At 38.3% G+C, this 248,674-nt stretch overlaps 36 protein-coding genes, 4 long non-coding RNA genes and 1 other non-coding gene across 49 annotated transcripts; 21 read left to right on the top strand and 20 right to left on the bottom strand.

Moving 5' to 3' along the window:
* Positions 1-1,384: 1,384 nt before the first annotated feature.
* On the top strand, positions 1,385-5,299 carry LOC137713712 (aminoaldehyde dehydrogenase 2, peroxisomal-like). Of its 2 annotated transcripts, none has more exons than XM_068453052.1 (15): positions 1,385-1,493; positions 1,815-1,957; positions 2,151-2,231; positions 2,328-2,476; positions 2,572-2,664; positions 2,766-2,889; positions 3,008-3,073; positions 3,170-3,236; positions 3,397-3,473; positions 3,580-3,693; positions 3,863-3,940; positions 4,023-4,174; positions 4,281-4,341; positions 4,780-4,886; positions 5,093-5,299. In XM_068453052.1, exons 1-15 carry the CDS (start codon positions 1,385-1,387, stop codon positions 5,187-5,189), a joined length of 1,518 nt encoding a protein of 505 aa, XP_068309153.1. In that variant the 3' UTR covers positions 5,190-5,299. The 2 variants fall into 2 exon arrangements, with proteins under 2 accessions (XP_068309153.1, XP_068309154.1); XM_068453053.1 differs by having other exon boundaries at positions 1,830-1,957.
* A 581-nt stretch (positions 5,300-5,880) lies between these two features.
* On the top strand, positions 5,881-10,853 carry LOC137712633 (aminoaldehyde dehydrogenase 2, peroxisomal). The gene is made up of 15 exons (XM_068451745.1): positions 5,881-6,084; positions 6,489-6,631; positions 6,943-7,023; positions 7,102-7,250; positions 7,510-7,602; positions 7,696-7,819; positions 7,958-8,023; positions 8,125-8,191; positions 8,363-8,439; positions 8,717-8,830; positions 9,586-9,663; positions 9,751-9,902; positions 10,003-10,063; positions 10,165-10,271; positions 10,457-10,853. Exons 1-15 carry the CDS (start codon positions 5,976-5,978, stop codon positions 10,545-10,547), a joined length of 1,512 nt encoding a protein of 503 aa, XP_068307846.1. The 5' UTR covers positions 5,881-5,975; the 3' UTR covers positions 10,548-10,853.
* A 1,025-nt stretch (positions 10,854-11,878) lies between these two features.
* On the top strand, positions 11,879-15,460 carry LOC137713405 (uncharacterized). The gene is made up of 15 exons (XM_068452698.1): positions 11,879-12,295; positions 12,524-12,621; positions 12,702-12,802; positions 12,918-12,996; positions 13,159-13,219; positions 13,337-13,383; positions 13,480-13,572; positions 13,668-13,758; positions 13,980-14,028; positions 14,167-14,283; positions 14,374-14,521; positions 14,746-14,838; positions 14,918-14,986; positions 15,099-15,141; positions 15,246-15,460. The coding sequence occupies exons 1-15, from the start codon at positions 12,238-12,240 to the stop codon at positions 15,344-15,346; spliced, it is 1,248 nt and encodes a 415-aa protein (XP_068308799.1). The 5' UTR covers positions 11,879-12,237; the 3' UTR covers positions 15,347-15,460.
* Positions 15,461-16,434: 974 nt separating this feature from the next.
* Positions 16,435-19,610, bottom strand: LOC137713952 (E2F transcription factor-like E2FE). Its single transcript, XM_068453314.1, has 11 exons — positions 19,208-19,610; positions 19,036-19,103; positions 18,901-18,953; positions 18,728-18,805; positions 18,551-18,604; positions 18,349-18,454; positions 18,149-18,216; positions 17,975-18,047; positions 17,817-17,878; positions 17,332-17,686; positions 16,435-16,820 (listed from the first exon to the last, which is right to left on the bottom strand). Exons 1-11 carry the CDS (start codon positions 19,330-19,332, stop codon positions 16,732-16,734), a joined length of 1,131 nt encoding a protein of 376 aa, XP_068309415.1. The 5' UTR covers positions 19,333-19,610; the 3' UTR covers positions 16,435-16,731.
* A 658-nt stretch (positions 19,611-20,268) lies between these two features.
* LOC137713803 (pentatricopeptide repeat-containing protein At1g74900, mitochondrial-like) lies at positions 20,269-22,397 on the bottom strand. Its single transcript, XM_068453160.1, has one exon. The coding sequence runs from the start codon at positions 22,376-22,378 to the stop codon at positions 20,915-20,917; it is 1,464 nt and encodes a 487-aa protein (XP_068309261.1). The 5' UTR covers positions 22,379-22,397; the 3' UTR covers positions 20,269-20,914.
* A 2,058-nt stretch (positions 22,398-24,455) lies between these two features.
* On the top strand, positions 24,456-26,069 carry LOC137712496 (protein SUPPRESSOR OF GENE SILENCING 3-like). The gene has a single exon (XM_068451569.1). It carries the CDS (start codon positions 24,456-24,458, stop codon positions 26,067-26,069), a length of 1,614 nt encoding a protein of 537 aa, XP_068307670.1.
* Positions 26,070-42,389: 16,320 nt separating this feature from the next.
* LOC137713855 (anaphase-promoting complex subunit 8-like) lies at positions 42,390-45,459 on the top strand. Its single transcript, XM_068453208.1, has 4 exons — positions 42,390-42,596; positions 42,689-42,998; positions 43,878-45,128; positions 45,212-45,459. Exons 1-4 carry the CDS (start codon positions 42,511-42,513, stop codon positions 45,299-45,301), a joined length of 1,737 nt encoding a protein of 578 aa, XP_068309309.1. The 5' UTR covers positions 42,390-42,510; the 3' UTR covers positions 45,302-45,459.
* Positions 45,460-46,636: 1,177 nt separating this feature from the next.
* LOC137713224 (uncharacterized) lies at positions 46,637-48,210 on the bottom strand. Its single transcript, XM_068452502.1, has 3 exons — positions 48,059-48,210; positions 47,860-47,948; positions 46,637-46,951 (listed from the first exon to the last, which is right to left on the bottom strand). The coding sequence occupies exons 1-3, from the start codon at positions 48,086-48,088 to the stop codon at positions 46,798-46,800; spliced, it is 273 nt and encodes a 90-aa protein (XP_068308603.1). The 5' UTR covers positions 48,089-48,210; the 3' UTR covers positions 46,637-46,797.
* Positions 48,211-48,333: 123 nt separating this feature from the next.
* Positions 48,334-48,405, bottom strand: TRNAD-GUC (transfer RNA aspartic acid (anticodon GUC)). The gene has a single exon. It is a non-coding gene; the product is annotated as a tRNA-Asp (tRNA).
* Positions 48,406-66,340: 17,935 nt separating this feature from the next.
* Positions 66,341-68,702, top strand: LOC137712871 (two-component response regulator ARR5-like). The gene is made up of 5 exons (XM_068452049.1): positions 66,341-66,634; positions 66,729-66,805; positions 66,961-67,038; positions 67,159-67,229; positions 68,111-68,702. Exons 1-5 carry the CDS (start codon positions 66,472-66,474, stop codon positions 68,400-68,402), a joined length of 681 nt encoding a protein of 226 aa, XP_068308150.1. The 5' UTR covers positions 66,341-66,471; the 3' UTR covers positions 68,403-68,702.
* A 2,776-nt stretch (positions 68,703-71,478) lies between these two features.
* Positions 71,479-73,780, top strand: LOC137712372 (formin-like protein 4). Its single transcript, XM_068451461.1, has 2 exons — positions 71,479-72,320; positions 72,454-73,780. Exons 1-2 carry the CDS (start codon positions 71,479-71,481, stop codon positions 73,778-73,780), a joined length of 2,169 nt encoding a protein of 722 aa, XP_068307562.1.
* A 2,803-nt stretch (positions 73,781-76,583) lies between these two features.
* On the top strand, positions 76,584-79,721 carry LOC137712533 (protein EDS1L-like). Its single transcript, XM_068451613.1, has 3 exons — positions 76,584-76,985; positions 77,737-78,489; positions 78,614-79,721. The coding sequence occupies exons 1-3, from the start codon at positions 76,629-76,631 to the stop codon at positions 79,337-79,339; spliced, it is 1,836 nt and encodes a 611-aa protein (XP_068307714.1). The 5' UTR covers positions 76,584-76,628; the 3' UTR covers positions 79,340-79,721.
* A 1,266-nt stretch (positions 79,722-80,987) lies between these two features.
* LOC137713126 (protein EDS1L-like) lies at positions 80,988-83,958 on the top strand. Its single transcript, XM_068452386.1, has 3 exons — positions 80,988-81,419; positions 82,307-83,059; positions 83,140-83,958. Exons 1-3 carry the CDS (start codon positions 81,051-81,053, stop codon positions 83,866-83,868), a joined length of 1,851 nt encoding a protein of 616 aa, XP_068308487.1. The 5' UTR covers positions 80,988-81,050; the 3' UTR covers positions 83,869-83,958.
* A 1,372-nt stretch (positions 83,959-85,330) lies between these two features.
* On the bottom strand, positions 85,331-87,015 carry LOC137713127 (uncharacterized). The gene is made up of 3 exons (XM_068452387.1): positions 86,801-87,015; positions 86,610-86,673; positions 85,331-86,475 (listed from the first exon to the last, which is right to left on the bottom strand). Exons 1-3 carry the CDS (start codon positions 86,879-86,881, stop codon positions 85,595-85,597), a joined length of 1,026 nt encoding a protein of 341 aa, XP_068308488.1. The 5' UTR covers positions 86,882-87,015; the 3' UTR covers positions 85,331-85,594.
* An 11,865-nt stretch (positions 87,016-98,880) lies between these two features.
* LOC137712728 (TORTIFOLIA1-like protein 3) lies at positions 98,881-102,562 on the top strand. Its single transcript, XM_068451872.1, has 5 exons — positions 98,881-99,829; positions 99,941-100,049; positions 100,208-100,773; positions 100,960-101,377; positions 101,460-102,562. Exons 1-4 carry the CDS (start codon positions 99,047-99,049, stop codon positions 101,359-101,361), a joined length of 1,860 nt encoding a protein of 619 aa, XP_068307973.1. The 5' UTR covers positions 98,881-99,046; the 3' UTR covers positions 101,362-101,377; positions 101,460-102,562.
* LOC137712729 (uncharacterized) lies at positions 102,257-103,883 on the bottom strand. The gene is made up of 2 exons (XR_011065239.1): positions 103,598-103,883; positions 102,257-102,561 (listed from the first exon to the last, which is right to left on the bottom strand). It is a non-coding gene; the product is annotated as an uncharacterized lncRNA (long non-coding RNA).
* A 521-nt stretch (positions 103,884-104,404) lies between these two features.
* On the bottom strand, positions 104,405-107,670 carry LOC137713838 (uncharacterized). The gene is made up of 4 exons (XM_068453193.1): positions 107,535-107,670; positions 107,212-107,388; positions 105,586-106,887; positions 104,405-104,734 (listed from the first exon to the last, which is right to left on the bottom strand). Exons 1-4 carry the CDS (start codon positions 107,547-107,549, stop codon positions 104,702-104,704), a joined length of 1,527 nt encoding a protein of 508 aa, XP_068309294.1. The 5' UTR covers positions 107,550-107,670; the 3' UTR covers positions 104,405-104,701.
* A 676-nt stretch (positions 107,671-108,346) lies between these two features.
* On the top strand, positions 108,347-112,718 carry LOC137712912 (pentatricopeptide repeat-containing protein At1g74850, chloroplastic). The gene is made up of 4 exons (XM_068452113.1): positions 108,347-110,326; positions 110,886-111,200; positions 111,278-111,385; positions 111,994-112,718. The coding sequence occupies exons 1-4, from the start codon at positions 108,468-108,470 to the stop codon at positions 112,331-112,333; spliced, it is 2,622 nt and encodes an 873-aa protein (XP_068308214.1). The 5' UTR covers positions 108,347-108,467; the 3' UTR covers positions 112,334-112,718.
* Positions 112,719-120,114: 7,396 nt separating this feature from the next.
* Positions 120,115-122,066, top strand: LOC137713017 (transcription factor MYB1R1-like). The gene is made up of 3 exons (XM_068452245.1): positions 120,115-120,503; positions 120,820-121,028; positions 121,505-122,066. The coding sequence occupies exons 1-3, from the start codon at positions 120,242-120,244 to the stop codon at positions 121,940-121,942; spliced, it is 909 nt and encodes a 302-aa protein (XP_068308346.1). The 5' UTR covers positions 120,115-120,241; the 3' UTR covers positions 121,943-122,066.
* A 2,277-nt stretch (positions 122,067-124,343) lies between these two features.
* Positions 124,344-134,585, bottom strand: LOC137712984 (transportin MOS14-like). 4 transcript variants are annotated; one of them, XM_068452206.1, is made up of 26 exons: positions 134,390-134,585; positions 133,326-133,403; positions 133,096-133,158; positions 132,860-132,907; positions 132,628-132,774; positions 132,149-132,280; positions 131,998-132,038; positions 131,001-131,092; positions 130,060-130,187; positions 129,832-129,907; positions 129,581-129,701; positions 129,400-129,499; positions 128,841-128,922; positions 128,330-128,403; positions 127,942-128,058; positions 127,757-127,808; positions 127,473-127,628; positions 127,238-127,361; positions 127,064-127,145; positions 126,820-126,983; positions 126,668-126,722; positions 126,232-126,351; positions 126,033-126,125; positions 125,802-125,947; positions 125,165-125,342; positions 124,344-125,046 (listed from the first exon to the last, which is right to left on the bottom strand). In XM_068452206.1, exons 1-26 carry the CDS (start codon positions 134,510-134,512, stop codon positions 124,768-124,770), a joined length of 2,871 nt encoding a protein of 956 aa, XP_068308307.1. In that variant the 5' UTR covers positions 134,513-134,585; the 3' UTR covers positions 124,344-124,767. The 4 variants fall into 4 exon arrangements, with proteins under 4 accessions (XP_068308307.1, XP_068308306.1, XP_068308309.1 ...); XM_068452205.1 differs by having other exon boundaries at positions 128,330-128,412; XM_068452208.1 differs by lacking the exon at positions 134,390-134,585 and having other exon boundaries at positions 128,330-128,412; positions 132,149-132,255; positions 133,092-133,158; positions 133,326-133,384.
* Positions 134,586-135,918: 1,333 nt separating this feature from the next.
* LOC137712586 (polynucleotide 5'-hydroxyl-kinase NOL9-like) lies at positions 135,919-140,486 on the top strand. Its single transcript, XM_068451682.1, has 9 exons — positions 135,919-136,215; positions 136,479-136,576; positions 136,720-136,753; positions 137,460-137,632; positions 137,924-138,107; positions 138,554-138,734; positions 139,001-139,100; positions 139,358-139,485; positions 140,156-140,486. The coding sequence occupies exons 1-9, from the start codon at positions 136,034-136,036 to the stop codon at positions 140,207-140,209; spliced, it is 1,134 nt and encodes a 377-aa protein (XP_068307783.1). The 5' UTR covers positions 135,919-136,033; the 3' UTR covers positions 140,210-140,486.
* Positions 140,487-141,252: 766 nt separating this feature from the next.
* On the top strand, positions 141,253-144,136 carry LOC137712585 (probable myosin-binding protein 5). Of its 2 annotated transcripts, none has more exons than XM_068451680.1 (4): positions 141,253-142,261; positions 142,518-143,351; positions 143,507-143,766; positions 143,891-144,136. In XM_068451680.1, exons 1-3 carry the CDS (start codon positions 141,463-141,465, stop codon positions 143,728-143,730), a joined length of 1,857 nt encoding a protein of 618 aa, XP_068307781.1. In that variant the 5' UTR covers positions 141,253-141,462; the 3' UTR covers positions 143,731-143,766; positions 143,891-144,136. The 2 variants fall into 2 exon arrangements, with proteins under 2 accessions (XP_068307781.1, XP_068307782.1); XM_068451681.1 differs by having other exon boundaries at positions 141,254-142,261; positions 142,521-143,351.
* A 129-nt stretch (positions 144,137-144,265) lies between these two features.
* LOC137712587 (serine/threonine-protein phosphatase PP2A catalytic subunit-like) lies at positions 144,266-147,353 on the bottom strand. The gene is made up of 6 exons (XM_068451684.1): positions 146,897-147,353; positions 145,944-146,058; positions 145,600-145,708; positions 145,431-145,508; positions 144,771-144,962; positions 144,266-144,691 (listed from the first exon to the last, which is right to left on the bottom strand). Exons 1-6 carry the CDS (start codon positions 147,147-147,149, stop codon positions 144,518-144,520), a joined length of 921 nt encoding a protein of 306 aa, XP_068307785.1. The 5' UTR covers positions 147,150-147,353; the 3' UTR covers positions 144,266-144,517.
* A 13,382-nt stretch (positions 147,354-160,735) lies between these two features.
* On the top strand, positions 160,736-167,785 carry LOC137713067 (protein TPLATE). The gene is made up of 7 exons (XM_068452310.1): positions 160,736-161,963; positions 162,077-162,673; positions 163,714-164,075; positions 164,687-164,990; positions 165,106-165,228; positions 165,860-166,312; positions 166,641-167,785. The coding sequence occupies exons 1-7, from the start codon at positions 160,839-160,841 to the stop codon at positions 167,193-167,195; spliced, it is 3,519 nt and encodes a 1,172-aa protein (XP_068308411.1). The 5' UTR covers positions 160,736-160,838; the 3' UTR covers positions 167,196-167,785.
* Positions 167,786-169,870: 2,085 nt separating this feature from the next.
* Positions 169,871-170,867, top strand: LOC137712589 (germin-like protein subfamily T member 2). The gene has a single exon (XM_068451687.1). It carries the CDS (start codon positions 170,019-170,021, stop codon positions 170,673-170,675), a length of 657 nt encoding a protein of 218 aa, XP_068307788.1. The 5' UTR covers positions 169,871-170,018; the 3' UTR covers positions 170,676-170,867.
* Positions 170,868-171,034: 167 nt separating this feature from the next.
* Positions 171,035-173,960, bottom strand: LOC137712588 (transcription factor bHLH79-like). Of its 2 annotated transcripts, XM_068451685.1 has the most exons (7): positions 173,502-173,960; positions 172,861-173,064; positions 172,608-172,673; positions 172,312-172,380; positions 172,135-172,212; positions 171,545-171,595; positions 171,035-171,384 (listed from the first exon to the last, which is right to left on the bottom strand). In XM_068451685.1, the coding sequence occupies exons 1-7, from the start codon at positions 173,805-173,807 to the stop codon at positions 171,256-171,258; spliced, it is 903 nt and encodes a 300-aa protein (XP_068307786.1). In that variant the 5' UTR covers positions 173,808-173,960; the 3' UTR covers positions 171,035-171,255. The 2 variants fall into 2 exon arrangements, with proteins under 2 accessions (XP_068307786.1, XP_068307787.1); XM_068451686.1 differs by lacking the exon at positions 171,545-171,595.
* Positions 173,961-177,428: 3,468 nt separating this feature from the next.
* LOC137713839 (uncharacterized) lies at positions 177,429-178,758 on the bottom strand. The gene is made up of 2 exons (XM_068453194.1): positions 178,006-178,758; positions 177,429-177,728 (listed from the first exon to the last, which is right to left on the bottom strand). The coding sequence occupies exons 1-2, from the start codon at positions 178,633-178,635 to the stop codon at positions 177,573-177,575; spliced, it is 786 nt and encodes a 261-aa protein (XP_068309295.1). The 5' UTR covers positions 178,636-178,758; the 3' UTR covers positions 177,429-177,572.
* A 700-nt stretch (positions 178,759-179,458) lies between these two features.
* On the bottom strand, positions 179,459-181,481 carry LOC137713742 (uncharacterized). Its single transcript, XM_068453089.1, has 4 exons — positions 180,986-181,481; positions 180,609-180,725; positions 180,236-180,517; positions 179,459-179,983 (listed from the first exon to the last, which is right to left on the bottom strand). Exons 1-4 carry the CDS (start codon positions 181,469-181,471, stop codon positions 179,780-179,782), a joined length of 1,089 nt encoding a protein of 362 aa, XP_068309190.1. The 5' UTR covers positions 181,472-181,481; the 3' UTR covers positions 179,459-179,779.
* Positions 181,482-182,470: 989 nt separating this feature from the next.
* Positions 182,471-183,864, bottom strand: LOC137712095 (transcription factor MYB35-like). The gene is made up of 3 exons (XM_068451239.1): positions 183,729-183,864; positions 183,482-183,611; positions 182,471-183,272 (listed from the first exon to the last, which is right to left on the bottom strand). Exons 1-3 carry the CDS (start codon positions 183,862-183,864, stop codon positions 182,471-182,473), a joined length of 1,068 nt encoding a protein of 355 aa, XP_068307340.1.
* An 8,724-nt stretch (positions 183,865-192,588) lies between these two features.
* LOC137712981 (hydroxyproline O-galactosyltransferase GALT6-like) lies at positions 192,589-196,544 on the top strand. The gene is made up of 7 exons (XM_068452201.1): positions 192,589-193,759; positions 194,221-194,453; positions 194,530-194,820; positions 194,918-195,046; positions 195,141-195,314; positions 195,623-195,730; positions 195,807-196,544. Exons 1-7 carry the CDS (start codon positions 192,940-192,942, stop codon positions 196,014-196,016), a joined length of 1,965 nt encoding a protein of 654 aa, XP_068308302.1. The 5' UTR covers positions 192,589-192,939; the 3' UTR covers positions 196,017-196,544.
* A 1,395-nt stretch (positions 196,545-197,939) lies between these two features.
* On the top strand, positions 197,940-202,377 carry LOC137711852 (transcription initiation factor IIB-like). Its single transcript, XM_068451011.1, has 7 exons — positions 197,940-198,374; positions 200,207-200,231; positions 201,018-201,147; positions 201,237-201,361; positions 201,478-201,566; positions 201,880-201,956; positions 202,025-202,377. Exons 1-7 carry the CDS (start codon positions 198,016-198,018, stop codon positions 202,153-202,155), a joined length of 936 nt encoding a protein of 311 aa, XP_068307112.1. The 5' UTR covers positions 197,940-198,015; the 3' UTR covers positions 202,156-202,377.
* A 4,194-nt stretch (positions 202,378-206,571) lies between these two features.
* LOC137713136 (AAA-ATPase At3g28580-like) lies at positions 206,572-208,363 on the top strand. The gene has a single exon (XM_068452395.1). The coding sequence runs from the start codon at positions 206,690-206,692 to the stop codon at positions 208,274-208,276; it is 1,587 nt and encodes a 528-aa protein (XP_068308496.1). The 5' UTR covers positions 206,572-206,689; the 3' UTR covers positions 208,277-208,363.
* A 4,932-nt stretch (positions 208,364-213,295) lies between these two features.
* On the bottom strand, positions 213,296-219,720 carry LOC137712636 (DDT domain-containing protein DDR4-like). The gene is made up of 12 exons (XM_068451749.1): positions 219,116-219,720; positions 218,900-219,010; positions 217,480-217,566; positions 217,352-217,389; positions 217,188-217,269; positions 216,582-216,688; positions 216,232-216,388; positions 215,822-215,914; positions 215,557-215,680; positions 214,989-215,031; positions 214,663-214,863; positions 213,296-214,563 (listed from the first exon to the last, which is right to left on the bottom strand). The coding sequence occupies exons 1-12, from the start codon at positions 219,518-219,520 to the stop codon at positions 213,822-213,824; spliced, it is 2,190 nt and encodes a 729-aa protein (XP_068307850.1). The 5' UTR covers positions 219,521-219,720; the 3' UTR covers positions 213,296-213,821.
* Positions 219,721-220,426: 706 nt separating this feature from the next.
* Positions 220,427-223,346, bottom strand: LOC137711996 (HIPL1 protein-like). The gene is made up of 7 exons (XM_068451151.1): positions 223,256-223,346; positions 222,959-223,116; positions 221,976-222,767; positions 221,605-221,821; positions 221,349-221,527; positions 220,940-221,181; positions 220,427-220,811 (listed from the first exon to the last, which is right to left on the bottom strand). Exons 1-7 carry the CDS (start codon positions 223,344-223,346, stop codon positions 220,427-220,429), a joined length of 2,064 nt encoding a protein of 687 aa, XP_068307252.1.
* Positions 223,347-225,574: 2,228 nt separating this feature from the next.
* Positions 225,575-226,607, bottom strand: LOC137713809 (uncharacterized). The gene is made up of 2 exons (XR_011065336.1): positions 226,470-226,607; positions 225,575-226,082 (listed from the first exon to the last, which is right to left on the bottom strand). It is a non-coding gene; the product is annotated as an uncharacterized lncRNA (long non-coding RNA).
* Positions 226,608-227,003: 396 nt separating this feature from the next.
* Positions 227,004-228,834, bottom strand: LOC137711927 (serine/threonine protein phosphatase 2A 55 kDa regulatory subunit B alpha isoform-like). 3 transcript variants are annotated; one of them, XR_011065167.1, is made up of 5 exons: positions 228,478-228,834; positions 228,197-228,374; positions 227,928-228,047; positions 227,410-227,611; positions 227,004-227,293 (listed from the first exon to the last, which is right to left on the bottom strand). XR_011065167.1 is itself a non-coding variant. In XM_068451082.1 (5 exons), exons 3-5 carry the CDS (start codon positions 227,964-227,966, stop codon positions 227,198-227,200), a joined length of 327 nt encoding a protein of 108 aa, XP_068307183.1. In that variant the 5' UTR covers positions 227,967-228,047; positions 228,197-228,304; positions 228,478-228,831; the 3' UTR covers positions 227,004-227,197. The 3 variants fall into 3 exon arrangements, 2 of the variants coding, with proteins under 2 accessions (XP_068307183.1, XP_068307182.1); XM_068451082.1 differs by having other exon boundaries at positions 227,420-227,611; positions 228,197-228,304; positions 228,478-228,831; XM_068451081.1 differs by having other exon boundaries at positions 227,420-227,611; positions 228,478-228,831.
* Positions 228,835-231,731: 2,897 nt separating this feature from the next.
* Positions 231,732-232,725, top strand: LOC137713603 (uncharacterized). The gene is made up of 3 exons (XR_011065318.1): positions 231,732-231,912; positions 232,331-232,473; positions 232,635-232,725. It is a non-coding gene; the product is annotated as an uncharacterized lncRNA (long non-coding RNA).
* A 162-nt stretch (positions 232,726-232,887) lies between these two features.
* LOC137713604 (uncharacterized) lies at positions 232,888-233,429 on the top strand. Its single transcript, XR_011065319.1, has 3 exons — positions 232,888-232,957; positions 233,049-233,095; positions 233,298-233,429. It is a non-coding gene; the product is annotated as an uncharacterized lncRNA (long non-coding RNA).
* A 116-nt stretch (positions 233,430-233,545) lies between these two features.
* LOC137713601 (mogroside IE synthase-like) lies at positions 233,546-235,583 on the bottom strand. The gene is made up of 2 exons (XM_068452924.1): positions 234,911-235,583; positions 233,546-234,318 (listed from the first exon to the last, which is right to left on the bottom strand). Exons 1-2 carry the CDS (start codon positions 235,568-235,570, stop codon positions 233,593-233,595), a joined length of 1,386 nt encoding a protein of 461 aa, XP_068309025.1. The 5' UTR covers positions 235,571-235,583; the 3' UTR covers positions 233,546-233,592.
* Positions 235,584-236,118: 535 nt separating this feature from the next.
* On the bottom strand, positions 236,119-237,523 carry LOC137713726 (calmodulin-binding protein 60 A-like). The gene is made up of 2 exons (XM_068453069.1): positions 237,071-237,523; positions 236,119-236,972 (listed from the first exon to the last, which is right to left on the bottom strand). Exons 1-2 carry the CDS (start codon positions 237,200-237,202, stop codon positions 236,361-236,363), a joined length of 744 nt encoding a protein of 247 aa, XP_068309170.1. The 5' UTR covers positions 237,203-237,523; the 3' UTR covers positions 236,119-236,360.
* A 1,549-nt stretch (positions 237,524-239,072) lies between these two features.
* LOC137713808 (anaphase-promoting complex subunit 8-like) lies at positions 239,073-240,809 on the bottom strand. The gene is made up of 3 exons (XM_068453166.1): positions 240,596-240,809; positions 240,236-240,503; positions 239,073-239,659 (listed from the first exon to the last, which is right to left on the bottom strand). The coding sequence occupies exons 1-3, from the start codon at positions 240,679-240,681 to the stop codon at positions 239,375-239,377; spliced, it is 639 nt and encodes a 212-aa protein (XP_068309267.1). The 5' UTR covers positions 240,682-240,809; the 3' UTR covers positions 239,073-239,374.
* Positions 240,810-248,674: the final 7,865 nt, after the last annotated feature.

The following is a 248,674-nucleotide window of genomic DNA, read 5'->3' on the forward strand; positions in this document are numbered from 1 at the left end:
CTCCGGCTACCAGAGGATTGTGTGATTATTATGACTCATACCTGAGCACTTGCATATCATTATGAGATTCCGTTGTGGCATATTCTCGAGCATGAATGGCATATCATGGAGCATGATTGACATATCTATACATACGTATATATGTTTATTTTCTGGGAATTATACAGGTTTTACGGCGAGGGGTTAGATTGTATTTTGCTAAATGGTTTTAAAAGAGCTTTGTTTTTGCCCACTCACGCTTTTGTTTTGCGCCCCTCCAGGTTCTAGTTGCTTAGCCGTTGCGGTGGTTTCCCTTGAGAGCTTTTCGGCGTTCTGACAGACACTCCCCATTGTAGGGTCGCCTTCGGGCGTACTACTGTTGTTGTTTTATTTGGACTGCTATAGACCTGCTCTGAATTTGTATCGCACTAACTAGCACTTGTTCTAGTACTTGTATGCTAGTTTTTAATTATTCGTACTTTTATATTACTACTTATTAGCTTCCGCACGTGCACATGGCTACGTCACCTTTGTGTGACGGCCAGCACGCTCCGATCTCGGTCGGGGTGTGTCAGCTAGTTTAGTATCTTGTTTCTCAAAATATTTTTTAAGAATATTTTTTTTTCTTAAGACTCAAAAACTTGTTTGGTATGAAATTCAAAATTGTTTTTATATTTAACAATTAAAGAAAACCTCTCATAAAAGGGAGTTGGTAATATCAAGCGGACATGGAAATCCAAAGAGAGAAGGGAGAAAGTAGGGAGAGTACCCAAGGAGTGAGAAAGAGAGAATCGGTTGAGAGGGGGAGAAAGACGAGAGAGAGGGTCGGATGAGAGAGAGAAAGGAGAGAGAAATATATGAAAGAGAAAAGATAGGATGCACATAACATATTTGGAGAAGAAAGTATTTAGTATAACTTTAAAAATTCTAAAAACTTATTTTTGAACTTTTTTTCAACAAGACAAATTTTTAACTTGATTTTAGTATAATTTTTAAAATAATCCTACCGAAAAAATACTCGAAGCATACAATTTGAAAATTGTTTTTGAATTTAAAAAATTGGATTATAGTAGAACCAAACAAGTCCTAATCAATCGCGGCTAATTCTAAACTAATAAACAAATTAATTAATCAAATGAAAAAAGCCAACGACCCTCGTTCCTCCCGCGAAAATTCAAGAGAGCTCTCTTTTAGTGAAGCATCGTAAGCACCGGAAATACCGTCTCTTCTTTGTTCGAGTTTTCAGCTGTTGAAATCCTCTTCACGCGATCCGCACTTTCAGATTTCATACTACTAATATTAGAATTTCAATCCGAAATCCGATCCAATTCGAATCACCTCATTCACTCGCTAGTCTAACAATTAATTTGCTACACTTTGGAAGAGCATTAGAGCTGGCTGAAAAATGGCGGTAGAAATTCCGAGCCGGCAGTTATTCATCGACGGCGAGTGGAAAGAACCGGTCCTCAAGAAACGCATTCCGATCATCAACCCTGCCACTGAGGAAACCATTGGTCTCTCCCTCTTCCTTGACTCTCAAAGATTTTCTATTTCGATTGTGGAATACTGATTCGTGGTTTGTAACTTGTTTTTCAAGTTAGGGCTCGTTTGGAAATGTTTCTCTAGAAGGCAAGCGTGCTCACAAGCGCTTTTGCTAGAAGTGTTTCAATCCAGAAACACGTTTAACTTTTTGAAACTTTTTTCAGACAACTACTGTTAGAAGTGCTTTTGATTATATGAAAACGCTATTAGCCATCCCAAAAGCACTTCTGGACAGGCGTTTCAATGAAATGATATGTGAATTAGTGGTTGATTTGTGGGAATGTGTGATGCAGGGGATATTCCTAGAGCTACTGCTGCTGATGTGAAGATTGCAGTGGAGGCTGCTCGAAGAGCCCTTGCCAGGAACAACGGGAAAGATTGGTCCTCTGCTCCAGGGGCTTCTCGTGCCAAGTATTTGCGCGCTATTGCTTCTAAGGTACATTGTCTCTGAGTTTCACTATTTAATTTTTTGTTAGTGAAATCATCAATCTGGTTATCATCAGTTGCATGTTAAAACAGTATTATTGCTGATCGTGTTTCGATCTTCTAATCTTTCAAATAGTTTTGATTAACTCTCACTGTAATGAAATTGTTTGAGATGTCTTGAGCTTTTAGTACTTTTGATGCAGATAAACGAGAGAAAAACCGAGCTAGCCAAACTCGAAGCAATGGATAGCGGAAAACCACTGGATGAAACTGTTTCTGACATAGTATGCTAGTGACAAATATTGAAATTATTGCTTACGACATGATGCATAAGGTCTTATGTGATGTCATGGCACCTAATTAACTCAAATTCAATACAGGGGGAAGTCGTAAGCTGTTTCGAGTACTACGCAGGCCTTGCCGAAGGATTGGATGCGAAGCAAAAAACTCCGGTTTCTCTTTCCACGGAGAAGTTCAAAACTCATGTTCTTAAGGAACCGGTCGGGGTTGTTGGGTTGATCACAGCATGGTATGTTGCAGCTTCTTTATTTCAAAAGAAGCCTGAAGCATCTTAATAATGATTTATATGTTAAGGAACCAAAAGTGCTTCTCTCTTATGTTAAGGAACTACCCTTTGTTAATGGCTGCGTGGAAAGTAGCTCCTGCCTTGGCTGCTGGCTGTACTGCTATACTGAAACCGTCTGAATTGGCATCTGTGTATGTCCTGGTTGGTTTATACTTTATACATACGTATTATTTAATTGGTATGTTGATTTTTAACATATATGCGTACCGTTTGTGTTATCCATCGATTCTAGAACTTGTTTGGAGCTAGCTGAGGTGTGTATAAATGTTGGTCTTCCTCCCGGTGTCCTCAACATTCTGACTGGACTAGGCAATGAAGCCGGCGCTCCTTTATCAAGTCATCCAGATGTTGATAAGGTTCAGCTTTTTCTCTTTACTAATTATGTTATTTGAATTTCTGCATACTCGATGATTGTAAGATGTTTTGAGTTGTTAGCCACCAGGATGTAATTGCTATGTGATTAATATTCACCAGATCTCATTTACCGGAAGTACTCTCACCGGGACCAAGATTATGGCAGCTGCAGCTCAATCGGTCAAGGTAGGTTGAAAAACTAAATATCTTTCCATTTTGTTTTCGGGGTTCATTCTCTTCGTTTAATCTTTGCATACTTTCTCCTATGTGGTTTCTTTGTAGCCTGTTGCATTGGAGCTTGGAGGGAAAAGCCCCATTGTTGTTTTTGATGATGCTGATATGGAAAAGGGTTAGTACCTCTAGGGCAAATAAATTGCTTCCGTTAGAAACTAGTTGTGCATGGATAGAACATGCACGCGAATCTGATTGAAACATATAGATATGGTACTGCTGCCGGATGACAGTACTGTTATGTTAACTCTCTATTACTCTATGATTCAATTGAACAGCTGTGGAATGGACCTGCTTCGGTATATGTTTGTCAGGTGGTCAGACTTGCAGCTCAACCTCCCGTCTCATAGTGCAGGTAAGTATGATAGCGTGATCGATGCTACATTACTTTCTGTTAGTCCCTTCTAAGTTACGTAGATATTTACTTGAGTACTAATTAATCCCTTGCATTTCGACTTTAGGAAAGCATTGCTATGGAGTTTGTGAACCGGCTTGAGGACTGGACCAAACTCATCAAGATTTCGGATCCTATGGAAGAAGGTTGCAGGCTTGGCCCTGTTGTTAGTAAGGGGCAGGTAAATAACTGCAACAATTTCTGCATTTTATGTTAAAGAGTCTCCGCGCGCAAGCGAGTGAGTGCATTTGTGTTTGTCTTTTGAGACAACGAAAAGCTTTAAATTTCGTTCTGAAGTTTACGATCCAAGTGAGTGTTATCTAATCTTCACTGCATTTGTTTCGGTTCAGTATGAGAAAATATTGAAGTACCTCGAAGGGGCTAAAAGTGCAAAAGCAAAAGTTCTGTACGGCGGGAATCGTCCTGAGGTATAAACTAACCTATACATGGTACATGACTTTATTCTGTATCAACAACTTGAGACTGTTAAAAAAAGGATGGCAATGGCAGCATCTGAAGAAAGGATTCTTCATCGAACCGACCGTCGTAACTGAAGTAACATGCGCCATGAAAATATGGAGAGAGGAGGTTCTCGGGCCTGTTCTTTGTGTCAAAACATTCAATACAGAAGAGGAAGCCCTTGACTTAGCAAATGACAGCCCGTGAGTTGAATCTCCACTTCTTTTTAGCCCCGTTTCCTTCTTTCGGTCAATTTCTTCCTCTTATATTCTCCTTACTACCCACATTTGTTTGATCTTCCCTTGACAGTTATGGCTTAGGTGCTGCTGTCATGTCAAAAGATTTAGAAAAGTGTGAGCGCTTTGCTAAGGTAAGACTGATAAGATATTATAAGTTAGTGTTCTAATAATCGCTCTAGGCGGCGTATAGGCACTGGCGTAATGCCACTGCTATGATTGAGGCCGAATCTTTAGAAAAATTGGGCGGCGTCTAGGCAGGCAACGCGTGGGTTGGGTGGGCTGCAGATCGGCCGAAATCTCTAAATGGAAGTTGTTACTCTTAATGGCCGAAAATACAAAATCTGCATAGTCCCTCGCCTAAGCCCTGCCTAGGCCCTTGGGCGCTATGGCCTTCTCCACCGTTTGACTACAGCCTAGTGGTTTTTGGAACATTGCATATAACTGGTTGTATATTCCTTTTTAGTATCTCTTTCATCATGTTATATACGTGACACGAGAAATATTAATGGCATCATTTTGATAATTTGGTTACGAATTGTGTTTCATTTTGTTGGTGTGATGCTTTGCAGGGTGTTCAAGCAGGAGTTGTATGGATCAATTGTTCACAACCATCCTTCATTCAGGCTCCATGGGGAGGCTACAAACGAAGCGGTTTCAGCCGTGAATTAGGAGAATGGTACATTTTCTTAATCTTCTGTTAATTTAATTTTAATTTTCTCTCTCTCAATCTCAATATCAGCATTGTGTTCATTTTCTCCTCAACCTCAGCATAGTGTTCATTATTTATTCTTAATCTTATGTTAACTTAATTTTAATATTGTGTTATGATTTTGATTATGGGAAGGGTAATGATGGTATTTCTGTTTTTCTGTTGTGCAACAGGGGACTTGAGCTTTACTTGAACATCAAGCAAGTTACCGAATATGTATCAGATCAACCTTATGGTTGGTTTGAGGGACCTCCTCCTTCAAGTCCCTGAACAGAAGAATTTGAAAAAACGAAAAATTAGAAAATAATTCAACTATGTTGAATAAAATAAAAAGGTTAATATATATTTCAGTGTGTCCGAAACATAAGGTGGTACACTATATGTCGTTATACAAATGATGAGATAATTGTGTTAAAAAAATTAACAACTGAAAAAAATAAAACATCATTCCACTTGTATGATAACACGTAATGTGTACCACTTATGTTCCGGGTACAATAAATATGTAATGAATCGGACTTTAGAGAAATAACTATTTGAGTATATATTCATGTTGTTATGTTGTATTCATTCTTAAGAAACAAGTTACGTGATTATTTCGTGAAAAATAATATTTTGGACGGTTTGTAATTTAAGTAATTGAAACTTTTTTCCCTATCCCAAAACTAAGCGTTTAATTTTCTTATTTTAAAATATAACAGTATCTTAATTTTAAAATGTAACAGTATCTCAAACTAATATACATGGTCAAATAAAAATTTCAAATGCATATGATATTTTGTTATTCGTTCTGATCCTAGTTATCCAAAAGCTCTGACATTTCCCCAAATTTAAAAAATTTAAAATAAATAAAATAAAATAAAAAAAACTTCACAGGCCACCTGGTGAGCCGGTATCGGTGGCTTGCACGTCTAGATTATGCATTATTGGGCTTGTTCTTTTTCAACAAGTCGGCGATTCCAGAACATCCCACCAAACAACTCCACATCACGTTGCTGCTTAGCCCAGTCTCTACGTATCACTCTATCACTGCGCAGAGAGAGAGAGAGCTGAAAAATGGCGATCCAAATACCGAGTCGGCAGCTGTTCATCGACGGCGAGTGGAGAGAACCGGCCCTCAAGAAACGCATCCCAATCATCAATCCTGCTACTGAACAAATCATTGGTCTTTTTCTCACCCTGAGCTTTTTTGTCAATAAATTAATATCTGGGTTGTTTTTCTAAATTTAATATACTGTTTAGTCATCGCATGTGATCGTTTGATGTATTTAGTGGCTGAAGAGATTGAGCAAAAATTTGATGTAAATTTGGCTTTATCTACTGACCCAGAACTTTGTTTTAAATGAAACATTTAATTAAATTCGTAAAAATAGAGTGCTGGCCCTGTTGGGTATTCGATTCTTGCTTGATCTTCTAATGGGAGATCCAAAGATCGTCTCTTTTTTTTTTTCCCCCTTCAAATTTCTGTGGTATCTGTGTTGATACAGAAAATAATGGAAATGGAGAGATGGGTTTTGTAATCTGACTTAAATCTGGTATGTGAACTGGTTGTGGAATGTGTGGATGCAGGGGATATACCTGCAGCTACTGCTGAAGATGTGGAGCTTGCGGTGGAGGCTGCTCGGAAAGCTCTTGCCAGGAACAAGGGGAGAGACTGGGCATTGGCGCCTGGGGCTGTTCGTGCCAAGTATTTGCGCGCTATTGCTGCTAAGGTATTGGCTCCGTTGTCAATTAAATTAATCGGGTCTTGAATTTGATGTTGAAAGCGTATGGGGAAACCGATAGTTGTAGTTGTTGTGCTATATACTTGTCTCAATTCTTATGTTTGGAGGTTGATATTTTAACATTCAAGAAGAAATGAAGAAGAAATGGGTCTGAACTGAACAATTTTGAATAACTGCCTCGTGTTTCTTTCAAGTCTCTTTCTTGGACTATTGTTGATTTTCTAACTTCCATAATGACCTTTCAAAGATTTGGTCGTGTTCATATGTCTTACAATTTTCTTGTTTTTGTTTGCGTGCAGATAGCAGAGAGAAAGCCTGAAATAGCCAAGCTCGAAGCAATTGATAGTGGAAAACCATTGGATGAAGCTGCATGGGACATAGTATGCTTGTGATTCTCTGACAATTTGAATTGTTATTTATCATGCATAAGGTCTTATGTTCTGGCACATGCATTGCAGGATGATGTTTCTGGTTGTTTTGAGTACTATGCAGACCTTGCTGAAGGTTTGGATGCACAGCAAAAGACTCCTATTTCTCTTCCTATGGAGCAATTTAAAAGCCATGTCCTTAAGGAGCCCATTGGCGTTGTTGGGTTAATTACACCATGGTATTTGCTGCTTCTTTATATTAAATGAGTATGTTCAATTTTAGTAAGATTTTCTTCCTTGGTGGTTGCACTAACCTGTTTGTAAAGTAAATTTTCATCTGTAAACCTTAAATTTTGGATTGTGAATTGTCCTAACAGTCCCGTTAGCAATGACAATCTTTAGATATTGTAGGTTTATCTTGTAAATAGCCTTTCAGTGTTATTAAGAAGCATCTTTATTATTTATATGGTGATGAAGTGCTTATGTTTTTATGTTAAGGAACTACCCTTTGTTAATGGCTACATGGAAAGTCGCTCCTGCCTTAGCTGCTGGGTGTGCTGCAATATTGAAACCATCTGAGTTGGCATCTGTGTATGTCCCTTTTTGGTTTATATGTACTTTCTTCAGCTCTTATGTTGCTTTTGTACATTGAATGCCTACCATCATGTTATCAATCAATTTCAGGACTTGTTTGGAGCTAGCTGATGTGTGTAGAGAGGTCGGTCTTCCTCCTGGTGTCCTCAATATCCTGACTGGGCTGGGCCATGAAGCTGGTGCTCCTTTGGCATCTCATCCCCACGTTGATAAGGTTCGGGTTTTTCCTTGCTAGTCTGTAGTTGGAAATTCTATGAATATATCTTCTTGTAATCATGCAAATTTGTTAGTTGTGACAGCTTGGGTTGTTTTAGCTGTGTGGTGGTAATAGTAATAAACTTATATTCAACAGATTGCATTTACCGGAAGTACTATGACTGGGAGCAAGATTATGACAGCTGCAGCCCAATTGGTGAAGGTACAGCCAAGGCTTTGTAATCTGATAATTGTTCATTTATATTTGTGACATTTGTACTCTTCATTTGAACTTCATTTACCATCTCCGATGTTGTTTGGCAGCCTGTTTCACTGGAGCTTGGTGGGAAAAGCCCAATTGTTGTTTTTGATGATGTTGATATTGACAAGGGTTAGTTCCTCATGAAGGCTACATTTTAGACTTACATGTTTTTTTTTATAACTAATTACTTCCATCAGGATCTAGTTGTATAGGGAGAAAATCTATGAATCTAAAGTGAAATGAAAAAATATACTAGTCCTGGTACTATAATGGTAATTGTTTACTCTATGACTCAAACAGCTGCTGAATGGACTGCCTTCGGTATCTTTTGGACAAATGGTCAGATTTGCAGTGCAACATCTCGGCTTATAATACATGTAAGTATGATAGCAAGATGATACATCACTTTTTGTCAGTTCCTTCTTTGTTGCACGGATGGTGGTGCATCTTTTTAAACTAAGTGGATATTACATGTAAATTCAAACAATTCTAGACCACGGGGTTCATGCATGATAATTAACTTTTGTACTACAACATCATCAATTATGCCACTTTCCCGCGGGTAGTTGAATGTGGTTTCCCTAGAAGCTTCTTCATAGTGCCATCTTAAGCAAGCTTATACTACTGTATTAATTTCCTTGCACCTTGTTTCAGGAAAACATTGCAGCAGAGTTTTTGGATAGGCTTGTGCAATGGTGCAAAAACATCAAGATTGCAGATCCTCTTGAAGAAGGGTGCAGGCTTGGCCCTGTTGTTAGTGGAGGGCAGGTGAGTATACCATTAACAATATTTGCATTTTGTTTCTGTTTTTAGTTCTCTATTTCTTGAATTGGGGGATAGTGTGTTAAAGCAACAGGTCCACTGACACATATTAGACAATTGTGAAGCACTAAGGTTCCAACTAGTTATCTTTTTCTCGTTCTAAGTCTGTAAATGTAAGATTTGGACTTATGATACTCAAGTTGTCACTCTTGTAAAACATGTAAAACAAGGGCTGTCTAAATCAGCAAGTGTGAGCTGTTTATTCTTCCAATATTTTGAACATGTCTATTTAGTTGCTTGGACGTTAATAAATATGTTATATTCGGGCTTGTCTTGTGTGTGGGCCTGGGTTCTAATTTCAAATCTTACCCGGTAATGAACCATTTTTATAGTCTCTGGAAAGTGTTTTTTTTTTTTTTTTTTTTTAAATCTAAAATTGCCATGTTTATGCTAAACAACTCCCCAGCCATTTATGTTGCAGCCTTGCTGGACAGTCTGTTGAAAAGTTTCTTCTTTGGATGAATTTAGGCTGATAAATTGTATTTTATGTTTGTTATAAAGAGTAGAGTCCCTACGGTTTGACATGCATCCGCATATAGCTCACTTTCTGCGGGTGATAATTATACGTGTGTTCTTCAGATACAGAAATATGCAAAAGTCAAACAGTTAGAAACATCAAGTAGTTCAAATCTTTAATTTCACTGCCCAGTTTATAATTGAAGTATTAGAATATTACCTGATTTTCACTGGATCTGTTTCAGTACGAGAAAATATTGAAGTTCATCACAACAGCTAAGAGTGAAGGCGCAAGAGTTTTGAGTGGTGGGGCTCGTCCTGAGGTATAAACCTATGTTTCCATCAAGCCCATTCTGCTGCTTTATTTGTCACAAACTCAATTTGTGAGTTATATTATTGGTGGATGGCAGCATCTAAAGAAAGGATTCTTCATTGAACCAACAATCATAACTGATGTAACAACCTCCATGCAAATCTGGAGAGAAGAAGTTTTCGGACCTGTTCTTTGTGTCAAAACATTTAGTTCAGAAGACGAAGCTCTTGAACTAGCAAACGACAGCCAGTGAGTTGACTCTTATTTCTGTCACCGTCCATAGTGAGAGATTTGTTCGACTGCTTTTTTTGTCCCATTTTGACTGATGAAGTTTATTGAACTTTGACAGTTATGGCTTAGGCGCTGCAGTCATATCGAAAGATTTAGAAAGGTGTGAGCGTGTCTCTAAGGTGAGACTCCCTTGTACTTCTTTTGTGAACGGATCATCCCCTGTCCCAGCATTCGTAAAAACAGCATCTGATTATGAGTTGTGCTTCTTGTTCTTCTGCAGGCCCTTCAAGCAGGAATTGTATGGATCAACTGCTCGCAACCATGCTTCTGTCAGGCTCCATGGGGAGGCAACAAACGAAGTGGTTTCGGGCGTGAATTAGGGACATGGTATGGCTTTCTTGGCATTGTGTTATAATGTTCCATTGATATTGCATATATTTTAGGCCTAATATAATCACACTGCATATCCGAACTAAGCATAAAAGAACAACGAACATTGCATTACAGTTACTTCTGCAAATTAAGATCGGTGAACTGCAGATGGTAATAATAGTTTCTTCTCTTTTGAACAGGGGACTTGATAATTACTTGACCGTGAAGCAGGTTACCGAATACGTATCTGATGATCCATGGGGTTGGTACAAGTCGCCTTCAAAGCTGTGAAAGTTTACCCGCGAAAGAGTATGGTGAAAACTTCAGATGTACTGATAACGCACAGGAATGAAGAGGGTGAAAATATGTACTGAGCTAGAAAACTGGATGTCAATTTTAACCATTTGACTAGGAATAAGACACGGTTGAATTCAGAGGTACTTTGTTGAGGAGGAGGAAGTCATGGTTAAAATCTTGGGTGCAACCGGTGTTCTATCCTCTTGTGCATGTGATGAGCAGGCGTAAGAGGATATACACTCAGTTATACTTAAGCATTTTTTTTTTATAGTCATGATATATTACAGTCGAGCACACAGTCATAATTAAACTTTCCATTTCTCAATAGTCTTGTAGATCTCATAAAATTGCTACCCATGATGCAGTGTGTACTAATGGCAAGGGTTCCAATTATTTTATTAGTAGGGGTCCTAGGGGACCATAAATTCCAGTACAAAAAAAAATCGAACTTGAATGCAAGAAAGTGGTCACACTATTCCTGTCATCGAGCCTAATTTTTTGTGCAAAAACTCGATGTATGTTGGGGCCATGGCCACCCTACATTCAGGGACGGCTGTGGCAGCCAACATTCCGGTCATCATAGTGGTGATCTAAAATTTGATGGCTTTTCGGTGGTGGCTTGTTCCACAAGAGATTGACCACTAAGTTTGGGAGTCAATGTCACATGGTATGAAGGCAAGCTTCAATCTTTCTCAAAGTTTAGACATGTAGGTGAAGTTTCACCTTTTCCCCTTCTTAGTACTGATTTTGTACTGATGTGCTTTTATAAAAAGTGAGTATAAAAAAAAGCTGAGCTCAAAAAAGTGTTTGGTAAACGTTTAAAAACAACTTATTTTTACAGTTTTGGATGAAAAAAAGCTGAAAACATGAAGCAGCAAAAATACAATTATTCTCACAACACATCAGAAGCAGTTTTTTTCAAAGCATATTAATACCAAACCAACCATTAGTCTTGAAGCCAACTTCTTTCAAATTAAATGGCAATCTTTACTTTGTTTGGTGACAAATCTCAATAAAATTAAAGGAAAACTAGTTAAAAGAACTTGAAAACTTCGAGTTTTAATCAAAATGACAAAAAATATCGTAAATAAATAGTATCACGAGTGATTTTTTAAAACAAAAATATTATTTTTGTTAAAAAGTAAACAATACTACGAATGTTTCTTTAAAACACTCTAAAATTAAATGGAGCGAGTTAGTGAGGTGTCCGTGTCCACGACAACGAGGCTGAGAGCCTCCCAACCAGTCAGCCTCACGGGGATGCCCAGTTACCCGGGTCGCACCCACCTCCCTCACCCCCTCCATATCCAAAAAGTAATGGGAAAAAAAAACAGAGGGAACCTTCCTCTGCGTTCTCTCTCTCTGCATTTATGTTCCAAACTTCGGATTGTATATGCTCACATCCTCATACACTGCATTATTATTATAATACACGTTCTGGATTCCAGACCCTTTTTAATCTCTCTCTCTCTCTGAGCTGTGAGAAACTTCAGATTTTGTCCGTTGCTGTAGCTTCCTTGTTCCCTGGTGAACCTCCAACTACAGATTTTAGCTCTCCATATAAATTATACATTTGGGCTCCTTTGTTACTGCCACTCCATTCCTTCTATTCAAGTTTCTGGCTTTCTAGCGGAACCACCGCTGCCTCCTTCGGCTTTTGGGATCTGGGTTTTCTGCATAAGACATGGGGAGCTCGGACGAGAAGGTGGTTGCTGTGATCATGGTGGGTGGGCCCACTAAAGGTAAATAAAAAGTTACTGTCATGATCTTTGGATCGAATAATGAGACCCCATTTCTCAATTTCTCAGTTTTGGTGATGCTTGTTTGAATTTTCCATGGGAAAGTTCAAGGCTTCGTGCATTTTTGAGAGAGTAAATTTCAATTGTTGAATCATGAATTGGGAATCATGGCATTTCTCTTACAATCTTTGAGAAAGCATTTCTTAATATATTGGAGTTTCAACTCTACAGGAACTAGATTCCGGCCATTGTCACTGAATATACCGAAGCCGCTTTTTCCATTAGCAGGACAACCAATGGTTCATCACCCGATTTCCGCTTGTAAAAGGGTATATTCTTGTAGATAAATCTGTCATTTCTGGCTTCGTAGTGTGCATACTAGTTGAATTCACTGTCTTTTGGATTACAGATTCCGAACCTCACACAAATTTTCCTCATTGGTTTCTACGAGGAGCGTGAATTTGCGTTATATGTGTCTTCAATCTCTAATGAGCTTAAAGTCCCTGTTAGGTGTGAGCTCCTGCTTTTGTTTTCCAGTTAGTAGTTACTGATTAGATCTTGAAAATGTTGAACTGGATTTGATGTTTAATCTGTTGGTTGTACATTGCGTTGGTGTGGCGATTAGATATTTGAGGGAAGACAAGCCACATGGATCAGCTGGTGGACTTTATAATTTCAGAAATCTGATCATGGAAGACAACCCGGTTAGTCTTTTACCAACTCCTTTTTAATCAATTGATAAGTTTTTATCTGGTTTTTTGTTTGTTTGTTTGTTTAGGTCTTTCGTCTTAAATAAGTTGTGTCGATGCATACATGTTCTAATTCTCAGGCAAAAGGCTGATTGTGGTTCTTATATTTGTTTGCAGTCGCACATTGTCTTGTTGAATTGTGATGTTTGCTGCAGTTTTCCGCTTCCAGAAATGCTTGGTAATTGTTTCATGAGTTGCTGGGAGTTTCGTATGATTGTTTCCAGGTTATTCATTGTGGATTTATAGGGGGATTACAGAAAGCTTAATCTCCACTTTTTACCTTGTTTATTTGCAGAGGCTCACAAAAAATATGGTGGTATGGGAACAATCCTTGTGATCAAGGTTGGTCAAAAAATGTGCAAAGTTAGTTAATAATAATATTGATTATTATATTATCTATTGTTCTCCATATCTAAGTTTTCTTCTTTCTTTGTATAGGTTTCTGCTGAATCAGCCAGTCAGTTTGGGGAACTGGTAGCTGATCCGGTCACCAATGAACTGTTGCATTACACCGAGAAGCCTGAGACTTTTGTACGTTTGAGATTGGAATTTCAAGCTTATGGTGCATCAATGGAGAATTTTGTGCTCTCCTTTACCTTTCTTTCTATAATTCTTATTTTATTCAGGTCAGCGACAGGATAAATTGCGGTGTCTACATATTTAAACCAGACATTTTTAACACCATCGAAGGTGTTTCCACTCAGTGGAAGGACAGAGGTAGTGATACATTCTCCATGAATAGGTTGCCTGTGCTATTAGTGTGCTATAATTATGGTAACATGAAACTTTAGTTCCACAAGAACAGGGTATCTTTTTCATTTCTTTGTCAGTAGGAAATTCTTTGATACATAGATTGCTTCCACTAAGATGTATGTTCACTTATTGATGGCATTGGTATTCACCATGCTGAAATCTGGACCGTTTTCTGGTATTTGCAGCTGATTTAAGACGTCTATCCAGCTTCGAATCCCTTCATTCAGCAACAAGGTTTCTCTTCATATAGTATAAAAAGTTAAAAATCTACATTGTTTAGTGAATTAAAAACACCGCTTTACTATAGTGCCATCCAACATATTGAATTGACTAGAATAGAAAGGTAATGCTGATAGAGAGTTCCTTTATCAGGAATGCTCCCACGCATTTTGTAAGGCTAGATCAAGATATCCTATCACCTCTTGCGGGGAAAAAGCAGTTATACACATATGAAACCTTGGACTTCTGGGAACAGATCAAAACTCCTGGGTAAGATTTGCGTCCGAGGTGTTGTCTTGCTATAACCTTGTCCTCGTCAGTCTGGGCCATCTTGTAAATATTTTGTGTTGATACTTGCAGAATGTCGTTAAGGTGTTCTGGTTTGTATCTTGCACAATTTCGATTCACCGATCCACATCTCTTGATGAGTGGAGATGGTACAAAGAGTGCCAGTATTACCGGTGATGTTTACGTTCATCCATCAGCAAAAGTACATCCAAGTGCTAAGGTACGTTTTCTCTCATACTGGCTTTACTAAATGTGCAGATTCAACGAATGGCCTTGCAAAAATCTCATTTGAGTGATTTCTTTTCAACCAGTTTAGGAATCCTATGACTAGGTTGTCGTAACTCTGATTTATATAGTGAAACAGATTAGTATTGTCGCTTTCCAGATCATTTAGCATTCCCTTAGTAATGCATCGATTAAATCTCCTGTTATCTGCTCGTACAGATTGGTCCCAATGTCTCAATATCTGCAAATGCTCGCATAGGAGCTGGTGTGAGGCTCATAAGTTGCATCATCCTTGACAATGTCGAAATAAAGGTACATAACAAAAGCATAGGTTATGGAGTGCATCCTAGATATCGCCTCATGTTGACATATGTACGATGCTTTGTTTCAGGAAAACGCAGTTGTTATTCATGCAATTGTTGGATGGAAATCTTCAATCGGGAGATGGTCTCGTGTCCAGGCACGTTCAAAAACTTTCTACCAACCCATGCTTAATAACAGAACTTCAACTTTCTTTTGTTATTTAAAGCTTTGTTGCAATTGACTTTCTAAGTTTGGCACTATGATTTCAGGCTACTGGGGATTACAATTCAAAGCTCGGAATCACGATCCTTGGTACGTAAATCCTTTTGTTTTCACTCAATCCTCATGTTCTGATAAAATTATTTATTGATTTTGCCTTATGCGCCATCTGAATGCCGGTTTTATTGATAATTCAGGTGAAGCAGTGACAGTTGAAGATGAAGTGGTGGTTATAAACAGCATTGTCCTGCCCCATAAGACTCTCAACGTCAGCGTTCAGGAAGAAATCATCCTTTAATTGCTGCTTTTCTGCGTCATTGCTGTTATTCAAATTTCTCTTTTGTAAATTAACATCTTGCTATTTGCTAATAAATATATATATATATATATACGTATGTATGTATAATAAAAAGATGAATTAATTTTTTTTTTTTGGTTGTTGGATAAGATGTTTTGCTTCATCATAGATGATATAGAGGACAACTCAAAACGGTCCACTCGAAATCCAAAGGTTTTCAATCATCGGGAGATAAAATGTATTAATAATTTCAAATTCCAGAAGGAAAACAGTGTTACTGCCAAACACGGAAGGAAAGATACTGATAGACTGGATGTTTGTGTTCGGAGTTGAAAGACCTAGAGATCTAGGCCATTGAATAGGCAGAAAGAAAGATTCGAATCCTTGATTTGTGTGAGGTGAGTTAGTTGAATGTGCTAACGAAGATCGCATAATTTAAAATGAGTGGTCCGGATCTCCAGGTACGTCGGCTTCGAGATCTCTCCAATATGCATAAAAATTACAGTATGCATAAAAATTGCGAGTTTTTAAGAGCCCTTCAGTTTCAGAGAATATATAAACTACAACTAGAGTGATCCCATCAAAGACAATGTATGCAGTATGGTGTGCCTTGTATTTTGTTAATTTCAGAGTTCTCGACTATTTCGCCAGCTGAATCTACGGACAAGCCAGCAGTTGCTGCCGAGGGAAAATCCCCACCCGGGATGGGGAACATCGCACACATAACGCGTATATCCAACAAAATCATTCAACTGGGAAAGAACAATAGAAAGATTCAGGAATGTCTGCAGCAAAACAGGGAGTTCTCGGACTGGTGTACGAATGTTCTATCAAGGCTTAACAATGTGGAGAATGTCTATCTGTGGACGTGTGGGCACGCGAAATTCCTCATTACAAAATAACATGAAATACGATGTTAATTGGGAGATCCGGGACCAGAGATCAGAAGAGAAGATATGTGGAGGTTTTTTCTGAGTTCATGCATTTGTTCGTCAAACATTTTGTATGACTTGCATGTATAGTTGCAAGTTTTACTGTAATTTACTTTAGAAATGAGCACACAATAATCTGTCATATATAATTGGCCCAACTTTCCAATTCCAAACATGAATTTACATCATTCACCCTCCATTTTTTCTAGCGAATACACAAAACATACGCACATATCTAACTAGCCACCGATTCAAAAGGAAACCAATACAAGAATCCTGTGAGAATGTCGAAATAAGACGGTTAAATGTAGTAGTCCTGAGGGTAGCCGTTCTAAACATGGTGCATAGAGTTTGCATCCAACTAGGAGGGGCCATCCCTTCTCTGCCGGGTTAACAAGAGTTGAATTGAAGTGATTTCCTTGAGTCAATGAGCGCAGGTCAAACAGAGAAGCATCAAGAAATTTGGATTGGATTCTTCCCAGCAACTTCGGAGTACCATGTCTTCCATGCTTCCATATAATGAGAAAACAGGTCCTTCAAAGCTTCAACGTGAAGCAAGACACATGATTTAGTAAATTTTCATCCAATAGTAATGGAGACAATAATAATCATGTAAGGCCTGCTTAATTTTGATTTCGATTTCTGCTATAAGACGTTTTCCTATTGCTAGTACGATTGTCCTCTTGGCTTTGTTTCAACATGGGGTTTGGATATCCAGTTCTGTTCTTCCCACATCTAGTCAGTCTCCGGTCATGTTTCTTTCTCTATCCACCTCTCCTCTTTCTCCCACTATTGTCACCTGGTCCTACAGACAAGTTCACCAAGGCTGATGATAGTCATAGATCATTAAAAAAAAAAAAAAAAGTGTGTCCATCAATCGTCTGTGGGTATCAAAACTAATGAAGTTTCTTATCCCTTAGTTGGCTTCCTGATGTGAATTCAAACCTATAGAAATGGATCGCTATTGCAAATGGTAAATGATAAGAACAGCTATATTTACTATTCAAAATCAAATTCTTTCAATCTAATGCATGATGAATCATAAGATGATACCTTGGTTTTGATACTGAGGACAATAAGTAGAGGTTAATTTCTCCCAGTCATGAACCTTCCTCGTGTTCTCAGTCCCAGCTCTGGCAATAGTGACAGGAGCAAAAGGACCGAACTGATAGGTCTTTGAACCATCTTTGGAGTCTTCCAAATTGCTCCTATCAGCCTGACCTACTAGGCCCTTCTGTTTTTGCCCATCCAACTTCCCACCAATAGAAGAGTCTACCTTTCCCCTCTTAGAACTGACGTTCGTTATATCTGTGCCAAAAGCTCTCTTCTTAGTCTCCTGAGGAACCTCCTCTTTTCCTCTCAATCCCAACCACTTAAATGCAGGCTTCCTCGTGTCTGACGTGTGGGTCTGCACATTTTTGCATAAGAAGAAAAACATTTATCTTGACCAAATAATGTTACATGTTAACAAAAGTTGAATTCTGAATTCGGAAGTTTAATTTCTTTCTTCTATTGAGGATTCAAATTAGTGTTTTTACCTTCTCAATGAGGTTCATGGACGACAAAACATTCGCAATATCATAAATCCGCCTTACCTTTGCTGCTTTATCAAGTTTTGAACAAAAGTTAGTCAATAGTTTCTGCTCCATTATAACATATGATCAGGAATAAAGAAAACCAAGTGTAAATTTCTTACTTCTCATCATTGATGCATTGTGTGCATCTCCAAGCAGTAATTTGGCAGCTTCATCAAGGGAAATCGTTTCAACCTACAAGTTCATGCAGTAAAATCAATTATGGCCCAAACTTACGCTAAACCCAAATCACAGTTTTATAAAATAAGCAAGTTGTTATCCATTATTTCACTCACAGTTGAGCACACAAAGAGCTTCACAAAATTCTGCGTAAGAAGCGCCAGCGACTTTTCCCTTCTATTATCTGCTTAACAACAAATAAAAAGTAAGAGTCTTTAGGACATCACCAAACTTACCATTCAAAGTAATTGAATATCCCCCTATAACTTAGCCCAAAGCACCGAACAAGATTGAAAACACCGAAAACAAGGCTTACCTGATTTTGGGTTCATAGGTTTAAGATTGAGAGTAGGGTTGTTGTTTTCATTCTGCTGACTCCCACATCTTTCTGCATCATCCTCGTCGTCTGAAATTTGATAACCCTGCGAGAAAAAGTGAAAATTTTAGAATTCTGGATTCAAAAACCTTATTTTGAAGAGATGAACAGCTCAATATAGAAAACCCCCCAAAAGACTTACATTTGGATCTTCGTTGCCGTCAAAGTTACAAATATTCTCTCTCAGACCCTCTTCCTATTACACAATAAAATCACCAAATCAGTACTAAGTTCAAACAAATTCAAGAAACGAACACCAAAATTAAGGAGAACATTGGATCAATCTGAATCTCAATGATGAATTGTGAGAGATAAATACCCTTAGCTGTTGCAGGGCATTAGGAATCGCCTTAAATCCTTTCCAAGAATACTGGTTCTTTGCCTTTCGAGCAAGAACCTGGAAATTAAAATCAACCTAATGAATAAATCGATATTCAAAAAACCGAAACAAATTGAAACAAAAGTACCAAGAAAGGAAAGAGAGAAACTGACCCCAACGCTCTCCAGGACGTTGACAATATCGTAGATCCTCCGCCTCTCAACACCTGAAAGTCGAGAAACCATTAGATCCGATGAAATGAATACAATGAGGTGCGAAGGGATCGGAGATTGGGGAAAGATCGAGACCTAGTCGCGAAGCCGCGTCGTCAAGGCCGATTGAAGTCACGCCGTCACGGTTGTACAGGACGATGAAACTACGCGATTAGAAAGAAAGGAAGAATTAGAGCGAGAGAAAATCAAAGAATCAAGAAAATTGCAGACAGAGAGAGAGGGAGAGGAGGAGGAGGGGAGAACGTACTTGGAGCACAAGAGGCCTAGAGACTTCTGCTTTCTGCTGTAGCGGTGGTTTCTGGCGGAAGGTCCTGTTGAAGCCGGGTCCGGGGGTTGCTCTGTGGCTGGAGATGGGGGTGGAGGAGCCGTCATGGTTGAGACAAAAAATGGAGGGAAGCGAAGGTGCTGAAAGACGAGAGAGAGAGGACCGTTAAGAAAGAAGGGGGAAAGGGGGGTTGAGGAGCAAAAGGCGGGGGTTTACAAATTTCAAATCTTTGCGAGCGTTTGTTTGGGTTTTGGATCTGAAGGGCGGCTGCGCGAGTGAGCGCCGACGCGGTGGAGCGTAGCAGTCTGCGAAAGAAATAGTACGAGGGTGGAGAGGGGGGAGAGATTGGCGAGTTTTTTCAAATGTTTGATGAATGAGCGCGAAATCTGATGGTTTCAGGTTTTTTCTGTCTTTTCGTAGATGGGAGCCAAATTTACCGAGTCCGGATCCTCGTCGGTTTCGTGAATTTCGAAGATGCGTAAATTATGTCTATTCATTGTACATTGTGTGACTATAAATTATTTTAAATATTTTTATTTAAAAATAAACATAAACAGTATTTGATAAAAACTGATCGCATGATGTACAATGAACGGATACAATTTACAGATCCCTATGATTCTCACCAAAATGATACAGAGAGAATCCTATTGGAAATTTACCGGCTTTTGCCTCCATTTTTTATTTTTTGTCATCACGATATTTGGGTTGGGGTTGCTAATTTGCTGAGCTTGCCCAATTTCCCTCTCGATAAGTATTGTCCCAAGTCAAATTTTACTCCCATGTAAAACATTAAAATTACTCCTTCGGGAAATACAAAATTTTCCTTCTAGCACGTCGAATGAAAATTTTTTAAGCGTGTTTTTTGAAAAGAACAAATAAAAAAATTTCGTTACCCTAAATACAAGAGGGGATTCGATCTTAGGGCTTCATTCAACAACGGAAAAAGTGGTTTTGAAATAAACTCGTTGTCTACTTGTATCGCACAGTAGTTTTATACCAAAACGCAACAAGCAACTTAAACTTACTCGACACAAACTTCTGGAAATCTAAATTGAACGTATTGATTCACAAAGTCGAGAAACCAGCTTCTTCGAAGCTGCAGCGATACAATTTGAGTAGAATGGCGAGGAAAATACAACGGTTTCAACTTGACTAACGTATGGAACTACAAATTTGACAACAGAAGATATGTGCTGAAGTTTACACGATTTCTTCACTTTATACAGTTTACATGATCACAACACAAGCCAGAACGAATCAATTGAAGCTTGAAACTCATGAAACCATTGACAATCATGGCCATTATTTCTCGTTCTTCTTTTCTTGGTAAGCGAATGATTGCCATGTTCAGAGTCTGTTGTTCTTATTTAAGTTTCTCTCGCCGTGATATTTCATTTCAACCAAAATGCTGAGACGGTCCTTCTTGAGCCAGTCCTGTTTTATTTGACTGCTTGCTGTGACAGCCTCAAGTCGGCTGCAAAAAAAATCTTTCTTTCAATCATAGTGCACCAGAATGCCCACCTGATCCTCCAAACGGTAGACCTTCAACACATGGCGATAAGAGAACATCAAGTGTTGAAACTTCAACAGGAACAGAAACCCCTTTGGAGCAGTAGTAGCTGGGGTTAAGATTTGAATGTAGTCAAATCTACATGATTCATGAGCCAATCTGAATTCCAACATGATTCACAATTTTACTTGACGGGGAAGACGACCACATTTGCTCTGCAATCTCAAAATCTCTTTTGCAAAAGCTTGATTACCTGTTAATAAAAGCCCATCCAGAACGCGATTGAAGGTGAACCTTCGCGGCAAAAATCCTCGATCAACCATCTCAATCAACAACTTCCCTGCCACTAACAGGTCTTCAGGTTTCTTCCTCACAAACATGGCACTGATCAAAACATTGTACGTGTCCAAATTAGGCAAGCAATCACCACAACCCATCTTCTCAAACACATTCAACGCCTTCTCAATCTCTCCGGCATCACAAAAGTACCGAATCACAACATTATATGTCTGAACATTTGGCTCACACTCATCCCCCTTCATTCTGTCTATAAACTCCAGCGCCCTATCCATGTTTCCCGAGTGACACAACCCTCGAATCAATACATTATAAGTCGTCACATTAGGCACATAACCCTTGCTCACCATCTCCTCAAAAACCACGACAGCATTTTCCACACTATCTTTCTTACACAAAACCTGAATCAAGGCATTGTAAGTTGCCACCGAAGGAAGCACCCCTTCCCCAACCATCTCATCAAAAACCTTTCGAGCTTTCTTAATCTCCCCGACAACACCAAACCCATGAACCAAAGTAGTGTAGGTAACAACATCAATCTCACACTTCCTCTTCTTCATTTGCAAAAAGAACTCCCAAGCTTCCTTAATCTGACCAGCTCTAAAATATCCTTTAAGCATTATGTTAAACGTCGTTAAACTCGGGTCCAATCCCCTCTCCACCATCTCCCCCAAAAGCTCCAAAGCTTTCGGGGTTCGCTTAATCAAACACCACCCGTTCGCAATTATATTGTAACTAACACAATCAGCCTTAAACCTGCCCCTAAACACCTTAAACAAATTATACGCCTTTTCGACACGCTTAGCTTTACAAAGCACGTCAAGAATTGTATTAAACGAATTCAAATCCTGAGGACAACCATGTTCATGCATTGACAGGAACACCTTAACGGCTCTATCAGGCTTACCAGCAGCCACATACCTCTCTGTGATGATAGAGAAAGTCCTCGGCCCAGGGCCGAGCCTGCGGGCCCGCATTCGGGCCACGAGGGTCCAGAGGGACTTGTAGTCGCGCAGGCGGCCGGCAATATCGACAGCGTGGTCGAAGGAGGAGCAAGAGTGTGTGTAGTTCGGATGGTGGTCGAGGATTCTGAAGAACTGGAGGGCTTTGGGCCCATGATTCCAGAGCCTCTTCAGGGTTTTGTCGACCAAATCGGAAGTCCAATCGATTTGGGGGCTGTGAAGAATCTGGGTTAGGGTTTGCGGGTCGGATTTGAGAATCAGGTTCGCCAAGTGAGAGTCTTGAGAGGGATGAGAAGGTGAGGTGGTGAAGCTCCGACACGGAAATAGAAAACTGGGTTTTGGGTTTTTCTGTGCGGCAGTTTTGAGTTGCAGAGTGAGCATTCTGCTGCGGTTGAAAATGTTGGCAGGTAATTTTCCCTCCTTATTTTCTCGGCAGCCAAACATGTTTCGCGGGCTCAATTTAATTGGCCTTCGTATTTGTCTTTTTCACTATATGAGCCCTTTTTATGAGCCCAGCCCGTCGCAGGTTTGTCAAAAAAAATAAAAGAAAAAAGGGAAGCGGGGCACGTGATGGGCATAATGTAGCTCCGATGTTGATTGTTGCCATTTACTTTTGTGGATTTTAGTTTCATCAGCGCTACGATTTAATAATATTTTTCTTCATTAACAAGTGAGAACTTTCAACTTTAACTTACCTGAATAATGAATTCCTTACTTAATTGGTATTGACAATTGGCGACAATGTGACATTATGTCATTAGCCCTTGTTACATTGTCTACAACTTGACGAGGTTGCACATAAGCTGCATCACTTTCTCCAATTTAGGGAAAAAAATCTACCTACAACGGGGGTAATTATAGTCATCAATTTATGAATCGATGATCAACATGGTATTATGTTATTGGTTCTTATTACATGGTCAATTTGACATTACACGCTGATTAATAATACATACAGTTGGCGAACTTTTTGAGATCCTAATAGATATTGCTTGTCATCCCAATCACGTGGTCAATCTTACGTTACACACTGGTTAACAGCACACGCATCAGGCGAAATTCTCGAGGTCCTAATAGAAATTATCTGTCAATGATGTCTATCAATGACGACGTGGCCTCATGACATTGTTCCTTGTTGGCAATTAATACGACGTGTCATCATGTCATTCGTCATTGTTACGTGGTTATTTGACGTGGCATAGTATATAAAAAAAAAGTAGTCGAGGCACGCTTTTCTCGAGGTTTCAAGAGATGCTTATCAGAAACAAGAAAGCGTGTCAAATGAAGACAAAGATAGTCACGCAAAAGAGTGAGCACTTTAGTAAATTGATTTCCGGTTATATCACTCTCGTCTCAGGAGGTGGTTGGTGAACTGTTGGAGTCATCTCGTAACAAAAATCAGGCCCGCTGCGCTCCTCCACCATCTTCTTCATCATCCCATTCGGCTTCAGGTACATCCCTTTTTATTATTTTTTATTTGTTCTTCATGGCATTATGTAGTTGTTTGTGTTCAAGTAAAAAATTTATACATTTTTTGAATGGATTTTGATGAAATTTTGATGGATTTTTTAGGGATTTTATGGAATTTTTGTTCTTTTGATATATGAATTGGGTTATTACAGAAGTTTATGAAGCATGCAGAGTTTCTGTGGGTTTACATTCAGATTTCCTATACAAGTTTACAGCTTTTTTTTTCTAGGTGTGTCAGATTGTGTGATTTATGATGTGCATTTTACCAGAGATTGTACGCGTAACCGGGTTGTATAACCAGAGATTGTACGTATAATCGGGTTGTATATACCCCTCGTTTTATCTCTGTCATCACGTGCCATAGTGATGGGGTGGAGGAAGCACATGTGCCGTGCGATGGCATGTGTGCCCTCCCACATTTTTTTGTCTTCGAGAAATGTTGATATAATCTTGTTAAAATAGTTGCAAAATTTCTCACGAGTTCTTATGTTTCCTTCTTCCTTTCTTTTTATCAAAAATAGTCATTGAGATCGGTCTAACTCCTCATTTGGATTTCTCATATAAAGTTGATAGAAGTAGTCCTGAGATTGTCCACCGTCTATCATCTTGGGCCTTCTGTGAGAAATCTTTGTTAAATTGGGAGTATTTTTGTCAAATCAACCCCTTTCCTTGAATTTGTAGTTTCCTTCAATTTAAATGAGATGTTTCACAGAAAAACCAAAATGATTGACAAAAGACAATCTCAAGTACCACTTCTATCAATTTTAAATCTCATGAACCAAAGTGAGGAGTTATAATAATTTCAAAGACTATTTTTGCTAAAAAGCCTTTTTTGTGTTATCATTCACTCTCATGTACAACCCTATTAAGTTGCATATATTTTGTTAATACGGATTAGCATTGATACCACAAAAAAGAAGCTTTGAATTTTACAAGGTGCATCTCTTAATTAAATTTCTGGCTTAGCCTCTACCTATAGAGAGAGGACATGGTTACACTCAAGATTTTGCCGGGCTTTAGGGGTACTTACGTGCATGTCTGGATATGTGTCTGGTCAGGTTTCCGGCTTTGTCAAGGGAGAGGGTTGCTGTCGAAGATGAGTTCAAGAAGAGGTGACGGGAATCCGAAAGGAAAGCAGTTGAGTCAGGGTGTAGCAAACATTGGCCTGGACTCGGCACAGGACGATGGAGAATGGGAGGTAATTGGCAAGAAATCCAAGAACAGAAGTGGCGGCATATTTGGTCCTCAAAGTTCTAGTTACAAGGCTTGGGGACCGCCACCCCAAGGGGTTCCGAAAACTGGCACGCGCAGTGGTGCTGGTGGTTCACAAGCTGCTCATTCTCAAAAACCAGCTGGAGGAAGAAATGCAAGGCATCCCTATAACAACACAGGTGGTTTTGGAGACAACTTTATGGCCCCGAAAAATGTGATTCCCCCTCCGCTGGACCAAGGATGGAATTGGCAATCTAGAGCTGGCAAGAAAGACAAGAATGTGGTTCCTCCTGCTGCTGTTGCTGAAGATTATGATGACGAGGACAACTCTGATCCTCTGAGTGATCTTGACGACTCGGATGATGATCTCTTCAGCGACGAGTTTGACTCTGACTCTAGTGAAAAGAGTCATGGAACTCGAAAGAAGAGTAAATGGTTCAAACAATTCTTGGACACGTTTGATCGTTTAAGTGTGGATGAGATTATTGATCCTGCCAGGCGGTGGCACTGCCCTGCGTGCAAAAATGGTCCTGGAGCAATTGACTGGTACGATGGCATGCAGCCCCTGAAAAGGCATGCAGAAACTAAAGCGGCCAAGCGGGTGAAGCTCCATCGAGAGCTTGCGAAACTTATAGATGCGGAGTTGCAGCTCAAGGGAGCCACTGTTACACCTGTGGGCCAAGTATTCGGCAGATGGGCAGCTCTGAAGGATGAAGAAAAGAATCGCAAAGTTATCTGGCCTCCGATGGTGCTGATCATGAACACAAAACTCAAACTGCAGGATGAATACGACAAGTGGATTGGCATGGGAACCGAGGAGCTTCTTGATTTGTTTGATGATTACCATGCTAGTAAGGCTCGACACTCATATGGTCCGCAGGGACATTGTGGGATGAGCATGTTGATTTTTGAGGCCTCGGCAATCGGACACTTTGAGGCAGAGCGGCTGCACAGGCATTTTGCAGAACAAGGATTTGGTAGGGATGCGTGGGAGCGCAATCCTGTCTTGTTTCGTCCAGGTCTTATCCGACAGCTCTATGGTTTCTTGCCAACCAAGCGAGACTTGGATACTTTCAACCAGCACTGCGATGATAAAGCGGGGCTGAAATTCGATATAAAATCTTACCAGGAGATGGTTTTGAAGCCGACAAGGCAGATGAGTCTGGACAGCGAAGAGGTTATTCGGCTGAAGGACAAGCTCCCGAAAGAAATGAGGCTCAGGAAAGATGCTGAGGAAACTAATGCCATACTTCGTGACAAGATCGAAAAGCTGCAAGATGAAAATCGTCTTTTGAAGCAGAGGATCAAAACGCAGCTGGAAGAGAACAAGGAAGAGATGATTCTGCAGGAAGAATTCTACAAAGATGTTATATCTCGTCCTCGAGATTAGAAGTTCGACTCAAGCCTTTCAAGTATTTTACATTTAGTTTCTCTTTTCCGTTTTGGTCAAGAACTAAGTTACATTTCGTTTCTGTTATTTCTTGTTGGGATTTTCGTTTCATTTGGTAAGAACTTAATCGTATGCAATTTTAGTATTTGAACTTAAATGTTTGTTTGGTGTTTTTTTTTTTTTTTATATGGATCAGCCTTAGATTTTTATATTGGTTGATTAAGCATTTTAGGAATCCTACCAAACTTTAATGGCGTTTTTTATTTGTATTTTTATCTCCGGTTATGAGGAAGAGACCCTGCATGAACGAGTTCATTGCTACTGTGACATATATTTGTGTTATAGGATCAGAATGCCACATAATAAACTTGTTCTATGTAAGTTGCTCGAGTCCATTCAATCCACTCCACTGCCTGGTCTATAAGCCTTGACTGACCAAACTCCAAAAACAAGACCTGCCAATTCTTATCGTTTTGGTTCGTATGTAGTACCCTCCCCTAGAACCATGAAAGTGATATTTAAGTTAAAATCTCCCCACCTACCTGTGCTTCCTAATTCTCCATCAAAATTCTCACCAACGTACATATCTGTAATAATTCCCCACCTTAAATGACAAAAAGCCAAGATTTAGCCCAACCATAAATGCATACTACGCATTTCTAACGAAGGTAGCAACGGGGTAAAAAATTGAAATTTACTATGCTACCAGAATAAAATTAATTATCTCCAATGAAAGTAGCAATTCAGTTTAGTAAGGATACATATTAGGTACTCCCTTGTGTACTCTATGTACTTGTTTTCTGATTTGACTCAATAAAAAAATGTCACATGTTTTTTGTTTTTAAAGCCAAAGAAAAATTAAAAACTTATCCATTATTTTTTTTAGACAATAAAATATATGTTAAAATACCACTCGACAAAGAAATTGACTCACCTCATAAAGATGACTCCTCAAAATGAAAATCGATCAATACAGTCCGTAAATATAAGTGCTGCAAATCAATGTAATCTTTCCGTAAAAAAAAAAAAAAAATTATATTATGCGATGATGTGTAACAGTAGAAAATGCAGCCCACATATATGAGTCGTGAAAAATGATTCAAAATAATATATATAATGAAGTAATTTGAAATACTAAAAATAAAACAAAAAAGTTATTAAACAAAAAATTAAGCGCAGCACTTACTTTCTGGATGAGCAAGACTCGAACAGTGCGATAATGGCAAGGAGAAATTGAAGCGGTTGTGGCTGGCTTGGGGTCCGTGGGTGAGGATCTGACGGACGGACGGATGGACGGTATAGGATGAGATTAAAACCAGTGGTGTCAGGGTTGGCGTGCGGGGGTTGGGGGTTTGGGGTTTACTAAATTAATTAAGGCATAAAAATAAAGGAAAGAAAGTGTTATTAGCATTCCAAAATTTTCATTCTACATTCTTTATAAGTGTATTTTTCTTTTCTAATATAGAAAGTTTGGAGTGTATAATAAGATTTTTGAAGTATTAATAACAATTGTCTGAAAAAATGGTTATGAACTAGTATGGACTGCGTGGCCTAATCATAAGGGCGCTCTCAAGGTTTTGTGTTCGATCCCAGAGAGCGTAGCTGCTTTTTTATTTATTTGGAGAACAGCATCACGTCACATAAATACTGAAGCAAAATTAATATTTTAACAGAAAGTGATCACAATACAATGTCATTGCATAAGAAACACATGTAGTATGTAGTTTAACACATGTAGTATGTAGTTTAATAAGCTTGTTTGAACTTATTGACCATAACTTTGTTCACACATATTTACAACGACGCCATCTGTACATATACAACGCATGACAAAAATCTCACACTGAAAGTGACTAACATACAAATAATATGATTCACACACTTATCTTTATCCTATAAATTAACTTCCCACTTGTCCCTTGTTACTTGAGAGCGGAGGAATCCTGGGATTGTTTACACAGACTTATACTTATTCCCAACTAGCTGCTATGACCAAAAGTATGAAGTCAATGACGGTCTTAACCGCCAGGGGCTTCGGAAGCAACAAGGCTTTCATGGCAGCCAGTTGGGGATAAGTCTGTGCAAATGCATCCCAGGATTCCATGAACGCTATAACTCCGCCTAAGAATACCAATCCTTGGTCCGATTCTTGGGTAATGGGCACACGACTGAAATTTTAGGCTGAGTCGTCACGGCCCGGGTTCACGATCAAGTTCTTGCATCTCCTCAAGCGTCGTTGCGGGCTCCGAATCTTGGGACTCAGGTCCGGGTTCACGATCAAGTTCTTGCATCTCCTCAAGCGTCGTTGCGGGCTCCGAATCTTGGGACTCAGGTCCTGGATGTTCACGAGCATAGGGTCCTGTGAACATCCATGACATGAGTCCCAAGATCCGGAGCGCGCAACGGTGCTTGAGGAGATGCAAGAACCTAACCGTGAGCGTGCAACAACTCAGCCTGAAATTTCAATCGTGTCCAGATTACCCAAAAATTGGACCAAGGATTGGTATTCTTAGGTAGAGTTATAGCTTTCATGGAGGACCTTACTGGTAGTCTACCCTTTATCTTTACATCTTACAATTTCTATGAACGCCTATATTGTATATTCAGTTGAACATGCTTAATATCGTCTAAACATTTCATATTTTTTCGGATGATGATATGTTTTGTGGGAAGATACCGATCAAGATACAAGTTAAAATTGTGGGAAAGATGGTTTGGAATCGATTTAGAATGTTTGAGTTAAGAAGATTAAAATTTCTGTGTTTTTAGAGAATTGAATTTTGAGAAAATTTCAGATTCTGTAAAGTTCTAAACGGTTCTCCCTCTTTCAATTTAGCCATGGCATTAGGTTTTGCTTCCATAATTTTCGACAGTAGTTCCTTATTTTTGATGGAACACTAACCAACAGGGGTGTCAATGTCTGATCAACGTGTTCACTCAGTTTTGAAAAAACAATTCCTGTGCTCTACCAACGTATCTATCAAATGAAAATATATGCTGATGCATCCAGAGGTCTTAACAGCGGCTGAATTCCATCCCGTTCATTGTAATCTGCTTGCATACAGCAGCTCAAGAGGTTGTATTCGTTTAGTTGACATGCGGCAGTCAGCTTTATGTGATCACAGTGCAAGAATGTGAGTCTAATCACAGTTTCTGTTAGTTTTTGTGATGAGTGTGTTATTAGTTATGATAAAGTTCACGAGGATGTACTGACACTAGTTATGTGGAATTGGAGGGATTGACAGATTACGAGATGGAGATTCTCATATGCCAAAGTCATTTTTCACAGAAACTATTTCATCTATCTCTGATATAAAGTTTTCAAAGATGGGCGGTTACACGTTCGACTCTGATATTCTCCCAAACATCAGGGTAGGCACGTGCTGGCCGACATCCGAAGGTAACGAAGTCATATTAAAATGCATGAGAACAAGAAATAAATGAGACTTATAAATTTAAATATGATTAATATGCAATTGAGGAACGTGTTCAAAGCATACTACTAATTCTAGACACTAAAAATGAATAAAGTAAAATTGAATGAATAAAAGGATGGGTCCTACACCGAGAGGACTTGAATATGCCGATGCGGAAGTGCCTTGACGCCGGGATTGTACGCCTCGATTCTAAATCCTAAGCGGACGCAAAACAAACATGAGTGGACCAAGTTGATACATATAATACTGAAACAATTATTCATCAACATACTAACCCTCAAAGTTTTATGAAAACTTAATAGCATACTATGTAATAGGTTTTCCGAAAACCCTAGCATGCCATAAAACCATCATAAAACATACATTATATAGAGTGTGCTAAGTAGTGATATTGAATTGCCCGTAGGCACTATATTTCTCGGCCCGAAGCCAATGCATATATCTTTCGGCCGGAAGCCATCTACATATATCTCCCCAGGCCTTAAGCCAGAACAGTGACCACTAGATACGCATAAAACATTGAATATAATCTTTCCAAAGCATAATACATATATCTCAAAAACATATTCATAGTATATAGTCATCCATCATATATACTATAATGAAGTGTAAAAACATGGTCATAAATAGTATATAGTCATTCATCATATATACTACAAAAAACAATAGTTCAATAAAGTATGTTATTCTAAAATATTCTCAGTAAAGCATGATATCATATAATGTAAATTCAATTTACTTATAAAACATTCCATAAAACGTAACCATTAAATTATGTTTTTCATGTATGTATTTCTAATATTAAAACATGCATTTTAGAAGGAGACCACTCACAGATATTTTGCCGCCGAAGAGCCACCCAAACTAACAAAGACAGAACGCCGCTAACAATTGCCCCTAAGCACATAAATGGTCCAAGTAATAAAACTCTATTTAAACGATTGAATTTGGGAAAATGGACGTCATAAATGGATTTAGGACGTCGAAATTAATCTAAGAAGAGTCCCAACCAAAACCCGAAAAAGTCAACAAAAAAGTCAACGATCAACATGTCAGTCAAAAGTCAACTGGTCTGGGTCCTGGGTTTGAGTTTAGGGTTAAAGGGCTTGGCCTAATGGGATGGATACTATGGCCCAAATCTTTGGGCCGGTTAAGGTTGTGGGTCGGGTTTGACCCATTATCAGGTCAAGTTTGGCCGATTTCTGAGCACACTTTCAAACATTCATAACTTCTCCAATTCTCAACAAAATCAAGTGAAACAAAAACGATCGTTGTAGTTCTCGACGAGATGAAGAGATTGGTGCCTTGAAAGCGGGCCAGATATCCGTGTTTTGCCCGAAAAACGCCTCAAAAGGGACTGCACACTTCTCGAAAACTGGTTTTTGGCTGAAAATTTGGGCAATTTTCAAAGCTTCGTAACTTCTTCGTTTCTTGACCAAATGGAGTGATTCAAAATCCAAAATGTAGTTAGGAATGTGGAGAAGAGATACAAGTGAGGACCGAGTGGTGGCCGTAGTTGGTTGAAAAATGGCCAAATGACCATGGTTTTGAAGTTTCCAGATTTGCACAGTGAATTTCCTTGAGTTTTTCCGAGTTCCTACACCACCAAAACCACCCAAAAACTTACTAATCGTGAACCTAGACACGAGCTACAACGATAGGGACCAATTTTGAGGCTTACCTTCGTCGGAATGGCGAGAAATCGCCGGAGAAGTTCCTTGAACAGTGCAGCTCAGGGGAAAGTTTTCGAACGGTTTTTCTTCTATTTTCTTGGTTCAAGAACTCGTAGGGACTATGAGGGAAGGTTGTGGTGTAGTCTAGGTGGTTGTTGCGTGTTACTATTTGAGTGAAAGCGCTCTAGGAGGGTTGGTTTTTGAGAGAGGAAGGAGAGGGCCGAGAGTGAGGGAGAGAGTTACAAAATCAGAAAAAGGGGGAGGGAGAACCGGGGGACCAAAATCAGGGGTGGGCCCCTTGGGCACACCATTTAATACCAAAAACAATATTTTAAACAAATGAAATTCAACCAAAGTGAAAATACGAAAATACCATTCTGTTCTGTAATATCCAGGATTGATTGTTACAGGTGGCACATCTTAAGTCGCGACATGAATCTAAAGGTGTTTCATTTTGGTTGAGGTTTACTTTTAGATTTTGGATTCTCCTTACAAAAATGTAATGCTTATAAAGGTATGTCATCGTCAAGTTTATGATGGCATTTTCAAAGTTCTTCTGTTGGTGCAAATTTGATTTGATTGCTGCTTATGTTTCTGTTTTAGATCTGGGACATGCATATGGATTCTTCACCAGTTGCAATATACAAGATTCATGAACACCTGCGCCCTAAGATAAGCGAAGAAAACCCAACGTTTTGGCTCCAAGAGAGGTTCTTAGATAATTGGAGCATAAACTTCCTACATTAAAATATCACCACGTTAGTTTTTGAAACCTGTGAATTGAGTTTCAAATGAATTGAATGGGAGTCATTATGATTCAACTTGTCTTTGAACTAGGTCCCTTACCCAGTTGCCCTTGCAGCAGACATGCGGTATCGTTAGCTTTTACTTATAAATTATAATTTATATACAACCTTTGATAACCCTATATCCGTAGTCCCTACTGCTGACAGCCTTTTTCTCCCATGCAAATCTGAGTTGTATAACAATGATTGCATATTTGATAAATTTGGATGCTGTTTCAGTGGAGATGGACTTCGTTTTGCAACTGGGTCTTATAGGTATGCCCTTTTGACAGGATCTCACATATTAAGTCACAGTACCGTCGTTACCAATCAAAATTGTGGAGCTTGTATTTGCTTGCTTTTGCCCAACTGTCGCAACTTTCTTTTATTTTGATGTAGCAACGTAGTGCGCATTTTTTCCCATGGAGATGGAAGTGAAGGAGCTACAATAGAAGCTAGCAAAACTCCCAACAGGTCTGTCCTAATTCCTCAAATTGTAATATGTCGAGTTGGTGCAATGGAACCTTATAGTCAAGCCGATAGGGTTCATTTTCCTGGGACAACTGTTCGTTGTTGGATCCTCTTCCAGAAGTAGATATCTCCTTGGACTTGAGGGATTATGAAATTTTCTTCAAACTTTCTATTTTAATTTTCTCAGTGCGAAATGGTCACTTCTCCCTTACAAAATGGTGTACCATAATACTCGAGAGTCAGAATTGTGAAACCATGTCAACTCACACTTAAAAGTGTACATAATCTCAGTGTTATACAGATGCAATTTATGTTTTATTTATTCTCTAAACCTTTTACTTCCCTTCTAAACTTAAAGCAGGAAGCCCAGTCTCCAGACTGCTCCAAGGACTAGGAGGTCATCCTTGAGCAACCTGGCCCGAGGATTTTACCGGCATGGTTGGGCTTCTGAACCATATTATATTTCCATGCATTTTCTTGCATGGAATGCGTCTATCTGAGGATTGAAACACGTCATTTTTTTTAATTTTCAAGTCATGAAAATTCAAGCTCGGGCCGTAATGACAGTTGTTATGACCTAAGCTCCAGGATTCTACATTTGGCATGGCATCCAGAAACAAACTTGATTGCTAGTGCCGCTGGGAATAGCTTGTTCGTGTATTATGCATAGATTTGTGTACAATACAGTACCACAGTTACAATTTGAAGTAAGGATAGTGCTTTTCACAAACCCATATTTACCTCTCTCACTCCTTTATTGATTTTTGGCCATTGATATTTAGTTCATTTGATTTAACGGCTAAAAATTGAGTGTGTAAAAAGTAAAAATGAGTGTGTTGAGAGCACTGCCCTAAAGTAATTGTAAAAAAATGTCGACTTTTACTATATATTGTAGACAGTAATTTTGAAAGTTGGAAATTCCTAACCCAACTCTGTAATTGTGATTGAACAACACACTCTCATTTTATCGTGCTAATAACATCTTTAAGATCTTGTGGAAATCAGAAATCGATATATCTTTTACCTTGTGAAAATTGTGCGAGTACAAAGATTTTATTAGGCCTATGAGCCAATCTGGAACTTACTATTTGGTTGGGCACTCGTGAATTTCCGCACTCTTTTTTTCCGTTGCACTTGGGAATGCAGACAAAAATGCATAAATCATTTCGCTTTAGTCATGCTTGTGTTATGAGAGCCATTATACTAAAATAAATGTTGCTAATCTTTTAGATTTGTTTCCTCACAAGGAAAGCTAATGAATCACAAAAGCTCCTAGACCTAATTCAATTGTCGAGGAGAGAAAAATAATGAATCAAGATTATGATAAATTCGGAATCCGATATTTGTTTTGCTCCACCAACTCATGACCCTAAAAAAAGAAAAATTGAGTATATTCCCTTTCATATGACACTGAGCTATAATATGATTTTAACAAATGTTACTGTATATTTATTTCCCACACATATTTTACGTACATGCATTACATATCACACCTACTATGCCAAGAGATAAGCATCCAACTTGCATGTTTGTTTATAATTTGGGCAGCTCAGACACCCCTGCCCAAAACCCTTCCTCCCACTCCACAAACCTGCCCGTTGGCCGAAACCCCCTCACCAGTTGCCCTAGAAGACCCTCTTAGATCCTTTATATAAACCAAGGCAAAGCAAAGGCATCTTCATTTCATTCGCATAGCCTCCTTCGTCTTCCTCCTCCCTCCTTTGTTCTTTTGTATGCCATTAGGGTTTATCTTTTCTTTCTTCTGAAAACATGTTTTAGCTTAATGATGCTTGATTATCGTCTATTTCTTTCTGATGTTTGATCAATTTACAGCTTGTTTGATAACTATAATATTTATCAATTTTGAGTTTCTGAAATCTAAAAATGAAATGGTTATCAAACAAACTCGATTTTATGTATGTGTGTATATATGGTTATCAAATGAAATGGTAAAAAAACGAAATTTTAGTTTGTCTAATATTGCCCATAATTTTAACTACTAAAAGCTTTTTGATTATCACAACCGTTAGGTGCGGTTAAAATCTTTTATTTAATGGTAAAACCATGTTTTTCATTCGGTATATTTTTTTTTTTTTGGTTTTTAGTACTCTTTTATTTCTTTGTTTCTAGCATTTGCCTACACACTTTATGTGTATAAACACATTTTTTTAGAAAATGAGAAGGAGAGAGGGAGAGAGAGAGAATGTGAGGGGAGTGAGAGGTTTCTGTTTTTGATTTTTTTTTTTAATAAATATTTGAGGTATTTTAACATCACATGTAGGTGAGGCTTTGAAAAAAAATAGCAAAATGTAGTTGTGTGAAATTACATTTCTGCCCCATATTTCTTACTCATGTTCTGTTTTAATTAGAGAGTTAAACTGGTAATTTCATAAGATTTTGATTGACAATGAGGGTTTTATTACCCCAAAATTGGACCAAGGATCGATATTCTTGGGCGGAGTTATAGCATTTGTGGAATCCTCGAATGCGTTTCCCCAACTTGCTGCCATGAAAGCCTTTCTGCTTCCGAAGCTCCTAGTGGGTAAGGCCGTCATTGATTTCATACTTCGTGTCCTTAGTGTATGTAGTAATCTGGGACACGACTGAAATTTCAGGCCGAGCGAGTTCACGGTCAAGTTTTTGCATCTCCTCAGGCGCCGTTGCGGGCTCCGGATCTTGGGACTTAGGGTCCTAGATGTTCAAATCCACAGAGTCTTCGGAACACAGACTATGTGGCCGTGAACATCCAAGACCCTGAGTCCCAAGATCAGGAGCCCGCAACGGCGCATGAGGAGATGCAAGAACTTGACCGTGAACCCGCTCAGCCTGAAATTTCAGTCGCGTCCCAGATTACTGCATACACTAAGGACAAGAAGTATGAAATCAATGACGGCCTTACTCGCCAGGAGCTTCGGAAGCAAGAATGCTTTCACGACCGAAAGTTGGGGAAACGCAACCAAGGATTCCACGAACGCTATAAGTTCGCCCAAGAATATCGATCCTTGGTCCAATTTTTGGGTAATCTGGGACACGACTGAAATTTCAGGTTGAGTGGGCTCACGGTCAGGTTCTTGCATCTCCTCGAGCACCGTTGCAGGCTTCGGATCTTGGGACTCAAGGTCCTGGATGTTCACGGCCACAGAGTCTGCATTCTCTGGTACATGGGTCGCCATTACTGAAATTTCAGGCTGAGCCATCGCAAGCTGGTCTTGGGACTCAAGATGCGCATGGGTCGCCACTACTGAACTTTCAGGCTGAGCCGTCACGAACTAGTCTTGGGACTCAAGATCTACATTGGTCACCACTATTGAACTTTTGAACTTTCAGGCTGAGCCATCACGATGTTGTACCCTTCAACGGTAAAACACATAGCACATTGACAACAAGGAGAAACCTAACCAATTGCTAAGGTCAATGATGAAAAGTGCTAAAGTTCCTATCAGCCTTGCGCACAAGTGGATTAATTTCCTTTTTGGAGTCAATAAATGTTTTATCACATGCTTCTGGCGAAATTTGCTTCCACATCTTGTTACCTTAAAGACCATTCTTCATCATTTTGGTGCTAGGGTGGATTTGTAGAAACCAGACATAGAATGTAGAGTGCTAACTTCTTTGCTGTTTAATTTAATTGCATATTTCCAAAATTGCTCATTCCAAATAATCATTGGGATTCCAGTCATAGCCACATCCCATACCTGCAATACATAATCAGCAACCCATGCATTCACCACTGTTACCCAAAATATTGTCCTGCAAGTATATATTAATACATAAACAATAATAATTTAAATTATTACCTGAGCAAGTGTAGGCATAGAAAACCAGAAAAATAGGGACTTAAAATAAACATAAACTCTTAACCTTTATGTGGCTGAGAGGAGACCATTAGGTTATATGAGAGAGAGTTTGCTACAGAAAATTCAGCAAAAAGAGATAGACTTTATAAAGAGGGATTGGAAGGAGGAGAGAGAGAGGTGGTTGGTTAGGTTGGATTAGGTTATTCAATTTCGCAGAGGTGGGTGGTGGTTAGGGAGAAATTTTTTAGTGTGTTGGGAATACGGTCTGCTATACAAGTGTCATAATACAATTGGTTGAATTTTTTTTTTTCAAATTTATAACCAATTGTATTATTAAACTTAGTGTACTGAGTCGTGTTCCAAATACACTAAAAACTCTCTCGTGGTTAGGTTAGGATGTGTTAGGTGGGTAGTGTTTTTCATTGCATGGGAGGTTAGGTTATTCAATGTCAAAGAAATGGTCCTTCTTGCTCCCATACGTACAGTGGGTTAGCGGAGAAAGAATTACATGGCACATGTACACCGTTGTGGTAGCGTCTCCATTATAAACAAAAATAATCTTGATAACTTAAAAATGTGGATGTTACTTGGAAAGTGGTACTTCTGAAACAGCTTCTAGGTTCTTTCCTTCATAAGCTTCCAATCCACGGGCGTCGAGAAAGAATACTCCTGGACGATACAACTACAAACAAAAATGCACGATGATTGCAGAAAGCTAGCATATTTGGATAGATTTATAGAGGTAAACTTAATCAACATGTTTCCACAATGACAGTATCATTCAGAGTCGGCCTAGAAATTTCAAAAATCATGGTGGGTTAAAATGCTCGGAAACAATGAGTTTGATTTGGGGAAATGGCCTCCCTTTGAATTTTGATAGCTCAGTAAGAGAAGAAAACAATGGTTTTAAACCAAATAATAATCTAGATGGAAAATGCAACAAGCTTAGAAATATATTGAAATTTTTTATAAGAACGCACTTATGCTCATAAGCGCTTCTACTAGAAGTACTTTTGTTGGGAACTAGTCGACATTTATATTTAAAATCCTAGTGCTTCCTAGAGGAGCACCGAAAAAGCGCTCTTGGTTTTTTTGTCACTATGAGTTAATCAGTCTCTTTAGTAAATTAGTACTATTTGGTGCCAAATGAAGCACTAGAGTTCGTAGTTCATAGTACTAACTTGCGCACCTTCAACTGACCCCATTAACGGCTGCAATGATCTCTGCAGCCTGGTAAGCTCTCTGAGTGATAGAAGATATCCAACAGTTCTTGTCACAAGCTCCCATTTCCCTCAAATTGAAAGCTGAACTCACTGCCTGCTTCTTTCCTTTCTCCAACAACCTGTTATCAACAGAAGTTTTCGAAACCGGATTTGTGTTGATTACTACTATGCTCTCATACTCAGACTGCCCCGCCCTCACCAACCTTCCAGTTCTATTCACCCAAAAAACAACAGTCAAAACGATTACTCAACAAGCAACTAATGCAATAGCACCATGGTTATACATTAGCATCACCGGAAATGATTTTTACACTCATTTTTCTCCTATGCACTTGTCCCTTTATTTTTAGCCGTTATATGAATAAGTATAAATATAATCAAGGAAGAGAAAACGGGAATGTGAAAATTACTACTAGTCTACCCTAAACATCATTTATGATATATCACTTAGTCACTATAGTAAGGCTAATATGGGAGGAAAATTTTCCAGCTTTCTGGTAACAAATAGCAATACAAACCAGATCCCACAAAAGAACAATTTTTATTGAATTAGGATTTGATGAATCGTTTGGATCTAGTTTAGCCTAATAAATAAATAATATGTAATCCTCGATTAGTTGTTTCCAATTTGTATTCTAATTTGATTGTTCTTCATAATCCTATTTCTTAACGGATATCTTTCCAAAGATGACCAGGATCACAAACATAAAGAAATATGGACCACTGAGGTTTTAGAATGTTGCGGCAAGAAAGGTTCTATGCTGGAATTCTTGACTGATCTATCAGTCATGGTATTCATTTATATATATAATTACAAGAGTGGACCAACACAGTCCCATTTACAGAAAGTATATCAACACAATCAAACTAATTGAATGATTACATGGAAAGTAAATCAGCAATTACAAGGGAAGGAAATCAGCCAGATTCGTGTGAGAGTGGACTTTCTTGTGTTTGCCTAATTTCAGGAGATGACTAAGATGATGGCTTCGTCAGAGGCATATGTTTCTCATCAAAACACATTATATATTAATAAGTGCCATTAACTATCAATCAAACAATCTTCACAATCACAACTACATCGATCAAACGATAAAGATGATGTTGTATATTGAGGATCTCCTTGATTGTGTATTGGTGGAAATCCTTTGTCGACTTCCCCGCGAATCCGCAGTTCAATGCTGCTAGTTGAACTTAAACCGGATTGAGTGACTGCTTCTCTCCGACCTCTGTGTTGCTTACTCCGATGTGAGGTGGATGATGCTCTTGCAGGCCTTGCCGCGAATGAACACTTCACCTGGAAGGTTGCTCATGTTGATTATCGAAGTGTGGCCCCAACCGTGAATGTATGCTTGTCCGTGGGCCTAACTGAGAGTGCACGCTCCTCCATGGGCTAAGACGGGAGTATACGCTATCTCGGGGTTCCAGTCGGGAGTGTACTATGTTAGAACACTCGGTTCGTGACTGGTCAAGTGGCTACTTGCCGAGACGCTGGTGGAGAGGTTCGTCTGCCCTTGTCCTTCTTCGGGACAACTCATCCGGGGCACGTTGGATCTCGATGCGTTGCAAGAGTTAATTCACCAAGGTTGTCCCTGTTGTGCAAGGGCGCTCGTCAACTCTATAACTTGTTGAGACAAGTGTTGTTCACCATTTGGATTGGAAGAGCTTAGAAGAAATATGCCTCCTTGAGCACTGGAAGTGTGGTAGGCTTCGGGCACGAGATTTGAATTAGGAATTATCAGATCTGTGGAGAAACGTGGTGAAAATGTCCCCGGCTTGATGGTTGAGATAGTCTTGGGGGCGATTTGGGCTACTTAGAATGCCAAGAGAACAGGCTAAGCCACGGGAGTGGCCTAGGCCGCGAAAGTGGGCTGCTCGGCTAGAGCAGGCTAGGACACGAGAGTAGGCTACTCGGCGTGTGATGCATGCGGGTGTAAGGCTTGAGCTCGCGTTGGGCGTGAAGTGACATGGCTTGAGCCGTGGCCTTAGTGTCGTGAGCCGCCTTGGATGGCACGGCTCGGGTCGTGGTGGTGACACTATGGACCTCGCCGCTAGTGGCTACCATGGTAGCCACCGCGGTGGTTCGCGTGGTGGAAACTCGTGGTGGTGGTGCTGCTTCACCTATTGTCACATTTAGCCTCGTGGATCGCCGTGGTCCCATCTCTTGAATGTTGAAATTTTTAAGGTTGTTTAGATATAGGCCCATACAACTCATATATCTCGGATAAAAACCCACCTATGAATCAACATCTAGTAAAAACCCAAAATTTAAATAAATTGCCACATAAGAAAACAAGTAACCTATTAATATAAGTTATTTACAATTTATGCCACAACTTTCTATAACTGTTCTCATACAAACATTATTAGCCAACCATTATGACTAACGTTTTTAACAATTTCTTTTACCAATCTAATAATGGATTAATATAATGCATTACAATATCTCTTAACTATATAACTTTAGATAAATTATTTTGTGAACACATAAACATAAATATCATAGTAAAACATAAAATAGAAGATACATTTTTTGAAAAGTTAAATTGTAGGTAAATTATATTCATACGAAAACAAAATTGTAGATACACTAGTGTTGTTAAAAAAGGTAAATCTTTTATGTAGTATTGTAGATACATTATTGTCACAGTAGGTAAATTAGTTTCATATAAAATCAAAAAGTAGGTAAATTATATTCATACAAAAATAACATTGTGGATACATTATTGTTAAATAAGAACAGGTAAAATTTTATCCTAAAATTTGAACAATAGGTACATTATTTTATTGATAAATATTTTAAAAGATAGACTATTTCACTAATGTATATATATTTAAATTAAAAAATGTTGTTAAGATTAAGAAAACTTGCCAAATTAATTCCTATATCGAATTAGAAGCAAATTTTATGGAGTGAGAGAAACATGAATCAACCAAATTAATTACAAAGCGTGGAAATCTCGAATTCTCATATAACATGCAATGCATTTAGAATATTAGTACTTTTTTTGTTTTTTTTTTTAAAAATCATTAATCCTCCTTAAAATCTACATATGTTTAATTGTGCACATTAAACATGCAAAAAGGGGTATTTTAGGCATTCGAAAATTTTAAAATGTGTAAAGTCAAACAAAATTAATGATTTTGCTTATGTGGAGTCTAGTTATTGGGTTTTATTTGAGTAAAAAATTTATGTCAGGTTTTATATGAAAGAAATTGAGTTTGAGGGGTTAAAGTCATATTTTCAGAAATTTTTATTTGTTGAATTTTCTAAATTTCTAGCCATTGTACTTCTCTTTTACATTTTATCGAAGAATTTTTGTAAATAATAGATTAATTAGGTAATAAATCCATTAATTGACTAATTAACATGATTTAAAAGAAATGTTTTGGGGGTTATGGAATAATTACCTTGTGGAGAATATAGGATGATGGTGGATGAAATAGTTTTGAATTTGTTACCTATTTTGGGCACTTTTGACTTGGTTAAGGGATGATTGTCTGCTGCTTGTGCGTAGGAATCCCGGTATGCCTCAAGGGTATTTTTGTCCCCTTCTATCCAAAAATCCACGTGTCGCCTTGTGATTATTTTTGGCTCCACAATGATTATTCTTTTTAAACAAAATTCCTTTGCCTGGGCTTCCCTTCAAGTATCACAAAATCCTCATCACTGCATTCTCCAGGATCATGCATGTATTGACTCACTACACTCAAGGCATATGCAAAGTCCGGTCTTGTGTGTGCCAATTACATTAAACTGCCTACTAACTTTTGGTATCTCCCTTTGTCAACTGGTACTTGATTAGGATCAACATTAAGCTTCAATCATTCCTCTAATGGTTATTAGCTGACAAGTTGACATACTGGTTTCGTGTAGCAAATCAATAATATACTTCCTCTAAGACAAGTAAATTTTAGAACTGCTTCTCGACACCTCGATCCCTAGAGAATATTTTAGGGATCCAAGGTCTTTCATCTCAAATTTTGTACACAAGTATCTTGCAAGGCCGCACGTTCTTCCGGATCATTCCCTATTACAACCATATCATCTACATACACAATAAGTGCAGTAAGCTTCCCATTTCGTTTTTTCAAAAACAGAGTATGATTGGAATTACTTTGTGTGTAACCAAATGCTCTCATAGATTTTGTGAATCTTCCAAACCATGCTCAAGGGGACCGCTTCAAACCATACAAGAATTTCTTCAACCGGCGTACCTTTCTTTTGCATTTATCCGGAGCACTACGTCCTGGTGGAAGATCCATATAAATTTCTTTTACATCTGGCGTTGATCCAAATATTGTAATTAATTTTATTTTTAGTTAATTCCCATTGGGCCTTGCTTTCATGTCTTAATTTAAAGGTTGAATATTTTCTTCCAGAAAATGAATTGTAGCCCAATAAATGCATGTACAAGCTGGGAAACATCGAATGAAATCAATGAAACCAGATCTTCTCTGAATCCCAATAATCTGAGTCCAATGATCATTTGATTCGAGTTGTTGAAAGGTTTAAGCGATCTATTTATGTCTGCACGAATGCACAGTTGTTTTCTTTTTTATCTAATAAAACTGCAAAGGAAGGTCCGCATATTAGAAAATACGAAAGTCAATTTATGTTCCTAATCAATTGTCCTTATTGGCGAAGTCAGAATTTTAGTTCAAAAAACTTTGAGTTGTATGGACCAGACGACCAGTATATGAATGATAAATCTCAAACTCCCATTGTATTAACCAGAATTTCTCCCTAGCTATGTAGTTTGCTGGTTGTATCTAAGAATTTGTCCGCTGGATCCATCTGAACCGTTGTAAATTTAAAATAGACTTACGTAGAAACAGGTGCAAAAATACCAGCCCAGCCCATCCAAGTTAAAATACTAAAAAGCCCTCCCAGAACCCAAAACGTTTCGATCCTGTTTTTGAAAAATCTGAAAGCAGAGAGCGCGGGGTGGCTGGGCAGTCAGGAGCAACCGTCACTCACGGCGCACGTTAGATGCCCCGGGCGAACAGTTGCAGCATTGGCTGAGTCAGTGAGTGAGCGAGTCAATCGATTAGATGAGTTCGAAAGAGAACTACAGAATCGAGCTTCGAACTGCGATTCGACAGCTGAGCGATCGCTGCCTCTACGCCGCTTCCAAATGGTACCTCCCAAAATCCTAAAACCCTAAATCCCCATTTCAAATTTCATTTCTTTACATCCAATTGATGCGTCGTCGTTTCAATAATTATGCAGGGCGGCAGAGCAGCTCGTCGGCATCATCGAGCAAGACCCGGTAAAGTTCACGCCTGCGAACACGAGATTCCAGCGCGGGAGCTCCAGCATCCGGCGCAGATTCCGCACCAATGACATCACCTCGACACCGGCTGCCGGCGTGTCGTATGTGTCCACTCCGGTGATGGAGGAAGATGACATTGTGGACGGCGATTTCTACCTCCTTGCTAAGTCGTATTTTGACTGCAGGGAATACAGAAGAGCTGCTCATGTGGTTCGTGATCAGAACGGAAAGAAATCGGTCTTCTTACGCTCCTATGCTCTTTATCTGGTTTGTAACTTTCTCTGTTCTTTCACTCTCTTCAAAGTTTTAGTCTTTTGATTTTTCGGTGTGTTTCGCCCATAAATTTAAATCTTCACAAGTTTGAAATTGTTGAGAATACATAGTATATAGGTAATCTAACCAAGAACACCACCAACAATTATACTGGTTCAGCGTTAGCAAGCCTATGTCCAGTCGGAGAGGATGGAGTCTTCTAGGAGAGCACTTACAAGTGTGTTTCACTCGAGAACCCTATGACCCAAATACACCCAAGCTCACTCGCTCACTAAATCAAATGAGAAATGAGAAATGAGAAATTTTGTTCTTGTTTCTCCAATTCAAATAAGCTGCGCAACAACCACAATAACCTAAAAGAACACTCTCGAAGAAGTGTATCCATAAAGCCAAAGAAAAACTAGGCCGAGAACATCCCGTAAACAAGACTGACGTGGCACTTAAAAGCCACACAATGCTTTGTGCAAAACAAGCTTGAGACTTAAATATGAGAAGACAAGTTTTTCTATGAAACGGGCTCAAGACTTGAGTACCATAAACATTCAGTTTGAAGCCAAATTAGTCAACAGCTATGTAGTATGAATGAACTAGTTGAAATATAATGAGATATAGGAATCCAATGTGGCAAATAGGATTAAACATACAACAAAACGGGTGAAAGACAACTCCAATCGGCAGTTGGGTTTAGGAATCTAACGAGATTTTACATTTTGGTTGATGGGGACTTTAAGAAATCTATGTCAGTTTAATGCTACATGATACCAGTAGTAGAAACTTCTCTTGTGTTAAAAAATCCTTGATTTTTATGAACCTACTTATTTCATTCAGATTTTATAGTTGTATAATTTTCTTTGTTTTTATTGCTTGATGAAGGCTGGAGAAAAACGGAAAGAGGAAGAAATGATAGAACTTGAGGGGCCCCTAGGAAAGAGCGATATTGTGAATGGTGAACTGGTTTCTCTCGAGAGGGAGTTATCAACCCTTCGCAAGAATGGGACTATTGATCCTTTTGGACTCTACTTGTATGGCCTTGTGCTCAAAGACAAAGGCAACAAGAGTCTTGCTCTTACAGTTCTTGTGGAGTCTGTTAATAGCTACCCTTGGAACTGGAGTGCCTGGTCGGAGCTGCAGTCGTTGTGCACTACAGTTGATGTCTTGAACAGCCTTAAGCTCAATAACCATTGGATGAAGGACTTCTTTCTCGCCAGTGCTTATCAAGAAATGAGGAAGCACAGTGAATCCTTAAAAAAATATGAATATCTTAAGGGCACTTTTGTTTTCAGTAATTACATTCAGGCTCAAATTGCAAAGGCACAATACAATCTCAGGGAATTTGAACAAGTTGAAGCAATTTTTGAAGAACTTCTCAGGAATGACCCTTATCGAGTGGAAGACATGGACATGTATTCCAATGTGTTATATGCAAAGGAGTGCTACTCTGCACTAAGTTATCTTGCCCATAGAGTATTTATCACTGATAAATACAGGCCTGAATCTTGTTGTATTATCGGAAATTACTACAGCTTAAAAGGGCAGCATGAGAAGGCAGTTGTGTACTTTAGGAGGGCGCTCAATTTGAACAGAAACTATTTATCTGCTTGGACCCTTATGGGTCATGAATATGTTGAGATGAAAAACACCCCAGCTGCTATTGAGGCATATCGACATGCTGTAGATATAAATCCATGTGATTATCGAGCTTGGTATGGATTAGGACAAGCTTATGAGATGATGAGTATGCCCTTGTATGCTCTTTATTACTTCAAGAAATCAGTATTCTTGCAGCCAAATGATTCTCGGTTGTGGATTGCTATGGCCAAGTGCTATGATACTGAACAGCTGCACATGACTGAGGAAGCGATGAAGTGTTATAAAAGGGCAGTTAATTGTAATGACAGGGAAGCAATTGCCCTGCACCAATTAGCAAAGCTAAATTCTGAACTTGGACGTTCTGAAGAGGCAGCTTATTACTACAAGAAGGATTTGGAGAGGATGGAAGCCGAAGACAGGGAAGGACCAAATATGGTAGAAACCCTGCTATATCTTGCTCAATACTATAGGCAGCAGAAAAGATTTGAAGAATCAGAGATCTACTGTACCCGTCTTCTAGATTATACTGGCCCAGTGAGTTGCAACTTCTATTTCATTATATATGCTTATGTAAATGTGACATTGAATTCTAATGAATTCTCTGCGCTTCACTGCAGGAAAAGGAAACAGCAAAGAGCTTACTTCGAGGAATGAGAATAGAACAAGCTGGCGGTCCTTCAATGGAAGTTGAGCACTTTCCTCCCTAATTTAGTCATGATGTACAAGGCAGATGCCTTCTCTACCAGTCTTGGCACAACAACTTGCGAGAAGCTTGAAGTGGATCGATCACATTTGAGAGCGTGTCGTGTACTTCTATTAGTAATGTTAATTAGTTTGATTTCTGTAGAAAATTTCAATTTTAATGTGTTGCTTTAATTTTCTACTATGAAGCATGGATACGGATACGACGATACGATACGGATAATCTCTAAAAAGTAAGATGCGATACGCTATGGATACGGCAAATAAAAATGTATATAGTAACAAAAATATACATCTTAAAACATAATTCATCATTCAAATTCAAGTACATTTGAGTTGTTAGAGAAGAAAAGTTCGAAATCCAATCCTCTTTATACAGTGGAAGAAGTGTGAGAGTCTATTCATGGTTTTAATTATAGAGAAGCTCTTTGTATTCAGCAACTTTTAATTATAGATGTTTCCTATTAAATTTCTCCTCCTCATTATGTTTTTTGAAAGTGTAAATGTATTCTAAAAGCCGAATACATGAATCTTAAATGTAGGATACGCATATCCATCATGTCAAATTTGTGTCCATCAACCAAGTTACGTGTTGGACGAGTATCCGAGAGTATCGAGCAAGTATCGTATCCAATCAAGTATCGGAAATGGAATACAGGACCAAACAGAAGTATCCGTGCATCATAGGTTTTCAAGTGTTTCCTTGATCTTCCGTTCATTCTTTATTTTTCTGCACTGGGTTGCCTATCTGTCGATTATCGAACTAGTCACGAGGCAGGCTTTGATGTGCGAAACACAATATTTCATATTTTAGGAAGCATTTGTTGCTAAAATTGTATTGTTTGCTAAGGATTTGAATGTATTGAACACAACTTTTGCCTGTTTCGGTGTGAAATGAAATGCATTTACGCTGTGTACAAAGAAGGTAAGGAGAGGCATGATACAGCAGAGAATAAGATCAACATACGCAGTAATTTTCTCTATATTCAGTAAAACTTCTGTGGGAATAAATGATCTTAATTTGCATATATATATTGCTTTATGTCGTCTCATGAAACAATCGTATAAAAAGCTGCCATTGCTAAAATAATGTAAAAGCTGAGTTCCAAAAGCACCTCACCTGCCTTCTGAAAGAAGTAAAATGAAGCACTTCAAGTGCTTTTCTAGAATTCACTTGCGTTTTTACTAAAAGATTGGTTCAAAAAACATTTTCATCATAAACGTTTTCAATTATTTTAAAAGTACTTCCAAACGATCCCATCCAACCGATTAATATACAGAAGGCAACATCCAGCCTATAGGATGCTCGAAAGGCAGTTAATCAACACAAATAAAACTAAATTCAAGTGCACATTGTCATTCACTCCGATTATTTCAAATGCAATAACCTCCACACAGGAAGTAAAAATTAAACACAACCTCTAAAGCTCCAACGACTAATAGCAGTTACAGAGTCTCGATCTCTGGCATCTTCTTCTCTTAACCGGCTACTCAAACCAGTTCAATTATTTTTCGGGTCGGTGAAGAAACCGTTGATGGCGGGCATAATTTCCGGTGCCCTGTTGCGGACAAATTTCCTCAAGAAATTCTCTTTGTACTTTTCTCCTTCGGCGTGATTATCCAATACTCCAGCAGCTCTGCCCTCCTTGCTCACTCTGATTCAGAAAGAAAAAAAGAGATGGTATCACTATACGCTACGACATCCGGTATAATCTTCACATCCAATTCATAATTCTTTCAGATTTGTGAGAGTGAAGAGAACCAACAGAGCAAGAAGGAAATACCACACATTTGCATGGGTTGTTCTTCACACGTGCGCTAGCTTGAAAGATTTAAAGAGCTTTAACTACAAACCGGTCATGTTATATATAAACACTTTGAGGGCTCGTTCGGTGTGAAGGAAATGTGTTTGAAGGTAGAGGCAAATGATTATTTGTTTAGAGGGGATTAGAAATGAAGAAAACGTATCATTTCCAATCCTACCATTTTGCGGGAATTGTTGGGAACAAGTTTCATTCATTAGTAATCTATCTTCTACCTTCAAGTTGAACAAACTTCCCTTTTTTCTTCGTCCAAACACACCTTGAATATAATAAATACTCCAATCCTAAGCATCAAACGAGCCCATCCCGATATCCATCACAAAATCGGTTTATTTTTAGGTACACAAAAATTTACTTAGCCTCTCTTGTAATCAATTTAGACCACCCATTATGGTTAAATTAAAAGGAAAACTAATGAAAAGTTCAAAAAAACTTTTAATTTTAATAAAAAAAAGACAAATAAAGATGTAATAAAAAGTACAAAAAAAAAGGTAAAAATATGATTTTTTTTGTTAAAAATGAATAATACCACAAGTGTTCGTTAAAACTTCTTAAATTAAACCCAAATATTAAACAATAAAATGAAAATTAAGGTCTTTACGTCTTGGAAATATTCATCTAATTTGATAAGTTATTGGCATAGCACAGAAATAAACGAATTACAAATAGAACACAAAGATTAGCAACAATCTAATTCTAAAGCAATAAGCTTTGCAGTCCAAATTTAGAGAGAGACGTACCTGACTTCAGGGTTGATGGTGATGTGGCGGAACAGACTCAACCCGCAGATCCCTATCGCGACCCCTGTGGCCGCGAACAGTGGATAAACCTACATACACACAAACAATACGACGCCGGATTATAAGCCCGACCAACAAAGTCAAAGCCGATCTGGCACAAGACGAAAGGATCAAGTCTCGAAGGTAGATCTGCGCTCACCTCGGGCCTCAGCCAGCGATTCGCAGCCATTGATTGAAACGCACCGTACGGAGATTACCGGAGAGAAAAATGCGATGAGGGCTTGAAATGCTAAAACAGGGACCAAGGAAGGAAGAAAGACAACCCGAGCCGCCACTTTGATTGGCTGTCTCCCGGAGTGGGGTGCCCCACTTGCTGTCTCCGGTTCAGCAAATAAGAATGCGACACGTAATTCCGTTGGCCCTCCTGAGTCCTGAGGTCTGACTTAAAATATGTTAAAAAAGGAAAAACTGCTGCGCCGTTGCCGGGGATCGAACCCGGGTCACCCGCGTGACAGGCGGGAATACTTACCACTATACTACAACGACTTGTTGGTTTTTAATGCTATTAGTTTGGAATTACAATGTACTCATTAAACGATCCGCAGTAAACTTAATCATGTCATTGGACGGTTTTCACCCAAGTTTTTCTCATTTTGTTCTCATTCAAAAGACGAAACTGATCGGTTTCCGAAAAATAAAAAAAAAGGCAAAACTAATAAGGTTCGCTTGGCTTGAATAAGTCTCTATTATCACTTGTATGGTTGGATTTTTCTTTTGTTACCAAACTAGGATAGTTGAATTAACATGTATCTTCTACAGCACAATCACAATTATTATGTGGATAATTGTGATTAAGATTTTGGTCTCGTTTAGTGGCTAATATCGGATGAGAACTCAACTCTTCAATAGACACACATCTCTAAACTTGCAATCAAATCTAGTATTAGAATATGTTAAAATATCATACACGAACGAACGTACAATACAAGTACAACTAGTAGCCTACTCATACGACTACGATGCCACTGTTTTCCCCGGCCAAACTATAGGCAATATACTCAAGCTCTTTCTATCAAGAAGCCTGGACTCGGGATACCCTCTAGAAGTGCTGTTTTTTAACAGAGGGATGACTCAGAATAAATGATCCGACGAAGGCAGTTCTTCGGCCTCTAACTTCAACGCAGAAGCTTCTTTCCACTAACTTCAGTGCATCTCCGTTGTCAACTCCATCATGTAACTTCATATCAAAACTCAAAAATGGTAGTATTAGAATGTTCCATACCGATATCCATGTCAGCCCCTTCCATCGCCATTTCAGATCTCAACTTGACTTCAGATTATGTCGACATGACCTCTGCATCTGATATATGAACCGGATTTGAGAAGACCTATCCCGAGTCATCCATGTCAATTCCTTTTGTCACATATACAATCACGCCATGAACCTTGTTTCTTTGAAAGTACCTACAGAAATGGCAGCATCATTTCAAATATAATGTGGAGTCCAAAAAATAACCCACATCAACATGTCGCTTAGCAACAAGCAATCTTCAACTTACCTTATCACTCAGGAGGCTTGTAGTTGTAGGCTTACTTTCTTTGCTGTCGTTTATGTCATTCTCTGCCTCAATCTCACTGTCCATCACAATGGTCGGTCGATCATCTGATGCACCAAACATGGCCTCATCATGAGCAGATCTGAGCTGCTCCTCCCTTTTTGTCTACACGATGACAATCGAATGAGTAAAATCAGAAACTACGGGTCATCTTTAACAAGCCAGATTTCTAAATGTAAGGTGACATGAACATAGAACTGGAACTCAAATGAGAAACTAGCGGGACGATCGCAGATACACATACCTCAACTGCAGAAAACCGGAAGCTTTGGCCAATGTGCTTAACTAATGCTGCATCATCTTCAGCAACTATACAAAAAGGCAAACACGCACAATCAGTTCACTTTGCTCTAATCAAACGGCCTAGATAAATTCTGAGTTACAACTTAAAAGCTACATAAATCAGTGTGGCAGTATTATCAAATCTCATGTCAAGGATGCCTAATCATGCCTTTCTTTCTGAATCTAACCTATGATGATTGAAGATCCAAGGCTCTGCTAATTGACCGGTTATTTCTGATCTTGGATAATAACTAATATGCCACATATATAGAACTAAATTACTCTGTAAGGTTATAGAGCAATCAAAGTGTTTGCTTGAAACGATAATCTTTTGTTACAAGTATGGCCGGGCAATAAGATGTAGCGGCATTTATACCTGCAAACATATCCCTGTTTTCTCACCAAAAAATGAACATAAAGATGATTATGCAACTGATTGAGAAAACAGAAGTAATGCAAACCAACACAACTCAATCTTCACTTTATAAAATGCAGTGGTGTTCAAAGATGTTTAACCTTCAACATCTTATTAAGAATTCACTGTGTCATTTATCTAAGATTGATAAAGACTTGAGCCTGACTCCTGACATTGATGAATTACAAGAAGCAAATTACAATTACCAAACTAATCATACCATCTTATCATAGCCTTCAATCAACTTGGAATGATCAGCACTATTCATACCATCTTATGAGAGTCGCGACCTACGCGATTTAGGCTGATGGTTAGGCAGGTCTAAACGTCATTTTTTATTTTTTAAACGTCTAAGAATTAATCGTGGTGATGGCCAACCGCCTAGCACTTAGGCAGCTCTAAGCTGGGATTTTTAGAACAATGATCTTAATAGTGTTGTTTGCACGCCCGTTCTCGTGGACCTCGTGGTCTAAAGAAATAATAGTCACTCATTGTTCGATCTCAATCAAATGGTAAGTGATCATTTATGTGTTATACTTTCTCCTCTTATTGTGTTAAGATCGAACGGTTAGTGATCAGTTAGCTAACGTGGATTTAAATGATTTTATGGGGAGATGTTTTTAAATCGTTAGTACATCTCTCTTCTTTCAAAGCCATACAGATCCAAATGACACTGAAATGTGGACTCAAGGAGAACCGAAAACAGTGTTTCTATCTTTCTAGGTATGTGCTGCATCATTTTTGAAATCCATATATATAGAAAGGGGTGTTTGAATCCGAGTTTGCCGAAGAGAAGCCAAGGCCTTGTTTGAATCTGGCGGCTCCTTCGCCGCGCCGAGTCAGCTCGTCATAGTACGCCGCCGCTTTTGCCTCCTCCATTTCCGAGCTCGGCGATCTGCAACGCTTTCTGGTGTGACGGGTTCGGGGCGTTGGTTTCTTTTACTTGTCGCTTGATGACGGTTTTGCGCGGCGGATTTGGAGGCCCGCGTTCTTTTGTGCTTGTTGAATTAACGGGCCTCGATTTTCAAATAGTTTGGGCCATTTCTTTTACTTGGTGCGATGAAACGATGTCTGTGGGCTGATAGATCTGTCGGGACAAAGGGGACCTCTCGACCCGAGTTTGGATCTCAAAGTTTGGGTTTATGACACCTTACAGTTATTTGTCATGCTGACGGGTTTTGTTTCAGTTGTCGTTCTTGTTCTAAGAAATGTAAGGTGCTAGTCAGGCGATGTCTCGATGGACAGAGGTCTAGGCAGTTTTTTTTTTTTTTTTTTAAGTTAAATTTATTATACAATATATATAAATGTTCATTATACTTAAAAAATAATATAATTTTATTGTAATATATAAATTGCAAAACAAAATGACATATAAATTATAAAATATCGGAAGTAACCCTCTACCACAGTGGTAGATATGAGTGTTGCCCTTTGCACAATGACGTGGATTCAAATTCCGTCGACTCTAATCTAACAAATCTATCATTTGACAACAAAAAAATACAAAATACTAGAACATTCGTTTGACAAAAAAGAAATTATAAAATACCATAACATATTGAAAACATTGGAACAATGTATAATGTGTGTTCATCCAAGTATCCAACAAGTCTTTTATAAGTTATAGAAAAATGTATCTGTAATGCGTCTAAGTGAGAGTCGCGACCTACATGGTTTAGGCTGACTTTTATAAGTTATAGAAAAATGTATCTGTAATGCGTCTAAGTGAGAGTCGCGACCTACACGGTTTAGGCTAATGGTTAGGTAGGTCTAAACGTCTTTTCTTATTTTTTAAACGTCTAAGAATTAATCGTGATGATGGCCAACCGCTTAGCACCTAGGTAACCCTAAGTCGAGATTTTTAGAACAATGATCTTAATAGTGTTGTTTGCATGCCCGTTCTCGTGGACCTTGTTGTCTAAAGAAATAATAGTCATTCATTGTTCAATCTCAATCAAATGGTAAGTGATCATTTTTGTGTTATACTTTCTCGTCTTATTATATTAAAATCGAACTGTTAGTGATCAGTCAGTGTGGATTTAAATGATTTTATGGGGAGAAGTTTTTAAATCATCAATACATCTCTCTTCTTTCAAAGCCATACAGATCCACCTGACACTAAAATGGGGACTCAAGGGGAACCGAATACAGTGTTTCTATCTTTTTAGATATGTGCTGCATCATTTTTGAAAACACTATATATAGTAAGGGGTGTGATATCCACACACATCTTTTTACTTCTCATACACCCTTTGTTAATTTCTGTCTGTTGATCTTCTTCAATTCATCTGATCCAACGGTCGAAAACCAAAAATGTGTGAGAGAAGCAAAAAGATGTGTGTGGATATCACACCCCTTCTATATATAGTGTTTTAAAAAATGATGCACATATCTAGAAAGATAGAAACACTATACCACGAGGTCCACAAGAACGGGCATGCAAACAACACTATTAAGATCATTTTTCTAAAAATCTCAACTAGGGTTGCCTAGGTGCTAGGCGGTTGGCTATCACCACGATTAATTCTTAGACGTTTAAAAAGTAAGAAATGACGTTTAGACCTGCCTAGCCATCAGCCTAAACCGCGTAGGTCGTGACTCTCACTTAGACGTATTACAGATACATTTTTCTATAACTTATAAAAGACTTTTTGGATACTTGGATGAACACACATTATACATTGTTCTAATGTTTTCAATATGTTCTGGTATTTTATAATTTCTTTTTTGTCAAACGAATGTTCTAGTATTTTATATTTTTTTTTTGTTGTGCTGCATCATTTTTGAAAAACTATATATAGTAAGGGGTGTGATATCCACACACATCTTTTTACTTCTCTCACACCTTTTTGGTTTTCGACTGTTGGATCGGATGAATTGAAGAAGATCAAAGGACAAAAATTAACAAGGGGTATGTGAGAAGTAAAAAAAAGTATGTGGATAGCACATCCCAGATAGAAACTCTCATCATTTGCAACAGCTGTGGACACGTACGATATATTTGATTGGCTGCAAGAATCAAGGTCGATCAACAGATCAAATTCCAAGGGCCACCACCAAAGTGCCTGGCAAATCACTAATAAAGTAGGGACATCATCCTAGCTTTTGTGAAATTTTAAGTAGTTAGATAAAACAATCTTTTACGGGAAATATCCTTATTTTCATATGTTACAATTAACAAATCTTAGTATTAATAAGGAAAATCAATAGGACAATTGTGTGCTACTTTGTGGTGTGCTTTTAATCCTGTAACTCCTAGGTTTCCTTCATAAGCCCCCAATCCATGGGTGTCGAGAAAGCTATACTCTAGGACGATATAACTGCAAACAGAAATGCATGATGATTGCACAAAGCTAACATCTTTGGATAGATTTATAGAGGTATACTTAATCAGCATGTTTCCACAATGGCCATCATTCAGAGTTGGCCTCGAGATTTAGAAAATCATGCTACCAATTCAGATTAAAATGCATGAAAACAATGAGTTTCAGGAAAATGGCCTCCCTTTTGAATACTAGAAGTATTTTTATTATGAACTAGTCGAAAATTGAAAACCTTGGTGCTTCCAGAAGAGAATGCTCTTTTGGAATAATTGTGTGTTCTATTCATCTCTCAATGAGGAGTTTATAAGATGTTACAATTTTATCAATAAGGAAAGAAATTTACATAAAATCATATTAAACCAAAAATCCCAAGATTACAGGAATATACACAAAAAGTCAATACACCCCCTCAAGTTAGTGCATATATGTCACACATGCCCAACTTGTGTAAAAAACTTGAAAACTTATGACTAGAAACAACCTTTGTAAGGATACCTGCCAACTAATTTCCGTTCTTATTGTTGGTACCTCGATTATCTTCCCTTCCAATTTCCCTTTGATGAAGAACTGGTCAAATTCAACATGCTTGGTTCTATTGTGTTGTACTAGATTTTGTGCAATGTCACGGGCAACTTTATTATCACAAGACAATTTCATAGGCTGATCATGTTTTATATCCAAATCCCTTAGCAGAAGCTTAAGCCACAAAATTTCACAAATTCCTAAGGCCATACCTATGTATTCAGCTTCTGCACTAAAACAGGCAACCACATTTTGTTTCTTACTCCTCCATGTAACCAAGTTACCCCCACTTGATGTTGAGCGCTTGTCGTCCACTGATCCTGCCCAATATGCATCAGTATAACCTTTAACTATAAGATGATTATTCTTTTTAAACAAAATTCCTTTGCCTGGGCTTCACTTCAAGTATTGCAAAATCCTCATCACTACATTCATATGTTGTTCTCCAGGATCATGCATGTATTGACTCACAACACTCAAGGCATATGCAAGGTCCGGTCTTGTGTGTGCCAAGTACATTAAGCGGCTTACTAACCTTTGGTATCTCTCTTTGTCAACACTAAGCTTCAATCCTTCCTCTAATGGAGTAGCTACTGGCTGACAAGTTGACATGTCGGTTTCGTGTAGCAAATCAATAATATACTTCCTCTAAGACAAGTAAATTTCAAAACTACTTCTCAACACCTCAATCCCTAGAGACGCAATGACTCTTATTTTTCCTAAAAACACTTCTACGATTCAAACTTTTCATTTTCTAGGTGGGCTACGACAATTAAAAAAATCATAAAATAGGTCAAACAATTAGTATTTTTTAGCTTAATGAACTAAAATTCTCCCTATGTTATAGCTTAACGGAGCCTTATACTTGGCCCTATGTGTGAACTTTACTGGTGGAGCCAAAGAAAGACAAGAATAGGCCCAAGCCTATCTAACATCCTTCAGATTCTTTTTTAATAAAAAAAGGATTAAAAAGAAAGAGAAAGTGGAAGCGTGAAAATTACTACTAGTCTACCCTAAACATCATAGATGATATATCACTTAGTCACTAGTAAGGCTAATATGGGAGGAGAAATTTCGGATTTGGATCCTCTCCTGAGCCCAAGGAGAGGATCCTCCTGACCAAGAAATGTGGGCCGTTGGATTTTCATCCAACGGCTATAATTAATATAACTTTAAAGGGACTCTCATATTTGTAGCCGTTAGATGAAAATTCAACGGTCCACATTGCTCGGTCAGGAGAATCCTCTCCTTGGGCTCAGAAGAGGATCCAAATCCAAAAATTTCTAGCTTTCTGGTAACAAGTAGCGATAAAAACCACATCCCACAAAAGAAGAATTTTTATTGAATTAGGATAATAGGATTTGACGAATCTGCACTGTATATTAGTAAGTGCCATTAGCAATCAATCAAACAATCTGCACAATCACAACTACATCGATCAAACGATAAAGATCATGTCGTATATTGATGATCTCCCTGATTTTGTATTGGTGGAAATCCTTTGTCGACTTCCCCTCGAATCTGCAGTTCAATGCAGGTGTGTTTCCAAGCGTTGGTTCAGTCTCCTCTCTGATGATTACTTTCGTTTATGCTTTTTGTGTGTCCAAGATAAAAAGCAGACGTCGGAGCCAACTACTCTGATCTTCACGAATCCAAGGGATGCGAGGGATTTCTTTACCATGTCCGAGCAGCCTCTGGTGCCCGAAAACCAAGGCCGCCGACGCAGCTTTTCTTTGAGTTTCCTCCCTTGTTTTCAAAGGCCTGTCGACACACCAGACAAGGAACCAATTGTAGTAGCGGCATGTCGCAACTTAGTATTGTGCTGCGCAGCCAAGACTAGTTCGGACTACTACGTCTGCAATCCATCAACCAAGCAATGGGACGCCATTCCTTCCCTTTCTCATCAATGCTGCCAAGAGGAAGCGTGGGTCGGATTCATCTGCGAACCCTACTACTATAAGAAGGAATGCAGGGAAGATGGCAACGATAGCCGAAAGGAAAAAACTAATACATTCCAACCTAATGTTGAGAGTTGGTACAGGATCGTGCGATTAACTCATTCATCCTTGCCGCGGCCCTCGAAAATAAAGCTCGAGATTTTCGCTTCCGAGACTGGTAAATAGACAGAACATATTGTAGTAGGAATTTCACTTAGTAGTTTGAATCGCACAGCGGTTGCTTACAATGGAAATCTGTATTGGTGGAACTTTGATGCTGGCTGGGCGATCGGTTTGGATATTGAACATCTTAAATGGCGTTGCATTCGTAGGCCTCAAGATGATCAGTTCATCACTCCCATCCATTCATATTTTGAAATCCTAGATTCCATTAAAGCAAGATCTCGAAAAAGGATATTGTATGCGAATGTGCCAGTTCGCTCAAAATCGAAACTGTCCAATTTTTCTGAGTGTTTGGGAGTACTTGGAAGATGAAGAGGCCAATAACACTGGCAAATATTGGTATTTATTAGGCAGAGTTTCCCTGGACTGGATGGTTTCGCAAAATCCATTGACCATGGAATCGAAGGAGAAAAAGATCAGGAATAATAATGAGGATATCTTGTATCTACAAGTATCTGGATACGTTGTTATGTATAACATTGGCGCAAAAACGGTAAAAGTGGCTTGGAAAACTGAGGTCATTTATGATCATATTCTTTACCGATGAGTTGTCTTTCCATATATGCACCCATGGTGGCCGACGCAACGGCAGAGCCAGGAATTATTAGGTTGGTGGCCTAAGTTAAAATTATTACTACGAAATCAAATGCTTAATTTTTTTCGTTGCCTACGTAAAGCTATGTAATTTCAGTAAGAACTATATAGTCTGCTTTTAGGTTCTAGCCTTCAAACTTTCAAATGAATATACTATTGTATTGAGGTTTTAATTCATTAAATTTTAGTTGGTTAAAGTGATGAGTTTATTTATCATTTATTAACTCTTATTTTCCCTAAAAACACTTCTACGATTCAGACTTTTCATTTTCTAGGTAGGCTATGACAATTAAAAAAATCATAAAATAGGTCAAACAATTAGTATTTTTTTAGCTTAATGAACTAAAACTCCCCCTATGCTATAGCTTAATGGAGCCTTGTACTTGGCCCTATGTGTGAACTTTACTGGTGGAGCCAAAGAGAGACAAGAATAGGCTCGGGCCTATCCAACATCCTTCAGATTCTTTTCTAAGCAAAAAAGATTAAAAAGAAAGGAATATCCAATTATTCTGAAAGAAAAATCCCATAGTAATAGTTTTAAGTCATGACTTTAAGTTTTTGTTCAAATCTAATCAACGAAGTAATAGATGAGCGCACACTGCCGTGAGTGGAGGGGTTCACTAATCCAAAATCGGAATGAGGGGAGTTGAATTGAGGAGAAGTACGATTGAGGACAATCATAATTGGATTTCTATTACTAAATTGTCTAAAATCATAACCCTAGGGCAGTACTTTTGTTTATGCAAGCAAAATTGGGGAGGGGAGAATCGAACTTAGGACCTCGAATGCAACTACGCAAGAGTGAATACTCTTAACCAAATGAGATACAAACCTCCTGCAAGCCCGGCAAAGTTCAGTCTATCAAAAGAAATATCGTTAGTTACAATTGGGTGGTTTTAGGCATTTATACAAAACTGACGCAGGTTACTTGTAAGGAGGTACACTATTGGTATTAACAAATCTGACTTCTCCTTGTGCAAAAGAAAGTACCCTGTGCCTGAAACTAAAAAAAATCATGACATATTCTTGTTATGACAATAGCGATCGTGTTAAGGAAGAGAGTCTCGAGTTACCTGCGCAAATCAAGTCTAATTATACCAGCTTGAAGGACAGTCAAATTGTCTGAATCTGGTGGGACAATGATCGCAGTGTCTTCGGAGTACCGAGTCTCGAGTATGGACAGAGTTGTGTCACTCGAACGAATACATCTGAGACGCTCTCGTTTGGGGTTCCATCATCGATGGGGGAGGCTTGATTGTGAGAGAAAGAGTGTCTGATGCATATACCTGAGGTGCACTAACAAAATTACTCATCATACTTGCTTTGCTTGTCAATGACTATATATTCTACTCCGTTGCGAGATAAATTAAAAATGCGGATGTTCATTGGAAATGGCACTTCTAAAACAGCTTCTAGGTTCTTTCCTTCATAAGCGCCCCCCCCCCCCCCCAATCCACGGGTGTCGAGAAAGCTATACTCTGGGACAATACAACTGCAAACAGAAATGCATGATGATTGCACAAAGCTAACATCTTTGGATAGATTTATAGAGGTATACTCAATCAGCATGTTTCCACAATGGCTATCATTTAGAGTTGGCCTCGAGATTTCGAAAATCATGCTACTAATTCAGATTAAAATGCATGGTAACAATGAGTTTGATTCAGGAAAATGGCATCCCCCTTGAATACTATAAGTACTTTTATTATGAACTGGTCGAAAATTAAAAACCTTAGTGCTTCCAGAAGAGAATGCCATTTTGGAATAATTGTGTGTTCTATTCATCTCTCAATGACAGATTTATAAGATGTTACAATCCTATAAATAAGGAAAGAAATAATTGACATAAAATCATATTAAACTAAAAATCTCAAGATTACAGGAATATACACAAAAAGTCAACAGTCCCCCTCAAATTGGTGCATATATGTCACACATGCCCAACTTGTGTAAGAAACTTGAAAACTTATGACTTGAAATAGTTTTTGTGAGGATATCTGCCAACTGATCTTCCGTTCTTATATATTGCCAGTACCTCAATTATCTTCCCTTCCAATTTCCCTTTGATGAAGAACTGGTCAACTACAGGCAATATACTCAAGCTCTTTCTATCAAGGAGCATGGACTCGAGGATACCCTCTGGAAGTGTTGTTTTTTAACAGAGGAATGACTCAGAATAAATGATCCCACAAAGGAAGTTCTTCGGCCTCTAACTTCACTGCAGAAGATTCTTTCCACTAACTTCAGTGCATCTCCGTTGTCAACTCCATCATGTAACTTCATATCAAAACTCAAAATGATCATATTAGAATGTTCCATGCCAATATCCATGTCAGCCCCTTCCATCGCCATTTCAGATCTCAACTTGACTTCAGATTATGTCGACATGACTTCTGCATCTGGTATATGAACCGGATTTGAGAAGACCTATCCCAAGTCATCCATGTCAATTCCTTTTGTCACGTATACGATCACGCCATGAACCTTGTTTCTTTGAAAGTACCTACAGAAATGGCAGCATCATTTCAAATAACTATAAAGACATAAGCCCAAACAAATATAAAGCTTTTTCACAAATACATTAATAAATTTCGTTTCTTTAGAAAAGAAGAAAATATCAGAAAATTCAAAGCTTCAATAAATCTTATATGCAATCAAATTGGAGATATAAGCCATGAACATAATTAAGAGAAGCAAAGAAACTATCCCTACAACAACTTATGATCAATCCAGACAAAGAGCATGCACACCAAACAAATCAGAATCATTTGGGAGAACATATCTCTATTTATTCTAATGCCAAAATAAACAAAACAATCTGATTGTAGTACTAAGGACAATGCATTGCCCATTTCATTTACTTGGAACATTCATTTTACCCAAGCATATCAGATCTCAACTTGACTTCAGATTATGTCGACATGACTTCTGCATCTGGTATATGAACCGGATTTGAGAAGACCTATCCCAAGTCATCCATGTCAATTCCTTTTGTCACGTATACGATCACGCCATGAACCTTGTTTCTTTGAAAGTACCTACAGAAATGGCAGCATCATTTCAAATAACTATAAAGACATAAGCCCAAACAAATATAAAGCTTTTTCACAAATACATTAATAAATTTCGTTTCTTTAGAAAAGAAGAAAATATCAGAAAATTCAAAGCTTCAATAAATCTTATATGCAATCAAATTGGAGATATAAGCCATGAACATAATTAAGAGAAGCAAAGAAACTATCCCTACAACAACTTATGATCAATCCAGACAAAGAGCATGCACACCAAACAAATCAGAATCATTTGGGAGAACATATCTCTATTTATTCTAATGCCAAAATAAACAAAACAATCTGATTGTAGTACTAAGGACAATGCATTGCCCATTTCATTTACTTGGAACATTCATTTTACCCAAGCATAATACCTAAGTATTTGCTAATGCCATTGCCTTTGAATTGTAGGAAGCCATAACTCCTATACATCACTTATCAAAAGGACATGCAAATGGAAAGTTACGAAAACTATTATAGTTGTCACGCCCCGATCCCGACATACGTCCAGGATCGACGCATGTCATCATCAAATAACCGTATATCTAACATACTCGCCTCCAGGATATGTACCAAGCACATCCCATGCCTCGAATTGCGTAGTAATTTTTCGTACATTTTATGACTGCATCTAACCTCCCGTAAGATTGCCTACGTACCCTCAATAGGGATCAAGTCATTCGTAGTTCGTCATTTCACTACACTTGAGCATCCATCACATAAATCGCTATGTCTCAAACAATATATCACAATGCATACCATGCAATATGTCAAAGAACCAATGATGAAGCACAATATTCTTCTCAAGCCACATTGATCAACTAAAATAATAATAATAATAATAACATCCATATCCAAAGTCATTCCGCAACCCCGTCAATTAATCAATTCATGAATAAAAAATGCATGATCTTAGCATTTATTTATGTTAATCAATCAATGCGATAACTTATCATTTCACGAATTTAATTAAGGAACTCTATATAATTCCCTACTTGGATTACCTACTTGGATTATGAGTAATAAACATGGAAATTCTAATTTACATTCACAACATCTATTAGGGGGAATTCCCATTCACTAACAAATCTATCATGGAAATCATGAGTGTTGCCCTTACACAACGACATGAGTTCAAACCCTGTCGACTCTAATCTAACAAATCTATCATTTGAACAAAAAAAAAAAAAATATATATATATATATATATAATTCCAAAACATTTGTTTGACAAAAAAGAAATTATAAAATACCAGAACATATTGAAAACATTGGAACAATGTATAATGAGTGTTCATCCAAGTATCTAACAAGTCTTTTATAAGTTATAGAAAAATGTATCTGTAATACGTCTAAGTGAGAGTCGTGACCTAAGCAATTTAGGCGGATACCTAGGCAGGTCTGGACACCCTTTCTTATTTTTTTAAACATCTAAGAATTAATTGTGGTAATGGCCAACCGCCTAGCACCTAGGCAACCCTAAGCCAGGATTTTTAGAACAATAATCTTAATAGTGTTGTTTGCACGCCTGTTCTCGTGGACCTCGTGGTCTAAAGAAATAATAGTCTCTCATTGTTCGATCTCAATCAAATAGTAAGTGATCATTTTTGTGTTATACTTTCTCTTCTTGTTGTATTAAGATCAAACAGTTAGTGATTCAGCGTGAATTTAAATGATTTTATGGTGAGATGTTTTTTAAATCATTTGTACATCTCTTTTCTTTCAAAGCCATATAGATCCAAATGATACTGAAATGTGGACTCAAGGAGAACCGAAAACAGTGTTTCTATCTTTCTAGATTTGTGGTGCATCATTTTTGAAAACCACGTATATATAAACTCTCATCTGTTGCAACAACTGTGGACACGTACAATATATTTGATCGGCTGCAAGAATCAAGGTCGATCAACAGATCAAATTCCAAAGGCCACCACCAAAGTGCCTGGCAAATCACTAATAAATTAGGAGATAGATTGTTTTTGGATTCTCTTTCTCATCGCATAATGTATGAGAAATAAATACGAATGATTGATTTTTAGATTTCCATAAAAAGAATCTGAAAATGATCCTTGTTCATAAATCAGATTATTCATGGCCTATATTATTAATTAATTTATTTTATAAAAGGAAAAAGATAAAAACAGAGTATTGTCTTTACTAATTAATAAAATACTCATTGTCAAATCCTATGAAATTATCATTTTAACCCTTTAATTAAAACAGAACATGAATAAGAAATATAGAACAAAAATGTAATTTCACACAATCAAATTTTTCTGATTTTTTTCAAAACCTCACCTACATGTAATCTGAACATATCTCTAATTTAAAAAAAATTTAAATTTAAATTTAAAAAAAAAAATTCTCATTCCCACATTCTTTATCATTCTTTTCCTTTTTCTTTCTATTTCAAAAACAAAAAAAAAAAATTTCCTCAAACAGTGTATGTCTGTACGCTAGTTATTTATTAATTTAAGATCTCACTGTTCACTTCACGCAAATGGAGGTTGCTCAGCAGAGAGAATCAAATCGGATAATCAATCTCTCTCTCTCTCCATCATTCCTCCACAGTGAAAAGTGGGCCCCACTTTGATAATCCAAAATATGTCGTGTCCGTACGAAATTTATATATATTTGGGGGAAGTGACCCTTCAAACTAAATTTTCTTGAAAAGGTATCTTTTCAGGATTCTTTTTATCAAATTCATCCAATTAATTAATTTAATTTTTTAAAATTTAATTTAACAATTACAAGTAGAGGGTGATTTTAAAAATTATAATAACTTTAGTCATTTAATTAAATTTTAAAATTTCAAATTAAATAATTTTAAGTGAATTTGATGAAATGAATCCGGAGGAACCCTTTCCAATTTTCTTCGCCAATTTTGATGTCGTCGGTGTTGGACTCTGCGCTTCGGAGTGAACGTCATCGACACATCCAAAAGAAAATCAAACTTAAAGTTGAAAAAAAAAAAAATTTAAGTTGGGGCCTTTCAAAAATGTAATTTAAGATATTGGTCAAAATTGGATAAAGAGGTGGAAGCTTTTGAGTGGGAGATCGGAGGCCTTCAGATTTAGCAGACTGAAATTATGATGATGAACAATTTGAATTGATTCATCCTTCATGACTTTACAATAAGATCAATTCCAGAGGTATCCTAATCATGTGGATACAACTTTCTTTCTTGTCTTTTACTTCTCTTGAGAATAAGGATCTCATGGGATTTGGGATTTTTCATTTTCAGTGATTGGTTGATCGATCGACACAATGTAAACTAGTCAAGTGGTTTATGTTTATCTGACTATTTGCCTAACCTCATAAAAATGATAAAATTTGCAGTTTTTAGTATTGTTGGATTTACTTACAATATTCAATTCAATTGCTGGATTTATCTCGCATTTGATAATTTTTTGTAATATGATTACACCATAGTCGTCTCGTAAATTTTAATAGAGTAAATTTAAGCATTGATCCTTGAACAATGATCAAATTGTAGGTTTATTTGCGCAATTAAAAATTCATTAAAATTAAAATAAAATTGACGTAATGTGAAGTATGGGTCATTTTTATTAATCTCCTTGAGAATTTCCAACTTCACATGAAATGAACGTGACCCCCTTTCAAGTAGTAAATCGAAGAGTTGTGCGTATGTCTCTTTTAATCCCATGTGTCATGTGCTGAATTTTAATGTAAGTCCTCACGTCTTTTGCCTCCGATGACCGATATTTCACATTTTGTCAAGTTCAAGTACTAATTTTAATAAATTTTTAGTTCAGAAATTAAAACTACAATTAACTCATAATTTAAAAACCAGTACTCCAGTTTACTGTATTAGTTAATAGCCCACTTTCCAAGTGTATATCCTTTGCAAGCACCAATGAACTTGGGAGCTGTTTGAGTCCAAGTAAACTATGCCTTATTTTCTGACCAAGTATTTTTATGCACTACCACCATACCAAACTCATTTTTCACATAGTGCAGCATTAGTGGTAAAAGTTGAATCGAGATCTTATTCAATCTCGGAGTCGACGAAACAAGAAATCATAATCACTTATTTTAAATCTTACAGTCCTCTTAGCCTATTTTTTGGCCCACCTCATATAAACAAAGAGTCTAAATCTCTCTCTCCCTCGCTTTATGGTTCAAATTTTTCAATCCGTAGATTTCGTACTGGGAGATCCAAAAAAGGGAAAAGTTCAAACTTTCAATAATTAAAAAGGAGAAAATATATGACTAAAAAATAAACAACATACAATGGGATCCTCCTCGAAAAACCAGGTGCTTAATTCAATATTTTAATGGATGAATATCTTATTTATTGGCAAATTTATGAATTTGGATTCCGGATTCTAATTGTGGGGATTTTAACGATCCTCACATTTTAATCATTCACTGTACATAATGAGGTCATAAATTATTTAACTTTTTTTATTTAAAATTAAACACAAATAGTACCTGACGAAAACTGAACATACGATGTATGATAAACAACTATGATGTGAAAATTCATAGAATGCCTATTAGGCAAATCCGGAAAGGATCCTCTTCCTAAATTTACGAAGAACTGCAGAGCCATATCCATCTAATCCAATATTTCCAAGACCTTCCATGCTAATTTTAATTAATTGGCCATATGTAGGAGACCATGGTTAGATCACAGCTAACCCAAATCTGTCATTTAACTATGAATCATCTCCCCAAGATGTTGAGTAGATATGACATGGCTCATAAATCAGTCAAATGCCCCTCCAACCCCAACCAAAAGATATAGAAAGATGCTATACAGTTCAACTTTTTTATTCCTAACACATTTTTCAACTCTTCCACGTGATAAAACTTCGTTAGAACAGTTTGATCATAATCCAAATCAAGTAATTTCGTAAAAAATTAGATCCGTAGTTTAGAAATTTTACTTATCTAAAATCCTCTCTATTCATCTTAAACATTGTATTTCCAATATTTAATAAAAAAATTATGGAAAAATATGGAACAAATATACTATTGAAAGATTTGTCATGGTTCAACTGATTTTTCTATATACATTCGATATTATCTACACTAAGGATAAAGAGAGTATGTTAAACCTCGCAATGGGTTAGCCATAATATTTTAGTTCAGATTCATCTTTGACGAGACTTAAAGATAAAACCTTTTACCTATAAGTGAAATTAAATACTACTAAACGATGCTACGAATTATTGTGGACTAACCAGTTTTGAATTTTCAAAGTTACAAAACAAGGACTTGAAGTCAAATTCAAATAATCACAATGTTTATTGTCTGTTGTCACTAGGCATGGATGGGTCATGGGTCCATGGGTGTTCATCCATATGATCCACATTTTAGCTAGGTTTTGACCATTGGATTCAGCACAATGGATTGGAACAGAAATCATTAAATCTGAAATCGAGAAACTGCATTAGTTGGAGCTGCATGCAACCAAGTCAAAAAGACACCACCTTTCTACTGTAACCCCACAAATCTCAATATAGATTTTACAAATCAAAGCGAACCTTATACATTTTCTGTGACGGTGACCATTTTCACAAGTAATTTACGATATTTCATTTCATTGGTTACTTACGTTTATATGCTGATTTTAAGTTAGATTAGTTGGTTTTGTATATAAGTCAGGATTCTACATCGATAGGATAAGATAAAATCTTAGGTCTGATACTCGAATCAACATTTGTGAGGTCATACGCACAAATTCAAGCCTAGTGTAAAGGTTACATGTTATTGCACTCACGTGAGTAGTGTCATGTTGAGATTAGAGTACTTACACTATTTCTTTACAAACAGTAACACCAAAAAAATTGCGCACTACAATAAGTAAGAGTTAAACTTTATTCTTTATATTTGTTTTTACTTTTTCATAAATGATATAATAATTCATTTAAATTACACATGTAGAGATTCAAAGTTGAGTGAAGAAAGTGGAGCACCAACTTAAGCAAACCCGGATTTGGACACTCTATTAGTAATTTTACTAACACAATTACCTAAATTCATGACACTTCAACCATGATGTACAAAATATAGTATATACCAGTTGGTCAGGTCAATATGCTTATTATTTTTTGCACTAAAATTCAAATCCAATCTCCTATAAGTAGCATTGGTTTGGATTCGTCCTTGTTAGAAAAATAGATCACCACCTTTACTCTTGTTATAATACTTTGATTAATAACAACACACAGTTACATTACAAAATTTCGCTTGTTAAACTCGAGTAAATATACCAATGAAATAGTATTGATTTACATATAAACTTGGTAGAAAAATAGATTACTATTTTTATTCGTATTATAACATATCAATTAATAACAACGCATATTAGTAACACTCAGAAAACTTCACCTATTAAACTCGAGTAAATACATACCAACACAAGGATTGACAGGACAATAGACAAGTAATCCTCTCAGCTAGATTTGCAAAGAGAAAAGAAAATCTCAGAGATATATCGGATCCTCAGAATCTCAGCTTTAGCCTTTTGCCCATTTAAAGCAACACCCACCCACCTCTTTCTATTTCCCATTTCGTACGCCTCTCCCCACTATAATATATCACTCACCTTCCTCTTAACGCCACAACAAACTCTTCAAACACTTTATTCTTCTTCTCCTCTGGTTCCTTTTACGCTTTCCACGCTGAGCCTTTTCACCTGACGCCCTCTTAAGCTCAATGGCGACGGCAGGCGAGATTCTCAGGCGGAATCTGACCGAAAGTTTTGATCTTTCCGGTGATTCGCAGATGGGTTCCGGCGAGCTGCATGTTCTTGCTGTGGATGACAGCCACGTGGACCGGAAGGTCATTGAACGCCTGCTAAAGATATCATCCTGCAAAGGTACGCATACACCCCGGATTGGTTTTTTATTTTTTCTGAGAAATGTTGTTTTTTGATTGGTTGGTTTATGAACGATTTGAATTTTCTTTTGCAGTGACGGCCGTTGACAGTGGGACGAGAGCTCTGGAGTATCTGGGCTTGGATGGAGAGAAGAGCTCGGTTGGATTTGATGTAAGAAAACTTCTGCCTTGAATCAGTTTGGTTTCCGAGAAAATGAAGGAAAAATATGACATTTTCTCAGCTGCCAAACGGAAAATGAAACGTCTTGTTTTGGTTTTATGGCGGTTTTCTTACGTTTATGTACCTTTTTTTTTTTGTGGTTGCAGAACATGAAGGTGAATTTGATCATAACGGACTACTCAATGCCAGGGATGACAGGATATGAACTGCTAAAGAAAATCAAGGTTAGCCCTTTAATCTTGTTTTAATCATGATTAAGGAGTAAAATAGAATATTTACAATTGGATTCTGAGTTTATCATGGCTGTTACTTGGAGATTAATTTTTTGATCTGCATATGAACAGGAATCATCGGCTTTTCGAGAAGTTCCGGTGGTGATCATGTCATCGGAAAACATCCTTACTCGTATTGATAGGTATGTCTGTTTTATGTTTTACTGTTACTTGATTTGTTTTTTAATCATAAGCCAGAAAGATTATAATTGTTAATTAGCTATATAATCCTATGAAATTTGGTAATTAAAACAATTATACATAACGATCGAGCAATCACACAAAGATTATAATTGTGAGTAATTCATATAATCTGTCGTTTTTGCATGATTATCTATTAATTTACGATTTCGATTTACGATATTGGATTTAGGGGATTCTTATTGATCTAAATCAACATTTAATTAGTTTGCCGGATCATTTTGTTTTTATCTTTTTGTCTGATCAGTGTGTATTATTCTGTATTCTGATCTTCATGATCTGCAGACCTAAAATTTCTTTAAAAATGGACCAAAATTTTAAATTATAGGAAAATATTGGTGTTTTTTCGAAATTATGAAAAATATGTTAGGCACCAGTTTTAGTGGTGAATCTTTTGGGGATCAACCAAATCTTATAAAATAATGACCTAACATGGTTGGTTCAATTATATTAAAAATAACAATTATTATTATGTTTTCCAGGTATTAATCATTTAATAAATTCCCCCATGTTTATGGCCCCCATTTCATTGCCCCTTCATGGAGTCTAACGGGCAAAATCTGCCGCGTACAGTTTTCATGGGCATGATGTCTTATTCTATAAGATAGTGTTAGCTTAAGGTCCATCATACGCCGAATGTGTTTTAACTTTTTTACGTGACATTGTATCATGGTTTTTGGACGCCACAGTCCTATAGGTGCCGGAAAGTCTCTCACTAAACTAAGTTTCGAGACGATCATGAGTTATCATCTTTCTTTTTGGTGCTTAATGTCTGTTACCTATGTTCTTTGACTGATCAATCTCTTACAAATTTGTTTTACAGATGTTTAGAGGAAGGAGCTGAGGAATATATAGTGAAGCCGGTGAAGCTTTCCGACGTGAACCGTTTAAAAAACTTCATGCTGGCAGGAGAAAGAAAAGAAACCGAAGAGAAAAAGATTCACAAAAGAACATTTTCAGTTGACTACAATGCATCATCATCTCCCTCCTCTTTACCACAACTTTCGCAACCGTTCGCTTGCAATCTAGCATCGTCTCAGCTACCACCTTTGTCACCATCATCGTCATTGCCACGATGTTCGTCAAAGAGACCGAGATTGCACACGATGGATTGATCGTTATGTCAGCCATTAGGGTTATTGTAATTCCACATTTTGACACACAGCGCCCCCCATTTTGCAGAACAGAGAAATTCCTGTTGCCAATGTGCGTGAATTTTCTTCCACTGCCATATGTAAATTCCAGCATCAAAATTTCACTTGGACCAGGAAAAAGAAGGGGGGAAAGAGCAGACATATATGAAAGTCTTGTATTAAAAAGTCCTTTTGCTTCCTACTTTTTTAGTTGATTTTGCAGACGGAAATCTAAAAACAATCAGTGAAAATCCCAGACATTTGAGGGGAATATTGTGTTGTCTCAATGATCTTTATTCCTTTGTTGTATTTTTCTTGCCAACCACGCAAATGATTTTCTTTTTCTACGAAAGATAATATTTACAAAGATAATTTTATCACCGATTTAACCTAATGTTGAACTCATTACGTGTGTATATGTATGTGTGTGTGTGTGCGCGCGCGCGTGTGTGGTCCTTACGTATGAGTTCAACAATATTCTACAACTCAATTAAACCTGAATGCCAATAAATTGACTATCTGAAAACTTTAATATCAAACTCAGTATATGGTTCTAGCCGTGCAAATACAAATGTTATTCTACAACTAAATAAAGACTAGGTGCCGTTAAATTATCTAATAGCTTAATATCAAATTCACTATATGTACCGTTCTTCTATCCGTCAATCCAACGATATTCTACAACTAAATGGGAACATGGCGCTAGACCAACTGATGGTGTACAGTCATTCAAATGATTCAGTATCCGATTTGGTGTCAATTTTTACCCTTTGGTGTTGGAATAATGGAATAATTTCACGTGATGTGTTTATGCATGTTGCTTCTGAAAACCCTAATTTGATGCCAAATGTTTTGTCAATGGGGCCACGATGGAAAGATTTGAGGTAAACGTGTGAATGTACGATCTTTAAGGGAAATCCAGCAAACTGTTTTTTTGGCTTTAAAGACGAGCAAGGAGAGATGTAGAACCTTTGAATCATTAGCCTCACTGGTTACAAGGGACCCAATCAATATATGAGATTCCTTTCATGAGGCTTCTCCAATGCTTTCCTTCTTTCGTTTTTGCGGGACCACAAAGGGTCATATCGTCTGAACCAGACATGGTTCAGTAGCTTTCCATGTCTATGAAGGCTTAATCCTTTTTGACCATGAGGTTAAGCATTTGTTAGAGAGTATGTTAGCACCGGTCATCCAAGCATTTGCAAGTGACAATGAGACAATACCGGGCCTAAGAAAAATTATTGGGATGGAATAGCATGTAAATTGGTATTTCATCAAGGTAGGTTTTGAGGTCATTTGTCAAGTCATACAGCACGTTTGTCGACAGATGTCAACTGCACTAAGCGCATATTGACTAATGGCAATAGATTTTGGACGAGCATGCCATAGATGCCAACATATGCCAAGTGAGCCTATCAAAATATAGCAACGCATACAAATTCATGAGGTTAGTAGCTACCTTGCTCAGTACCCATAAAGACAATTCGTCGAACAATTAGAGAACAACTTTAGTAGCTACCTTGCTCAATACCCATAAAGACAATTCGTCGAACAATTAAAGGCCAGCTTTTTAAAAGCATCTGATAGTTTCAAAAAACAGCACCCGACTCTCCCGTTGAAAACTTTAAAACTTTGAAGGGTTCAGCCGACCCACCTTGCCCAATGGTGGATCCGCCCTGAGACATTGTTGCAAAATGGGTCACGTGTATAGGTAATTGTGGACCGCCAGGGAAGAGTACCCTACTGCATTTTAGCCCATCATAAACCAAATTACACTTCAGTCTCTCATAACAAGGGAAAATATCAGCCCGTTCCTATATAAATTCTTGCTCCGCGTTTGGTGGACCATTGATCCGTTGTGAGTGTAGACCAAGGATGCGTTTTGAGCATGTTAGCTCGTTGGTGATGCGTCGTGAGACGAACTCTACATCAACAATTTACAGTCGTTTATGTGCGTAATTTTAGTATATCTTTTATTACGAATGATCAATATTTCAAAAACTAAAAATGCAATCCATGTACTTCGATTGCAGCACTAATTCCATACAACTGTGGTGAGCTTTGCTGAAGCCCTATGGCATATTGCAGGCTCGTTTAACTTTGTTAATAACGAATAATTAAGCACATTTCAATATTTTCTTTTTTATTATAATTTAACAACCAAACAATGCTAATAGAATATAATATACGTGGAGATGGAGGCAAAGATGGTTATACATTATTCTATCACCATCGCCATGCACATCCTACTAAACAATGAAGATGAAACAAAAACAAAAGACCTTAAGTGCATAGATAAATGCTCTTAACTACTTGACCTACAACTACAGACGTCTTGTCACAAAATAAAATCTGATACAAAACTTTCATCAAAATAGAACATGAAGAACAGTTAACCAACAATAAACTACCGTAATTCAGTGCCCATCTTTTGACCCTTTAGTGTTCATCGGATTCTATTTTCACTAAAAATTCGAAACTCATTCTATTTGTGTATATTTCCGTTTATGATGTCAACGAACTTTTAATTCACCAGCTGGAATTTGGAATTCTGCTATGAATCCAAAATTAATATCCACCCATATTCCATACATGGAATTAAGAATCCCACCAACATCTCCAATTTCCTGCATTTGGCGTAATCTACAACACTGCAAATTCAAGGACGGCTAACAAAAACCTCCGCCCGCCATCTGCCAATTGCTCACTAGCGCCACCCCCCCCCCCCCCCCCCCCCCTCTTACAAAATGACACAAACCTCCATGGCTACAATCCAACCTCTTCCCTTTGAACTTGTAGCTGCACTGCCCCATCAAGGTTATTCCAGTAATTTCATTAAAACAACATCAACAAGGCAAACAACTACCTTCATTGAAACTGTCAACAACCAGCACCGAAACAAATGAACTGAAGTTACTCATCATCCAAAAAAAACCCAACAAAAAAACCTGTTCTTTTGGTCCTCCTTTATCCAAAAGCACTAGTTATCCAACTGCTTTTCTAGGAAGTAGTTTTCCGGATTATTCTCTAGTGGTCTCTCAGGTGTGTAACCCTAGCAATGCCACAGTCCAAAGGAACAATACTTGCCGAGACTATTGCAGCAACAGCTGTAGCTACTCTAGTTATTGCCGGAATCTTGTTCTTCGTCTACAGACTCCTCGCTGCTCGCCGCAACACAAAAGGCAAGGAAAATGGGAGTTTTCGCCGCGAAGAAGTGGCGATGAATCGCGAGGAGTTGAGGCAATGTGGTGGGAATGTGAAGGGATTAATTGTTGACGAGAATGGTGTGGATGTTATATACTTGAGGAAATTAGAGGCTGGACATGCTCATACAAATTTTCCAAAGATTATGTTTAACCCTAGTTTTGAAGATGATGATGATGAAGAAGAAGAAAATAGGGTGGATTCTAAGCCGTCTGATTTAATCAATCATGATCAGTTGGTAAAAAAACCATTTTCTCTACATCCTCCAAGACCTCTACTTAGAAAAATTTCACCAGAAGTGTTGGAAAAGCATGCTCTAGAATCACTGCCTCGACAAACACCCCAACCGGCAAACGATAAATCTGCGCCGCCGCCGCCCCCACCACCACCTCCACCTCCACCTCCACCTCCTCCTCCTCCACCACCACCGCCTCCGCCACCGGTTATGGTAAAAAAGAATCCTCTACCACCTCCGCCGCTTCCTAAGGCAGGTGGTTTGGGTTTGTCACTAAAACCGCCGCCTGCACCTAGAGGCAGAGCAAGCTACAAGAGCAGGGCAGAGACCTCAACAGGGGAGGAGGGTTTAAAAGCAACCGGTGGCGGGCAAACGAAGCTGAAGCCGCTGCACTGGGATAAGGTTATGGCTGCCGCTGATCATTCAATGGTTTGGGATCAAATCAATGATGGATCATTCAGGTAATCAAGTCTCACTCTTATTACATTATACTTAAACCGAAAAACTGAAATGGTTATTAAACGAGCATATCATCTTACTTTTTGTTTCATGTCACATGATCATAACTTAGACAAGTTCGAATGTTTTATGCAGATTTGATGATGAGCTTATGGAAAATCTCTTTGGATATTCCAAAATTAAAAACCAATCCTCTGAGAGAAACAACCACATGCCTTCAGCTTCAAGCAAACCTAACTCTGCACCAACATCTCAAATTTTCATCCTAGATCCTAAAAAGTCTCAGAACACCGCAATCGTGCTAAGATCTCTCGCAATCTCTCAAAAAGAAATCGTTACTGCCCTGCTTGATGGACAAGGACTTGGTGCTGATACACTAGAAAAGCTCACCAAAATTTCTCCAACCAAAGAGGAAGAAGCAAAAATCCTCCAATTCAATGGAAACCCTAGTAAACTAGCACTTGGTGAATCTTTCCTCTACCACATTTTGAAGGCTGTTCCTTCGGCATTCACGCGTTTCAATGCGATGCTCTTCAGAGCAAACTATGATCTTGAAGTCCTTCACCTCAAGGAGTCCTTGCAAACACTTGAACTTGGGTGCAAGGAGCTAAGAACTCGCGGGCTCTTCCTAAAGCTTCTCGAGGCAATTCTCAAAGCTGGCAATAGAATGAATGCTGGAACTGCAAGAGGCAATGCACAAGGCTTCAACCTAAGTGCTCTTCTAAAGCTATCCGATATCAAAAGTACTGATGGAAAGACTACTCTACTTCACTTTGTGGTTGAACAAGTAGCTCAATCCGAGGGGAGATGTTTCGTGATAAATCAAAACCGCAACTTTGGAAGAAACACTAGTCAAAGAAGCCAAACTAGTACACTGAATTCGGATAATCTAACCACTGAAGAGCGAAGAAAAGAGTACTTAATCCAAGGATTGTCAAAGCTAGAAGGATTGAGCACTGAACTATCCAATGTGAAGAAAGCAGCAACCACAGAGTATGACAGCTTCATCCACATGTGCTCTGCTCTAAGCAACCGTGTCAGCGAAATCAAGAAGCTTTTGGCAAAGAGTGGCAATGCTGAGAGAGGAGGGTTTGCAAGAGAAATGAAGGGGTTTTTGGAGGAATGTGAGGCGGAGCTCACGGTGGTGAGAGAAGAGCAAACTAGGGTTATGGAGCTTGTGAGGAAAACAACCGAGTACTACCAAGCAGGAGCTTCGAGAGACAAAGGAGCTGCACCATTTCAGCTGTTTGTTATTGTGAAAGATTTTCTAGACATGGTTACTCTTGTTTGTGCAGAAATTTCAAGTAAACTACAGAATAAGAGTTCTACGAAAGTGGTAGGATCATCGTCACCGCCACTGTCACTTTCAAGCATAACATCAATGGGGTTGATGAACTTTCACTCACATTTTGTTTCAGATGTGTCATGGACATCTTCCAGTGAATCAGAAGATGAATTCTGAAGCTGATGTAATATAGTTTTGCTAGAATTATTAAATTTCTATGCATTTTTTACCTTTTCCTGCATTTTCTCAGCTAACCATGTTTAGGAGGGAGGGTAGTCAAATTATGATTTGAAAGAATCTTAAAAAACTTTGGTGTAGTCAGTTAAGATTTTAAAGTAATTTTTTATTTTTTATAATAAATGATGTTATATACCCTAAGAGGGGTGGGAAAGTGAGTTAAGTCTCATAATGAGTTTACAATAATGTGGTTCAAATTCACCTTTAGTGAGAATTGAACCTAAGACCTCTTACTTACAAGTGAAGAGGAATATCATTAAACCGTATTACTAAGTGGCTAAAAGATCATTTTAAAGAACTTTAAAATCATGGTGTAGTCAAAGTAGTATTTAACAGGATTTAAAAGAATGCATCCAAATATAAGTGTAGTCAATTAGGATTATAAAAATCCTTTTAAAGAGTCTATAAAAATTATAGGTATTCAAAATGTCTGAATTTCAATAAGTAGGAGATTTTGTAAAATTTAAGAGCGAATATTTTGCATAATAAAGACTTAAGGCCAGTTTGGGATTGCTGTGTTTTTTTAATAAATTGTTTTTGTTGTGCTTTAAGAATAATCAGCTGGAAAATAAAGCAATTGAGTGTTTGATAAACTATATTTCCAAAAGTGTTGTGAGTATGAAAAACTGTGTAAAAGCAGTGTTTAGAAGGATAAATGACGTCATTGTTTAAAATAAATGAGATTATTACTAGAATTGAAGATATTTTTAAAGTTCAACTCCGCTTTTTATTAAAGTAACTTTTAAAAGCAACTTACATACTGCTTTTAAAAGCTGCTATCTGGAGGTCATTACTTTTAAAATAAGCAATATATTGTATTTTTAACAAACACTTTGTTACTGTTTAACTTTAAGTGAAACAATTTTTGGTGAAAAAAAGCAATACCAAACTGGGCATAAAGAATCTCATCTCCACCCCTAGAATTTCTTTTCAAGCTTCTCTAGTTCTCTCTCACCACGCCCACCTCTCTACCATGTTCTCTGGGAAATCCAGTCATTGCTAAGCCATTGCTCTTCCTTCTCTCTCTCAACCTAAAATTACTTGCTAGAATCTACCATCTTTATCTACATGTCTCAAATATTTTGGATTTCAATAACGAAGGAAGTAAATTTGAATGAAAATGTTACAATTGATTTTGAGGTTCACAAAACATTACAAACGATATTATATACACACACAGTAAGGAAGGGCAAATCGAGCTCAGGACCAACTAACAAATCTGTTTATGAAAGACATAAAAATTCAGAAGCTTACATCCTCTCTCAACCCAATAATTTGTCCTAACCTCCAAATAAAGTAATTGGAGAAAGTCACAGCTCCACCAAGAATCTAATTGATAATATAAAGAGTAGCTCAATTATTTATAAGAACATGCAAGATCCCTCATTCCATTAGTTGGAGTTTATTGCCTTATATCAATTTACTGAAAGGCTCTTGAAATAATATTCTACTGTTGCTCTCCTTTGCGAGACATGAGTGCTTCTGCGTGCGTTGTGATGAGGGAGTTTTAATTCCAATCGTAGGATTCCATTAAAAAATGACATGATGTCATTGCGTGTGATTTTCAATTGTTTCAAATTTTAAGAAATTCATAAAAGAAATCTTACAAATTAATAATAGAAATTCATATAAATTCACGAAAATCCATATAGAGTTATAAAGTTTATTAAAATTCTTTGAAGTTTGTATTAAAAAAAAAAAAAAAAACTATTAAAATCTCTAAAATACGCATAAAAAAAGCCATTTACAAACTTCTAATAAAAAATTGTAATAGTTGGACGGTACAACGATAGTAAACTCCAATCGATACGTCGATTTCCCGATATATTTCCTAGTCACCTACCGACTATAAGAAAATTAAACCAGAAGTCTTCTGTCCTCTCTTGCTCAATTTCACAGAAATTTCACATCTGCAAGCAAAAAGTGACATTCCCCAAGAGTCAATAGTAACACAACCTTCGAGGAAAGTGGACGGCAAGGGCCTTGAAATCACAAAATAACTGCCTAAAGCCATGGCAATGATAGATTTTTAAATGTAAAGAATACGGAATGGTACAACATGTGTCATTATATAAATGATATAATATATGTATTAAAAAAGTCAATAACTTTAAAAATAGAATTTCCCAACACTTTTATAAAAACATGTGATGTACCACTCATGTTCCGGTCACAATGAAAAATTTCTCTATAGGATGATACTGGATAGATACGTACAAACAGAGCAAGTTAAAAAATATTTAATTAAAAAAGGCATTGGAGAGACTAAATTGACAAAATTATCCCCATATACATCGTTGTTTACTACATGTTTATTGACGTCTTAGTGACCATGAGCGAATACAACGGTCTCTTTCTCCCCCATTTATCTAGGTTTTAAATTGAACAAATCAAAAGACAAGGAAAAATTGGAGGAGCGCAAGAGAAGAAAACAAGGCAAAAGAAGGGAACATTCAAAGAAAATGGAAGGCAAGGACCTTGCAAGTTGCAATACAGCAACAAAAGTAAATAAAGCATTAATCTAATCTTTCCTGCAGAATCTTTCCAAGGAAGCCTAAACCAAATGATATAAAGTTACAAATAAAAAATAATCACATTCAGGACAGGTTCCTGGAAATTGTGCTTGACATATAGTACAAGTAGACATATTTAAACCTCAAAGTCTTGGTCAATCCTTCAAGGATAGTTATGTAATTTCGAATCCACCCCACCATCTTCAACGCTTCTCTTTAAAGCAAGCCCAAAGCAAAGAGCATCTGAAACCAGAAAAATACCAAAATTCGGAAAAATGGTTGTTCAAAGGCTTGGAGACATGTTGCAAATCAGTGAAGAGCTTATACTGGAAAGCTTGTCCTTGAATACTCAGAAATCACCAGGTGATCTGTTTCTTGTGAAGAAATCTGGATCATCAGATGTTGTTTTCAGCTTTCCTGCAGGATCTTCGTCTGTGGAGAGTTATTATTCTGGAGGAAGTGCTTTCGGAGAAGCAAAAGCCGATCTCCAACTCTTTCCTTCCTTGAGAAGTGTCGGGAACTATGACCCAGCTGGAAAGCCAGAAGAGAAAGACTTGGCAACTGCAACTATCAACCAAGCATTTCTTAACAAATTTAAACATGTGTTGGAGAATTCCCAGCTGAAAGCTAAGGTGTGTTGTTTGAATTTGATGTAATTTTGGACTTTCACATGAATTGCTATGGTGCTCTTGAATTTTGTTGGTGTGTTACAGAGTAGGCAATTCTAGTCTAATTGTGTGTGTTTGTCTAGACATGGAAAAAAAATAATGTACCACATAATGACCAAAAACACTTTTGGTAAAAATGTTTTTAAAAAAATGTAAGTAAATTCTAGAAAAACATTTAAAATGCTTCCTACAAAAAAGGCGATGCTTCTTGCAGAAACTATGTTTTGGAACCTAAAAATATTTCCTTTAAAAACGCTTTTAGTTATTTTAAAACCATATCCAAACAAGCTCGAAGATGAAAAATCAAGTGTTCGAGTCAAGTCTTGTTGGACAAGTGAGGTTCAGTGTTCATTTGCGAAACACAATAACGACGCGTTATCTTCATGTGATGTGCTTTCATATCTTTTTTTTTTTTTTTTTTTTGTTGGAAAATTATTGGATTTTTGTTATGTAATGTGTCCGGCATTAGTTTTTACGGTATTTTAAGGCGTGTTCTCGATGTTATACTTGATATTATTTCGTAGTATCTTTTATTTTTGTGTTCAATTGATGAAAAATTCAAATGAGTTTGAATTTATATATTTAGACAAGACAAATTAACGGGTTGGATTTAGGTTGAGCATATTACAGTGACGTTTGAGGCATATATGTATGATGTGTTGCAGGCCAAATCTTTTGTAATTCAAGTGTTCTCATCTACTCTTAATTTTGTCAGGTGCAAGAGGCTATCAATAAAGGGATGAGAATAATACTTACCGGCCACTCTATCGGCGGCGCAATTGCTGCGCTTGCCACAATCTGGCTCTTGGAAAATTTCCCGAACGAAAACAATGGATCATTCTTCTGTGTGACTTTCGGATCTCCCCTTATTGGTGACCACCTTATTTCTCATGCTCTTAGGAGGGAAAATTGGTCTCAATACTTCATAAATTTTGTCATGAGGTATGACATTGTCCCTCGAATTCTGCTTGCTCCCCTGTCATCCATTCGTCAAGAATTCGAGAAAATCATCCCCTTCTTCGATCCAAATTCCCCCAACTACGCGAGTCAATCGATTGGATCATCCTCGGAGGCCTTGCAATTGTTTGCAAATGTGATGAGCAATGCATCATCTGTTGCAAGCAGTGCCGCCTCTAAACTAATGGGGAGTCCAAATCTATTACTCGAAACTGTAGCGAATTTCCTTGAGCTAAGCCCTTACAAACCTTTCGGCACTTATATTTTCTGTACCGGGAATGGAAAGCTGGTTGTCTTGAAAAACCCTGAAGCTGTGTTGCAACTCTTGTTCTTTACTTGTCAATTAAGCAACGAAAGTGAATGGGAAACAATCGCCAATAAATGCTTGAACCAGCATTTGGGATACAAAGATGAACTTGAAGGCAGCTTGGAGATGCAGAGTGTTACTTGTGACGATAACTTAGAAACGGTTGCCTTAGCCTCAGATGGCATCTTTGATGACCTTGGCCTGGTAAGTACTCTTTCCCGATATCCATTTGTACTTGAAAATAAAAATGAAAGGGTTATCACACGGGCCCTATGTTTTATTGTTTGGGTCTTTAACATGCTCAGATATTTTTCTTGTAACATTGCAGAGTGCAAGAGCTAGACAATGCCTTCGTGCAGCGGGAGTATTCGAGAAGCAAAAACAAAGAAACAAGGGCAAATTTGATTTTAAAAAGGAAGAAATGAAGACAGAAATGAAAAAACTGCAAGATTACCGAGACTTGTACGAGCACAATGTGGGATACTACGACGCGTTCAAGCTTCAAAAGCACAAAACTGATTTCGAAGCAAATGTGACAAGGCTTGTGCTTGCAGCCATATGGGATGAGATTACTGAAATGCTGAAAAAATATGATCTTCCTGATGAATTTGAGGCTATACCAGAGTGGGTAAAGCTTGGAACTGAATTTCGCCACCTTGTCGAGCCTCTTGACATTGCTAACTTCTACAGACACGCAAAGGGCGAAGACACCGGAGTCTATATGAAGAGAGGCAGGCCAAAGCGTTACAAATACGCACAAAGATGGCTCGAGCACAAAGAAAAACTGGCAGCAGGTTCCCGGGGGGAGTCCTGCTTTTGGGCAGAGTTGGAGGAGTTGCACAAACTTTCTGGTGACCTCCCGGCAGTGAACAAGGAGAAAGAGAGGGTCATCAAACTTCAGAGACAAATAGGACAATGGATTCAGGACGGGGTTCTCCGCGAGGATGTGTTGAAGTCATCAACCTTCCAGGAATGGTGGAGCAGACTCCCCGATGACCTCAAAACAAACCCGATTTTGGGACTCATGAATGGTTCAGGAAATATGCTAGTGTAGTAGTACGAAGTGATAATAAGAGGACGGATGAGGGCGTAACCGAGTTGGCTAAGGCAATGTGCCTACCTTCCGCACTGCACCCAAGTTCAAATCCGCTCCCCATAATTTGGTGTGTGTTTGTACTATTTGTGTTTTGCTTTGGTGTAGTTTTCATTTGTAATCGTCCAACCATTACAGTTCTCATTGTTGTAGTCCACTATGCACAAAGTTCGAACCCACTCCCATAATTTGGTGTTTGTTGTATCTGTGTTTTGTTTTGGTGTAGTTTTCATTTGTGTCCAACCATTACAGTTCTCATTGTGATAGTTTCGGTTCCAGATATGCAATGAATGTTACATTACAAGTAACATTGATAATTTTTTTATGGCAACCAGAAGGGTCGCAGAATCACACTTGTTGAGTTTGTATGGGTCGGTATATGTGTAGAAATTTTTCAGTGTGCCAGGAATACGGTCTAATATATCAAGTATTATAATACAATCGATTGGAATTTTTTCTTTTCAAATTTCCAACTAACTGTATTATTACACTTGATGTAACGAACCGTGTTTTCAGCACATTAAAAATCTCTATGTGGATACGGATGGACGTAATTATACACTTAAAAAGTACCACAATAATCTACGAGTTTAAGTAGAAATCAGATTACTTAACTACAATGCATTTTCCACAAATTAAATCGGAAACAACTTTTAAATTAAAAATAGAACGGAAAGAACACTAAACCAACACTAAAAACAAAAACAGCGACTTACTACAGATTCCTTGTAGCTCAATTTCACAGTAAATTTCCAAATCGACAGAGCAAACATAATTTCCTGCAAATAAAGAAAGAATGAAATTACAACAAAGTGGAAGGCCAAGACCTATCGTTCCTAGAAGTTGTGGTTGACTCACAGGTGAAGTACAGCAAGTCAAGCGCCGTCAACCACGTCAAGCAATAATTGTTTACAGGCAATAGAAACTTGGATTGCAATATCTCGTCCACGTTATTCATAAAATACTGTTTGAACTCTTACTAAAAATACAAAGACTAAATTTTAGCAATAATTTTTCAATTTTAATCAAATTAAAGTAATAGTCCGTTAAATAAAAATTCATTACCATTAGTCTATCAACTGATCAAAATGTGTAGTTAATAAAATACTGTTTGAACTCTTACTAAAAATACAAAGACTAAATTTTAGCAATAATTTTTCAATTTTAATCAAATTAAAGTAATAGTCCGTTAAATAAAAATTCATTACCATTAGTCTATCAACTGATCAAAATGTGTAGTTATAGTTTTTTTCGTCAACTTCATTAGAATTTTATCAAAATAAGTTATGTTGGAATGATCATTGCTACAATTGAAGTTCCTTAACTCATTAAAACGTGTAGCTATGATCCTTTTCGTCAACTTCGTCAGAATTTTGTCAAAATGAGTTATGTTGGAATAATCATTGCCACAATTGAGTTTAAATTGAGGGATCATTACTTCAATTGAATTAAAATTAAGAGACCATTGTTACAATTTACTCAAAACACAAAATTAGAGTATTTATTGTATACGCCTGTTAGACCAAGTCTTTGGTCAATGCTTCAATGGTATCCTTTTAATTTCCTCATCCATCCCACCATCTCCGAGCCGCAAGACCCAAATCAAAACCCAAATCAAATCATCAAAAAACCAGAACAAAGAAAAAACACCAAAATACCATAATTCAGAAAAATGGGTAGTGAAAGGCTTGGAGAGATGTTGAATATAAGTGAGGACCTTATCAAGAAAAGCTGTTATCTTTCCTTCCAGGCACACAAATTCCCAGATGATCCGTTTCGTGTCGAAAAATTTTCTGCAGGATCATCAGATGTTGTTTTCAGCTTCCCAGGATCTTGGTCTGTGGAGAGTTGGGCTTCTGGAGAAAGTGCTTTTGGGGACAAAAAGATCCAACTTTCACTCTTTCCTTCCATGAAATGCATAGGTTATTATGATGAAGCTGCAGGACCTGATGAGCACCAAGATTTTGCAATTGCAAGTTTCAACCAAGCCTTTCTGCAAAAGTTTGAACATTTATTGCAGAATTCCCAGCTTAAAAATAAGGTATTTGTTATTTTTATTCATTTGCTATAGACTATAGTTGAGGGCGAGCGCAACAGAAATGTTGCTTCTTTGTTATTGAAAAATCACATGTAATCGAAAACAGTATTTTTGCAAAGCAAAAGTAATGTTGCATGCTATAAACGTTCTCCCAACCTTCGTAAAGTGGGAAAACATGTTGGCTTGATCGTCATTTATATTCATTTTCTATAGTTGCTAATTGTAGATTTTGCCACATACATAATATCTATGAGAACTTTAACGAAAAGTTTCTAGTATCGTTCATTTTAACGAAAAACCACATTTTTATATTAAACACAATATACAAATGAGTGTATTCACGATGAAAATAATATATAAGTGCTAAAACTAATGCGGATTTTTCATCTATAAGGACTTAATAGCGTTATGCCTTAAAGAAAAACACTTCAAATCCAATATTTTAGAAAATTAGCTTTCCGACTTTATATGAGGAGGGCACCAAAGCATTTATGCAATTAAGAATCAGCTAGAACAAAACAAGTGAATGGTAGAGGGATTTTTCCTCTCGATGAACCATTTAAGTGTATAAAATGTACAGTTTTCAAGCTTTTTTCGTAGTTTACTAACCTAATAACACTGAGACGTTTTATAATAGGAGTGTGCTATTCACACATCATTTTTACTTCTCACACACCTCTTGTAGATTTCTGTCCTTTGATCATTTTCAATTCATCCGATCTGACGGTTGAAAATTAGAAGGGTATGTAAGAAGTAAAAAGAAGTGTAGATATCACAGCCCGTATAATAAAATCCTACACCTGTTGGCTATGCTTTAGTAGGCCCATATATAATGTGTTGCAGGATGTTAATTAGTAATTCAGATGGTCTTTCATTCCTAATTCTCTCAGGTGCAAGAGGCTATCAATGAAAGGAAGAGAATAGTATTTACCGGCCACTCAACCGGCGGAGCAACTGCTGTGCTGACCACAATCTGGTGCTTGGAAAATTATCCCAAACAAAGCAATGGAACATTTTTCTGTGTGACATTCGGATCTCCCCTTATTGGTAACCATATTATTTCCCATGCCCTCAGGAGAGAAAATTGGTCTCAATACTTAATACATTTTGTCAAGAGATATGACATTGTCCCTAGAATTTTGCTTGCTCCGCTCTCGTCGATTCAACATGATTTCGAGAGGATCCTCCCCTTCTTCGATCCAAATTCCCCCGCTCACGCGAGTGAATCGATTGGATCATCCATGGAGGCCTTCCATTTGTTTACAAATGTGATGAGAAATGCAGCATCTCTTACAACTCATGCTGCCTCCAAACTACAGGGGAGTACCAACCTATTACTGGAAACTGTAAAAAAGTTCGTCGAGCTAAGCCCGTACAAACCCTTCGGAACTTACATTTTTTGCACCGGGAACGGGAAATTGGTTCTTATGAAAAACCCTGAAGCTGTGCTGCAAGTCTTGTTCTACTCGTGTCAATGGAGCAGCGAAACTGAATGGGCAACGATCGTGCTTAAATGCATAAACGAGCATTTGGCCTACGAGAATGAGCTTGAAGGCAGCTTGGACATGCAGAGTGTGACTTGTGATGATAACCTAGAAACGCTCCCCTTAGCCTCAGATGGTTTCTTTGATGACCTTGGCTTGGTAAGTACTCTTTTCGTTTCAATGATACTATATTTGCTTCTTTTCAAAATAATACATTCTAACGATGTCTAAAATCGCAGAGCGAAAAGGCTAGATTATGCCTTCGCGCAGCGGGAGAATTCGAGAAGCAAAAACGAAGAAACCAGGAAAAGGTAAGTTCAAAAATGGTGATGATCTGGAAACATTTGAATGTAATCGAGGAGTACCGAGCCTCATGCGAGCACACTGTCGGATATTACGACGCCTTCAAAATTCATAAAGACAAGACAGATTTCAAGGCTAATTTGAGCAGGATTGAGCTAACAGGTATATGGGATGAGATCGTTGAGATGCTCAAAAGATACGACCTTCCCGATGAACTCGAGGCTACGAAGGAGTGGATAAATCTAGGAACCAGGTTTCGCCGCATTGTCGAGCCTCTCGATGTTGCCAACTACTACAGGCACTCCAAGGACGAAGACACAGGACCTTATATGAAGAAAGGCAGGCCAAAGCGATACAAATGCACGCAAAGATGGCTCGAGCACGAACAGAAACTGCAAACTGGTTCATGCGGGGAGTCCTGCTTCTGGGCAGATGTGGAGGAGTTGCACAAGCTGTCGGGAAACTTCGCGGCGGTGTATGGGGAAAGGGAGAGGGTTTTGAGAGTTCAGGAGCAAGTAGGAAAATGGATTCAGGACGGGCTGATCGGTACGGATGTGTTGCTGAAGTCGTCCACCTTCGACAAGTGGTGGAGCAGGCTCCCCACTGACCTCAAAACAGCAACGATTTCGAGACTCATGTATGGTTTAGGAAATGTGCAAGCGTAGCAGTAGGGACCGATAATAACATGTTTGCCTGTTCCTGTAAGCCTTGCAGAATAACAGCAAAATCATTGTATTTACCAGTTACAACCTGAATTTTTTGTGGATTTGTTCGTTTTCAAGGTCAAATTCGCTATCTCCGACGTACGCGAGATCAAATTAAAAAGAACTAATCATAGAAAAACATAATTCGAATGAGTTTGCTACAAATCACTTTCAGATAATACATTAAATGCTCCGAACACATAACATGTCTAAGACAACCAGAAGGGTCACAAAATAACATTAGTTTGCTGGACTGTCGGGACCATTTGTAAATGGCTTCCCCACTGTACATGCACAAGAGAGATGAGATTAGTTCGCCACGACGCGTTTTCAACATAACAGTAAATATGAATATGATTTCGAAAATGTAACAGTAAATATCAAGACATGAATAGTTTCATTATGCGTAGAACGCAAAATTTGATGTATCAAAGTTCAAACCATTCATATATGAAAGATGCTAGTGAAACATTTGAGGCTGCTTGAGAAAGAACACAGACTCCATGCATACAGATTACAGACAAGTGAAACCGTGATAAAACACGAAAAGCCATGACTTCCAAGTGACCGGAGTCATTATCTCCGGGTTCTTGAGGGATAAAAAGATAACCCTCTTTATGTTTTTGTCGAAAGGGATAAAAGATAACTAGAACTAAATCTAAAGCATCATAAGTACTGTATAATACCTTCGTGCCTTAAAAGACAACCAACTTATCAAGCTAAACAGAAATGAAGCAAATTTCATAAAGAGGAAAGCAGCAATGTGATCAAAAGCTGCATAGCTCATTAGAATCCATACATAAAAGTTGAATAGGTGTATAGCCCTCGACAGGGGAAAATGCCCTCGACGATGGTACCAACACTATCCTAAGCAAGAGAAGCTCCTAGGTTCCCTCTTAACATTGTACCCTATTCTCTCACATGAAACATGTAACCAGCACAAATAACTGTAGATTAAGGTTTGCCAATATCCATGTTAATCTTAAACGACTGACGCCCACGTACAGAATCTTACCCAGATGAAGTTCCACATGAAATTTGTACACACCATAATCTTAGAAGACTAATATCCCCTACATTAATGATATAAACAGGTGGGTGTATAACATTGTTCTCAGAAGTTAAAACAAAGATATTAATGGACCACAAAGAAGATCCAAAATTTCTACATTACCATGATTTAACAGCTGAGATTAATGAAACAGACCTCATGTTTGAATCCAAATCCAGCCATAGAGACGTACAACTAAACTATAGAGTTTAAACCATTAGGAACAACTCATCCAGGATCAGGAAGGATGCCTTCTACATCATCAATTAGCAATGTCAATAAACCAAAATCAAACCATGACAATCAATGGGACAATTAAATATATAAGGAGGAAATCTAGGCAAAAATAAAACTAAAAGAAGTAGCATACCAGAGTATAATGGTATCATGTATTGAATTTCTATACCACCTTATCTATTCACATAAGACACTGAGTCACTGAGTTCTCTACATCAGCAAATGCACCATACAGATAAGAACCAACTCAAAATAGAAGCAGGTCAATTCCGGGCGCTCAAAACCCTATACCCACATCTAACTAGCGAAATCAAATACTAAGACTGTAGAACACGCAAAACACATGAAACAAAAAACCAGAGACCAGCATACATATCTCAGGAAAAGCAGAAGCTCTCCTTAGGACCTTGTGATCATGCTACAAGAACGAGGCAGCCGAAATGTGAGACTTCCTCCATGCACACTTGTCTCTGCCTCAACAGGCTCATGCTCGTATGGCTTCCTGCAGCCGGGACAGCGACCATCCTCCTCCATAATCCTATTGTGGCAGAAAAGGCAGAGCCGGAATCCGCACAAGCAAGGCAAAAAGCTCGTGTCTGTGAAATCCAAATCTTCATAGCATATAGGACATGAGGAAGGCACAACACCGTTATAGGCCCAAGGAACACCACCACAACTGTAATGTTTCCGGTTTGAATTCGGCAAGCTAAGCTGCTTAGCCAAATTGGGCAGACTCTGAGGCCGAAATGCATCGTCAGGCCTCCAAGCATGGCCATTCCCTGAAGCTTTAGGGATAACTGTGCTGTATGGAGGGTTTGAATTCTCGACCCGATCAGACCCAATAGTCGTTTCCTGAGGAAAAACCGTTTGGGCAATTGGTTCATGCTCTGGGGGCGATTCTGGACATGGACTTTTTGGTTTCTCATCCGCAGCTAAGGCGTCAGCCACCGCTTCCCAATCGTCCAAGCATCCATCATCGCCACCACCTTCCTCATCCTCTGTGATATTTCCAGAGCAACAGCCACCGCTGCTACTACTGCTGCTGCTAGTAAAGGTAGTCTCGGAATAGTTGCTACCCAAGACACTACTTGTCAAACTGTTCGGACTGTTCGACTCCATATCGCTGTCATGGTGGTGGTGGTGATGGTGGATGGATCCATCAATCTGTCCACCTCTGGGCCTCATCTCCAGATTACCAAATGAGCCGTTGTTATTCCGCTCTTTGCCTGCTTTAACGACGATGTTCTGTTCCTCCTTGCAATCCTTGTTCTTCATAGCCCCTAATTGCCACCAAATCCAATCAAATGCCAAAAACAATAACTTTCCATAGAAAACCCACAAATCTCCGAAATTTAACGACATCTCCAATTGCAAATGAAAATTAAACTTAGAAATTGTAAGATCGCATGCATACCTTGAGAAAGCCATTGCTCCCGACGAACATCGAGCTTGCACTGCTTCAATTTGGCAGACCTGGCCTGAAAAACCCCCAAATAAATCAATCAAATCGAAAAGGATCAATCAAAAAACAAGCTTTCGCGTCTAGAATCTCAAGAAATCGGAAGAAAAAAGAAAGAAAGGAAAAACTGAAATTTGAAATCTCACCCTCTTCTTCTTCCCCAAATCCCTGCCGCCGTTGTTTGGGACTGCATGGTCGGAGGCTCTGGCGATCGAATCGGAAACCATTGTTCTTTCTCGACGGATGGATTCAAAATTCCAAAGATTTGCAGAAAAACCCTAAAATTTGGTAAAAATCTTTGAGAGATTAAGAGAGAGAAAACCGAAATGGATAACGGCAATTCGTAAACTCCTCTGCTCCGCTCGCCCCTTTCTGTGCTTCTGGAAAACGGAAAGGCGAGTTATTATATAGCAGTTTATTTACGTAAATACCCCTTTACTTTTTGTATTTTTCGGGCTTATCCCCCGTGAGGTTCAACGACTTTCTGCTCTCTTTGAGGGGATACCTTATGTGAGTAAAGGGTATATTTGTAAAGTGCCTTTTAACTAAAAAAGGAGCACGATTCGGGTCACCAAGATTTTAATTTCAGTACGTCAATTGTTTTTTTACAGCAAGTTTTAACGAAAAACTCATGGTACAATTTATTTTAACAAAAAATTATATTTTTACACTAAAAAGACAATCTTGTACTATTCACTTTACCATTTATTTTGTCCTTATCATTAAAATTTAAAATTTTCAAACCCTTTTCATTAGTTTTTCCTTTTTTATTTCGGCTCGATGGTTAGACTTCCGTTTGTTAATTCACTAGGATATTTCTAATAAATAATTTTACTTTGCTAAATTCAAATTGAGATACATGTAATTATCCACCGTATTTAAAGTATCGATATAAGTAAAAATCTTGATATATAAATTTGTGAAAATATTAACGTATGCAAATTTGTGAAAATGTTAATGTATAGTACATATCCATATTGACATCAATTGATTTCGATGGAAACTATAGAAATTTGCAATAAGTTGGTATATCAACTAATTCAGATTCAATCAATTTAGAGAAAATTTTGTCAAATTTTTTTTTTAAGTTCGGAATCAGTTTCGTTCTTTATTTGAGTTCAACGATTAGTTTTTTTTTTTTTTTTAATTTAGTTTTAAAAAAATATATTCACGTGAGTCGATATTAACACATGACGTCCATTCATTATCCACATGGCACGCCACGTCATCAGTTAACAAAAGTTCTGACTGACAACTTAACAGATGTATGAAAATATTCCAAAATTATGACTTTAGGTACCAAACTATGACAAAATAAACTTGATGTATAAAATATTGAAAACCAAAAAACTTCAGAATAATAAATTGAAATTAACCTTTTATAAACCCTATATTTGTAATACGCATAAGCTGTATAATTAAATTGAGAACAATTTTGTCTATTATTCTCATTTTTCGTCATAAGAAAATTAACGACATTATTCATATGCAAATCAACTCGACAACTATCTTTTACACAATTTGACTGCATCTTTGGAATACACCATATCGAGTATTTCAGATACCCAACTTCCTAACAAAAAGAAGTAATTCTACACTCGTTTTCTCCTTCTCAACTTCTCTTTCGTTTTAGTTGTATTTTCGTGATAAGACTTACCATTTGCTTAATGAGTTGCAATGGAACTCGTTTTCTCCTTTTGCATTTTCCTCTCATTTTAGTCACATTACCGTTTACTTAATAGGCTGCAATGTAGGCTAGATTGAACCCATTGGGCCAACTTGAAGTGCAAAAATTAGGCTCAAAATAATAAAAAAAAGGTTAAGGTGATTTAAAAAAAAAACCGGTATGAGAAAAAGCTAGAAGAGTTTTTGGTGTTTGGTAAACACCCCAAACCAGCTTTTTTTCAAAGTTTCAGATGAAAACAAAAAAAAAAGCTAAAAAGTGGAAGCTGCAAAAAGCAGCTTCAAAAAGTGGCTTATTTTCAAAGTTTCTCCTGATTCCTCACACTTTCAGGAGGAAGAACAACGTTGCCATGTACCCCCAGCTCCAATTCGTTGATCAAGAATTGCAAATTGACGGCCTAATCGTCCATTTCTTCATCGCTGCCTTTCTCCTCCCTTTCATTGCTTTCTCCGTCGCCATCTCTGCCTCTAGCCCTGTCATCATAAATGGTGAATTTCTCAGCCTTGAACGTGAGGCTGAAGCGCACAATTTCAATTGGGGCCGAAGAGGGAGCGAGCGTCGTCGTCGTCATCGCCGGAGAAGAAATCGTCGTCTAAGGTTCTGACGCGGGTAAGGTGAAGAAATGGGCGGTGTCGGCAACGGAGAGAGATCGGAGAAGGGGACTCGGCTGGAGATCTAGGAGAGTGATGGTTGGTATTACTGGTGCCTGCGAGGTCGAGGCAGGAGATGAAGGATTTGAGAGAAGGGTCAGGGTTGACTAAGGAGGTGAGGAGGTGGGTCTCATTTTCAACGACCATGCGGAATGAGAAGATGAGGGAAAGGAAGACGAAGGTGAAGAGGTTGCCAGCGAACGACGTCGTGGATTGTCATAGCACATCTAGTATTATACATTTTTGGTCATTTTACACAGTTACAACTGTTTTACATAAAAATTTACCAAACACTATCATACTGTTTTTTTTCTTTCGAAAAGTACTTTTACAAAAAAGTTTACGAAACACTCTGCTACTTTATTTCACAACCGCTTATTCTCACAGCACAACTGAATCGACTTTTTTTCCAGCCCTTACCATTTGCTTAATGAGCTGCAATGTAACTCGTTTTCTCCTTTTACATTTTCCTCTCATTTTAGTCGCATTACTGTTTACTCAATGGGCTGCAGTGTAGGCTAGATTGAACCTATTGGGCCTACTTGAAGTGCAAAAATTAGGCTCAAAATAATTATAAAAAAAAGGGGGGTGAAATCAGACGAAAAGCTTTGTATGGAAATTAACCTCAATGCACGACGTTGTTATAACTTATAAAATATGGTGACATCAAATTAATCAAATACTTAGTGAAACTCAACTCTTTATTTAATATTTATCATCAAAATATAATATTTCTTTTTGAGTGAGACCAAATTTCTACTTTCTTCTAAATATTTGATTGGATTGGAACAGAACTATAATTAACATAAAGCCAATTATCAAATATATATTATATATACTACAACTCTTCTTCCATCACAAAAGACATGCATTGCTTATTTAATTAAAAAAAATTAACTTATTAGGGTATAAATAAATATTATGTAGTTGGTATGGAATACTACGTGTTTCATACTATAAATTAGTTTATTGTTCTTTCGATGGCAGCCAATATAACGTACAATGTGAACTGTACTACTATGCCCAGTGGATTTGATGACGCATAAAGAGCAATTTCACCCGTAAAAAGCCCCATGGGCTATAGGTAATTCAATCTCGCAGTGAACAGTAACTGCTTTAGTGAATAATAATTGTCCAAGTGCATATCCACTTCTAAATTGAATATAATAGACTATCCCCGAGGATTTGAAAGGGGTGGAAGTGCTCTAAGGGCATACTCACAACCTCGATTTGGAAGGACTTAACGTTGCGCCTAACTGTTAGATGTCACCGATATGAATTTAAGTAGGAATTTACAGATCATGCACCAACAAGGATTGCTAGCAGCAGGACTCAAATTTTGGTGGGATGACACACAAGCAGGGAGCTTTCCAACTGAGCCAACCCTTAGTTTACTTATACTAGTAGGAGAATTTTTCTCGTCAAATAATATAGCGTATCATGTAATATAATCGTTGCTATTAAAAGTTGATCATGATTCAGAATTTCAGATATACGAATTAAAATATGTGTCCTAAAATTCATTGGCAGATGTACATAAACGGTGCATGTTTTTAGTTCTTTGATGTCCTGATTGAACTTGGTTGCCATGAGGCAAGATACTTGACAAAATACTTAATAAAACTGGAAATAATCAACACAGTGTCGTACCAATTATACACAAGATCAACACTTCATATTGAGAAATTAGGATAACATTGTTGAAGTTGAATTATACGTGATGATTAAGAAGATGATTGATCAAAATTGTAGAGTGAACCTACCTTAAAAGTTTGTAACCTACGGGATCCCATCCCTATCCGTCATATATGCAGTGAAGACGTCGAACAAGACATTTAATATTGATGTCGATCAAAATATTTAAGATTTTAAAAAATACATTGCATAATAAAATAAGAATAATTTTACACTTAACATCTATTTGTTTAATCTTTAATAGAGATAAGACTCGTAAACACATAAAAATCTCATTTTTACTAATGAGACGATATAAATAATTGGTAAAAATAATATTTTTGATAAATAGCCGGCATTGAGTTGAGAGAGTCTTTTGACCAGTGGTAGTAGGCATAATTTTCCCCAATTCCAGGATGTTCGAGCTTTTGCTAGCTTGTTGCGTATTACAACGTGAATCAAAATTTCATATTTAAGGAAGGAAAAAAATATATTAAAAATGGCTTAAAAATTTTAAGTTTTAACGAAAATGATAAAATAAAGGGTAAAGTGAATAGTACCATGATTGATTTTTTTAGTGTAAAAATATGATTTTTCGTTAATGTAAACAGTATCGGAAACTTCTCGTTAAAGTTCAAAAAAAAAAAAAAAAAAAAAAGGGAAGGGACATAGTAGCACTTTTGGAAGGAAAGAGATCCTCTCCGAATCTCTTCCACCAAATTTCACGAATTAAGTGATTTAGACCCTTGAAATTTGATTTAACGGCTAAAATTATTATAATTTTTAAAAAGGGCATCTGTTTCTAACCGTTAGATCAAATTTTAAGAATCCGGATCACTTAATCTGTGAACTTTGATGGAAGAGATTCGGAGATGATCTCTTTCTCTTTTGGAATAATCAATCACAAAAACAAATTTACAAATTGTTTTAAGTAATGGCTCAAAAAGTGTAAATATTGAAATAAAAGAAATACGAAGGAGTTTTTTAAAGTGAGTTCCTTCCCGTTAAGTTTTCCGACAGAATATCTGTTAATTAATGACGTGGCGCTTACCTGGACAATAACTTGGCGCCACGTGACCCACTTAAATCCTAAAAAATTATAAACTTCAAAAAAAAAAAAAAAAAAAAAACTTTTCTGGGCATCTTGCCTCCCTTCCCGATCCTTCTCCCTCCCTTCTCTTCCCTGCACCCACCTCCCCGCACACTAACCCATCTACCCCGCTCCCTCCCTTCCATCTTTTGCACCTACCAAGTACCCACCCCCAACCTCTGTACGGTACCCACCTCCACCCTAGCTATCAGTCCCCAAAACTTTTTTTTTTTTTGGGGGCCGCTGCTCACCCCCACGACCCCCTCCCTCCCTTCTCTCCTTTCTCTCCTCTGCACACACCTCGTGGACCCAGAGATCCGGGTCGTCGGAGACAGAGTCGGCGCTGCTGACACTGCTGGTCCGCTCCTCCGTCGACTCTTCTTCTTGTGATGAATATCGCAGAGGGTGCGTCTGGTGGATTTGAGCCTGGTGAAGAGCGAAAGTGAACAGAGCTCCGGCGGCGTACCGCTGCGTCGTCGTCAGATACGACGGCGTGGCCATGAGCGATGCCCCCATGGGTGAGATGATTGGATTGCTAGAGTTTGGGGGTGGAGCAGCGGATTCTAGCAAGGGAGAGGGGCGGTTGTTAACCTGAGCAAGGGGGGAGGGCGGATGCGCTGGAGGCGAGAGCTGATCTGGGGCTTGGGCTAGTGGACGGGCGGCGGGGCATGTGGCGCCAAGTCATTGTCTACGTAGGCGCCTCATCAGGGTTTAGGGTTTAGGGTTTAGGGAAGGCTCATGTAGTCTCTTTCCTTTTCACACACTTTTCATCCTCACAAACACACTACGATAGTTGCTGTTTCTTTGAGATTGGTTTGGTGTCATTCTGGATCTACATGGATTCGTGGTACAGGAAAAGCTTGTTGATGCAGTTTAGTCGAGATTGGCATTGCCTGGGTCTTCTTTGAGCTACAAAATTAAGACTTGAGGTATGACTATAGGATGAAAAAAAACTTCATGTAACAAATGTAAAAAATCATTAAATTTCAGAATAGTAAACTGAGATTAACCCTAAATATTTTGTCACATTCATTCAGTTTAACATTAACTTATACTGTAATATCATAAACTAAACTATTGTATAAAAAATAAGAGGTAGCAGAGAGCTCGTATAAACTCTCATTTTGAAAGTCATGGACATGCATACCACCCACAACACCAATCCCATCGTCGCCCTTCACCATTTCAACGTTCTCATACCACCCACAACCCCGATATCGCAACCCATGGCCACCATCGGCCACCACCACATCTCTCCGGTTCTCTTTGCCACCCAAAAAGTACCCAGCCACCGAATCCCACGGAAAACCCAGATCTGTCCTTTTCTCTCTCTTTCTTTCTTTCTTCTGATTTGGTTTTGAGAAAATGGGTTTGGGGTGCGGGGTTTGCTGGGCAAGGTTTCTGGGGGTGGTGACTGGGGAAGGAGGGGAGATGGTAGCGGTGAGCGAGCGAACGGGCTTGAGGGGTTGATGAGAGTGGGGTTTTTAATAATTAATAATAGGGTTCGGCTGCCGGCGGTGAGGGGAGCGAGGAAAGGCCGCCGTCGGCCGGTATTGGGTGGTTAGCACGACTGTTAGAGAAATTGGGCGTGGTCGCGCTCCGTCTCTTGTTCTGCGCTTTGTGTGAGTTCTTTAAAGAGTAATCCTTGGGCTGGGCTTTTTTTTAAGATTTTGATTGGCCCAAACTTTAAGCAAGTTTTCTAAATCTTTGGATGGGAAAATTCTTGGGGCCCCAAAAACAAATTTTGGGTCAATAAAATCATGACCCAAAAAAAAAAAAAAATCCCTTTGAATTCAAGTCAAATTAATTTTGTTTGGTTTAGATCAACCTGTTGAATTCTCCCTGTCCTATTAGTTCACCTCTCCATTTCAAATCCAACCACAAAATTATGCTGTCAACCCAGCCAACAAGTTGAAGGCAATTTTGGGCATGTGTATGCATCTCATTGTGTAGGGTTCTATGAGTAGTTAGATCTGATGTTGAAGGCCAAAAGTTAGGGAAAATGAAGTTTGGACTACCACACCTAGCAATCTTGTGGTCCTCAAATGTTGACCATGGCCAAATCCCAAATTACATGAAGTGACTAAAAAACAAAAACATTAAACTTTTGTGCTAAAGATAATGTTTAGACTTGATACCATTAGAGCCATAAATTTGGGTGAGATTGTCGGGATTAGTCGCTCACTCATTGTTTTATCAGATGTATATCATTGATGGAGTTAGTTGCTCACATATTGTTTTATCAATGAGTGAGTTAGATTGTTAATTGGTCACCGACACGCTATTTTATCTAATCACTTATCCATTAAACCAAACAAGTGGGTTTTGTTTAACCTACATATCGAAACCTAAGAATTGCTTAGAAATGAAGAAAATAATTTAACTCCATTACTCCAAAGATGGTGTATTTAGTACACTATTTTCTAGTAAAATTCTTCTCTATTTGTAAGTTGAAGGTTTTAGATTTAATTTATGTGAATGGCACATTGGACTCAAATTATTGTGGTTCGCTCATTCGTATAATTTAGCGCTCACTCGTATGATTTAACCCAAATTCTTTAACTCTTAGTGTGCATATATCAATGTATTAAAAAAAAAAATAGTGCATTTTGGGACCAAATTCGTGCATTAATGTATATGGAGGAGATGCATCTACTCAACTACCTGTAAAAGAGTAATCGTAAGATCACGTTGGTACCGATGGGATAGAAACCAAGACTTTGTGGCGGTCAAGTCAATAAGCAATTTAAGACTCAAGCAATGGGCATGATATAGAATCCGTATTAAACCGAGAGAATCCCGGAAGATATGTAGGAGTAGATATTGCATCCTCTTAGGAGTGTGATTATTTGGGCGCATGCCAATCACTAAACTATAAGAATCTCCAAAAATATATGAAACTTATCTGATCTCAATCAGATAAGGTCTCTGTACCTTGCAAAATAAGAATGATCAATCTCAACAAAGTCCACATACTTCGCCTACCTTTCCAGAACATAGGATGATGGTGGCATCGTTGATCCATTTGTGCATCTCAATCTGATAAGAATTGTTGATTCCATGACCGAATTTATGAGATGTTTGTATTCTGATCCGTTTTACTCCTGCTCTTAAAATCATGGTCCCACAGTACCAAATACATTTGCTTTTTTCTTTTAATTCCTTCTCTTTGAAAGCCAAAGGCCACCACCTAATTGTCCTCTTCCTTTGCATGTGGAATTATGAGGAGTGATGATAACCTTATGTAAAAGCACCTTATATAAACAAGGCATGAATGATGATACATCATATACAGGGTACACAATAATTTTAAATTTTAATATTAATTGCTATAATGCCACTCAAGCTAATTTTAAGTCCACATCCCATGTGGGAATACAACACATTGCAAACCCTATACTTCAAATTAAACTCTTTTTCTTTATTTTTAAGTCACCCATCTATATCTAAAAACAATATGATACTACTTCAACGAAATTCCCAACTCGATTTTTCTTTCTTACGTCTTCGCTAAATTGTCTCGTTCTTGAGTTTTATGATATTATAAATTCTCGCGTTCTATGCGAAGAAATTAAGAAAGAAGTTAACTTATGAAGAATAAATTCTTCCGTAAGTTATCGACTAATCTTCCCACGTATTTTCAAAGACGTGATGGAAAAAATTTCTTCTTGGCAAAAAACCATGATCCATACGATATCATTGTTCTTCGACTTGTTAATATATGTTGTGATTTAAGGTTGAAATAATGATCAAAAATCAAATTTATAATCCTCCCAAACTGCGACTTGGTACGATGAAATTGTGAATTCTTCAACTTAACTTCCTCTTAAGCTTGTGGCATCAAAAAACTAATGATTATGTATGTGGTCTAATATTTTAGTAGATAGAATATTGAGTTTTCATTCATACGTTATGGGTTTAAAACTTTCTCTTTTAAATTATAATAGTTTTGAATCCCCCCTCCGTTCTCTTAATAATAATGAATTTAAAAACAAAATTTACATGAAAATTTAGATATATAAATTATGACGTGCCAAACAAGCATAGCAGCATGCAGTACCCTAACTAAAAGAATGTTTTTATCTTGGCAGTATCTACTACATTCTCTGTATATATACTGTTATATTATTATATTATATTGTGTCTATATTACTCCTTGAATACTTAAACGACATATGTATTGAGCTTGGAAACTTCACGTTATGTGTCGTACCACATACAAAGCAAATTGCACATGGCCTGCCCCCTGCAAATAGGACCGAATTGAGTCCAGACCAAGTTCTCATTCTCTGTGCATGAGACATTTGGAATAAGGCTTAATTGTTCTCACCTTCAATACATATATGAGGAAAACTTGATAACGTCGGTTTCATGCACCAGTTATATGTTGCGGAAGGCAGACATATTTGACGTATAAAATTGGGAAGGCAGACATATTTGACATATAAAATTAGGAAGATAGACATATTTAGCGTATAAAACTGAGATAAGACATCTCTTTTACATGTATGAAGGTCGGTTTAGAGTTTCTTGAAAGTTGAAATTCATATGTCATCGTGTTGGTTTCTGTTTTTTATTCTAGCAAGGGTGATTATATATTATTTCACATAAATTTTCTCGTTACAACACCTTTTTTTCTTTTCAAAATACGATTAGAGCATTAATATTATTAATATTGTCAATACTTATACCTGACAACTGTCGATACGTCATTGATATAGTTGTCAGTATGATCTTGATGAATGTGATGACCATGTAACCAAATTTCACATGGCCAACATGCCAAATTTGCTTCACTTTGGTACATGATTCAATCAAATTGGAGTTGTCATTACAATTGCCCTTATTTTCTGTATGAATTTTGCTTCTTCCTTGTCCACAATCATTGCCGTTCATCGAATTGAGGTAAGCAATTATTTAACTTCAGAAACCATTTAGCTTTCCTTTGAGGTGTGAAGTGTAAGCAGATTGGTAAGGAGAGGTTGAGAGCTGAGACGACCCACATTTTTAGTACGGTTCTAATTCTAAAACATACATTTCTTGGCCCACAATTAATTAACAAATTGCATTTCTGATTTGATTTTGTTGGTCGACTAATAGTTTTCAAGAACTAGTAAGTCAGATATTTCACGTTCAGCTCATGTGGATGATGATGAGTTTATTGTGTGACGCAGTCTAATTTCGCTCCTTCTAAAGTAGAATCTCGTTGTATAAAAAAAATACCAAAACTATAAATATTATAGTTGAATTAGGGTTAGTTTGGAAGTGTTTTTAAAATGATAGAAAATACTTTTAGTGAAAATGTTCTTCAATTCCAAAAGTACTTGAAATGCTTTATGCAAGAAGCAATTCAAGTGCTATTCAGTTGCATTTTTACTAAGAATTAATTCTAAAAACGCTCTCATAAAAAAACGTTTGCAACTATTTTAAAAGCAATTTCAAACGAACCCTTAAAAATCGACACCCTCTTATAAATTATCTGATGCACATGGTCAGAAATTTTATAATTTTGTATCCATTAGCATGCCAATACGCTAACATATTAAATCTTTAATTAGTTCAACCCCTCCTATTGGTAGGTGCAACAAACAAAGGATTAATCGAAAATTTAGTTTAATAATCTTTAATTAATTAGTTCTTAAACATGATCAAGTAAACCACTACGTATTATGTTATGATTTACTTGCATATCAAATGTATTACCAGATCTCTTTCACTACAAGTGTAATCATTTATTACTAGAACTATTTCATTTAGTACTACGGTCTAGTGATATTCTTCTTTATTTGTAAGTAACAGGTCTTAGGTTCGATTCTCGTCAAAAACGAATTTGAACCATATTATTGCTATCCGATTCTTGTCAAAAACGAATTTGAACCACATTATTGCTATCATATTGTGAGGTTAAGTCTATCATCTCACTCTTTGTATAGATAATATCGTTTATTTAAAAAAAAAAAAAAAAAAAAAAATTTGTAGGCACAACGGTCACGTGACCACCTTAATGCTAGGCCCAAAATTAACCCACCCACGTACCAACCATAACAATTTACTGCCGGCGTTATAATTATTCACGTGCTATCTTGTCCCCTAAATCTAATTCACTTCCCCCGAATTCAGGTCCTCGGATCCTTTTTGGAAGGATCTAGAGAACCTTTTAATCGTGTTTGTTCATCATAAATTGTGTGATCAATTTTTATCAAATATTATTTGTATTCAATTTTAAATATAAGATTTAAAATAATTTCTAATTGTATAATGTACGATAAATAGATACGATTATATGATCTCCAGAATCCTTACAATGAAGATCCGAAGAGGATCCTCATTCACTTCTCCCTCCATCCTTTTCTTGAAGTTACCCAATTGGACCAATCCGATTCTAGCATGGTGTCGAGCTCACGTGAACCACTCCCTATCAGATGGAGAAATTTTTCAGTTTGTCGTAAATAAGACCCAATGCACCAAATGTTATAATACAAGTTGTTGTAAAGTTTTTTTCAAGTATCCAACCACTTGTGTTATTACATTTAATCTATCAGATCGCGATCCAACACATTGAAAAATCTCTTCATTTACTTGAATCATATTTTGTAAACCACATGATGTGACCGTTGATGGTTTAACTCATTTTGTAAATTATAAAAAATAATTTAACCATCGACCGTCACATCATATAATCTATTAAAATAAATCGATTTCACAGTTTGATTTCTTTCTTGTGTTCTTTTATTTCTTTTGTCTTTTATTTACTTAGAGAATGCGGAAATAAATAAATATATGATACTCATAATATAATCCGTAATCTGATACATAAATAAAAATCCGATTTCAGATTAATTCGTAAAGTTAGTTAATCACGTTCCCATTCTTTGTCCCCTAAATTCACGACTTTTTGTTTCCCTTGTTGCAAGTAAACATACTGATTGAAGGTGATTTGGAAATCCAGCAAGGTTTAATGACTAAATTATCCTTGAGTGAAGTAAAAAACTGGTAATCCTTCACCCTGCCAGTCATTAATCATAATCACTCTCTTAAACAGGAAATTAACGAATAACGACTTCATCCCCTTACCGAAACGACACCGTCATCATTACCCTCCTGAAAACTTCCGCGCACCGACTCCTTTTTCTCTTTCAGTTTAAAAAGCGTAAAGCCTCGAACCACCTTTCTCTCCAAAAACACACCGACAGAACCACCATCAGCTCCACCGGCAATGCTGCTGGAGATTCCGGAAGCTCCGCCGCCGGAACCGTAAACTCGACTCGACTCCACCAAACTGGCTTCATCCACAATGCCTCCCGCCCAGAACCTCAAGCACCGGGTCTTTATCTGCCTGAATAAGCTCTCCGACCGTGACACGTACTCCCTCGCAGCTTCCGAACTCGAATCCATCGCCCGAACCCTCGACCCGACGTCCGTACCCGTTTTCCTCTCCTGCATCCAGGCCACCGACGCCTCCGACAAGTCTCCTGTCCGCCGACAATGCGTCCACATGATCACCGTCCTTTCCGAAACCCACGGCGACTCGCTGTCCCCGCACCTCACCAAAATGCTCAACAGCATCACCAAGCGCCTCCGCGACCCGGACTCCGCTGTCCGATCTGCCTGCCAAACCGCCGTCGCTTCCCTCTCCTGCCATGTCACCAAGCCCTCTTCTTTCGGCTCTTTTCTGAAGCCGTTAACAGACGCGCTTTTCACGGAGCAGGACCCGAACTCGCAGATCGGGTCGGCCCTCTGCCTGGCGTCGGGAATCGACTCCGCCCCTGACCCGGAACCCGCGAAGCTGTCGAGGCTGCTGCCTAGGCTCGAGAAACTGGTAAAGTGCGACGGGTATAAAGCGAAGCCGGCGGTGCTGACGTTGATCGGGTCGGTGATCGGGTCGGGCGGGGCGTCGGGTCACGGAGCTTTGAGGAGCTTGGTTCCTTGCCTCGTCGGGTTCCTGAGCAGCGAGGACTGGGCCGCGAGGAAGGCCGCGGCGGAAGCGCTGGCCAAGCTGGCGGTTGTGGAGAGAGACGAGTTGTCGGAGTTCAAAGCTGGGTCTTTGAGAACGTTCGAGGCTCGGAAGTTCGATAAGGTAATTTTAATTCCTTTGTTTTCATAAATAATTATTTAATTATTGAGTTTCTAGCGTACTTAATTTTGTTTAATTTGCTAATGTGGGTGATTTGGAAATGGCTTGCAATAGGTGAAGGGTGTTAGGGAGGTTATGAATCAGATGATGGAAGCATGGAAGCAGATTCCTGATCTCTCCGATGAGGCTTCGCCGCCGCCGCAATCGATTGCTTCCTCCAAAGGTATTACTAGATTTGAATCATTGATTGCTCATACCAATGGATGATTAATCGATCTTAGTTTTATGTAAATTCATTGGATTAGTAGGTATTATAGTCTTTGATATGATTTTATCTGATGTTCTTTTGTTTATTGGATTCGGGTTCTTTGATGAATCCAGAGAATGCAGGTGATGGACGCCAGCCGGCTAGGTCCAGAAACTGCAACGTTCCTGGTTCCGGTGCTCGCCAATTGAAGAAGAAACCTACTCCGGCTAGTATATCAACTCCGCCTGATAGTTCTTATGCTACCACTGCTAGGAACAGAAGTACTTTGATGAGTAATGACAAGAAAGTGAATCCAGGAATGTTTCGGAAACCAGGTCATAAGAAGCCTTCAGATTGGGAAGCTGAGATTAGTGTGCTTAGCGCTCCCTCATCGGCTGGGGCTTTTAATGACGGTTTTAAGGAGACGGATGAGAATATCCCAGAAAGAAGGATCGACGGGAACACAAAACGGGCCTTGTTCCATAGGAGTTCTGATAACAAAGTGCACAAATTTGGTGGGTCAAGGTCAGGATCTCGTGTGGCTCCATATCATGAGGAGAGAGCGGAATCTCCCGTTGTAGTCAGTAATGTTACCGAGAATAGTCATAAGAACCGCAGAGAATGCGAGGATTTATCCCTGATCCGCAATCAACTTCTTCAGATTGAAAAGCAGCAGTCCAGTTTACTTGATCTCGTGCAGGTTTGTTTCCACGGCTTGAAATCGAGTTTACTCTTAAGTAATTTGTGTTATTTTCCTGGATAATTGCAGCACTAAATATGCCTATATTATATTTAATCTGTTGTTAACAAGTATAACCAACTCTTGTAGTGCATTTTGGTGTAGGGCTTATTCTAATCATTTTCTTCATTTCACTTCTTACATTAGAAATTCATGGGTAGCTCGCAAACTGGAATGCGTTCGTTGGAGACCCGTGTGCATGGGCTAGAGCTAGCACTGGATGGGATCTCATATGATTTGGCCTTGTCAAGTGGAAGGATGACCAAAGTTGACTCACGCCGCAGCTCATGTTGCCTGCTACCTGGTGCCGATTTTTGGAGTTCCAAGTTCTGGAGGAAAACAGAAGGCAGGTACTCAACCTCAAGGTATCCTAATGCCAGTGGCATTGCTCCGGCAGCAGCTATGCGCTACAGAGCCGATGACAATGGCAATGCTGAAACATCAGAGAGCCTTAGGTTTCAGCTCCAGGATAGGAGTGGATTCATTGTAAACCCTTTGGCAGAGATTCGGAGTGGCTCAAGGGGTGTGTCTGAAGGAGCACGTCGCTAGCCAGTCAAATCAGCAGGTACTGCACAAATGTTTCCGCACGTAATAACTCGTTTCTTGTACTGCTAGGCATTAACTTAAGTCGCATTTCCCTTCTCCAGATTACGTTTACCAGTCCCTGCAGCATAATTTCAGCCGGAAAGTTTGAGTTTGTCACCGGCCTGGTGTGATCGATGCATGATCAAGGCAAAGTGAAGGTAATAGGTTTGTGCTATATTCTCGCCTTCTCGGTTTATCATAAGAGCAGCCTCCAGGAAAATTTGCAACCGTCGTACTCTTGAGTATACCGACGATAGTAGTCTTTCATACGATTAAACGAAGATACAGAAAGCAATATATTGCGTGCTATTCGGTAAGTGCACCTCTTATTGTTCTTTGCAGTAAGATTTCAAAGGAGTGATATATCAACAAATGCCACTTTTCCTGGTAGTTGGTACAGAGAATGTATTGTGTACAGAGGAGTAGAGTATCATTTTGTAGCTTTCTTCTCACTGATTACTACTTGCTCTTAAAGAGTTTTAAGATATGATGATGATGAATTCTATACTTTTCGAGTACCGTTGTTTGTTTCGTTACAAATTTATACAGTTCCAAGTAAAAACCATAGATCATAAGTGCTCTCAATTGTCTACTCGTTTCGGAATTGGACAACGCCAACTCAACCCGACCCGAGCCGACCTTTAATTTTATGTACGCAACTATGTTTCATCATTAGGGCTATAATTCTTGAAAGGCCAGGTATATGCGAAAATTCTTGAATGGACCGGCCTGAATCGAAGATCCAATGGCTAAGGATCCAACGGCCACGAATCCCGATCAATGCCGGTCCATTCTGAACAAACTCAAGGCATATGAAAAGGTCTGGCTTGTCACCAAAGGAATTCCAAGAACATACGAGTCGATGAATTTCCAATTCAGAAAAGTTTATTTAGCAAATATTGAAAAACAGTTACATATTCAAGTCATCGAAATCACATAGAAATAAAATGCGCCATCCGAATCACAAATATCTCCATAGCATTTGGAAGTAAAGCCAACTAATGGCTCTACTGGTTCAAAATCTAATTCAATTACTTAAAACGTGAAGGGCAAAGACCAACACCATAATGTTCATAGAGGATAAGGTTCCCGGACGCACCTGACTGCCGTGAAAACTCAAAATTAAGGGGCTTGCTCAGCAGTAGCACCCTCTTTCTCGATTTTCTGCGCAGAAAAAGAAACTCGGTTGGGGAGCTACTGAAAAAGGGTTAAACAAGAAGCCTACGAAAGCATTATATACGACGCCATTTTCCGCTAGAAACACAAAAAACACGGATTTAACTAGTAACTGTATCGTCATCTTTTTTACAGTTTTGATGACAAGATAGATAACACTCAACAGATTTGAATAGCATCTTAAGCACTTGATCACAACTCCGAAAATCTATACTATGAAAACTGCGGCCTTATTGCATACTTCCGTCGAAAGGATTCGCGTATGTATAATCGTGCTAGGTTGTGGTTTTCTCGGGTACTTAGATTATAGAAGCAGTTGTACCATTTTGTTAAGGGATTGGTATAACAATCACACCAATCGCACTGGAGCCAAACAAAAGCGACGGCATATACCAGCACTCACATATTTCCAATTTGCAGTCATTCACATTGATCAATCCTTACTCTAACAAAGCAACGGGAATAGCTACTGTTCATTAGGGCGCGCGGTTAGGGGTTCAAAAGCTTTTCACTATCGAAATGTGGGAATAATAAACCGCCCTGAATACAGGAAATCGGCCCCTGCAACGATTTTCGCAAAATATCCGGTTATCTAACATAGTCGGGGATGCATAAACTTCATCAAACAGATACATTTCTGGTTCCAAATCTACCCAAGTGCTTATTTTGGATCAGTTAAGCTGAGGTTCATCATCCTCTCAAGTTATAATTCCCAATAAACCCTATCATTCTATTCTGCTAGAGCTCCCATCAGAATTCAATTCACACATACCTACCCAGAGCCAGAGATGCAATTTGTGTAATGTTAATCCAATAATTAAACTGCTAATACAACCTAACATCTTATAAATTTATGTAATTACAGAAAAATTAGGGTAGGTTTAAACGAAAAGGGACGATCTTTCATGCTTCATACGAGATCACAGAGCATAGAAATTATCCCCAATAATTGAACGCATAAAGGAAACCCTAGCTGGAGAGAGAGAGAGAGAGAGAGAGAGAGAGAGAGAGGTGTTAGAGTTACCGATTGAGCTTTGTGCCAGGCGAGGCCTTTGTAGACATTGGCGGAGAAGGTGGCGGTGAGGTATAAAGTGGTGACGCCGAGCCCCGCCGTGAACGCCTTGAATGCCCAATCCCCTGCCTTGCTCACTATCCCCATTTCTCTCTCAGTCTCTCTCTCTCTCTGCGAGTTTTTTTGGTATCGTCTGTGTGTGGGGGGAGTGTGCTGCGCGCAAGCTCCGACTGCTTGAGGTCTTCAATAAGCTCCACAACTAATTCAAAGCCTCTTTTTCTATATTTTACTATTTAAACCCCAAATTTTGTCCCTTCATATTGAAGGTGAAATAGCGTGAGTTTGTAACTAAACAAGTAATTAAGGTGTGTGATAGAGCTGAATTCAAGTAAGTAAGGGTATTTTTGGAATCGGATTTGAGATGACTAAAAACATTATGTGACAATAAAAAACGTTTCTGACTATGTTTGACATAAAAACTTAAATGTTTACAAGTCATGAAATGTTTTTAGGAGAAGCACCTGTTGTGAACTTCCTTTGGAAAAATCCATCTTTTTATTGTATATTGTTACGTGTTTATAATAAAAAGCACTTCTAGCAGAAAACGCTTATGAATAGAAGTACTTTTGGTATAAAGAGCCAAAAACACTTTGTAAAAGTGCTATCCTCTGTTGACAACCGTTTGACCTATGAGGTGAATTATGTACGCCCTAAATTACTCGGGTTAGTAAACTACTATTTCATCAAGGATGCATAGCAAATGAGTGAATTCCAAAATCTATTTACCCAAAAGGAACAAGAGAGGAGGTAAATTCCCAATTAAAACTAGTAATTACCAGTTATGATAATCAGTTTCATTCATAATTTAGTGACTCACTAAGTGAGATTTGAGCAGCATTTACAAAAAGAAGCATTCTGAATGAAAAAAAAATTGCAATTTAATCATTTAGTATATGCTGCAATTTGGAAAACATTGCCAATTTGTTACTACTAATTCGAACAATGGAACTGTCCATCCTTCTGATTCTCTTATACCAGATGCAGTTCATCTGGCATTCTTTCTAATTCGACTTCAATATCCTCGCCATTCCTCTGCAAAGTCCGTCAAGATCTCTATCACCGCCACTTCTTCTCCGACAAAGATATAAGCTGTGCAACAGAAAACGCACAAGGCATCGTAAGTAACGTTATTCGATTCTCATCCAACTTCCCAACAGGTAAAGTTGTTCAAGGCTACAAGATTGTTGACTGTTTACATTCATTTCTAAACAAAGAAAACTTCAGGCTGCTCAATCCCTCGGCTGAGGAAATTAGGGATAAACCAAAAACAAGTTGAAAGTAATGCAGGCTCCTATTAAGGTGAAAGAAAGAGTTGATGAATAGGTAAGCACAATGCCCTAGGATATCCAAAAAAAAGTCGGAGGCAAATCACTCCGAGGCATCTGAAACTTCAGTGAAACAGACAAACAAGAACGACAACGGGACAAGTGTAATGCAATAAAAGTTGATCTTCAAGAATCCGAAAAACACAATGAAAAACTTGATAGAAGGAGATTTTACATGGCAATTGATCATTTTTGGAAAGATATAAATCTCTTGGCGAATGTTATGAATCTTTTAGGGGTGTGATCAGGGCGAATGACAATCTTACACAACTATGGTCATTGGCATCCTATTCCAGGTTATTGATATGGCAACACCAAACAGCATTTCAACATCGAACCAGCTTGAGTTCGGCTCAAATTCACAATATTTTTCAGGGTAATACAGACATACTTAATCTTTTGCGGGGAAGAACAGAAGACAAACTAGGCAAGCACTCAGATTGACCTTCTCAGTATTCACCACTAAAATGTTACTCTTGCTTCTTGGATAACTTTTACTAATTCTACCAGTAGTTTTCGTATACAATAATGTAAGCCAGAGGTGACACAAGAACACTTATATGCAAAGAAACACACATGACAAGAAGTAAACACTAATATCATGATTATCCCTACCTGACGAGCAACCTGTGCTAGTCGTCGACTTTCCCGGGATGATTCAATCAACAAGCTCGATTTCTGTGGCTCTATAGAACCATTTTGTTCCTCGCCTGTGTTCCTTTCCAAAGTGTCATTGTCAAGAAGAGACTTGCTTTCAGGGTTGCTCAACGTGTCCTTCTTGCGTTTTCTGCAGAATGTATATTTGAGAAACTTATTGTTTTCAGGTTGACTAGCAGTGCCATCGTCTAAATCGGATACTTTCGTATCTGACTTATCTAATGGATAATCTTTTTCAACATCTGTTTTGCATGCCAGAACCTTCAAGCTCTCAGCACATATACACTCCTGTCCGGTCAATCTGGATTCTTCAATAAACGTCTTGTCATTATTCGTTGCCTTATGAACACTATCATTTTCGGTAACATTACCACATTCCGACTGTGTACTCGTTTCAGTTTTATCCGGGAGTATTTTTGAGGTTGAAATGGATGATGTGACTTTTTGAATTTCATCTTCAGACTTCTTGGAAGCATTATCTGGGAGAACACTGTTATTGAGTGAAGAAGCAGAAGTTCTAGTGCATGATAAATCAGATACTTGGCGCATTTCCATCAACTGATGAGGATCAAGATACCTGCATGAGGGAGCTTTACTTCTCCTAAATCTAGCTGCTCTCTTTCTCTTCTTCTGAAAGGACGTAAAGGCAGGTGCTTGAATATGGCTACCATCTGCCTGCATCACTTTCAGTTCTTCCAGGTTCCCCTCTACCCCATTCGTATTATCACCGTTTATTTTAGGGGTTTTACACAGTTGTTCATCATCTCCTCCGATGAGTGTTACATTCTTCCCATCATCAAGAAGTCCAGAAAGAGAGAATTTTTCATCCAACAGGTTTCTTTCAAATGCACGAATTCTCTGAGTGCATCCATTTCTGTATAACTCAGGATCTTTACTTCTCATTACTAACGAGGCGAAATCAGGATTTTGAACATAGTAATTATCCTTAAGAGAATCATTTCCACCGTAACACCCTTTCCTCTCATATGTCCCATTCGAAATTGAATTCGTTTCTTGAGTTGCAATTGCATCTAGCTGCAAATTCAATTGCGATGTTATTGACCCTCGAGCTGCAGTATCACTCTCTAAATTTTGCCCATCCGGCTGTCTTGGATTGCTTCTCGCCTTCTCCAGTTGAGCCTGCACTTCACTCAACTCTTCCCTAAGCTCCTTCACTATATCCTCAGCTTCCTGCAGCTGCGCTTCGAGTTCGTCAATCTTTTCTTGTTGACTCAAGGACATCATCTTTGCCTCACCAGCCTGAACACACGGCGAAATCAATCAAACCCTCGATTCATTTCATCAGTAAATTAACAACAAGCATGTCTTTTTCTCCAAGAAATCCCCTTTCAAATGAAAACAAATATATCCTTAACCAAACAACTGATCGTATGTTGTTGACAAAAACACAACCTTAACCAAACAAAAATTACACTAACTTAGTTCACAAAACACAGCTTTGACCAATCCAAACTGCAAAAACCACATTACTGAATCCACAGAAAATCAAGGACAGTCAAACCCAACATCCAAACAGACAAAGGCGCAATCCCATATTTCCCATTTGAGACAAAAACATGTTACCTTCGAATCCAACATTTGTTTGAGCCTAAGAAGCATCCGAAAGGCCTCGTCTTTCGCCGTAAAGAGCTCCCTCTGGAACCGCAGAGCTTTCCTCTCCGACACCACAATTCGAGCCGCCGCCTCTTTCGCCGTGTTGAGAATTATCTCGGCGTACGCCTTCTTCAGCACCGTCAATTTCTGATACAAAACCCAAAACCCACCAAGCAAAGTCAAACAAAATTCGACAGCAAACCGAACACTATACAAGATCATAGACCCCAAAAAAAAAAGTAGTTAGTTGGTGGGAGAGTTCAGAGTTCAAGGGGAAGAGTCGAAATTACAACCTCGGACTCGTCCATTTCCGCCAATGCATTCAATCCCGACGCCGTCGCAGGTTTAAAACGAAGTCGTTTTTGTGTCTGAGTAAAAAGAAGAAAGAAGGGGAGGAATAAGAAGAAGAAGACGCGGAGGTTTTTCAGTTTGCCCCCCTCACTTCGCAGCAGCTGTCTGTTAGGAACTGAATGTTTTTATCGTATTACCGATTTACCCTTGTTGCCCTCCTTGAATTGCGATGTTTGCCACGACCCCTGACGAGCCGCAGACCCCGGTGCGGTTTTTGTGTTTTTTTTGCGTTTTCAGTTACTCTATTGAGGTTTGTGGGTCTCGATCCATAATCACGGTCCCACTTTTGGTGACGTAGACGTCTATTAGGCGCGAACGTGGTGAGCAAACACGTGGCTCGATGACATGCATTTGGGCTTGTTGCGGGAGGAAAGAGATTTTCCCCAGATTTCTTTTATCAAAATTACTCCATCAAGTGATTCGGGTTTTTTAGATTTCATTCAACGGCTTATTTGTTTTGATTTATTAAAAGTTATGATAATTTTTTATCATTAAATGAAATTTAAAAAATCTGAATCACTTAATCTAGTGGTCTTGATGGAAGAGATCCGAAAAAGATTTATTTACATTGTGGGAAAAGGGTGCTTTCAAATGCGCGGTACGACAGTTGGGTTGGGTGGCGGCGATTGCGGGCCTGCTTACTTACTTACTGTGGGCACGGTTCGGGTGGATAACCGGTTATAATTGGACCCGACCCACCACTCTACACGCCTTCTTCCCCCTGTTATCCACAACCGCTTCCACGTGTCCTTCTTCAAGCTCAGTCTTCTCCCACCCGCTCTCCCCTTCTGTTATCTACTGTAACTTTCTCGAGAATTTCACAGAGAAAATCCAATCCGAAGCTCCGAGAGGCTCATGCGAGCCTACTTACCGAAATGTCCTTCTCCCCCACGCTCTCCATTTCCAGCTCTTCGCCTCTCTCCACCTCAATTTCCAAAATTAACCCCAAGTCCCACCACCTCACCGTTCTCACCAACTCATCAACCCACCGGAGATTCCTCTCCGGCCGCACGACCTTCCTCTCCGGCGACTGCCGGCTGGAGTTCTCGGCCAGGGCGAAGCCGAAGGACCTCATCCTCGGGAACCCGTCGGTGACGGTGGAGAAGGGGAAGTACAGCTACGACGTCGAAACCCTAATCAACAAGCTCAGCAGCCTCCCTCCGCGCGGCAGCATCGCCCGGTGCCTCGACATCTTCAAGAACAAGCTGTCACTAAACGACTTCGCTTTGGTGTTCAAGGAGTTCGCGGCGCGCGGCGATTGGCAGCGGTCGCTTCGCCTCTTCAAGTATATGCAGCGTCAGATATGGTGCAAGCCGAACGAGCACATATACACGATAATGATCAGCTTGCTCGGCCGCGAGGGGCTGCTGGATAAGTGCGCCGAGGTGTTCGACGAAATGCCTAGCCAGGGCGTGGTCCGCAGCGTCTTCAGCTACACCGCATTGATCAATGCCTACGGGCGTAACGGTCAGTATGAAACATCCCTTGAATTTCTTGATCGAATGAAGAAAGATAAGGTTCCGCCGAGTATTTTGACTTACAATACTGTGCTCAATGCCTGTGCTAGAGGTGGGCTGGATTGGGAAGGGTTATTAGGATTGTTTGCCGAAATGCGGCACGAAGGAATACAGCCTGACCTTGTTACTTATAATACTTTGCTTAGTGCTTGTGCTGGTAGAGGGTTAGGCGATGAGGCAGAGATGGTGTTCAGGACTATGAATGAGGGTGGGATTGTTCCAGATATGACCACGTATCGTTACCTTGTTGAAACTTTTGGTAAATTGGACAAGCTCGAGAAAGTCTCGGAGCTTCTTAAAGAGATGGAAGCTGGAGGGAATTTGCCTGATATTACGTCGTATAATGTGTTACTGGAGGCATATGCTGAATTGGGGTCGATTAGAGAGTCAATGGGTGTGTTTAGGCAGATGCAGGCTGCGGGGTGTATGCCGAATGCTGCTACTTATAGTATTTTGCTGAATTTGTATGGGAGGCATGGAAGGTATGATGATGTTCGAGAGCTTTTTCTTGAGATGAAGGTGAGCAATACGGAGCCAGATGCAGCTACATATAACATTCTTATACAGGTGTTTGGGGAGGGTGGGTATTTTAAGGAAGTAGTGACTTTGTTTCATGATATGGTGGAGGAGAAAATCGAGCCGAATATGGAGACGTATGAAGGGTTGATATATGCTTGTGGAAAGGGAGGACTCCATGAGGATTCCAAGAAAATTTTACATCACATGCACGAGAATGGAATAGTGCCTAGTACCAAGGCTTATACAGGGGTTATTGAAGCATATGGGCAAGCGGCATTGTATGACGAAGCTCTTGTTGCCTTCAACACAATGAATGAAGTGGGAAGCAAACCATCCGTTGAAAGCTACAACTCACTGATATATGCATTTGCAAGAGGCGGACTATACAGGGAGACTGAAGCAGTCTTGTTAATAATGGGCAAGGCTGGTGTTGCCCGGAATGTCCATACAGTCAATGGCATGATAGAAGCTTTTAGGCAAGGAGGTCAATTTGAAGAAGCTATCAAGGCATACGTTGAGATGGAAAAGACAAGATGCGATCCCGATGAGTGGACACTTGAGGCAGTTTTAAGCGTTTACTGCGTTGCAGGTCTTGTTAATGAGTGTGAGGAGCACTTCCAAGAGATTAAAGCCTCAGGAATATTACCCAGTGTCATGTGCTACTGCATGATGCTTGCTGTTTATGCAAGGAGTGACAGGTCAGTATTCACTCAATAGTTTCACAATTTTTTTGCTTTCATTTGTTATAGTAAGCCATCAATTTTTAAGCTAATGGTTACGCTTACAATTATCCAACATCATATGTTCCCTGGAGCACATAAGATATGTATTTGCTAAGAGGAGTGGCAATGAAGGATTTAGGATTACTGAGCTTCAGTAACTAACCTACCAGTCTTATTATGTTCATAAATTCTTAATTTGTGTTACATTAGTATCGTAACATCTGTCTTCCTAAACTCTTAATTCTTAAAAAGTCCATGTTATATTAGTTGCTTGCACTGCTCCAGACAGTACATACTCTCTATCACAGAATCCAACAACTAAGAGAACTGGCAATAAATATGTGTAGTATGGCCTCTGCCACCTTAAAGATGTACCCGTCATTCTCCATTCACTACATTGTTTATCTTATAGCCTTTAGCAATTGGTCACAGGAGAACTTCAAAACAAGGGTACTTTGATTACTCTTGAAGCTTTCATGAGTATCATTGGTCCATGGGATTTTGAAAGTTTTGAAAGTCTTCTTCTTGCTTTCAGGTGGGATGATGCCAATGTGTTGCTGAATGAGATGCTTACAAACAGGGCATCGAATATTCATCAAGTGATTGGGCAGATGATCAAGGGAGATTATGATGATGACTCTAACTGGCAGATGGTAGAGTATGTTTTTGACAAATTAAAATCCGAAGGATGTGGCTTGGGAATGAGGTTCTACAACACGCTACTAGAAGCACTTTGGTGGTTGGGTCAGAAACAAAGAGCTGTGCGAGTTCTTAATGAAGCAACACAGCGGGGGCTTTTTCCTGAACTTTTTCGTAAAAATAAACTTGTGGTGTCTGTTGATGTGCACAGGTATTTGGAGAATTTGTTTCTTTCTAGCCATGTTCTTTCTCAGCTTTATTTCAATCTTGACGTTGGCCATTTTGCAGAATGTGGCAAGGCGGTGCATATACAGCAATGTCAGTTTGGCTAAACAATATGTATGAGATGTTCCTCAATGGCGAGGATCTACCCCATCTTGCAACTGTTGTTGTAGTGTAAGCTGCTCTTTTCATTCTACATTTCTTTTCTGATGTTCTTGTTCTGAAAGCCTCTTGATTAAATAGTAGGGTTTATATGGTCTGGGTATGCTAGGATTTATGTAAAAATTACGTATTCCCAGTTTCTCGTTGTTAGGTCTATTGTTGAATACTGCATATATCGCTGCTTGTGTGCATTTGAGGATATTGATGATGTGCTGTTACTCCTTAACAAAAAAAATTCCGCTTTGACTTTAACATAACAAGCATGAGAAATAAAAGTTAAAACTCGAAACATAATCTATACATGGGCAAGTCTGACGAATGTTTTTTCTTTCAGCAAAATAGGCTATACTTAAACATGCCATTAGGTGTCATTTGGCGTATTCTTAAACTTGCATAAATACAGCTATTTTATATTGCATTAGAACTCACAGATCAAAGTCTTTTGTTGGGGACGGATACAAAAGGGGGAAAACAAAAGGAGAAAAAAGCACGAAATGCTATTTTTAAAATTACGACACATTACATTCCAGAAATAGAATTTGAAGTGTTTCTAACGCTGTTATTGGTATTGCATTCATCAACTTGTCTGACTGCGGTTGATCTGTTTGTTTATCTATCAGACGAGGGAAGATGGAGAAAAGCTCAATAACACAAGATCTACCGATCGCAAAGTCTGCTTATACATTTCTGCAGGATAATCTGCCAGCTTCCTTTTCTTTCCCAAAATGGAACAATGGTCGAATTCTCTGTCAGCGCCCTCAGCTCAAGCGGATCCTATCAAGCATCGAACCATCCACAGATGAGTCCGAAAGGAATAATATTATCACGTTAAGTAACTCCCCGTTTCCTCCTCCCGGAACAAAGACATCCTCCAGTGCTGTCAATAGCGGATGGTATAATGATGCCGGTTCTGATGAAAGAATTAGGACAAGAACGGAGGTTTTGACAAGCATGGTTTAAACACACACTAGATATATCCGTCACTTAGAAGGGTTCGAAAGTTTTTGCTCACTTATTTCCCAAGTCAGTGGAAGAATGGGAATGCTGCTGCTCCAGTTTTGTGGAGAATGATTTTCGGGTCATTACCAATACAAGTGTTGGCTAATAGCTTGCCGGAGAAGGCAGCTTCGGTCGCACTGCAAAAAGCTCTGTTCGACGTTGTTTGCAGCTTTTTTTTGGGAAGGCGTCGAGGATGGTGGTTTTGTAGCCGTAGGTTATTCTTTTTCATGTGTAAATGGACGTTAGAATTTTGCGTCGAAATATTTGTAGACGAGTTAACAGATTTGCTTTTGGTTCACAAAGTAAATGACCTTCAAATGCTTATGTATTAAAGGGTGTTCATGCATCTATTTCTGGGGAGTCTTGAATTATTGATCTTAACAAACGAAAAACATAAATTGGGACCGTTTGAAATGCTTTATCAAAAAGCACTTTGGCTCAAAAACGTTTTACCAAAAGCTCTTCTATAGCACATCAAAAGTTATAATAAAAATGCAAGTTCTTATTGAAAGAAGCACGAGGCTGATTCATCTCTCTCTTTGGAGACTTATAGACATCTATCTCGGTTTCTCCATCATTTTCTTTGAGACTAAGAAGACACTCATGGGAATACAAAGAGATATCACATGGTCCCAACAGTACGCCATATACCTACCTGCTAGGATTGAGATTCTTTCCGGATATCAAATTCCGAACCCTAGAGATTGGGCAATTCCGACAGTTCAATATAAATCACGCAGTTTCATTAGTATATTCTCACTGACCCACCACACACACATAATCTGTCTCGAACGCCGAAGTATCTCTCTCTTGAATAGTTAGAATTGCTCAATCCTTGAGCTCAAGAGCGTGAGATCCGAAGAGGATCTCAAGGGTTGAAGTGATAAAGTACCAAGAAAAGATGGACATTGCCGTATTGATTCAAATAATAAAAGCAAAAGCGGATTTAAATTCAACCACGTTTATCTAAAAGCCATAAAGTTAAAAAAAAAAGGTCCCAAGTTAGACGTAGAGACACTTGCTTCCGTTGGAAGTGCTTTCTTTGATGGGAACCCTCACTTGCTGCCTGACATTTTTAATCCATGGGCTCTAGAGCTGGAGATCCGAAGAGGATCTCAAGGTTGAAGTGATAGAGTACCAAAAAAAGAGAGACATTGTTGTATCAATGAGAATAATAAAAGCAAACGCAGATTTAAATTCAACCACGCTTATCTAAAAGCCATAAAGTCAAAAAAGTTATGTCCAAGTTAGAAGTAGAGACATTTGCTTCCATTGGAAGTGCTTTCTTTGATGGGATCCATCACTTGCTACCTGGCATTTTTAACCAATTCCCCTTTTATTCCAAAATAAGCAGTTGAGGTGATGGCTTCTAATTTCATCCAATGATACATCCTTATGTAACGCGTGAAGGAAAATTCTGTCGTATAACATTACACATTGTAAAATGTAAATATTAGTTTGTTTTAACTATTGTTATCAGAAATAGCCTTCAACATATATACCGATACTAAATAGATAAGGAGGGCATTGTGCACCATTTGAGTGCATGTGTGGAATTAAAATTTAACATGAGATCGTCTTTGGATCTCTACCTCTATAGCAGATAGACTCAAAAATTCGGATCATTCAATTTAAATTTTGCAACCTCCATTGTTTATTTAACATACCCATCTTACACACAAACCCACACCCTCATCTCTTCATCTCTCTCGAATGATCCAGATTTCCGAGTCCATCTACTCCCAAGATAGAGATCCAAAGAATGAGGCCAAGAAGAAGAAGATAGAGTGCAGCAAATAGATGATGGAGCCCCACAAAAACCTTATCTTTGGTGTTATCCTAGCTGCTCACAGAAGCACTATTACCCCACTATCAAAGTGATTAGTTTATCTATACATATAATATATATAAATGCATATGCATCTATATATGAAATCAACACTAAAGGTGAACAGTGTTTTTGGTATCACCAAACTTCAACAAAAAAAATTTGAACAAAAATGTCTGCAAGACAAAAGAATTTTAAAAGCATCCCAAAATAATGTATCAAATAATGTAAGGGTATTTTCGTCGTTTTAACAATGTTTTTGAAATAATTAATTATTTTTGTACTTTTACTTGTTTATTAGTACCTCACAATAGGCTAGTAATAATGTGATTCAAGCAGCTGTTCATTCAATATTATTTTCTCTAGTTTTAAATACATTCAAAACATCTTAAGAGGCGTGTAATGCCAGTTATAAAAAAAAGTCTTTCACACGCAGATAATAATGTGATTAAATTAGTTGTCAAATGATTGGTTTTTTTTTTTTTTTTTTTTTTAATTTTACAAACGATATTATCTACACTAAGGGAGAGGGGATGAGCTTAACCTCACAATGAAAATAATGTGATTCAATCAATTGTTTATTAAATATTATTTTCTCTATTCTTAATGTAACTTTATAGAGACCGATTTTATTATGTGGATTTAACTGCTTTAATTGGTTTATGAAAGATTTTTTCTAGTATGATCTAAGATTATTCATTTACTTTATCAATTTACTCATATAAATATATTTAAAACGTGTAAATCGCACGTAACATGCTGTGATTCAAAAAATACATTATACGTGTTCATGAAAGCTAGTATATAATAAAGTGTACGAGCTTAAGTGACACACCCCGACCGAGATCGGAGCGTGCTGGCCGTCACACAAAGGTGACGTAGCCAAGTGCACGTGCGGAAGCTAAAGTAGTAATATGAAAGTACGAATAATTAAAAACTAGCATACAAGTACTAGAATGAGTGCTAGTTAGTGCGATACAAATTCAGAGCAGGTCTATAGCAGTCCAATTAAAACAACAACGGTAGTACGCCCGAAGGCGACCCTACGATGTGGAGTGTCTGTCAGAACGCCGAAAAGCTCACAAGGGAAACCACCGCAACGGCTAAGCAACTAGAACCTGGAGAGGCGCAAAACAAAAGCGTGAGTGGGCAAAAACAAAGCTCTTTGAAAACCATTTCATAAAATACTTTCTAACCCCTCGCCGTAAAACCTGTATACTTCCCAGAAAATAAACATATGTACGTATGTGTAAACATGCAAAACATGCTCAAGGGTATGCCAATCATGCTCAAGATATGCCATGCCAAAATTTCAAAGTGATATGCAAGTGCCCAGGTGTAACCATATCAATATCATGTAATCAGGCAGCCGGAGTCACCTACGTGACCTGTACGGCTACATCTAGAGCTCAAATCTCAATCTCAATATCTAAACCTGCCCACGAGTCGGAACCACCTAAAGTGGTCTGTACGACAAGCCTGGGTGTAACATATATATACGCTCTAGTGCTACGATCACGTGAAGGCTGTGCGAATAATCGCGGGTCACCTACGAGTCGGAACCACCTATCGTGGTCTGTACGACAGGCCTATGCACCTAGCTTGGATCCAAGCTGAGCGTATGGTGCGGGAGGTGAACAACACGTGAAGGACTGTGCCCTACTCTGGGCGGGAGCACTAACACCGGGGGTGCAGGTTATGAGCTCTCTAAGCATCTCTAACCACTATTTAATGCAATCGTTAAATAACGCTTACCTGGCACTTACCTATGCCTCCACAGCACCCACATATAAATATGTATATGCATGCCACTACTAATGAATGTGATGATGCATAAACGTTAATAATAACATGCATGGCATAAGGCAAATAACCCTTTTAAATCAATTTCTGGGAATATAAATGTATATAGGTATATACGGAAAACAAAAGCCCACTCACTGGTATGTAGAAGGGTCGTAGCCCCCCTGTCTCGCGTGTGCACGCTCGTCCTCTGGGTACGTGTCACCTAAATGCGAAACAACTATAAAAACGTTAACTTTAAAGCACATAACCCGTTTCTCGTAATAACTTCTCATACATTGCTCAAAATGGACAAATGAATATATCAACGTGCTCTACACAACCTCAGGATCACAACCATATTTTTAAAATAATTTTTGGACCCCGCACGCGCCCCCACGCGCCAGCACAGGCACGGACCTACGCGCCCCCCACGCGCGGCCACGTGCCAGGCACACTGACGGTGTCAACAGACGCCGTCAGGAATATTCCGTTAAACTGACGGAATATTCCGTCAAATCTAACCGGATACCGTCACTGCCGTTAGGAATATTCCGTCAAACTTGACGGAATATTCCCCTTTCTTCTCCGGCCTACCCTCGCCGGACTCCGGTCGCCGGAAACTGGGAAAAACTTTAAACTAACTATTCTCCTTCGTTTCTCAACCGTTTTCTATGATTCTTGGACCAAAAGAAAGCCCTAAACTAGTAGAATCACGTTGGACCACTTTTAAAGGCTAAAAGTTACGAAATCTTACCTGTGCAAACAACCAAAACCGGCCAACTTCGAGTAGGACGATCCCGACGTCCAATTTCGTCCAACGAAGCACTCCGAGGCTCCTTGGGACACCACCAAGCTACCTACGAGCTTAGAAATCCCAAAAACTCAACGTATAAATTTTGCATGAACAGTACATAAATCGGGGCTTGTGAATTCGACGTGAAAACGTTGAGGTTCCTACCTGAAAATGGTATGGTTGTGCTCGCCTCGACCTCACGAGTTGAATGGTGTCCTTAGTTTCCTCGATCTGTCACGGTTTGAGGGGTATATGTGTTGGTCCGTACGTTTTTAGGAAGAAGAAGAAGGGTAGAGGACTCGGGAGAGAGAGAAGACAGAGGGAGAGAGAGAAGGATAGTGTCTGTGTGTGTGTGGGAGTGTGTGAGGTTCCAAACACATGCCACAACACAACAAACAACCAAAACGTGACGAAAGCACACTAGGGGTAAAATTGTAATTTCATACGTACATTTCGGTATTTCCGGGACGGGATGTCACATTAAGGGATAACGAAAAAAAATCTACCCCTTATTTTCAATGGACTAAAAGCGAATATGCCAACTAGAAGGTCCATATAGCATCTCTTAATATTTTAATTAACTTTATAATACATCCAAGATATATAAGTTAAATAATCATAGATTGATAACTACTATAAGCATAAAGATTAGCATTGAGCTGGTTTAATTAATAACTAATTGCAATTTGCAAGTAAGTTAAGATTTGGAAAGTGGGGTGTCACTCCTTCGGGTTATTGAATTAATACTCCGTCACTTAAAGCACTAAATTTTAATTTTTAATCTAATAGATGTTCTATTTTTGTTTTGACAACCATTGAATTTGACCTAAAAGTTTTAAGTTACAACAAACTTACAGAGTAATATAAAATTTTAGTTCATTTTGAGATTGCTTTTCAACAATAACATTGAATAATACGAGAAATATTGATTGAGATTAAGAATAAGTAATTAAAAAAATCTGTCATTTTGACTACCTTGAACTCATTTGGTAGTTGTTTTTAAAATAACTGAAAGCACTTGTGAAAATATTTTTGGAATTAATTCTCAATAAAAATGCAAGTGAACGTTACGGAAGAATGATATAACTGAAACTTCTTGCAAAAAATAATTAAATTGCTTTGAAAACCCAAAAGACTTTCTCTAAAAATACTTTTAGTCATTTAAAAAGTACTTACAAACGAACCTATAATATCGTGACAACTCTATTGTGCATGAGTGTGAGGTTTAGGATGTGGATAATTAAAAATGTAATTATTTGTGTTATCTCCACTGCTTTGGATAACAAGTTGCGTTCGACCGGATAAAGAAAAGGGGTGCAGAAAGCATATAATATTTTGTGACAGCTGGTGGTTGAGTGGGGTCCCATTGCCGAGTGAGGATTCTGGTCAGATTCTTTTTGTGAGAATTCTGAAAATATTTCAATCACATCCGTTCATTATATATTGTATGATTAATTTTTGTCAAGTAATGTTTATATTCAATTTTAAATAAAAAATTTACAATAATTTTTTATTGAACGATATACGATGAACGGATGTGATTGGATGATTCCTAAAATCCTCACAAAGAGAATCATGCGAGGATCCTTCGGGCTCATTGCCTCTCTCTAGTAATTTCTTATTCCCTTTTTAACTTTTTCTAATTTTTAATAGCTAGGGTGGCAAGTAACCCATATGGCATTAGATGATTCGGATTGTGAAAGAAATCCAATGAAATGTGGAATCTTTGTGTACAAATTTATCACCAAGCAACATTTGGTTGTCACGTCCCTTCCATCCCATTTTCATGTATATAATATTATCCATAACTGTTTGGAAAAATCGCGATCACGTTTTTCAGATAATAAAATGAATAAATATTAACTCACATCAAACGACGTAGCTAGAATTTTGATAATTTGACAAAAGATTGAGATGGTGATCAGTTAAAAATAAGAGCATTATATATTGAAGGGCAATAGTTAGTCATACAAATATCCTCATGTTTCATGTGACTAAGTTTCTTTCTTGGTTCATTTTAACATTGTAAGATAAATGCTAATATTCCTAATTATAATATGGTCTATTAATTCTCAAAATTATCATCACTAACACTACGCATATCCACTTACTAATGTTGAAATGCACGAGTCAATAATTCCTAATTTTTCAAATATTAGATTACAAAATACAACGTCAGAGCTAGATAAGATACATGTGTTAATAGACTTAAAAACATAGAAAGCCAAAATAACTCCAACTCCATACTATATAAGCAGTGTTTAAATATCAATATGCATGTTTATAAAAACGTCGAGGAATATACTAGTATTAATACATGTTGCCGTTGATGAAAATTATGAAAATTTACAATAGATGGATATATCAATTTATTGAGATTTAATCGAAATTAAAGAAATATTAAAAAAAAAAATTAAAAGTTCGAAATCTGATGCTCATGAATTAATTAAAAATGTGCAAGGAAGGAGAAAAGTGTGGATGCGGAGGTGGAGGTGGAAAGCATTACGAGGGCTATAGGCTATAGCCAATGAAGTTGGCACGGTATGTTCGCTTTTGTTCGTAAGGAGGGCAATCAAGGGGCGCATTCCGAGGCGTTTATTAAAAAAATAGAGGTTCTTTTAGTTGGGATCATATTAGTCCCGAATTCTTCTTTAATATATTAGTGGAAGACGGAAATATTTCAATTAGAATAAAGTAAAGTTTATCTCTAGACAAATACGAAAAAAAAAAAAAGTTGGTTCAAATAATTAAGAGTAATTTGTAACAATAGACTTTCAATTTTAATCAAATTAAATCGATGATCTTTTAATTAAAAATTCATTATCATTGGTCTCTCAACTCATCAAAATATGTAGTTATAGTCATTTTCATCAACTTCGTCAAAATTTGTCAGAATAAGTTATGTTGGAAGGACCATTGCTACAATTAGGGTCCCTCAACTCATCAAAACATGTAACTATGGTCATTTTCGTCAACTTCGTCATAATTTTGTCAAAACGAGTTATTTTGAGATGACAATTGCTACAATTATGGTTAAAGTTGAGGGATCATTGCTCGAATTAGGTTAAAATTGAGGGACCATTTCTCTAGTTTGATTAAAATTGAGGGACCAATGATAATTGATTTTTAGTTAAGAGACCATAGTTGCACGTTTTGATGAGTTGAGAGATCAAATGATAATGAATTTTTAGTTGATGAACTATTTCTCTAATTGAGTTAAAATTAAGTAACTGTAGCTGCAATTTACTCAATAAGTAAAGATGTCCGTTCGACGATCCACATGGTGCCACCTCATCCCCGTCGGCTCCCACGTATATAGATAAACCTTTCCCGCACATAACTCTTCGCTCCATCATTTTTATTCGCTCTCTTTTTCTTCTCCGAATCGTACGGCCCCAGATCCATCGTCGCCGAAGAAACAGAGACTGATCGACCGGAAACGTCGTCGTCGCGGTCGGTGAAGATGTCGTCCGGCACGTGCTCCACCGTCGAGCCCGCGGGCGCGGGAGAGATCATGCTGTTCGGCGTGCGCTTGGTGATCGATTCCATGAGGAAGAGCGTCAGTTTGAACAATCTCTCGCAGTACGAGCAGCCTCAGGAGGCCGCCTCTAACAACGGCAATAACGGCACCGCCACCGGAAAGGATGACGCGGCGCCCGGTTACGCCTCCGAGAACGACGTCGTTCACAATTCTGGCGGGAATCGCGAGCGCGAACGCAAGCGAGGTCAGTCTCTCTATCCTTCTCCCCGAAATCTCGGATCAGTGATTCTAAACTCATCAATCATTCAGTCAATTATATTTGTTGTATTGGATTCATAAAAAACTGGAACAAATTTGAGCAGTGTTTTGGTCGTCGGTAACAAAATTTGCGTTTTTTGTACATAACATTTGAATTTTGCATGTTCTAAATTAATCAAATTGCTAATTTTGTTTATCTGTGTTAATCGATCATTTTCGATATCGGAAAAAGAAGAACTTTCACCAGAATTTAGTTAATTTTGGTTGAAGAATGTGTATTTATTGTATATTGTTGTGATCAGGGGTTCCATGGACGGAGGAAGAGCACAAGCTTTTCTTGTTTGGATTGCAGAAAGTAGGGAAAGGAGATTGGAGAGGGATCTCAAGAAACTTCGTGAAGACTCGCACCCCGACTCAGGTTGCCAGCCACGCACAGAAATACTTTCTGCGCCGGAGCAACCTCAATCGCCGGCGCCGCAGGTCTAGCCTCTTCGACATCACCACTGATACGGTAACGATTTAATACCCTCTAGTTCTATAACAATTTAATCCAATTCAATTCATGTATTTTGAGTTTTGATGGAGCTTAATATGTTCATATGGATCTTAAAAGTAGTTGGTTTGCAGTCATTTGAATTGGCGGACCTTGTTTACAAGTGCTTTAGTGAATAAAATGGGTATGCGATTTCTGAAATTTCGATGCGATTTTCTCCCTGATGAGTTTCTAGTGTGAGCATAAGATTATTTACATTTTGGCAGTTCAAGATTCGGATTGCTTTTGCTAGCTCAACAAAGTTAAGAAAACGAAATCAGATTGTGGATTTGTTATTCTGCTGAGTGGATGATATAATTTCGTTTGTCTAACTAGTGTGACAGAATTGTGCTAATTACAAATTGGCGATATCTGGAGTTGTTTTCAACAGTTTTTCACCACCACCAAAGGAAAAAGTAAGCTTATCATGATAACTTCTTTTTCTTGTGTGTTAGGTCGCTCCAACTCCAATGGTTGAAGAGCAAGTACAGCATCAAGATAACATATCTCAGTCTCAGTTGCATCCGTTGCCACCCCCGCCACCATCCGAGTCTCGCAATGCTGGTGGTTTTTCGATGGTGCCAAATTTTCCAAGGACTGTAGGTCCAGCTGTCTTGCCAGTTCACATTGAGAACCCAATGGGAAATCTAGCTCTTCGACAAGCAAATCCCGAGAATAGTACTTCGGCCAAGCTCGTCCATCCAGTTGCCCTTCATTTGGCCCCTCATGCAACCGCAATATCTGACCTAAACTTGAACTCAACAACGGACACATCGACCCTAACTCTCAACCTCTCCTTGTCAGTGGACTCGAGGGAACCGTCGTCAAGGCATTCGGCTTTCCAGACAATGCCAGGATTCAGCAACGGGGATAGCATGATCAGTGTCGCTTGAGAGTGTCGATTTGGGGGAATGGTTTATAATTTAGGCATGGTAAATTAGGTGACTGAACTGTTTTTCTTCTTCTAGATTGTTGTACAGACCCTTCAAGATAATATTATGTCCTTTTCTTGCTGTTTTTCTGCTTTTATTATTCAGATTCTTGGTTTCATTTGGGTGTTTTGGTTACTGGTGTGTTGGTCCCCTCCCCTTGCTGGGACCTTGTCTAACTAGTGGCTTTCATAGCTTTTTAAGGTGGGGAAAAAAAAATCTGAAGTTGGGTTTTGGAAAGCATTGTTTGGTATACCAAGTGTTTTAATATAGGTGGTTGGATATTTAAATTTTTTTAGCTTGTATTATGATACCTAGTGTATTGAGTCGCACCAAAAATTTTCTCCTCCGGCACCCCATGGTGATGTCACCAAAGCGTATTGGACTCACGGGGATGTCACTGCATCGAGAACAACTTACGTAGTATAGGTATACTGTCTCTCCGGTGTTGTATGTCAACGAAATAGGAATTATATGGACAAAAATTTATACGTCTTGTACAGGATGTCACTATGGTGATGTACCCCTACTATGTAAGTCGTTTATCATAGCGTTATGAACTAGTATAAAAACGTGTCTTAACAATCACGTGCTAATGATACAACATTTGTCTAGTATAACATTCGTTTGGGATACTGCCACATCGTTCCGTCTCATGTAGGTCTTTCTTCGTGAGTGGAGAGCATTCTCTTATCCCTTACTTATTTTGGATGGACAAATTTAATTTTGCGATTGTGGATTGAATGTGGCATGGCTGTCAATAATGGATGATGGTGGTTGTGTATGGAAACGTGCATGCGACATTGGCGAATGCCTTATCAAAACGAAATGTCTCAGATGAATTCAAGGTGTCAACTTTAATGAGTTAGGTCGGCTTTTGGCACCATTGGATTAGGCAGAAAAATGGTTGCTTTCACCGCCACCGTTTGAATAGGCGGAAAGCACTTTTTCGAATGCTTTTAAAACGTTTCTATCAAATTTTAATAAAAATAACTGAAAATGTTTTTGAATTTTAAAACTACTTTTTATTCTTGATGCTATATGGAGAAGCATTTCCAAGTGTCTCGAGGATTATTTTGATAATAATCCTCGTGAATTCGTAATATTGATACATAATTCGTTTGGAAATATTTTTAAAATGAATAAAAGCGCTTTTAATTAAAATTTGAAACCAATTCTTATTAAAAATTCAAGTAGATATTGAAAAGCACTACAAGTGCTTCCTGCAAAAGCAAATATCTGGTGCTTCCTTCAAAAAATATTTAAAGTGCTTTTAGGACCCAAAATCCATTTTACCAAAAACACTTTAATTTTCAATCACTTTAAAAGCAATTTCAAACGAGCCCAAACATATTTTATTTTTTCGGGTCAAAAAACGGATTCACTGTGACCAGAATTCATGGTATCCACCGAAGAATTTGATATCAAGTGTCCTTTCCTCAAACCATAAGGACTATTGAAAGTGGAATAAAATGTGCATGTTAAACACACTCTGAAAGTCAAAACTTCCACCGAGTTTTCCTTCCTGTCCTTTGACTCTCCAGTTTTCCGCTTTCGAGCAGAGCCTTCAGGTCGGTTTATACAGACGAAGGCCGCGGTTTAGGTGCCACGAAAGTATATCCCCGGAAGTGCTCACCCGCGGTCGGTGTCGGAGCGGGTGAGTCGTCCAGAGTCATTGCAGTCCGGCACCGGTCAAAGTTGGGAGCACTTCTCTGGCCTCCAACTTCTTCCAGTTGATCGATCGAATAATGGATCAATGCTCAAGAGCCTACAAGTATACACAATGAAATTCACATAGAACGGTTCACAGGGTAAGCAGTCAAAGGCAGTCACTAAATTTCTAACTACATATAATTTCAAAAGGAAACGCCTCGTTTCGCGTCTCTACTCGGATAAGATTAGATAACTCACTAGATTCAATATTCATCAAATGAAAATATGGACTAGCCGTGAAGCAGACTCCCTTACAATTGTAACAATTCTACCGTTTTTCTCGGGATTCGAAGGGCTAAGTTTCCTTAACAACTAATGCATCTATTACATTTAACTGGGACGAACTTTCGAAGTGGCATTCATTTCTTTGTTCAATACACGAGTTATCCGATCCAATCCTAAACACCAAACAAGGCCATAAAGACTGAGATTTAAAATCCCAGCAAGTTTTTTCTAGCAATTTTCAATTTAAATTCACTAAAATAAATTAAAAGAAAATAAAAATCACAAAAAAAGTACTGCAAGTTTTTTCTAGCAATTTAAATTGACAAATGATGTGGAACATGAACGATTCAACGGTCTAGATCACAACATATGAATCAAAGAAAGCTTTCAATATAATTTGTTCCTTTTTCAAAGCATCGGAAACCAATTGAAAAAACCTCCGGAACCTAAACAATGCAACTGTTTGGATTACAATATACTGAAGCTTTCAATATAATTTGTACAACCACTGACCACCGCCGCCACCACCACCACAGCTTCCGATATCTCACGACATGAAAGGACGGAATACTCCTAAAGAATGCCTAAATTTTTCTTTCCTTCAGTAATCTACAACTCTATACCCATGCCATCCTACCCCAAAAAATGACAATGCCAAGGAAACCAACCACTCATACAGAAACCGGCCGCTCTCTTCGATCCATGTGTAGGGCATTGAATCTCCTTAAAAATTGGAGAATCAAAGTAAAACACTGAAACAATATGAGAAAAATACACAGTAGACAACTCATTTTACCGTCGACAGGCAAGGCATTGGCAAAATGGCCACTCTAGGACGACTAATCTCTCCTTCACGATACAGGTGCTATGCTCAACTCAAGTGGCCTCAATGATTGTTGAACAATCTCCGTAACTGTTCTATTACGGCGGCAAACATCCGATAGGTCCTCAATTGGAACAGATAGAGCATTAAAGTTAGACCCAGACGCAGCATCTGACAATGCTTTCAAGAATCTCGAACGCTCAACTTCTGTCACAGCCGTCAAAGGAATTAAAGAAACACTCTCCTTGGCCCACTCTACTGACTGTGGCCCATAAGCTCGAGATAAAGATAGTAGTGTGTAGGTTACCTGTACGATGGGAAAGCACAGTGAAATTCCAGACATGTATCGAAACACATACGATCAATACTCATGCAGTTAACAGTGAGCGTAACAGTCGATGTTGATAATACAAGTGAAAAATTACCAGTTCTAGTCGGGAGCTTGGCAGTGCTCCTGTTAGTGAAGCAATTAAGATTCTTGTGATGCTGGACCCTCGAGGAATAATGACAGAATTCCTGATTGGTAAGTATTGTTTTCTCTCGGCAGAGTTTGCAAGATCAAATATATCGGATAAAAACGTTAATATTGACTTTGATGCCTCTCTGCAAAGAAGAGAATGAAAAGGTAAATAGCCATGCTCAACCAAAAAGATAATTGATATCAAACACGGAAAGAAAATGTCTCTGACGTTTAAGGACATAGTAACACCATGTACCAAAGATCACTTGATACATGCAGAATCAGAAATCTAACAAGGCTAAGTAGGAAGCTTCGACAGAGAAAAACTTCTAAATAAATAACAACAAACTTGAGATACAAAAACGGGAAGGCAAAGTTGTTGTGAAACAACAATAATTTCTTCAAAAAAGATCTCAGACTCAACTGCAACCAGATATTTAACTGAACATGGTAAAAACTAATTTTACTGAAAAAGTTGAGGTTGAGTTGAAATTACTACACATACAGTGATCTCTTGGAAATTGTTTGAATTTTCAAACTTCTATTTACATGGAGAGAGAGAGAGAGAGAGAGAGAGAGAGAGAGAGAGAGAGAGAGAGTACCTGTGCTGCACTGTAATCCCAATCAGCGAGCAATCTACTAATGATGGAAATACAGCAGATGGAATAAATAATTGAGGACAATAGCGAATGCATCTTGATGCCAACAGAAAACAATCATCTGCTATATCAGGTCTTGCAGTAAATTCCTGCAATATTTGTGCAAGTTAACTACAAGAAAGATAATATTTGAAAGAAAAAACAATTGCAGGCTCCAGCTCAATGAAAACTTACCTGAATGCTAGTGAGAAGATGTGTGGTGTGCACAAAAAGTGCTTCAATCAAACTTTTCAAATAATTTGCACAAGATGGGTCAGAACCAAATATCTGCAGCATAAGAAGCAACAAATGCACCAATTTTAATTTAAAAAAAAACAACAAAAAAGAAAAGGAAACAAAAATTCAGGTTTTTGGGTTTTAGCGGATGGCTTGCCTTTATAACTTCACTAGATAAATAGAGGAAGCATGGTTGGTGATGCTGTTGATATAAACCTTGAATCTCCTCCAGCATTGCTCCAATTGTAAATTTCATGTACCTTCCAGAAGTCCTCACCTATAGAAGGACAATGAGTAAGACAAGAAAGATTTCAATAATACACTACCAGACAATCAAATTAATATGGCTCACACAAGCCGCTAATGATAGAAAAAAGGGACACTCTCTAGATTAACTCTTCATCACATCATGTAAGGCAATGGAAAAAATTTTAAAGACCCACACACGAGGCGGCAGGCAAAAAGACAGGTACCATAGTTGAATCACATAACGCAATGCATTCAATGTATACAGTAGCAGGCAAAAATTCAAGTCTACAATAGCTTTAGTGAATTAAGTTTTAACATTTTAGAAGCTGGATCAATGAACTCACAGCATATTTGCAAGCTCGGCACAGAGACTCCATTGTCGGCATATCCCAAGCACGACTTCACCATAAACATTCAAAACATGCATAAGAATAAATAGAGATTAAGATATCAATACTGTAATGTGTTACACTACTAGGAATGTAGAAATACTTACATATCAAATATGGCTTTAAAAAGTGGCCATAGTCTTTGAATTGCATCTGCCACAGCTTCTGCATGATTCACATACCTAACGATGTATCCAAATCGATCGATGTGAACGGTTAAATCACGAGCAGGTTTGCTATTTAGCGTGTCTGGGCCTTGGCGGACAGCTTCCTGGTTATTGACAGCAGTAAATCAGCATATCACCAACACAAGGATTCATACGTAGATTTCCTTCTAAAACTGAAACACACCTGTAAAGGAGTAACAACAGGCAAGCACAAGGCCTCCAAAGCCCTCTTAGCTTGATCTGGGGGAAGTTCAGTAATGACCTTGCTGCATGCGATAGTCAAATAGACACTTGGATCAGCTGTATCATGCAAAACTACATAGATCATGCAACATTGGACGATGCAAAAAATAGTTACCTTAAGGCTTCAACTAGATGTAGTGAATCATCAGCAGAGACCTTAAAACTGCCTTCACCATTCACTGCCCTATGGTATATATGGAAGAGTCCATCCAAACATCCAGAGAGCTTTAACCGGCAATCTGCATCCAAATATAAAGCATCCATAGAGATAGAATTATCAACTATGAGGCTGACTAGGTTAGACAAAAAACTAGGGAAATTTTTTCTATTGGACTTATTCGATTTAGTACCATCACAAATCTGTCTAAATGCTACAGCTGCAGCTGCTGCAGAATCTTCAGATATACCCATGCCACTCATGAGGATATGTAGAACTGAAGGCAGTATGGACAGTCCGCCGGATGCAGCATCAAGCCACTTTGAATATGCTCCAATAGTTAAGCAAACTGCAACACTCTCCACGTGCAGGTAAAATGAATTTAGCACACCATATTAGACAGACTGGTGAAATATAACTTCTATAAAACATAACCACTCACGACAGATGGGACTATAACTAATAAAAATACATTACCTGTCTGAAGTAGTTGAGGATGCTGAGGTAGTTTTAGCAGCCTATCCATAACCTGTGCACATCAAAGAAAGCAAAATAGAAGTGAGTTTATGAGATCATAACTTTGGCATTAATTCAGTTTCAACTTCTATAGGACAATGGTGAAACTAGAAAAGATGTAGACATGAATTTGCACAACATCATACCTTGGGCATTACTTCAGCTTCTACTGTTGAAACATAAGTTGATATAGCCCGGATGCCGAACAAAGCAGCTTCCGCTGGGCGCCATTCACTTTGCTCATTGTGACAGCAAGCTGCAGCCTTAATAAAATGAAAATATCATGTCCAAAATGTAGCAGAAAAATAAAAAACGAATCTTACACAAAGAAACTAAAACAGCTAAAGCAGTAAAGGACCACTACGTCAGAGAGAAGACTAAGCATTCTTCAATGTATTAAATATTTTCCAAACATACCAGTTCTTTACAAGTTAATAAAATTTCAATGAACCCACATATAATTGATGTTTCAACAGAATATTTAATGAACTTTACATAAAATTGGAGTTACAATTAGAAAAAATCAAAACACACCTCATCAAGCTTCATGTAAAGAATTCTAAGTGTTGCATCACCCCCTAAAACTGATGCTGCATCAATTAAGACATCTGCAACAGCTGGGAACAATACAGATTCAGTCATGCTACATTCGAGGTCTCATCAAGAAGAGTATGAATGTGGAAGAGGCAAATAAACTGACATTCACATAAAATTAAAATTTAATATAAACAAAAACAAAAGACCAACTTTCTAGTGGGACTGTGATCTCCAACACCAGTGGTTTGGAAGAGGTTCAACATGAACATGCCTTTAATATATTTATAAGAAATTCACACATGGATGCACATTTTATCGGCTAGAAGTTGCCTTGCTTAAGGTTCCCAACAACAAAAATATATACTGCTATCCGATGCAAAATTAGGCAAGAAGTTGTGTTGCTTTCTATGCACTTCAATAATGAGAACAACTGCATAAAACTTTAGGCCAATTTTTTAGGGAAACTATAAGACAATGTCACACACCAAACAGAACAACTAGGAATTACCATATCTAGTCTGCTTAAACTCCTTAAGATCTTCATATGAAAGGTCCCGATAATCTTGAGGATATTGAATCCGAAAGCTTACCTGTCAATAGTTTCAGTTTCTCAAAGTTTAGTACAATAAAAGAATGTCAAAATGCATGTAATGTGGTATTTCATTAAGTTGAAGCTCAGTTTTAGGATAATTGACCATTTTCCCATAATGTACTTTTTATGATATATGAGAATCTTAATTCTCCAATATCTGCACACCCATTTAATTTATGTGACAAACGGTAATCACCCTGTATCAGATAATCATTTCTTTGGAGAACCACTAAGCAGAACACAGATACAAATATCAACACTAAAGAACAAATGTGGTTCTCTTTAGATGAATCCTAGGTTAACAAACTAAACTATTAGCTTGGTAAAATCACTTAATTATCATGAGAACAATTCAACACATAGTGGTATCATTACATTCAGAAAACAACACACATTACATTCAGATATTATCAATAGGTGTTTGAAACTAATGCCACAAATTACAATTTTAAAGCTTCTAAGAAAAAGAACTTACTAAGGATACAAGTGACTCATAAGCTGGACGAAAAACTTGCAGCCTTCTATTTCTCTCAGCTTCAATGGAAGATTCATTCACAAACGAAATATACGATTCCCTGGAAGGTTAGAGTTCTTATATTGAATGTCTTTTTAGTTTTAGACACAACCAAGTAGACTGTGATTCTAAAATGACTCACCTTCTGGTCAAGTTTACCTGGAGACTCTGCCAAAAGTTGAATGTCATGGAAGCAATATAGTACTCTGGGTGTGAAGCAACTTCCAATAATGCATGTACAATCAACATTGATTCATGTGAGCCTGAAGAAAAGATGTTATCAACCAAAAAGAAACAGATCAGACAAAGTTCAAAAAATTCAGGGCTCATAAGAGACGAAAAACATCCAACAATTCCTCGGAGAAGTTTTTGATAGCTGCTAAATATGTATACCAGTTGCAATAAGTTCAACATATGAATCACCCATGTCCGAAAATAAGCGAGCAATGGCCTTCACATCTTCCTCATCCTGAAAACAAGAATCGAGATAGGGGCAAAATAACCATCAATGAAGTTACTATTTTGCACTTAATTTTAATGATTAAGGGGTTGTTTGTTGAGCCTTATTTGTATTTTGTAGGTAAAAAAACACTTTTTAACCCAACTCCACACATGAAATACCTTTGAAGAATCTCTTAGCTGTCCCTTAAGATTCATTACTTGAGGGACAAGCACTTGAATTAAGGGCATCTGCACAGAAACACCACCAGAGCTTCCAGCTGCTGTATAGTGTATCAATTCAGATATAACTGCAATGAAAAAGAAACCAAGAGGGGAAGCAAAATAAGAAAATCCACCCGAGGGTAAGGCAGAAATTGATGAACACACACAGTAACTGAATAAAATTTACAATATGGCTTTGACAGAGAAGCAATGTGAAGGACATAAACTAGAGAGCTGAGTTAACAGATTTCGATACTACACCATCCATGCAGAGACAAATGCTAAAACATTGACAAGAAATAATTTGACGATAATATTGAACTGAATGTCAGAACATAACAAGGATTATAGACGACTTAAAAAGAAACATCGTTAAGCACATTCTATTCAAGGAAATGTAATATATTTACAATAGTACTTTCAGTCCCATATTTGCCACATCTTTGATGTAAGAAAATTTAACATGCAATCAGAACAATGCCCATTACTAACATTCTGCATTACCTACAAATTGATTGGCAACTTTCTAGATAATACCTACTTCAAAAAATTGACATACTAAGCAACAAAAAAATTCAAACTACCCTTTTAAATATCTTTAGATATAGAACCTCCAAATGTTGAAATTGAAACACTTTACAGAGCCAAATCGATCCAAAAAAAGTCTGTTGGAAGTTCTACCACGAAATTTACACCTCAACAAATTATAGAACTACATCATAAAAAAGAACTATAACACTATTAAAAAAAGAGCAAGATGTTATGAAAGCATATTCAAAATTCAAACAAGTTGGATTTATTGGGTGCTTGTATCACTGCTATAAAATTGTCATAGTAAAACAAGCTGAAAACACAAAAGTATCATACAGTTTTCATCAGCTTATCAAACTTGTTTTTACCATTTACTGCGGCCTCTGAAAGTAGCTCAGAATTCAAGCTTGAGAGGGCTGTGAGCACCAATGGATGGGATGCAAGCACAGATCCAGGGATCCTGAAACCCACAATAGTTCATTTAAGTACCATGAATTTCTATCAGTCACCCTGTAAGAGGAGAAGTCATACCACAACACAAGATGAAATTTGGGACTATCATATCAACAGCCACAAACTATACCAATTTTATAAGAACAACAATTACACTGATGTGACATGTGTAGATCTATGGATATTGAAGAACAGGCTTCAACTATAACAAGCATTGCATAAATCTCAACTTGCAAAATGTACTGCAGTATGTGCCACTACAAAAATGATTTCCAATTTCAGTATTATAACCAACACGTGCAGGGAAGTACAATGCATGTTTGATACCATATGGAAATAAGCGCACACATGCAAGAACTTGAAAGGACTTCTTCTCAAGTTTAATGCCTGAATTGTACAACCAATTATGCACTCATATACACTAGAAGGATGTAATATATGATCCACAAATTGGCTATTGGTGAATCCACAGATTCAAGGCACTCCACATACAAATGCCCACAGTAAAACTTCACATCGCAGATCATTGAGGTATATTCAAGTGAGATCTTTGTAATAAGGCAGTAAGATCCTAGCAAGTGATCTTTTCCATGGAAGAGACCTCCAACCTCCACATTACAAGACGTTTGGAATCATCTCTCCAAACAACCGCTCAAACCAAAATTGTTTTGTCACTTGGGTGTCACTGTGATGCCTTAATTAATATTCCAATAGACTATACAGCCTCTAGACACGACTCCTATAGGAAACCACATTATCTCAGATATGCAAAGCCTTGATATGTTAAAAATGACAAAGCTCTAACATATCTAATTACATTCCTTACACAAAAGGTTATATATCTATATATGTTATACATACACATATATAAAAGGCGGGAGAGAGAGAGAGAGTGAGAGAGAGAGTTCATACCCATGCTTCAGTCGAAGCCAAGAAGCAAATGCCTCAAGAACCTGAAAAACCAACCAGCAAAACGATTAAAAAAAGGCACTCTACCAGCCATTAGAAGCAAGTCTCAAATATCAGCAAAGTGTAACTTATACAATTCTGAATAAATAATTACCTGCTCCTTAAGCTCATTAATATTCAAACAGGCTGTCAGGATGTTTAGAGCAATCTCCATTTGTGAAGTAAGCTCTTTTTCAAATTGGCGGCGTCTTTCCGGGCGAGCTGCAATTTTGTAATTGAATACTTCCTGATTTTAAATCCCAGAAGAAAACAAACATGGTGAAAAGGTAGGCATCTGTCAATCAACTAAAGTTTTAAGAAAACATACATTGTTTGGACTAATATATGAGACCACTACATGAATTCTCCCCAGCAAAAAGTAATGAAAAGACAGAAGAGCATGATGCTGAACATCATAGGAATCATTACGAAGGGAACGGTATGCTTTAGAAAGGACATCCATTATTTCTGGAAGTGTACAAAACACTTTCATCATATTACACACAGAAGGTTTAAATCAGCCTTGTCACACACGGTTGCACACTACAGTGCAAATATAAAGTCAGCAAGCATCATATTTATACAGTTATATACCTCAGGCAAAACTGTTAGTAACTCCAAAAATCCTGGTATAAACTCTGGATGCAAATTCATCTCCTCACGAAGCCACTTCACAATACCACCATCCCCCCAATCTTCAGTGCTAACATGTACAGCCAAAGCAGCCACAGCAATGCTAATCTACAAAGACAGATAGTTGAGCTTAATATCCTCTTGGGATCATAAAATCTGATGAAACAGCATCAGAGAGAGTTCTAGATGGTACCTGAGTTCTGACTTTAGGGGGGCCTTTGTGGAATTTTCTCAATAAGTTCTGCATTCAAAACATTTGAAACTTTCAATACTGTAAACAAACAATTGAACCATTTTTCATATAGATAAAACAGGTCCATGACACCGACAAAAGACACAATCGAACCATTCTTCATATAGACAAGCAATCAAACCATAGCTTACTCAATTCTCACTGAAATTGTCAATGGATAGTGGATACTCACTCACATTTAACGAATCACGTAATGGGCAAAAAGCTTCAGACTGTAGTTCTTCAAAATCTTGTTGTACCTAGACACGATACAAAATGAACTAAGAATCTATACATACGCAACCAATACAACATAAACAAGGTGTACACATTTTGAACATAAGATCTTTTAAGCATCTATGGAAACAGGACCCAATAAAGCATGTGCATGAACATTGACAGGCAACTCTAAGGAGAAGAGAAATACCTTGCTTCTAAGGGTCTGCGAACAAAATATTAAAGTTTCTAGATTGCTAGTTGCATCATGAAGCAAGTTATCAGCAACCTAAGAAAAAGAAGCACAGTAATGTTCAGAAAACTCAACAGTAGCAAATTCAGCTAACAAAACCCATATACAAAAAAATAAAAAATAAAGAGAATAAATTCAACTTTTGTTTTGGCCTCAAGTAATTAATTCAACTTAGAGAGCAAAATTTCGTATAATCTAACAGGTACAAGGATAGAATTGAAACACCAATAACCATTAAAACAGTAATTTGTGCAAGAAACTTTACATGGAAACCACAAAATTAAAAGAAAATAAGGACTTAGGGAAATAAATTTAATATATCTAGTTGCATAAAAGAAAAAAAGACTAAACTGCTGGTTTACCTTTACCCTCATATACAAAAAGTGAAAATTTTGAAAGAGATATTTATCATTGATTAAGAAAAAGGTTAAGGGTATAGATTTAAAGCTTACTAGCTGTGTACAATAAATGATCAGTTCACTGTTCAAATATACTTGTAAACTCACATCATCTTTGTTTCTTAAGCTCAGTATTTGAGTATATTTCGTTTTACGTTGTTCTCAGGCTCATAGATGAGCTTCCCATTATAGATATAAAGAGATGCCACAACCAAAATCGATCGATTCTGCAAGGTAAAACCTTTCGGATCAAAATTTTCTCACAAACCAACGAGAGCAACAAATTGCTTCCCTCTCGCATATTAAAAATGAAATACATAAGAAAATAAGTAATGCTTCTGACCCAAAGCATACCCCTCAACTCAGATGATTGACCAAAACCCTAAAATTGAACTCATTTAATTCAAATGGAACGAACTAGGGATTCCAAACTACTCAAAATCCAATCCCATCACGAGTGACAAAAACACCAAACTAATCACAGAAATTCCAGCATATACTAAGCGAAAATCGAAACGAGAACCGAACATCAAACTCTCACAAGCTACAGCCACCGATCAAAAACTTCAAAAAGCCGAAAGGAGAATTCAAATCAACAAAAACAGAAAGTGAACGGAAAAGCACCTGCCAGGCGTCGAGCGTCCGCTGGAAGTCCTGCAGCCAGCGATCGGCCTGCAGGCGGACGCCGTCGTCGGGGTGATGGTAGAGTGCGTTGAGGGCGTCTTTCACTGTGTTCTGGAGCTCCATGGTTCGTCGTCGCACCTGCTCTCCGAGCTCCCTCTTCGCACTTGTTCGATTCGTTCCTCTTTCTTGTCTTTTTTCTACCCCCCCAAAAAAAGTGAGAAGTCGAGGGGTTTTTTGGAGCTGCCTTGGCCGTCGGATCTGCGTGCCGATGTTTGACTCTTGGTCAATACGATTAATCGGGTAGAGGGCTGTGTGTGTAAATATGTGTTTTTTGGGTCAATTTGTGTAAATATATTATTAGCTTGTTTGAATTAAAAGAGATGTTTGGTCGATGGGGACACGTGTCGCGTGATTCGGATGTAACTAGGAGATCAAGATCCTCTCCTGATCTAAGGATGAGGATCTTCCTGACCAATAAGTGTGGGCAGTTGGATGAAAATCCAACGGCTACAAGCAGGGGGTTCCTTTAAAGTTATAATAATTATAACCGTTGGATTTTCATCCAACGGCCCACATTTCTTGATCAGGAGGATCATCATCCTTAGATCAGGAGAGGATCCTGATCCGTAACTAAGTGATCGGATTTGGGTCCCATTGGTCAGATCACAGATTGGTCCATGTGAAAAATCAACAACAATAATCAAACTTTATTCCACTAAATTCCTCAATGGTTTAGAACCGAACAACAACCAAACCGCACCAGTTTGAATATTTTGCGGTGGCTAAAAACGAACATAAAATTGCTCATCAAATATTATAATATATTGTTATTTCTCTTTCTTGTAAATAAAAAATTGTATGTTCGGATATCATTAATGGTATTTAAAACCTAAAACTCAAGAAACCTAAACGTAGTTGAGTTGGTTCGAGTTGTATATTATTTTTATGCATTCGAATATTCATTTGTCTCAATAGACTCATCTATTAGTAACATCTAAGTAATAATATCCTACCTTTGCTAAAGGGTCACAAAACAATATTTTAGGAGAAATTTTTCTATATGGTTGTCTGTATGCTACACCTTTTATATAGGTGAGACCACGAGGACGAAATTATGTGCTTAAATTAACGAGGAGATTCCTAGTTTGTGAATACGGACGATGGCGAAAACGTAATTTACTTAAATATAACAAAAAAAAAATTAAATGCATTCGATCACATAAAATGCATGAATGATTGTCTCCAATGCGTTTTGTATGAAATTTTAGAAGAATTTCTGTAAAATTATATGTGCAAAACAATAATCTTTTTTTTAGTAAAATAGTTTTTAATAGCAGTAGGCCTGTTTGCTGAGGAGGAGGCCCAATATGTGACTCAGGTCAGGCCTTCTCTGCTACAGTCTTTTTGGGCTTCGGCTGTTCGGCCCACCGACTGTCCAACCCGAAAATGAATCCGAACCGGAATCACGGGTCAAACCAAGTAAAATGCTTTTTTATCCGTTTGGAAAATTAACGAAACCAGCATGCGCCGTAGCAATTTTGCCTCCAACCCGCTCTTCTTCTGCTCCAGAGCAACACAGTAGAGAGAGAGAGAGAGAGAGAGAGAGAGAGAGAGAGAGAGTTAGAGAGAGAAAAAGAGAGAGGAATGGCTTCGCCGACCGAAACTCCATCGGCGAACATCTACATATCGCCGGAGTGGTCCGAGGCAGTAGACTGTATAGCGTACGATTCAGTCACTTCGCGGCCTCCCATTGCCTTAGTATGTGGTGCCAAAAACTGCGGAAAATCCACCTTTTCCCGCCACCTCCTCAACATTCTTCTCCGGAGGTCAGTCAGCTGCTCAGCTCCCTTCCCCCTCTTTGTACTCGTTGATTAAATTCACGGCTCAGATGATCAGTTTTTAGTAAAAGTTGATTTCTTTGTGTTTGTTTTCGTGTTAGCTGAATTGGGTCACCTTATTTACCTGAATTTTATCTAATTTGGAAGCAAAATTTACTGAAAGTTTTCATCTTTTTTTACTGAGTTTGTTCTGAATTTGAATTTTGATTGGGGCATTTTTACCATGTTTTTTTCTGTAATTTTGTTTTCAGGTATAAAAAAGTTGGTTACTTGGATACAGATGTTGGTCAACCTGAGTTCAGTCCTCCTGGTTTTTTGTCTCTCACTGTAGTAGATGAAGTCACTCCAGGCAATTGCTTATTTTCTGCACTTATTGTGAATAATTTGCTCTGGAATTTAAAAGGATTGTTAATCATGTATTCATGTTAGATGAGCGGTTTTGTTCGGTTTGATTGCTAATCGAGTGTCCTTTTCTTTTTTGGTTAAAATTAGATTTGACAATCCCGCATCTGAAGACACCGAAGAGGTATGAACAGTTTTCTGCCTTGTTATGGTTTTGAACTTGTTAGAAGAAGTGGTTATAGTACTTACCATGTAGTAGATGACAATTATATAGGGCTGAATACTTGTTATTTGAGACTGCATGAATATGACCTTCCTTTGGAGCAAGGTTACTTTGTTTTTTGCTAGTTTCAAGCTGAGAAAAGGGTTTGTCATATTCTTTACCATAAAGATTTCAATTTAGCTCATCAGTGTTGTAGCAGATTTTGGTTCTTTATATAGTATTTGGAATAGTAGTGTAGAAGCTTGAGAAAAATTGAGGAATTTAGGAGCAAGACAATTGGTATGAAAATTAGGACTTACTAAGGGTTCAGTGAAGAGTTTAGTTGCTCTATAGTCAAAGCTGTATGCATTCGTAAAGATCACAAAGTATCAACTAGACTTGGAGTTAAAATTATAATTACAAAGCTGGAAAGGTTCTGTTCACGAAATTTGAAATGGGAAGTAGCTGCAACAACTACGAATCTGTTATCAACATTCCATGTAACTAGGATTAGTTAGCCTGAGTTCAGTCCTCCTGGTTTTGTATCTCTCTCTCTCTCTCTCTCTCTCTCTCTCTCTTTCTCCCCCCCCCCCAACTGCTATGCACGGATTTTGTGATGCTAGGTCTGATGTAATGGACGAAAGGAATCTTGGAATCTGATGACTTATCATTTCTTCCTTTTTCTCAGATGTCTTTTCTTTGGTGATGTTTCTTCGAAGACGAATCCTACAACATACTTGAATTCTATATTCGCTTTATATGATTATTATAAGAAGGAATACTGCTTGTTTAACCAGAGTGATAGACCTACCAAGAAGATCGGATTGCCTCTTGTTGTGAATACACCTGGCTGGGTGAAAGGTATGCTCTTTTACTTGGCCAATTACTCCTCTTTTTTAATTGTCATTGAACACGTTCTCCCAATCTGTAGTTTTGTTTGCTTGTTTGTTTGTCTTTCGCTTGGTCAATTGCCCCCCTCTTTGGTTCTTTCGGTAGATTATATTATGAACTAAGATTTGTGCAAGTTCCACCCTAGCCATGTACCATTTGAGGCAAAGGCCAAGTGGCTATTTTATGAATCTTCTTTTGATGATTATTGCCTGGTTGGATATGAATATTATATATGATTTTCTTATTCCTCTTGTGTACTAGGTGTTGGTTATGATATATTGGTGGATATGTTGAGGTATATTGCCCCTACCCATGTTGTTAAAATAAACATATCGGCCGAGAGTAAGAATCTACCAAGTGGGGTATTCTGGTTAGATGAGGATCATGACGCTATGCTCAAGCTGATAGAGATCAATTCAGCTCGTCAGGACTCTTTCAATAGATCGTAAGTTCTTAGCGTCTTCAAGAATATCTGGAAACTTTTATTTTTGATGCTGCTTATTTGTACTGTTTTTTTTAATTTCTTTTCCACGATTCCAGTGCATTGATTAATTTTAATTTCATTATCATTATTATTATTTTTTTAATTCGAGAATCATTTATCGATTGATTAATTTTACTTTCATTATTATTATATCTAAATTCTCATTAGTTTCAGATCAAGTACCAAATCTCTTTAGTATGTTCCTTAACGTATTTGTAGGAGGTGATCACTTATAGTTAAGCTTAGAAGAATTCCTCTTTTATACAAGATCATTGAATCAAGTTATCAAGTGTCAGTCATTTGCATAAATTATTTTGCTTCTTAAGTAGCATATGCTGGCTAGAAGACATGGGATTGTATGGATGTGCTGGACGTCTCTGTGACATATTAGCTTTGTTGTGCTGCAGGATTCTAGTACAAAAGGATGCACACCTGTTGCGTGATGTACGAATAATGGCTTATTTCAGGCAGTGCTTTTCAAGTGGCCTGAACATTACTACAATCAAAGAACTTGCTAATGCTTTGGCCTCTCAACCTCCTTATGAAGTTCCAATATCTAGCATTAAGATTAGACATCTCCATTGTCAGGTCAGTTCTAAGTTCTGACTGTTGATCTGCTCACTGCAGATTTTAGAAATTTTAAAATCTTGGTTTCTTTTCCGTGTACTAGTAAATTTTGCATTTATACCTGTTTTCTGTAAGGTTGTTTAGAACATTTAAGAGAGAGCCTTACTGGTGATTACTTTTATACCTTGTATCCTTGATTTTTGTATCAACAACCAAGGGAATTACTGTTAATTGTTATTATTATTATTTTCAATTAAGGCTTGTAATAATTAGTTCTTTTATGCTAGGTCCCAGGTGCTGAGATCTTCTACAGTTTGAACGCAACCATTGTTGGGTTGGCAGTTAGCTCTGAAGGATCAAAGGATTTACCTTGGTGTGTTGGTCTTGGTAGGTTTCTTTGTTTTGCAACATTTTGTCAATTATATTTCATCTAATATATAGGTGTGGATTTAATTGCAAATTTGCAGAAAAATTAAGAAACTTGGTTTAGTGGTGGCAGTAAAGTCCATCCTGTAGGTTTTTATGTTTATGTTATTAGAGATCCAGGTTTGTATTGTTGGTGCGATGCAGATATATAGATAGGTCGAAGCAATCAATGTGAACTAAGGTTCTTATGCATTTCAGTTGATGCCCTTCTTAATTAGGAATTGTGAGAGGCATTGACACTTTCAAAGGCTTGCTATATGTGATAACACCGGTTCCAAGAGGCACTCTGGAGAAGGTCGATCTATTTCTGCAAGGTTATATCCAAATTCCTATGGTGTTGTTGCAGGTAACTGAACCCCTCCCATGTAATAGATGTTTTAGACGTTTGCTTCTTTGTAGTCTCTCACATGCATTAAAATTTGGATTCTTTTCCCTTTTCCCAGTACAATATGATCTTATAGCAGGATGAAACGTTCTTGTTACATGGATAGTCAATCAATCAGTTTCCCACTATTAGAGGGGATGCTATGAGCATAGGAAAACACCGACTGGCGTGTACCATACCCTTCACAGAATTTCACTGGGACAATATTGCTATATTGATTAGCATCATGTTAGGGGAGTTTATACAAACAGCTAGGAGAATGTTATGGGCATGTCCTCAGTAGTATACACATAAGCACTCACAGTCTCACACACACTGAACAAAATCAGAATCCTTTCGTTGGCCAGCTACATTTTGCTTTATTGGAAATCTAACGAAAAACTTGATTTCTGATATTATCTGAACCGTAAAAGACTCAATGACCTTCTAACTTCCTTGACCTGCATTCATATCTCCAAATGAAAGGTATCCCTTACATTCAATGAAACAGGACTGGCGTAAGGCCTCACCTAACACATATATCTTCTATCTCATCCAATCTTATCGAAGTGCTAATTCTGTAAAAATCTTCGGAGGAGCAAGATTCATAAAAGTTGATCTGTTCCTCTTGTTGAATCAACTGAATTTTCAGGTCCAGGGATGCATATCGCCTTATATGTCTGCGAATGTTCTGTCTACAAGCTAAAGCTCATCCACAGTTCACAGTTGATTGGGGTTATAACAATTAAGCGAAGTAGTTGCCCACTGTGCAAGCGACGTCAAGCAACAGGGCAGCTTCCTGCATTATGTAATTCCAAATTGATGCTTACACAATTAAACAAATGTATAACAAACTTAAAGTATCTGTTGAAACTCTTACACTTACCTAAAAACATTCTCATTATCGATACTTGACTTGTAATGTTGTTGCTGTGAGTTGCCGAATTGCAATTTCAAATTTACTGTCGTTATACTCTTCTGTACAGTTCGGTTAGCAAATTACTGGGCGGTACAGAAAGGCAACGTAAATGCCGAATGGGTCGGTTGAAGTTTCATCATCGACATTCTACATTTCTACTGGAGTAAGTAGCATGGCTGTATTGTATAGAAGCCATGTTTCGTAGATGACAAATCTATAAGCAATTTGCAGTAGGGTGTGAATGAATGTATGTCTGATCTCTAATGTTTTGGTGGAGCTATGTATGGAGTAGAAGCTACATACGGGAATTTAACATGTTTTTCTGATCCCTAATTTTTCCCGTTAATGTGAAGAGAATAACGAATCTGGCTATAATACTTGCATATTTATATTCTTCGATTTTGTTTACTTTTTATTTCCATATAATTCTTAATTTCGAGGCTAAATTGCATTGGTAGTCTGCGTATGAGAAACTTAAAAAACACATTGTATTATTGGTCTGGAATGCCACATCGAACATTTTGAAATTCGAGAAATGGCCCAAGGCTTTAGGATAGACTTACATCCCTAACACCCCAAGATTTCTTTCTGGAACACAGAGCATTCCAAGTTGGACAAATCAGTGGCTCAAAACTCCCTTCCCAGAAAACGCTGATGTTTAAGACAAATCCAGTTGGTTGGAAAGTGCATGATAGACCGTTATTTCAGGTACACGCTAAGCCTAAGAACCGCCATTTTTGTCAAATCCAAATTTTCTTGTATTTTTCTATGTATAGGCAGCAAAATTCCACCACCCAAAATTTAAAACCTTGATTTGGAAAACCTAGCCCTCTCCTTCTTTTAGACACTTTACACACAGACAGAGAGAGAGAGGTCATGATCTCGGAACGCTTTCGTGCTCCGCCAAGGTCATGATCTTCCATCTCGCCACCGCCCAATAAGCACTTTTGAGAGGAAGCACTTTTGACACCATTTTCGCATTCTCCTTCTAGCTTCCAAACGAATTCAGATACGGATTAGGCCAGCATTTGTTTGGTTTTATGGTTGTTTTCGTGTTTGAAGAGCGCGAAAGCAACATGACAAAGCGATCTTTTACTCGTTATGTTGAGCAAGAGCTGGGCAGGCTGCCACATTTCGTGGTCTACGCTTTGCTCGAATGGACGCTGATCATTCTGCTCTTCGTTGACGGGTTCCTTGCGTTTGCTGCCAATGAATTCTCCAAGTTCTTCGAGCTGCAAATCCCCTGCTGGCTCTGCACCAGAATCGATCACATTCTCGTACATAGAGACCAAGATTTCTATTACAATGACTCCATTTGTGAGGCTCATAGGAAAGATGTTTCGTATCTTGCTTATTGCCACAACCACAAGAAACTGTCTGATATAAGAAAAATGTGCGAGGCGTGCCTTCTTTCGTTCGCTACGGAGAAAGAATCTGACTGCGATACGTACAAGTCCTTAGTTGGGATCTTGCACAAGGATCTTGAGTGCTTCGTCGAGGATGATCACCACCAAATTCAGCTGAGTGTGCCTGCGGCAAGGACGTGGGAGGAGGGGGCAGGGCAGGTTGAGAAGAGCAACAGCATTGTTTGCATTTCATGTTCGTGTTGTGGCGTGCCATTGAAGATGAGCTCCACTTCCAACTCCTACCCGAAGGGGAAAAATGGCAGCGCATTAGCACAAGCTCCCGCGCCTTCTCCACGAGCACCCTTGAGAAGTGATGATCGCAGCTTGGACTTGCCCCACATTCGGTACACTGAACTCAAACTCATGTCGGACAATGAGTCCGAGCTTCCAGAGGACGAGTATGAATCACAACCACCTAATCGTGTCTCTCAGTGTGAGTTAAACGTAAAAACTTGACATACATTATCTGCTCAAGTCCTTGTAAATTTATTTATATGCCTTCATTCTCTTTTGATTTATTCAGTCGAAAGGCCATATTCATTTTCTTTTGATTTATTCAGTCGAAAGGCCATATACAAGCATAGCCGTGCAAAAATTACTTCCCAAACTTGTTTAAGTGTCGTTTTTTTCTTTTCTTTTTTTCTGATTTTCGCAACCATGAACTGATTCGGAGGATGGAATTTGTGCAGCAGTCAAGGAAGATCCCAAAGCTGCAACAGTGCCATTGTTGACAGAAGGTGAAGATTTGGCTGATGATGCAAACAGGACTCCTCTTTTTGGTAAAGGAAATAGGTTTTTCGGAATCCCACTTACAGATTCAGCTACAAACAGTCCTAGGGTGGCAATGAGGATTTCAAGGAAATCGCCACTTGAAAAAACCGGCGAGTATGCCTTAGAATCTGTCGAGGGAAGCACTTCAAATGAGGCAGAGTGTGATTCCATTTTGCACCGGTTGAAGAGGCAGGTCCGGTTAGATAGGAAGTCGCTGATAGCATTGTACATGGAGCTAGACGAAGAAAGAAGCGCTTCGGCTGTGGCAGCGAACAATGCAATGGCTATGATCACCCGGCTACAAGCAGAGAAGGCTGCTGTTCAGATGGAAGCCTTGCAGTATCAAAGAATGATGGAGGAACAGGCGGAGTACGACCAAGAAGCACTGGAAGCGACGTATGATCTGCTTGCCAAGAGAGAGGAGGAGCTCAGACTTATAGAAGCTGAAGTAGAGGCGTATAGAGAAAAATACGGATTGCTGAAGGAATTCACCTACGAATCTGGTGATGAGGGCAGAGGGAAAAATGACTGCGGCAGTTCTCCCGGCGAGCCTAATGGCGAAAACACACAAAATGATCAATCAAAGGAGGAGAACTTAGAGGGAGCCCTTGCTGAATCTTTGAAGCCTCTGAAGGGGGAGAAAACCTACCTCCTGGGTCGGTTGAAGAAACTCGATAAGAAAACCAACTCCGCTAAGGGGTTCTATTCTTTGCAGGGCCCTGACGGTCTGAATCATACGGATGATGAGATAGGTAACATATTCGAACATACACACATGAGGTCACGCGTACACATTACATACATATTTATGTACACGCACACGCTTACACGCGCAGAAGTACAATACGAGCATGTCATCTCTTTTGTATTTCGAACAAATGACCGATTTATGCTTCGAATATGGCAGGAAATGGAAGTAAAGCTGCTCTAACAAGGCAATTGTCGTTGTTGTCTCATCTTAGTGAAAGGGTGAAGGCCCTTGAGTCAGACACAGGATTCCTAGAGCATGCAGCTAAGACACTTGAGAAACATAGTGAAGGAACAAAACTTTTGACAGAGATAACTCAAAACTTACAGAAGCTTCGGCATCTCGTCATGATGCCCCCGGAGGAAAACAGCGGGTTACCGTAAATATTTCGTCGTCCTAATAGTCCCGAACTTCCGATGGTAAAATTGCTTATAATCCTCTTACCAATTCTACTACTTCTACATGGTTTACAGGATAGCATTTTTCTCTTTGATCGGATAGCTTGAAATTTCAACTCATTTGTAATTGTTTTGCGTTTATAAGGATGCAAGGATATTGTTGGCCATGCCAGAGAAGGTAGAAAAGGTGAGGCCAAAACGTCACAGCTGAGGAGCAAACCCCGCCGCGGAGGACCAGGCGAACCTCCGCAGACGGATCGCTCGAAGTATACATGTTTCTTGTCCACCAGAGAGTTTTTCTGTTACACTAGAGTTGTTGCTTCATGTATGGATCCCAAAGCATATGAATTTTCTGTGCTCGTATTCTCTTTCTAAATAGAGTTTTTCTCTCTCCATGGAGCCACGTCGGTATCCCGACAAGTAAATCTTGAAAAAACACTTGGATAACCACCTAATTCGACAGCTTAAGAACATAATTGAAAATGGAAACAATCTTTCCGTTCACCCAAAACTGAAAGCATCTCATAAAGAATATGTTATTGCTGTTTCCGTCGTTCGTTTCAACTATTTTGGTACATGACACAAGTCTTACTTGAAATAATCCTATAACTCACATGAATTAAGCAGCAGGAACAACTTTAACCAAAAGAATGATATGTTTTCTTTCCGTCTCTTTCTCAACTAAACATCAAAACTCATCTTCTTTGTGAGACAAATCTACAAAAAGCAACACGACACGAGAAGATTGCTAATAGGCGGTAAGCTATGAGGATTACAAAAAATAATCTGGAGTTCTGCGTGTTGTATCAGGTTCGACCTGACGCGGTGCTGGGTCAAACTGAAGGAAATTCTGGTCCATATTCTCTCCTATCTCAAGAATTGCAGCCATATTTCCACAGCGATAGCAGTAATTTGGAGCACTAAACACCGTCACAACGTTCTTTTCCTAAAATAGTTAAACAACAATCAGAACATAACTTTGAAAGCATAATTTGATACGAGACTTCTGCTTCTTAGGCACTAACCTGGCACCAATTGTAACCCTCCATAACAAGCTGGTGAGCTCTAGAAATAAGACTTAGCCCATTAGTGTGGTTAAATTGGGCTGCTATATCTTGTCCAAATGTATACCCTGCACCCCGAGGAGATATTCCCCACCCACATCGATCATCCGGGTCAGACCACAACAGATCACACATTGGACCCTCGTGAGGAACCTGCTCCATTCAGACGAGGGAAGACTAGAATTACCACAAATCTTCTAAACATATACCATGAAATAAAAATGCCACACCAGTATACAAGAGATGCCTATGCCAGCAGTAGGTACATTAATATCTTGAAAAATGTCTTACATGGAAGACTTTAATACAAGCCTAGAGTAAGTGACGTGCTACTTGAATATGTTCGAGCAGAGTTTAGTAGGCAATTTCTCTCCACACTAATAGTGTTCAATGCACTTAATATTGCACGACTCACAGACAAGTGAGTTCAATATTGGAAAATCAGGACCACTCGAGTCTTATTTCATAAACAAGTTAACAGGCAAGTGGATCCCAAGAACCAAAGTGACCTAGAACATGCAGAACGAAAACAGGAATGGGGCAATTTTTCCCTTCAAGAAAAAAATATTAGAGAATATGAAGATGAAATTGGATTTTAATCAGGTGGAAACCTTAGAGTACCTCTTGTATCCGGTCCAGAGCACGAATATTGTCTAATGTATCTAATGAAGGAGAGAGTCCGCCGTGTAAGCAAAAGATCTAGGAGGAGGAAACAACGCTTGTTAAACGAGATAATGGGGATAACAAGTTAAGATAACGATGTAGGACATAAGATCTTCAAAATTCAAACCTGACTCTCAATCAAGGCTGTGAGCGGCAAATAATCAAAAAGGTCAGTGAAAAACTTCCAGACATTAGCATTTCCATATTTCCTCAAGCACTCATCATAGAAACCATACCTGAAAAGGCAACAGTGTACAGATATAAATAAGGATTTGAAGTTTAAGAATCACTATTAAAAACACTTGAAGCAAATAAAAGTTATCTACAACATATAAATGGCTTCTTTTACGTGACTAATTGAAACCTCCTTCGAATCAGTGGAAAAATTCCACGACTTTGTTTTCACTATCAATACTTGTAAGGTTGCACCTTAGGAGTTTGGAATGAAAACATTTGAGAAGAATGTCTTACACTTGAGTTATTTGCCGACTCTCATGATTTCCTCTAAGAATTGTAATTCTATCTCTGTAACGTACTTTCAGGGCCACTAGAAGTGTGACAGTCTCCACAGAGTAGTATCCTCGATCTGTATAAGAAAAAGGAAACAAGACAATTACTGAAAAAAGGTTGCACAGGCAAATTCTGGTCAAACAAAATGATTTAACAGTCTAAAATAGTGGAACAGTAAGTTACATCTCTGGCAACTACATCGTCAGAGAGCAAATGGCTTTCAATTACAGGTTATATGCAAACATGTCTAATTATCATCTTCATCAACCAGAAAAAATTGATAGCATGCTCATTGCTGACACTACTCATAAATTCCAAAAAAACAAAGATACAATGAAGAGAAAGAGCAAAAACTATGAACATATTATAGAAAATGGCGTGCTCAGTCAAATGATCTAAACCTAAGTTTTAGGTTTGCATTGTAAAAATATATGAAAGTCACTGGGTTAGACAGAGGAACTAGAAAAGACATTAAATTTAGCCTAGTCTGGTTGAAAACTACTTGTGCCTACTCTGCTCCTTCCAGTAGACCGAAAACAAGTAAAATCTAGCGACCCAAACAAGCACCCTCGAAACTCATCCTTAATAGCGTAAAGCACTCACGAATCTCATATTCTACTGAAACAGCTCGTGGACTGCCCAAATCCCTAGACTACCATAAATAACCAGCTAAAAACTCCTCTTTGTTAAAACCCACCAGCCTGCTGCACCTTACTGCATTTGCAAATTAACTAACTTCTTAACCATATCAACTAAATACTTAAAATTCACTGAAAGGAACATATCCATGTTCCCAAACAAACCACATTATCCAAAAATTCAATAAATTTCTAAATCTCAACAACACATAAACTAAATTAGTTATTTAATTACTTGATTAAACAGCAAGGTTATGTGAAAATGCTCGAACTGACCTACATAATCGCCCATGAAGAGGTAATTGGTATCGGGGGCGTGGCCGCCGATCCGAAAGAGCTCGACGAGGTCGTGGAACTGGCCATGGATGTCTCCGCAAACCGTGACGGGGCACTTCACCGGCTGCACGTTCCACTCCTCGACCAAGATCGTCCTCGCCTGCTCGCACAGCGTCTTCACCTCCGCCTCCTGCAGAGGCTTGCACTGCATCAGGTGCTCAATCTGACGGTCCAGATCGGCGTGTGGTGGCATCGTCGCGGATTTTGTTCGGTGCTCGTTGATTGGTGCACGGTCTGAGCTAAACTCGCCGGGAATGGAGGGGTATCTAGGTCATATCGTCGAAGCGCGGTGGTGGAAATTAGGGTTAGGGTTAGAGGGAGAGAGAGAGGGGATTTGGGGATTGGGTGCTGAAGCTCAATTTTTGTTGCTGGTGACTGCTGCGTACATTGTGTCAGAGATTGACAGTTGGGAGCTTCCCGGTGGCGGTCCCTATGGTTTCGTGTATTTACGTAGTTGTCTTCTATTTTTGGGGGTCTTTGGATTATGGCCAACACTGTAGCCATTAATTCCAGATGTACCATTTACATATTTCATTTTGTTAGCCCTCCAAAGTAGAAGAGATTTTTCATTATGCCGGAACACGAGACAGTACAAGTGCCTATACAAGTGGTGAGATAATCCCCATGGTTATCTCTTGTCACTACTTCTCTAGGTGTCAAGGGTTTATTGGACGTATGGTGCATTTTTTGAACATATGGCAAGCATCTATTAAATGAATGTCACTAGGACTGTATTTCAGTTTTCAAGAGATAATTTCTTCTTTTCATAATATATATGATATTTGTGAAAAACATGCTGATGCGAAAAATGAATAGTATACATCGAAGGATATAATGCATTTATATAGGAATCGATTAAAACTTTGTTAGAATTTTCAATCTAGTCGAAGAGGAAAAGTGTTATGGGCCAATTTTACATATAATGGCTATGCTCATGATATATGACATTGAGATTTTTCCTTGTAACTTTGATGACGATGACGACGATAATAACGACTATGATGAGGAGGAGCAATGATGGGTATGATGATGGATATTATGATCACGATGAGGAGAATGACGAAAACGATGACGATGATGAGGAGTGGGACAACGACGGTCCCAATGCCAAGGAGGAAGAGGGTTTATCACCATCCAACGGCCTGTATAACACTACTAAAATCTCTAGATTGTCTGATCCTAATTGATCATTCCTATCATGGTCGCACACCACAGCAAATTCTATGTTCCATGTCAGAAAAGTAGAAGAACGTCGGCCAATCCGTCGGCCAACCCTTTGCGAGGTTTTTTATTCCGATACTCGATTGGGGAACGTTCATCCAAATCCCCAAATTTGCCCATGTTTCTTTAGGTGGTACTTATGTCTCTCGTCGACACATTGCATGGGGCTGCATGCTCGCTGTTTTCTCCTTGGAGGAGAAATTGTACATTTTCGACACTTGTGAAGATGAATGGGAGGATGCAAACTCCCTACAGATCAATGTAACTATAAGTACACTAGTAATGCTAGAAAGGAATAATTTTCAATCGACTCTCATCAATCGTGTCATACATAATGTTCGGCTTGTAAAGTTCGGTTTCTTTTGCTTGATAAAAACAAAAACTTCAGTACTGAGCTAACCAAGATTTTTTTCAATGTCGCCTCTTCCTAAAATGAAAAAAATGAAAATGTAGGAAAAAGGAAACAACAACCGACAAATATGAGATAAAAATTTGACCATAAACAATCCATCCATCTCTTCACGACTCGCTTAATTCCTTGAGTTATAATCCAAAGCAAATCTTTGGTTACACGACAACTGAGTAAATCTCTGGATCCTCAACTCCATCGCTAGCATGGTTTAAATAATAAGTCTCGACAGCCGCCTCTCTCCTTGCATAGATCCTCCATCCATCTTTTTCAGACTCGTCTGTGAAAATTCGGAACAACCCTACACTTAGTCGCACCCCACGTGATCCACCAATACCATAATAGATAAAGCACATGAGGCCATCACCACCGACATTGATGGTGAAGATTGGCTCAAAGATTTCCTCAAACTCATAAGCATGATAGAACATGTCATCACGCTCGGTGAGCACCCGATACAAATTGGGGATACCATTTGAATCCAGTTCATAAGCAACAAGTTGTAGGCACTTATAACAGCTTGCAGACATTAACACGCCAATTAGAAAGTCCCTGTATTGTGCAAAACCATTGACATTGCCGATGTCCCGTTCCAGGTACTGTGTGTACTCCCACTTCTTTTTGCGAGTGTCAAAGATACACGGTTCACGATCATCTCGGCCTAACAGGTAAACGACGAGCTTGTGGCCACAAGCAAGATGGAGGTTGATATACAAACCATCTAAATGACCACAGGCGAAGGGGGGATTTGGAAGAACATTCCACAATCGGGTGTTAGGATTGAAAACCTCAAAAAGAGTCGGCCAGTATACTTGTACGTCTCCACGATGCCCTTGAGAAAGGACATAGATTTTGTCCCCGAGGGTGAGCACAATAGGATCGATCTTGGGACCAGACAAACTAGGAATGGTACTACTCTTGCAGAGGCGGATGGACGATAATGGTGATGGACCCTCTTCCTCTGCCTCCGCCTTTGCCTCCTCTTCCTCAGCCTTTGGAGTACCATCACCATCACCATCACCTTCGATGGGTTCACATGCATAGACATCTAGGTTAGCCCACCCAGCTGCAGTCTCATTAACGTGCATATTCTTCCAATAACCCCCAACCATATGCAGTTTTGAATCCACCAGCATACATTTCATTCCGAAGGGCAAACGTCCCCTGGGACCTTCTGGATGTCCTTCATGATATTGATAATTACACAAAAATTCAAACTCGGGCCTCGGCCACGGAGTCTCTTCTTTTGGCCTTGGAGTTGGCGGCCGCTGCAATAATTTACAAACATCCAGACTCCATAGTTGATCTGGCATCTGTACATACACAAGGCCATGATTCTCCTCACCATAGCTTATCAATAGTCAGGATATATATTGGCAGGCACCAAAGCAATCCAACGTGTCCCAGTGTGCGTCAATACTCAAGAGATGATCAGATTGGTTTGGTTATACAAGCCAGATGAATCCATGTGTTTAAAACCTAGAGGAATAATATGAGCAAATCAGATCAGTAAGAAAGTCGATCGTCGAAAACTCAAATCAAGACCGAGGAGAGAGGTTTGCGTTTGAGAGGCTGGGTGTGGGAGGGTTAAAAAAAAAATAAAAAAAAAAAAAAAAAAAAAAAAAAAAGGTTTTTACAAAAAGTCACAGTATTGTTTACTTTAACAAAAAAAACCACATTTTAGAGACTAAGGTCAACGGTTTCTGTTCTGGATTTGGGCTTGGATTTGTAGGTCAGTTATTTCATTTTTGAACTTAAAATTAGAATTATAGTTGCCTATGTTTTAAGCAAAAATAGTATTCTTGCCATCTATTAACATCATGGAATCCATATGTGTTGGCAGACTCTATCTTTATTAGAAAGATGATATCATATCCTATCGTACATTATACGGTCAGCTTTGGTTATGTATTATGTTTAATTTTAGATGAAAAATTTCAAATAATTTATGACCGCATGAATGTAATCAAATAATTTTAGCAACAACAAAACACAGAGTTATCCCTTAAACGTGAATGAAGATACAGTACAGTCTTTTGACCTTTTTATATTTGATACTTTTTTTTTTCATACCTATAGTGATACAAGGAAAGAGATCCTTTCCATATCTCTTCCACCAAGGTCATCGGATCAAGTGATCAGGACCCTTGAAATTTGATCCAACAACTAAAAACAGGAGACCCCTTTAAAAGTTATAATAACTTTAGCCGTTAGATCAAATTTCAAGGGTCCGGATTACTTGATTCGGTGGCTTTGGTGGAAGAGATCCGGAGATGATCTCTTTCCGTGATACAATTGGTTAAATGTGATATGACATATGATTTCTGTTTCGTAGATATTAGTGGGAGTTTATGAAATTATTGAGTATGAGATCGAAAATAATTATGCTTTCTACTTCACTATCTGAATTTGTTGTGAAAGTAACAAAAGATTGACGGTGCCTTTTTTTAAATTTGCGAATGAAACTTTTTTCCGAACTTCTAAATGCAGTCATTTAAGGATCCTAAAGCCTTACTTTGTCACCTATAGTGAGCTTAAAAATATCCAAATAATTTGCTATGAGTGGTTTGGTAACCTTCTAGCTAGGTTCTAAAAAGTTTAAAAGGATACAAGTATTAACAAATTAAAGATATGCAATTATGCATTAGTGGTGGCGAAATGCTAGTATATTACATAAAAATGCAGAATTGCATACTTTTATTAATATTTGTATCCCTTCAGTCTTTTCATAACCTAGAAGATGATCAAAGTCACTCAAATTATCCAAATGTCCAAATATTTTTAGGGTTTAGTAGGTGACAAAGTATTGACTTTCGAATACTTAAATGACTGTTTAGAAGTTTGGAAAAAAGTTATTTGCGAGTATTTCATTTGCAAATTTAAAAAAATGACCTTCAATCTTTTGTTATCCTCAGACAATGAAGTAGAAACAAGAATCGTCTTCGATCTCATACTCAATTATCTCATAACATCTCACTAATATGTGCGAAATAGAAATCATATATCATAGTCAACCAATTTATCATTATAAGTATGAAAAGAAAAGAAAATTACATCAAACATAAAAAAGGCAAATACCGTATTATTTCTTCACTCATGTTTATGGGATAACTTTGTGTTTTGTAATCCCTCACTCAACCTTTTTTTGGATTTCTAACAATCTCCTTGAATCAAACATGGTAAGAACTCAATATTTTTATACTGTTAAGAAGGATTCAAACAAATACTTTGAATTTGGTGTGTGTGTGTGTGTGTGAGCTTTAGGTTGGGGGAGATTATATTTACACACTCCAAATTACTTCTCTCACACATTTTTTATTTTTTAATTTTTTTTATCTAGTGTTAGTGGTGTGTAAAAAATATTAAAAACTTAAAAGGGTGTGAGAGAAGTAAATGGAGGTGCTTGAATATAATCTCTCTTAGGTTGGATGTAGGGTTTACATATAGAAAAAGGGGGGTGCTATTCACACACCCCATTTTACTTCTCACACACCCCTTGATAATTTCTGTCTGTTGATCTTCTTCAATTCATCTGATCCGATAGCCGAAAATTAAAAAAATGTGTGAGAAGTAAAATGGGATGTGTAGATATCACATCCCTAGAAAAAAGATAGGATGATGTTGTGCATAATGCCACGTGATGTGGTGTGATTGGTTGAAAATCTCATTGAAAATCTATTCGTAAGTATTCTGAACGGATAATGACACATGGAGCAACCAAATTGGTTAAAAATCTTATTTGAAATATATCCATAAAATTATTACCTGATCATAACATGTGACGCTAGGAGATTGGTTAGAAATCTTATTGAAATTTTATCTATAAAAATCTTATAGGATCACACCACGGTAGTGAGGTTGTACTAGCACATGAGAGTTAATCTCCACCAAGTAAATATGAGAAATAATCTCCACCATGTAAAAATGTGGTGTGTGAGAAAAGCCAAGTAGATAGATTTTTCCTATAAAGGAAAAGCTACCCTTGTAAAAAGAAAACAATATCTCTCTCCAATATGAAAATACAAACAGGTTTTGAGGGATAGCGAAGAGCACCTCTTTACCAAATTGTCAAAATATTTCTTCTTCTCTTGTTGCCTAAATTCTAACAACAACGACCTCTGGGACGCTATCTGCATTAGAATCCTTACTAATTTTGATTTCTCTGACCCTCATGACAGCGCCACCGCCTCCATTCTCGCGCGCCACCGCTTCCATCCTCGTTGTAATGTTTTTTTAAGTGTTTTATACTAAATAGTTTTTTGAAAAATTAGAGCATAAATATATTGAATTGAAATATTTCATTTTACTGAAAATTCTGAACTTTGTAGTGAATTTGTATTGTTATAAAGTCGTTTTTTTAACAATACTTTGAAAGTTCCTCTTCTAAACATAGCTTAAGAACATTGTGTGTTGTTAATCGGGTTCGTAGTTTTCCCAAATCCTTAACTTTTATAATATAGCCATCGAATTTGCAGTGTCTAAATTATATATTTCCCATATTCCTAAATACAAAAGTTAAAAGCATTAAGAACACACATGGTTCCTTAACCTATGTTTGGAAGACGGACTTTCAAAGTATTGTTAAAAATCGACTCTATAACAATACAAATTCACTATTAAGTTCAAAACTTTCAGTAAAATGAAATATTTCAATTCAATCTATTTATCCTCTAATTTTTTGAAAAACCATCCAATATAAAACACTAAAAAAAATTACAGCGAGGATGGAAGCAGCGGCACGCTAGGATCGAGGCGGCGGCACTAACATGAGGGTTGGAGAAGTCAAGATTAGTAAAGATTCCGATGCAGACGGCATCCCAGAGGTCGCAGTTAATGGAATTTAGAGAACAAGAAATATTTTGACAATTTGGTATTCTTCAAACCTGTTTGTATTTTCATATTGGAGATAAACATTGTTTTCTCTCTCAGGTTTTATACGGGTAGCTTTTCCTTTATAGGAAAAATCTATCTACTTGGCTTTTCTCACACACCACATTTTTACATGGTGGAGATTAGCTCTCATATTTACTTGTTGCTTGTTGCTGTCTTTGTAGCTTGCCTTCTGTTGTCTTCTTTGTTCGTTTGGCTTCGGCCGTGGTTCTATGATATCCAGTTCTTCTTCAAAAAAAAAGAAGAAGATTAGCTCTCGTATTTACTTGGTGGAGATTAACTCTCACATGCTAGTACAACTTCACTACTGTGGCGTGATCCTATAAGATTTTTATAAATAGATTTTCGATAAGATTTTTAACCAATTTCGTAACGTCACGTGTTATAATCAGGTAATAGTTTCACGGATATATTTCAAATAAGATTTTTAACCAATTCGGTTGCTTCATGTGTCATTATCTGTTCGGAATACTTACGAATAGATTTTCAATGAGATTTTCAACCAATCACACCACATAGCATTATGCTTCTAGCCTTCTAACTTAGCCTTCGAATTTGCAGTATCCAATTATGCTAGGGCAGCACTCCATTTTACATATTTCGCATAACCCTAAATAAAAAAGTTAAAACCATTAACAACACACATTGTTTCTTAAGCTATGTTTGGAAGAGGGACTTTCAAAGTCTCAAGAAACTTTGGACTCTATTGTTACAAAAATGCTACTAGTGAACCACAAAGCAATTCTATAACAATACAAAGACACTAAGCCAAAGACTTTCAACCTTAAAACGTGTCATTTGAGAGTTCTCTCAAACGTGTACGTAGCATATATAGTCATTTTTAAAGTCCCTCCTAATTTTTGTAGTGCATTCCAAACTAATTTCGGCCTAGGAATCCAACTTCAATTATTTTAAAATCTTTAGAGCTCACCAAAGATTGAAAGCATGCGATAAAACGACACTACAACTAGCCGTAATGCGAAGAAGTTTAACATCATTAAGGTCAGTAAATCTGAAAATGTGATGAATTTGGAGCGCTGGTATTTCTTATAGCAGCAAATTCTAAAACCAGTATCAACGCTACCATGGTGATGTCCACGTTTAATCATCCCCCCTCAGAATCCAGTAGCTTAACAGTGGCAGAAAACTCTTTATTTGGTATTTGCTCACGCAAATAAATTGTCATCAGCTCCTTCAAATCAATTCAAAATTTGTACACTCTTTACATATCAAATCCTTTATCGGTGTAATTTCGAAGTAGAAGGCAAACGTAAACTTCAAGAATTTTAAATATTCACTTTTCTTGAAACAAAAAACCGATGTTTGTGGTTGTGACTCACACTCTTCTTTGCTCGGCGCAAAGAACCATTTCCACCATACTGAACAAGGGCAATGTCACCTGACATGCGATTGCAGGTACCAAGCTCGTGAGCTAGCGGATTCAAGTTACCAAGCTTTTCCAGTGTACGGTTGTTGAGTGTATATGGTTATCCTTTTCTGCTCACAGGACTAGCATTTGATAGATTTCGAAGTTTGAATCATGAATCCTCTGTCACTTCATGGCTAAACGTTACTTCTCGTGCCAATATTATTAAAGAAAAATTAAAGAAAATAGTTTGAAAACTTTGAGTTTTAACGATAAAGATAAAATCAAGGGTAAAGTGAATACTACTAGGATTGACTTTTTAGTATAAAAATATGATTTTTTGTTAAAATGAATAGTACCGAGAAATTTTCGATTAAATTTCCTATTATTAAACATTGTGTCTAATGCATGAGATGACAGAGAGTACCACTTTTGAGTCTCCTTAGCATTTTTTTTTTTTTTTACAAATCATGTTTGATTCATGTGTGGATGGATCCTGAGATTATGCATTACGAGGCCCTAGGTTTGAATCAAGGATCTGGGTCTCGGGTCTCGGATCCCGGACCAATACCCTTCCCCAATCCTACGAAAAACTAACAACAAGGGCCTAGAGAAACATGAAATAAAACACGTCGGGCCCTCCAACTCAAAGCCCAACCCACAAAATGTCGGGGCTGGTACGGCTTCTTTTCATAAACACGATCGTTGGCGAGCCGGCGATTCCAACCAGCTGAACCAGTTGAACCGCCCCACCATTCCCAATTTCTTCCTCACACGCTGAAACCAAATTCTACTGGCTCAATTCGAACTCTCTCTCTAACTCTCAAATGTCCGAAGTTCCCAAATCCTAACGAACATCATCAGAACGACGAAGTTGATCTCATATGGACATATTCTTCGCCCAGAGTCAAGAGGACCTCTGCTCCAACGACTAAAAACATAAGATCCCTTTAAAAGTTATAATAACTTTAACCGTTAGATCAAATTTCAAGAGTCCGGATTACTTGATCCGGTGACTTTGGTGGAAGAGATCCGGAGATGATCTCTTTCTGTGATACAATTGGTTAAATATGATATGACATGATTTTTGTTTCATAGATATTAGCGGGAGTTTATGAAATTATTGAGTATGAGATCAAAAATAATTATGGTTTCTACTTCACTATCTGAATTTGTTGTGAAAATAACAAAAGATTGACGGTCCTTTTTTTTTTTAATTTGCGAATGAAACTTTTTCCCGAACTTCTAAATGCAGTCATTTAAAGATCCTAAAGCCTTACTTTGTCACCTATAGTGAGCCTAAAAATATCCAAATAATTTGCTATGAGTGGTTTGGTAACCTTCTGGCTAGGTTCTAAAAAGTTTAAAAGGATACAAGTATTAACAAATTAAAGATATGCAATTATGCATTAGTGGTGGCGAAATGCTAGTATATTACATAAAAAATGCAGAATTGCATATTTTTATTAATACTTGTATCCTTTCAGTCTTTTCATAACCTAGAAGATGATCAAAGTCACTCAAATTATCCAAATATCCAAATAATTTTAGGGTTTAGTAGGTGACAAAGTATGACTTTCGATGACTGTGTTTAGAAGTTTGGAAAAAAGTTATTTGCGAGTATTTTATTCGTAGATTTTAAAAAATGACCTTCAATATTTTGTTATCCTCATAACGAATTATGACAGTGAAGTAGAAACAAGAATCGTCTTCGATCTCATACTCACACTGGCGGAGCCAGGTTAAGGGTTGTCATGGGCTATAGCCCAGGTGGCTTATGGAGAAAAAATAAAATTTTACATGTAATTTTGATTGATTTTCGAATGTAACCCACCATATATTTAGTCACTAATTCAAATTCTCTAGGTTTAACTATATAAAATTATATAATATAGTTTACAAACCCTTTTTTTTCTTAAATTATTTTTCTCATCGCTTCTTGTACATGTATAAGTTTGGATTTGTTTAATTTTAACACATATTTGTTTAATTACAAAATTTTTTTACTCACCTTGTGATATTTTTTTAAGCTAGCTGATACTATGAAAAATACGGTATCAAATTTCTTTATTTATAAAGATTTAAATTTTTAAGTTAGCCCATCTGATAAAAATTTTCAAACTCTGCTATTACATACTCAATTACCTCATAACATCTCACTAATATATGCGAAATAGAAATCATATATCATGGTTAACCAATTTATCATTATAAGTATGAAAAGAAAATAAAAGTATATCAAACATTAAAAAGGCAAATTCCGTATTATTTCTTCACTCATGTTTATGGGATAACTTTGTGTTTTGTTATCCCTCACTCAACCTTTTTTTGGATTTCTAACAATCTCCTTGAATCAAATATTGTAAGAACTCAATATTTTCATATTGTTAAGAAGGATTCAAACAAATACTTTGAATTTGGTGTGTGTGTGAGCTTTAGGTTGGGGGAGATTATATTCATACATACCAAATTATTTTTCTCACACTTTTTTAATTTTTTAATATTTTTTATCTAGTGTTGTGGTGTGTAAAAAATATTAAAAACTTAAATGGGCATGGGAGAAGTAAATTGGGGTGCGTGAATATAATCTCTCTTAGGTTGGATGTAGGGTTTATATATAGAAAAAAGATAGGATGATGTTGTGCATAATGCCACGTGATGTGGTGTGAATGGTTGAAAATCTCATTGAAAATCTATTCGTAAGTATTCTGAATGGATAATGACACATGGAACAACCGAATTGGTTAAAAATCTTATTTGAAATATATCCATAAAATTATTACCTGATCATAACACGTGATGCTATGAGATTGGTTAAAAATTTTATTGAAAATTTATCTATAAAAATCTTATAGAATCACGCCACGGTAGTGAGGTTGTACTAGCATGTGAGAGTTAATCCCACCAAGTAAATATGAGAGATAATCTCCACCATGTAAAAATGTTGTGTGTGAGAAAAGCCAAGTAGATAGATTTTTCCTATAAAGGAAAAGCTACCCGGGTAAAACCTAAGAGAGAAAACAATGTCTCTCTCCAATATGAAAATACAAACAGGTTTGAGGGATAGCGAAGAGCACCTCCTTACCAAATTGTCAAAATATTTCTTCTTCTCTTGTTGCCTAAATTCTAACAACAGCGATCTTTGGGACGATATCTGCACTGGAATCCTTACTAATCTTGATTTCTCTAACCCTCATGACAGCGCCACCGCCTCCATCCTCGCGTGCCGTCGCTTCCATCCTCGCTGTAAATTTTTTTTTAAGTTTTTTATACTGAATAGTTTTTTGAAAAATTAGAGCATAAATAGATTGAATTGTAATATTTCATTTTACTGAAATTTCTGAACTTGATAGTGAATTTGTACTATTATAAAGTCACTTTTTTAACAATACCTTGAAAATCCCTCTTCTAAACATAGCTTAAGAAACAATATGTGTTGTTAATCGGGTTCGTAGTTTTCCCAAATCCTTAACTTTTATAATATAGCCATCGAATTTGCAGTCTCTAAATTACTGTAGGGCTGCACTCCATTTTATATATTTCCCATATTCCTAAATACAAAAGTTAAAAGCATTAAGAACACACATGGTTCCTTAACCTATGTTTGGAAGATGGACTTTCAAAGTATGGTTAAAAAATCAACTCTATAACAATACAAATTCACTATCAAGTTCAGAACTTTCAGTAAAATGAAATATTTCAATTCAATCTATTTATGCTCTAAGTTTTCAAAAAAACCATCCAATATAAAACACTTAAAAAAAAATTACAGCGAGGATGGAAGCAGCAGCGCGCTAAAAAAATCTATCTACTTGACTTTTCTCACACACCACATTTTTACATGGTGGAGATTAGCTCTCATATTTACTTGGTGGAGATTAACTCTCACATGCTAGTACAACCTCATTGTCGTGGTGTGATCCTATAAGATTTTTAACCAATTCGGTTGCTCCATGTGTCATTATCTGTTCGGAATACTTACGAATAGATTTTCAATGAGATTTTCAACCAATCACACTACGTAACATTATGCTTCTAACTTAGCCTCGAATTTGCAGTATCCAATTATGCTAGGGCAGCACTCCATTTTACATATTTTGCATAACCCTAAATAAAAAAGTTAAAACCATTAACAACACACATTGTTTCTTAAGCTATGTTTGGAAGGGGGACTTTCAAAGTCTCAAGAAACTTTGGACTCTATTGTTACAAAAATGCTACTAGTGAACCACAGAGCAATTCTATAACAATACAAAGACACTAAGCCAAAGACTTTCAACCTTAAAACGTGTCATTTGAGAGTTCTTTCAAACGTGTAAGTAGCATATATAGTAATTTTCAAAGTCCCTCCTAATTTTTGTAGTGCATTCCAAACTAATTTTAGCCTAGGAATCCAACTTCAATTTTTTAACAGTGGCAGAAAACTCTTTATTTGGTATTTGCTCGCGCAAATAAATTGTCTTCAGCTCCTTCAAATCAATTCAAAATCTGTACAGTCTTTACATATCAAATCCTTTATTGGTGTAATTTCGTAGTAGAATCCAAACGTAAACTTCAAGAATTTTAAATATTCACTTTTCTTGAAACAAAAAGCTGATGTTTGTGGTTGTGACTCACACTCTTCCTTGCTCGGCGCAAAGAACCATTTCCACCAGACTGAACAAGGACAATATCACCCGACTCGAGATTGCAAGTACCAAGCTCGTGAGCTAGCGGATTCAAGTTACCAATATCCTTTTCTGCTCATAGGACTAGCATTTGACAGATTTTGAAGTTTGAATCATAGACTTTATGTCACCTCATAGTTAAACGTTAATTCTCGTGCCAATATTATTAAATATTCTATCAAACACGTAAAGTGGTAAAGAGTCCCACTTTTGAATTTCTTTAGCATTTTTCTTTTACAAATCATGTTTGATTCATGGGTTGACGGATCCTGAGATCCTAGGATTGAATCAAGAGTCTGGGTCTCGGATCCCGGACCAATACCCTTCCCGAATCCTACGAAAAACTAACAAGAAGGGCCTAGAGAAACAAGCCCAACCCACAAAATGTTGGGGCTGGTTCGGCTTCTTTTCAAAAAACTCGACCGTTGGCGACCCGGCGATTCCAACCAACTGAACCAGTTGAACCGCCAAGCCTGACATTTGACTAGGGGTGGAAAAAATTCCCAAAAATCCCGAACCGAACCGAAAAAATCCCGATCCCAAACCAAAAATTTCCCAAACCGAAATTCCCGAAATTTTCGGGATGCTATCCCGAACCGATTCCAAAATTTCGGTATGGGATTCGGGATTGGCTTCTCAATATTTCGGGAATCCCATACCGAACCGAAAATATATAATGTTAATTATTATATATATATTTATACATATATATATATATATTATTCTTTTATAATTGATGCTAGTAGTTTCTAATTCATGCTCTGCAACCTGGAATGCCCTACACCTTGCATATTTTTCATGTTCTGTTTGATATTCATGTGGATTTTATTATTGCTGCTGCCATGGCTGATGATTTCAGAAGACTTGATTCTTTTGTCTCTCAACAGATTGCAAAAAGGGTTTAATTAATTTGAATTTTGACTATGATAAAAACAGTCAGGCATGCCAGTGTTCAATTAAATGGTAGTGTGAATAAAATGAAATTCCTAGTTCATGAATGTGTTCTTGAATTATATATTTGAAGAACAATTCATAATTTTATATTTCAATTTGGGATTCCCGATTTGTCCCAAAATCCCGAAAATATTTCGGGATTCCCGAAATTTGGGATTCCCGAAAATTTGGTTTGGGATTGGTCTTCAAATTTCCTTCCCAAAAAATTTTGGTTTGGGATTCGGGATACTAGTTTCGGTATGGTATCCCATACCGAACCACCCCTACATTTGACCACCATCCCCATTTTCTACTTGACTCTCTCTCTCTAACTCTCAAATGTCCGAAGTTCCCAAATCCTAACGAACATCATCAGAAAGACGAGGTTGATCTTAAATGGATATACTCTTCGCCCAGATTCAAGCGGACCTCCGCTCCAACGACGCCCTCCGCCAGTCCGGCGCACTTCTCCAGGCTCTCCAGCAATCCGCCGCCGGCCGCGACATCTCCGTCATCGCCAAGACCGCCGTCGAAGAGATCGTCGCCTCCCCCTCCTCCGCCGTCTCCAAAAAACTCGCCTTTGACCTCATTCGTTCCACCCGCCTCACTGCCGACCTCTGGGACACCGTCTGCACGGGAGTTCTCACCGATCTCGACTTCCCCGATCCCGACGTCAGCGCTGCCGCTGTCTCCATCCTCGCCGCAATCCCTTCCTACCGCCTCTCCAAGCTCATTACCGACGCTCAGAAGGAAATCAACAGTTGCTTCGATTCGCCTAGCGACAATCTCCGGTTCTCCATTACTGAAACTCTCGGATGCATTCTGGCGCGCGATGACCTCGTCACGCTCTGTGAAAACAATGTCAATTTGCTCGACAAGGTGTCGAATTGGTGGTCCCGCATTGGCCAGAACATGCTCGACGGATCCGACGCCGTTTCAAAGGTCGCGTTCGAGTCGGTGGGGCGGTTGTTTCAGGAGTTCGATTCCAAGAGGATGAGCAGACTGGCTGGTGATAAGTTAGTGGACAGTGAGAACTCGCTGGCGATTCGATCCAATTGGGTATCGTCGATGGTCGACTTCGTGTGGAAGAAGCGGAGTGCGTTAATGGCCAGGTCGTTGGTTCTGCCAGTGGAGAGCATCCGGGCCACAGTGTTTCCGATCGTGTACGCGGTCAAGGCCATGGCTTCAGGTTCAGTGGAGGTCATAAGGAAGCTGTCAAAGTCGTCCAAGGGCTCCAATGGGACGGTTGTGGATACCAATGCGGAGAGGTTGGTGGGAGTTTCGGATGTGGTCACGCATTTGGTGCCATTCTTGGCCTCGTCATTGGATCCGGCTTTGATTTTCGAAGTTGGGATTGATATGCTGTATCTGGCTGATGTGCCTGGTGGGAAGCCTGAGTGGGCTTCACAGTCGATGATCGCAATTCTCACACTTTGGGATAGGCAAGAGTTTGCTTCTGCAAGAGAGAGTATTGTTAGAGCTGTGGTTACCAATCTGCACCTGCTTGATCTTCATATGCAGGTAAATATGGTTACTTCCTTTTAGCTTGCTATAACGTGCAGTATGCATCATTTGGTTCGTTATTTTAATTCGCCTGAGTTCTAGTTTTAAGGAAAGGAATTGTTCGTATTTAGGTTTCGTTGTTTAAGAGGCTGCTTCTTATGGTGAGAAATTTGAGGGCAGAATCAGATCGTATGCATGCTTTAGCTTGTATTTGTCGAACAGCGCTTTGTGTTGATCTCTTTGCAAAGGAGAGCGTCCGAAGAGGCCAGAAACCTCTTGCCGGAACTGATATAGCTTCACTTTTTGAGGATGCAAGAATCAAAGATGATCTTAATAGTGTTACAAGCAAGACCTTATTTAGGGAGGAGTTAGTGGCATCATTAGTTGAAAGTTGTTTTCAGTTGTCTCTGCCTTTGCCTGAACAAAAGAACACAGGGATGGAGAGCAGGGTTATAGGAGCCTTGGCTTATGGAACTGGTTATGGTGCACTAAATTGGACAGAGCCTGCTTTGGAAGTGGTGGAGGTTTGCCGGCCTTGTGTCAAATGGGATTGTGATGGCCGGACCTATGCAATTGATTGCTATTTGAAGTTGCTTGTGAGGCTTTGTCATATTTATGATACTAGGGGAGGTGTAAAAAGAGTTAAAGATGGGGCTTCACAGGACCAAATTTTAAATGAGACAAGATTGCAGAATTTGCAACGTGAACTTGTGAAAGATCTACGCGAGGTATGCACACTCTTCTTTTATTAATATGGTTTAACATGTTGGCTATGCATATACATTGTAGGCAAGGACAGTTACTGAATCATATTATACATTATGCTGGAACTGTTTATGTAGACCATTTATGAGTTTCATTGCATTGATATGATTTTTTTTTTTTGGTCAAGCGTTGCATTAATATGATATGTTAATAGAATTTGATAGTTGGTAGCACTAGAAGTATCAAAGGAACTTTCAATATGTTACTGAATATTTGAACCTTTGGAAATGGACTTCTAGACAGCTAGCTGTTGAATCGGAACTTCAATATAGAAAAAGGCTTCTGGTGGTGGATAAACATAAAATCCGAAGTAGTTTTCTTCTTCCTTTCATAGACCTCACAAACTCGAACATAGTTATTTCTAGAAACAAGTCGATTTTCATTGCACTAGGGTGCATTATATAGCATAGCATTCCACTGCTGAAGGAATGAAGTTATAAAGTAACAAGAAACTGAGGCAATCTGGTATCAGCAAATGGACATTTTAATGTCAGCAGATTGTTTACATCTCAGTGAATTGAATGTATAAATTTGACAATTTCTACATCTGAATTCCTCTATCCAAGTGATATTTGGGACTGGAAAGAGACTGCAATATATGTTCTTTTTTTGAGCTAGAGAACAGTGAAAACTCCCTACCTTTCACATAACCAGTATTTTGTGCCAGCTGAGGAAAAAAGAAGAAAAACACTGTATTTGATATTGTCTCACACAGACTCCAAGTTTTGAAAGATCATAACAAATGGGCTAGACACCAACCTTTCTATATCCTGATTACCAGCAGTTACTATGGAAGTTTCCAAGTTTCATTCTTTTATGACTACTGCCTCCCATATTATTTTCTTGCTTGTTTTCTCGTTTTTCACTTCTTTATTTCTTTGTAGTACTAGAACTTCCAAGGTTCCAAGCTAATTATGCTCTTTTATCTCTTGTTTTGACAACTGGCTGAATTCGTGTTTTTTTTTCTCCTACTTGTTATCTTGCACCTCTGTCAATTTTACAGGTACATACCCCAAGAATATGTGCTCGCCTTATTTGGGCTATTTCAGAGCACATAGATCTAGAAGGTCTGGACCCACTTCTTGCTGATGATCCTGAGGATCCATTGAACATGATTATTTCGAACATCCACAAGGTTTTGTTCAATATAGATTCATCTGCTGATTCAGCAAACAGGCTTCTAGATGTTCAGGCAATTCTTTTATGTGCTCAGCGGTTGGGATCACGCAACCCAAGGGCTGGGCAATTACTGACTAAAGAACTTGAAGAGTTCAGGAATGGTAGTACTGCGGACTCTGTTAACAAGCATCAGTGCCGTTTGATATTGCAGAGAATCAAGTATGTTACAAGTCATCCAGAAAGCAGGTGAGCATATTATATATTTTTGTGAACCTGTGATGGTCAGCCATGTGTCATAGAGTTTGGGTGGTCTGGATCGAATTTTTAATGAAATTTCTTGTTACACCAATATATGCTTATAGTAATTTACATCCATGTTGTCTACTTTCAAGAGGTGTTCTTCCCCCCATGTGGTCTGATGCTATTTTATGTGGTGATTACCGTGATTTGCATTCTATGATGGGTTATCTTATCTTTTCTATATCTTCATCTGTGTTGACTTATATCGAATATCCACAAGGTTCTGATTGCTGGATCCAGATATTAGAAAGAAATCTGTGTAGATATAGATTTTCAGCCTATGTCAAAAGACTCAAAACTTACTTCATCAGGAAGGAGAGAATGACTTAGATCAAAGTGGAAGCACGTCTCTTCAGTACGAAATTACACACCATTGTCGAATGCATATATATGCATGAACAAATATATACATCACATATGCGTGGCATATATAACAACATGACATGAATATTGAATTGTGTTTTTATGTTTTCCTCGCTTTAAAGAAACATGTTATTACTGCAGAGGTGATTATGCATTTGTACACACGAAGTAAAACAGTGATAATTGTTTTACAGGTGGGCAGGGGTGAGTGAAGCCAGAGGTGATTACCCATTTAGCCACCATAAACTAACTGTCCAGTTCTACGAAGCAGCTGCAGCTCAGGATAGAAAGTTAGAAGGATTGGTTCATAAGGCTATTCTAGAACTTTGGAGGCCGGATCCTAGTGAACTAACCCTTCTTCTGACTAAAGGAGTTGACTCCACCTTACTCAAAGTTCCTCCCAGTGCAATTACTTTGACTGGTAGCAGTGATCCCTGCTACATCGAAGCATATCATTTGGCAGATTCTAGTGATGGAAGGATATCTCTCCACTTGAAGGTTAAATTTGCATCTTACTTTTTTTACGTGCCCATTAAATGGCCTCTATGTTCTTGGCAGACTCCAGTTTCCTGTTTCTGTTAATAGTTCTTATTCCTTATTGATGAACGCGCAGGTCTTAAATTTAACCGAGCTTGAGCTCAACCGGGTTGATATTCGAGTTGGGTTATCTGGTGCATTATATTTTATGGATGGGTCTCCTCAAGCAGTACGGCAGTTGCGTAGCCTTGTTTCACAGGTTTCCTTTCTACCTCTATAATGAATTCATTCTTTGTCCTCTTTTCCTTGTCTTCTTTTGCAATGCATCTTGTTTTTGGTTGTAATCTGCTAGTCAAGAATCACCATTCTTCTAAAATTGCATTCTAGAGTCAGTAATTGCCTTTAGAAAGTTAAACTGTTAGTCTGTTAGTGTTTCTGGGAGGAGGATCTATAGCTTCTTGTATACAAATGTTTATCAGTTTATGTCTCAAAGAGTGAAATTGATATCCTTATCTTGCCCTTTGTCTTGGTATATTGCTTGACTCAGTGGGATGCCCTTTTTCTTCAGTCACCCTTGCTAATGTTTTCCCTAATTTCTGTCAATCTATGAAGCTTTGTTATGTATAGTATGTGCTCTCTGCCATCTCTCCCCCTCTCCTGTTTCTGGACAAATATTTCGGGCTGGAGAATGGCTTTAGGATGTTAATATTCATGTGATGTAGTACATAGGTGAACACGATATGCTGTTTGACATTAGTGTTCAAGCATCATTGGGCTCTCGTTGTTTTTTCTTTAATTTTATGTATTTTGTTTGCACTTTTGTCTTCCGTGTTATAATTTTCTCTTTGACAATCAGATGTTCTGATTTTACTTGTTTTTCTTGTTGCTAGGATCCAGTACTTTGCAGCGTAACTGTGGGTGTTTCCCATTTTGAAAGGTGTGCCCTTTGGGTTCAAGTCTTATACTACCCCTTTTATGGAAGTGCTGCTATAGAATATGAAGGTGACTACACTGAAGAAGATCCGCAAATCATGAGACAAAAGAGAAGTTTAAGGCCAGAACTGGGAGAACCTGTCATTTTAAGGTGTCAACCTTACAAAATTCCGCTGACCGAGCTTCTTTTGCCTCATAAGATCTCCCCCGTTGAATTTTTCCGCCTATGGCCCAGTTTACCAGCCATAGTAGAGTACACTGGTACATATACTTATGAAGGAAGTGGCTTCAAGGCTACCGCTGCACAGCAGTATGGGGCATCTCCTTTCCTGAGTGGGCTAAAATCCTTGTCATCCAAGCCATTCCACAGAGTTTGTTCACATGTTATCCGAACGGTGGCAGGATTTCAGGTATTGTCTCTCGCTCTCTATTACTATTTTATTTGCATCTCTCTTTTGTTATTCGTTGTTTGCTTCTATTATGGAAATTCTATAGACTGATTGCGAATGTAACCGGTAAGCCAAACTTGGCAAATCATGGCCTTACTTTTCCTGCTTGGAAAAGTAGAATTGGCAATCAAATTCGAGTAGAAATTATTTTCAAGTATCCTTGATTTTTATCGAAATTAAGCTACCGGTATTTGGCTAGATGTTATTTTGGTAAAATTATTCAATGGTAGTGCTTTTGACCTTCTAATCAACCACACAATATCATGTTGAATTCTTTGTCCCGAGACAGCTGTGCTTTGCTGCAAAAACCTGGTATGGTGGCTTCTTGGGCCTGATGATCTTTGGAGCCAGTGAAGTGAGCCGAAACGTTGACCTGGGCGATGAGACTACGACCATGATATGCAAATTTGTGGTTCGAGCTTCTGATGCATCGATTACAAAGGAGATAGGATCAGATCTACAGGGCTGGTTGGATGACCTCACAGATGGGGGTGTTGAGTACATGCCTGAAGACGAAGTGAAGGTGGCGGCTGCCGAGAGGCTTAGGATCTCGATGGAACGGATAGCTTTGCTAAAGGCAGCCCAACCTAAGAAAAAGATTCCGAAATCTGATGATGACGACGACGAAGAAGAAGAAGAGGACGACGAAAGCGATGAAGGCGAGGAGGATAAAATGAAGAAAAAGAAGGAAAAGAAAAAAGATGGCGAGGAAAATGGGAAACCAAAGGGACCTACAACCCTGTCAAAGTTGACAGCAGAGGAGGCTGAACACCGTGCTCTTCAAACAGCAGTGCTTCAAGAGTGGCATGTGTTGTGTAAGGATAGAAGTGCTAAAGTTAATTGACGGACCGACACAATCTTTTTCCAAGTGAAACCAACAGCCGGGAATTTCCTTCGCATTTCGCGGCTCAACGCGTATGGGATATCAATCAACAGAGTTAACTTTCCTCCATGCGGATTGCATCCAAATCCACCAGAGTCATGCGCTTGCACAAGTGAGTCTGGAGTGGTTAGCGAAGGGGGAGCTACTTGCGGGGGTTGTGACAACTAACCATGTGTGTAACTCCAAGGTTTTTGAGTGCTTGGCAGACGCTTGCGATTTCCACGGGATTTCTTCGCCTTCGACTAAATTCAATGGTCACTTGGCCAGGTCTTGTGTGCTTCATCACACCTTCAATCCCGGCCCGAGCATTAACAGAGGCATTCAAGTAGATGTAGATGTTAAATTTTAGGAAATCAATTGGTTTTTGTGTGAAAATTGTAACTATTAAACCGGGGTTTGTCTCTCTTCCCCCCTAATCTGTTGTTTTATTTTATTTTTTTCTGTTTCTTGGCCCATTACTCATATCGAATTATACAGGAGAGGAGAGAGGTTGAGTTCTTCATATTGTAAAACGACGATTGTAAAATTTGAGAATTATGTATTTTCGTTCATACCATGCATTCTAATTGATTCTCGATTCCGTTGTAAATCGAGATTTGAAGTAAATTGAAAATCCCAAAATATAATTTATAAATCGTTGGACTCGGCGAGGTTCTTGTAAATAAAAAGAGAACCACCAAAACTTTCAGTGTATTGAGACATATTAATCTCATCGTCTGCATATATATATATAACACGATGAATGGTTACACCACGTAGAGATGTTTATGATACCAAAATATTGCCAAGAACCACGCACATTTTGGAATAAAATGCAAATGAAACTATTTGGGTTTGGGGAACATTAAATAATGGGCCGAAACAAAAACCTAACGGTCGGTCTGGTTTGATTTAATGCAAATAAGCCCAATAACAAAGTTGGCACGATGGTTTCTCATTTTCAGCAAGGTTTAAAGCTTTAAATTAAGGAAATTTTAACAAAAAGTTTCAAATTAATGAAAAGTTTCCGCACCTGTTTACTTTAACGAAAAATCACATTTTTACTTTAAAATGTCAATCTCGATACTATTCATTATCCTTTATTTTATCCTTATCGTTAAAACTCAAAGTTTTCAAATTATTCTTATTAGTTTTCTTTTAAATTAAAGCAAAGGTGGATTCATACCGTGACGATGACTGATTCAACTGTGACGATGACTGATTCATATGCATCTTTCATTTTTGGCCGAGTCAATGCTTACGAGTCATGAGGAGAAAATAGAGATAAAGGGAGGAGCTTTGTCAAAGTTTTAACCAGTCAAGTAGCGCGAGTTTTCAACCACTGCAGCCTTGTTTGGCGGGCTGGATGATACGGTGCTCGCTATGAGCATTAAAATAGATTTAAGTTCAGTTCATTGTTTATTTTGTTTATATTTGAGACGAACAAAACTAGACATAATGAGTTATGAGTCCATAATAGTGTTTTTTTTTAACATATTTTTATAGATGGGTTACAAGTTCTATCTTACAAGTCTCTGTTAATCCAATCATATTCCTAAAGTTCAATCTTATCCAGCTCACCAAACCAACCATACAAGGTCACAATTCGAAAAGAAAAAAAAAAATTACAAGACGTGCCACAAAACAATGCATCTGCTCTTTGCACTCAAATTTGAATGATTTTTTGCGTATATTAATGTCGTTTAAAATATTGCATTGTTAGAAAAAATAAAATAGCTATTCATAATTGTACAGTACCAACACCGTTTATGGTACTGGGGTGAGCAGCGTGCAAGTACGAAGAGATTTATTGAATTAGTTAGAAGTGTACTACAAACATTTGGTAGGGAGATTTGAAATGGACAAGGTTGTCTGCCCTCCACTTGAAGTGGCCTTTCTGTACTTTTCTGTTTGTGTGGTCACGGTTAAACCACGTCAACATTTTATATTATTATTTATTTTTGTCTTATTATATCTATAAAAAAATAATATAAAATGTTGACGTGACTTAACCGTGATCACACAAAATAAGAGGGCACAAGAAAGACACCGAAAGTGGAGGGCAGACAATCCTTGTCCATTTGAGATGACCAAACACAACACCGTCATCTGTGAATCATTTGTTTATATATTTATATTGCTCTTGAGCTGCATTTCAACTCCCCGTCTAATTCGTTTCTAACTAATTTATTCTAAAACCCTTAGTATTTGCAAATCTCCCTTACATGTGGTGGACTGGATGAGATATGTTGTGATAAATTAAAAATGGACTTATCCGGTTCGTTGTTTGTTGTGTCAAATATGAGATAAACATGACTGAACATGATGAGTTGTGAGTCAACAATAGAGTATTTTATCTAATATATTTTTATACATAGGTTACCAGTTCTGTCTTACAAGTGCCTACTAATCTAATTATATCGTAAACCCTAATCTCATCCAGCCTACTAAACGAAAACCTAATAAGCCACTTGTGGGATTGGATGATGCTGGTTCACCAAGAAAAAGATTTACAAGGAATTAATGTTGCTATCAGGGTAATCATTTTCAAACCCAACTAACATCCACCAGCAATGCAATTATGATTGTGGTCAATACAAAGACTATCAGTTTTTGAACATTCCAACCCCCCTCCCCTTCTTCCAAGCTGCTGCTGCTTTTGTAGTTTTTTGATGAATTCAACAACAAAAGCCATCATTTTTAATACAGTGCCTCAGCATATAGTGAAGAGATAAATAGAACCAAAATCTACAACTCCAACCGCTTGCTTTGTTTTGAACATAACAAAAGTCTACTATTCCAGCCATGAACATTATCAGCCTCATACTCTGCCTCGTTGTTTTGACGCTCCTTTTTCCCTTACCCTCCAATTCTGCTGATCCTGATCCATTACAAGACTTCTGCGTGGCGGATTTGAGCGCGTCCGAGGCAGTTAACGGCTTTCCCTGCAAACCCGTCTCGAAAGCTACTTCAGATGACTTTTTCTTTGATGGACTGAGCAAAAAAGGGAACACAAGCAATGTCTTTGCGGCGAAGGTAACATCTGCGAATGTCCTTACATTTCCTGGCCTCAATACTCTTGGGCTATCAATGAACAGGGTTGACTTTGCCCGCGGCGGTCTTAATCCGCCTCACTGGCACCCTCGTGCGAGTGAGACGGGCGTGGTCATCAAGGGGAAGCTCCTTGTAGGGTTTGTGACAACGAGAAACGTGTACTACTCCAAGGTTTTGAGTGCTGGGCAGATGTTTGTGATTCCACGAGGACTCGTTCACTTTCAGCTCAATGTTGGAGAAGGTAAGGCTCTGGCCTTCACAGCTTTCAACAGTCACTTGCCTGGTTCTGTTGTACTGCCTTTAAATCTGTTCGCTTCGACGCCTTTGGTCCCCGACCAAGTGTTAACTAAGGCCTTCCAAGTAGATGAAGATGTCATCAACGGCATTCGATCCAAGTTTGGGGTTTAAAATACTGTGAAGTTAATTTGGTATTGGTTTTTGTTTTGGTTCTCTCTTCCCCTGCTTTCTGCTTTCTTTGTTGTTGTTTATGTGCATCGATATGTTTCTAGGTCAGTTGGTCACCAACGGATCATACAGTAACTGGTTTCACTTGTTCATATTCTACTTAAGCTGAATACTAAAACTTTCACTTTCGTTCGAGGTGTGCCACCGATGGGTGTAATTAGGCGTCTCCGGCCATGACACCATGCGCCGAGGGAGGCGAAGGAGCTGAGTTTTTTTTCTTTTGAGTTTTTAAGATACAAAATTATACCTGAATTTTTCCATTGAATCTGAACCAAAAGTTCGTGAAACGAAGAAATATCATGTAAAAACAATCGGATATATTATAAATAAAATCTCGAAAGCAAGCACAAGACTTCTGTTACACGTTTGAACGAAGCTGTTCTAATATATCTTCTACGGGACTAATACAACAAAGTAGAGTATAATATTATCTAGTCAGATGATACGTACGACAATTAGGTGCATCTCCTACGGAATAGTCACATCTACCACCAGTTACGACTTGAAGAATTATCCCCTGAAGTTACGTTGCTCTTTCGAAACTACCACCAACCTGCATATGTAGCCATTCGGGCTGTGACCTTTGGGCGTATTCCCTTGGTGTGTGCAAGCTGAACAACAACCCCGCAGCATCAAATGGCTGTGCACCAAGCTGAAACACCAGGTCAACCCGTAAGAAACTCATATAGCATATACCTAGAACATAGTTATCGTTCCGTGCATGGAAAGAAACTTTATTCATCAATGACCAACTTATTCAAGCGATGAGATAGTAAATCATTGCAATATGAGTTAAAGGGATGAGAATATACAGAAAAGGGACTGTGATCCGGAGAATTAGGAGGCAGCATAATGGTGATGGCCTTTATATTCGAAATGGGAAACGAAATCAGTACTTTATACTTCAAGGGAAATCAAGGAGTAAGAAAACATGTCATCGCAAATAATACAAGAGAGTTCCTGGAATCTTTATGCATATAGCATGGGTTAGGTTATGGAAAACGATGAGCCTAGAAGTGCCTTGCTCTCTGTTCATTCCCTTAGCAATGCAATAAGAAACGCACAAATACAAATCTTGGAAAACCAAGAGCAACACTGGTGTCCAGTGGCCAACTTTACGACAAGCACACTCCTTGGTTGACAGACATTTACATTCCTAGATGCATCCCTACGATTGATTGACAAGTTGTACAAAAATAATTCCCTAGGCAAAGGTTTAAGATTGACAAGTAGTACCAAAAAATCCCGAGACAAAGGTTTACATTCTAAAAAGCAGTAGTGTCTTCAGAAATCTATTGAACCGGAAATAACAAAGCATCTCAAGGATTATATATTGGAAAATAGTTCCAAAAAGAGTAGGTCCATGGGTTTTATGAAGGTAATAGAAGTGCTGAGTACTTACATCTTTTGGAGGAAATGCTTCAATTGTGGGATTCATGTTCATCCTTGAATTGACTGCTTCCAGCTTCATCGAAAGGAACTACAGAGTAGAATAACCAGATTACAGTCTTAGGTTAATCAGTTTAAAGAAAAACCATGTAACCAAGTAGCACAAGATAGAGTCAGAAGGAATAGATACCTCGACCTGGTGCTGCAGTGATTGGATGTAATTAATAATCTCATCAAGGACGAGTGCTTTCCCAATAACCTTTTCAGAAGAAAAGTACAACATGCGTAAGGGAAACATACTTGGTGAAACAAAATTGATTTCAGAATTCAGATCACTAGATAATTACCCAAGATGTTTAGAATAAATCTAGTAATGAAATTGGAAACAACACATTACATAAGAAAGATTTCCTATACTAACTACGTCGATCATATGCTAAGTAAATATTATGACTAACATAAAGACAACTAAACAACATTGAATACCTTATTGCATCCGGGAACCAAATCTTGGAGAACATTCATCCTTTCGCTGATCTTCTCTCTCCTAGCCTGCCAAAACAGGTGTGGTACGCACACGTTGAAAGAGTGAATGAATCACACTGATTTACCGAACATGTCAATAAAACAGAAACCTATTCCCTATTGAGATCTACAGAGCTTGAATAAGAACATGTAAACCGTAATTGATGTTCTAGATTCTCATATTGTAAATTCAAAAGGACCAAAAGTGCATTACTCTCTCGGCTAGACTGTGGCTATCTGTAGCTTGGCCCCTTCTTGCCCTCACATGGATATAGTCTTGCTTGGGTGGCTCGGAAGGTTTAGTGCTTTCTTCAGCTGGCTTGTTGTCGCCAGCAGCTGAACTTTCTTCAACTTCAGCCTTCAAATTGTCATTTTCGTTTCTGGATACCGCTAATTTCATCCGTTTACCCGAATCTTTCTGTTCGATAAACAACAACACAAAAATTCAAGAACAAGCAAACGACATACAGGCAGGCATCATTAACTGAAAATCATGCAGCTTAACTCGCTTAACGACACACATCACGCCATTTTCGGATGCATTAACATCCAAAACCAAGTCTTTACAGTTTACAGATTGCTGAGATAGCACAATCGCAATTACACAAACTAACCGCTTCACTCAATTATTTGCAACAAAATTTTCACTAAATTAAGTTCAAATATAAGGACCCTTGACTTAAAATTCGTTCTTTTTCTTATTATTTCCATCCATTTTCCACAATCCAGCTAATTTATAAAAGCCCACAAATAAAGTTCATTGCTTTAGCATTAATTTGCAACATTTTCTCAGAAACCAAACATAAAATCGAGCCAAGCAATCAAATTTCACGTAAAAGAGTGAAAATTACGAACCAAGCCATTGCCACTACGAGTGGAAACCCGCTTCGAAGACTCGTCCTCAAAGTTCACATCCCTTCTCTTCCTTCTACCACCGCCGCCGCCGCTTTGCTCAGTCACTGTCGATTCCTCCAACGACCCATCTCTGTTCACAGAGCTATCTCCAAGCCCACCCAAACTCTGACCCAAGTTACCCACTCGGAGCCCCAACCCTCCACCACTGCCACCGGGTTCGCCGCTGAAGGGCCAAAACTCTGCCAGGCTGTAGGATGCTGGGTTAGCTACTGAGGAGGAAGACTCGTTGATCAGTGGAGGATCCATTTTCTCAACAACCCGAACTCATCCGACCCGAACCCGAACCCAAATCCAAAACCGAAACTTGAGATACCAAACGAGAGAGAGAGAGTAGCGAGTGAGTGAGCTTTTGAAGAGCTAGTGGGTTTTGTGAACTGATGGGTTATTTAACAAGTGATTTTAGTTAGAGAAAGGTTTTTAGAGAGAGAGAGAGAGAGAGAGAGAGAGAGAGAGAGAGAGAGAAAGAGGAAGAGCATTAATGGAGGATGAAGAAAGTTAGAGAGAGAAAGGGAGGGGAGTGGCAGCAGAGGGTGATCCTTTTGGCTGGACCGGTGTAGTGCGCAGTGCGCCCACTGTGCATTTTAACCCGACAGCAGGACACTGAAAGCTGTAGCCTGTAGAGAGAGAGAGAGAGAGAGAGAGAGAGGCGGCTGCGTAGCCGGATATCCAGAAAGAGTAATGCTATGCTACCACGGCGTGTTAGGCTACTCGCTGTTCTGCAAGAGACACGTGGCACTGAGCATTGTTCTGGGTTTTCATTAATTTGTTATTTAATTTTTTGTGTGAGGTGCTTAATTGGTTGATCTAAACCATACATTATTACAACGGATAAATTTTTAGTTGTGAAGGGAACATAAGTGAGTGGTAAAAAATTTTATTTTTTAAGTTATTAATTTTTTAGTATACATATCTCACTATTTGTATAATTACACATGATGTATCACTTCGTGTGATACAATCACACTAAAAAATCTTTCATTACAAAAAATGGTTGATCTAAACCATACATTTTTTGTGGGATCAAGTGCCTAACCAATACCTTATTACAAGGAAAGTGGAGATCAGGCGGATCCAAACCCACCTGTACTTCAAATAACTTAATATTCCATTGGCTATATTTCTTCATTTTCGAAAAAAAAGATATTTTAATATAATTATGATTTACGGTGAAAATAAATTATCTTAGTGTAACAGAGTGCACACACTATTATAACCACTTTGACCAGATTAATTAACCTAATTTACATATGCATATTTAAAGACATCACTAATTAGATTTTTATTGTTTCAATCTATTCTAATTGACGTTAATCAGGAATCAAATTTCAATCCACGTTGTTTTGACCAGTTGACCTAATTTTACATTTGAGCAATTTACAACCTTGTTGAAGTAACGTGCCAAATTTCCGTAGTAAATGGAAATTACCCTATTTAGACTAGTGGCTAGAAAGTGAAAGCAACTGTTCATGTGTGGAAATTTTCAAATTGGGGGGATCATATTCTCTTCAATAGAGAGATTGGGTGGTAAAAAGCAAGGGTTGGTGGGGTACTTGCAATAGTGAACAACACAAACCCTCCAAATTTATTGCTCAAAGAATTTTTATGTTGGGGAAAAAATGCTTTTCCCTTTCTAATTTCCTTTATTTTAAGAGCTAAGTATCTTGGGTAATTGGAAATATGGCACCATCAATACCTAACCATTCTTTTTCTCATTTGTCACAAGTATTAATGGTGGTGCCTAACTTGCTTAGCAAAAAAATGGTAGCAAGAATAGTTACACTTGAGAAAGTGTTTTTGAGATTATGCTCAAGATAGTTTTGTACTTTGCCAAACTCATGTGCCTTTGTGGAATCTTGGGCATTTGTCAAAAGTTGACTTGAGTGGCTTAGGGCTGGTTGGAATTACTTTTAAAATGACTGAAAATGTTTTTAAAGAAAATACTTTTGAGTTTCGAAAGCACTTTAAGTGCTTTTTCAGGATTCATTTGCGTTTTTGTTCAGGATTGGTTTAAAAAATATTTCCACTAAAAACGCTTTCAGTTATTTTAAAAGCACTTCCAAACAAGTTAATTTCCCTCTTAAAGGCTCCTACTCCTAATTTGGTTATCAAAACGTGATGCATTATCATGGATTTGCCCATTTCATTTTCATGTCCACCTCATATAATGTTGTACCTGCCTCACTTCAAAACCGATGTCTATTCCTCGAGAGATTTACATACACACTCTCTAAAATCATTTTAGCATTTCAGGCCAATAATATAATATTATGTGTTTTAATTTCACATGGCATCGCTCCATTGTTCTGAAATGCTACGGTGGTGTACCGAGAGGTGCAATGAAGCCGTCATCCAAATTGCCATGAAGCAACAAACTTGGCTGTTTTGAAGTTGTTGCTGGATAATATTTGGGTTGCTTGAAATTGAAGTGCCTTCATAATTTTGAACAGGAAAGATAAACGTAGACAAAGAAGAAAACAGTACAAACTGTACCATGCCAACTATTTTGTGTAAGAACTTCAACTTCCTGTTGGGTTGGGAAATTACCAGGTCAACTTTATTCTGCAGTCCCTAGTACATGGAACTGTTACAAATTATGTTCTGCTACCTTTGCTATACATGTGGCTACTTTTTCAATGCTCTCGAACAAAATCTCTGCCCTTCTGCATGTGATTGCCGTAAAATCCACCGCACTCAATTTCTTCTTCTCAATCATTGTTCCTTCTACATTTTGGGGTTTTTTTAGTATGAATCGGAACATAGTATGGAACGAAAATCTTTAATTGTTGAATTTTCAACCGCACAATCCGTCATTCGTTCACCTGGTGAGCTTGGTCTACTCTAAATTTTTTGCTCCATCCTTACTAAGAGTAGAAGGGTTTATTTGCATAATTATCATTATCGAAATTTCCATTTGTGACCATCAAGATTAATAAGTGGAGGATAAAGAACGCCTAAATGAGGTTTTTTTTTCTTTTTGACAAGGGCGGTAATCTAAACTACTCTAATTCATAGGAAGAGAAATTCAAACTTAGGAGCAAGGGACCGGAAATCCATTCTTAATCAGCTGACCTAACCTATATGTACACAAAAACGGGATTTCAATTTTATTCCAATACAAAGTAGTTTAAGTATTTCAGTTTGTGTTGATGTTCATTCGGAAATCAAACGCTCGGATTTGCTTGGATGCAGAATGGGCCAGTTACTCACTCACTGCTATCAGAAATTAATTTTGGGCTGGGTATGGCATGCCCGAATTTGAAGTCCAAACTGATAGAGATGAAAAGACAATTTTGGTCAAGCCAAATTATTCAGGACTCCCTTTTACAACGGTCCCATGTCTCCACTTAAAACTCCTGTCAAGTTGATATTCCTCTTTGATTGTAAATAAAATGTCTTAAGTTCGATTCTCGCTCAAAGCAAATTTAAACTACATTATTACTAGCCAATTGTGAGTTCAGTTGTGAGGCTGAACTCATTCCCCACCCCCATATCGTTTGTTCCAAAAAAAAAAAAAAAAAAAAAAAAAAAAAAAGTCCATGTCCTACTGTTTGCTGGAACAAAAGTCCCCAATTTACAAGCAAGAGTAAATGATTTGGGGGGTAGGGGGGCCGTTCTCTGAGTCTCAGACCAAGCTACCAATAATATAGGATGAGATACAAATATAATACAAGTTTGGAAAACAGAACACATTTTTGGATATGATGGATTGAGTACTACTTTCCATACTTCTGTAATCATAATGCACTAAAGATCCGATGAGCGAAATCTGTTTTGTCACCGGTTGTACAATTATGCGTTGTACCTCATGTGATGAGAGAGAGATACGTGATTGTTTAAACCGGTAACACCTAAGAACAAAACGAACACAGAAAGCGAGAAATGTAACAGATATATTTATGGTTTTATAAGAGTGATGATTACACTGGAAAGAAGAAGAATGCAGAGACTTAATTCTTGAGCTTTCCAGAACTTTCTTCCTAACCTAAAAAAAGTCTTAAACTTTTCAGATTTTCAGTCCGCTCTTTGTACAGTGGTCTTAAACAAGAGGATGTACAACTTTTGATCCATTGAGAAATACAGAAACCCACTTACAGAGTGTGTCACAAAAGACCCAAAACTTGTTCCTACAATGCAGTGCCATGCTGGCCCATATACCCCATCAAATTCCTGCATAACAATTACCCAACCCTGTCAATATTTGCACATAACGACTCACTACGGTTTTATCACAAAAGAACTCGATGCCATTAATGGTAGAACCATTTATTATATCTTGTGGTTTTAAAGTGGGACTTTTTGAGTTCTTTAAACCCCACAAAAATAATTACCACCTAATCATAAAACTCACAAAACCCACATCACATAATCACATAATCACCAAAATCCTAAGCAAAATCAAAAGTTAACATCCTAATCATGATAATTAAGCTCATAATTAAGTTACCTTCTTGAGAGTCAAAGCAAGAGTCTTGGAGGTGAACTTTTCCAGGCTATCATGTGTTTTTCTTGCACACTCCACAGCATGGATCTGCATAAACGGCGGCATATCAGCTGAAACAACTCTCACCCCATTACTTGCTAACACATCCGCCAACTGCACCTGCGGCTCAGACAGGGATCTCCTCCTTCCTCCGCCGCCGCTTGCGGCGAACGAAACCGACAGCCTTCTCCCGCTATCCAACTCCTTCTCTTTCTCAAAATCCACCAAGCCCTTTTGAGCTTCCTTCTTCTTCACCACGACGACGACATCCTTATTGGGTTTTCTAGATTTTTCTGATTCCTTTGTTTTCTTGCTCTGTTTTTCGATTCTGGGGTCGAATGATTTGAGCTGAGGATTCGATTTGAGGGAAGACTTGGAGGAATCCATGGACGCCGACATCGATTTGGAGTGCAAACGAGTGTCAACGAGGCTCTGAGAAGTGCGGGGTCGTTGACTTGCGATGACTCTTGAGGTGGGGTTGGAGGTGGAAGAGGGTTTAGCGGGCAGGGAAGCAGGATCTAGGTAAGTGGAGGGCTTGGAGTGTTTTGGCTCTGTCGCTGCTAGCATGCGCCGGTGGGTGGCGCGGTTGGACATGGTGGTGTTTTATGGGCGGTTTAGGGCAGTGGTGGGTAGATGAATGGGAGGAAATGGGAGGGGAGGTAAGGATTTTGTGTTGATATGTTTTTGGGTCAGTGGTGGGGTTGGGGTGAATTGGGACTTGTGTGGTGAGATCTAGTCACTTTTGAGTTCTAAAATGCGCCGTTGGCGGAGGAAAAGGCAGGGAGGGTCCCTGGTGATGTTTTGACCGTTGACTCACCCAACCGTCTAAATCCGTATGGGCTTTTAGTGTTAAGTTGCCTAGCAAGGGCAAACATTTTTGGGATCTTGTCTCGTAATTTTAGCATAGGGGAAGGAATTTGGGTTGCTACCCTACAAATTCTATTTTTTTTGTTGGAGGATGTCTCAGGTTTAACTTACAGGGGTGCGAGAATGATTTATATTTGTAGTGAGTTTGATACTAAGTTGTGGTTAGTATAACTTTGTTGTAAGTAAGTTAACGCTTCTGTAAAAGTATTGTTGAGTCACTTTAACGCACAAGATATGACCTCATACAAAATTAGTTAATCAAGATTGATTTTTACTTGAAACTTAATAATAATACTAACGGAAACAATAAACAACATTAAGTAGTCTTTTTTTTTTAATACATCAATATTTTTACACTAAGGGCAAGGAGAGTTCGGCTAAATCATACAGTTGGAAGCGGTATTAATTTTAGCTTGGTAAATGCTATGTCGGTATATACTTGTGATGAATTCAATTTATAACTGTGGCTGTACTTGTCAAGAGTTAAATAACTCATTTATTACAGCTAGTCCATTCTAGCGTCCAAGTTTTGTTGTGAAATACACTATAGTTTCTCAAGAATGTGTTCCATAAATTCACCAAAATTATCCGTACGCATGTTGCAGGCTAAAGAAATTCAATACAGCTTTAATTGGACAAGCTTTACTAATTTACAAAGATACAAGGAGACAAGACAATTTGGCCGTGCCAGGGACGAGGAGGAAGAGGAAAACCGAAAAGAGATGCCAACTGAGACAGTTTTCTGATCCTTGAAAGCCACCCGGATTTGAATACGAGGGCGATAGGGCCACACATATCAAATATCGATCCACCAGACACTGGTGTTCAGAACAGAGTCCCATTGTAAACAAAGGGAGTACACAGCCCGAATCTAATTCCATGGACTTGGCAATCGAGCGTCTCTGAAAGCAGAAGTGCCGCCAGATGTTGCAGGGGATGGAGAGGATGCCATGTAATTTGTTCCTGATACGGATAACGTGGGTAGATTTGCAGGATGCCCCAGTTGCCCTATGGGAGCAAAGCGTGATGGACTAGTACCGGTTGCCCCTAAACTTGCTCGAGAGGGGTGTGGAACCTGCACAGAAATTTGATAACTGAAAATGAGTTCACGAAATAATAGCAAAGCAAAGAGACATCAATTGCAAAATAGTTCCTCGTATTTCTAATCTCTCACGAAAACTGCTTTTGCTAGTCCAACACTTGAAATTCAAAAGATTCTTAATTTATATGCTCCCACAAGATAATCGAAAACCATCAACACAGTAGTCGACACCAATGAAAACAAAAACGATATGTAGAAGCAGAAGCAGTAACCAAAATGCATTACCACATTGTGCTGAATATGAGCTGGCCTTCTGAGAGGAGACTCTGAAGATGGGGATGTGCTGTTCATCCGGAACATATGGCGAGATTGAATGTTATGATTTGAAAGCTCATCGCCCTCAACCCCTTCCATCTCAAGGTTTGCCTCCGAGCCCAACCTAGCAGCAGCGTGCCTAGTCATTGAACCGGAGTCATTTGTTACATCCACTTGAAGTGATACAGACGGGCGAACCACCACTCCTTGCATGGAATTTCGTCTCTTTATCTCCTCCTCTGCATTTAAGATCTGTAAACCAACACGAAAGAACTCCCTAGTATCGATCCCTCCCAATGTAACATAAACAAACACACAAATCGACTATGGACCCAAAACTTACCTGCTTCAACACTTGAACTAGATTATGTTTCTTTTGATCCAAAACCTGCAGCTTCTCCTCAACTTCTCTTTTCCTCTTTTGATTGTCACTTAACTCCTCCTCATCTTTGTTGCATCTCTATCATATAAACAAACAATTTCAGTTACTAAACACGAATCGAAACTACGCTAAACAGTTCAGCAAATCAAAATGCATGCTTGTGCTGTATACATTTAAGTTGTTCTTTCTCCACACATTACAGTTTAAAATCCAATTTTCATACTTCAATTTAAGAACACAAACCCATAAAAATGCCCAATTCAAAAACAAAACTTTCCAAACCAATTCAGAATCCAATTGAAAATCAGATATAAATACACATATAGATATAGATATACCTCAGAATTAGGGTTTGCCACTTCATCCAATTTATCAGCATTCACAGCCAGTGAACTCGCACCAACATCCGCAACATCCGACTCTTTCTCGATCAAATCGGGCTTAAGAGCAGGCAGCGAATCGAACGCACCGCCGGATTTCACCGCAGAATCAGCACCGTCCGATTGCTTCCCATCCTTCTTCTCCCCGGACGGCCCAGCTTCGCAATCAGCATCAACATTCTCCGGCGCTTCAAATTTAATCGTGGGGTGAGACAAATTTCCCGCCTTTGGAGCTTCGTTGAGCTGGTCGCGGACAAAATCAGTGTCAGGGTTAGAGGAGGCGGCGTCGGGGAGGGCGGAGCGGAGGCGGGAGAGAGCTACAGAGCGGCGGGTTAAAAGGGATTTGAAGTCCTTGAGGGAAATTTTAGGGGTTGGCATAAGCCACCGACGCGGTACGTCGGGAACTCTGTGGAGGTTTCCTCTGTACAACGAAATCGCCACCATTTTTGTAGGATTTTTTATCTTCTTCGGCAATTTCTCTGTTGCTCTCTGCTCTTTGTTTTTTGAATTAATGATGAGTTATCAGAATTAATAAATAAGTAAAAAAATAAACGACTTGTAGTGAAAAGCAAACAAGGACCACTCACTAATCGAGAGGTGAAGTTAATTACTTGAGGCTTATGGTCGACTGTCCTTAATTATAGATTACTAATTTTGATTAAGATAGAATAGTTATTTCTTTTTTAAGTAACGCGTATTTGAGCGGTACTCACATGTCATAATATAAGTAAATAAAATAATATTTTTTTCATCTTTCTCTATTTATTTTATGGCATGTGAAGTATCTGTTTGAATACCGATCTCTTAAAAAAGTTTCCCATTGAAGTTGGTGTATGCTAAAAAGGAAAAAAGACAAAACTTCAGATACCTAACTTGGCTCTATTTCTGCAAAAGCGGTTAAATTAACACAAATATCTTGAAAGCAATTTCATTGTTAACCAAACAATGTTTTTTATGTGTGGCCTAACGTTTATTGTTAGTTATCAATTAGTATTACAAGAATTGAGATTCTTTTCGAATCTTTATATCTAGAATACTAGTCTCAATGATCAGGAGATTTAAACCATTCATTTTAAATTATGCGGGAGGAAACACAGAAATTCGAAGAGAATCTTAATTCGTATTATAAATCTCATGTTTGACTTAGATACAAATATAATTACTTTTGGTTATTCAATGCAATTAAAACTATATTTTCGAAGCACAAGTATTAGTTAACAGTCAAATCACCACCAAATGAGAAAATCAAGGAAACTGAGTGTGTTATTGAAACGTAATTAAGGAAACAAACAAAATCTTCATTAACTAGTTTAATTGTATCATGCAAGGCATAAAGTTCCAACACAAGGCCCTATATATAAGCTAGTTCTTATGACTTTCATCTTATACAAAGAATCTTATTGTTTGCAAAATTAGTACCATAACTTTGGAGTAAATTTTAACTCAGTAGTAGAATGGTTCTTCCATGAGTTCAGGAAACTCCAAGAACATCTCATTCTCTCTAGCTACCATGGCTTCCACAAACGAACCGTCACATGCCGCCGATGTAGCTTCAACTTCGTTTGTTGAGATTGCATAATCCACGTCGATTTGGCTTTGTTGTATTGCTACTTGTGCTTGGTCCTTCGATGAATACTCAGCCTTGTTTTCGTGTTCTTGGGCGTCACCAATTGGCATAAACGCGTCTTCAAGGAGAAAATCGCTCCAGCTAAACGCCTGCAGGGTTGCCTGCTCTTGTGTTGCAGATGAAGTAGAAGACGATGATGACAATGTTCCTTCGTGACTGTAAAAATTTGGTGCAGAAGATTGGGATTCGGTGGATTTGAAGGCTTCTGTCACCAATTTTATGGCCTGCAGCTGTGTGAGAAGATCCGGGGGTTGGCTGCCAGGTTGAGTGTGGCCCAAGAAACTGTCTAGAATTGGCTCCGCTTTGGTTGGTATCATTGTAATTGGCATCAAATGGCTGTTGATGTTGGAAAACCCTTGTGCTGGCAATGAGTATGGCTCTGCTGGCTTCATCAGCATCAAGTTCCTCAAGTCCTTGTTGAGAGAACCTATCCCGATTCTCATTCCAACTTTCGGGAGGCCACCGATGTTTCCATAATCCGCTAAGATTTGAGAGAAGGGCTTATGAGTAACATGATCAATTCCCATTTCTGAGAGCTTCTTCTTCAGCTTAGTGTTCCAGTAGTTCTTTACATCATTGTCTGTTCTCCCAGGAAGGTGTTGAGCTATTGTTGGCCATCTGCACCACAGAAATCATAAGCTTATACTTCTTCTAACTTAGGCACTTTTGGTTGTCAAAAAGCGCTTTTAGCTCTTCCATGAGATCTACAAACTCTGGTAGTTGAAACGGAAGACATCACAGATCGGTTCGGATACAATAAAACCAAGACTAATGCAGTGAAAATTTTCTTCTTCCAAGATCAGCTAGAAATTTGCATAAATACTAACCTGCTACCTATTGTGGCATGAAGCCTGACAATCAATTCCTCCTCATGGGGCGTGAAGGATTCATGCTTCAGATTAGACTTGAGGTGATTAGTCCACCTAAGTTTGCAGCTCCTTCCACATCTTGTAACTCCTGTAAACACTCTTACATTAGGTTAATTAATTATTCTGGAAATGCACTATTTAATCCAACAGTACCCCCGGAAACCCAATAACGAAAGAATTCAGAGAAGAAAGCATCCGAATTAACCTGTTTTTTTGGGAACAGAAGTCCAGTTACTGGGGCCATGCTTCGACACATGCGCAAGTATCTTTGCATCTTCCTCCGCAGTACAAAGAGTGCCCCTTTTCACATGCAGCTTGTCACAACAAGCAGGTCTCACCATCCTTATTAATTATCTGTGTGATTCAAAACTTGCACATGAAATCATAAAAAGGAAAAAGATTGAAAAGAAAACAATAAGGATATGATAAACAAAAGTTGTCGGATTTAAAAGAGAGATGAAACCGATTCACCTTCGTTTAATTAGTTCTGCTTATGCAGATGCCCATTGAGAGAGGTATGAGATGAGATGAGGAAAGGTACTGGTTAAAAGTATGACAAGCGTGGAAAGGCAAGAAAAGCATGAGGGTTTTGCTTCCATTTAACTAAGTTGCATGATGAATGACATCTTCACGTACATTAACGGTAATAAAAATCAGTCTTTCCGTATGCTCACATGCTTGGCTCCTAGGGACCCTTCTGAATCTGGTTCAAATTGGGTGAATTATTTGGTTAAACTTAGATTCAATCCAAGTAAAATAGCATAGTTAATTGATTATTTAAATTAATTTGCCTTTGTGTAAAAGGCAATGACTACTGACTACTGTTTGATGATCACAAGTTTGATGATTCTAACTATTTTAAACAAAAAGCTCAACTAATTAAGAAACTTCAGACTCGATGAGGCAGAAAATTATAGAATATATAGCAAAAATATGTTTCTTCTTGAATTTACGTTGAAATCAATAAGCTAGTAGCGCTTTATGTAATTATTTCTTCAGATGGTCAATCAGAACTATTTTTGGGAGTTATGTCATTAATTTGAATCATTTGTGTGTATTTAAAGGGGTTTAGGGATGTGGTGTGGTGTTTTATTTTTGTTAAAATGTGATTTTATAGAAGAAGAAAAAACTCCGCCTTACACTACCGGTCCCAAGCCTGGATAAATGGGGAGGGAGAGGGCATCAGATAGTTGACAAACGACACTCCGTTTTTACGTCGAATTCTTATGTGCTTTTATAGAAAGTAGAAGGCAAATCCAAAAGGAGCCAAACTAGGTCTCCCGATCCCGCCATATGAGGAAAAATACAGAGGTTCCTTTACATCAATGATGGTACTCGGGTCTGTGTTGTTATTGGTAGAGACTCGCATCCCAGCTCCTTCAACATCGACCTGCAACAAAATATTGGCAGGTGCAGTGCAACGACCACCTCCTCATGATGTTGATGAAGAACTTGAGCCTCACAAACCAGTAAGATTGGACATGCATAGAAATGCCAAGCCGCTTCACTCTTTTGAGTTGCACTTTGAAAATTAAGGTCTCGTTTGGCATGCCATATAAAGTATCAGATAAGATAAATTGTACAAAACCAATTGTTAGGTGTATTTTTGTATTAAATAGCCACCTGACTAATAATTCGGACCCATTTTGTTTTATCTAGTTCACACCTGCTAACTAATACAGTTTGTAAAGCATTTAGTAAATTACGATTGAAGTTGTACTGAAATCCTTGTCTTGGTAGTAGCTCACCTTCCTTAGAGGGATGTCAAAGAAATAACGGATTAGTCTTCCCGTAACTTGCAAGCTTACCTATACTCTTGTGACAATTCTAACCCATCTAACATAAACTCCAATAATATGTTAGCCAAAATTAACAACTCTAACAAATATATATGTTGACCAGAGAAAAAAAAAAAAAAAAATCTCTAACCATATGACAACACTTCTATCCGGAAACCAGGAGTTAGTGACAGACTTTGATTTATTGGTGATGATGATGATGCTGATGATCGCTGAAGTTTAAATTTTTTTGTGATTCTGAATCCATCTTTGTTGCCGGTGGCCTGTCTTAATTCATCAAACATCTATATCTAGGTCGACTAATCGATTTCAATATCTACATTTATGTTACGAAAGTTGCTTTACTGTTCGTGGCCTATTTTAGCTTAGTCAAACATTACCATACTTAAACTTGTTGCGCTTGTATTATGAAGGTTGCTTTATTACCTGTTGCCTATCTTAACTTAGTCAAGCATCATCATACTTAAACTGGTTGCGCTTGTGTTATGAAAGTTGCTCTGCTGCCAATAATCAAACATCGCCATACTTAAGCGGGTTACACTTGTGTTATAAAAGTTGCTCTACTGCCCGTGACCTATCTTAACTTAGTCAAAAATCACCATACTTAAACTGGTTAAACACAAAATAAAATCAGAAAACTAATATATAATTGTCGGTGAAGCATTTTCCTCTTTCAAAGTGTCGATGAAAAAAATGCTAACAAAAGAAATATGAAAGCAAAAGGACAAGCTAAATTATGATCAAAGATACCGTTCAGCTAAATTATGATCAAAGCCAAATTAGAATCGCAATATCGCATAAAGATAATTGTAACGTTTTTTAATCATCCGGTTTGTTCTCTTTTCAGCAAGAACCTGCAAACATGTGCAACACAGCTAATAGCGGCTTTTGGATTTTGGCCTCAAATTTAGAAGTCACGCTTTCCAGAGTAAGAGAGACTCAAGAGAAAGTTATTGGTATCGCCGACCAACTTAAGGTTCATGTAATCGTACTTTGAATTTTTTGATTGCTTTGCTCCAAAAACTCTCTCTATAATGGAAGATGAACAACTAGGTCTATGCTGAAAGATGGTCAAAGTTCGAATCGCCTTCTCTATTAATACAAACTAACAAAGTGTGTGAGAAAATTTTTTATTTTTGTTTTTGAAATAAAAGGAGAGAGGAAGAGGGTGATAGAGAATGTGGGGGTGGGAAGTTTTTATTTTATTTTAATGAGAGATATGTTAGGATTACATGTATGATGTTTTGAAGAAAGAAAAAAACAGTAAAATTTGATTATGTGAAATTACATTTTTGCCTCATATTTTTTATTCATGTTCTGTTTTAATTAGAAGGTTAAACTGGTAATTTCATAAAATTTTAATTGAGAATGAGTGTTTTATTAATTAATAAAGATAAAGGACGAAAACTGAATTTATAATGAAAAAGTGTTTAAGTTCGAATTGCCTTATGTGATGTCGATTTCTTGATCACCTTTTTCTTTTCCCTGGATCAATTTCTTTTCAGCTTGATAAAGTACTTCATCACTTTATTTTTTTTATTTTATTTTTATCAAAGTTAGTGGTGCTCCAACGTAAACCTAGCTAACTTTTGTGCTGGCTAATGGAGGAGATCGACCCTCATTTTAAGAGCTGTTACAACGCATGCAGTATGCGAGTGTCATAAACTGAAACAGAAAAGTTTGACCCAAAAAAATAAACAGAGAAGAGGGGTGGGGTGCGGTGGGGTGGGTCTGAAATAGTCAAAATGTCATTCCATGCATGGTGTCACACTTATGCGTTGTCAAACTTTAAATGTGCCATGCAAGCATTCATGCATGTTCAACTTTTGCACTCACTTTTGTGTTGACGTTCCTCTGTAAATATTTCAGCTATAAATATTAAAGAAAACTAATGAAAAAATTTTGAAAATTTTGAGTTTTAACGATAGAGGTAAAATAAATGGCAAAGTGAATAGTATCATGATTAATTTTTTAGTATAAAAATATAATTTTTCGTTAAAGTGAATAATACTGAGAGTTTTTCATTTAAATTCCTTAAATATTATCGGTCAAATTTATAATATTTAGTGGTATCAATAAATATCATATTGGATTGTAAAGGTTAAAGTTTGGTGATTTGTTTTGGACAAAAGATAAAAAATTTACCATCATGGTTTTACGAAAAGTCAGTACCCCAACAATATCACAAAACCCTAATCAAAACTAAATATTTAGTTTTGATGTCGGTTTTTAGCATAGTAAACAAGGGACTTTGACGGGATCAAAGTCAGAGAGCAGGACTTTGAAGGGGTCGAAGTCAGAAAGATGAGCTCGTCAATAGGCCGAGGTGAGGTGAGCTTTTGCGGCTGGCAGACGTCCATTTATCACTCAAAGCTCTGCTAGCTAGTGATTAAAAAGGTAAGGTCAGGTCAGTAGTTGTGGTAACCGACCTGATCTGGGCATGTAAAGCTCTCTTCCTTGTGTTCCCCAAGCTGACACATAAATGTTATCAGATCGGTAGTGGTTGTGTAGGGTTCCTCAATCTTAAGATATTACGTGATGTGGAGTAGAGGACCTTTTATCTGAGGTGTGCCATTTAATTTTAACGTGATTGTTTTCTATTGATGCATTCAGCTTGAAAAGATACAGGTGTAAACATTGGTGATATTTGAATATCATAATAGTGCAATGTTTTCTTTATGAAGGATAAGAAAATAACAGATGAAGGGGATAACGTGCATTTTTCCCTTCATTTTTCTTTTCTTTTTATTTTTTTTATTTTTTAAATAAGAGGACTAGCTAATAGCTTCTCATGAAAGTTCACCATTCTAGGAGTCGGGAAGACTCACAAAAACATTTCAACCTCCTCTTGACCACCATCGTGCAATTCATCAATGCCAGAAATCAAACTCAGAATGTACCGTGTGGAATACGAATATGAAATTCATCTGCAATCACTAATATTTTAACTTTGTCAAAATTGTAACAAATCTGTCCTTGACAGAGAGAAAAAAATATACCTTGAAAGCGAAATTGTCGAATTATCAAACCACTTGAAAGGGACCATCGAATTCCATAACATAATATATCATGTGTGATGGAAATACTTCACCTCATCTCTTGTCTGTGATAGGTGTATTTAAGCACATTTTTATATATGTTGAAGGAGTGCTTCAACTTCAAGTTTTGAATTGAGTTAGTTTAACGTACCGAAATGTGATCTTTGCTACTCTGCATGCGATCTCTACAAAGCTTTCAATGATACTTAAGTTGTCCCTCGTTGCCGTGTCAAATCATTTGACATCACTGTCTTCAATTAACCCAAGGGCCTTTGCAAAACCTAGTCTTTGACACTCTCGAATCTCTATATTTGGAGGAGTAATGTTATTCATAGCATGTTTTTGTACCACATTTTCATATCATCTTATGTGACATTTGACGTGGACATTCATATCATTTGAATTAATCAGATTTTTAAATTTAGTTCATTATTTAATAAAATAATAATTAAGAAAAACTAGTTAATTAAATGATGATTGTGGTATACGAGGTGTCTTTCTCCTTCATTTCCTTGGGTTTTGCAAATTTTTCAAATGATGTGGCTGTCCACATCAGATGTCACCTAATGTGGTATAAAAATATGGTATAAAAACATGGTATAGAATTACTCATATTTGGAGGGACTTGCTAGTTCCTTTCACTATGGTTGGGAATAGGATTTATCATTTGCAAAAGCAACCTTTTTCCAAAGCACCTTGCCAAATACACAAACATTTGTGGCCTCTTTTCAATGAGATAGTATCAATGTAGAATCGTAGTGGCAACACCATTAACGAGTGCGTATCACCTATTTGAAAATTAAAAATGAGATAATACAAAGTCGATACTAGAAAGACACTGCGTGATCCTTAAATGAGCAATAAGTTGATAGTAGATAGATACTAGAAAGCGCTATGTGGGGTAGTGATTATAGACAAAGATGGTATCTTCCATTTTGAAAATTGGACGATTTGGTGGTTTCGCTACGACATTCCAACATTTTTTTTTAAGGGGGGGTGGGGTGGTCAGGAAGATTTATAGAGGCATTTCCGCCTATCTCTAGTCACCATTATGTGATTCACCAACGCCGAAAATCAAACTCATGACATAACGTGTGAAATACGAACGTATAATTCATCACCAACCATTGGCTATCCCGTGATGGTTACCAAGATGGTATCTTAATTACAATACAAATTTTGCCATATTCACTTGGTAATTAGTTACATTAGACAAACCTTGACCTAGATAGTGAATGTATATTCTCTTCATCTAAAACATGACCCCAAGTTTTTTAGTTTGGTATCTACAACTCCTTTGTTCATAAAATTAAAGTAACTTCATACATTTTCTTTTATTATTTAACTAATACATTTAAAAGATAAATAGTATGATGAGTTTTGCATTCAAATTAGTGGTCCATTCAAATTAATTAGATTAAGAAACCATGCGTTCTTGTGGAGGGCAAAAAACAAACAACTCCGGTAAATTAATGTTCGTTTCGAGATTTTAGCACTGAAGAATAGGTATAACATTTATTCTTTTAGTGCACATAATCTTCCCAATAATCCCAATATTAGAAGAAAGAGGTGGATTTTCTGATTATTTTATTACCAATAATCTCAATATCTTTTGTAGGTTTGATAATTTTAATAGTTTGTTTTGAGAAGTGAATTCGAACTTAGAACCTTGATTGTAATAAATAATACTCTTATTTAACTGAATTTTTTTTTTTTTACAAGAAACGATTCATTAATCAACACTAACAATTATAAGGGTGTCATTGGGTACAAAGCTCCAGTAACCAATAAATTGGTATGGAGTGAATTTGCGCAAATAGATAAATAAGAGTAAACCCTTAGCAGACTACCACAAGCGCGAACACACAATCGCCAAAAGCACAAGTGCCACCATTACAGATCTGTCACAATGAACTATAGCGGCAACAGGCAGCCACAATGGTCATCGTTGAGTAACAAGGCCACATAAAGTCATCGCGATAGAGCGAGACCACATCAAGTCATTGTTGACAGATAAGACTACATAACGCATCGCACAAAGGCGAAGACCAATCTAGCCAAAATAAATAGCTCCACCATGGTGCACATAAGGTGAGTGAAAAACAACTACACTACTCCGAGAAGGGATTCGCATAAGCCGAGCCGCTAGATCAAGCCGAGTTGCCAGAACAAGCCGAGCCACCAGATCAGAGTGCACATGTCAGTGTAGCCAACAAACCTAGGCTAGGAAGGTGACACCACCATGGAAACAAGTTGACGAAGGTGGATCCATCCTACCTGCAACACGAGTCCACCCTACACCAAGAAAATCGAGTGCCAAATCAAAGGAATTTTTGAAAAGGGCATGGCCCAAATCAAGTTATTAGGCAAAATCCAAGGAACGCTGCACACAAAATGGTGGGAGAGAAGCACGAGAGGGGAGATGAGGTAGGTGAAGGCCGGGGATGAGTAGTCGGTTTAAGGTCGAGGGGGCGGGGGGGTGAGGGAAGAAGGTCGTGTATGGTGAGGGGGGAGAAGACTGGGATGGGGAAGAAGGGGAAGGGCTAGGAGGGAAGCTACCATCGGCCCTTAGTTATAGCCAGAGGCTGGCGACGATGGAGGTAGCCGGCTAGGGTTAGGGTTTTGTAGAGGGAGAGAGCTTTTTGAGAGAGAGGAGAAAGGTGCATTTAGAATTAGAGTTTTTAACTGAACTATAAATTCCTCACGTAATCTTAAAAAATGGGTATAAAATTCAAGGCTTAAATGTCAAATGGTTTTTGTATTTTACCGTATCAGTCAATTTTAATTTTTGTGTTTTTAATTTGGCCAAATTAATTTCCATGTTCACCTATGTTAGCCAATCCAAACAATCCATTAAAGGACCATTAAAATTGACATGTGCCTTACACGGGAGATCGTCATCGTTGATCATTTGATCTTGTCTAGGTTTAAGAGGTTTACAATGAAGTTACATTTTTGTCCTCTCACTTGCAAGACACATGTCAATTTGAATGATCCTTTAATTGATTGTCTAAGATTGACTAACGAAAGTAAATACGGAGATCAAATTGAATAAAATACAGAGACTATTTTAACGTTTAAGCCAAAATTCAGTACACAATCATTACACTACATAAGGACTATAAATTGTTATAGGACTTAATTCTGATGATGGAAATTAAATAGAGGGATTTTAGAAATCTTGGAGATGCATCATAGCACAGGTTATGAAATTCAAACACACCTGGCTATGGCCATGCTTGCCAAATGCCACCTAATCGCAATGAGTTCATGCAAGGGAAAGGTATTCAAAATTCAAAGGCGGACCACTCAACAGCATTTCTCTCCCAACACCTTTCATTAATCTAATCCAAAATTAACCTTTTAATCTTTTAGATTAACCTTTTAATCTCTCTCTCTCTCTCTCATCCTTTGCAACGGTCGCTTTTCTGTTCCTCTTCCACCCATTTCCTGATTATAACCTTTTAATATTATTTCTATCTTTTAAATATGTTGGTGGGTGACGTTATAAAAGTTGTTGTTTATATTTTTTTATTAATTAAAGGTAAAGATGGGAGTGAATAAGTTCAAAGAGAAATGAATATAAATCCACTACTAAAATTATAGTTCTCATGACAAGTATTTTTAATTGTTTATTAATACACAAATAAAACATAAAAATATTAATATGTAAATTTGTGAAAATATTGATGGATTTATCGATACTAATTTGATGGAAATGATGAAAGTCTACTAAAAAACGCATAAATTTAAAATGAAAATATTTTATGACAGTTTGTCAAGATTTAAGTATCAGAAATATGAATGAAATATGTCAATTTTAGTCGAAATTTGAGAAATTCTTCCATATGGAGTGATGTTTAACCTTCTACCCCCTTTCCATATCTTCTTATGACTTTTGATATAATCGCAAAAATATCGACCATATTAAGAAAATTTCAAACATTGTGGTTTGGAGAAGGTTTTTCTTCTCCCACTTAGTAATGGTTTAATAGTATTTTTCACCTGATTTTGCCAACTCTCATTTAATTGCAGATAATTGCTCCACAAGATAGAATTTACTCCCAGTAAAAGTAAATGGGTAAACAGTAACAGTCAGTTCTCCTCACCGGCGAAGTGGCGGGTTGGGTAGTGTTTGATTACCGGATCCCAACCCCACCCACAACATTTTTATTCAATAATTTCCGCTCCAAACCAATAAAACGTCTCTTTTTATTTCAAGTTCACTTCTTTCCAAATTTTCCATTTGAAAAACGAGAGAAAACAAAATCGAAAACGAAAATCGGAAAACGAAATTATTTTCTCATCTTCCAGGAAAAAGCTCGCGCACACCGACCTCGATTGGAATCAAGTTTCACTTTTTCTTTTTCCCAAAACTTCTGGACGTGTCGGTGGGTTCAAGTTGCCGACTCGTTCTCCAACTTCGTGTATTTGAATCAAAGACTCGATTTTTCGCAAAACCCAGGATTCAAATTTACATTCTTCGCAAAACCCAGAATTCAAGTTATTATTTTTTTGTGTGGTTGATCTCTGCTTACTGGTAAATTCTGTAGTTTTGAATTTTTTTACGAAATTGGGGATGAGGAGGGCCAAATTGGATAGATTGGGCACCTTCTTCTCTGTCAATAGGAAAAGATCGATTCAGATTCTGATCGCTATCGGACTTCTGTATCTACTTTTAGTTACGGTTGAAATCCCCTTCGTGTTCAAAACTGGGTTCAGTACAATCTCGCCGGACTCGTTGTCTCGACCCAACAGGCTCCATAGCAAGGAAGACGTGGAGGAAAAGGACGCCCCAAGTCGCCCTCTTGAGCAAGTTTCGCATAACTCGTACCAGCCGACTCAGAGTCGGCGACCCAGGGAGCCCAATTTTGTTTCGGGTTTAGTTTTCGACCCGAAAACTTTTGATTCGGAGCTTTACAAGCCAGCGAAGGTTGCCTGGGAAGTGGGAAGGAAGTTCTGGGGAGAGGTGGAATCTGGAAAGGTGCAGATAGATGCTGGAAAGGTGGAGAACCGATCCGAGGCATGCAAGCATTCGATTTCGGTATCTGGGTCGGAGTTTTCGGCACAGGGGAGGGTGATAGTGCTGCCGTGTGGGCTGACATTGGGTTCGCACGTAACGCTTGTGGGGAGGCCGAGGGCGGCGCACGAGGAGTTTCAGCCCAAGATTGCCCTGCTGAGGGACGGTGAGTCGGCGATGGTTTCACAGTTTAAGGTGGAGTTGCTGGGGTTGAAGACTGTGGAGGGTGAGGAGCCACCGAGACTTTTGCATTTCAATCCAAGGTTGATGGGGGATTGGAGTGGAAGGCCTGTGATTGAACTCAACACTTGTTACAGGATGCAGTGGGGCTCGGCGCTTCGATGCGAGGGCTGGAAATCTAAGGCTGATGAAGAAACTGGTGAGTGATTATCAATGTCCTATAACATTAGATATGAAACTTGTAAATTGTTCTGTTTATGTTGGTTTGGTGCATTAGTTTCTGTTTTGAGCTTTTCGCATTCATTGGATTTGGAGCATTGCAAGTAAGCTACTGAAATGGGAATAAAAACAGCATTTGAATTTGTATGAAGTGTGGTATTGTGCCAGCTTGATATGCAGAATGCGGTGTCGATTTTGAAAGTTCAAAGTGTGTTTGAGCTGTTATGTTAATAGTGCTTAACTGCTCATTGATAATATGTTCCAGAAGAATGATATGAAAATGATACTTCGTTTTCCTATTCAGGAAGAAATTTATTGTTTTGGGTTGTTGGCTCGTTATCTTGCATGTTTCGATTTTGGCCATTTTTCTCATTATTCCCCGAGTTAATTCATCTTTGATGCCGCACCACCAAGTTGTGTAATTCTTTAGACTGGTTTTAGTTGATGGTCAGGTGAAGTGCGAGAAATGGATTCGTGATGACGACAATCACTCAGCGGAGACCAAGGCAACATGGTGGTTGAGCCGGTTAGTAGGCAGAACTAAAAGGGTACCTGTTGACTGGCCATACCCGTTTGCAGAGGAGAAATTGTTTGTTTTAACTCTTAGTGCTGGCTTGGAGGGTTATCATGTTAATGTTGATGGGAGGCATATCGCTTCTTTTCCTTATCATAATGTGAGTAATATTCTGGTACCTCTACCGCGTGATGATTGAGGATTCTTTGCTAAGCATTTAGTTGTGATGTCGACAGGGATTTTCTCTTGAGGACGCCACTGGGCTGTCTCTGAGTGGGGATGTTGATCTGCACTCGGTATTTGCCGCTTCTTTGCCCTCATCCCATCCTAGTTTTGCTCCACAGAAGCATCTTGAGATGTCAACCAGATGGCGGGCCCCGCCTCTTTCTGGTAGCGGTGTTGAACTCTTCATTGGTATCCTTTCTGCAGGCAACCATTTTGCCGAGAGGATGGCGGTAAGGAAGTCTTGGATGCAGCACAATCTTATCAGATCATCAAAAGTGGTCGCTCGTTTCTTTGTAGCATTGGTAAGCAATAGCAATATGACACTTGAAAATTTGTAGTTGGTTGTTGTACAATGTTTAAGTGGGAGACTCTCAATCTTTTCTATTGATACTTGGACAGCATGCTAAAAAGGAAGTGAATGTTGAGCTAAAGAAAGAAGCGGAGTTTTTTGGCGATATTGTTATAGTGCCGTACATGGATAACTACGACTTGGTCGTCTTGAAAACTGTTGCTATCTGCGAGTATGGGGTGAGTTTTGGAATAAACGCATAAATGAAGATTCGATACTGTACAGTATTTTCCCGGAAATGGTTTTGTAATAATGGTGTTGCTTCTGTTTCAGGTTCGTACCATGGCCGCTAAGTACATTATGAAGTGCGATGATGACACTTTTGTTAGAGTAGGTGCCGTTATCAGAGAGGCACATAAAGTACCAGAGGGAAGGAGCTTGTATGTGGGGAACATAAATTACTACCATAAGCCTCTGCGCTATGGTAAATGGGCTGTCACATATGAGGTACATACAAACTTATTGTTTCTGATACCTGCTGGGTAGTGAGATTGTCGACCCTACTTCTACACGTAGTCAGTTCTCATTTTCTTCAGTTTACCGACATTCTTTTCGCTTTGGATTTTTGGGCGGGGGATTAAAATTATATCAGATTTATAGTCTGTGATATTGACTTGTAAGAATCTTTCTTTTGTTGAAATCTTGTTAAAGAGCGTCAATGTTGTACTATGTTCAATTTCTTGCATTGTTTTGCGCCGATGCTTGCTTTTGATATTAGTATTCATAGCCATTTGTTCTCTGTTTTCTTGCTTCAGGAGTGGCCAGAAGAAGACTATCCACCTTACGCAAATGGACCAGGTTACATCTTGTCATCTGACATTGCAAAGTTCATTGTATCCGAGTTCGAAGGGCGTCAATTAAGGGTAAGTAACATCCACGCCCTCTCTCTACTGATAATGTAATGGGTGGTTGATTCTAAATAATTTGATCTTTGTGCAGTTGTTTAAGATGGAAGATGTGAGCATGGGAATGTGGGTTGAGAAATTCAACAGCTCAAAACCAGTCGAGTACAGGCACAGCTTGAAGTTCTGCCAATTCGGGTGCATCGAAGATTATTACACCGCCCATTACCAGTCTCCGAGACAGATGATGTGCATGTGGGGCAAATTGAAACAACTCGGACGACCGCAGTGCTGCAGCATGAGATAGTATATGCGGTATTTCATGACCCCATCTCGAGAATCTAGGACATTGAAGCTTTTTGCAGTTATAGCACCGTATGATCTGGTCCCTGTACAAAAAGAAATGGCCTGTATAAAAAGAAATTTGAGTTTCCATATTCATTCATTGGTACTGCTCTTCGTCATTCATCGTCGTTTTCCTCCCGAGATTCTTTCATCGGTACTGCTCTTAGTTTCTTTCTTTTTTGACCTGATGTTCCGGACTCCCGGGAGGAAGACGACGATGAAAGACGAAGAGGTCGAGGTCGATGTCGACCGGATGTGTGTGCAGGGAGCATTTCCAGACAAAGAGCTAGACATGTGCCAACTGAAAAGTATATTTGCTTCACATGGACATGGATCTTCAAACGACAAATCGTACTGGTGTTTTTGGCTGTCAACGAGTTTGGTACCAGTGCTTGACAACCTTGGTCGTCAAGTTTCTCCAACCAGTTTAATTAACAAAAACACAAGTTGGTTTCATATTTTTATTGCTTATGGAGTCACCAACTGTTTATAATATGATCTGTCTTTTATTCTTTGGTATTATACTGTTAACGTTTGATGGCGATTTCGTGTTCGAACCCGCATATCGGGCATTTTATATAAAGTCCATTGGGCTGCACACTCCATTTTTAGGAGGGAATTCCGTTCGTGTACAATTAAGGCTAATCACCTGAGGAGAGAGATAAAAATTGTAATTAGATGTAACTGGTGACACCAAATACTGAAACTCTAGGGTTTATTATAAGAAGAAATAAATGGAAATCTTGGATACTTTTCCCAGTTTTAATTACCATCAATGAACAATACTAAGAAATCTGAATTATCTCCCTCTTCCTTTTGTATTGTACTGAGAGTTTTTTGTTAAAATTTTCTTATTAGGGAAAACTAATGAAAATGACTTTAACATTTTGAGTTTTAACAATAAGCACAAAATAAATGATAAAGTGAATAGTATCATGATTAACTTTTTAGTATAAAAGTATGGTTTTTCGTTAAAGTAAATAGTACATGAGCTTTTCGTTAAAGTTCCCTTACTATTATGTACTTGTTTTTTTTTGGGTCAATATAATTATGTACTTACTAATCGTATAACATATATTCAATTATTTATTATTATTATTATTATTATTATCAAACTCAATACTATTGTCTATTGGTATTCATCTTCGCTTAGAAGTCGATACTAAATTAAGCTGACCATTATGTGATTTAGCCGAATTCTTCCTCTTTAATATGAAAATATCGATATACTAAAAAAATTGAATATATAACATTAAATCCGATGTGACGTGTCAAATATATATATATTTTTTCCGGACAACAGACCCTAGATCCTTATATGCCAGATCAACCTTTTTTTTTTTTTTTTTTGGTATCTTTTGAGAAACTCTAGAATTATTTTTGTTGATAACAACGTACTAGAAGGGGAGTGAAATATTGAAAAATCCGAAATAATCCTGTCACATGACTTATTTTGTATGAAAATTTTAACAAATTGAAGGTGTGATGACAGATTAATAAATTCATAAAGTTGATACAACAAATCATTTAAATTTTTGTCATATAACAAATTAATATATATATATATAAATTCAAATAACATTTCAAAAATTCTCCGAATCAGATATGCAATTAAATTCCGTATCCAAATCCTTATTCCAGCTAATTTGTTCATTGAACCTACCCCCATCAAATCCAAAATAAACCCCTACCCCCTATCCAAACATTAAATTTGTTGGATAAAGTTGCAAAAAAAAAAAAAATTAAATTAAATAAATAAAAGCCATCCCTAAAATTACCACATACACCTCTCCTTCCTCCTCCTTCCCCTCCAAACGTCTATAAAAACCCTCCCCTTACCGCTCAAGATTTACAGTTTCACAGCAAACAAAAGAATTTGAAAAATCATAACGGTCTGAAGGGCTCCGACAAAACAAAAATCCTTAAAAAATCGAAAAAAATAACGTTGTTTTGGTGGAGTTATGTCGGACACGTTTTGCCGCGACTGTAATAGTCTGACGGAGGTTGTCTTCGACCACAGAGCGGGCGATGCGATATGCTCCGAGTGCGGCCTCGTACTGGAGGCGCATACCGTCGACGAGACCGCTGAGTGGCGCTCCTTCGCAGACGATTCCAACGACAACGACCCGAACCGTGTCGGGGGACCTGTTAACCCGCTTTTGTCAGAAGCTGGGCTTTCCACCGTCATCGCCAGGCCCAGAAATGGCGGCTCCTCCTCCGAAGCCTTACCCCCCTCCGTCGGGAAGTGGCAAGGCCGCGCCTCTAAGCCCGACCGTAATCTTCTCGACGTCTTCGGTGCAATTGCCGTGATGGCCGACAGGTTTGGTATTTTTGATTTGCATGCTCTAATTTTACTATTTTTTGTTAATTAACTTAATTTGTATTTGTTTGGTTGCTCGGAAAGTGAAAGGAAAAAGGAAGAAATTTTTTGTTTGGATTGTATTTTCGAAAGGAGGAGGATTCTCTCTTCCTTTCCCTCATTTCTTATTTAAACTGTTATAATCGAAGAAAAATTAACAAAAAATCCAAAAAAATTCCATTTTAATGAAAAATCATTTTTAAAGATATAATAAATAGTACCAGGGAAAGTATTGTTAATCCTAAAAGTTACAAAGCCTACGTGCCAACTTGTCGGCCGAGCTCGGTTGAGGAGTAAAATTTGTTGATGTTGCGTTGAGCGCGTTGCTGATTTCTTTATCTTGCGACTGCGGCCGAGGAAGGAACAAATCTCGGCCTTTGGATTCTCGAGCCTGAAGACAAGGCTGCTAGTTCTGCGATGTTCACAAATTGTCGGTGCCGGATTCGGTCATAGTGATTATATTCTTGAGAGTATAAGCACTTCGAATTGACACCAGACTGTACGAACACAAGTATTCAAAGGTGATGTATGTCTTGATGGTGAATATGGTTCGGCCGTCAGAATGCGAACTCTGAAACTCACTTATGAGCATCTAATCATAAAATTACTCGACGCTCAATGCGTCGAATGTCGTAACTTGTAACATCTTACTTCTCTGAGAAGGCTAATAAGATGATCTCTGCCAATAAGGATTCGGAAACCCTTCTCGACCGAGACTTGGATAGGTAACCAGTTAGCCTCGACGCAGTGCTGTTTATCCAAATTGAAGGTGCTTCTCAATTAGCTGATTCTATGGCAACATTGCTGTTTATCCAAACCGAAGGTGTTCGCCGGTTGCCTTCACAGTGCTGTTTATCCAAACTAAAGATATGTCGGCGGAAAAAAGAAAGTAAAAAATCTCAAAATGTTTGAGAGGTTCCCTTGGAGGTCCTTGAATTGCACCCTCATTTCTCTATTTATAGCAGCAAATCCTCCTTGAGGTCGAGTCAAAATCGTATCTGGATTGGGACTTCTCATTCTGTTTCAACTCCACTTCGACCAATCCTACCCCTATTAGAACTTTCAACTCACCCCTTTTTTGAGGCCATATTCATTGTTAGTCGAGAATCCAAATCGCACTAGGACTTCTTTGACCCCTTTGCTCATCCGACCTACTCCTTCTTGCGATAGGACTCGACCATCCTTGTTGAATGGCCCGGGACCACTAGACAGCCCATAGTGTATTTGAAACAGCTTTGGGCCGAACATAAACCTACACTTGGCCCAACACTATTATTTTGGGCCCAAACAGGTATAAATGTAATTTTTCGTTAAAAATGAATTGTACCAAAAGTGTTTTTATTAAAATTTCCAATAATTAAGTCACGTCAACATATTTTGAACTTTTTATATAAAGAAAGACAAAAAAAGTGTGAAAGAAGAAAAAAAGAAGAGAATGATAATAAGAGGGAAAAAAATCCTACTCATTTTTTAAAAGCATTGCGTCACTATCATGTCATCAATAGTGGGCCCATGTGGGATTGTGTTCCTAGAAAACACTTACGCTCAAAAGTGCTTTTATGATAAACATGTTGACTTGTTTTAAAAAAAATCTAGAGTTTTGTTAAAAGGCATTTGAAAGTACTTTTTAGCATGTGCTTCTTTATAGAGCACTTCTACGAGTGATAAGTATTTACATTTAAATTTTTTTAACAAACATAGTTAAAAGCGTTTTTGGCTTGTAGGATGTACTTGCTCTTCTGGCTGTCAATTGGGAACATAATTTGATTCAATGTGTTGGGTTTTCACTGCAGGTTGGGACTTGTTACAACCATAAAGGTACATCAGTTAATATTTTAGCATCATTTTCTTTGCGTTTTGGTTTTGTCAATTGATTTATTTTCAACTGGAAATGTGTAAAATGCATTTTTGGTCACTGTCCCATTTTGTGGCTAATTACAAGGATGTTAGGTAATGAATGGTTTGTTCTTTCAGTTTATGATTGGTTGAGGCTAGTTGATGGGTTGAAACAATGAAAAATGGCAACTCTTATAATGATTTACGATCTGAGTTGAACGAAAAGCTATCGTTTTTGTCCAGCTATTTCATCAAGTTTTGAAAAGATATCGTTTTTGTCGTGCTATTTCATCAAAATTTCCCTTATCATCCCTTAGTCGTATCCTGCATTTGACTAAATGCAGTATATATAAAGCTAATTCCTTGATGTAATTATGTTAGTGTTGTATGATGAAGAATTTCATTTCATTTTGAATCGATGGGATGAATCTATATTTACCATTTTCATGGTTTAGTGACCTGTCTGTGACTTCTTTGTGCATGTCCGAGGACCTCGTTTTGAGATTGATTGCGCACAATTTCTTGAATCTATTTAGTATTTGGTCATTAGTTTTTGCTTGGTAACTCGGTATTCCAACACATTCATTGAAGTTGCAATTTTTCAGTGTTTCTGATGTAGAATTATTGTGTGATCTCACATATTAGTTTCAACTTCTTAATAGGGGGTTTATGCTCACAGCATTTGAAATTAATATTTATTTGACTAAAAGTCTAAAGCCTTCTGTTTCGGATTGGTAATCTTTATGGCTTTCTAATTCTGACTACCAGGATCGAGCCAATGAAATATACAAGAAGGTAGAAGATCAAAAACCTCTCCGAGGGAGAAATCAAGATGCAGTTGTGGCTGCTTGCCTTTACATTGCCTGTAGACAAGAAAATAAGGCTCGTACTATGAAAGGTAGAAGCGCATGTTTATGTTCGTAATGATTTAAATTGGTTTGCTTATGTTTATTCGCACGGGATTTACTAAACTTGTGTTCCGACCAGAAATATGCACTGCAGTCAGTGGAGCTACCAAGAAGGAAATTGGACGGGCAAAAGAGTTCATTTTGAAACACCTGGAGGCCGAGCTTGGTCAGGAAATGGGAACTATCCATGCTGGAGATTATTTGGTGAGTTTTTTATTTTATTTATTTTTTATATTACCCGTCTCTTCGCGTTTCAATATTTTATTTTCTTGTTGGAATGTGTTTTGCTTGAGAACATAATTATCGCATTTTCTCTGCAGAGACGCTTTTGTTCCAATCTTGGAATGCAGAATCGAGATGTCAAGGCTGCCCAAGAAATGGTGCAGAACATTGAAGAGCTTGTTATAAGGTTGTCCTCCGCCAGTTCACAACAATCTTGTTACATAATTCATGATTTTTTAGCTTGAACCTTTTGTCATAAATCTGACAAGAGGAGAGTCCTTACATATTTCGCAGTAACGAATTTTCTTAGACCGAGTCTAAGAATTTCCTCCTTCGGATACAATTTTGGATATGAAGTATTGCGAATACTTCAATCCAATGGAAATTGTACCCAACCAAAATCCCTGGATTTCAAAACTTTCAACCGAATCGAAGCATTAACAGCATTAGATGGCTTCTTTTCAACTTCATAGAAGTAATTGAGGTCCTGTCTTCTGCAGGAGGAGCCCCATATCGGTGGCAGCTGCCGTTATTTATACCATTAATCAACTATCAGATGAGAAAATGTCTCTTAAAGGTTAGGAATCTATGTGACCTATCGATTATTCTCCTGGAAAAGCCTGTATTAATTTTGTTTTGTTGCAGAGATCTCGGTTGCTACTCAAGTTGCTGAAGGGACGATCAAGAACTCCTACAAAGACCTGCATCCTCATCTAGCAAGGATAATACCGAACTGGTTCGCCAACGAGGAATGTGTCAAGAATCTGCAGCCCTAGAACTTGAAGGTGGTGATCATAGACTCATACTTAAATTAAGTAGGAACAATTTGAAATCAATAATATATGCAGGAAGCATCAGAAAGTGTAGTATTTTTAATATTTCGTTGTATGAAGCGGTTAGGAATTCGTTCTTTCTGCCTTTTCCTTGTACTGTTTTTTCATTTCTTTGTGAGTAGAATGAAGTAGGGTTTTCCTTGATGAGTTTTATAGCTAGCTGCCCAAATTAGGCTCCAAATTTTACTTCATGACCAGGAGATTTACATTTCTCTCCTTGCGTCCTTTGCCTCTTACAGAATTCAAAGGCATATGATCAAAAAGTAAATGTAACAGTCTCAAAGGCATTCTTTAAGAAGCTTTTGGAAAGGGATCCTCTCCGGATCTCTTCTACCAAGTCCTCGTCATCAATTAATTCGAGCTTTTGAAATTTGATTCAACGGTTACAAACAGAGGTTCACTTTAAAAGTTATAATAATTTTAACCGTTGGATCAAATTTCAAGAGTTTGAATTGTTTGATGGGAAATACTTGATGGAAGGGATCTAGAAAGGATCCCCTTCCGAAGCTTTTAAGTATGACGGTCATACTGAAAAAAATTAGAAAAACTAATGAAAAAGATTTGAAAACTTTGAGTTTTAATGGAAAAAAAACAAAATAAAAGGTAAAATGAATATTATCAAAATTGATTTTTTAGTGTAAAAACTTGATTTATAAAATGAACACTATCAAAAAATTTCAGTTAAAGTTCTAAAAAAAAATTTTGTGCGAACGAGAGTTCAATGTTTTTGTTCTATTGTGAGTTATTATGTTACAAAGACGTACCGTCATGGCCAGTCCAATAATTTCAAATTTTGGGGGAATCAATCATGGCAGTTGTTGGCAAATTTCTGCGAATCCATATCATGCAATGTTGCCACGTGAGTGACGTGATTTGTGACCTGAAAGTCTGTAACTACTTGTCTTCTTCTTTCTCCTTCACCAACCATGTGAGAAGGCTTAACAAATGCCACATAAATATTTTCCTTGGAGTTCTGATGTGAACGATAGAGTTTTAAGAGCACTTCCAATGTAGGAGGGTTTTTTTTGGCAATAGACAACTTAATCTCTTTAAATGAATGATATTATTTATAATAAACAGTAATTGCTCAAGCATATTTTTACTCTTAAATTGAATAGCTCAGATAATTTGTATAAAATATTAGTATTTTTTTATTTTATAAAATAATAAAAATTAACTTTATTCTTAATTATGGACAATAATAAAAGATTAGTTGAAAGTACTCAAAAATATTGAAATGTAATGTAATGTGAGAGAACATGGTTACGTATTTATGGAAAATAAATTATAAACTTTTATATTTTTAATTAGTTTTTTTTATAATTTTTAATAATTTAAATCGTGGCATCATGATAACATTAGTCTTACGTCACATAGGCAGAGTGCTGGACTAGCCGATTATTGCCTGAATTTTCCATCGGACTTGCCTTGGGTCCAATTGCTCGAGTGGGCTGGAGTGTTTTGAAGAGGGAGAATAGTGGATTTGATTGCCTATCCCCAAAATCTAATTAGTAAAAAGATGATTTTCCACAAAAGAAGGTGTAAGGCTAAGCTAAAAGAAGAAACATTAAGAAGACAGGGACCCCACAATCCTTTTCAAAAGAAAGTGTATGGCCTGATACACTAAGGGCCAGTTTGAGATTATTGTGCTTTTTTAAAAAACTATTTCTACTGTGTTTTAAGAATAATCAGCTATAAAATAAAGCTGACGAGCGTTTGGCTCAGTGTTCTAAAAAATGCCCTTGGCGGCCCCTTAGGCGCTAGGCACCTTGGAACCCAGGCGATTTTGTGCAAAACGGCTGGAAAAATCGGGGTGGCTCTAGGCGGCTGGGTGGTTTTTTTTTTTTATTTTATTTTTTTTTTTATGTAAAATTTTTTTAAAGTCTAAGTTCTAATTATACCTTGAAATTTTAATTTTATACAATAGGTGTGTTGTGTATCAACTTAAATTCCAGGATGCTAAAGATAAGTATCTTACATTACTAAATTTCCTTATTTTCCTCTTATTTTCCATTTTATGTTGTTTTAAATTGTAAACTTGTTGTACATGTGTCATCCTACAATACTTCTCATTATGGTTATATGGCATATATGCTTAATGTGTTTTTAAATTTTGGACTTGTTGGATACTCTTTTTGCATTTTATCATTCTTTTATTATCTTATCCATGGATTTCATACAAGTATAATTTTTTGTAAGTGTCAATATGCACTTATTTACAAGATATACAAGAAATTTACCTAAATCCGCCTAGGCCGCCTAAGAACTAGCCCACCGCCCGACTAGCGCCTAGCGTTTTTTAGAACCTTGGTTTGGCTAATTGAATTTTAAAAGTGCTGCGAGTATAAAAAGCAACGTAAAAGCGTTTGGTAAAATTTAATGTAAAAGTGATATAATTGTATACAATAACAAATGGACATAGTAGTAGGAGTGGGGATGACAACATCAGTGGTGGTAATGATGGTGGTGGTTGTGGTGGAGGTGTAGTGGTGATGCTAATAGTGGGATGTTTTGGTTGGGATGGAGAGGTAACAATGGTGGTAAGGCGGTGGTAGCACCGATAATGGTGGTTATGGTGGTAGTGGCAGTGGCGATGGCGGCAATGATTGTGGTAGTGGCGGCTGCGAAAATGATGGTGGTAGTGGCAGTTATGGCTGTGGTGGTTGTTGCAATAATGATGCATGGTGGTGGCGGTGGCGATGGCAACATCGATGGTGGTAACAATGGTGGCAGTAGTGGCGGCAACAATGGTGGCGGTGGAGGTAATAATGGTGGTGACAGTGGTGGAGGTTGTGGTTATGGCGGCCGTGATGGCAAAAATGGTGGTTGTAATGGTGGTGATGGTGTAAGGTTAGTATTTGAAGTGGTAGGAGGTATCGTTTACTTTTCTTACTAAAGGAAAAAATGTGTGTGGAAAGCTAAATAATGTCACTTAAAAAGAATTAATGAAGGTCTACAACAATTGAATATATTTATTAAAAACTCAACTCTAATTTTTATTAAAGTAGCTTTTAAAAGCAACCTACATATTGTTTTTAAAAGCTACTGTATGGAGCTCGTTGTTATTAAAATAAGCAGGATATATTAATTTTACCAAACATTTTTTTTACTATATACTATTTTTAGCAAACATTTTTTTTACTATTTAACTTTAAAGTGAAACAGTTTTTAGTAAAAAAAAAAAAAACAATACCAAACGTGGCCTAAGTGTCATACTGTAAATAGTTAGATTTTTTTTTTATATACATCTAACTACTTGTATTGTGATACGTGATGTATTGGGTCGTGTTTTTAATACACTAAAAAAATCTCCTTATGAAGTTATCATTTTGTTTCATAAACAATTGATCGAAGTCCCTCCAATATTTCTAATCCCATTCGGAGACCCACTTTCTTTCGTCTGAGTGTCTTATGTGCGTGACACGTGTTCAATAATTGACTCCTTTTAGCGTTGGATTAGTCACCTCCCATCCCATGCAGGTACTTTAATTAATTTGGTGCACACTGCACGTAGACCCACCAAACAATGAGTGTAATCCTCAAATTTGAGATTGTTCTAATCCTCATCTCCCCCATCTCTCTTTGCGAACTTGTTCTTTGCCAATTTGTTTACATTATTTTGCTTGCTTTCTGTCACTTGTTTATACAAAAATGTTTAAAAGGTTCACATTGTGACCATCCATTAAAACATAATATTTTAAACTATTCTAATTTAAGATGGTAGCCACACAAAATTAAGACCTCTATGTACTTCTGTATCATTTAAGCCTATAGGTGGCCCCACTTGTGTAAATTCGGACTTGTGTGCAAACAGGGTGACATATTAACCTGATCAACTTATCTAACGTACATAATTCGCACCTGACACATTTTGACCATATTCGTTCACGAGTAATGTAAGTTGGTTCACGAGTAATGTAAGATACCTAGTTGTTTAATCATATTGCCTGGACGCCAATTGTTGAATGAAAGAAGGAAGTGATTTTAACAAATCACTTTTTGCTTATTATACATCCTTCTTTATTTATGGTCACCAGATTGAATAAATCAAACGAAATCAATAGTTGAGATTATACTAAGATGTGTGAGAAGCTAAAAAAAATATGTTAAAATCACTTCTCTAAGAAAAATCTAATAGTCACATACAAATCACATTCTAACATAGTGTTTTTTACTGTAATATTAAATTAAATTTTTTTCATTCTATATATGTCAAATTATAATTGGCAAATACGTAAAAAGCCAGTAATCACGTTGTGAATGTGATTTTTTTCAAAAAGGAGGTTCCTCGTAGGACTAGCTGATCTTGTTTATAACCTCCACCATCATCTCATTATCCACCTACCCCTTTGTATTCACAGTCCCCATTCTGATCATCAACACAAAAACCATGAAAATTAAAGGTGCAGAGTTTAGCCAGTGAAACCCTAGACAGCCCCATCCCAAACTCTAAAACAAGACCTAGCAAGCTTCAGAAATGTTGCCACCAACAATGATGAGCCAGCAGATGTGGGCAACAATGGGCTCAACCCTAGCAAGCTTCATGTTCATCTGGGCAATCATCCGCCAGTACTGTCCGTACGAACTCCGCCACTTCCTGGAGCGATACTCCCACAGAGTCACCGGCTACTTCTACCCCTACATCGAAATTTCCATCCACGAGTTCACCGGCGACCGCCTCAAGCGAAGCGAGGCCTACTCCGCTGTGGAGGCCTACCTCAGCTCCAACACCTCCAAGAGCGCCAAGCGGCTCAAGGCGGAGATGGTGAAGGACAGCGGCAACCTCATCCTCAGCATGGACGAGTACGAGAGAGCGACGGATGATTTCAGGGGGACCAAAGTCTGGTGGGTTTTGTTCAAATCCGTGTCCCCTGGCGGGAGTTCTATGTCCATGGCCTATTATCCCGACCAGGAGAAACGATTTTACAAGTTGACTTTTCACAAAAAGTACCGGGACATAATCACGGTGGACTATTTAAACCATGTCGTTAATGAAGGGAAGGAGATCCGTGTAAGAAATCGGCAGAGGAAGCTGTACACAAATAGTCCGGGGTACAAATGGCCGAGCTACAAGCAGACGATGTGGAGCCACATTGTGTTCGAGCACCCGGCAACGTTTGAGACAATGGCGTTGGATCCGGAGAAGAAGAAGGAGATCATCGAAGATCTGGTGACTTTCAGCAAAAGCAAGGACTTTTATGCAAGGATTGGGAAAGCTTGGAAGAGGGGTTACTTGCTGTACGGTCCTCCGGGGACCGGGAAGTCCACGATGATAGCCGCGATGGCGAATCTGTTGGGGTACGATATTTATGACTTGGAGCTCACCGCGGTGAAGGACAATACGGAGCTGAGGAAGCTTTTGATTGAGACGACGAGTAAGAGTATTATTGTGATCGAGGACATAGACTGTTCGCTTGATTTGACAGGGCAGATGAAGAAGAGGGGGGCGGCGGAGAAGGGTTTTCTGGAGGAGGAGGTGAAAGGTGGAGGAGCCTGGAAGGAGCGGATTAAGGAGCCGAAAGAGGAAGTGTACGGCGGCAGCAGCAAGGTGACGCTTTCGGGGCTGTTGAACTTCATTGATGGGTTATGGTCTGCTTGCGGAGGTGAGAGGCTGGTTGTTTTTACTACTAATTATGTTGAGAAGCTTGATCCGGCATTGATTCGGAGGGGTAGAATGGACAAACACATTGCCCTTTCTTACTGTACTTTTGATGGGTTTAGGGTTTTGGCCAAGAATTACTTGAGGATTGAGAGGCATGAGACGTTTGATGAGATAGAAAAGCTGATTGGAGTGACGAAAATGACCCCGGCCGACGTTGCTGAGAATCTCATGCCAAAGTCACCAAATGATGATCCGGAGAAATGTCTTTTGAATTTTATCCAAGCTCTTGAGGAAGTGAAGGGGGAAGCTGCAAAGAAAAAGTATGAGGAGATCAAAGAGATTGATACAAGCAAGGAGGAGGAGGTGGCGGTCGAGGAGGAGGAGGGAGGAGGAAACAAAGAGGTTGAAGGTAAGAGAGATCTGGTTGCCAATATAATTAGGGCAGCTAGGGCAAGTGGGTGATTATTTGGGGTTTTTGAGTTTGATGATGTCAATTAAGATTACTAATCTCATTATTTGGATAAAAAAAGTTGAGAGTTCAAGCAAAAAGATTCTAATTAGAGTTGATCTAACCCAAAGCCTTTTCGCTTATTTTTTTCATTTGGTTGATCTAATCCAAACACCCTTTATTGTTAATTTCTATTCTTTCATCTTCTTCAAATCATTCGATCCGATGATCAGAAATTTTTTTTCTTTGATCTTCTTTGAAGATGCATACTTTACTAAAATGGTGATTATAAAACTTAGTCTTTTGAGGTTATTCGGATGCGATGGCAAAAGCATTGTCAGGGGCTACCACCACTTTTAGCAATTTGTCACTATATACTCATACTTCAATGAGGAAAAAAAAAATAGTCAGATCAAAATTTATTTTTTACCAACGATAGCGTTAATGAATTAAATTATTAAATGTTTGGAGGGAGGGATCAGAGTTAATTAGATCAAACAAAAAGATTGTAACTAGAGTTGATCTAATCCAAAACTTTTGCTCACTTTTAATTTGGGTGATATAATAATAAGTAAAGTTGTTTTTGTTAACAATAACAAGTACATAAAGTTTTGTAGGAGTGCTCTAACACATTTTGACTCCCATTGGTACGACTTAAAAATATATTTTTCCTTTTCGTCCAACCAAAATATGTGGCGGACACTCCAAAAGACTCCCTCTCTCCATCAAAAAGCTTTGGTACCGCTCCAAAATTACCTCCGCCGGTTCGAGAGTTGTGAGCATGCTTTCTCGACGCTTATCGTCGTTTTTCCGGGCGTCTTTCGACGTCTCTCCTGTTCTTATGCCCTCCATCCTTCTCCTCTTACTTTGTTGGTGTGGAATTGGACCTCCCACTGTTTGTCTTGAGCCGTTGTGAGACTTTGTAATAGGTTTTAAGTTTAATGAATTTCAGCTTTTCGATCAAACATGGGGACGATACACAAAGCTAATGAGACACTACCAAATACAAAACTTAAAAAAGGCATGATGGATGGACGAGTGAAAGGACAAAAGACCACGTGGTGAGTGATGTGGAGTTTCCATGGATTGGTTGCTTGATGATCGTTTTGGATTTTCTTGTTTCACCGGGCGAACGAAAGTGAACCCAAAACTCATCCATTTCGAAAGAAATTAAGCCACTTTATGCAGTGGCCACACAATTACACCACTTTTGTCTCACCAAAGTGATCCGATCCAATCTATACTATACTCTAACACAGGGCTGGTCCTGAGAATTTGGGGGCCCTAGGCGAGCTTTCGAAGTGGGACCTTAAAATTCTCGGATTTCCGATTCTTTGTATATTGATTTGTATAAAAAAGAATTCGCTAAATACGTAAAAAGTTTTATTTTCACATCAAATATCATTAAAAATTAATATCAAAAGAAGATAAATATAAAAACATTATTTAAACATTACATGATTCACGTTTTTAGACACAAATGTACTAAATGTTTGCAGTCAACAATCTAAGATTGAGAGTGAAGAACGATAAAACTTGATGATCAAGAGAGTAAATAACAATAAAACTTGATTGACGAGTATAATAAATTCAACGCCAATTGTTTGTCTTGTGTTTTTTTTTTTCGTTTAAATTCAACGTCACACTAACGAATTGAATATTAAAATAATCCATTGAATAAAAAGTTATTGAAAAGAAAAATATAAATTCAAAGTTTTGATTACCTTAAAGTACAATCTTTAAGACCATATGATAGTTGGTTTAAACATTCAATAGAAATAGAGAGAATGAGAAGTTGGTTTGAACATTCGATAGAAATGGAGATAATGAGAAGTTGAAAAAAAAAATTGCAAAGAGACTTGAGTTTTATAACTTTATATGCATTTGGACAGATGAATTGGAAGTAAATTTGAAAAACAAGAAAAATCTAGTGATTGAAAGATAGTTTCGTGTTTTGAACTCAACACCCTAAAAGAAAAATGAAGCCAACATTTCTACTGCACTAACAAATGAATTATGATATTTCTTACTTTTTTTTTTTTTTTTTTTGTATTTATATGTTAATTACATAATATAAATTTTTTTTAGGGGCCCTTCCGAAGTGGGGGCCCTAGGCAGGCGCTTACTTGGGCTACCCTTAAGGTCGGCCCTGCTCTAACTCTATTATCGTAAATAACTTATATAACACGAGTACATTGTTATTATTACACGTTTTTGTTATATTATTAACACATGATGCTACAGTTGCGACCGCAATGTACATGTACGAGTACAAGTCGTTTTCCAATCTCACTGACTCGCTGACTTGCTGAGTTGTGATGCAACAGTTTAGACCAATTCATCAGATAAAACCCAAAAAAGTACCATAAAAAAATCAGATGGTTTAAAGCAATCGAAGCCCACCACGGGCCTATGCCAACCGGAATCCAGGAAAACTTTTTTTGTTGTTTTTCGGAGTGGAATATTTCAAAGCGTCTAGGATTCAAGCGAGTACTTTACTTGTTATAAAATAAATAGAGGGATACAGAAAAATATGTTATTTTCTTCATTTGTATTATAATATGTGAAGTATCACTTGAATACTTGGTACTTGAAAAAATCTCTCATTAAATAGTGGTGGTTAGGGATGATTTTTGTTCGGCTCAAATCTGAAACAAGCATTCCAATACCAATTAAAAAAGTTACGAAATCAAATATTAGTTCCAATTTCGGAGTTTTAGATTATCAAAAATTTCGAAATCAATTTTAGGTTAGAGTTTTTGAAACATAATTCTAATCTCTTATATTTTGCCAGACTTTGAAATCTTCAAACTTTTGTAATGGCATTCAATATTTTTTCTCAATTTTTTGCAATATTTGTAAGCATTTATGTGTATATGACATAAAAGCATATAGACAAGATAAAAGAGTACGTATGATTATATTCCTTATTTATAATATATAATAGTATGATTAAATATACAAAATTCAAATAAAGTATAGCTAAATATAATAATAAACATGCTAAAATAAGAATATGTATGGGTTTATTTATAGTACTACATTTGAGGCCGAGCCTGATAGCATAGACTTGTAACTAAGTAGGACATTAAAGTGATTAATTGGTGATGGAGCCTGGGTCCAAGTGAGGCATGATGATTGAAATCTGTTTATCACCATATGTTGGTGAGATCACTCTAAGCATGCCATAAGCTATTCATGTTAGTAGGGCACCCCCCCTCACTGTGAGCAGGTAGCAAACAAAAAAAAAAAAAAGTACTAAGTTTGATAAATTAAAGATCAAAATTTCAGAATTTTGAATCAGTAGGTACATTTCAATCACCATCCAAAATTTCAAAAATATTCGAACTCAAAATGGAAATAGATTGAAATTTCCAATTCAGCTTGCACCGTGGTGGTGGGTATCGGGCATAGGACAACTTTTACATGAAAATAGTAAGCTTGATTTTTTAATGTGTGACATGATGAATCTTTTCTTTTCCATCATAGGAACATAATATTAAAGGCATTATAAAGAATGAGCTGGCTTTTGGCTTGGCTCTCCTTCTTGAACATTATTTATTCAAACTTTCTTATGATGTTTCAATTCTCTTGTCATTTTCTTCCAATAATCAATTATAGCTCTCGTGTGTTTGGGAAAAGTATGATGCTTGGACAAAGACATTTCCTGGTAGCGCAGGGTTATCAACACATATCTTTTTACTTCCCGCATTTTTATATTAATTTTCATTTATTAATCTTCTTCAATCTATTTGATTTTATAATCGAAAATTGAAAGACGTATGTGAGAAGTAAAAATGAGTGTGCGAATAGCAGTACCCGTATGCCTAGTAACTTTTGAGTTCAATAGTATTTTCAAAACCAGTTAGAATATCGACTTGTTGAAAACGAAAGAAGCGTTTCCTTTGTTAAATCCAAACATTAGACCTTATGGTGATAGTTTCTCTACACTTACTATTTGGATCCCTAAACTACTCGTGCTAAGATGAGTATACATTTAAGAATCATTTGAAAGTATTTTTGAAATGATTGAAAGTGTTTTTAGGTTCTAAAAGCACTAAAAGCACTAAAAGCACTCTCTACAAGAAGCACTAGTTATACGTTTTTTTATAGAAAACACTTATAATAATTTTCCAGGATTTACTTGTATATTTTTGTACCACAATTGTATACCATCTTAGATGACATCTGATGTGGATAGCCACATTATCTAAATTAATTAGCATTAATTTCAAAATGTTAATCAATAATTAATAAAAAGATTGTTAATTAAATGATGATTGTCGTATACCAGGAGTCTCATTCTTTTACCTAAGATTATTTAAGTGTTTTAATTAATAAAAAGATTGAAATTAAATGATATAGCTTATCTAACTCATCTGCCACCTAAGATGGTAAAAAAATGTGATATAAAATTATTTGCTTTACTCTTTTATTAATGATTGGTTCCAAAAACATTTTCACAAAAAGCATTTTTAACCATTTTAAAAACAGTTCCAAATAAACACTAAATAAGAGAGTAAACTGCTGAAATCTACCTTAAACTTGTCCTGGACTTTCGATTTTCCCTCTGAAAAACTAATTTTTTTTAACCAATTTCCCTTGATATTGTCCACATTTCATCCAAAATAAAGTTATGTGCAGAACATGTGAATGCCTTCACTCAACAGAAAATTGGATTAAATATGAAGAAAATAAACAATAGGAAGAAAATGGCTAAAAAAATTAGTTTGAGTCCTTAATTTTCTTAAAAAAAAGGATTAAGGGTGAAAATCGAAAGTTGAGTAAGATACGTAGAATCATATGAAAACTAATGTTCACATTTCAAATATGCCACACGAATGCTGGCATTTCAGAGCAGAGCTTTTCGTGCTCCACTCATAAACTCCAGACTCCGGTGCAGGAGCGCCGGCGTGCATAACGCACTCCCGGACTCTGAGATAGTCACCGGTGACTTGGAACTGTGCCGAGAAAGAGCTAAGAAATCTAAAAGTTTTGGTAAAATGAAATGACAAATAAGAAATAAGCCAATCTGAATACAAGATAAGAGCAGTTACCTTCTAAGGGAGGGAGGATGGTTCCATTACAACACAGCCAACCCTAATATGCTCTCGGACTTGCACGGGAGATCACCATATTGGCGGATACACGAGCACGAGAGATAATAATAATACTATACTACAAATGATTTCGACTTTGAACATCTAAGGCCAAATCTTTCAGTTACAATATTTAGCTGAGGGTTATTGTACATTGATCGGATGAACTAAGCAACTCCCAAACAACTTCTTCCATTCACCGGTCCTAGCTCCATAGGTTTCTTTCGACGTTGACATACTAAAAAAAATGACTATCTCATCTACATACCTCTCCGCCTCATGTCGCTACCTTGTTGCAAATCTCGCACCAAGGTTGTTGCTGCGTAAATACACCTAGGAGAACTCTGGCCGCAGCTTTCTCCATGGGAATAACGCACAAAATTTATAAATTTTACAATCGTACACCTCGGCTTCCTTGCAAATCACACCTGTGCTATCCAGCAGGGGAGGAAGCCTCCAATCACAAATCATCCGCATCATCTTTCATTATTGAGTTTGGACCGTCGTCAAAACCTGAACCAGGGGCTAGCTCATTTAGGTCGAGGAAACGTCTTTTCTGCACACCTTCGACTTCATCTTCCCCTGGGCTATTTGGTTTTTCAGGTGGCTGGTTTTGCTCTTTCTCAACTGTTGTCTCAGGGTAATTTTCAACTGCCTGACCAACTTTCATTTCTTGGTCCTCAATATTACCATCTGAATCATGACTTTCCATTGAATAATCCCCGTTTTCACTGGCATCATAATGTCCATCCGATGCATTTGATTTCTCAGGTTTCATAGGCTCCGGTTCCGACTCTGAGAACTCATATTGTCGATAATCAATACGATTTCTGGTGGCCCTCTTACTGCGTCTCAAACCTGACTGGAGCTCATCAACAGACCTCAATTTAGCTTCCCTCCTAGTACGGCCTGGCAACTTCTTAAATTTTTGGGGTTCATCACTATCCTCACTGGCACTTGCGGAATCTTCCATTTCCTCTTCTTCCTCTTCTTCAGCATTTTCTTCCTCAAAATGATACTCCTCATCTCCTTCAGAGCTACTAGAAAACTTTCTTCTCTCTTTACGTTTCTTCAAGTATTCCTCATCGTATACAGCCTCACCAACTATGTCATCATCACTGTCAAAGTCTGCATCATTATCTGAAACTGCTTCAACAAAGTCTTTCGCAGAATACCGTTGGGGCCTCTGTCTTCGCCGATTGCTACATGTAATAAGTAAAAATCAATCTATAAAAAAGTTCAAGGATTTAAAGAATACTGAAGACAAACATTTTAATAAGAAAAAGAAGAAACTTGCTCACCTTCGATCCAATTGTTCAGACTTGTTATCTTCTTCGCCATCATCATCATCATCATCATAATCAGGTGATTTAGGCGATGCAGCACTAAATCCTACATGTTCATAGGAATTTGTAGTAGCACTCCATTTACCATTACTAGAAGCTTCAGGTCTCCCAACTAGCTCTCGTTTCTGTAAAGGATCCGGAGATGGCTGCTTCTTTCTGACACAGAAGAACAATAAAAATAAGTCAAAAGTCCTATATATTGGTATTAAAAGGTGTGTGTGTGTGTGTGTGTGAGAGTGAGAGAGAGAGAGAGAGAGAGAGAGAGAGCATGAAACCCATACTTAGTTACTTTGATTGCCTCATTGATGGACCGGTCATAATCATCTGCAAAATTATTTGACAAAACAATCAGATTCCATATACCCATTGACACATGGGAATAACAGTAAGTGTAAACATCCTGCCCTGATGTGGCCATCCTTGAATTCCCAGAGTTGCTATTAAAATCTAGAGCATTCAGGTAAAACTCAAATATAAAAGTCATGGGATATTTCTCAAGAGTAAGGCAGAGATATTGCTCAAGAGTAACCATGGAATATTGCTCAAGCAATCAATTAGGAATTTGTATCACTAGACCACATTTGATAATACGTTAAACTGATCAGTTGATCTCAATCCATCACCAGTAATCCAGAAATACAACCACATAAGCCGGTGCCTCACCAACAGCCACATTTCTCTAATTATTATTTTAAACAATAACCGGCGTTGAGTTATTCAATATGCAACAGAATGACACCCAAGATCTCAATGGTTAAATCCTCTATTATGGTTAGTACAAGATTGGCTTTTAAGCAGAGCAACTGTTATTGGGAAAACGAAAACAAAGGTAGAAGTTTGTTTCCTTACCAAAAGTGTAGGTTACAGGTTTTCTGTCACGAAGAGAGCGCCCTGGACCAAGCCCATCCACAGTCAAAAAATTATCAAGGAGGAGAGCTTGTCTGTGTTGCTTCTTCATCTGCCTCTCTTTCCTCTGTGCAAGTAGAATTGTAAAAATAGTATATGCGATACAATTTTTCCTACAGAATCTCTATTTGAAAAATTATTCTTCATCCACATAGAAGACATAAACCTAAGAAGGTTGAAGGGTGGGTCAACCATCACTGTTGCATACCTTGTGAACCTTCTCAATCTCTGCAAGCATGTCTCCTTTCAACTTCTTCCCTAGAGAAGCCTCCGTTCTATTCTTACTCGAGAAAAGTTTCTCCTGCGACAGTAGATGCTTTTAGATTTGGAGCAGCAACAAATTCATCCAAAGTATTAATAATACACTTTTCTTGAATAAGTTATCTCCCATATACAAGATACAATCTGATAAATCTAATGCTGTTTCCTCAACATTATTTGTTTCATAATCTGTGCATATGCATCTGTTTCCTCAACATTATTGGTTTCAGAGGTTTCGGATCCCAGAAATACTTGAATACAAACCAAGTCAAAAGTTCAACCCTAAAAGTGTGCAAGGAAGTACTAATACACGGCACAAAAGCACATACAGATGGGCTGAGAAATTTAGTATCTTACAGAAACATCTTGGAATTCATCGAAATTGGTTGCTACTGTTTCCCACTGATATGACGCACTAGGAAGGACATGGGAACCTTTTCCTTTTACTTTCTTCATATCAACCTTCCTGATCTCCCGATATAACCGATAACCAATTATTGGATCATCTTCATACCTGCAGCAACCACAAACACCCAGTAAATAAACACTCAAACGCAACAATTCAATTTACATTTTACAAAAAAACCCTCCAAAAAGAGAGTTGTACTATATCTCTACAACAGTGGAAAGGATACTTGATGAACATTTCATATGAACCAAACAAAAGTAAACTAATATGGATATGATAAGAAACTTCATTATATTACCAGTAAGATATTCCTTGTGAATCACCTCCAACACGTTCTTTGCGAAATGCTGAAAGTTGAACTCCATGCTTCAGTGAGTTGTCAATATAGTTCCGAATATCTTCTTGCTGCAATACATCACTCAGATTTAATCCTTCTCATAAAGCAACAGAAGCATAGAAACATGATCCAGGAAGTAGGTAATACCAAATCAATTTTCTAGTTAAAAAAAAATGATTTCCTTGTCGTAATTCTAAGATTCAATTCTGAAAAAAAAGACTCAAGAATATTAAAAAAATACTATGTCAATGTAGAAACCGAACTATCATCTCGGTTTTCAGCTCATGTGAAGTCTTTGGTATTATCCAAGGACTTGATAGGGAATCTCCTGTCATCACCTATTAGAGGGGACACCTGCTCGGAAGCATGCATTGGGTCTCCAATAGATTTTTCATTTCAATTTTAAAGTAGTGGCTCTATATTAAGAGTTTGGACGAACAGACTATCATCTTGCTTAGGCAGTTGACCAAAAGGTTACTAAAAAAATATTCAACGGATTCTACGAATCTACATTAACTTTTACAGAAAGTCAATAACAAGTTTAAATCTTATTAACAATAACAATACCTCAACGCGGATATCACAAAGTGCTTTCAAGATGACCACACGAACCCCAGGCTCAAGTGTTTTATATGCCTCAATCTCCGCCCTATCAAATTAGCATCATGTGATATTTTTATAAATGAAAAAGATTCATATGTAAGAATAGACAAATACACATGACTGCTCACCCATGTGAAGCAACAATGGGTAGATCCCCCTCTGCAACCTGCAATTAGATATCCAAATTAATTAATATGATTCCGCAGAAATACAAAACAAGTTGGCACCAGCCAAAATATTGCCAAAAACAAGTTACCCAATGCCACCAGTCTCTCAACTTTCTGCATAAAACAGTGATCCAAGTATCACGTGTAAGTGCCATTCGCGTAATTGGAGGAATTGCCTGTAGAATAAACCAATTAAAATTCAGGGGCAAGCCAGTAGCAGTTGCATTGACAAACTATCAACAAAACATTAATTTTCCAGCAACATCAGCATTCCACGGGTTATATAAGATTATATTACAAGGAGACATTTTCTACTCCATTAGCAACAATATGACTTAAAGCATCCACATTTATGCAGTACAATGGAAAAACTTAAAATTCCAGACTTATTACGATTTTGAAACCCAAAAATTACCAAATAAATAGATTAAAGCATAAAAAATATCATCTGGCCAAGAGATCCTTCCTTTTCCAGAGTGTTGACATATTCTGAAAAGTTCAATTAAATCGTGAACAATAAGTAGACACTGAGTAATATATAATCAATAAACTTGTAACCATGACTACGATCCTCTACCACGACAGAAATAGCAGTGGCTATGCGCTAGTGTGAATAAGTAATTAAGTTCACGTATACACAGAAAAACAGATGAGAGAATTAAGGAGGCCTGAGTAACAAAGAATTAATAGCAAAGATGGTCTTAGATTTTTTTTTTTTTTTTGGGGGGGTGGGGGGGGGGGGGGGGGGGGGTGGGGTTTGTGGGGGGGGGAAAGAGGATCCACATAATCAACTTTACCCATTGGGGTAATGGTTTTGATTAACTTAAGCCAACTTGTCTAACCACATTATTCTTTGGCAAAGGATTGACTACAACATTAGTTCTCGCATAGGACATGTCTTCTGCAGATTTTAGACAAGACTCAAACAAAAATTATGCCATAAAAGACTAAAAGTTTAGTCATTCGAGATTATATGACATGATACATGTCACTTGCATTAATATTTTCACAGAATATTTAACAACAGCTGATACAAACCACTCCAATCACACCATAAGTGTGTTGCCTAAAAGAAAACTCCAAACTCTTCTTTTATATGGATTTCTTTGAGCTTTAAAGAGTTGTTTGAAATGAAAAGGACTCGAGTGTTAAGGTGTTTCATGAATTGAGGTTGCTGTTAACACTTAGAAAACCGCCCCTTCGGGGACATCCAATAACAGATGGAAGATCCATAAAACAATTTTAATAGCAGAAATAATCACCTCCTAGAAAGCAGCTGACTTCATTCCTACCTACATTTTAAAGGGGACCTAAAGCTTATGTACAGACTAAGTTTTCCACTAAGAAACAAGCTATGAAAACTCTAAATGGGACTGCTAAGCGAATTTAACTTTCCGAAGAAATGCTTCCAAACTTTAAGCAATAACAACTAAAAATTTAAAAGCTTTATACTAAATATGAACTAATGAAAACTAACAATGCACAAAGTTACAAGCCTTTTCGACCAACCTTCAACAATGGAATGTGAATGTCACTCAAAGTATCGTTTGGTGTGATCAAAGCCGTCTCCAACTCCTCCACCGAGAACTCAGCCGAAATATTCAGCAGCGGCCGAAAAGCCTGAGAAGCACACAACAAAACGAAAAACACATAAGCCCTCAAACACCATGAAACCAACCACAAAACCCTAAAACGGAAAAAAAATCGAAGCTTTCGAGAGCTCACGTGCAAGAAATTGAGTAGGGAAGCCAATTCCCACATGGAGCGGAGGGTCCAGCGCGGCAATTGCGAGGGCGGGGGAGGTCCCACCAGCGGCGTCACAATCTTGCTGGCGCTGCTGCATTGCGGCGACGACGACTCGTCGTCTCTCTGCTGCAGCTGCTGCTGTTCCTTTTTGTTGACGGCTCGCCGTTTCTCGGCGGGTTGGTTCTGCTGCTGCTGGAACTGCTGCTGTATCCGAGCGGCGGCGCGTATGGTGCAGGCGCGGGAGGGGCGGTTGCTCCTGGACAGGGGAGGCGTGGGGGCCGGGGCTGATGTCGCTTTTTCGTTCTGAGGGGGCTGTTCTTGCTGTAGGGGCTCCGGTGAGGATCGGACGGCTGGGATCGGAGGAAGGGAAGATTCCAGAGACATGGTTTTGGGGAGATCGAAGAAAGAAAGTGGGTTTAGGATGAGATTACATGTAGAGGATCAGCAACATTGGGGGTTAGGGTTTGTGGGTTAATTTCGTTTTTGGTTTTTTAGAGTGAGAAACACAGAGGACAGAGAAAGGGAGGAGAGAGAAGAAGAAGGGCATGGAGGAGGAGAAGGGACCAAAAGCTCCAAACCACCATTCACATACCACTCAGGGGTTTATTATTTTCTGGTTAATATTGGTATTATTATTAATTTTGGGATAATTGGTTAATTAATTCATTTAAATATTTGTGCTTTGGATATTAGGGCTGCAGTGGAGATATAAGAGATTATATAAAAAGGATAAAATTACACAAATTTAATTTAATTTAAGATTTTATAAATAAATGTGAATCTGATCAGTTGTATCTATCTTTTTACACTTTTGTTTAATTGTTTTATTAAAGTAATTTAGAATGAAATATCTTCTTTTAGATTAAATAATAAAGTAATGCGATGGTTCATCAGTTTATTCCCATTTTTTGTTTTTTGTTTTTTTTTAGGTTTTGTTTTTGCAAGAAACACTATAAATATGGGCAATTTTTTATGCACTAAGAACACTGCCACTTAGTGTTTTTGTTCAACTAAAATTTTCATACATGTATTTTTTAAATTTTAATATGTGCTGGAAATATGACTTATGAATCTTGTCGTCCATTGGTGTATAAGCCATCGTATAACATATGAAATGATACATTACATGACAAGTATTCCCAATACACGTAAAAGTTCTCCGGAAATAAAGATAAAATCTCCCATTTTAACACTTAAAACATACAATTACAAAGAAAAGTTCTGAAATTTCTTTTGCACAAAACAATGAAACATCCACCCCATCACATGGTACCAAAAGTCTACAAAATACTAGACAAAACTGAGGAGAAGCAACACTAGAGAAGAAAACATGAGCACTGCATTCTTAGATGGGTGGCTTAACCAGCAAGCATGAGATTTAGGCAAACCACCGGCGGTCGCATTCTCCTTTGAGCATGTGTAACCACACCGGCTAGGCCGAACAACTCTGTAAACGCCACTGCTGGCTAGAACGAAGATGTCCTTGCGGTTGTCCTCCCCGAATGAGAAAATGTAGCCTAGTGCTGGAAGACTACTGTCCGGGACAGAGCTGCAAGCTATCGGAGAGTCACGCGCACAGCTGAAAGGGATTTTGCTCGAGCTGAAGTTCCCGCTGTTTTCTGGATCTTCGGAACCTGCCCATATTGCACCAGCGTACAAATCTCCATACACATACCTGAAGATCAAAATTTTATCAAGATCAATAGTTCAATAGTACTGGTGCAAAAATGTGTAGTCCAAGAAAATTCTTCAGTTCTCTAGCTTGGTCAAGTTTCGAGAGGAGAAAGAACAATTTTCGGTTACCTTCCATACATGCAGGGATCAGTCTCAGACCGATAGATATAGCCCCCGGTTATAGATGCCGAACCTTCTTTCTTGTTCACTTCAGAATGGTTGTACCCCATGATGGGAAAAATTGTGTCTGTAGGTTTTGTGGATGTGTTTCCAGCAAGTGACTTTGGAGGAGTGAAATCGTACGGGCCTTCGTAGAAATGCCAGCCGTAGTTTCCACCCTTGGTGATCACATCCACCTCTTCATACAGATTCTGTTAGATAAGCAAATCAGTGTCAAGAGGACGTAATGTCATGGGGAGGAAAGAGAGTATTTCTCTTTAGTTCATGTCGAAAAACGGAACATTTCAAGGACTTGGGGGTCTTCTGGCAGACAGGAATTGCATGCAAAAAACTTACATGTGAAAAATTAAATTTATACCTCCCCGACGTCTGCGCATATAAAGTAGGAAGGCCTTTCTGAATCGAAACTGCAGCGCCACGGATTTCTTAGTCCTACAGCCCAAATTTCCGGCCTCAGTTCTGGATCTTCAGCGAATGGATTGTCTTTGGGAATGGAGTAGTTTCCCCATAGAACAAGTTTATCAATTTCTGCTGCACCTGAAAATACATTGCAAGGTTATCAAATGTGCAATAGGTTACAGTTTGATTTTGGTAACAGAGATGCTGATACTCACTTGGTACGTTATCAACATCGAGCCTCATAATCTTTCCGAGCAAAGACTTCTTGTTTTGAGAGAAATTGTATGGATCTCCTACACCGCCTCCATCTCCCATCATGAAGTATAAGTACCCATCTTCCGGTCCAAAGAGTATCTGTCCTCCATGCTGAGATGTGAAAGGAAGGCCCATGGTAAATATCCTCCTTACTTCCGATGGTTTGGCACTCGTTGCCTGGCAGTAGAATCCATTGGGAGGAGCATTGTGGTCAGTTTTCACGAGAAAAAAAAAAAAAAAAAAAAAAAGCACCACAGGAAGTATGAAAACTTAAAGCAATCAGCGAGTTAAAGTAACCGAAATTGATAAAAGAGTGTATGTAGAGGCGTACCAAGGAAGGCTGGGATGCTGTACCATTAGCAGTATATTCTGCGATAACAGTTTGGTACTGGCATGGCTGAGCACCATTTTCCGAAACTAGCTTCGATGGATCACAATCGACATCTGAATTACACGAACATCTTCCAGTGCATCCTGGCCACTTAACCTTATCACAGTTGAACGAAGCAAAAAACCGGCCATTTTGAGCAAAATTGGGATGAAACGCCATCCCCATCATTCCAAATGCAGTATCGAAATGAACCTCATCGGTTAGATCCATAAAGGGACTTGACTCACCAAGCTCCATTACTCCTCCTGATCCCTCTTCAGGAATTGTTGCCAGCCAAATTTTGCCTTGCTGGTTCGAGAAAAATGCGCGGTTGGAGCCATCCGGATGAGCAACCATGTTAAGGTAAGATCCATTTCCAATTTTCTCAAGGCACAAACCATGTGGGGGGATGGGAGTGCTTGAATCATTTAGTGTGACCGGTTCGCCATTGAAACATACTGATTCGTCACTCGAGGTTCCACCAAATGCGCTGCAGAAATCGGATTTTGATTGCCAAAGGTCAGTTAGATCATTAGCATTGTTCTTGGCAGGCACTCCACCTTGTAATGAAGGGGCAAAGGGGGAGTTCAAAATAGACACGTTTTGGCATGTGTCCCATACGTTAGAGCAAAAATTGGTCACTGCTTCTTTAGACTGGGATGAATTTGATGAAACAGTTGAGTTGCAAAGAACCGGAACAAGGCGAGGCACAGAATCAACGGTAAAAAGCTCACCCGAAAATGGATCACACCTCTAAAAACCATGACAGAAAAGAAATCAGGAATTGAAGGTTTTTATGCATCATGGTCTCACTATAAGTACAGAATTTTAAAATTGGAAACGTTGTATTTTTTTGATACAACCAATACTTGGATAAACGCTCCTACTCACTTGAGCTACAAACCTCTTGCGGAAACATAGAAAAGGGAAAGAAAAGGACTTACTGCACAAAGTACTGATTTCAAAAGGGAAGCACAGTCAGAATTGGAGATGTTCATGGTTTGGAATTGCTTCTGGATTATTGAATCTTCAGTGGAGTTGCAGCAAGCAGTTTCATTGTAAGGACAAAACTTGAGTGGATCACTCAGAGTAGAAGGTGCCCCTGCAATCAACTAAACCATTTTAATACGAGCGATATTTTTCTTTGAACTAATCTAAACCGCTGGGAAGAGGATTCGAATGTAAAGCAGCAAACTTTGCAATACAAAATTAACAAAAAGGAAGTATAGAGAAAAACCCACTTGAATCAATACATAAAGGATGTGACGCTGAAGGATTGAACAGCAGCAGCAAGCTGCAAAGGAGAATGCCAATGGCAAGAACTCTACCCATCCCCACACCAGAAGAAAGAGAGAGAGAGAGAGAGAGAGAGAGAGAGAGTAAGAGAGGGGAGAGAGAAAAAGATTTAATGATTGTTTTCCTGTCCCTCCTGTATAAATTCTCTTCCTTTTAATCTACTTTAAGAGAATCCGATTAGCCACACTGTTGCTTTCATTGACTTAGAGAAATTCAAATTAAAAGTTCACTGAATTATCAACATTCTGCAAATCCAGTCACCCCCATCTTCTCCTGGTATGCTTCTCCATTATTAGCACATCGACATGTTCCTCTCTCTCTCTCTCTCTCTCCCCCCCCCCCCCCCCTAAAGACCAAAATTTTAATATTCAGCTTCCAAAAGGGAGATCATTTTAAATCTCTCTCCCTCCTTACTAAAACCAAACTCTCTCTCTCTCTCTCTCAGCTGCAGAAATGGATTTGTTTTCAATATATGTCCGACTGTCCCTCTCTCTTTTCACAGCCCTTTTAACAAATTCTCATTTGTCAACTCATCGATTCAAAGAATGAAGCTTTACGAACAACTTGCCATTTTTAGATGTTGGGGGTTGACTTTTGTGCTGAATTGTTTATCTAAATGGATTTGTTTTCAATATCTGTCCGACTGTCCCTCTCTCTTTTCACAGCCCTTTTAACAAATTCTCATTTGTCAACTCATCGATTCAAAGAATGAAGCTTTACGAACAACTTGCCATTTTTAGATGTTGGGGGTTGACTTTTGTGCTGAATAGTTTATCTGAATTGATGAGGGTTGTCGGTAAGATAGATAAATCAGATGCCCACTTGTTCTGTTGTTTGCATAGAAAATTGGACAGATTACAAGAACCATATATTAGCACGACCAAAGGTAGCTGAAACTCTTCTCCCAAAACGCGGGAAATTAATCGCCGAAACAGTGTTTTTTTTTTTGAATATATTGATATTTTTACATTAAGGAAATGGGGAGTTCGGTTAAGCCAGACAATGATCAACCTAATTTGGTATCGATTTCTTCATCCATGAGATTCAAACTTAAGACCTTTTACTTCCAAACGAAAATGAATACTACCAGACAGTAGTACTAGTTGACTTTGAGAAAACAGTTTTTACTTTTAACTTTTACTTTTTGTTCCTGTTTTCTGGTAAAAGTCAACCCTGAAGCTTTCCGTTTGTTGTTGATGCTGGCAACAACAACATCTAATCTTACTCAGCAACACTCTGTCTTTAATTGTCAGTTTTTGACTTTTTTCACTAACGTGTTTTTCCTGTTCGTCAGCTAAAGTCAACGACAACGTTGTTCAGAAACTAAGAAATGTTAGCGCATGTACTTAAACCAAAGTCGTTTTCCTACGACTTATAAACATCCCGTGTCATCGATAAATTGGCACTAGGGCCGGTTGCTCGACACGGGCAAAACATTTGCCGACCGGCCTTTGTGATACTTTGCTAGCCTTGATCTATTTTGTGACATGGTTGCTCGACCGGCCTTCATGATACTTTACTAACTTTGATCTATTTTGTGACATGGTTGCATAATTAGTTTTTTTATGGAAGAATCGAGAATTAAAACCTAAGATCTAACCCTATTGACATGTGTAAGGTGATCGGACAACAAAGACTAGAACTCGTTGGCACCAACTGCCACCACTAGTCGACCTACTGCCATGTCAAGAGACACAACGTCTTGTTGAGAGAACGACACATATAGAACTAGTTACAAACTTTTAAACAGAAACAAAGATCGATAAACAGCACTAAAGCGTACTCTATATACAACTTACTGTCGTTTTAGTCACCGAAAACTAGAGTTTCTTCAGTTCGTTTACATCCCCTGTTTACTTCGGTGTTGAAACTTTGGTAAACGTGCGTTGCAAGTTTCAATTGTTAGGTTTATTTTTAGTCTTTGGGTTTCCTCAAACAACATATTGAAGAGTGAAGAAAAGTATTGGAAGCAGCAGTCCTGAGTTTTTACATTGCATAAAAGCAGCCATAAGTAAAGGTCACTAGGGTTTTACCGTTTTTCCCGGATCTCAAGCAGACAAAGGCAATACCAGGTTGCTTAACAAGATGAAGTTGTGTCTGCTTCAGCACGACAAGAAGTCCGTAGTTCGCGCAATTGTAAAATGCATTTGGATTCAAAAACAGGGATATGGGGAAAAACTGCTCCGCAATTGCTTTGATAGTAAGAATCTTCTTTTAACCTCTTACGCTGCGAAGAAGAGCAAGCAACGCTTACCCCTTCATAAGAACGAGCAGTGCGAAATTATTTTAAATAAAAGATTGCTACAAATTGTACATCCTGAATTTCTAACCCATTACACCCATCTCAACATCTGATATTGTTTTGAATTCACCGTGAAACGATGCATCAGGAAACTAAGTTGATGCCAACGGCAAGAAAAAGGAATACCACCGGTCTCCATCTCGACTTCAATGGCCTGTGCATTTGTGTTTCCTTTGGCTACACGCATGCCATCCTTTTTCGATGTTCTTTCTCTTTCTTCGTTTCTATCTTGGTGCTGACTAACCAGCTGGATGTCTACCTTCAAGTGCTCCGAGCACCTTCATGTCCTCCAGGAAAGTCATATAAGAGTCATCTAAGCTCTTGCCTTTTGGTGCTGACGACGAGTTTGCTGACTCTGGTTTAACAGGAGGAGTTGCTGACTGGGTAGGTGCTGCTGTGGTTGGGAGTGAAGGTTTTGCTTTTGCTTTTGGGGCGGCCATCTCTCTCCTTACCCGAACAGATGCAGGAACCTAAATCCAGAACCAAGAAACAGGCTGGGGTCATGGAAGGAAATTGGCATCTTGCAATATTATAGAAACAAAATTATTAGATAACATGAAACAAGTGCTAACCCAATACCAATGTCTCATAAATCTACCGATTTTGTTGGCACTGACGAAGCTTGTCTATAAAATTTGATAGAAGTTTAAACTTACCACCTCTAATTATAACAACAATAAACCTCTAACCCACCACGGCCATCTCACCACTCCAATAATCTTCCTTTAAAAGGTTAAAATTTTAAAGCAGAAATTAGACACTACATTGCTTATCAAGTTAGGTGTTACTTGTAAAAACATGCAAAGCAATAGAGACTTGCGTTGCATCTTACTGACAGCGAAAGAGAATAAACTCACCATGGACGTAAGTTCTGGAGTGTGCTGAGCCAGAGGCCTCTTAACAACAGTAGATGCTGCAGATTTAACATATGAAGGCTTCTGATGGGCAGCCACTCGAGCAGCATAATCATCTTCTTGATAAGTAGGAGGGGGGCCCAGGTGGAAGTGGTGGTCTCATCATTGGGGGAGGTCCAGGGGGAGGACCGTATGGGGGCCTGGGGATCATTGGGACCATCATTCCCGGGGGACCTGGTCGAGTGGGAAGTCCAGGAGTGGACAATGGTGGCCGCATATCTGGTGGAGGTGGGGGTGGAGGAAAATGTGAGATACCTGGGGGCAATACATCAGGATGTAAATTTGGAATAAGGGTGGGTCCAGGAACTGGAGGTTGTTGTCTTGGAGGAGGAGGAGGAGGTGGTGGAACCTTGGTTCCAATAATTCTTATTCCTTTTAAAATATAAGATTATCTCTTAGATAATCTTATAAGATTATTCACTGTACAAGGGTTTAAAGCAGATTATCTCTTAGATGCTACATTTATAAGTTTAAAACTATCTACTTTATAAAACCCATGTTATTTCGGCAATTTATAGAAGCAACAAGGACAACCACATAAGGAAAAAAATACACGAAGGTGCATCTGCATGGTGGATGAACAGAGTGGCTTCTGAATATCCTAATTTTCTGGCAGGGGAAATTTTTAGCTAGACAGGATACTGATTTTGAAATAAAGCTATCCACAAACTTTACCTATTATTTGAGATGGAGTTAATATTAAAATCATGAGCGTGGGCATACACCTTTCGGCATCTTGTATGAGCAATGTCTTCAATGTCAGCAACCTAGTCACATAAACAAGTTATAAATAGTAAATTTGAACACTCTGCAAAACTGATTCTAACAAGTTACAACACAAGAGCTATGCCAACAGATAAAAACAAACTTTACTAAAACGCACGGGTATTAACCTTCGTATGCATGTCTTCAGAAGATGACATGTTTTTAGCCATCTTCTCTATCCATTCCTGACGACAGCCATTAGGAAAAGGTGGTTTATCTTCTCTGCCGATGAAACTCCTTTCCGCCAGAAGCAGATTATCCGAACATGCCAGCGGATAAGGGTTCATTTCTTTTACTTTCTTCCCCTTCGATTCCTTAACCTGTTCCCAGAAACAAGAAAACGAACAAGTCAAAAGTGGACAAGCAATATTAAAAGAGCTGTGATATTCCTCTAATTCGGTTGTGATAATTTCTTTTTGTTGGACGATAAAACACGTAAAGTGGCATTCTTTTCAACACAAACTGCTCTATCTTTGTTTCTTCACTGTTGTTTTGTCATGTATGATCACCTGGCACATTATTTTCTCTGATTTTTAGTTTTCTGATGCATCTTTTCCTTCAAGAACACAACTCCATTGGCTAGCAGAAAGTGTCCACCACTTTAAGTAAAATTGATTTAATTAGAAAAGTTCATACCTTCCACAGTTTTATCGTCTTGTCATTTGTTGAAAGCATGAACTGGGATCCACTAGATGTTGCACACCATCTTACTTTGTTGACCTTCTCTTCAATCTCCCCACTCTTTAAGTAGTCAAACTGAGTAAAACGTAATAGCACGATAACGTAATCATCCCCATTGCACAAATACAAGTGACAGAAGAAGACACATGCACCGGTATTACCCAATTTAGTATCCGCACGTATCATACATGGTACATCATTAAATACAAGATTTTAAAACATACCTCAGGTTCACGACTCTGAAACTCAGTCTTAAACTGAAATTCAGGATGCTGGGTGGACGTGAAATCCAACTGCTCCAATTCATGTCGAGAATGTTGCTGATTTAAAGTCTATGAAGCCAATTAACAATTAACGGTAAAAAGAAGGTAAACCCAATTTCATCCAACATTAGATGCCAGCCTAACAAGGAAGATAGCCCGAAGTGAATTCAAAAGTTTTCATATTTGAAAAATATCCATTTAAAATTTCCTGAACGATATAAAAGCGTGTTGGCAGTTCTCACATGTTTCCCATCCTTCCTCTCGAATATCAATCTCCAATGGCAAGGAAATCACCACTCCTGTCGAATCCAATTGCGAATGTCATATCACCTACATGAAAAAGCATCACTTCTGAGTTCATTTCTTTACTTCTCTATGTAATCAACGCAACAAAAATATATTTGAAACAAAATGAACCCAAGTTCTTCATCTGGTTCCGAAAAGAATGAATCTTTGGAAAATTAAAACCGAAATCTACATTCCCATTTAAACCAAGAAATCAACATACTAAAACCATATTTTAAAAGTAATTTATACATCTTCCCAGCTCAAAAGAAGCAACAAAGTAAAATTATCGCAATTGATCTCCATTTTCCCGAACTTTCTCAGTAACCAAACACAGCATATAAGCAAGCAGAAAAACTGAATATTTCAATCAAAAACACAACATACATACATACATACATACACATACATATATACAGAGAGAGAGAGAGAGAGAGAGTATAACCAGTGCCCCTATTTTTTTTGAAAAATGGGGATCCATCCCCTTAGGAGCAACTCCACCGTTGCAAGGGCTCTCTCAGACTATTTAATCCACTTAGTGAACAGTAACTGCTCTTAATAACAGTAACTGTCTTTTACATCTCTCCACCCTTACACTGAATAGTCCTAACAATAAACAATAAAATATTAGTATTTTATTTATTTATAATTAATATTATATTATTAATTTATCTCCGCATCCTCCTCATTCTTCCTTCTTCTCTGCAGATTTGGTTCTACTTCTTCTTCAATTCTTCTTCATTTCCTTCTTCCTTCTTTGTTTGTTTATCGGAAAACTTCTTCTTCAATTATGCATTTTTTGCATCTTCTCCAACAACCATCTTCGAGGAAGTCACTATGCCGGCTTCAGGAAAGCACGACACCGACTCCGAGAAAGCCCACGATGCCAAGTTAGTCTTTAAAGAAGACGGATCCAGATGCTCTAGTGGGTTTGGGTCCGGAGAGGATCATCTCCCCAGCTTCCAAGGACGACAGAGGTCGAGTAGTTGTAAGATTGAGGCCCAGAAATGCAGAGGAGATGATGGCCGACGTCGGCCAAACATCAACCTTGCGTCACGTTGCCTTTAGGCTCTCGGGCTGGCAACTCGGGCCTACTCGGGCTCCCTCGCCAGCACACGCTGGGCTTGCTTGCTCAGGCTCTCTGCCACTGTTCGCAGACCTGTCCCTCGGGCTCTAGCACACGCTGGAGATACTCTAAAGGCTTCCTATATAGATATATATATATATATATATATATATATATATATATATATATGCATAAATATATATATATATATGCATAAAATATCCTGAAGTTAGATCGTCTATGAGTACTGCGGTGTCGCCATTCTCCATTAGTCAAAACTGATCAGAGGTGAAAGAATAACAACAGTACTTTGGAGTGGTTGACGAGGATTTGAAGCTTTTGATTTATTTAAAGAGCTATGGTCAACCTTCACAAATATACTCCTCCCATGGCAATGACTTGGACTTTTAATCACATTTTGATAAGGAGAATAGTAAAGTGAGACTTTTTATGGATTTTCTATTATTTTATGCTTTTGGGATAATTTATGTGTCAACATTATAAAATATTGTAAAAAAAAAAAACATGAAATGGTGGAGAGTCCACGAAGAATTCCACTTTTGTGAGAGTCTCTTTAACATTCCTCTTACTTACATAAGATGAAAACTAAATTATTCTTCTTTTTTATACACTTGTGTTCATTAACACATGGATATCGAATTCATTCAAATTCCTTTCTTATGTATCTAGCAACAAAAGAACTAAAAACGAACAGATTAAGTGTGTGTTTCAACTTTAAATTCGTAATACAATACTCGAAAAAATCAAGAATCAGATCGAGTAGCTCGAGAGAACTAATTGATCTCATTTATATATTTTTTTTCTTGTGCGACGTGTATACATGGGGCTATTCATTTATTAGATGCGTTGGGTCTAGATAAACCTTAACAAGACAGGCACCATATGTTCACATACAAGCTCAATATATTTATTTCTTGACTTGCTTAGAAAACGACATTGTTGCCTCTCGGCCGTTGCCATATGCTCAACGTTAGACAACATGACATAGTATTGACTATTCACATTATAATACGAAGTTCATTTTTTCTATACGTTGGAAGCACTACGTTCGATATTATTAGTCTCACAATTAAGTATGGAAGTCTTGTGTGTAATGAGTCAATTTGTAACTCATTTAGGGGCTATTTGATGGGCTGAGATGGATTGTAAGCAATTATAATGGACTTGAATCCAGTCATTTGTTTGTTGCGTCAAAATATGAGCTAGACAGAACTAAAAATGATGGGTTATGAATTCACAATAGAGTGAGTTATCTAACATGTTCTTATACGTGAGTTATCTAACATGTTCTTATACATGAGTTACAAGTCTTGCCTTACATGTTCATGATAATACAATTGTATTCTTAAAACCCAATCTCATCCAACTCACCAAATGAACGCTTAAGATATGTGTAACTAACTAGGTACGGACCACAATGTACCCACCTACCTCAATTCTTCAAACCACCTCAATTCTCATTTCTCATCTTAGTTTCATCCTCGGAATGTAATTAGGATTAAGTTACTTGTAAGTAACAACTAACACTGCACTTACTGCTGTGCTAATTAAGCTTAAGTGGATTGGGAAGAGGCTTAACTAGCTAGAGGGTGCATGTCAATTTGAAGTAGCTACTTGGATGGTTCAGTGTTTGGTAGCAAATTGGTGGTCGGTGGAGATATGCATGCACATTGTATCATTACTGAAAACACAAAGCCAAGAACAAATATATCTACATATTATATATATATATATATATGTATATAGTCCTCCTTGGAGACATCACCATTCAATATAATGCCACGGTTGACATTCTTTGGACGTCTCCTCAATCTAGGCTTGGTCTATCTCTGCGTTTTAGATAAAAAAATCACCGCCTATTTATTAATGGGATCGGAACACATGGTGGTACATCACATATCATTATATAAATAAATAAAGAATTTATTTTTCAACTGTCTAGCCACTTATATAATAACTCGTAGGGTAACAGTCCGCATTCCGACACATTAAAAAATCTCTTGACAAAATTAGTGTTGCTGATGACTCGTGGGGTAATGCTATCATCACATTATAATTATGCATGATTAAATATTAGTCATTGGTTGGAGACACTAGTTTTACAATCTAGCGGTACATCTCTGGATTTGGTTACAGAAAGAAGAAGAAGAAGCAATGGCAATGAAAGCAGCTGCTTCCGCATGTAAAATTGGAGGGAGACAAAGAAACCCTTCTCTCTCATCAATTCCTCTCTCTCTCCAACAACTCAAAGTTCATCAGATTCATCATCCCCAAAGATTCATCTCAGCTCCTATTCACCAACATGGTTTGTTACCAAACTCGAGGACACGAAACAGACACTAAGCTGGATGGTGCTCCATATTATCTGTTTAGCGTCTTACTAGTTATGCTATTGATTTAAAGTTTGTGACCAGTTTTATTTGTGCGTATTTTTTTAACTTTTTTTTATCGTTGCCAATTAGTTTATGATGTATCCATTTCAGTGGTAACTAATTAATCATTATATATGCTCACATAAATACACAACCCTATGTCATTCTCATTTAATTCCTACTTTTTCGTCAAGATATGTGCGTATAAATTTTCATTATCTGTATTTGTTTGAGTTGTTTATGCATATGTGTCAGACTGTGATTCTTGCCGAACAATGTCTGAGGGTTATCGGGTTTAGTCTATTATTGTTGGTTGCTTTATATGATGCATATGTATGTATCTATCTGTAGGGTTTAAGTCTTCAACAAGGGCTATTAGCGGGGCAGCTGCAGACCCCATGACTCCAAATACAAAAAATGGTCAAGAACAAACACCTCAGAATTGGAAGATTAAAATGCTCCTTGATGGGGATTGCCCTTTATGCATGCGAGAGGTCTATCCGTACCTTCAAACGTCTATCTGGATATTCCTGTTGTTATTTTGCTGATTTTAATGTAATTAGCGTTTGTTTGATGAGTTTCGTGAGAGTGAAGCTACGGATTCTTTTTGTTCTTGATGGATTCGGGTGTATTGAAGTTTTCGTTACATTGGCAGGTGGACATGCTGCGAGAGAGAAATAAGCGTTATGGTACTATCAAGTTTGTTGACATAAGTTCAGATGATTACTCCCCGGAGGAGAATCAGGTGGGGCTCGGATGGGTATATGCCATAACTAAATACGAGCCTGTGAGACTCCTCTTTCAATTCTTATGTTACCTGCATCGATATTCATCAATTTCCATCTTGTAAACTGAATGGTCTACAAAGTTTGTCTTGTTTTATCTGGAGGACTAATGGGAAAGCACTTTATGCACAGATTGCAACAATAGCAGGTGCTGTATATGGCGTTTGGGCTAAATATCGTCTTCAAATCACAGGTATGCTAATTTGTTAACACTGCTGCCTCATATATATTATGAGTAATATGAACTTATGTTATATGATGCCGATATCCTGTTTTTGTTTTAGGCCGGCCACCTCTAGAAGAGGTTTTGGAGTTGCGAAAGAAGAACAAGGTAAGCACCATTTGATCGCATGGATTTCATTTCTACTACCGTTCAATGCCTCTAATTGAATCTGAATGGGACTTGAACCATTTGCTTATGTTAGACATCAAACAGGTCTGCTGACTGAATTTCATACAAAAATGCTTAAGACAGAGAAATATTTGAACAATTTGGTGCTAATAAGCATCTTGTTATCTGTTTTCTGATGCAGGGAGAAGTATGTAAAGATCCAAAAGATTGTAAACTCCCAGAGTAACTGGTACCAGTCCGGATTTTAAAGGTTCCATTGTCCTCCAAACTTTTGGCGTTATACGAGCCTATATCATATACCAAGGGTTTTTTTTCCTCTTTTAGCTAACATCTAAGACTCGTATGCTATATAAAGGTGAACAGATGTATAAATTTCACACTCGTACATTCTTTCATAGTTATATGTAAACAATGATGATGAATGTAAAATGTCGATACGCTGAGTTTCTACAATGCTTGAGTTTATTGTTGCTTAATTAGCCTTCTTTCGGCATTGAAAGCTTGGCTACAAATTCATTGATGTTGTCATCTGAGTTGCCCCCTACACTAACAGATCTCTTTGCAGCCTCTCTCCACTTCAAGGCATTCCTTTTGATCTCCCCACTTCTCTCTCCTCCCATGACTTCCCTCACACACATCTCTATCTCTTCCCTACTCACGATCCCCTCTTCATTTTTCTTAACTCTCACTCCAACCCCCCACAACTCCAAGAATTTGGCATTAGTCGGCTGGTCACTCCACTGCGGCATCACCACCATCGGTACGCCTAGGCTCAGCCCTTCCAATGTCGAATTCCATCCTCCATGCGTCACGAAACAACCCACCGATCGGTGTCCTAGAACCTCCAGTTGGTTGCACCATGGCACGACCAATCCAGCTTGACCTACTGACTCCAAAAACTCATCTGGCAATTTTTCTTCAGGATCTTTCACAACCCACAGGAAATTCAGACCACTTGCTTTCAATCCCCATGCAATTTCTTCAACCTGTTTAGCTGCAATCTCTGCCATGCTTCCAAATGAGACATAAATCACACTTTTAAGTGCTTTTTCCTCCAGCCATTTCATGCACTGGTCCGCTTTTGGCTCCCAGAGACTTGCTCCATAAGCTACGTCTCCTTCCATTTGTTGATCCAGGTAGGCCGATGGCACCATGAGCCCCACCATCACCAGGGGCCATAGACCCTGCATTTCATTCAACAGCTTTTCCACAAGTATATTAATTAATTAATTGAAATAAGAACAATTAATTAGAATTTTGCAATTGATTTACAAATTGGATAAGTAAAACACTGATGACATTGATCCTTGCCTCTTTTGTCAATCGAACCAAACTCAATTGAATTTTATATCCTCATCTAATAAGCAATAATACTCAACTTCTGTGATATGCAGGGAATTTCACAAACGCAACAAAACAATCAGATGCACTAAACCTTGGTTTATATACGGATTTATTGTTGGGCAGTGATCGAACTTCCCTATCATTTCCATGCTCTCCTCCCTCTGACTTTTGAACTGAATAAATCAAAGGGAAGAAGTGCAGAAGGGGAAAACGAAAGTTCTACAAAAACTTTGTCATCGTTACTATTTGTGCATATTTCTTCATAAATATTCAGTTTCCACCAGTCTGATTCTTCTTTATTTTGTTTTTCTAAATTCTAGTTCAATTTTAGCAGATAATACCAAAATCCCATGTCACTAATTTCACTACTTGAAAACAAAAAAAAAAAAAAAAAAACCTTTATTTTCAGCTAAATAATATCAAGATCTGGGAGAATATTAACTCAATTACCTCAGTTTCCAACTCTTGGAAAGAACTACAGAAGACCCAATCATTTTCCTCCAGCTTGCTAGTCTTCTCCAGGATCAGAGCAATATAAGGAGAGTGAGTCTCACTCTCAGGCTGTGAAAGAAGAAATGGCAGCTCAGAAGGAGCAAGTGGAGGAAGGCCAGGCATATTCACCAAACCCCGATCGTCATCAGTTTCTTGCAACGTAAGCAACGACAGACCGCGATTTACGACACACCAGAACATGGAGGAGACAGAGGCTGAGACGGTTAAAAATACAGCTCCGTAGATTTTAAACTCCTTGGCCACATCAAGTGCCCATGGAAACAGCGAATCATACACAATACAACTGACAGGTGGTGAGCCTGCTGAGGCATTGAGCTTCAGTATGAGCTCTGCTAGGGTTTTCGAGCCAACCGTTTTGAATGAGTCTAGGTAGGCTGCTAGGCTTGGTGCTTGGTTGAATCCGCTTTGATTGTAGCCGTCGGAGATGGGTTCGATTCGTACGGTGGGTGCATAGATGGATTTGATGGTGTAAGGGGTGGTGGCTAGGGTGGTTTTTAGGCCTTTGGAGGCTAAGCGTTTGGCAAATTGGAGGAGTGGGTTTATGTGGCCTTGAGCTGGATATGCGACCACAATTACTTGCCCTATTGGGTTCTCCATTTTTTGGGTTTGGTTTTGGTTTTGGTGGTCAATGGAGGAAATATTTATAGGTAAAGTTTGAGGTTTACTTTACCAAGTTTCCATGGAAAATGGTGGCTGAGAGTTGGAAAAACGGTTCCCCAGTTGAAATTATTGGGCATGTTAAGACTGTTAGTTGCTTCTGTTGTTTGCACTTTGCACTGTAGTCACTCTGATTCTTGACGTCACTTCGATCATTAGAACGTGGGTATTGTAATTATTTCGATTCCGGACATTCTATGTGTTCGTGGGATAAACAATAACGCAAGCTCCACGTTAATTTCCGTAATCAAATACATGAATATAATTAGGAATCAAATCAAATAGGAGAAGCTATGGTTGATCCCAATCCATTGTTTTTATTCCTTACACGAATCATGACTTCCCTCGCTCCAGGCAAGTAAAGATGAATGACAGATTATTTTGCACCGATTTGGGGTTGCTTCCACTTATGTAAGAAGCACTTCAGCGCTTCTATTAGAAGCACATTTCAGAATCTAGAAGCCCTTTTTTCTACGGAACACTGTTAATAAGCTAGGAAAAGGATACCTTTATTGAACAAACCTACATAGATACAAGCTAACAACTTGATTGAGAGTTTATTTCTCTGGCCACTCAGAACTAAGAAACTAGTAAAAAAAAACTACCAGATATATTTACATCTAACAAAACCTGCAAGAGATCTCACTCTACCTGCACACGTAAGTTACTATACGGGCAGCGCTAAACGGTATTTGCAACTGTAACCAAACAATCTTTTCACACGTGATTACTAGTATCTCTGAATATCTTGAACTCTTCGTTTCAAAGCCACGATCCTCCATATTGAGAACCACTGCAGCACACTGAATAGCTTTGTCCATCCCCTCAGAGCCTTATCAGATATGGCAACAGCTGAACTCGGCAAGAAGCGATCCACAGCGCTATGTAGATCTTGTGGTTCTGAACTCATGTTCTGGGACTGAAGATCAGCATCGGAAAACTGCAGATGATCCTCAACAAATAAAGCATGAGCCATGGGGTCGGTGTCAAAGATCAGGGAGTTGGTGACTTGACCTGGGAAACTCAGAGGCTGATCATATCTAAGACCGAAGCCGTCAATGTTGTGCAAGGCATAATCATCCAAGCCACTGGTGCTACCCACGGAATAGATGGATGAGATGATATCTGGAGAAGAGGCAGATGGCTGTGCATAATCAAATCCACCAATCTTTTGTGAAGCCAAAAACTTGCTTCCGTCAAGATCCTCTGCCCTTGGTGAGCTCGATGTGTGAAGAACATTAGTGAAGTTGGAAGATGCAGCTATAAGAGAGGCTTCATCTTCAAACAGGACTACTTCTTCCCAGTGGTCAAATGCAGAAATGACCAGGTGGTGGCCATCAGCCTAAAAACAATATTTGACCATATGATATTAGACATGACTTAAGAAAATACAACAGAAAAAAGATAAAAGCGAGTGGACTGAGGTGATAGGTAGCATGCCTTTTGTGTTTCAGACAGCTTACTAACAGAAACATATTCATGTTCCAACAGAAGTCCCATCGCTTGCCCTACAATGTTGAATACGGTTAAGAGAGCACAACCCTGACAATGGAAAGTGAAAGAACACTCCATCTTAGTATCAGTACTCTAGCAATAACCTTAGAGACAATTTACTTATAAATAAACCAAATAAGAAGCACTCAGATTCTCCCCGATGATCCCTGACAATAAAGGATTCTGTCCTTGCTTCTCTTATTCTAGTTCCATCGAAGTTATCTGAAACTCTTGCTCCTAGCCTGAACTTACGGCTCCTTGTCCAGCTTGAATTATCAGTAAAAGAAATCTCACCCACAGGTGCAACTCCGTCTTTAAGATTCAAAACTACCTCTCCTGTAAGAAGAGGTTTCTTTCCATCCCTCTCTCTTCTTTTCATGGGTGATATTTTTGTGTTCTTCTCTCCAAATTCGTTCCTTTAATGGAGGTATATTATATCATATTTATATTAATCTAGTAATTCTTCTAATTTGTCACTGTGCACACGCACAATTACTGTTTAGGCCTTACTTTGGGGTTTTTTTTTTTTTTTTTTTTTTTTTTGTTATTTTATATTTTCGGGACCCATGCGGAGGTCCACGTGATGACAGTAGTATAAATAGAGTAAGTGGCCCCATCAAAATTTGTAACTCTCAAAAAGCTTCCAACCAATTTCCGCGATAAAAAATTAAGCTTCCTGCCATAGACTCCTCCCTTCCGGAGTCCGTTGAGACGTCGACAGGTTCTTGGTTGGAAAATGTTGTTAATGACGCTCCGACCCATGCTCTGCCGAGGACCGTGAACCCTGAGTCGGAGATGCACCGCGAGCTCATTACCAATGAATCGCCGGAGCCGACCGACCAAGAATCGCCTGTGAAGGCGGGCGCAGTGGCCGTGAACCATGAGTCGGAGATGCACCGCGAGGCCATTACCAAAGAATCGCTGGAGTAGAAGCACCTCGGCCAAGAGTCGCCGGTGAAGGCGGGCGCAGTTGCCGTGAACCCTGAGTCGGAAATGCACCGCAAGGTCATTACCAAAGAATCGCCGGAGGAGAAGCACCTCGGCCAAGAGTCACCGGTGAAGGTGGGCGCAGTTGCCAAAGAATCGCCGGAGGAGAAGCACCTCGGCCAAGAGTCGCCGGTGAAGGCGGGCGCAGTTGCCGTGAACCCTGAGTCGAAGATGCACCGCAAGGTCATTACCAAAGAATCGCCGGAGGAGAAGCACCTCGGCCAAGAGTCACCGGTGAAGGTGGGCGCAGTTGCCAAAGAATCGCCGGAGGAGAAGCACCTCGGCCAAGAGTCGCCGGTGAAGGCGGGCGCAGTTGCAGTGAACCCTGAGTCGGAGATGCACCGCGAGGTCATTACCCAAGAATCACCAGTGAACGCGGGCGCCGTCGCCGTCAATATCCACGATCCGCACCCCGTGAGCCTGCCCGTGAAATTTCCGCATTCTCCTGGATTGTCCAAAATTTGATGCAAGCATCCAGGTTCTTGGTAGGACTGATCTCATTTGTGGAAAGCTGGGAAGCCTTTCCACAACTCACCACCGCAAAGGCATTCTTGCTCCCTAAACTGGTGGCGGTTAAAACCATCGTGGACCTCTTGCTTCTTGTGTTAGGGGTATAGGTGAGTAAAGTACTTCGTCTGTCTTCTCCTCAGGTATCCACCTTCTTGTCCATATAGGGTATCTAGGTGAAAGAAAAGAAAGTAAAAAGTACTTCGTCCCTTCTTGTATATCCAGCAGGTGTATCCTTCTTGTGTATACAAGAAGGGACGAAGTACTTTTTACCTTATTTTCTTTCACCTAGATACCCTATATGGACAAGAAGGTGGATACTTGAGGAGAAGACGGATGAAGTACTTTACTCACCTATACCCCTAACACAAGAAGCAAGAGGTACACGATGGTTTTAACCGCCACCAGTTTAGGGAGCAAGAATGCCTTTGCGGCGGCGAGTTGTGGAAAGGCTTCCCAGCTTTCCACAAATGCGATCAGTCCTGCCAAGAACCTGGATGCTTGCATCAAATTTTGGACAATCCAGGAGAATGCGGAAATTTCACGGGCGGGCTCACGGGGCGCTGGGTGCGGATCGTGGATATTGACGGCGACGGCGCCCGCGTTCACCGGTGATTCTTGGGTAATGACCTCGCGGTGCATCTCCGACTCAGGGTTCACGGCAACTGCGCCCGCCTTCACCGTGCTTCCTGAGTTCTTGATAAGCACTGGCGAGAAAGAAGTCCTTCATCCAATGGTTATTGAGCTTAAGGCTATTCAAGACATCAACTGTAGTGCACAACGACTGCAGCTCCGACCAGGCACTCCAGTGTCAAGGGTAGCTATTAACAGACTCCACAAGAACTGTAAGAGCAAGACTCTTGCTGCCTTTGTCTTTGAGCACAAGGCCATACAAGTAGAGTCCAGAAGGATCAATATGGGATTCTTGCGAAGGGTTGATAACTCCCTCTCGAGAGAAACCAGTTCACCATTCACAACATCGCTCTTTCCTAGGGGCCCCTCAAGTTCCATCATTTCTTCCTCTTTCCGCTTTTCTCCAGCCTTCATGAAGCAATAAAAACAAAGAAAAATATACAATTATAAAATCTGAATAAGTAGGTTCATAAAAATCAAGGATTTTTTAACAAAAGCCTGTTGACTAACAAGCTTGTTTTGCACAAAGCATTGTGTGGCTTTCAAGTGCCACGTCAGTCTTGTTCACGGGATGTTCTCGGCCTAGTTTTTCTTTGGCTTTATGGATACACTTCTCGGAGAGTGTTGTTTAGGTTATTGTGGATGTTGCACAGCTTATTTGAATTGGAGAAAACAAAATTTCTCGTTTCTCATTTGATTTAGTGAGCGAGTGAGCTTGGGTGTATTTGGGTCATAGGGTTCTCGAGTGATACACACTCGTCAGTGCTCTCTTAGAAGACTCCGTCCTCTCCGACTGGACATAGGCTTGCTAACGCCGAACCAGTATAATTGTTGGTGGTGTTCTTGGTTAGATTACCTATATACTACGTATTCTCAACAATTTCAAACTTGTGAAGATTCAAATTCATGGGCGATACACACCGAAAAATCAAAAGACTAAAACTTTGATTTCCAGAGAGTGAAAGAACAGAGAAAGTTACAAACCAGATAAAGAGCACGACTTCTTTCCGTTCTGATCACGAAGCACATGAGCAGCTCTTCTGTACTCCCTGCAGTCAAAATGCCGTCCACAATGTCATCTTCCTCCATCACCGGAGTGGACACATACGACACGCCGGCAGCCGACGTCGGGGTGATGTCGTTGGTGCGGAATCTGCGCCGGATGCTGGAGCTCCCGCGCTGGAATCTCGTGTTCGCACGCGTGAACTTAACCGGGTCTTGCTCGATGATGCCGACGAGCTGCTCTGCCGCCCTGCATAATTATTGAAACGACGACGCATCAATTGGATGTAAAAAATTGAAATTTGAAATGCGGATTTAGGGTTTTAGGGTTTTGGGAGGTACCATTTGGAAGCGGCGTAGAGGCAGCGATCGCTCAGCTGTCGAATCGCAGTTCGAAGCTCGATTCTGTACTTCTCTTTCGAACTCATCTAATCGACTGACTCGCTCACTCACTGACTCAGCCAATGCTGCAACAGTTTGCCGGGGGCATCTAACGTGCGCCGTGAATGACGGTCGCCGCTGACAGCTGCGCCACCCCGCGCTCTCTGTTTTCAGATTTTTCAAAAACAGGACTTTGGGTTCTGGGAGGGCTTTTTAGTATTTTAACTTGGATGGGCTGGGCTGGTATTTTTGTACCCGTTTCTGCGTAAGCCTGTTTTAAATTTACAACCGTTCATATGGATCTAGCGGTCTAAAACGGGTACCCACCTCGACCATTCGTCAAGAGAAATTCTTAGATACAACCAGCGGACCTTCCTTTGGGATTTATTAGATAAAAAGAAAACAATTGTGAATTTTGAACCACTGATTTCCCGCAATTAAACACGATTGATTTCATTCGATGTTTCCCAGCTTGTACATGCATTTGTTGGGCTGCAAGCCTGCAATTCATTTTTTAGGAAGAAAATATTCAACCCTTAAATTAAGACATGAAAGCAAAGCCCAACGGGAATTAACTAAACATAAAATTAATTACAATATTTATCCTTAAACGTATATTTGTTGGATATTCATGGTTGGCTTTTACAATATCTATAAAGTGAGCGTTGTGAACTATTTGCTTCGAAAAGATAACTTTTAATAGTTTTTCAAATATGTTATGTGACTCACTTTAACTGTTATGTCATACTTTTGTTAGTTTGATTGTTGACTAAAATATCCGGCTCAAGTACAATAAAACATTTTAAGAAAATGACCTTACTTTAGTCTAAAGTTGGGGAGGGGTAGCATTGGAATCGTAGAATTCAAAGCCAGATGGGTAAAACCGTCATTTCGACACTCAAGCGGGCCTAAGCGCTGGAGGCGGAAACGGGCCTGCAAAGAAGGCCTGCAAAATGCACAGTCCGTCCAAAGCACAAACCCAGCCCCCCAAACCAATGGCAATTCCGCCAAAAAACTAAAAAAATGCCCATTTGTTTGGCTGCTTTAAGAACATGTTTATGCTCATTTTCTTTTGTTTGGGTTATGCTCTTCTATCCTCCATGTGTCTCTGTTTTGTGGGGTTTTGGTTTCATTGCATCTTTCAATTTTTCTTTTTTTCCTCTGGTCTTCATGTGCCACTATTGTGAAATTCCGTTTCTAGATTTCGCTGTTATAATCTACGTATTTGTATTATTGAGATTTTATATTATTTTTCAAGAATTTATTTTAATTTGTTTGAATTTAGATTTTTTTATTAAACTAGTTATGAAAAGAGAAGTTTGGAAATTATTTATTTAAAACTCGTAGACATTTTGAGGTCACAATTTATATCTTTGGATAGAGCTCGATCTCACAAACGCGTAGACACAAACCGTTCGTGAAACGAAGCTATAACGAATAAAGTAGAGACGTTTTGGTATTTAAAAAAGAAAAAAAGAAAAGGAGGGACTGGATGCTGCCAGGTGGCAGCGGGAGCGAGAAGAAGATGAGGTTGTGGGAGAGAAAAGGACGGGAGTGACCAAAGAGAGGGGGGAGAAAGGAGGGGAAATGAGAGACCCCAAATGGGTCATTTTTGACATGTGAACCACCATTTTTGATCCGGCCATATCTCCTTCATCTGACTTCTGTTTTGGGTGATCTTGGTGTCCATGGAAAACTCTTGACGAGTCCTACATCTCTGTAGTGTTAGATTTCCATTCGTGTTTTCCCATTTTTCTAGGTCGAAGCCATAAAGTGCCGAGGGGGCCAACGATGTGCTTCTAAGTTCAATTAGATGTCCTGAATTTTTATTTGATATTCGTATGACGTGGTTTGATCGTTTGAACCTAATTTCACTATGATACATTACTTGATCAAAATATGAATCGACGATTCGACTGTTGGATAGTCTCCAAACTTTCATACAAAATAGAACATAATTTTTGAGGATATTAGGAACTGACGGATCGGGAATCCGACTTACGGATCTTCCCGAATTGGATTTCTAAGTTTGCAAAACAAATTGTTAATCCCCACCTAATTCTAGCAATTGGCGGAGATCCGACCGTCGGATCGTGGTGAAATTTTAGTATGTTGTTCTAGAAGTATAATGTGTATTTCAGGAAGTTACGAATCTGATATTCGATGTGCGGATCTGTCGGATCAAATTACATAGGGTTGTGGGCCTCACCGTCGATCGAGAGTTGACTTTTGGTCAACATTTCTCAAATCATTTATAAAACTAAAATTAGTATTAATAGAGGCATAGTGATGCTATGCGGGCTTATCTCAGTGAGTGACTTTAATATATGTGATATGGTGATTACCCGATTCTTTATATTAATATCCTTTGTGGATATGACTTGATTTTATAAATGTGCTTTCTGTTAAAATGTGATTTTTTATAATTGGCCATCGATCTATTTTTATTAAATGTGATTAGATTCATGGATTGGTAATATTGGTGAAAAAGTGATTCGAATTGCATATTGAAATGTTTGTTAAATTGAGGGCTAGTAAGGGACTATGACTCTGCTTGGTTAATCTGCGATTGGTGGGTCATTAGTGCACCTGCTTGGTTAATCCGCGATAGGGGACCATATTATTTATGGATCGTGCTTGGTTAATATGCGATGGGTAATCACTGCCTATGACCCTGCTCGGTTAATCCGCGATAGGGGGTCACTAGTGGTCGTGCTTGGTTAATCCGCAATAGGGGATCAATTTTCTATGGATTGTGCTTGGTTAATCCGCGATAGGCGATCCTTACATCTTTGATATGACCATACACACACACACATAGGGGTGATCATGTTTGGTTAATCCAGGATAGGTGATCACTGCCTAACAGATGCGTAGGAGTGACTCTACTTGGTTAATCCGCTATAGGGGGTTACTGCCTACGTGGTTGCTGCAGGGGTGGTTCTGCTTGGATAATCCGCGATAGGGGGCCACTTTCTGTTTGGTTACTTATGTAGGCTTCGGCCGAACTGCGTCCTTCTAGCCCTAGTTTTTAATGTACATATGAACAATTATTTTTAAGAATCTTGTGGTTTGAATTAGAAAAATCGTTGGATGTCTGGGTGACTCCTACGGAGTTTTCAACGACTTGATTATGATTCCATAAAGCATGATTCTATACTTGATGTTTATAAATTGTGATCGATGGTTTGTTTTAATTAAATATCATATACTTGTATTATTGTCACTCACCCGAGCTTCGCAGCTTATCCAAGTGTCTAATTTGCCTAATGTGCCATCTCCTTGATGTAGGCATGATTGTACAATGACAGGTCTGGGTAGATTACGAAGAGCAGCTTGGTAATTTAGTTTCGTTGAGTGGTCCGGAACCCAAGATTGTTGGATTCTGTTAAGTGGTTCGGAATCGTTGCTCTTGCTCATTTCCATAAGGTTAGTCTAGAGCCCTAGGTTCGAGTGAATGGGAATTACCCCTAATAGATGTTGTGAATGTAAATTAGAATTTCCATGTTTATTACTCATAATCCAAGTAGGGAATTATATAGAGTTCCTTAGTTAAATTCGTGAAATGATACGTTATCGCATTGATTGATTAACATAAATAAATGCTAAGATCATGCATTTTTGATTCATGAATTGATTAATTGACGGGGTTGCATAATGACTTTGGAAATGGATGTTATTATTATTATTATTTTAGTTGATCAATGTGGCTTGAGAAGAATATTGTGCTTCATCATTGGTTCTTTGACATATTGCATGGTATGCATTGTGATATATTGTTGAGACATAGCGATTTATATGATGGATGCTCAAGTGTAGTGAAATGACGAACTACGAATGACTTGATCCCTATTGAGGGTACGTAGGCAGTCTAACGAGAGGTTAGATGCAGTCATAAAGTGTACGAAAAATTACTACACAATTCGAGGCATGGGATGTGCTTGGTACATATCCCGGAGGCGGGTATGTTAGATATACGGTTATTTGATGACGACATGCGTCGATCCTGGACATATGTCGGGATCGGGGCATGACAACTATAATAGTTTTCGTTAACTTTCCATTTGCACGTCCTTTTGATAAGTGATGTATAGGAGTTATGGCTTCCTACAATTCAAAGGCAGTGGCATTAGCATATACTTAGGTATTATGCTTGGGTAAAATGAATGTTCCAAGTGAATGAAATGAGCAATGCATTGTCCTTAGCACTATTGTTTTGTTTATTTTGGCATTAGAATAAATAGAGATATGTTCTCCCAAACGATTCTGATTTGTTTGGTGTGCATGCTCTTTGTCTGGATTGATCATAAGTTGTTGTAGGGATAGTTTCTTTGCTTCTCTTAATTATGTTCATGGCTTATATCTCCAATTTGATTGCATATAAGATTTATTGAAGCTTTGAATTTTCTGATATTTTCTTCTTTCCTAAAGAAATGAAATTTATTAATGTATTTGTGAAAAAGCTTTATATTTGTTTGGGCTTATGTCTTTATAGTTAGTTGAAATGATGTTGCCATTTCTGTAGGTACTTTGAAAGAAACAAGGTTCATGGCGTGATCGTATACGTGACAAAAGGAATTGACATGGATGACTTGGGATAGGTCTTCTCAAATCCGGTTCATATACCAGATGCAGAAGTCATGTCGACATAATCTGAAGTCAAGTTGAGATCTGAAATGGCGATGAAAGGGGCGGACATGGATATCGGCATGGAACATTCTAATACTACCGTTTTGAGTTTTGATATGAAGTTACATGATGGAGTTGACAACGAGGATGCACTGAAGTTAGTGGAAAGAATCTTCTGCAGTGAAGTTAGAGGCCGAAGAACTTCCTTTGTGGGATCATTTATTCTGAGTCATCCCTCTGTTAAAAAACAGCACTTCCAGAGGGTATCCCCAAGTCCATGCTCCTTGATAGAAAGAGCTTGAGTATATTGCCTGTAGTTGACCAGTTCTTCATCAAAGGGAAATTGGAAGGGAAGATAATTGAGATACTGGCAATATATAAGAACGGAAGATCAGTTGGCAGATATCCTCACAAAAACTGTTTCAAGTCATAAGTTTTCAAGTTTCTTACACAAGTTGGGCATGTGTGACATATATGCACCAATTTGAGGGGGACTGTTGACTTTTTGTGTATATTCCTGTAATCTTGCGATTTTTCGTTTAAAATGATTTTATGTCAATTATTTCTTTCCTTATTTATAGGATTGTAACATCTTATAAATCCGTCCTTGAGAGATGAATAGAACACACAATTATTCCAAAATGGCATTCTCTTCTGGAAGCACTAAGGTTTTTAATTTTCGACCAGTTCATAATAAAAGTACTTCTAGTATTCAAAGGGGAGGCCATTTTCCTGAATCAAACTCATTGTTACCATGCATTTTAATCTGAATTGGTAGCATGATTTTCGAAATCTCGAGGCCAACTCAGAATGATAGCCATTGTGGAAACATGCTGATTGAGTATACCTCTATAAATCTATCCAAAGATGTTAGCTTTGTGCAATCATCATGCATTTCTGTTTGCAGTTGTATTGTCCCAGAGTATAGCTTTCTCGACACCCGTGGATTGGGGGGGGCTTATGAAGGAAGAACCTAGAAGCTGTTTTAGAAGTACCATTTCCAATGAACATCCACATTTTTTTTTTATCTCGCAACGGAGTAGAATATATAGTCATTGACAGGCGAAGCAAGTATGATGAGTAATTTTGTTAGTGCACCTCAGGTATATGCATCAGATTCAGACAATTTGACTGTCCTTCAAGCTGGTATAATTAGACTTGACTTGCGCAGGTAACTCGAGGCTCTCTTCCTTAACACGATCGCTATTGTCATAACAAGAATATGTGATTGTTATCGAGGATTGTAAATGCTAAGATGTCATGATTTTTTTTAGTTTCAGGCACAGGGTACTTTCTTTTGCACAAGGAGAAGTCAGATTTGTTAATACCAATAGTGTACCTCCTTACAAGCAACCTGCGTCAGTTGTGTATAAATGCCTAAAACCACCAAATTGTAACCAACGTTATTTCTTTTGATAGACTGAACTTTACCGGGCTTGCAAGAGGCTTGTATCTCATTTGGTTAAGAGTATTTACTCTTGCCCAGTTGCATTCGAGGTCCTAAGTTCGATTCTCCCATCCCCAATTTTGCTCGCATAAACAAGAGTAATGCCCTAGGGTTCTGATTCTAGACAATTTCGTAATAGAAATCCAATTATGATTGTCCTCAATCGTACTTCTCCTCAATTCAACTCCCCTTATTCCGATTCCGGATTAGTGAACCCCTCCACTCACGGCAGTGTGCACTCATATGTTTCTTCGTTGATTAGATTTGAACAAAAACTTAAAGTCATGACTTAAAACTATTACTATGGGATTTTTCTTTCAGAATAATTGGATATTCCTTTCTTTTTAATCCTTTTTGCTTAGAAAAGAATCTAAAGGATGTTGGATAGGCCGGGCCTATTCTTGTCTCTCTTTGGCACCACCAGTAAAGTTCACACATAGGGCCAAGTACAAGGCTCCATTAAGCTATAGCATAGGGGGAGTTTTAGTTCATTAAGCTAAAAAAATACTAATTGTTTGACCTATTTTATGATTTTTTTAATTGTCGTAGCCCACCTAAAAAATGAAAAGTCTGAATCGTAGAAGTGTTTTTAGGGAAAATAAGAGTTAATAAATGATAAATAAACTCATCACTTTAACCAACACTAAAATTTAATGAATTAAAACTTCAATACAATAGTATATTCATTTGAAAGTTTGAAGGTTAGAACCTAAAAGCAGACTATAAAGTTCTTACTGAAATGAAACTACATAGCTTTACGTAGGCAACGAAAAAAATTGAGCATTTGATTTCGTAGTAATAATTTTAACTTAGGCCACCAACCTAATAATTCCTGGCTCCGCCGTTCCGTCTCATCATCCCTGTTGCTGCTTGGTCTTCTAGAGGTCTCCCGTAGTTGTTTGCGTTTAGGATGTGGCGTCGGCCACCATGGGTGCATATATGGAAAGACAACTCGTCGGTAAAGAATATGATCATAAATGAGCTCAGTTTTCCAAACCACTTTTACCGTTTTTGCGCCAATGTTATACATAACAACGTATCCAGATACTTGTAGATACAAGATATCCTCATTATTTGGGTCAAAACCGAGATTCCTGATCTTTTTCCCCTTCGATTCCATGGTCAATGGATTTTGCGAAATAATCCAGTCCAGGGAAACTCTGCCTAATAAACACCAATATTTGCCAGCGTTATTGGCCTCTTCATCTTCCAAGTACTCCCAAACACTCAGAAAAATTGGACAGTTTCGATTTTGAGCGAACTGGCACATTCGCATACAATATCCTTTTCGAGTTCTTGCTTTAATGGAATCTAGGATTTGAAAATGTGAATGGATGGGAGTGATGAACTGATCATCTTGAGGCCTACGAATGCAACGCCATTTAAGATGTTCAATATCCAAACCGATCGCCCAGCCAGCATCAAAGTTCCACCAATACAGATTTCCATTGTAAGCAACCGCTGTGCGATTCAAACTACTAAGTGAAATTCCTAATACAATATGTTCTGTCCATTTACCAGTCTCGGAAGCGAAAATCTCGAGCTTTATTTTCGAGGGCTGCGGCAAGGATGAATGAGTTAATCGCACGATCCTGTACCAACTCTCAACGTTAAGTTGGAATGTATTACTTTTTTCCTTTCGGCTATCGTTGCCATCTTCCCTGCATTCCTTCTTATAGTAGTAGGGTTCGCAGATGAATCCGACCCACGCTTCCTCTTGGCAGCATTGATGAGAAAGGGAAGGAATAGCGTCCCATTGCTTGGCGGATGGATTGCAGACGTAGTAGTCCGAACTAGTCTTGGCTGCGCAGCATAATACTAAGTCCCGACATGCCGCTACTACAATTGGCTCCTTGTCTGGTGTGTCGACAGGCCTTTGAAAACAAGGGAGGAAACTCAATGAAAAGCTGCGGCGGCGGCGGCCTTGGTTTTCGGGCACCAGAGGCTGCTCGGACATGGTAAAG

The sequence above is a fragment of the Pyrus communis genome, chromosome 13 (genome assembly GCF_963583255.1).
Source record: "Pyrus communis chromosome 13, drPyrComm1.1, whole genome shotgun sequence".
Classification (NCBI taxonomy): domain Eukaryota; kingdom Viridiplantae; phylum Streptophyta; class Magnoliopsida; order Rosales; family Rosaceae; genus Pyrus; species Pyrus communis.

Bases quoted from the DNA above. Each gene is read 5' to 3' on its own strand.
- LOC137712095 (XM_068451239.1), bottom strand. From the start codon at position 183,864: ATGGTGAGACCTGCTTGTTGTGACAAGCTGCATGTGAAAAGGGGCACT. The intron at 183,612-183,728 runs GTTAATTCGGAT...GAGTGTTTACAG, and splicing joins TTCTGTTCCCAAAAAAACAG to GAGTTACAAGATGTGGAAGG. The intron at 183,273-183,481 runs GTTAGTATTTAT...TCTGTGGTGCAG, and splicing joins CATGCCACAATAGGTAGCAG to ATGGCCAACAATAGCTCAAC.
- LOC137713838 (XM_068453193.1), bottom strand. The intron at 106,888-107,211 runs GTAACATGTTTT...CCGTGTGTTCAG, and splicing joins AACAAATGTTGGATTCGAAG to GCTGGTGAGGCAAAGATGAT. The intron at 104,735-105,585 runs GTAGGGATAATC...TCTGTTGCACAG, and splicing joins TAGCACAGGTTGCTCGTCAG to CTTATATCTTTGTCGGAGAA.
- LOC137713952 (XM_068453314.1), bottom strand. From the start codon at position 19,332: ATGACGGCTCCTCCACCCCCATCTCCAGCCACAGAGCAACCCCCGGAC. The intron at 18,954-19,035 runs GTCTCGATCTTT...CTCGACTTTCAG, and splicing joins CGACGCGGCTTCGCGACTAG to GTGTTGAGAGGCGGAGGATC. The intron at 16,821-17,331 runs GTATCATCTTAT...TTCACGTTGAAG, and splicing joins TCCTCAGTATCAAAACCAAG to CTTTGAAGGACCTGTTTTCT.
- LOC137713839 (XM_068453194.1), bottom strand. From the start codon at position 178,635: ATGTCCAACCGCGCCACCCACCGGCGCATGCTAGCAGCGACAGAGCCA. The intron at 177,729-178,005 runs GTAACTTAATTA...ATTGTTATGCAG, and splicing joins TTGCTTTGACTCTCAAGAAG to GAATTTGATGGGGTATATGG.
- LOC137712912 (XM_068452113.1), top strand. From the start codon at position 108,468: ATGTCCTTCTCCCCCACGCTCTCCATTTCCAGCTCTTCGCCTCTCTCC. The intron at 111,201-111,277 runs GTATTTGGAGAA...GCCATTTTGCAG, and splicing joins GTGTCTGTTGATGTGCACAG to AATGTGGCAAGGCGGTGCAT. The intron at 111,386-111,993 runs GTAAGCTGCTCT...TTTATCTATCAG, and splicing joins CTTGCAACTGTTGTTGTAGT to ACGAGGGAAGATGGAGAAAA.
- LOC137712587 (XM_068451684.1), bottom strand. From the start codon at position 147,149: ATGCCACCACACGCCGATCTGGACCGTCAGATTGAGCACCTGATGCAG. The intron at 145,509-145,599 runs GTTTGAATTTTG...TCCTCCTCCTAG, and splicing joins CAGCCTTGATTGAGAGTCAG to ATCTTTTGCTTACACGGCGG. The intron at 144,963-145,430 runs GTACTCTAAGGT...TGAATGGAGCAG, and splicing joins CTCTGGACCGGATACAAGAG to GTTCCTCACGAGGGTCCAAT.
- LOC137713726 (XM_068453069.1), bottom strand. From the start codon at position 237,202: ATGGAGTGTTCTTTCACTTTCCATTGTCAGGGTTGTGCTCTCTTAACC. The intron at 236,973-237,070 runs GCATGCTACCTA...TATTGTTTTTAG, and splicing joins AGCTGTCTGAAACACAAAAG to GCTGATGGCCACCACCTGGT.
- LOC137712585 (XM_068451680.1), top strand. From the start codon at position 141,463: ATGGTTGTTTTCGTGTTTGAAGAGCGCGAAAGCAACATGACAAAGCGA. The intron at 142,262-142,517 runs GTGAGTTAAACG...GAATTTGTGCAG, and splicing joins ACCTAATCGTGTCTCTCAGT to CAGTCAAGGAAGATCCCAAA. The intron at 143,352-143,506 runs GTAACATATTCG...CGAATATGGCAG, and splicing joins TCATACGGATGATGAGATAG to GAAATGGAAGTAAAGCTGCT.
- LOC137713067 (XM_068452310.1), top strand. From the start codon at position 160,839: ATGGATATACTCTTCGCCCAGATTCAAGCGGACCTCCGCTCCAACGAC. The intron at 164,076-164,686 runs GTGAGCATATTA...ATTGTTTTACAG, and splicing joins ACAAGTCATCCAGAAAGCAG to GTGGGCAGGGGTGAGTGAAG. The intron at 164,991-165,105 runs GTTAAATTTGCA...ATGAACGCGCAG, and splicing joins GGATATCTCTCCACTTGAAG to GTCTTAAATTTAACCGAGCT.
- LOC137712984 (XM_068452205.1), bottom strand. From the start codon at position 134,512: ATGGAGCTCCAGAACACAGTGAAAGACGCCCTCAACGCACTCTACCAT. The intron at 132,908-133,095 runs GTGAGTGAGTAT...TTTTGAATGCAG, and splicing joins CATTACGTGATTCGTTAAAT to AACTTATTGAGAAAATTCCA. The intron at 127,809-127,941 runs GTATGATGTTGT...TGATGTGCACAG, and splicing joins AAGCTGAAGTAATGCCCAAG to GTTATGGATAGGCTGCTAAA.
- LOC137712636 (XM_068451749.1), bottom strand. From the start codon at position 219,520: ATGTCTCTGGAATCTTCCCTTCCTCCGATCCCAGCCGTCCGATCCTCA. The intron at 214,864-214,988 runs GTATGGGTTTCA...CTTCTGTGTCAG, and splicing joins GAGGCAATCAAAGTAACTAA to AAAGAAGCAGCCATCTCCGG. The intron at 214,564-214,662 runs GTGAGCAAGTTT...TATTACATGTAG, and splicing joins TCTGAACAATTGGATCGAAG to CAATCGGCGAAGACAGAGGC.
- LOC137711927 (XM_068451082.1), bottom strand. From the start codon at position 227,966: ATGCTTTCAACAAATGACAAGACGATAAAACTGTGGAAG. The intron at 227,612-227,927 runs GTATGAACTTTT...TTCTGGGAACAG, and splicing joins AGACGATAAAACTGTGGAAG to GTTAAGGAATCGAAGGGGAA. The intron at 227,294-227,419 runs GTTAATACCCGT...TTATGTGACTAG, and splicing joins CTGAAGACATGCATACGAAG to GTTGCTGACATTGAAGACAT.
- LOC137713855 (XM_068453208.1), top strand. From the start codon at position 42,511: ATGAGTTCGAAAGAGAACTACAGAATCGAGCTTCGAACTGCGATTCGA. The intron at 42,597-42,688 runs GTACCTCCCAAA...ATAATTATGCAG, and splicing joins CTCTACGCCGCTTCCAAATG to GGCGGCAGAGCAGCTCGTCG. The intron at 42,999-43,877 runs GTTTGTAACTTT...TGCTTGATGAAG, and splicing joins GCTCCTATGCTCTTTATCTG to GCTGGAGAAAAACGGAAAGA.
- LOC137712588 (XM_068451685.1), bottom strand. From the start codon at position 173,807: ATGGATCCTCCACTGATCAACGAGTCTTCCTCCTCAGTAGCTAACCCA. The intron at 172,674-172,860 runs GTAATGCACTTT...CTGTTTTGGCAG, and splicing joins GCCACAGTCTAGCCGAGAGA to GCTAGGAGAGAGAAGATCAG. The intron at 171,385-171,544 runs GTATATTCTCAT...CTGGTGTTTCAG, and splicing joins CGGATCACAGTCCCTTTTCT to CTTGGTGCACAGCCATTTGA.
- LOC137713017 (XM_068452245.1), top strand. From the start codon at position 120,242: ATGTCGTCCGGCACGTGCTCCACCGTCGAGCCCGCGGGCGCGGGAGAG. The intron at 120,504-120,819 runs GTCAGTCTCTCT...TGTTGTGATCAG, and splicing joins CGAGCGCGAACGCAAGCGAG to GGGTTCCATGGACGGAGGAA. The intron at 121,029-121,504 runs GTAACGATTTAA...CTTGTGTGTTAG, and splicing joins TCGACATCACCACTGATACG to GTCGCTCCAACTCCAATGGT.
- LOC137712589 (XM_068451687.1), top strand. From the start codon at position 170,019: ATGAACATTATCAGCCTCATACTCTGCCTCGTTGTTTTGACGCTCCTT.
- LOC137711852 (XM_068451011.1), top strand. From the start codon at position 198,016: ATGTCGGACACGTTTTGCCGCGACTGTAATAGTCTGACGGAGGTTGTC. The intron at 198,375-200,206 runs GTTTGGTATTTT...TTTTCACTGCAG, and splicing joins ATTGCCGTGATGGCCGACAG to GTTGGGACTTGTTACAACCA. The intron at 200,232-201,017 runs GTACATCAGTTA...TCTGACTACCAG, and splicing joins GACTTGTTACAACCATAAAG to GATCGAGCCAATGAAATATA.
- LOC137713126 (XM_068452386.1), top strand. From the start codon at position 81,051: ATGGGTAGTGAAAGGCTTGGAGAGATGTTGAATATAAGTGAGGACCTT. The intron at 81,420-82,306 runs GTATTTGTTATT...TAATTCTCTCAG, and splicing joins ATTCCCAGCTTAAAAATAAG to GTGCAAGAGGCTATCAATGA. The intron at 83,060-83,139 runs GTAAGTACTCTT...CTAAAATCGCAG, and splicing joins TCTTTGATGACCTTGGCTTG to AGCGAAAAGGCTAGATTATG.
- LOC137712633 (XM_068451745.1), top strand. From the start codon at position 5,976: ATGGCGATCCAAATACCGAGTCGGCAGCTGTTCATCGACGGCGAGTGG. The intron at 8,024-8,124 runs GTACAGCCAAGG...GTTGTTTGGCAG, and splicing joins CTGCAGCCCAATTGGTGAAG to CCTGTTTCACTGGAGCTTGG. The intron at 8,440-8,716 runs GTAAGTATGATA...ACCTTGTTTCAG, and splicing joins CATCTCGGCTTATAATACAT to GAAAACATTGCAGCAGAGTT.
- LOC137711996 (XM_068451151.1), bottom strand. From the start codon at position 223,346: ATGGGTAGAGTTCTTGCCATTGGCATTCTCCTTTGCAGCTTGCTGCTG. The intron at 223,117-223,255 runs GTGGGTTTTTCT...AGTTGATTGCAG, and splicing joins TCCTTTATGTATTGATTCAA to GGGCACCTTCTACTCTGAGT. The intron at 221,182-221,348 runs GTATAAATTTAA...CTTATCTAACAG, and splicing joins TATGCGCAGACGTCGGGGAG to AATCTGTATGAAGAGGTGGA.
- LOC137712728 (XM_068451872.1), top strand. From the start codon at position 99,047: ATGCCTCCCGCCCAGAACCTCAAGCACCGGGTCTTTATCTGCCTGAAT. The intron at 100,050-100,207 runs GTATTACTAGAT...TGATGAATCCAG, and splicing joins ATCGATTGCTTCCTCCAAAG to AGAATGCAGGTGATGGACGC. The intron at 100,774-100,959 runs GTTTGTTTCCAC...TTCTTACATTAG, and splicing joins GTTTACTTGATCTCGTGCAG to AAATTCATGGGTAGCTCGCA.
- LOC137712981 (XM_068452201.1), top strand. From the start codon at position 192,940: ATGAGGAGGGCCAAATTGGATAGATTGGGCACCTTCTTCTCTGTCAAT. The intron at 194,821-194,917 runs GTAAGCAATAGC...ATACTTGGACAG, and splicing joins CTCGTTTCTTTGTAGCATTG to CATGCTAAAAAGGAAGTGAA. The intron at 195,731-195,806 runs GTAAGTAACATC...ATCTTTGTGCAG, and splicing joins TCGAAGGGCGTCAATTAAGG to TTGTTTAAGATGGAAGATGT.
- LOC137713405 (XM_068452698.1), top strand. From the start codon at position 12,238: ATGGGGAGCTCGGACGAGAAGGTGGTTGCTGTGATCATGGTGGGTGGG. The intron at 12,296-12,523 runs GTAAATAAAAAG...TCAACTCTACAG, and splicing joins GGTGGGTGGGCCCACTAAAG to GAACTAGATTCCGGCCATTG. The intron at 14,987-15,098 runs GCACGTTCAAAA...CTATGATTTCAG, and splicing joins GGAGATGGTCTCGTGTCCAG to GCTACTGGGGATTACAATTC.
- LOC137712871 (XM_068452049.1), top strand. From the start codon at position 66,472: ATGGCGACGGCAGGCGAGATTCTCAGGCGGAATCTGACCGAAAGTTTT. The intron at 67,039-67,158 runs GTTAGCCCTTTA...GCATATGAACAG, and splicing joins AACTGCTAAAGAAAATCAAG to GAATCATCGGCTTTTCGAGA. The intron at 67,230-68,110 runs GTATGTCTGTTT...TTTGTTTTACAG, and splicing joins ATCCTTACTCGTATTGATAG to ATGTTTAGAGGAAGGAGCTG.
- LOC137712586 (XM_068451682.1), top strand. From the start codon at position 136,034: ATGGCTTCGCCGACCGAAACTCCATCGGCGAACATCTACATATCGCCG. The intron at 136,216-136,478 runs GTCAGTCAGCTG...TTTTGTTTTCAG, and splicing joins CTCAACATTCTTCTCCGGAG to GTATAAAAAAGTTGGTTACT. The intron at 138,735-139,000 runs GTCAGTTCTAAG...CTTTTATGCTAG, and splicing joins TTAGACATCTCCATTGTCAG to GTCCCAGGTGCTGAGATCTT.
- LOC137713808 (XM_068453166.1), bottom strand. From the start codon at position 240,681: ATGAGTTCGAAAGAGAAGTACAGAATCGAGCTTCGAACTGCGATTCGA. The intron at 240,504-240,595 runs GTACCTCCCAAA...ATAATTATGCAG, and splicing joins CTCTACGCCGCTTCCAAATG to GGCGGCAGAGCAGCTCGTCG. The intron at 239,660-240,235 runs GTTTGTAACTTT...TGCTTCATGAAG, and splicing joins GAAGTCGTGCTCTTTATCTG to GCTGGAGAAAAGCGGAAAGA.
- LOC137713712 (XM_068453052.1), top strand. From the start codon at position 1,385: ATGGCGGTAGAAATTCCGAGCCGGCAGTTATTCATCGACGGCGAGTGG. The intron at 2,665-2,765 runs GTATGTCCTGGT...CATCGATTCTAG, and splicing joins CCGTCTGAATTGGCATCTGT to AACTTGTTTGGAGCTAGCTG. The intron at 3,474-3,579 runs GTAAGTATGATA...TTTCGACTTTAG, and splicing joins CCTCCCGTCTCATAGTGCAG to GAAAGCATTGCTATGGAGTT.
- LOC137713136 (XM_068452395.1), top strand. From the start codon at position 206,690: ATGTTGCCACCAACAATGATGAGCCAGCAGATGTGGGCAACAATGGGC.
- LOC137712533 (XM_068451613.1), top strand. From the start codon at position 76,629: ATGGTTGTTCAAAGGCTTGGAGACATGTTGCAAATCAGTGAAGAGCTT. The intron at 76,986-77,736 runs GTGTGTTGTTTG...TAATTTTGTCAG, and splicing joins ATTCCCAGCTGAAAGCTAAG to GTGCAAGAGGCTATCAATAA. The intron at 78,490-78,613 runs GTAAGTACTCTT...GTAACATTGCAG, and splicing joins TCTTTGATGACCTTGGCCTG to AGTGCAAGAGCTAGACAATG.
- LOC137713224 (XM_068452502.1), bottom strand. From the start codon at position 48,088: ATGGCTGCGAATCGCTGGCTGAGGCCCGAG. The intron at 47,949-48,058 runs GTGAGCGCAGAT...GTGTGTATGTAG, and splicing joins ATCGCTGGCTGAGGCCCGAG to GTTTATCCACTGTTCGCGGC. The intron at 46,952-47,859 runs GTACGTCTCTCT...TTTCTGAATCAG, and splicing joins ACCATCAACCCTGAAGTCAG to AGTGAGCAAGGAGGGCAGAG.
- LOC137712372 (XM_068451461.1), top strand. From the start codon at position 71,479: ATGCCACAGTCCAAAGGAACAATACTTGCCGAGACTATTGCAGCAACA. The intron at 72,321-72,453 runs GTAATCAAGTCT...TGTTTTATGCAG, and splicing joins ATCAATGATGGATCATTCAG to ATTTGATGATGAGCTTATGG.
- LOC137713601 (XM_068452924.1), bottom strand. From the start codon at position 235,570: ATGGAGAACCCAATAGGGCAAGTAATTGTGGTCGCATATCCAGCTCAA. The intron at 234,319-234,910 runs GTAATTGAGTTA...CTTGTGGAAAAG, and splicing joins TCCAAGAGTTGGAAACTGAG to CTGTTGAATGAAATGCAGGG.
- LOC137712496 (XM_068451569.1), top strand. From the start codon at position 24,456: ATGGTTACACTCAAGATTTTGCCGGGCTTTAGGGGTACTTACGTGCAT.
- LOC137713742 (XM_068453089.1), bottom strand. From the start codon at position 181,471: ATGGTGGCGATTTCGTTGTACAGAGGAAACCTCCACAGAGTTCCCGAC. The intron at 180,518-180,608 runs GTAAGTTTTGGG...GTTGGTTTACAG, and splicing joins TAGTTCAAGTGTTGAAGCAG to ATCTTAAATGCAGAGGAGGA. The intron at 179,984-180,235 runs GTAATGCATTTT...ATTTCTGTGCAG, and splicing joins CTCATATTCAGCACAATGTG to GTTCCACACCCCTCTCGAGC.
- LOC137713127 (XM_068452387.1), bottom strand. From the start codon at position 86,881: ATGGTTTCCGATTCGATCGCCAGAGCCTCCGACCATGCAGTCCCAAAC. The intron at 86,674-86,800 runs GTGAGATTTCAA...GGGGTTTTTCAG, and splicing joins ATTTGGGGAAGAAGAAGAGG to GCCAGGTCTGCCAAATTGAA. The intron at 86,476-86,609 runs GTATGCATGCGA...GGTGGCAATTAG, and splicing joins GGAGCAATGGCTTTCTCAAG to GGGCTATGAAGAACAAGGAT.
- LOC137713803 (XM_068453160.1), bottom strand. From the start codon at position 22,378: ATGCTCACTCTGCAACTCAAAACTGCCGCACAGAAAAACCCAAAACCC.